This window comes from Eretmochelys imbricata, chromosome 19 (genome assembly GCF_965152235.1).
Source record: "Eretmochelys imbricata isolate rEreImb1 chromosome 19, rEreImb1.hap1, whole genome shotgun sequence".
Classification (NCBI taxonomy): Eukaryota; Metazoa; Chordata; order Testudines; family Cheloniidae; genus Eretmochelys; species Eretmochelys imbricata.
Genome location: NC_135590.1, coordinates 2714813 through 2995544, shown reverse-complemented (window position 1 = coordinate 2995544; position 280732 = coordinate 2714813). Strand labels below are relative to the sequence as shown.

The 280732-nt window shown below is 53.6% G+C and overlaps 7 protein-coding genes across 12 annotated transcripts; 5 read left to right on the top strand and 2 right to left on the bottom strand.

Annotated features, from left to right (window-relative positions):
• Positions 1 to 37151: 37151 nt before the first annotated feature.
• On the bottom strand, positions 37152 to 47844 carry TRAPPC3 (trafficking protein particle complex subunit 3). Its single transcript, XM_077837938.1, has 5 exons — positions 47702 to 47844; positions 42718 to 42815; positions 42121 to 42220; positions 40567 to 40749; positions 37152 to 39987 (listed from the first exon to the last, which is right to left on the bottom strand). Exons 1-5 carry the CDS (start codon positions 47741 to 47743, stop codon positions 39868 to 39870), a joined length of 543 nt encoding a protein of 180 aa, XP_077694064.1. The 5' UTR covers positions 47744 to 47844; the 3' UTR covers positions 37152 to 39867.
• A 22919-nt stretch (positions 47845 to 70763) lies between these two features.
• LOC144277204 (angiopoietin-2-like) lies at positions 70764 to 89712 on the top strand. Its single transcript, XM_077837865.1, has 9 exons — positions 70764 to 71327; positions 78351 to 78506; positions 79310 to 79431; positions 81608 to 81840; positions 82361 to 82485; positions 83250 to 83351; positions 85268 to 85434; positions 88638 to 88768; positions 89158 to 89712. The coding sequence occupies exons 1-9, from the start codon at positions 71022 to 71024 to the stop codon at positions 89316 to 89318; spliced, it is 1503 nt and encodes a 500-aa protein (XP_077693991.1). The 5' UTR covers positions 70764 to 71021; the 3' UTR covers positions 89319 to 89712.
• A 2902-nt stretch (positions 89713 to 92614) lies between these two features.
• On the top strand, positions 92615 to 103932 carry LOC144277203 (uncharacterized). Its single transcript, XM_077837863.1, is given in 16 exon segments — positions 92615 to 92791; positions 92793 to 92910; positions 94438 to 94613; positions 95106 to 95266; positions 95502 to 95661; positions 96361 to 96531; positions 97755 to 97846; positions 98436 to 98593; positions 99077 to 99180; positions 99523 to 99747; positions 100593 to 100678; positions 100990 to 101126; positions 101620 to 101709; positions 102133 to 102341; positions 102748 to 102954; positions 103323 to 103932. Coding segments are annotated over 16 exon segments (2559 nt in total). The 3' UTR covers positions 103611 to 103932.
• Positions 103933 to 119090: 15158 nt separating this feature from the next.
• MAP7D1 (MAP7 domain containing 1) lies at positions 119091 to 156367 on the top strand. Its single transcript, XM_077838148.1, has 19 exons — positions 119091 to 119145; positions 127310 to 127399; positions 139478 to 140425; positions 141010 to 141078; positions 142329 to 142492; positions 142989 to 143103; positions 146358 to 146468; positions 149253 to 149375; positions 150213 to 150358; positions 150909 to 151045; positions 151289 to 151560; positions 151981 to 152164; positions 152464 to 152644; positions 153283 to 153387; positions 154065 to 154118; positions 154569 to 154632; positions 155161 to 155278; positions 155529 to 155725; positions 156190 to 156367. The coding sequence occupies exons 1-19, from the start codon at positions 119091 to 119093 to the stop codon at positions 156198 to 156200; spliced, it is 3144 nt and encodes a 1047-aa protein (XP_077694274.1). The 3' UTR covers positions 156201 to 156367.
• Positions 156368 to 165072: 8705 nt separating this feature from the next.
• THRAP3 (thyroid hormone receptor associated protein 3) lies at positions 165073 to 235037 on the top strand. Of its 6 annotated transcripts, XM_077838073.1 has the most exons (15): positions 165073 to 165204; positions 175073 to 175156; positions 176477 to 176741; positions 195442 to 195533; positions 198475 to 198715; positions 212762 to 212923; positions 216657 to 217562; positions 219327 to 220067; positions 223118 to 223290; positions 223865 to 223976; positions 225484 to 225568; positions 227894 to 228078; positions 231013 to 231205; positions 231871 to 232017; positions 233510 to 235037. In XM_077838073.1, the coding sequence occupies exons 6-15, from the start codon at positions 212787 to 212789 to the stop codon at positions 233729 to 233731; spliced, it is 2901 nt and encodes a 966-aa protein (XP_077694199.1). In that variant the 5' UTR covers positions 165073 to 165204; positions 175073 to 175156; positions 176477 to 176741; positions 195442 to 195533; positions 198475 to 198715; positions 212762 to 212786; the 3' UTR covers positions 233732 to 235037. The 6 variants fall into 6 exon arrangements, with proteins under 6 accessions (XP_077694199.1, XP_077694196.1, XP_077694198.1 ...); XM_077838070.1 differs by lacking the exon at positions 176477 to 176741; XM_077838072.1 differs by lacking the exon at positions 198475 to 198715.
• Positions 235038 to 237646: 2609 nt separating this feature from the next.
• Positions 237647 to 259664, top strand: SH3D21 (SH3 domain containing 21). Its single transcript, XM_077838147.1, has 18 exons — positions 237647 to 237670; positions 238293 to 238458; positions 241392 to 241552; positions 242947 to 243007; positions 245299 to 245414; positions 246287 to 246377; positions 247462 to 247556; positions 248024 to 248099; positions 248610 to 248710; positions 249599 to 249697; positions 250401 to 250437; positions 253150 to 253218; positions 254036 to 254153; positions 254616 to 254680; positions 255401 to 255516; positions 256652 to 256818; positions 257559 to 257622; positions 258159 to 259664. Exons 1-18 carry the CDS (start codon positions 237647 to 237649, stop codon positions 258267 to 258269), a joined length of 1737 nt encoding a protein of 578 aa, XP_077694273.1. The 3' UTR covers positions 258270 to 259664.
• Positions 259665 to 264622: 4958 nt separating this feature from the next.
• On the bottom strand, positions 264623 to 265395 carry EVA1B (eva-1 homolog B). The gene is made up of 2 exons (XM_077838111.1): positions 265329 to 265395; positions 264623 to 265035 (listed from the first exon to the last, which is right to left on the bottom strand). The coding sequence occupies exons 1-2, from the start codon at positions 265393 to 265395 to the stop codon at positions 264623 to 264625; spliced, it is 480 nt and encodes a 159-aa protein (XP_077694237.1).
• Positions 265396 to 280732: the final 15337 nt, after the last annotated feature.

Below are 280732 nucleotides of genomic sequence, written 5' to 3'. Positions count from 1 at the left end.
ATTGCTGAGAGACAAGCTGCACTTTGCTGAGGGCTGGTGGCTTCATTTCCAGGTATACTGCCTGCTATAGTCCACATGGGAGGTGACAAAGGCATTTATAACGAAGGCCAGGTCATCTCTAGTGAGGGGGCGACTGATGGAGATGCAGTTCCCCATGCCTAATCTTCAGGTGCACCCCCCCCCCAGGAAGGAGTTTAATGCATTTTAGTGCATTCTCCTGGATGCCTTCCATGTCTCTCCTGGTCAACAGTGTTGAATTCTGCAGGGAGATCAAGGGAGAAGAGAGACATCTGCCCTCCATCCATTGACAGCCGAGATCATCCCTCCGTGACACAAGAGCTGTTCCCGTCCCACATCCTAGTTTAAGCTCTTATCCTAGACCTAACAGAATTAGATGAGCTTGTTGTTGGCCTTTGGCACTTTCTCAAGAGCAGGGGGTTTGATACTGGGCAGTAGTTGACTAGAACCAGTGTATCCAGGGTTGGTCTCTTCAGCGTTGGTCTCACTATTGCGCGGTTGAAGGAGGAAGGGATAATGTCTTCCCTGAATGATGCGATGGTTCTCTCAGGCACGAGTGGCGATTCATCACCGAGGAGGCTGTGTATTGTTTGCTGGTGACGGATCTTGCATTGAGCCACACCGATTTTAGTTCAGGTAACTCTGTGCTGAGCTCTTCAGGCCAGCAACAGGTAATTGTCCAGCATAGTGGTTAAGTCATAGAGGCCTGGTATCCTGTTCTGATATCTGCTCTGCTGTTCCCTTGGCAGTTCCTCCCTGTTTGGACTTGGGTAGGTGAAATAGCGGGGTCTTAATGGCACCAGACAGCCTGAATCAAGGACATGAACATTGTCATGTACCCTGCTGCCACTGCCTGCTACCAGTGAAAAGCCCTGTGGTCAGTTCACAGGACAGAATCACCAGGCCCAGCTGTGTGATTTGTGGGCAACATCGATCTGACCTTGTCCTGTCTGAGCAGCAAATCTTCAGTGGCCATGTTCGAATCTTTAGGAGCTTTGCTTTGACTTTGGATTGGGCCAGTGATCTTGTGGCCTCATTTCATTGCTTTGCAGACAACCACAGGCTCTTCAGAGGAGCGAATCCCAGACATCTGGCCTGGATTTCAGAGCGATAGCACTGAATAAAGGCTTCCAACTGCAAGGAATCTACGTTCACTTCTTAAAATCCATCCACACAGATTCGCTCCTCTGAGATTACAGTATCTACATGCACCTTCAAAACAGATGAGCTGCTTCTCTCCCATTGGAAAGACCACTGTACAGCATCCTTAGGGCCACATGGAAGGAAAGATGACCTCCTTTCTTTGTGAGGTATAGGAATCCCTGGTATTCCACAGCCTGGGACATTCATAGTAAGATTTCAGGCAAAATGTTCAAAAACATCTACATGACCTAAGAATCAAAGGCTGCTCTGAAAATGGGCTGTGGGTTCTTCAGCCACCGACGCATTTTTGAAAAGACTCATAGAATCGTAGAACTGGAAGGGACCTCGAGAAGTCATCTCGTCCAGTCCCCTGCTGTACATCCTGACTCACTGGTCTGGGCTGCCCAAGTTGCAGTGGGGGAGGTTTAGATTGGATATTAGGAAAAACTTTTTCACTAAGAGGGTGGTGAAATACTGGAATGCGTTACCTAGGGAGGTGGTAGAATCTCCTTCCTTAGAGGTTTTTAAGGTCAGGCTTGACAAAGCCCTGGCTGGGATGATTTAACTGGGAATTGGTCCTGCTTCGAGCAGGGGGTTGGACTAGATGACCTTCAGGGGTCCCTTCCAACCCTGATATTCTGTGATTCTGTGAGCCCACGCTGCTGGTGTCGAGTGAGGTTCAGCAACGAGATCTTGGAGTGCTACAGCCGGGCATTTGCATTCCACAGCACCCAAAAGTGGCCAGCTCCTCCCCAGAGGTGCCTCGGAACTAACACAGATACTTGGCTTTGCAGCCTGCAGTTGGAGTACAACCACAGAGGACGTGGGGGAGCAGCATGACTCGAGGACGGCACTTTGCCCAGCCATTAATGTCGCTGGTTTGGCTTCGTCTCTGGGAATCAGATTGACTATTCTTAATTCTGGCTGGAATTTCCAAAGGGGCCTAATGGAACTAGGTGCTGAAGAGCTCAGCCCATGTTACGATGTCACCTAGAGGATTCAGCCAAGACCATGGTCCCATCATACCAAGCGCCATGCAGAGATACAGTAACAGACAATCTCTGCCTGGACACGCTCACAGTCTAAATAAAGGAGACAGACAAAAGGTGGGAGGCAGGAAGTAGAATGAGCCTCATTTTACAGACACAGAGCTGGGGCCCAAAAGAGATTCAGTGACTCACCAAAGATCCGGCAGCTGAGGTAGGAATTGAATCCAAATCTGCTAAGTCTCAATCCAGTGCCTTAACCACAACCCCATCCTTCCCTTCTGATGAACCTGCCAGGCTGATGTAGTCTGAACGGCACTTTCTCACCCTGGCCCTTCACAGCTGTGCCTTGCTTCAGGCCAGTGATGCGGGAAGGTCAGATTTGTATCGAGTTTTCTGGTGCTGTTTTCTCTCAGCGCTTGCTTGCCTTGGAAGGGATGTTTTGCTCTTGCTACCCTGCCCGTCAGTCACAGCACCTTCTCCTCTTACTGCTGTAAATTTCAACAAGCCTCATATTCTTCCAATGGGAAGCTTGGAAGCAGAGCCAAGCAAGATTCATAATTTCTGTCCTGGAAAGTCCGACATTGCGACATTTGTTTTCATCCCAAACTGGGACAAAACATTGAAATTTTCAAAAAAGTTTGCAGAATAGAAATTCCAAAAAACTTCAGTTTAGAAATGTCAGCAGACAAACAAACCCCCACACTCACCTGACCCAATCCCCTAGCTGTTTTGGACAATTTTGGTATCTGATTTCATGCAGAGGAGATCAGGCACCAAAAACCTTCCCCTGGAATTTCTCTTCTATTTCCCTTTTTGTTCTCAATGGAATGTCCATCTTGCATCTGGGGTGATGGATGGTTTGGATGAGATGGATTTCAGATGGATCTCCTTCCAAGCAGCCTATTCCTCTGTTGGACAGCGTGCTGCAAGGCTTCTCCAGGAGAAGGACGGCTTGTTTTCCAACTACTCCGCTTGGCGCAGGGTCTGACATTCATTTCAGATTATGGAGTCCTGGCTGTTGGGCTGGTTAATAAATGAGAATGGAGCACTGGCTTGTGACACCTTAGCTTGGGCTAAGACTTGTCGCTGTTAACTGCTTAAATAAACTGCGAGAGAAACATGGTCCTCATATTTTTTGACTGTTTGCCTGCTTGATACTGTACAGTGACTAGGGCCGAGTTTTAAAAAAAGCTCAACATCCAAAGCGCAGAGCATTGGAGAATCAGTCCCGGAGCATTTCCATCAGTGCAGGCGTTGTCTACATGCAGCGTTGCCCCCGATTAATTTAAGGTGAGATTTTAATCCAGTTTAATGGACACTTATTTCAGTTTAAACCAGGCATCTTTTGGTTCAGCTTTTTGAGGCCCAGTCTATTGTCATAAGGGACAGGTTGAAGCTAAACCAAAACAGACCCAAACAAGGGTATGGTATCTACATGGGGTTTATGCCGGCTTAGTTAAACCAGAGCAAGTCTGTGTGTAGACAAGGCCTAAGACTCACACTGAGGCTCTAAAGCTCCTGAGTCTCTCTAACCCACTGGAGGGACTTGTAACATCCAATGGGCAGTAGGTAATACCTCCTCTACAGACACAGCCCACAGCCTTGTTATCTGCTCTACAGATTGACTTCAAACTGTGGCCATAGGAGAGCACAACAGACACATCACCGTCCCAGGTGTCTAACACCCTTTGCACGAGGATGTGGGAGTGCAGGCAGGACCCGGTGGGAAGATCACTAGTTGCCTTACAGAGAGGAGCAGTATCTTTCTGTCTGAAGCTGCTGGTCTGGTCTTTGTTTTCCTGTGGGTTTCACAACTGCCCAGAAATGATGAAACAAGAAAACGCTCCTCCCAAGGGGAAGCTGCATCCCAAGGTCAGTGCTGTCTGGTGCGTCGTGTCTGCGCTATTAACAGTCACCTCAAATTTGAAGAAGAAAAAAAGGCTCAGTTTAGTGACAAACCTGGGAAGTGTCCTTGGTTTGCACCCAAGAACAACCCTGATTTTGAGCATGAGCCTCAAAATTTCACATTGTGAAGCTGTGAATGAAATTTTTTTTCCCACCCCAAGCTCAGTTTGCTCAAGGCCTCTGGCTATGAGAATTGCTGTGTGTTTCGAAGGGAAACTGACTATTATGTAAAATAGGCCATAGGATGCCATTCGCTCCTGGGCAGGTCAGCAACTACCTGAAAGGGGGTTCCAAAGAGGATGGCTCTAGACTGTTCTCAATGGTAGCAGATGACAGAACGAGGAGTAATGGTCTCAAGTTGCAGTGGGGGAGGTTTAGATTGGATATTAGGAAAAACTTTTTCACTAAGAGGGTGGTGAAACACTGGAATGCGTTGCCTAGGGAGGTGGTGGAATCTCCTTCCTTGGAAGTTTTTAAGGTCAGGCTTGACAAAGCTCTGGCTGGGATGATTTAACTGGGAATTGGTCCTGCTTCGAGCAGGGGGTTGGACTAGATGACCTTCAGGGGTCCCTTCCAACCCTGATATTCTATGATTCTATGATTCTATGAGGCCTCGACACCACTAGTCAAGGCTTAAGCGGGACGTGGGCTGGGATTCAACCAGATAGCGGCAAAACCCGAACGCCAAAGTTTCAAGCCTGGCTGCCTCCATAAATATAGCCTGATTGTCAAAGGTGCTGAGCACTTGAAGTTCCCATCAACTTCCGCAGGGTTCGTCAGTCTAAAGAGACGATTCATTACAAAACCTAAACCTAATTTCCCCCTACTGTTACTCACACCTTCTTGTCAAGTGTTTGAAATGAGCCACTCTCATTAGCACAACAAAAGTTATTTTTCCTCCCTTGGTATCCTGCTGTTAATTGAATTGTCTTCTTAGACTGACCTCACACTTGGTAAGGCAATTCCCATCTTTTCATGTATTTATACCTGCTCCTGCATTTTCCACTCCATGCATCTGATGAAGTGGGTTTTAGCCCACGAAAGCTTATGCCCAAACAAATTTGTTAGTCTCTGAGGTGCCACAAGGACTCCTCATAGATTTAGGAGACTCACTCAGGCAGCCAGAGTTGGAATTTTTGCCCACAGTCTCCATGGCCATAACAGACAGTCCGACGGGTGCAGAAAGCTATTCTACGGCATCCCGGTGGCACAGTAAGCTCACTGCCAACGGGGTGATGTGTTTTGCTAGTGCAGCATTACTGAGCAAGAGCTACTGCTTGTTAGCGCAGCCTCCAGAGTGCACCAGAAACAAAGCCAGTGAGTAATTGTTACATATTCCAATGACATTAACTAAATTGGCTGACTTCTACATTCTTCTCCAGTGCAGCGGGGAGGTCTCCTTTTGAGTGGAATTTATTTTTCCATCTCCCGTTCAATGATGACCCTTACTACGTTCCTCTGAAATAACCGTGCAGACTGGGGGAAGAGGGCAGGGCTAGTTTTTGTGTTCTTGGAGAGTTCCCCATCGACTTTGTACTCTGCAGGGTTTGTCGGCCAAACAATTTTTCCATAACAGTGGGATCGTATCTTGAAATAGTAATATTAACGTTAATTGGAACGATAGGTTGCCATTTCAACTCTTTTGGCACTGAGCACAGCCCATGGAAGGATGCCTAGTTTTCTGAAAGCAAAGCAATATAACTTGGTGTAAATGTCCCGTTTGATCCTTTCGTGCTGTGAGTTTCCTTTTTCCCCTGCGCAATGTCCAGGGCAGCGGGCAAAGGATGCAGCAATCCTATCAGTACCAATAAGTTAAGTCAGACTCCCTCCTGCCCCTCTGCTTTTTCAAGACTCCATGTGCTCTTGGAGTTTGCAAGCAGGAGCCTTGGTGAATGGTAACTGGTGTTCGCCCGCTTGACCCTTGGTCCCAGCCACGTGCACTGGCAAGGTTATGTTTTGTTGTCTCACACACACACTGGATTCACAGCGGGAGAGATTTGCCCTTGTGCCCATTGCTTGTGCTAGGCCTATGCACTACTTAAAAGCTATCTTGAGGACTCTCATGGCACATGGGCCCTCCACATGGGGGTGAATTCCATCCAGGCTTATCAACAGGAGAAAATAAAACCTTCCTCTAATCTCCTAGCTTCCACCGTAGGATTGCGCCCTCTCTGTGTGCTTTGTCCAGCCTCATTTCAAATTCCCCAAGCCATGGCGCTCCCACTGTCTCCCTCCAGAGATGCTTCTACGGGCTGACATCTCACTAGCAGGACATTTCTTCTGAGAGTCATCCTAAATGTTCATTCTTTCGGTTTCATCCCCGTGTGTTACAGCTGCTAGCAATTCTTCTCTCTCCACAGTGTTCGTACCCTTCAGTTATTTGTGGACAGTTATAATTTCCCCCCTAGTTATCATTTAGCTAAACAATCCATGATTTCGTTTATTTTTTAGGAGCTGTTCCTATACCAATGGAATCCTTGGGATATCTGCCATGGGAGCAGAATCTAGCCTCTAATCTTTCTTGACAAGCTTCCTGCCAGTCACTGTTTATCTGAGTGTATCAAAGCACTTCCAGTCATTCTTTCCCAGATTCACGGATACTTTCTAACTCCGAAGCACTGTCTGTGCACAGAGCAATACACAGCCCAGCCATATTGTCCCTGCTTGACTCTCCTTTATAGCTGGAATATTGCAAACAGTGTGGCTGTTGACTTATATGATCACCAACACACTTAGCCACATACTCTACATTCAAGATGCAGAGGCTCACAAAGGTACTCCTTAGTTCTAATCCCAGGTCTGACACTATCTCCTTTGGTGGCCTTGGACACTACCACCACATACAGATTCAGTCCTTCTAAATTAGGAGACAGTTATTAAAGTGAACAGCTATGGTCACAGACACAAAGAAACAGGCCTCCACACAGCTTGAGTTCCAGATTAATCTCTCTTGTTTACCAGCCTCCACACTTGCCTGGAAATATACACAGCACACAGAGACATCTCATAACTGCAGGCACATATCACTACACCTACAAAGAGGTCAATCCCGGCCTTCATTTCAAATTACCTTTCATGGCACTGGTGTAGACAAGGGAAATTTCCCAAAAACTTCCAAGCTGTTTTAAAACTGGCTCAGCTAATTTGATTTTAAAGCTGGTTGGAGCCAGGTGGCCTGAAATCCCCCCATGGTAAAACAAGCCAATGGGTCACAGATTCTGATCTCCCACTAGTGCAATTCCATTCAATGGGTTGTTCCAATTTAGCCTGGAGTACATGAGACTAGAACCAGGTCCAGAGAAGGAAGAAGTAGGAAAAGCCTATTGTGCCATCTACCCCATTCCCCTGGGCTAATGGAGAATCAACCTCTACCATATATTCACTAGCACCCTGTCTGCTCCATCTTTAAGAGACCCAAGCCTTAGATATCCACCACTTCTGAAGGGAAGAACATTCATTAGTTTAATAGATCCCAACATCAGGACATACTAATCAGCCTAAACTTCCCTTTTCTTCATCGAATGTCCCATTTAACCAACTAACCCACCAGCCTGAATATTTAAGATGCAATAGGCCTTGATTCAAGGGAACACCGCATCACAGCTGGACCTGACCAGGAAGAACTCGCTGCACCAGAGCCTGGGATGAAGAACATCCACACTCGGAATTTGGCCACCAATGAACAAAGCAAACTGAGGTCCAGCTGTGCCACCCGAACAGGGCCTCCTCCCCCACACTGGTCCCATCCAGCTTCCCTCCCTGTAACCCTGCTGCTGCGCCGTCTATTGACATAGCGCTCTCAGTGTGGGAATGGTCAGGGCAGCCCACCCGCGGATGGACGGCCCGGCTCGGTTCCCATGGAGAAGGATGTGCGTATTTATTTACACTGCGATTCTATCAGATCCTGTTCCGTGCCACTGTTTTTATATTTATTTCATCTTGGGAAAGAATGGTGACGCAGTCCCCGGTGCTGGTTGTAAGGCATGCCCCATGCCCGCTGATGGGGGCCACTCCTTTAACCCTGTGCTGGCCATTGTTATGGCCAAGGGCTACACTGGAAGGATAGTGATGGTTCATGCCATTCCTGTTTCAGCCTGTTTAATGTCAGATCCTGGAGCTGGAGTTCCAGCCGTATTATTAAAACCAGACTCGTGACTTTATCGCAAAGGAGAGTTTGAAAGTATTTGGCTGGGAGCCTTTGGGGCGGGGTGGGGCCTCATTCAATAATGAGTGTGGAATGTGTTTGGAGAGGCACCGTTCCTCTCAATAACACTTTTCACTGTGGATCTTGGGGATGTGGGAGGTTCTTGGATGACCCAAATGCAAGAGGGGAAGAGAGAACATAAGAGCTGCCCTACTGAGTCAGACCATGGTCCATCTTACCCAGTATCTTGTCTCCAGCAGCAGCCCAAACCAAAGCTCCAGGGGGAGTCTACAAAACAGGGCAATGATGGAGTCATCCACTCCGTCTTCCCCTCCCAGCTTCAGAGGTTGAGCATGGGGATGCGTCCCTGACCATCTTGGCTAAGACCCATTGATGAACCTATCCTCCATGAACTTACCGAGTTATTTTTTGTACCCAGTTATACTTTTGACCATCCCAACATCCCCGGCAATGAGTTCCACAGATCAGTTGTTTGTTGTGTCAAAAAGTATTTCCATTTGTTTTTGTTTTAAACTTATTAATTTCATCAGGTGACCCCTGGTTTTTGTATTTTGTGACGGGGTAAATAACACTTCTCTACTCACTTTTTCCACACCATTCATGATTTTATAGACTTCTATCATATCTCCCCCTCCCCTTAGTCCTCTCTTTTCTAAGCAGAATAGCCCTAATCCTTTTAGTCTCTCCTGGTGTACCAGACCCTTGATCATCTTTGACAGGTTTCAGAGTAGCAGCCGTGTTAGTCTGTATTCACAAAAAGAAAAGGAATACTTGTGGCACCTTAGAGACTAACCAATTTATTTGAGCATCCGATGAAGTGAGCTGTAGCTCACGAAAGCTTATGCTCAGATAAATTGGTTAGTCTCTAGGGTGCCACAAGTACTCCTTTTCTTTTGATCATCTTTGTTGTCCTTCTCTGAATCTTTTCCAGTTCCACTCTACCCTTTCTGAGATGGGGCCACCAAACCAGGACACAGTATTCAAGGTGTGGTCGTACTATGGATTTTTATAGTGGCATTATGGTATTTTCTTTCTTACTTTCTATTCCTTTCCTAATAGTTCCTAATATACTGTTAGCCATTTTGACGGCTGCTGTGCACTGGGCTGAAGTTTTCAGAGAACTATCCACAGTGACTTCAAGATCTCTGTCTTGGGTGCTAACAGCTAATTTAGATCCCATCACTGTGTCCAGGGGAAGGGAAGAAGCTGGCCCTGAAGGCCCAGCTTTCCCAGAGGAAGTGCCCCCAGTTTCCTCCTCCAGACCATGCGAATCAGTGCAGGAAATGGACACTACTCAGAAGCCTGTGTGTCGGAGGGCCTCTTCCACCCAGCTAGCACAGGACATTCTCTGAGCCTGGCCTCTCTCCAGAGCACCTTCACCACACCGCAGCTAGGCGGCACATTAAGGATTCCCGGGGAACCCGCCCATTACTGTCGAGCAAACTGACCAAGTGGCCATGAACCTAGGCCATCAAAGTACAGACAGGGAGTGGGAGACTGGCCCCTGGGAGGACTCATCTCTTGGCTTCTTGGGCAGAGCTTTTCTCCAAGAGCTGCTGTTTTCAGTGTTAACATCACTCCCGGGCACGCACCATCCTGCAGCAGAGTGCTCAGCGTGCGTGTGCGTGTGTGTGAATAGAGAGAGAGAGAGAGAGAGGTGCAGCTGTGACAGGACTCCAAGACCCTGCCAATCCCCCCAGTCAGAATCTTAGGACCACAGTAGAAAGTCTAGCAAGAGGGAGGGATGGAAGGATGGATTTCTGGTTCAGGCCCTGTCCTGAGATCCAAGAATTGCAGGTCCAATTCTTATCTGAGCTTCTGACTGACTTGGGCAAGTCACTTCCTCTCTTGCGGCCTGTTCCATACGTAGGGACCCCAGCACATTGTTAAAGGCTACATTAATTAATGCCAGTAAAGCGCTCTGACCTGCTCTGATGGGAAATGCTAGAGAAGGTTACAGTATAGTTGTAATATAAAGCAAGGCTGGTCAGTCCAGGTAACCCTCATTAATGTAAATGTCATAATTATTCTTGCACATTGCTACAGAAAAGTCAGATAACTACGTCTGGCTGATGTATACTAGCTGAGAATCTGGTCAGACTAATAGTAGTTCGATCCAGTCTAATCTATCTAATTTAACACCACACTAAGCACTTTAATTTCTGAGCACCTGTTATGCAATGCAACAAGATAACACAATACCAAGGGAATAATTAGCATTTAATTTATTTGACAAATGTAGCTTATGGAAGGCACTGAGATACAATGTGCTTGGGTATTGGGGCATGGAGCCATACAAATAATTAGGTAGAGATAAATTTTCTGCTTGTGGAATAGCTGAGAACCATTTTCCCAAACTTCTTCACTGTTTGACTTTAGCTGGCTACTATACTTCCCCCAAAATGTTTTACTCAATGGGCTGATCAGGACTACCTGATTGGTTAGATACGTCACATCATACTGTTTCAACTTCCCTGACTGGCTGACAATATTTGTCATGAATTTACACGCAGATTCCCACAAAACCTTGTGCATCTAACTTTGAAATTCCCCCCAGTGAATCATTTTTGGCAGCAAAAGTTGATCACTCGAACATTTGCAAAAAGCAAAACATGGCATGACCAAAACAAGATCATTTTTAAAATGTGAACATCTTGTGTGTGTTGCCTTATTCACTCAGCTCTAACGAACCCTACTTTGGCTCTTAACCCCTGCTGCTTCAGAAACATCAGTCCAACTGGAGAAAATGCTTTTCAGATTAAACAGATATTAAAGATTTTAAAGAGGATAAAAATAATAGAAAAATATTCCAGCAAAAATAATGAAAAATATCCCCCTGTGGGAGAACATGGGCTGATATCTAATTAATGTTTCTAACTTGTACAGTGGAGACTCCAGAGCCAAATGTGAAGGGTAATGCAAAGGGTGGACTGGAATTTTATTGACCATGGATTAGTCATTAGGGATGTATAAATTAATCCTGTTGCTCCCAGACGATACACTGACAGGCCCTTTCTCAAAACATTCCTTGCCAACTCCAAAGAGAGCCTGAAACACACACCCTGTAAGTGTGAAAAAAATGGCTGTCAAATTTCATGTTTGAGTAAATATGAGGAGAGACTACATGAGCCGAGGGATCTCTCCTAGTTCCCATCCAGCCCAGGGCCAGCCACAGCAAGGGAGGGCGGCACACTGGACTTTCACAAGAATTTTAATCATTTTTGGTCCTTATATAAGCAACGAGCTGTTACTCTTTATTGCATGTTCAACTTTCCCTTAGCCTGAGAGAGGGTGGGCAGCTGGATCTGGCTCCTACCCTTGGACACTTGGGCCTCAGGCAGGGGCCTTAAAACATCTTAGCACTAAATCCTTCCTTCTTCCCCCTGGCCTGTTACCGTCACCAGGGTCGGGTTTCCCACTAGCCCACCTTGTTCCTGTGCTTCTCAATCCACTCCTGGTTCTAATGACATCTGCTCCAGATCCCCTTCTACACCTGCTCTGGGCAGGATTAGACAATATGGTACTTAAAATGGCAGCAGCTCCCTGCTGCCCCAGCCCCGCATTAGTGCTCCCATTGCTCTACCAGTCCGAGGCCCGCACCAGTGGGATATTTCTGGGGCAGATCCTAGCATCCTTTTCAGCCGCCCTCTTGGTAAGCCTCCAGGGCCCTCAATGGATTTTCCATCTTCTCGCAAGGCAAAAGGCTCCATATCCTGTTGCTAATATCCCTCTCCAATCCAGGCCCACCCATCCTGTACCTGAAATATTTCAGCATTGCTCCTACAGGCCTTGGCTGTGACTGGTCTCCATCGCCTATGTGTAGCCAAGAGCAGGCTGAGCTCAATGTCTTCCCCTTCTCTTGAATCTTCTTCCTCCACTTCAGGATGTTCAAGCCCTACCCCAGTCACTGTTCCCAGGGCTGCACTTCTGCTGCACTGGCAGCCAGGCTCCCTGCTAGCTGGACTGTCAGTAGCGCTCAGCATCCCAGCCCTCCCTGTAGACCATGTTCTTGAAGTTATTAATCCCTTTTCCGGGAGGATTCAGTGACATTATCCCTGCCCATTCGGCCTGGACTCTCCCCTCAGCAGCCCGTGTCTCTTCCATCACGGCCCATCCCAAGTACCGTCCTGTCCAGCTTGTAGATACCATATCTTCTCATGATGGGACCATCGCCTCCCTGCACCTTTCCAAGGCCGGTCTTTGTTGCACAGACTCCATTATGCCTAGATAGTGTAGCAATGGGTACAGTAGGAAAGCTTATCCAGCAGTGCCCCTGGTTGAGTCATCTGTGGGGACTGAACCCAGGAGCTCTGGAGCTAAGACCATGAGCCTCAACTGCCCAATCTAAAAGACTGGATCCATTATCTTGGAGGAAGTAGCAAAGCCATTTACCTTTGGTCTAGCCACTGGAGAGGGACAAAGGCACACTTGGCCAGACGGTTACTGGATGGATGGATGGATGGATGGATAAACAGACTGATAAGCATGGCGTGGGCAGGCTGACTAGACAGACATACTCATGTGACTCCTTAAAATCTGGTTCCAAAACTCTAGGGGAATCCAACTCCTACTTGGAATGTTTCTCATTCTAGTGAAACCCTGATCTGAGCCCATTAGATTCTTCGCACCCCGCTCTCTGAGTCTTTGTGGGTAGCATGCCATGCTGCTGTCACAGATGCCCTGGGCCCTTTGTAGCAGGTGAAAGTCGGTGAATAACTGGCCTCTTGCCCCTTTGCAGCAAGAAGCTGATAATTTCCTTCTTTGCATCCATGATAATTATTTGCAGAATAAAAGAGCTAAATTCTGCACTTAAAGTGTTCCCTGCAAATTATTTGCTCTGCTCTGTACGTAACAAAGGCAAATAGACGCACTTGCACTAACTCCCCCAGGGCTAATTTGCCTGAGCAGATAGGATCATAATCTCTAAGTGATACTCCAATAACCGAGTACCTTGAAGTCTTTCCACAGCCCCATGTTTGTTCTATCTCTGTACATCCACATACACACAAAAGAGGATATTTTCCCAAGATTAATGTAGGATATTTTGGCAGCAGCTTGGACCACCTCCTACCACGTCTAGCAATAAGGAGTATAAATCACGGATCTCCCCGCCAGTCCCATGACTCCATCCATGCCCAGGGCTACGCCTCTGAGTGAAAAAGCTGCTGGCGTTTTGCAGGGTTTCCCTTTGCAGGATGGGAGTGTCTGTGCCCAGTGTGAGCCCTTTATTGTTTAATACCCTGAAAGGTGCTGATTCAGGGCCCTGCTGAATGTTTTGTCTAGCGCTCCCTCTCCTTCCCCATGCAGGGCACTGGGAGGAGCACACTTGTAGTTTTACTGTTTAGCTGGTGCCAGAAAATAAATCAGAGCCCAGGGGAACAAACTAAAAAACCACACACAGATTTTCTTTTAAAGCGGCCTGTGACATTGACCACACAGCCCTGCTCACAAGGGATTCTTCCTCAACCATTTTCAAATCCACATTCAGCAAAGTCTTTGGTTTTCCCGGGTGGGTGAACAGGAGCTGTGTCACCCAGTGCTGGCACCGCAGTTCAGTGTGGGGCAGCCCTAGAATCCAGAGCTGATGAGCAATTAAGTGACAGTCATTAGAGCCCATCAGGAAACAGGGAAGTTTACTTTCACACGATTTTTCCAGTTGAAACAAAAAAACAGTTTAAAAAAACAAAAAGCGTGAGAAAGGGGCTCTCCCCTCCAACACACAAAAACTTCCTTGCACTTTACACTTTTTCCATTGGGGGAAAAAGGTGACTTTTTAAAAAAACAAGTCCAAACCTGACACTGGCAAACCAAAATATCCGATGAAGTGAGCTGTAGCTCATGAAAGCTTATGCTCAAATAAATTGGTTAGTCTCTAAGGTGCCACAAGTACTCCTTTTCTTTTTGCGAATACAGACTAACACGGCTGTTACTCTGAAACCTGTCAAAATATTTCAAGTTCACAAAACCTGAAACATACAAGTATTTTCATTGTGATTCACTATGAAATTTCTTGAAGGCAACCAACATTTTTCAGCTGAGAAAACTTCAGACAGGCAGAACGTTGTTTGCGTGGAAGATGTTGGCTTTCCAACCTGCTCTGCTGGATAGATAGCTGCAGAAAGCAAGACTGAAATGTGAACAGAGAAAGGGACTATATTTCTCAATGAATATTATTCACAGCAAATAATTCAGCCTGTTTGGATTATTCATGGGGAAGCCAGGAATGATCACACTAAAGCTTTGTCTCCGCTAGCATTTTTGTCAGCAAAACTTTTGTCAGTCAGGGCCACATAAACTTCACTGACAAAAGTGCTGGTGTGGACAGCTAACACCGTTCATTGGAGGTGCTTTAATTAGGCAGAGTGACTGCACGGGAGACCTTACAGCTGCACACAGAGAGCAGAGTTTTTCAGGGTGTTCGAGGCTCTTTCTAGTTCTTTTGTTTCTTGAAATAACATCGTCCCAGGAGGCTGGAGTAGTGTTTACAAAGTGTGATAAATCAAAATAAACAAATCTAAGAAGGAATAAAAATCGAGATGACACCAAAGTATAAATACTCACCAGCCCCACCATGCGGTTAAATCACTGGACTGGGACTCAGGACGATCTGGGTTCAATTTCCGGCTCTGTCACCGACCTGTGTGACCTTGGATAAGCCACTTGTTCACTCTGTGCCCTGGTTCCCCAGCTCTAAGTGGGGAGAACAGTACCCTATGTGTCCATCTTCTTGCCTATTTAAATTAACACTGGGGTGGGGACTCTCTCACTATGTATCCGTGCAGTGCCTAGCACGGTGGGGCCCTACCTCAGTCAGCGCAACTGGTATATAAATAACATTAAAACTCTGTGGGGAAAATGAGGTGGGTATTTAAAAATGGAGGGAGATGGGGTGGGTGGGAGAGTGAGTGAGCGAGCGGAAAGCTGGGTACGGCCCAGCAGAGGTCCAATCATGGGGTTATCCGCTGGGCAGGCAGGTGGAGTGGGTTCTTGGCGGCCTCCCAGCATCCCGGCCTGCAGGAGCCGGGAACACACAGCCAATCGTGGTTTTCCGCTTGTCCAAATGTGGTTGGTTTGTTGGGTTTGAGGAAGGAGCAGAAACCCAATTTAGGGCACAAACTTCCCACTGGGTTGAGAGCCCAGGTCGCTCTGCTACTGCGGGAGAGGCATCCAGCATCGCCATAGTGATGGTGTGTGTCTCGGCCTGAGCCGAGTGTGGGTGTTCTGACATGCGGGGCCCAGGAGCACCGGAAAGAAATGAACCCGTGTTGTTGTCGTTCCACATTTGTGTTGTTTGGCAGGGAGCTTGTGGGACAGGAACGCATTGTTTATCAAGTTGCCTGGTTCATCCCTGGTGTAACCTTCAGCAGCCTCAGTGGGTTTACACCTCCCATGGACTTGGCCCCAACCCAGACAGCTTAGCCAATGTAAGCTGAGAAACAGCCAACTCCTTGGTACACACCCCAGCCCAGACAGACATTTACACAGCTCCTGCTAGCACGCAGGGACCCGACCCACCACATATCTGGCCAAGAGCTGGGGAGCTGCACCCGGAGCAAGGACAGTAGTTGAGATTGAGAGGTTCCATACCCCCAAATCCCCTAGCCTGGCCCTCAACACCTCAGCACTTCCCAACCAGTGATGGATTTAGCCTCAACACCCCGGGAGGGAGGAAGGGCTATCCCCATTGTACAGACAAGGAGACTGACGAATTAGCACAGGGCAGGAAGCCTGTAGCAGAGCCAGGAATGGAGTCCAGGCCCCCAGAAGACCCAGTCCTGTGCCCCACCCAGTAGAACCAATGTTTCTCAACCGGCTTGCTGCCTTTCTAAACTGTGTCAGGGAGATCTCAGGGACTGGCGCCGGTTCACGGACCAGTCGTTGAGAAACACTGCACTACACCATGCTTCCCCACCCAACACACACATCATCTGCCATTCACTGTGCCCGTTGGCCGTCTGTATAGAAGCGGCTCTCGCCCCATACGCACAAAGTACCACGGGCTCGCTCCCTAAACACTGCTGGTGAGTAGCGAGCAGCCGTCTCCACGCTCACCCCAGTCCAGCGGTCCTGGGCTCCACACTCAGCCAGCTCTGTTCACACCAGCATCAGCTTCAGCACATTCGCTTTTGGCATCGGCTTCAGCGAACAGGGTGAGCTCTGGGGCAGGGGGGCGTGAGGAACAATTTACCCAGGATCATGGTGGATTCTCCGTCACTGGCCATTTTTACATCCAGAGTGGCTGTTTTCCTAAGAGCTCTGCTCTAGGGGTGACCCTGGGGCCATTCTTTCGCCTGTGGTACTGGGAGTCAGACTAGATGATCACAGAGGTCCCTTCTGGCCTTGGAATATCCAGGGAAGCCTATTGAAGTCAGTGGAAACACTCCTGCTGACGCCAGTGAGCTTTGGATTAGGCCCTAAAAGGACCAGAAAATAAGACCCCAACAGCAGCTCGTTCTTCCTCTCCAAAAGACCCAGGCAGAAATCAGGAGGGGCACCCCCACCCCCCGGCTGCAAACATGGCTCCCTCCACCTCACCCCCCGGCTTCAAATATGGGACATGACTTCAGCATCCCTGACGCAGCCTGGGAAGGCCCCTTCCCTGGCACGAGCTGGCAATCCCACTCGAGGAAGGAAAGCTCTGTCGCAGCCTGGCTGGCTGAGGAAGGAAAGGCTTGCAAATGTCGCCTCCTCCTTGAATGTCAGACTCTACAGAAGCAGGGGAAAAAAAACCCCAAAGCCCCACCAGTCACGATCGCTTTCTATGGCAGGCAGGGACCCTCGCCCCAGCCTAGGCATCCAGTGAGGACGTAGCATTCCTGGTCTGTCCCAGCCGATCAGAATCTGCCTCCAAGTCACATTGTGCTGCAAAGGGAATGCACGTGGCCAAGGGACATAGCTCTCACCTCCAGCTCTCATGGGTTAATTTCATGAGGGCCTGTGCCCTACCTCTGCCAGAGCACTGTTGGTTTGGGATGAAACTCTAGGGCTGGGCACCCCTTAAGCTGTGCCGCAGCCCTATGGCAAGAGCCGTACATGCTGGGTAAAATTCGCCTACGGTGATGGCCCACTGCTGCAGCACAAGGCCTGGGCACCACTTTAGAGGGCAGAAGTGGGACTTAAGTTTGTGCCTGTTCCCCTCTGCTGGACATAGACTCTTTCCTCACGGCTCTCGCGACATGGACCAATGACCAAAGAAATGTGGGGCTGGGACTGAGATCAAGCCTGGTTTCCACGGGCTCTCAATCAATGGGATGCCTTCCAGTGACTTTAACGGGCTTCGGATCAGGCCCACCAAGCGTGGTTGGGAACCAACCAGCGGCCCCTTCGCAAATAACATCCACGTGTCCTGTGCTCCCGCCACATGGTGCTGTTTGGAAAAGGAGCAGTTTTAAGCAAGCATTTCCACACAAAGAGGAGCGAATCCGAATGTGCCCCGAAGCGTGGCAGTGCTGAGATTGGGAGCGTTTGACGTTTTGCTGGGCATCTCCTAGTCTCCTCTTTTCACTTCTGTTGACCTCGCTACCGCCGCTCGGAGAGGGGGACGAACGGCATTGATGGAGAAAACTCTTCTGTTGATGGCGGAAGAGTCTACACTACAGCAGGGTGGCTGTGCCTCTGAAGCAACTGGACTGAGCTGCTGGACTGGCAGACGAGCTCCCTGCTGAATGACAACTCCGCAGCCTGTTAGCTCGTGCAGAGAGAGACGTGGCAGCCTGTTAGCTAGTGCAGAGAGAGACGTGGCAGCCTGTTAGCTCGTGCAGAGAGAGACGTGGCAGCCTGTTAGCTAGTGCAGAGAGAGACGTGGCAGCCTGTTAGCTCGTGCAGAGAGAGACGTGGCAGCTGCCCGCACACTGTATCTGGAGGATTGGCACTTTTTACTCCCCAAGAGAGCCAATCTAGTCTGATTCTCAGAACCCTGCTTACACAGCCCCCAACCCCCTTTTAAATGAATACTTGCTGAAGGGATAAAACAGGTGCTTGGAGGTCCAGGACAGTAAAGGGCAAGTTAAACCTGAAATGGACCTGCTACAGGAGTGGCTCTTCCCCATGGATCTCTGTGCAAGACACCAACCGGAGACATCTCCTGGGAGAGCGCAGAGCTCTTCACCCCACACACAGCAGCGCCTGGGATAGGAATAACCCCGCTGAGCAGATCTGAGAACACCACGGCCATGCACGTTGTACCCACACTCCTCATGACCTTTTCCATCTCTAATTCCCAGGGGGCTGATTTAACGCCACAAAGAAGAGGCCCTGTGCCCCAGCCGTGCCACAGCATTCAGCATCCTCTCTCAAACGACAGGACAGACGTTACAGGCTTCTCCAGGGTGCCCAATGAGGGACTCTTTTAATCCCTCTGCATTGGGGGAACCCTGTGCAGGCTGAGAGCCAGGTTCTGCTCCCCGTTTGCCCCCTGGATCTCCCTGGATGTCACAGGGGTGGCCTGACTGAGAGAGAGAGGAGAGGAGACTTTGGCTCTGAAGGGTTGAAGCATCTGAGTTGCGTGCTGGGCAAGCAATTGCCTTGTCACACATGCTCCTTCCCTGGGCGCAGGACCCTCGGGAAGGAGGAGGCAGAGTAGCGAAGATTGCAGGAGAAGCACATTTCCCCGCAGGCCGGGACCCGCTGGGCTCTGCCCAACGCACATATGCTTTGGGGTCGGGGAGAAGTGATTCCATACCCGCAGCCTTCACCAGGTCAGTGCAGGTGATGTGCACGCTTCTTGCCACTGTCAGGCTTTGAGGGATTGCATCAGCCAGAGGCTGGAGCCACCTCACAGTCCCGGGATGCTCAGCCCTGTTCATTATTGCAAAGCCCCTTCCAAAACATTTCCAGCTGATCGGAAGGACTCTCCTGGCGCAAGCGCGAAGAGCAGCCGCTGGCTTCCTGCCTCGCTCCGGCAGGGTCAGCCAGGAACAAGCTGCTCTGAGCCATAAGGAGCTGCAGGGGCACAGAATATCCAAACCCAGGTTCGAGGCATCTGTTCTCCAGGCCTCTCCCAGGGCCTGGTCCAAAGCCCAGTGAAGTCAATGGAAGGCCTCCCAAGGCTCATGGCCTAAGGGGCTGACTGGTCCAGGCTACCAGGGAGGGGAATGAGGCCCTGCAGCCGGTCAGCTCCCAAACTTGGAGTAGGTCAGCACTGGGCTGGGAGACCTTGGAAGGAGGCTCGGTGCTGCAGGAAGTCGTGCTGGCAGCTCAGCAGTGGCTCTTTTCCTACTGAGCCAGTCTCTGGGGGTGACAGTAGGAAGATGCTGAGGTGCTGCTGACCGGATGAACGATTTACAAAATCGAGGACTTGTCAGCATACAGCAGGGGCATCAAACATGCAGCCCCCCCGGGTAGCTTCAACTTGTGTGCTACACTGATATGGCCTGCACGATACATCCCAGCTGTGCACCCGTCTGAGTGACCATTCAAAAAGGAAGCGTCTAGCCCTTATGGTTGCAAAGAAAAGCTTCCAAATGTGAAGAGAGCAAGAGCATTGCCTTCCAGAGTCTGCAGACAGCCTGAAACCATTGCTGGAAGAGGCATGAACTCCCGCCCCCTATTAATCTAAATGGAGCAGCAGCTGAAATGATGACACTCACATCAATATTAACTACTGCATTGCTGAACTCTTTAGCAGATGGATCAGGCAGCGGGGTGGGAGAGAAAGCCAGGGGACGGGAATTGCTGCAGGAAAGGAAATGCAGAGGGAAGACAGGAAAGATTGAGAGGAAGGAGAGAGACCAAGAAAGGAGGATAGGAAAGGAAGAAAAACAAAGGGTTCTCACTTACTCCAGATTGACACAGGTGTAACCGAGAGCAGAATCTGGCCCCCAGCACAGTTCCTGTACAAACCTTGGCCTGTCCCTTGCTGCCTGACAGAAACAGCAGGAGAAACCAACCTGCACAAATGGCCACAGGGCATCCCGAGCTGTGCCAGAGACAGGCCCAAGAGTCAGCGCTGCCTTACCCTAGCTGTATTCCAGCATTACAGGCATGGCAGCCCACCACTGCAGGGCGTGAATGGCGTGGGATTCGGTTCACACCGCCTTCAGCTTCCAGCCTCACAGCAGACCGGGCCTGGCGTAGCGTGACACAATTCGCACCCTGTTGTGCCTTATTGCTTAATTCCAATCTCAGATTTATGATGTGGCAGGGTGTTAGCACAGGTGTTGTCCCCCTGGGGGGCAGAACAGGTGCAGAGGTGTGTGAACCCTGAGGGTCTAAGCCCGCTCACTCAGGAGCAGCAGCGGCTCGTTAATCCCATGCTGTGCAGTGCACAGGGCCCCGATGGCAGCCTGGTGCTTCCGGGGGAACCTGAGTCCTGTGTTCAGTGAACTCTTGGGCCCGCCTGTGGCAGCACAAAACCAGGTAAAACGCAGCAGTTCCCACCGCGTTCCCATGGAGTTTGGGGTGTAGCCTGAAGCCAAAGCAACCCCCACCCCAAGGTGCATGTGTAATACCCACTGAGCCTTGTCCCCGTTTAGTGCCTAGCCCACGTATCGAGGTTTATGAGTCTGCTACTGCCTGTGAACTACTCGAGCTGGTCCTTTTGCTCAGCCGGCAGCGGTTTCTGCTTTGGCATCCTGGGTTCAGGCCCCACAGACGACCCACCCAAGGGCATCAGACCCACAAGGATTGAAAGGCTCCCGTTATTTGCACAGCTTGAAAGCAGAGAGATGTGATGATACCGCAACAGCAGACAGGGAAAGTAGCGAGCTGCCTCCCACCTCGCTGGTTTGCAGCCGCTGCTAGGGTAGGACTCAGAGCTGCAGTGGAACCGCCGTTAGCAGTACAGGGCCTATGACACACAGCGGAGCCATTCTGATTCTCCCCCATAGAGTTACACTCACGGGGCAGCCAGGATGATTATTTACCAGCAGCAACAGCGGCTCGTCCACAAGAGCCAGCTGTTCCCTGCCGAGGGGGAGGTTAAGGAGCAGGAGATGGTTTGGCCAGAACCACAGGAGCGATGCTGCTGTTGCTCTGAACGTTGGCGCAGCTTCCTACTCGCTGGCGGTGGGGCGGTGCATCATACGAGGGCCTGAAGGCAGGGACTGTAACTGGCGGTGTCAGAGGGGAGAAAGCCACCGAAGTCTCCGTGGCTGGGTACAAGGAAGACGGCATCATGTCTCTCCTCTCCAAGCAGGGCTCCTTGGAGTTGCGGAGCCAACTCAGCACCAAGGCCGGCCCGTGGTTGCCCTCAGCAAGGCGGGGAGAACAGGGGGGTGCGGGTGGTTTTTAACACACATTAATGCACTCACAGCCCCCAAACTGCCCCGAGCCCTGCACACAAAGCCCCTTGTGTCCCACACACCTGCGCTGAGCGAGCCACAGACCGCACTGCCCTGCACTCCCAGCCCCGGCCGGAACGGACCTTCAATAGCCCCCCTGCTTTCCCAGGGACTAATGAGGAGAGTAGCCCAGCCAGCAACCGACTCCATGCTCCTCCCCTCCCCGGCTCCCACTCCCTCTGAGCTCAGCCCTTCCCCTCATTAGTTCTTCTGGCCAGGGCCAGGGTGCCCCAGGCAGCTTCTGTGCAGAGGGGTCTCCTGTAAATGAGGCCAGAGCCAATTGGGGGCTGCAGGAGCAGACTCCAGCTTCCTGCCCATGGGTTAGGAGAGGAACAAGGAAACCTTGTCAGGGCCCTTCCAGCCCTCCCCCCTGTTTCTCTTGGGGGCTGTGATCCAGGCTGGCAGTACCCAGGGTGTGGGACCCATCTGTGGTGGCACGCACCAAGCCCTGCTCTAGCATGGCAAGGGAAGAAACCCCAGCATGTGGCCAACAGATGCACTCACCTCCCAGCCCAGCCGGCAGGAGACGGGGTGGGAACGTGACTGGGGTCGGTACTGGCTGGCACAGAAATGCAAGGGAGCACCCGACTCCACAATCCATGCTGCTGCAGCCCCAGGAACACCAGGCTGGGCTACGCCATTCAGAGAGTCGCAGAGTCACAGCATTTAAGGCCAGAGAATTTCCACATCAAACCCAGTAACTAGTAGCTGAACTACAGGAGAGAGAGAGAGCTGATCTTGCTATGAAGAGATGGTGTCTTCTTTGGTACTGAGCTGATCACTTGAGTGGCTGGATCAGAGAGGGGAATGGGAGAGAAACCCCGGGCCATGGGAATTGCTACAGGGAAGGAAGGAGAGAGGCAGAGAAAGGAGGATAGGAAAGGAAGAGAAACCAAGGGCAGAAATATTAGTGGCCCGTTTTCACCCTCGGATAGGAATTGAGCCCAGCATTCGTGACACCCACTCGAGCCCACTCCCCTCCTGGAGCTGGGAACAGAACCTAGGATGTGCCCAACTCCAATAATCAAGGGGGGGGGGGTCAAAATGGGACACATCCCACATGCGCACAAAATGATCCCTAGCCTAGACCCTGTGGAGAGGAAGCCTTCCAGCTGCCAAAATAGGCAGAAGTGAGGCCTAGTGAGCCGAGCGCAGGACTGGGAGCCAGGAACTCCTGCACTCTAACAGTGATCACCTTTAGCTCTCAAATTGCACTCGTCATCCACTGATCTCAAAGCTCTTTAAAGGGGAGAATAAGTATCATCAGCCCCATTTTCCAGGTGAGAAACCGAGGCACAGAGAAGTGAAGGGACTCAAGATCACACAGCAAGTTAGGGACAAAGCCAGGAAAAGACCCCAGGAGTCCTACTCTCATTTGTGTCCCCTAGTCATTAAGCAACATCCTTGTCCCAGCTCTGACCGTGAGTTTCTCTGTGGCCATGGGACTGTCCCTGACTCACTTTCCTCACCTGTAAAATGAGGACAGTGTTACTGACCCACCTGCATCAAATACTTTGAGAACAAGGGTAGAAAAATACTATGTGTCCTCATTATTATGGTGTCTGGGAGACAGTCTTGTTACACCAGGCCATTTCACCCTGTATAGACCAGTCCCATATGAGCTGAATATACGTTGCACTTTCACCAACCTCCGTCATTCAGAAATAGTGAATAAAGCCCCTCAAAATCATGCAACTGGCTTAAAAATCCTGAGATGTTGAACAATAATAAAGGGGGGGGACTCTGTATTTGTCTGCTGTCCAGAGAGCTTCTCAGGGTCACGTTCTCCACAACCACCAGGCCTAGAAATTCACTATGTGTTTGTAAACGAAAGCTGAGATTCTCCTGACTCCATGAGCTGGGGCTTTAAAGAAAACTCCAAAGAGCACGCAAGCTGGTGACGCTATCTGGTGATTTTAAACATTTGAAATGAAGCATCAATTGAACACGAAGAAGAGGATGAGACGGAAACCGGCCCTGCCCCCAGACAGACTCAGCTGGCTCTGAATAAGGAGCAAACATTGCATGCAGCCAGGCAGACATGCCACTGCCAGTCACCCACCAATCCTCCACAGCGACAGCAGGAAAGGAGTTAAACCACCCTAGACACAGCCCCAGCTAGCCCCCCTGGGTCCCAGCATGGAGCTGCGAACCCTATGAGCCGCCCCAAGGAGCTGATCCTGGGGTAGCTCTCCTCAGCCAAGCCAGCCCCGGGCCGCAGCCAGGCCCTTGATCACCCAGGACAGGAGGATGGAGTGAAGGGAGGAGGCCCCGGGCTATCAGCAGCATTGGCAGGAGCAGGCCCAGGGCAGCGCTCCAATTTGGGGGTGAGCCATGCGAATGCCAGAGTGACTCTGGATGATTTACTGCTGCCTGGAGCCTTCGAAGCTGTGTGAGCCGGGACCACAGGGGAAGAAGGCAGGGAGCTGTGGCCAGGCTGGAGCGGGGAGTCCTCCCTCAGTCCTCAACCTCCCTCTGCCTTTGGCTCTTTCGTTTTCTGGGGCCTGGAACAGGTGAGGGGTGAGTCCGGCAGAGGCAGGTTTCACCCCACCGCAGCGCTGTGCAGAATACCCCCACCCTGGGCTCACCCCACCCCCTCCCCAGCCAGTGCCCCTCAGTCCTGACCCACAGCCCCTTGCTCTCCAGCCCCGGGCTCCCCCCACCACAGCTCTGGGGGTGCCCCCTGTGCTCAGCCAATTCAGCTGGGCCTTGGCCACAGCATCCCCAGCTCTGCCCGATGCAGGCTCCAACACAGCTCTGCCCTTTCACCTAGCATCTCAGTGAGGCTCAGTCCCAACCCACAGCCCCCTGCTAGGACTCCCCTGGGATCCCCCCATTGCTCTGCCAGTGCCCCTAAGTCCCGACCCACGTCTTGCCTTGCTGTTCCATGAAAATGCCCAGTTGTAGCCTGCAGTTCACCCGCGTGACCAAGCCCCGAGAACGGCTCTCCGCCAAGCGCAGCGGATCAGAGGGGAGCGTAGAGAAATGTACCGTTTGTCTCCGTGGGCTGCCATGGCCTCCGCAAGAGACTGCAAGACCCCTGTCCGCCTCCTCACCCCTGCTAGGCCGGGGCTGGGCTGGGCTTGTGGGGGTCTCCCATGCAACCGGCACTGCGTGGAAACCGCTGGGCAGCTGCAGAATTCAGCTCCAGCAGGAGGGATCCTGCATGTTTGACTCCTGCTCCCACAACTGCCCCAAGAGGCATCCCGCAGTCCCATGAAAACACTGCCCAGATTGAGGCTGGGGGCCGCGCAAGGCACCCTGAGGTAGCTACCCACAATGCCGCCTGCTATGGTTGGTGCAGCCTGGCCAGGCACTGTTACAGGTTGGGCTAAACCTTGCTGAAGCTGGGAGTGGAAGGGTGTAGCCGCTGCCCTTCATTTAAGTGCATTATAAGAAACAATTAGGCTCCTTTATGGAAGCAGCCAGGTATCTGAAACAATAGCAACTTCTACCCAAAACACAGGCCCCCATGCCAGGCACAGGTGGGGTTGGGTCTGGTCCTGTTTGTTGGAGGACTGAGGGGAAAAGAGAAGCAGCGAGATACACCCCAGAAACACTTGGAGCAGAAAGCCAAGGTAGAGCCAGAGCAAGGCCTGGGAGCATGGCTCTGAGGAGAAGCCTAGAGAGAGAAAGCTGTGGGGACAGAGTGCTGGCTGAAAGCGACTTGGAGCTGTGAGCGAAGAATCTCCTGTTGTTTCATTCCTCCTGCGTTCAGGGGAACAGGACTTTGTACGTCCTTTGTAACTAGACATGATTGCACCAAAGAAAATACCTGACTCCTCCAACTTCTCCCATCTGAAACAACCTGCAGGACCCAAATTTTGGCTAACCGCTCAGGTCAGAAAGGGGGTAACACTATGAACACCCAGCTTCACATGTGATGTAGCTCACGCCAACGCAAGAGAAGGAAGATATGCAATCGGTCTGACAACGTCACTTTGACCTAGACCAGTGCAGGAATTGTATAGAGACAACAAGCCCTTAGCTCCTTCTCAATCGGGGTATACTTACATATGGGGTACACAGAGGTCCTCCAGGGGGTACATCAACTCATCTAGATATTTGCCTAGTTTTACAACAGGTTACATAAAAAGCACTAGTGAAGTCACTAGTGAAGTAAGCAAACTAAAATTGCATACAGACAATGACTTGTTTATACGACTCTATATACTATACACCGAAATGTAAGTACAGTATTTATATTCCAATTGATTTATTTGATAATTATATGGTAAAATGAGAAAGTCAGCAATTGTTCAATCATAGTGGGCTGGGACACTTTTGTATTTTTAGGTCTGATTTTGTAAGCAAGTAGTTTTTAAGTGAGGTGAAACTTGGGGGCACATGACAAATCAGACTCCTGAAAGGGGAACAGTCACATGGAAAGGTTGAGACCCCCCAAGCTAGACTCTCTCTCAGGTAGTGGGATGAGTTGTGTTCATTAGGGATACACCTGGTTATTAAATACATGTCACTTGTGTCCAGTACCAGATTAGTCCCCATTATTGCAGTGTGGAAAGGCGGCTGCACGGGCCCACATTGCCCCCCTCCCAAGGCAGCTCCGATTTGGAAATTTGAAGTTTATTGCATGGGCATGTTATTCTTTCCTCACTCTCCCCACTGCCATAAATGGCATCCCTAGAACATGAAGTCATACATGTAAGTGAAATGTACTGAGTGGGACGGGCCAGCAAAATCAACCTGCGGCCTCAGAGCCATTTGCTCCAACATTCAGGGGAAAAGTTTTGTAATATTGTAATATTGTTTTGTAATATTGTTATTTCGTGGGGTTTAATTGTCCCTATTTCTTACATTTCAGGCAAAATAAGCTGTTTGATTGTTTTTACACACACACACATACACACACACACACCCCTTCCCAAAATTGTAGGGAGAGAATGACAAAGCTGCCCGTGGAAGTTTGTGAGTCTGTGTTAGATGTGAGTTTATATCTAATGGCGGGGGAGCTGTGGGAAAGTGTGTTGGGGGAGTGTGTGTAAGAGAGGTTTGTGTAATAGATGAGCTTGTGCTTAGCACATGTGTGCAGTGTGTACGGAGCGGGTATTGGATGTGTGCATGCATTTGTGTGTTGAGTGACCGTGTGGAGGGTGTGTTACGAGCATGTGTGTGTGTGTGGTGGGGTGTTAGTTGTGCTACAAGGCTGTGTGTGTGGTGCCCATGTGGACGTACGGGATGTGTGCTGGATGTGTTACGGGAATGTTCGTGCATAGCACCATGTGTGTTTGGGGAAGTGGGGTGGCTGTAGGCAGCGAGGAGGTTGTTTGTAGGTCAATGTGTGCAGCGTTCCATTTGCGTGTGGGTTATGGTGCATGGGTATGCTATGGTGTGGGCATGCTTGACTCAGTGTGTGCATATGGGTTGTGTTGGGAGTTACGGGTGTGTGTATACGTAGTGCCATGTGTGTTATGGTGTGTGTATGTTCCATGACTGTGTATATGGGATATGTTATTGGGGGGCGGGGTTGTTATGGGGTTGTGTGTGCATGGCGCTGTGTGTGTGTGTACAGGGATGTGTTGGGTTGAGGGAGAGGTAAGGAGTGTAGGAGAGAGGGCAGACATCAGACCCCTCTGCCATACAAGCCCTGAGGTCAGGAGCCAGGCTGGCCTGCGGAGCTGGCCAACGAGCAGCCAGCAAATCAGGAGAAGCGGAGACAATTTATAAAAATAACCCAACCAAGCAGCGGCTTATACCCAGATGTATACCCAGGACATCAAGAAACCAGATTGTGATGATTGGGAGAATGGGTTGACAGCAATGCAGTGTGCCTTGCACCTGGTCAAGAATGTGAACCAGTCACTCCTTGATCTGCACAAGCTGGCAACTGACGAGAATGACCCTCATTTGTGTGACTTCTTTGATGTAGGCCTGGGCCCGGCCCAGGGAACCTCTGGATAGAAGTGGCCAGTTCACAACTATTTCAATCTTGTTTTAATCCAGATTTGGCTTCTCTTGCAAGTTGAGTATGTGAGAGGGTATTTGTGCGCTTGTGTTTTTCCTGTCTGCGTGTCTTTGTGTGCACCTAGGTGCCTATCTATGGAACTTTGTGTGTTTGTGCATCTCTGGGTTTTTGTGTGTTCCCGTGTGTGTGCGTCTCTGTATGGTTGTGCTTCTCTGTGCTTTTGTAAATCTGGAGGATGAGTGTGTGATTGTGTGTGCACCATGCGGGTCTGTGTGGGGCGGGCTGTTTGTGCGCACACTGGGTGTTGCAGTCCGGAGGCAGATTTTCATGCATGACATGGCTTTACATTACACCAGGCCTCAGTCTAGTCCTCCCACCTCTCTCTCTCTCTCTCCATTTCTTGTCTACATATTGCTATTGTCATCTTTAATATCAGGCCAAGATATGAAAAGCTGCAAGTTGCCTCTTTTCCTGCCAGGTTAAATTGTTCACTAGGAATGTTTATTATTCCCACAAGTCAACTTTCCCCTCCACGGTATGTGTCCGGGGGTCAGGCCTGGCACGACATCAAAGTGAAGGGTATTCAATAACCTAAAGCCGTGGAAAAGCTTTCGTCCAAACTCCAACCATGGTAGGTTTTATTGATGCAGCATGCCATTCCCATTTGTTTCCTATAAACAGCACATGGTAATATTTAGTAAGTTTCAAACAGACCTTTTTGCATATTCTCCCTTGTCCACAATGAGCTACTTGTTAGTAGACACTGTTAATTTACTTACTGCAATTTCTGCTTTTTGTTCTCCCAGCGGGGCTGGGCTGCTTTTGACCCAGTCGCCCCAGAACATTACTCCACAGCTTTATAATTCCTGTGGGGGCTGAGAGGGAGATTTCAGAACCCGCTTTTCCGCAGCCTTGCTCCCGTCCCGGAAGGTCTGGAGGAAGCTTGCTCACTTTCTCTCTCTGATGAAGAAGGGAAAATTAATTGGAGCAAATCAACCATTGCAACATAACCCTCCTTTGGATGCACCTTAAGCCAAGGAGGGGATGCTGCGTCAGTGGGACCAGGAATCTCGGCACTCCAGCCAAGCCTGCAGTTATAGGGAAGTTTAGTACAGGCCTGCTCCCTCCGAGCCCCCCAGCGTAGCCCAGGGTGGTCAAATTCCTTGACGACACAAAAGGTTATCTTAGGGAAAGCTGGGGGCGTTTCAAGGCTGTCGATGTTGAAGGAGGTTCTGGTTGGCAGGCCCTGGTGCCGCTGCTACAGGCTGGGTAAGGAGTCATGTGACTCCCTGCGGCTCCAGTAAAAAGAAAAAAAAAAAGCCACGGTATTGCAAAAGCCTGTTCTCGCTGCCTCTCTCTGGGGCTGGCGGGACAGGCACTGGGATGGCTGTGGCACGCTGTACTGTACTGTACTGGCTGTAGGGAAAATGTGACAGTCCTGCCAGAAGAGGGTAGGAACAAACCACAGCCGTTCAGCAGCATCTCTTCCCCACACCATAAATCAATGCTAATCAATCATCAAGTACTCTGCAGCGCTCATCAGAGGGTCTCCAGGCGCTTTGCAAATGCTAATTAATTCTCACAACCATACCAGCGAGGATCACTGCCCCTGTTCTACAAGTGGGGAAACCGAGGCACTGACCGGGGATGTGACTAGTTCAGTGTCACATAGTGAAGCATTTAGCAGCTCTGGAAATAAAACCCAAGAGTCCTGACTCTCAGTTCCTTGCTCTAGCCACTAGAGCCCATTCTTCTCCCAGAGCCAGGAATCGAACTCACGAATCCTGACTCCCAACTCCCCCCTCTAATGACTCATCCCCACCTTCTCTTAGCCCTGTTCAGCAGCTCCAGCTTAGACTGCAAAGTATATAAAAGTAGCTGAGCTCAGGCTTTTAGGATTCGTTAGTAGCAGGGAAGGATTAGGAGCAGCCCTTTCAGACACGGTGGCTCTAAATCCCAACCTGCTCTGTGGCTGTTGTCATGAGTTTGGATGCCCGGGGTCACTGAGTAAGGAAGGGACGTGCAGGTGACCGGATGGATTTTGCCATCTGCTCTTCCCATGTTAAAACCTGCCCTGGCTCAGTAAGGCCAGAAGCCATCCCGCCGCCAGCGGAGACCGTGTCAGATCCGATAAGCTAAGTGAAGCTGGATGGAAGACTTCCACTGCAAACCCAGGAAGTAGCGTGCATGATGTAAGAAGTGGTGCTTTTCTCTGGGAGCCAGAGCAGAGCCAAGCATTCAGTACAGTTTACCACTCCATCCCACAGCCATGACCTCCGCCATGGAGATTTCCTGGGGGGCTGGGTTGGCTTCCACCACCAGGTCTGGTGCCCTGGGAATTCGCATTCTGGCCCCGCAGAGCCTTGAGTATCGCTGCCCGCGAAAGGTCAGAGGAACAGGGTGATGCAGGGCCCCCAGGGACATGGCATCATTGGACTGATTCTCAGTTCACCCCTGTGAAGGCAGCAGGAGCTGTAGGTGCCAAGCCACGTAGCTGGAAATCAAGCCACATATCTGCATGGCAAGGATGAGCAGACAGCAGAGTTCCCAAGATAAATGCTCAGCATTCAAACCTTGCTGCCAACTGGGCTGTGCTGTGACCAGGGCTCTGACTCTGACCTCACTAGTACTGGTGTAAACCAAGAGTGATTACGCTGAAGCCATTGGAATTAGAGCAGCGTAAATGAGATCAGAATCAGATCCCCTGGGTGCTGTGGAGCTCTTTTCCTCTCCCTTCATTCTCATTTGGGTAACAGCACTAACAGCTTGGTAGCTAACTGGCTGCAGCTATGAAGTCCCCCCTTCCACAACCTTGGGGGTACAGGGGAGGATACCCTGCTTTGTGCTTTTCTCTTGCTCACCTCTATCGCCCAGGCAGCCCTAAATAACAAGCAGCCAGGCCTGACTGCCACACCTTGGACAATTGCAGAACCCCAGTGATGTGCACAGTCATGAATTAACCGGGCATGCAGCCTGTCTGCTGACGATGCACCACAGAGCCACAGCTGCTGCTATTCCGTTTTCACAGAAAGTTGCCAACAGGCAGCTGTAGGCCCAAAGTGCCGAGTTGTGAGTGGGATGCTCATTCACCCTAAACAGGGGAAACAAGTCCCTCTTCCCCCTCCTGGAGTTGGTGTGTCCTCCTCTCTCACCAGACAAGGGGGGCTGTCACTGCTAGGAAAAGGCCAAGTGCTGCTGGGAATTCCTTGGGGAACAGCAATAGGGCATGGGTGGCTCCCCTGCTCCCGCGATTGGCACAGGACCTGCCCCTCTACCTGCACACGTCCAGAGTTCCCTTGGCACCACACGCACCATTACCACAGCCCAGAACACCAGCACTTTGCACACTAACTCTCAGGCTTTTGCTTTTTTGTAGTTTAGAGCTCTCTGGGGCACACCATCAGCATCGCATCCGGACAGCTCAGCAGGCAGATTAAATATCAAACGTTTGGGCTGTTTTTTAGTAACAGACTCCAAGCAGGCCTAGTGTTTGCATGCACCAGTGGGATTTTGCTCAGAGCCCTGCAGTTTTCAGGTGACAAGTCAATTGCCATTATACCAAGTACTGACCAGCAGCATGGCCCAGTGGACAGGGCCCTGGGCTGGGAGATGTTTGTGCCAATCCCAGCTCTGCTGTGTGACCATCAGCAGGTCTCTGGGATTGTTCCTCCGCACTCTGTATTGTCTAATTAGACTAAGTTCATCAGGGCAGAGACTTCCTCTTACTATGGGTCTGTACCTGGACTCCTCTGTACACTGCTCTAACAACATTTACCCTACTCCCCCCTCCCCCAGCCAGGTTTGACTGAGAGCCTTTGCGGCTTAGCCCTACCTTTGGTACAGAGGGCGGGGTCCGGTCCCCATTTATTGCACTGGGCGGTGGCTATTAGCTAGCACTCTTGAACCTCTTCTCTCACTTCAGGCTCCCTAGAAAGCCACTTGAACTCCAACTCCTATTTCCAAGGCCTTCGCCTTAGAAAGTCAGATGCCGCTGCTCAAGAAGTGCAGCTGCCAAAATGCCAGCTAGTGACTTCAGGCTTTTCCGTTCAGTATAAAATACCCAGCCTGACCGGAGACCCGTTTACTGCCAGCCTACATCCTCAGACTCTGCTGACCAGCCCAAGACATAATTGTGAGCAGGCAGAGACTTGGCTCCGTGGGGATTGCAGATTTTTGTGGTGTCACAATCACAGCATCAGCTGACTCTTTAAAGAGCCAAGTGGGGAGCCCGCTTTAAACAAACTATACAGCCACCAAGATCTGCAACCACGCAACAGAATTAAACTACAATTCAGAGATGCTGGCTGGGCCAGCTACAGCAGCAGCACCGACGTGCCGTCAATGCCCTCTGCTGGCCGAGGCATCCAGCCAGAGTTCTGAGCGGCAAAAGCACACAGATCTACGAATGGGTACAACGGAGGGGACGAGCTCTCGACAGGTGCATTTCACAGTATTTGGGTGAATCAGCCACAAAGCAAAGTGAAGCGGTCTTAGGACTTAAAAAGAAAGAAAGAAAAGAAAAGAAAAGAAAAGAAAGAGCTCAGCCTCTGTCTGCCAGAGTTGCTCAGCATCAGCAACAAATCCTACCCCTGCTGCGAAGCCTACAAATTGTATCCTGCTGGAATTGCTCAGACAAGTGGCGAGCTGGGATTTTTCTGCAACGTTATTCATTTTGCGCTCTTGTTCTCTCAATGCACCCTCTCCACATGTGTCAGGTCGGTCCTGCCTGAGGTCTCTTTTTGGGACAGAGACTGTCTGGTACTTGTCTGAGTAGTGCCTGGCACAACAGGGCTCAGCTCCCAGACGATGCTGTCAATATGGAGGCATCAGGCCCAGCTTTATAGTTAGGGACACATTGAGTTTTATACTTAAATATAAACAACCATCAGGGATATAAAAGCCAGTGGAATTCACATCTAGGGAAGAATTTTTCCCCAGAAAAAAGTAAGCGATGGCCTCCCTAGGGCAGGGACTGCAATTTGCTTATTACTAGGAACAGAAACAATTCAGAACTGGCATTCTGCTGAGCTATACAGGGAGCTTCCAGGCTTAGCTAGCTGTGGAAATGGACCAGAATAACTCTTCCAGAATAGCTGCCCATGTGGACACACTGAAATAATTAGTGGGCTTTGTGAGAACACTAATTACTCCAGAATACAGTGACTTTTATTCCAGAATAGAGTGCCCACACAGTGAGCTACTCTGGAATAGCTAGTCTGGTCCCTCTCCTCATGTAGACAAGCCCTCCGTAATTCAAGCTCATGATAGGCTGGTTCCACCCAAGGATACATCATTGGCAATTTCTGCTCTCTCTAATTGTGTATGAACCCAAGCTTTACTGCTGTAAATCCTCTCACAGGGCCAATTTAACCTCATCCTTTGTCCAATTCAGCTGTGTCCCATCAGAGCTCTCAACATCCCAATATGATGGAGTTGCAGCAGTTGGTCCATAGGTAAGGCCGCAGCTGAGTTTCCACGGTAAGGCTGAGTTTGAGCCTGCTAAAAAATCCACTCACTCTCTCAGAAAATAAGCCCTGTCAGCTTCAGAATTGGGGCCCAGATAGATTTTTCCTTCTGCAAACTTTGAGTAACCAATTTTTCTCACTACGGGACTGAGGTGAGCTTCATGGCAAAATAAGCAAAGCCGAGGGCATTTATCCAACACCTTCACCACTTCCCCCCCAAAGGGTCTGGCTAAAACAGGATCCAGCTCTGAAAAACCTTCTCTGTGCCCAGCTCTGGCAGGAGGTGAGAAATTGCTTTGTTCCCCTTTCAACACCTCAGCAAACTAACCAGGGGCACATTTCCCTTTTCCTGGTTCTACAGCTCTCTGCTACTTCCCCACCTCCCAAGTGAATTCAGCAGGAGGCTGACACGGCCTCCCTTTGAAAGGCTAAGGGGCTCACTCTCCGTTTTTCTAATCTACAGGGGAAACAGACTTGAAAATTGGCATTTTGTAATGTTTGACTTGGACTCAATCCCCTCACCCTGTGAAAGCAAAGGAGAACTCCAGCGTTGTAACAAGTGTTATGACTACAATAGAAACAGGCCATCCAAGCTTGCGCACTGGGCTTTGGAATCTTAAACCAAAGTGCTGTAATGGAGATCAAATCCAGATATTATTCTTTTCAAATGTGTTGGGGGGGTCAGTTGGTTTTTTGCAGGGAGCAAGCTGGAAAAGGAAGTTAGACTTTTTGCCATTGGGGAGGCAGGTTCAAGTCACAGCTCTGAAGGGTGGGGGAATGAGTTTGGAGATTTTAGCATAGCCCCAAGTGGCATCAAAATTTGGCTTAAGTGGAATAGCTGGAGAGCAAAAAGCAGAGGTGCTTTGGGGAGTGGAAGAGCTGGGGCTGCTGCACTGAGAGGCATGAGAATTGAACTGGGTGAGGCACAAGATGCTATGCTAAAATATTTTACAAATATTTAACTATTTTTATTATGAAATTAGCTACTGTTATACTAGTTAAACTATGCCGGCTATATTGAAGACCTAGTATTCAGACATTTAACACCACATTAGGCATAATACAATTTTAATAATGATTTAAGAGAGTTTTAAAGGTTAGAGAGATACTTTCCATTAGCTCTTTAGTGCAGTGACTGTGCGTGGATAGTGATATTGCAGCAGGGTTGCTCCCTACTACTAACACCGAACAGCTTTAGAGTATCTCCTCCCATCCCTTGGCAGAGCTGCATGGGAGCTCAGGTCAGGACTAACAGCATGTGGGAAGAAGATGAGGCTCATAAGAAGCCTGTACAGCACTGTGGTCCACACTGCAAATGGCCCCTTGCTGTCACACAAGTTCCTAGGCAGCAGTGACAGAAAGAAGCGCAAGGGAAGTTTAAGTTGAGATTTTAGTCTCTAAAGCTCTTTTAAGAACATAAGAACGGACAGACTGGGTCAGACCAAAGGTCCATCCAGCCCAGTATCCTGTCTACCAACAGCGGCCAATGCTGGATGCCCCAGAGAGAGTGAACCTAACAGGTAATGATCAAGTGATCTTTCTCCTGCCATCCTTATCCATCCTCGGACAAACAGAGGCTAGGGACACCATTCCTTACCCATCCTGGCTAATAGCCATTAATGGACTTAACCTCCATGAATTTATCCAGTTCTCTTTTAAACCCTGTTATAGTCCTAGCCTTCACAACCTCCTCAGGCAACGAGTTCCACAGGTTGACTGTGCGCTGAGTGAAGAAGAATTTCCTTTTATTTGTTTTAAACCTGCTGCCCATTAATTTAATTTGGTGGCCCCTAGTTCTTATATTATGGGAACAAGTAAATAACTTTTCCTTATTCACTTTCCCCACACCACTCACGGCTTTATAGACCTCTATCATAGCCCCCCTCAGTCTCCTCTTTTCCAAACTGAAAAGTCCTAGCCTCTTTAATCTCTCCTCATATGGGACCCGTTCCAAACCCCTAATCATTTTAGTTGCCCTTTTCTGAACCTTTTCTAATGCCAGTATATCTTTTTTGAGATGAGGGGACCACATCTGTACACAGTATTCAAGATGTGGGAGTTCCATGGATTTATATAAGGGCAATAAGATATTCTCTGCCTTATTCTCTATCCCTTTTTAAATGATTCCTAACATCCCGTTTGCTTTTTTGACTGCCGCTGCACACTGCATGGACGTATTCAGAAAACTATCCACAATGACTCCAAGATTTCTCCTGATTAGTTGTAGCTAAATTAGCCCCCATCATATTATATGTATAGTTGGGGGTATTTTTTCCAATGTGCATTACTTTACATTTATCCACATTAAATTTCATTTGCCATTTTGTTGCCCAATCACTTAGTTTTGTGAGATCTTTTTGAAGTTCTTCACAGTCTGTTTTGGTCTTAACTATTTTGAGCAGTTTAGTATCATCTGCAAACTTTGCCACCTCACTGTTTACCCCTTTCTCCAGACTATTTATGAATGGGTTGAATAGGATTGGTCCTACCATTGACCCTTAGGGAACACCACTAGTTACCCCTCTCCATTCTGAAAATTTAATATTTATTCCTACCCTTTGTTCCCTGTCTTTTAACCAGTTCTCAACCCATGAAAGGATCTTCCCTCTTATCCCATGACAACTTAATTCACTCATGTCCCTCGGAGGCTCCTTCCCGTGGGGTGCCTCGCCTTCGCCCCGCAGCTGCCTTGCCCCTTCCAGCTGCTGCCATGATGGTGAATTAGAGATTTCTGCACCCCCAACCAGAGTCCATTCTTCCCACTGAAAATGACTCATGCCACTATACAGCTTGTGTCACCAGTATGACACTAACCCAGCGTACTGTATCCATTCGGACATGGCTATGCAGCCAATTGAATGCATTCTGAAACTGCCTCTGTGCTGCTACATTTGATGGTTGGAGACACCTGCTGGCAGGTGTGTGGCATAGTTCTCGGGGCCACCTCGTTACAGTTTGGCACTAAACTTTTCCAGCAAAGAACCCTCGGCAAAAATCCTACCCAATACAGTCTTGCAGACGAGATTTCCTACAGGCTGAAAACTCAGCTGAGAGTAAAAGGTGTCCATGCTGAGATGGGTTTTAAGTTGTTTTAAACACAGTGATATATACTTAGTGAATTAGACAAACTGCTCAAAAGCAGAATTTGGGTCCCTCAGTCACTGGGTATCTATTGCCGTTTAAACGGACGGCATGTTTCCTCTAACCAACCACTAACTCCGCTTTCGTTCAATTCCTTGCAAATCTCACACATTTACAGGACCTCTTTGGGAAAAGAAATACAGGTCACTCAATCGCAAATGGAAGCATCTTAAATCAGTTTTAAGCCTAGTTCCTCTAGTAGGAACAGTATTCACTGTAAATTATTCTGTCAGCTACATCGCCATTCCTGCAGCTCTAAGATTAGTATCTTCGAGCTAGTAAGTGCATCACAACCTGCCTTTTGCTGCCTTTTAGGACCTGTGGCTACAGGCATCCATTTGCCCACCTCAGCCTTATTTCGCCATTGCTCACATTGTGTTGTTTAGTGTGGGAGAAAGTTTTCTGCATCACTTCCAGGTGAAGTTACCTTCATTTATAGTTCAGCAAATTCTATTTGGGCCATAAGTGTAGGAGCAGGTTGTAGGCAGAAGGAGCAAAGCACTGTTTGCATCAAAAAGGTTGAACCCGGAACTAAGATTAAAGAGGTTTAGTACAGCAAATAGTCATAGTGCATCTAGCCAGCAGGCCGGTCATTTCTTTAAAGAGACTGAACAAAAAGAGGCAGTGGGAGGGATAAGGGCTAGATTCTCTCCTTGCAGTATAGCCAAGGCATTTTCCTAGTGTAAATTTCCAGTACAAAGGAGCCACTTGTAAAGTTAGTGACTGTTTTGCAGAGTATGTTTGCCCGGCACGGGCACATGGAATGCATATTGGAGAGGATGACCCTGCCAGAATGCCAGTTCTTGAGTGAGCGAAAACAGTTTCTGCCATGCCCTAATGTGACCCAGCAAGGAGTCTGGGATCCACACACAAAAGCTTCTCCAAGCTACCATCTTTCTGGGCAAGAAGAATTACACACGTTTCCTTTAAGATAACCAATCATTACTGTTTCTCAGTTGCCACTGTTGAAATTCCTTCCCACCACACATGTGCCCGCACGGCCGAACACATTCTTTCTACAGCACTCCTATCACCTTGTCAGCCCAAGAAAGCATGCCACATCCATGCTCACCTCAGCCCCTTCCCAGACTTTACTGAAAGGATCAGACCACCACTGAAAAGTCATCATTGGGATTTTTTTTAATGTAATGGCTTTTAAAATGCAGCCTTAAAATGGTTTACAAGCACCAATAAAGGGAAACAAATGAGTGATCCTTACACATCTTTGAAACACCACCCTACACCCAATAGACAAACAGAGCCATCAGCTCTGTCAATGCAACTCTTTGAATATAGACTCTTACTGCCCCCTTAAGGGTGAATTGCAAGATACCATTATGGGTATTCAACTCCTGTAGCTATCAGAATTCATTTGGGTGAGGCAGGAATTCCAGAATGGGTGACATTCCAGACAGCTCAATGTTCAAAACAGGAACTGGCATCCCACAGATGGACCAATACATAGAAAGAGCATTCACAATCTAGACAGTTCCATTTCAAACCCTTCTGCAACCCACTGGCTGGGTGAAATGAACTTGGTGACTGTATTTCACTTCATAGCCATACCTATCTTCCCCCTCAGGAATCAAGGGAAAAAGGCAGGATTTGCTCAGAGTTGTAATTGCACTGAACGCCAAGATAAATGGTGACTCAGATAGGGGGAGCTTTTCAGGGTCACAGACTTACCCAGCAAAGGATTTTACAGAAGTGGACTAAAGGGCATTTCAGGCTAGTGAAAGGTGACAGACCTGCAGGGTCTATCCCTAGAACAGATACAGCAGAGGTGGCAGCAGCTCAAGCTTCACTCACACCATCTTTCAGTGTGTGCTCATCATCTTCACCTTGGAGACATCTCCCAACTACAGATAAAAGGGGACTTTTGTCTACAGAGTCAGGTCCACGATTTCCTGGCTAAGGCTGACATTAAGGTAGTCACAACTCATGTCCCAGAAGAGTTAATTTTGAAAATGCCTGTTAAAATTTGTCTCTTACAACTTTGCACTTAAATGCTTTTCATCCTCCAAGCACTTTGCAATGTTCAACTGAATTTTCCATTTGAATAAAGTGTCAAAAGGGGTGAATTTTCCAGCCTCTTAGTTTATCTTAGACCCAATAACACTACTTCAATTCATTTAGTTATTTCTAAACAAGAGCAGAGGATATAAATTGCTGCATCTTACCAATTAAAATAATGTGGAAACTTCTATTTTAATCTAACTATGCACAACAGAAACTACCAAAGCCCCATTTCACACTGTGCAGTATTTCTACATCACAGCAGGAAAGTGGAATTACATTGGCTGAAATGCATTTAGTACTTTCTACTGTTTAGATTTGATATCTAGATATTGCCAGACAGGGGAAGTGAAATTCAGGCTGTATACACTGTGAAATGCTGGATGCATTTCAGCCACTGTAATTTATTTTTTCCATTAAAAATATTCAGGGCATCATCATGCAATTTACCTGTCCCCCTATAAACCTTATCACATAACAGACCACCACCATAGCACAATATACCCAGACAACACTGTTCCACAGGACTGGCTCCTAGCAGCATTGTTGTGGGAGAAAAACTGAAAATTCTTGCCTCCAAAAAGGAGGATCCAGGTAATTTGAATCTCCTGAGATGCTGGTTATGCTCTTCATCTTTATACCATTCTCCTCTAAAGGAAGGCACCCAGCCTCCCGTTAGGATACTACACTCTAGGCAGGCTTCCCTGGCTAGTCCTTAAAATAATGAGGTTTGAATTTTATGTGTATTTAACTATTATACTCAGAATTAGTTAGGAGTAGTTTGCTTTGAGTAAGAAACTGAGATCAGTGCAGTATCTCATTGTATATTTTGGAGAACAGTATTTAATAACAAATGCTTCAGTACCAAATATTCATAGCAAACTAACCAGGGCTACTTTTCCAAGCAGAGACTGGAAGTGTTCACAGGACTAGTGCGAGAGATGTGGTGTTCTAATATGGCAACTGAATTTCTGTTCTGCAAAATGAACTTAGAGCCTGATGTTGCTGACCCTCAAATACAGTCCCTGACAAACCAGAAGTTTTCTCTGCCACCAAATCCCTCTCACCAAAGAGCACGATTACCCCAAATGGAAGCATATCATTTGCACTGAAAAGCCCCCATGCTTTATTTTGGATAAAAAGGGCTTGTCTGAAGTGCTCTGCCATCACTTTTTCATACCATGAGCCTATTGCAGAGTTTTAACAAAAGACACTGTGTCCTCAGTAAGAAGAGGCACAGCTGGAAAGAGTGGGACCTACTGTGTGCTCCATTAGGCACTCCCATTGCTTTCACTTTATATGCTTCATTCTTTGCTGCTACATACATGTGTTAGCCAGTCAGTCACAGGCTGCACCCCCTCCATCTGCTAGCCTAGCATAGCCCTCACAAGCATCAGTGGGAGGAATGCATGTGTCTCAAAAAGATAACAGCTCCCATGGTGGGTTCTCTTTGTGCTCGGTCTCCAACGTTGGTTATGAAACTCAGTCCCATATTTGAAACGCCTGGAGATCTTTTAGCATTTAAGGAGCAGACATTTGCACACAGCCAAATATCCAGCTAAAAACTGAGCGTAGAAAGAGTCTCTGAGGGTTGTATGAAAAAGTTATCCACCCTGTGAAAATCTTTAGAATGAACCTGTGGTATAAGTAGAGTAACCCAGAGAGTTGTCTCATGGAAAATGGAAATGTATCAACTTAAACAGTCAGTGAGTCTTTAGGAGTAGGAATTTAAAGGGGGCACTAAATCCCTATGAATCCATGACAAGCGCAACAGGCCACAGCAGCTGGTCCCTCCAGTCCCTTTGGGAGATTGCGCTGTGGCTCACTCCTCTCCAGCCGGGAGATTGTCTTCAATCCGCTTAACAAATTTCATTCGTATTTCTGTGACGCCATCTCCTTTCAACGTATCCTGGACAAATTTCACATCCACGGCCATCTGAACCTGGGGGACAGAGAAGAAAAACCAAAAGGAAAGTTGCTATGAAGTTAAACTAAAAGCTTCCCTATTAGCTGTCCACCCCTTAAGATAGGGGATCCAAGACACAGGACAGGACATATCATATGGGGTCCTAGAAAGGGCACTAATTACTCTATCAAAGATCATAGGCTTGTCCCCCTACGCCATTGGCACTCAGATACTATTGGGATGGGGCCATATCATTCCCTAGACAGACAGACTTCCCAACAAGAGCAACGGTTGGGATTCCCTTCAGAACTCTGCATTGCTTCCAGAAGACAGAATCCAGCTAACCCTTATCTCCAGGGCATCTACACACTCCCCCATTAATTGAGGCAGAGTTATAAACTTTACTCAGCACAGACCCCTCCCTTTGGACAATACCAGCCAACTGGCTCCTCCAGTTCTATTTTGCTCTTGATATAGATTCACAGCAAGAGAAAACATGAAGACCACAAACTTGCACAAGGGGGTTGAAATGCCTGCAGAAGGCTCCATGTTTTCGTTTCCAGCCAAGATCTCCACAACTCCACCACCCTTCCTAGGAGAGAAGGGAAGCCTCACCATTTCCAGGGCTCCTCGCAGCACCCCACACAAGAGGTTGGAGTAAATAAGAGATGAGTGGTTATCAGGCAGCTCCACAAAATCCACCAGAGGGTTATTTTCCAAGATGAGGGAGAACTCATCGCCTGCTGGGCTCCAGTTGGTGATGCTCGGGGTGATGCCCAGATACATTTTAAATGCCACCTATTGAGTTACATGGAGCAGAGACAAGCAAGTGACCCAAACGGTAATATTTCCCATTGACGCTGGTCATCAAAGAATCTTAATGAGCTTTGCAAATATTTACTAAGGAAATCAGATCCTTGGCTCCCATTGAAAGTTAAGAGAAGTCAGGGACCTAACTTCCTTGGGTTGGATTTTTGAGAGCACCTAAAGGCACACACTAGCCCTGTTAGTAGGTTAATTTTATCCCCTTCTCACAGGTGGGGAAATTGAGGGGAGCAATATTCCCTCCCCAAAGGGAAAAATCCAAGAACACTATCTGAATCAGATTTTGCCTAATTCAGAGCAGTTTCCATTTCCTTGGGTTATTTTCTCCCCATGTCAGGGTTCCCTCCCTACTCTGAACTCTAGAGTACAGATGTGGTGACCCGCATGAAAGACGCCCTAAGCTTATTTCTACCAGCTTAGGTTAAAACTTCCCCAAGGCACAAATTCTTTGCCCTTGGACGGTATGCTGCCACCACCATGTGATTTAACAAAGAATCAGGGAAAGGACCACTTGGCGTTCCTATTCCCCCAAAATATCCTCCCAAGCCCTTACACCCCCTTTCCTGGGGAGGCTTGAGAATAATATAACTAACTGGTTACAAAGTGATCACAGTCCCAAACCCCTGGGTCTTAGGACAATAGAGAAGTCAGTCAGGTTCTTAAAAGAAGGATTTTATTTAAAAAAAAAAAGGTAAAAATCACCTCTGTAAAATCAGGATGGGTAACAAAAGATTCAAAAACGCAGCAGAACTTCCTCTAGGCTTAGTTTCAAAGTTACAAAAAACAGGAATAAACCTCCCTCCAGCAAAGGAAAAATTCACAAGCAAAACAAAAGATAATCTAACACGCCTTGCCTGGCTTTTACTTACAATTTTTGTAATATGAGAGACTTTTAGGATGGTTTATAGGAGAAGGAGTTTCCTGACCTGATGCTTCTCTGCTTCCCAAGAGAACACACAAAACAAAGCCTTCTACCCCCCCACAAGATTTGAAAGTATCTTCTTTCCCCCTTGGTCCTGTTTGGTCAGGTGCCAACCAGGTTATTTGAGCTTCTTAACCCCTTACAGGTAAGGAGGAATTCTAGGCTACCCTTAGCTGTATGGTTATGACACCCCTATTCAGGAAACTAGTTTGGATACAAAATGATTTCAAAGTCTCTAGTTAAGCTCAGGAAGCAAGAAGCCACAAGATACATTTTAGAATACTATTGGTGCACCATTCATTATCTCACTCTAAATCAGAAGCTGTTCACCTTAACAGTCCATGAACAGCCTGGCTATGGTGCTGGGACATGCATAGGACCAGCACTGGTAAAGGCATGCAAGGCTGTACTTGGAGGATTACCTTTGCAATCACATCTGCAGTTTCCCGGAAGTCATGGCATCTTCCTACATTGGACCGGGCCAGAAAATCTTCTATTAGCCGAACTCCAATGTTGTAGCCCCTGTCAATGCACAAAACAGCAGCAAACTATAGAATTATAACAGCACAGCTCAGCTCCAGGAAGATGTTCTAAATCAGTGGCTTGCAAACTTTTTTTTTTTACTGGTGACCCCTTTCACATAGCAAGCTTCTGAGTGAGACCCCCCTTATAAATTAAAAACACTTTTTATATATTTAACACCATTATAAATGCTGGAGGCAAATCGGGGTTTGGGGTAGAGGTTGACAACTCACGACCCCCCATGTAATAACTTCACGACGCCCTCAGTTTGAGAACCCCTGTTCTAAATCTATGCATTAAACTGTTCTCTGAAACTAGTATGTGAAGAGATAAAACAAAATATTTTCCCCTCCTTTTGTAAGTTCTGAAAAAACCACAAGTGAACAGTGTTCAGTCTGCCAGTTGGATTGGGTGCAGAAAATAAGAAACAGCAGTTTAAACAGTTCTGCCTACTACAAACTTTCCCAAAGGACTCAAACTCCAACATGTTAACTTACATTTTATCAAGCTGTTTATTGACATCTTCGTCGTTCTCATAATCCTTACACAGCTGAGTGACCAAAGCTCCATAGGTCAGAGTGAAGAGCTCCGAGCTCTAAACAGATTCAAAAGGAATTTACCATCAGCTGGGCAGAAAAATCCCTGGGCGCCTTTGGGTTTTGTTCCCACCTTACTTTAGCTGGCCTGGAGAGGGGGCCAGAAAGCTTCCGATTCAAAGGAATCAATTACTACACCAACTCTGGAGAGGTCCCAGATTTCATATTTTAAGGAAACTTTAACCTAACAGTAAACTTTAGTATATTTTAAAATCTTTGGGGTGCTGCTCAAAGGTGATAAACAAACTGCCCCAGAGACAGAAATCTTCCATCTCCAGCATATGAACCACATGGGCAGAGGCAAAGCACATTCCCCTGCACTGCACCCAGTACACACTGCACTCCCCACTAATGTGTCCAGCCCTGACTTGAAGGAGTCATCTGTAGGGCTGTTCAATCTCCATTGTCATTCAATCCTTAGCCTCTCTGGTGGACTACCAATTAGTGTCTCAAGATCATAATCAGAACACGCCATTAAGAACTGGAGTGAGACTTCCAAGTCGTTTCATACAGAGCACCAAATAATCACTATCATTGCAACCATTTACAATTACTAGCAATGTGAACTAGATTTGGACTGGTGACTTTTACAGAGGTGATAGTGTACCTATCCCATAAAAGCCCTCAACCTCTGTTATCCATATTTTCCCTGTGTCACGTTTGCATTGTACTTCTCAGATTCCACATGCAGTTCCCTTCATTAGAACATAAAACACCTGCATTCATAAACTGATTTATTTATTTTTTGTCAGTATGGTAGTTACATCCCAGCCCCCAAGGTGATTTGTCCACAGCACATAATTTAGCACAAAAGGCTATATCTGCTCACGAAGACCAGGACTGGAACAGCAGGGACTGTTTCAGGTCAGGACTGAAGTACACTGGTATGCAATGCAGCTGTACCCACTATGCACAATTCTAATCAAGATTATTGTTCTTCCACAAGTGCCAGAATCACACAGAAGATGAATAAAAGAACAGACGCTCTCTCACAGCTGCTACCACTATATTTCCTGAGCCCAAAGTGATTAAGACATGGTTAGTGTTTTCTTAGCAGCCATTAATCAGAACAGCAATTGATTACAAATTCATTCTCTCCTAAGTGACTGAAAAATAAAAGCAAAGAATCTACACGAAAGTTAGTTTTTCACATTATCTGAAATAAATGTAATTACTTGAGGAGACACGTTATTTTTAATATTTAAGACTTTGGGTTTCATTTTTTGCAGCTGTTAGAAATATCATGGAAAGTCTAGTCTCAAATTAAGTAGCCTATCACCTACCATGAGATGCATAGATGCAGAAGGTGAAATGAATGGCAAATACCAATACTACAGAATGAAAGCAGCAGGCAGGCAGAACGGAAGGGAAAAGAGACAACATCAGAGTTAAGTGAGACAAACTGATCACACCACATTCTGAACAAGTTCACACACAGCCAAGTCTGAAACACAGGAAGGAATCACTCAAGGAGTAGAACTTGGATTTGTTAGAAGTTATAGAGTATTCTGTCCTGTCATTAAGACCTAATGTTAATTAACAAGGTCAACAATTGGAGAGAATACACATCTAGACTCTCCTGTTTGGTTAAAAAAAGAATTAGCGAAACCAGCAGGAAAGCCACTAGAATTACAGCTCTATACAGCTTGCATATATTCTTTGTTTAGCATTTACAATGCTAAATTCATCACTGAAAGTCAAAGATTAAGATGCTCTCAGTTTATATTACTCAAAAAGGACAGGACAGAAGACTCCTTTAACTCAGCTGGTATAGTCAGGAACCTGGGGAAAAAATTAACCAACATGCCAAAAAGGTTAAATTATTGTTAAGGAACCATATCATTTTAGTGAAGTCACATGCCTGGCAGCTGGACAGAGCAGTGTGTGAATAGATGGAGAAAATCCAGCTGTTACCAGTCCAAAGTGTTTAAATTAACTGCATCCTGTCATCAAGCTTTCATCTACTGCTATCAATCTGAAAGAAGTGTATAAAAGGAGCCAGCAACTGAAGGGAAGTGGCTAGATGATGCCATTTAGTAATGTTCAAATGTTATAGTCAATGCACCTATACAATTTAAAAATACCTAAAGTCACAGGGATCTGACTTGTAGATCAATGCTTGGTTTTTACATAATTTGGTAGACTCAATTTGCCTATCAGCTTTACAGCAAATAGCCTTTTTGTATTTCATTCTCACTTATATATGAAAGCACAGCAAGTTAAAAATTAATCTAAGTTTACTTGGCCTTTTGTACAATCTTCAGTAGCATACTACTACTGTGGTAACAAGAGTGTTTGAATGCTAATTAAACAAATCCAATGCCTTAAACACAAAAGCCATGTCCACACAAGAAAAAATGGAGTCAGTGGCCGACAAAGGGGATCTGCAACGGATGGAGCTCAATTACTGCCGAGTACAGACAAACCAAATTCAGCATCTGCACCCATTGCTGAACCCTGCAAACTGCAACAGATATTCATCCTAGTGTAGAAAAGACTGAGGGAGAAAATAACATCAATGACTGAAGTCCTATTTAAGTCAACGAGCCACATTTACTTGTGACTTAATGGAGTTGTTATATCAAGGATGGATGAGCTTGGCTCCATTTATCTTCACATTGAAATTTAAGCTCTATACCTTTGCTCCTCATATCTTTCAAAAAAAGAAAAGGAGGACTTGTGGCACCTTAGAGACTAACAAATTTTTTTGAGCATAAGCTTTCGTGAGCTACAGCTCACTTCATCGGATGCATACTGTAGCTAATGAAAGCTTGTGCTCAAATAAATTTGTTAGTCTCTAAGGTGCCACAAGTCCTCCTGTTCTATTTGCGGATACAGCCTAACACAGCTGTGTTCATCTCCTAGTGTCATCTGGAGTGGTAACACGGAATAAGATTATAGACAGGCAAGACCCAAATGTGGCCTAACCTTTTCAGAAGGGCAACGTGTGATATGTACTGTGCAGTTCAAAGGCACATTTCTAAAAACATGAAAAAAGAGAGCCTTCCTGCTCTTAGTCTAAGGAAGCCAGGACTTTGCAGCACTATTACCACACAGCATTTCTTCAGCTCCTTACACTGTGGGTGTTGCTCTAAGGATTAGGATAGCTGTGGTTTAAGCCAGATAACTCCCCACATAAACATTAACACAAGCCCCTAATATTAGCTCACAGAACATCCACCACTGAGCTCCGAACACCACAGCAGCAGCCTCCATCACCGCAGGGTACACGTTGGGGGGACACTGCAGGGATCCGGGGCGGGGGGGGAGGAATTTAAGGCATCCCAGAGGTTTAGGGATGCCCCAGACTCACAGATGGCACAAACTCCCCGTGCCCGGCAGGATGAGCCGGGTTCCTGCCAGCAGCTTGGCACCGGCCCAGAGGCCCCTTCATCCCCCCAGCTCACCCCATCTCAGAACCGCTTGGGAACCTGCCGAAGGTCCGGACACCGCCCCCCCCACTCCAGGCCCCCCCCCATGGGCCGGACACCGCCCCCCCCCCACTCCAGGCCCTCCACCCCCCACGGGCCGGACACCGCCCCCCCCCCACTCCAGGCCCTCCACCCCCCACGGGCCGGACACCGCCCCCCCCCCCACTCCAGGCCCCCCACCCCCCACGGGCCGGACACCGCCCCCCCCCACTCCAGGCCCCCCACCCCCCACGGGCCGGACACCGCCCCCCCCCACTCCAGGCCCCCCACCCCCCACGGGCCGGACACCGCCCCCCCCCACTCCAGGCCCCCCACCCCCCACGGGCCGGACACCGCCCCCCCCACTCCAGGCCCCCCACCCCCCACGGGCCGGACACCGCCCCCCCCCACTCCAGGCCCCCCACCCCCCACGGGCCGGACACCGCCCCCCCCCCACTCCAGGCCCCCCACCCCCCACGGGCCGGACACCGCCCCCCCCCACTCCAGGCCCCCCACCCCCCACGGGCCGGACACCGCCCCCCCCCCACTCCAGGCCCCCCACGGGCCGGACACCGCCCCCCCCCCACTCCAGGCCCCCCACGGGCCGGACACCGCCCCCCCCCACTCCAGGCCCCCCACCCCCCACGGGCCGGACACCGCCCCCCCCCCCACTCCAGGCCCCCCACCCCCCACGGGCCGGACACCGCCCCCCCCCCACGGGCCGGACACCGCCCCCCCCACTCCAGGCCCCCCACCCCCCACGGGCCGGACACCGCCCCCCCCACTCCAGGCCCCCCACCCCCCACGGTCCGGACACCGCCCCCCCCCCACTCCAGGCCCCCCCACCCCCACGGTCCGGACACCGCCCCCCCCACTCCAGGCCCCCCCACCCCCACGGTCCGGACACCGCCCCCCCCACTCCAGGCCCTCCACCCCCACGGGCCGGACACCGACCCCCCCCCACTCCAGGCCCCCCACCCCCCACGGGCCGGACACCGCCCCCCCCCACTCCAGGCCCCCCACCCCCCACGGGCCGGACACCGCCCCCCCCCACTCCAGGCCCTCCACCCCCCACGGTCCGGACACCGCCCCCCCCACTCCAGGCCCTCCACCCCCACGGGCCGGACACCGCCCCCCCCCCACTCCAGGCCCCCCACCCCCCACGGGCCGGACACCGCCCCCCCCCCACTCCAGGCCCCCCACCCCCCACGGGCCGGACACCGCCCCCCCCCACTCCAGGCCCTCCACCCCCCACGGGCCGGACACCGCCCCCCCCCCCACTCCAGGCCCTCCACCCCCCACGGGCCGGACACCGCCCCCCCCCCCACTCCAGGCCCTCCACCCCCCACGGGCCGGACACCGCCCCCCCCCCCACTCCAGGCCCTCCACCCCCCACGGGCCGGACACCGCCCCCCCCCCCACTCCAGGCCCCCCACCCCCACAGCTCTCCTCAGCCCCCGCCCGCCCCCACTTACCATTTTCTTGCTCTCGGTGCCCCGACCGGCCTGGCGCGACATCCTGCCCAGCCCGGTGTGCGTCGGCCCGGCCCGGCCCAGACCCTCCGACCCGCTCAGCCGGCAGCCTCCCGCAGAGCCTCGGGGCAGGGCCTGGCGCGGGGTATGACGGGAACTGGAGTCCCCTCGAACCCAGCGCCTCCTCCACCCCAGCGCGGCCTCTCCGCCCGGAGAACTACCGCCCCCACAAGGCACCGCGCGCCGCCCTCGGGGCATGCTGGGAACGAGAGGGGAAGGGGAGGGAGACGTTCCACCCCCAGCAAGCCCTGGGAGAGCAGCGCTTGACTCGACTGCAGTTCCCAGCATGCCCTGGGAGAACAGGGGGCTGCGGAGACTACAGCTCCCGGCATGCCCTGCGCGGGCTCAGGGTGGAAGGACTACAATCCCCAGCATGCCCAGCCACGGCCAGCCTGGCCTCTAGGTGGCACGTGGGGAGCAGGCTGCAGGGGGGGCAGCTGCATCCCCTGCTTGTGGCCTTCGGGACGTGGGGTGGCGCCTGGCCCCGGGCCTGCACCCAGCCTGGCCCGGGCCCTGGAGCGTGGGCAGCCGCGCCAGGGGCTGGGCGTGTCCGTCTGGCCGGGCTGGGGTCAGTGCCCCCCGCCAGGTGGGGCAGAACCATCTCCCCAGCACGGGGGCCGGGCCGCGAGCCCCCTGCAGAGAGGGCACAGGGGCGCCCGGCTCCTGGCTGGGATTACACTCCTTTGGCAGGCCAGCCGGGGAGCTCCCCGCGACCGGGAGGCGGGCATGGCTGGCACCTGTCTGGCTGAGGGGGGCCCTGTTGTTCCATATGAAACTCCGCAGGGCGAGACCCGCCCTGGACCCCGCGTGCTGCTAAGTTAACATGCAGGCACAAAACACGCGCTCACAGAGCGAACCAGCTCTGCGGCCCCTCAAGCACTCAGGTCTCACGCAGGTGTCAGTTCCCCCGCGTGAATGCGGCACTAGCAACCGTGGGACAGTGTGTTTATGTTCCTGCTGCTACCAGTGTCATTCCACAGTCGCTCTTGCAACTGGCAAGAGGCAATTCACAAAAAGAGGGCGGTTTGTTTGCAGTTAAATCTGAATCAACATGGATTGGAGTCCTCAAAGTGCAGCGACTGTTTTACGTTACTTAGAGAACAACATATAAAGTGTGTCATTGTTTCCTTGCGACTTAGGGCAGTGCAAGTGAAAGAGCGAAGCTCACTGAAGAGTCCCCGTGGTAGAATAGAGTGGGGAAGCAGAGGGTCCAAGGGGGGGATGGTAATTGGAGGGGAGCAGGGAGTGCGTTGGAGGAGCACAGCTATAAGGGGTAAATTCAGAGAGCTGGGAGAAGTGAAGGAAGACCAAATCCAGGGAAACCTTTGAAAACCAGGAGGCCCATTTGGAAGTGGGTTTGGAAACTGACAGGAAATATAAACTTTTCATTTTTGTAGCTGAGTATGTCCTTGTATGGTAGGAGAGACAGCTCAGGAAAGCTACAGGGGAGAGAAGTGAAAGAGACTTCACTGATTCATTTCAACCCAGACCTGCTTCCAGCTGCTAAACATGCAGGCTCACCACACCTCTCTTCCAATGTCCTTCATTCCTGACCTGCAGCCCTCCTACAATTCCAATCCTAGGACCTTACACAACTCTGCCAATTCACCTTATTCCCGGCCTGAAACTCCAATTGCTGTTCCAGTCCTGGCTCTCCTTGAGCAGACACTAGATACATCAGGCCACGTTCTCTGTTTGCAGTATGAACCTTTGACAATAGGCTAGAAATGCACAAACATTTGAACTTGCGACCCGAGCTTTGAATTGGAGTGTGATTCCTCAGAAACAAACGTCTGGTTTATTCATCTATTTCCTGAATTGCTTCATAGCCACTGAGTTCAGAAAATAGTATTAACTCCATCACATACCATAGCTAAATAACCAGAGCTCATTGTCTGTAGGACACCCTGAAGCAAAGCAGTCCGCTGCATCCAAGGAAGCCTATCACTAAGTATTTGATGGGTGATATATGCCATGTGTGTTATGTGGCCAACATTTGGTGCCCACATTCTCCAAACTGCACACGTTAACAGAACATAACTGGCTCTTAGAGATAAGGACCCATAGTGCCTGTGTTAATACTGCACAATGGTGACCGTATCTAAGGGCCTTCCGTTTATGAGATAACACAGTGTGCGTTATCTCACAGAGAAATGGTGCTTCCGCTAACGCCAGGGCTCTGGGGCACTTCTTGTTCTGCGCAGAGATTGCGTGATTTAGTTGGGAGTCGCACGCCTAGAAGTCTGATTCTGCAAAACAAAAGTTTAACCAAAATTAATCTGACCAGAAACGTGGCTGTCAGGTTGTATAACAATGCCGCTGCAGCCCCATTCTCTTTGGTGCAGTCGATTGGCACAATAATCTGTCCAGCATCAGTTTTCTCTTAGCCGTGCTTGAAGTCTAAAATGCAGGCTTCGACCGCGCTATCTACTAGAGCCGCGTTGCCTGAGTCACTTCTACCTTCTTCACAAAGTCTGCCCTGTTCTTAGGGTAACATCCTGGCAATGCATGTACATACATGTGCCTGTCTCCCTCCTTCCAACTGCTGGGCCACGAGAGGAGAGCAAGTTACTACCGCTGCCTGCACAAACCTGCTGGTTTAGCTCAAGCTGTGGATACTGGTGCTGCAATGCAGAAGGTGCCAGGTTCATACTGTGCTGCTGACCCAGGTGGAAGTGGGGGCGTCATTATTACATTGCAAAGGAAAACCAAGATATTAAATTAGGAGCTTTTTCTCCAGAACTATATAAAAATAAGAGATTAACCAATAGCCCGAAGTTAGGTCAACAATGAAAGCAGATGAAGTGGGAGAAGCTCAGGCCACTGCCCAGGGTCCTTTTCCATCTTGCTTCTCTCTCCTCTTCTGCCCCAATCTACTTCACTGCGGCTTTTGGAAAGCTTCTTACACCGATAACTGTTCCAGCCGATCTTTTTGTAACACTACACCACTTCCAGCAGCAACATGGGGCATGGAGCATTCACAGGTCCCATTCGCAGACGGCTACCCCCGCTACAGTGCCATGAAGAGTCTGGCCCTATCTCTTCCAGAGGTACCTTTTTCAAGCCACAGCTCTGTGGCACAGTGGAATCTGGGCCAGGTTCTGATCCCCTTGTTTATCTAGGATAGCACTCACTTCAAGCCTATTTGTGGAGCGAGGGCTTGTCTACGCTTGAAAGCATGGACACTACACTCAGCATAGACGCTACCTACGCTGCCAGGAGGGGTTCTCCCATTGGCATAGGTAACCCACCACCCCGAGTGACGGTAGCTAAGTTGATGGAAGAATTAACTATGTCGTTCAAGAATGGGGATTTTTCACATCTCTGGGTCAACCTAATTTTCTAGTGCAGATCAGGCCAAAAGGATCATTCAGTGTGAGTAAAGGGATCAGGATCTGGCCCTCTCGTTGTAGCAAGTCTAGACTTTTACTGTAATAGCTTAGATTCTTGTTTGTCAAAGCACCTAGACTACAAAAGAGCCCGTGCCCCACCACCCTTGGCATCGGCAGTGTTTTGACACTTAAAGAAAAACAACTGTCTGGCCCCTGCTGAGGAAGAATGGACAGGTGCCCAGCTGTTTGTTCTGACACTGCTGGAATAACAGGAAGTTCTGTTGTAACAATGATACCTAAGGCCCAGGGAGGGTAAAATGCTTTCTGTGCAGCTGGGGAGGACGCAGGGGGGTCCTGAGAGAAGTCAGTTACTGACTACAGAGAGAGGGAGAACAGGACAGCGGGATACTTGACCGCAGCACACACACAATGGTCTATTGGACACACACAATAGTCTATAGGACACACACACCTCTCACAGGTTTCTCATGAGGTCATGATAACCACAAGACAAAGCTTTCGTGGTGGCCATTGTCACGAGGGCCCTGAGAGGTGTGTGCCGTAGAAGTCTATTCACGGTTTTCCTGTTCTGCTTTGTACAGAGGTCGCCAAGGCTCCTAGGTTCCACACTAGATTGTGTGACTTTGAGCAAGCCACTTCACTTCTCAGTCCACCCCCCACCCACCCCTCCAAAAATGTGTTTAGTAACACACACTTGCCTACCACACAGGCACTGTGAGACGTTGCTGATTAATTTAACGAAGCATTTTGGGATCCTTGTTTGAAAGGCACTGAAGGCAAGCTAAGAAGAGGTGTGCTCTTTAATCTCCCTGCGACAGCTCCTCACACTCAGGGCGAGTCCGATGTTCCAAAGCCTGGACCTCCTGCCCCCGACACAGTAGCTCTTCTTCGTGGCTCTGGAAGATCTCACCAGAGCTCAAAGCACCAGTACCAAAGAGACAGGGTGTTTAGTGGAAGGGCCATTTCCCAGGCTGGTCGGACAGGTTTGTGAAGCAGCTACGGTCTCAGCAACAAACCTGGACGTAGCCGTGGGATGTACATTCAGGCGAAGAGAAGGGAGAGCAGCGGACAGAGTATTTTTTCTGTAAAGCAGACACACGTTCTCCTTTCCTTACAGGCATCAGGTGTGTCAGCCTAGTGCAAAGAGCAGATGGAAGCCCCAGAAGCAAAGGCTAGTGGCAGAAGATATTTTTATTTCAGCTTCCAGCTTCAGGTGCCATAGACACTTTATTTGCGGCCTGGAAAGCCTGGTCTTGTGGGGCTGAGAGCCAGGCAACCTGGGAACTGTTACCCACCCTGCAGCAGTCTCTCTGCGTGACCCTGGGCAAGTCACTGTCTTGCTCTGTGCTTCAGTCTTCCCATCTGTAAAATGGGGGATACTGATATTTCAGAAGGATGTGGGAAGCTTCAGTTCATGCATCACTGCAAAGTGCTTTGAGATCTGCTGGAGCACCGGGTGGCATTCAATACAAGGTGTCCCAGAGAGCAGGGACATTAATGTATCTGTGCTCCGGATTGAGTCTGCACTTACAAAGGCTTTTGACTATAAGTGCAGCCAATTTCTGGAGAGCGTTGGATCAAACTGCCTAGTTGGGACAGTTAGAAGGCAGCTCAGTATATGGTGGTTTGGCACCCCTCAGACATGTTTGCCGTTATGCCTACAGTCAGAGTGACCTCCCAATTATAAAGATATTGTAGCTATTTTTCCCCATTGGCTTTTGAGTTCCTTGAGTCTGCATGGGAGTTAAACTAAACATTGTTACATGATTCGTATGACTGCTAGGAATAGCATCCATTAAACATATAGAAAGGAGAGCTGAGCTATTTTCTATTGATGAAATTGCTAATGTTCCCTGTGATATTTTCCAGGCGTCTCTTTCAAATTAAGTCAAGATGGCAATCCATCAGAGCCCTAGCTTCAAACAGGACCAGCAAATATCTGACCGACTCTGCAAGGACTCCTCAGTGCCCATGGAGTTTAAATTAAATTTTTGTCTGATGAATAATATTGAAAGGGAAATTGCTAAATATAGGGCCCCATTCATTAAAAATTGAAAAAGTCCCTCAAATATACTTGTGCAGACAGGTTGTGTTCTCTGTCCTCCTGTGGTTTTTCTACGCCTTCTGTTACACATTCAGCGCATGATTAATAATGAGAAATGTCAGGTGGTTTATGTGTATCCATAAAGCATGTATGAGTAGAAAGTGAATTTATATGCAAGTGGCTCACTGCCTGGTCTGAGGCTAGACCAATGCTTACTGCTGTCAGACATTTCTCTGGTAGGTTCTTCCTATAAGTGGCCCCCAAAAAGATTCTCCAGATGCAATATTTATTCTTACGTTTCCAGCTTTTCAATGAGTATGTGACCATTAAAAAGATGTGATAAAGATAATAAATCAATCAAAATAAATCCCTCAGATCCAAGATGAATAAATCCCTAGATCTAACAGCATCAGCTCCCCACTGAACAGACCCCTCCCCTGCAGACCAATAAGATTCTGACACCTTGCGCCCCACAAGTGGCTACCTTTCAGAAGCACTGTTGGCACATAATTAATAAAATGCTTTGGGATCACACTATAAATGTAAATTGTTGTTGTTATTCTCTCAGTAAATTTGGGCCCTATCCTGCAAGTACTTAACTACTTGCTTAACTTTAACCCCATGAGTAGCCCCCTGAACGCAATGAGAATATTCATTGTCTAATGAAGCCCTATATTTTCCACACATCCCGAACACGAAATCTCCTGCATGCCTTTCCAACAAGATAAAGCCACACAAGCAGTTCTTCACAGTAGTCATCCTCCTTCCAAAGCAAAGCCTGCACCAGATGAAACTAGCGTGGAAAAAAACACATCTTACTGACTCTATCTTTCATGCTTCTTGTGGTATTTCAGCCGTGAGGCAAATTTGTGATCTCTCTAGTACAGCTCTTTAACCCTGTGCCTAATCTCTTCTGCTGGGGGTTGGGTCATAGAATCATAGAATATCAGGGTTGGAAGGGACCTCAGGAGGTCATCTAGTCCAACCCCCTGCTCAAAGCAGGACCAATCCCCAATTTTTGCCCCAGATCCCAAATGGCCCCCTCAAGGATTGAACTCACAACCCTGGGTTTAGCAGGCCAATGCTCAAACCATTGAGCTATCCCTCCTCCCAGGACTCAGCATTAAGGTGCAGAGCTGTTCTGCTGACTCACCCTGGCAATCAAACCAGGTGGATCCTATTAGCTCGCATCCAAGCTATATAAGGGTTGAGCCTGGGGTAGGGGGACAGGGCTATGGTGGGCAGTCCTAGCAGGAAGTTTGTATAACATCAAAGGAACCCCCAGGAAGGGGGTCAGTTTGGCCCTTCACCAATGTGCATCCATGAGATGTGACAGAGACTGGGTGGGAAAGCCACTTGCTTTCAGGACCCCTAAGAGGCTGGGTTCATGGTGGAAAGACTGGCAGACTCTGCCTTGTAGCAGCAGCACCAGCACTCGGTGTGCCCAAGGGGATTGTGAAATGAAATGTTTAATGTACCTCTTGAGTAGTAACAGGCTCCCGGGGAGCAATGAGCTAGTTATTATTAGGCTGAAAGACTCTAGCTTTGGGATACTCAGCTATTTGAGCAGGACCATTTTACAACAATAATGCACTCCTTGGCTGCTCTTGGTGCAATGTGATGCCATATATCGTACTTGCCAGATGTGCATGTCTGTTCTCCCTGGAAGCTCAGATACCTCTTTGCAGACAGCAAGCCAGGAGAAATGTTCTCTGTGCTCTGCCCAGAGCACCTTGGTGCAGCGCTGCAGCCTCTTCTGAAATGAATTCAGCTGGGGGAAAGGCTGCAGCAACTTGCCCAGAGGGAAGGTTGAAATTGATTGAGATTAGTAGGTTGTGTAGTTTGCTTTGTAAGGATTAAGGCTTTCATGTCTCAAGGCATCTGCTGTGCATATGTTTAAAGGGAAAATGAGTGCTATATGCACCTACCGGCCCATCTCCTGTCATATCCAAGCTAGGTAATAAATGAGGCTCTTACACTTACATGGCACTCTTCAGCGTGAGGGATGCAGAAGCTCTGCAACCTGGAAAGCTGAAGGTAGAAGGTGCTGAGCACCTACTGTGGGACATCAGGAACCCTCACCATTATGAAGGCTTTGGCTTGCAGCTCAAGTGGACGAAGGGGGTACCCAGGGCGTTTTAGCTTCAACCACTGGTTTGCATTCGACCCATTGTAGGTAGCCATGGATGGCTGGGAGATGACTTCTGGGAGTTCTCAGTCCTGCTCCCAGCAAGCAGGTGCCTATATCACATACCCACCAGCCTGTCTGGGTTCCTGGTTGGTGGCCTCAGAAGAGAGGCTAAAGATCACATGGGAAACAGAGACCGAACTCTCCCCTTAGAGGTGATGTTCCAGGCCAGGGCACAGGGAGCAGTTGGGGGAAAGCCTGCCTGTGCCACACCTGTGGAAGCCCCATCATTGTCTCACCCGTTCAGAACCCCCTTCTGGATCCCTGAGTTTGCAACTGTAGGCCTCCTTCCTGCACCTGTTTTCTCATTAGTTGTCCCCCTTAATCGCTTGAGCCCTGGGGGAGGGGCCTTCAGATGTTCCCAGAACTCAGTAGGTGCTAACACTCAGCACCCTGACACAGAAGGTCTAGGATGGGATTACTCGGTCCTGCCCCAGTGCAGAGGCTGGGCTGGGCTCTCCAGGTCCCTTCCAGCTCTAGGATTCCATGTTCAGTCAACAAGCAGAGCCTTCCCATGGTGCAGGGCTGCCAGACACCACGTCCCGCTGTCCCAGTCTGTACACACAAGTAACGGATAAAGCTTTCGCCCCAGCCTCTCAGTGAATCTACCTCATTAAACAAACAATCAAGGAAGGTTCCCTGAGCTACCAATACCACCCCAGCCTGGTCTGGGAGAGCCATTTCAGAGATGAGCTGCTCTACAGAGCCAGCGCTATCCCAGCCCCTCTTCTGCATTTCTTTTCCATGCACAACCACTTACCGATGCCAGGGCCAGGATTTTCAGAAGTGACGAGTGGTTTTGGGTGCCCACCTGATATGCTTTCACGAGACACGATTTTCAAAGGGTGGGTGCTCCATCCTTTCTGAAGATAAGACTCCCTCTTAAGGTGTCTCAGCATGAGTGCCCCCAAACCAGTGCCCCCCAAATCGTGGCCTGGATATATAACTTTTGGCAAATCATTTATGTCCGTGACAAAGCCACGAGGCAAGTGACTTTGCTCCAGCCTGTAACCCCTGGCTAGAGGCATATTCCATCTGGCTGTAGCATAACAGATCACCGTCTCAAGGCAGTTGCCTCGCTGCTCAGTTTGAACAGCTATGAACGGAGCCCAGGCAGCAGCAGTGGGGCTGGGAGTCCCACATGCTAACCGGAGTGCTTTGTGTTTATCCCCAGACTTAACCAGAGTGTTCCAAGGCTCCACAATTACCAGTGACCAATAATTCCTCTTTCTTTTTTTTGGCCAAGGAATTTTACTATGCTTTGAAGATACAAGAGCTGACGAAGAGCACTGCAGTGCCAGGAATATGTCGAGCAGGCCTTGGAGAGAGTTAGCTTAGCCAGGCCTGGCTTAGCAGTTCTGCTCTATAATTTATGTGGGTTTTACAGGGACCTTATGGAAAACATCATAATGGAACTTTTCAAGCGAAGCATTGCGGGAAGGCATCTTAACTCCCTCCATCTCTCCAAGGGGCTTGAAATCCAAACCAGGACTATGGAGGAGGGCGCCGATCACAAGAATAGCAGCACTCCGCTGTTTGGGGGCACTGGCTGCAAAATGGGGATAAAGCCCCATTGAGACGTCTTATCTCTACAGATATTGCAAATGACCCTTCCTGAAAAATCTCTTCCAATGCACGTTTAGCTGCTCTTCTCTTTATAACTGCCAGCTTCAACCCATTTCAGCAGCAGTGCTATTCATTAACCAGCTTCCTTCCATAGTGTCAGTAATAAAATTCTTTGCACTCACATTGCATCTTTCCTTAAAGAGACCCATCAGTTATCACCCCCATTCCACAGATAGAAACCCAGAGGTTCAAAAAGGGAAGGGACTTGCCCCAGGTCACACAGAGAGGCAGTGGCAGAGCTGGGAACTGGTTCTCAGTTGTTTGTTCGGACCATTATGCCTCCCTCCAGATGCAGCAGAGCAGTATAAGCAGGAAGGGGTGTGAATTCATCGCACACTTAGCTGCAGAGAATATGGAATCCATCTGGAGCTCAGCGTTGTCACTAAAGCAGCAATACATGGTTTTGCTGGGGAAAAGTCCGTGATGCATCCTGCACTGTGTGACGAAGTAGAGATTTTCCCTTGTTATGTTGTATGTGAGTCTTACTGTTTTGCATGAATGCTGCGTGTGCCTCAGTTTCCCTGTGTATTGCACCAATATCTACGCCTGGTAGAATATGAGAAGCTTGGTCCAAAGATATATGTAACCTCCAGGAAATAATATCTTTTGTCATTAATCAAGACTAAATGTATCATAATTATGGTAGCTTTCCAAAGGCTCAGTCTGGCTGACTATGAGCCAGAAGGAATAAAATATATATTGAGTGCCCATGACCTAATTCCCCAAACCAACTTTCCCTCTTTCTTTTTCCAGATCTGGAACTCGTATTTTATCCTCGTGTAACAGGAAATATTAAGCTCAGCTCGATGGCTTTCTGGACCAAGCTCTGGGTTCCACCATTCGCAGCAATGTATTACACCTGTCATTTCTAAAATGCAAAGAGACACATTCTCCTTTCCTTACCACCTCCAGCACACACGGTTTATAAAGCATCTATAGAGAATGCCCCATTTCTCGTCTGCTTGTTATGTACATCATGCCAATTAGTGGTGCCCCTCTGGCTTCAACAGACACCTCACGAGATGCCACTTTAGGAGCAAATCTGGAGCCCTGAGTATCCGGGTCAGGCACTGGACAGATGCACAGGGGAAGGGATTCTCCTTCCAGGCTGTGCCCCATGGGTGGAAGAGCTGGTATCAGCCCTTACACCTCCTTTCACCCCGCCCCCCATATATGCAGCCCCTGGAAGGGCAGAACCCTCCTGGACACAGCCCCTGTGGGAGTGGAAGAAGGATGGAGGTGAGTGCATGGGGCATGGACTGTTGGGGCTGTGACTGGCTGGGCCCTTAGGTTCTGCCCCAGTGCAATGTCTGTCAATCCTCTCCATTGGCTGACACCCCCTGGCCCCATAGCGTGAGCTGGTCTGGGGGGAGGGAATGAGCTCCCAGCCCGGCTGACAAGCTCTGCAGGCCTGTCCCCTGCGTGTGCAGGTGCTAGGGTGACCACCTTTCCCTGACTTCATTGAGTTCTCGTAGGGTGACCATCGCTCCCTTGTTGTAAGACGTATTAAAGCTGATGACAGGGACCATTGTAAACATTACACTGAAGCTTGTAAGTGATGATCCTTGCACTGTGGGCCTGAGGGCAGTAGAAAGGCAGGCTGGAGGGAGAAATCCATGCTGTGCCCTGGGAAACGGTGGTTCCCTGAAACGTCCCTTTATTTTAAGTGCAGCCTGTCTGGTCTATCCAGCCATGCACCCATGGCTGAGAACCCACGTGCCTCGTTCCTCTAACGCAGTGAACACCAGCGGCTCTCTGCATCCCTGTCTCCTTTCCTCCCACGCCAGAGGGACTGTCTTTAAATGGCCAATGCTATCTGGGAGGAGAAGGGGGTTTGTTCTCCCAGCAGGGAGTCTGGTGGCCATGGGGAGCCCTCCCAGGAGTGAGTGCCATGCCCTGCTCCTGCTCATGAGCCTTGCTGTGCAAACAGACCGGGGCGGGGGAATACTAATCCTTGTGGCCAGGTTCACTGCCTGCGGGGGAGGCCCAGGGCAGGCCCATCCCATGCAGAGGGGTCCCTCAATGCGGATGCCTGGCTGTTCCCATGGTCTTACTGGGCACTCAGCCTGGCAAAGTGCTTGGGGTGAGTGTTCGGACCTCCCTGCAGTTGTCTCTGAGGATCATGCCCCACTGGGTGTGGGCAGGGACAGGAAACCAAACCGAGCGTGCCAATCCCGAGGCTACCTCCAGCTCCCGCTGGGTGTGTAAGAATGATGGAGAGCTCATGCAGGGCAAAAGACTCTCCGGCTCGGCTGCCCTGTCCCCTCTGGACTCCTACCATTTAACCTGGACAAGTGGCCATTTACAGGGAGCTGCTAGTTCAGCAGTTAATCGCTATCAGTGACAGCGAGACGGGAACGCCAGCTCGCCCGCTCCAGTGGCTCGGCCATAGGCTGTTACATTCAATGAGCAGTAATGCCCCTGGCTGACTGCTCCACCCCAGGAAACCCAGAGCAAAAATGATCTTCCCCTCCTCATCGTAACCACCACTGCCCAGGCCCCCTCTCCACCGCACCCCGCCCAGCCCTCAGGCTCTGTCAGAATTACTAATAAGCATCATGGAATTGCTTGAAACCACAACAGTGCTGGCTCTTTCCCCTTGTTTTGCTCGTCCCCTGTGCATGCTTCATCTCTGCTATTCTCCAATTTTAAACAGCTGTGGATTTTGGCATGGGAGCTATTGTTTTGGGGTGCAATCAATTTATCTTTGTGGGTGTTCACTTGCTTTTCAGCGAGCTGTGGCTTTTCCTAAAGGCAGAAGACTTGGGCTTGGGTTCCGTCAGAGTTTGCAGCATGAATCTGCCTCTCTGCGTGCCCCATCTTGACCTACGACATTTCAGAAAGGGGATTTCAAACCCCCCAGGCTGGAGAGTTTTGTCTCAGGACAGGGACAGCCTGTTATTGAGGTACCTGGGTGACTGACGTGTGTGGGGCTTGTCTCCATGAACACTTAGCTCGCAGCGAGCTCGGGAGTAACCCTACCCCGCGGCAGTCTGCTGCAGAATAGCTGGCCGAGGAGACTCTGCTGCTCACTGGAGGTCCCCAAGTGCTCTATTCCCGTTTCAAAGTGGGTAGAACAAAGCGCGCATCAGAACTCGTGTGCGACAGCAGGGGCCATGTGGCCAGCTGGTGCACAGCGGAGCGGGGGAGGAGGATAGATTCACATCACAGTTGGCCACAAACCAAAGTGTTTGGGTTACGGTCCACAGGCCCTCCCTTCCGTTGGACGCAATCCGCCCTGTTCAGTTGTGTCCTAGGCCCTGTAATGCAAATAGATTACAGAGATTCCCCTTTAGCTCTAGTGGCTCATGACTGGATCACTGCACATGCAAATGGATAGGTAGCTGAGCAAACACCTGCTTTGTTTGTGCAATGCCAGTTTGTGATGGATCCAGGTTCACGCATTTGGCCCTTAAGGCTCTTAATTTCCATACATTCAAACTTCGCAGGGCCAAGCAGCCTGAATGTCACCGATTCTTCCACAGATCAAAGGGAGAGACAGTCTCTGACTCCCAGAACACCAGCCCGAAAGCCCTACTAGCCGAGACCCTCCACCGCCCAGCTTCTCCCCCGGGGAGAGGAGGAGAAAATGAACGTGTGGCAGATGTTAGTCCTGTTGCTTAATGCATGACTGGAAGGTGCTCGGCTACTCTGGTGAGGCGCGATACAAGAACCTGCACAGAACAGCTCCCAGCCCAAGAGACAAGGGGCTGCCTGAGCTGTCTGACTCCTGTATCACTCCACATCCTGACACCGCCCTGCGCGGCCGCAGTGCAACCATCGATCACAGCCAGCGCTCCGCCGCGCCCCGCAAATGTGGAGGCTGATCCAGCAGCTTTCAACAACAACTTCATCCCGATGCTCCCTGCTGCCAGAACCGAGAGGCCAGCTGTGCTCAGCCAGAGCTCAGCCAACCAGTTCCCTGAACCCCGAGACCGACCTGAGAGCAGCACCTCCCCGCTGAGGAGGGAAATGCTAACACATGGCTTTGGGGTCTTTAGAAAGGTGAGAGTGTGAAATGGCCCTTTCATCAGATCCCTCTGTCTTCCCCTGCTGGAGCCAAATTGAGGATAAGCAGGGGCCTTGGGCTGGTGCTGAAAGTCACGATGGAGTCCGGCTCCCAGATGGACTAAGAGTTTCTGCTTGCCGGTGCTCTGCCTCCACCTCTGCAATAGGAAAACTCTCACACACGAGGTGTTGGCTGTAAGTGAGCAGGGCCTTATAGCAATTTGAAACAAGCTATTGCCAAATATCAGCGGGGGGGGGAATCGCTAGGTGCATTTTCCCAGTCAGGAACTCTCGGTCAATGCTGGGAGACATCAGACCAAGAAGTGGACTTTCAAAAAAGGCAGCAGCAACAGATGAACCCGCTCCAGTGCCCCGGCGCTGTTGCACCTGCCAGCTGCAGATTTGCATGCGCACCAAGGGAAGCTACATGCATACAGGGAGTTTGTGTGTGCAATAACCAATGCTGTGCTTGCAAACAGCTCTTGCAGGCCCCGAGACTACAGGTGCTCCAAACTCCCGGGGACTGTCAAATGATGCAGGTGACTCGGAAGTGGTGAACTCACTAATAGCAAAGTGCAATGGAAGTCTTGAACCACTTCAATCAGTGATGGACCCGGCACAGACCCCCTGAGCTGAGCATCCCATGTGCTGGGAACATTCTGGTTTTCTACCTTCCGTGCCTCTGGCGGGGTCCATTACAATGATACTGATGCTGGCCTGGGCTCAGAGCGACCTTCCCGACTGTTTGGAGCTTGTCGTTCCAAGTGCTTGTCTTCACCCTTTCTAAGCGCTGAGCGATGCATGATGAAATGCAGAGAGAGAACAGAGGCTGCTCCTCCTCCCTGGTGTTTATCCTCTGAAAGCAGATAGCTTTGAAGGCCTGTCTGCTGGAGTGTGGTCGTGAACATGTGTTTGTCCAGGGCCCTCTTGGGGAGCCTTGGGGGCCATAACTCATCTGCATTCGCACATGGTCTGCAAGCAAACAAAGAGATCCTGGGGTTTCCTAATCAGCCAGGCTTGGAAAGCTCATTGAGGTGCCCAGGCAAGACCCCACCAGCACAGAGCAGTCGGGCAGGGCTGTCCATTTCATGCTAAACGCTGGTTTCCCAGAGATGCACATGAAGTTGATGGGAGTTACCCATATCCTGCAGCAGGAAAATAGGCTTCTGGCCCCTAAAAACTTCTGTTCTTGATCTGAAAGCCAACAAACCCTGGGGAAGTTCTGACCTGTGACAGCCAGGCAAACTCCCGGGTCCCAACCCCCAACAGCCCTGGGAAGCTCATGCCAGGTACAAATGCTGCTACGTGGTCTGGGCTCTCTGGGCTCTCATTTGGCAGTTGAGGATTGCTCATGGGGCATCTGCCCGTCGGGAAGGATTGGATGCACCACTGAGTGGGCTCTTGAGCGTGTGTCTCTCATTTGGCTTGCAAATGGAGAGAGAGTTCTTGTCTGCCTGAGATGAGGAGGGGGGTGAGCCATTCAGGCTAGCAGCTGTTCTGGGCTCATTCTTTCATAGAATCATAGACTATCAGGGTTGGAAGGGACCTCAGGAGGTCATCTAGTCCAACCCCCTGCTCAAAGCAGGACCAATCCCCAATTTTTGCCCCAGATCCCTAAATGGCCCCCTCAAGGATTGAACTCACAACCCTGGGTTTAGCAGGCCAATGCTCAAACCACTGAGCTATCCCTCCCCCCACACATTGTTTCTCCAAACCCCACGCCAGGGAGCTGCAGCTTTGTTTTTCTTGCATTGCCAAAGCAACACCTTGGTGCAACAAAACTCCTATTGTGCTTCATCTGGTAAAAACCGCAGAGCTCTGGGATGGGATGGATTTTCATTTGCATGCAATAGACTCATCAGCTTATTTCTCCCCTGCACGCTCGGTAAGGGACTGGGAGGCACGCCTTGCCATGTCCACACCGGAGGGGGGTGCTCGTGTGTGGGGATGGCGTGGCGCAGGGGCGCTGAGCCTTGTGTGTCTGACATCGGGGTGAGCACGCGGCATGAACACGCTGCAGAACGGGTTTGCAGGTGGCTGGAGGGCTGGAATGTGCGTGCGGAGGGTTAGAGTGACTGTGCAGGAGTGCCCGGGAGGGCTGCAGCGTGTGTGACACACTTACACACAGCTGAGGTCCCCACTTTCCTTCCAGCTGTCGCTCCTTCGCACGCTTGCTCCTGGCTCTAGGCTTGAGGGCGCGACTTTCTCATCGCATTCTCCTGGGCTCGCTCAGCAGGAGCTGGGACTTTCCAGCTGGGAGTCTGTTCTGTGCAGCGAGGCCCCAGGAGGAGCAGCGTTGCTGGTGGCGGGAAGCGCTGAACGGGGTCTGCTGGCTGACCCCTCTTTGCACATCGCCGGTGGTTTGTGTTGGCTCGCGGCTAGTGTGTTTGACATGTTTATGCTGCTGCTCGCTTGTTCACCATCTGGCTGGGGCCTGTCTGGGCAGCCTGTGGGGAAGAAGCTCCACGATTGGGCAGCTGGTCTGGAGAAAGCTCTGTGATTGGGCAGCCAGAGGCGGGGGGAGCTCGAGAATGAATGAATGAACCGGATGGAACCTGACACCTGGAAATTCACAGGTGTCCTGGTCACCATGTGGCACAGATGGGGCGTGGGCGGTCAGGCCGAGCAGTCAGAAGCCAGGAACGGCGTCAGGGTTCAGAGCCGGAGTCGGGAGCCAGAGCCAAGGGTCAGAGCTGGAGTCGGGAGCCGAGCGGGTGAACAGGGCTAGAGCAGACTGGGGCAGGGAGGCAGCAAGGCAGATGCAGGAGTGAGCGTAAGCTGTGAGCAGCCACTGGCCTAGTCCTGCTGGTAGGCCTGAGAGCCAGCCTGGGGACACCTCTCAGCTTAGTGTCCACATCCCTAAGCCACAACCTCAGCAAAGAAACCAAGGCTGACCAAGCACCCTCAGCCCAGTAGAGGGTTGCTCCAGGCCACAGGTACAAGGGATGCTCAGCCACTGTCCCGGCCTGTCTCTAGCCGTCCTTCAGCCAACGATCTCAAAGCACTTTACCAGGCCCCTCTGTGAGCTGAGCATTGGTGTCCCGTTTTACCAGTGGGTCAAGTGTGCTGCAGAGAGACACCATGAGCTGCCAGTGTGAGTCCACGGCAGCCCTGGGAATGGAGCCTGGGAGTCTAGTCTCCCTTCCCACCAGGCTATAGGCTATGTTGCCTCGTGCATAGAGAATTGGACTGGGGCTTGGGAGACCTGAGTTTTTTTCCTGTCTCTGCCACTAGTTTGCTGACTGATCTTGGGCAAGTCATTTCCCCTCCCTGTGCCTCAGTTTCTCATTCTGTAAAATGGGGACAGTGATCCTGCCCCCTCCTCTGTGTGAAGCACGTTGCGAGCCATGCAAAGCGCTAAATAAGAGTGAGATATTCTTGTTGCTCCCACCCGCTATGCAGCCGCTGCTCTGAGTCTCCCCCAGCAGCTGGTTCAAGCCACAGAGCTCCTCTAACTGAAACACTGCCATATAAAGAGTGAGCTAAAACCTTCCCAGAAAACATTTAACCTCCTCTGGCCTCCCTGTCCGTCAGGCCTGGGGAATTCCCTGAGGGCAGCCCCTGTGTCTCCAGGAGACAGGCGCCATATAAGGTAGCTCCTTAGCTAAGTAGCACAGTCGTGTCTCTTTGGTTCCAGCAGCCTACGTGCCGGACGCAGAACCCCGAGGAGCCCTGGCTCTCTCCGTGCCCACCTCGCTCCGTATTTGCTCTGCTCTTACTCAGGGGTTCGTGAGCTGAGGCCTGAGGGCTTTGTCAGCCATTCGGATTACACACATGGCAGACAGTGCCCTCATCTGCTCTCACCCGTGCCTACTGCCTGGCCGACCCAGACCTGGAATGGGTGAACGGAATCTGCTCAGAAGAAGCCTGGGACTGGAACAGCACAGAGTATTGTAGGGCAAGGCTGAGGGACATTGGCAGAGCTGTGGAGGAGGGGAAGGAAGGGATCCAGGACCGGGATGGCCGGGGAGATGGCGTGTGGAGGCTGAGGGACATTGGCAGAGCTGTGGGAACTCAGGACTGCAGGGCAGAGGGTATTGCAGGGCAGGGTGAAGGTCCGCTGGCAGGGGAGCTGTGGGCCAGGCCTGGGCTGTGTGAGGGAACGTGCCCAGCACCTATGCACGCGTCGCTGGCTTGCCCTAACTAGGAATCTCTGCCCTTCTCTTCCAGCCTGATCCAAAGCAGTCAATGGGGAAAGTCTCCTGCTGCCTTCAGCTGGGGTTTGGATCAGGCTCTGGCAAACTAAATCACTCGGATGTGTGTGGGGGGGGGCGCCCAGGTTTCTGCCTGGCTGTTGAGATAAATAATCAAACCTGGTGAGTAACTGCAGTGGGGACAGGCGCTGAAGGGCTTATAAGGAGCTGCCTGGCTGGGGGCTCATCCTGATCCTGGCTGGCTGTAGTTTCCTGGGCTCTGAACCGAGCAGTAGCTGTGCTCGGCTACCTGTTTACAGTCTCGCTTTGGTGCCGGGGCTCGTTAAGTAATGTGCGTTGTTTATGGGACGTGTTGGCCTCCAAATCACTTGGAGGGCTTGTGTATTTGCAGAATGTTACTCATGGCAGGGAGAATGTGGAGGGAAAACCGGAGTTTCTTCTGCCCCCTTCCAAGATTCCTCCTTGCCAAGTAGTTGGCTTCCTCCCTGTGTCACCCCACTTCCTCCCCCAGCTCACACTGGCTGACTGGAGCAATAAGCGACTAAGTTCGAGATGCCTCATTATAAAACACTTCATCTTAGTTGACTAAGTGCCCATTGAGGGTGACCCTAAAGTGAGAAGGAAGGATGATGCTGTGATTAAGGGACCTGGTTCCTGGGTCCCATTCCTGGCTCTGCCATGTCACCCTGGCGAAGTCACCAAGTTTCTCAGTCTCTGTTCCCTGTCTGTCGAATGGGGGGATAATCTGGCCCTGTCTGGTCTAGTTCGATTTGGAGTTCTCGGGCATGGACTGTCCCTCATTCTGTCAGGGCAGTGCCAGCAAGCGCCAATGCTGGTCTGTGTCTCTTGTGTTCCCATAACAGAGTGAAATGTCCCATTTGTGCACATCAGGCACCCCAGGCTGGAGGCTGCACCATTCTGAGAGCCTCGGCGTTCCCGGCAAGTTTGGGGTCACGGTGATGTGTCAGTTCAAACAGTATCTGAACTAGTTCGCTCCCCTCTGTGGCTCAGACCACTCACTGGGCCCCAGCGTCGGGAACCTCTCTGCTGGGATCCGAACTGGGAATGCTGAGACGTGCTGGCAGCAACTCTGCCATGGGAACACAGAGACCCTCGCTGGGGTTCCCGTCCCTGGCAGTCTGGTCTTGGGGTTGTGCAGTCACCAGGAATCCACTTGAGTGTCTCCAGGGAAAGCATCTGAACAAGCAGGGGGATCCCTTGCGTATCGGTTAGCTCCCCAATGCACATTTCCTGTCTCTGCTCACAGAGGTACAATGCTGGCTCCCATCAGTCCCAGAGTTAGACAAACCACAGGGGGAACCCCCCTGCCCACTGAACTCTGAACCAGGGCACAGGGCTGGGGGATTTGTTCGGAACAGGGTTCCTCCCAGAAGCTTGCCCAAGCAGGTTCCTCAGCCCTGAGCTGGCTGCTCTGCATTCCTTCTCCTCAAACAGGACACACGCAGGACTGAACAGCAATTTGTCTTTCTGTGCCAGACCCAGATAATCAAGAACAAGTGAAGCCCAGCTGAAGCACTGTCTCACGGGGAGGTTATCAGAGAGGAAGCAGCCTCCCTGGTGAACATTTTCTTTGCTCCTTGGAAAGCAGTCAAGACTTTTTTACATTGCTGGGAGTTTGCCAGATAGTTTATTAATCTAAAGCAAAATAAACTGGAAGGTGACCGAGAATTTTAAACGAGCTTCACGCTGGCCTCTCAATTTGTAGGTGCGATATTTCACACCAGAGGTTTTGCACATGTAAATCCTCAGCTTTGTGCATGCAAATGGAGCAGCGAGGCAGCTAACTACCCAATTTGTACATGCAAATAAAATTTGCAACAACACAGAATAAAATCACCCTCCTCAATATTAATCCCCCTGTATCATCCCCTTGTAATTAGACCATTGTTCCTAAACTCCTTGTTGAGCGTAGCATCTGTCTAATCTAGAATGTAAATTCAATGGGGCAAGGACTGCGCACCCCCTGCTTTGGACAGCATTGTCCCAAATACCAAGTAAAAATGACAAATCCATATTTCTGTGTGCACCAAAACCAGGGTGTTAAAAAGTCATGCATGTGAGAACTCAAGCTTCAAAACCCCAATTGTGGCAGCTGTGTTTGGAAATTTGGCCTGGAGAGAACAAGGATGAGACACAAAGATTGTGGGTTTTGGGGATGGGGGGGTGGAGTTGTTTGTTTTAAAAAAAGTGTAATGGAGGGTGAATTTGCTTTGCATTTGTGCACGTTCTGGGGTGTGAGCGATTCAGCTGTAGCAGAACAATGGCCCGTTCTGCGGGGAATTATCTCATGCGGGCACCAAACCAAGAGCCTTCTCAGTTACTTTAATGAAGACAGAAAGAACAGGGGGGTGGGTCAGGAGGGGAATTAAAACAACCTTTCCCTTTTCTGTCTTAAGCAGAGCCCATGCTGGCACTGGCTGTTCCAGTTACGTGGGTGCACGCATAGTCCCCTCTTTGCTCCCCATCCACGGAACGTGCTGGTTCTCACGTGGAGCCGGAGCTCTCGCGGAAGGAGTGACACAGTGAGGACCAGCAGAGCTCCGTACACACACAGGCCGGAGGTGCGGCCCCATGTGCACTGGAGAGAGAGTGGAGGAGTTCCCTTGGAGTGAGCAGAGCTGTGTGCCTGAGAATCTGGCCCAGATACTTGGGTAACACTGGGGAAGGACACAGCCGTCCAGGAGTTTGGTACATGGTGAGATGAGGCAGGAGCTCTGACAAGATGTTGCTTTCAGCAGGCTGGATTATTTAGTATCCCTTTTAAAGCTATTTCTTTGCCCTTCCCTTGCAACTTCTGTTCCAGGATCTCAAAGCACTTTACAAACGTTCATGCTTTAAGCCCCTCTGTGAAGCAGTTCCTGTCACTCCTCTCTCTGATAGACAGGGAAACTGAAGTGGGAATCAGATTTCAGAGTTGGCCCACATCTCATCGGAAGCTTGCAGCAGAGGCAGAAATAGAGCCCAAGTCTCTTGACGCCCACTACTGTGCTTTAATCTCGGACCATTCCCCACCTCCCTCCTGTCTCTGAGTAGGTCCCCGTTATTACACTGTGGGATGCACTAACAGATCTGTTGTAGCTGACAGTACCTGGGCATCCCAGTGACTGCTATGCACCATGCTCACCTGCCGGGTTGAGGCTGAGTCCCTGGGAACGATCGCACCATTCTGTTAGCAAGCATGCATTGCTGTCTTCCGTCACTGGGATGCTGGGGCCGTGCACCCCAGGTACACCCCAGCTTTAGCCTGCGACCTTGCTTGCTTGTAAGTAGAGGTCCCTATTCAATGGGTGGCTGCCCATAACTGGGGTCCCTTATAAAAGTTCTGAGCCGTGCTGTTGAGATACAAATTAGTCCAGTCCCTGAAGCTCCAGCTGCCCTTTCCATCTCTGCTAGAGTCAACAAATGCGCTTGTGTAGTTATTTTGCTGTTGCGGGGGGAACCTACCCCGTTTCAGCTCTCATTAGCAAATCTACGGCAGCAGCTCTCCTGCCCAAGTCATTTGCCAGGCAAGGCGAGTGGTTTCCATTTTCAGGGCCTGCTTTCACAGCACCTTTTCCAGCCAGGGGCCACATGGGCTCGCACCCCAGTGTGGAACACATCAGCTAGGGAGGCCCCAGGAATAGGACCATGGATCAGATACTGAAATGTGGTGGCTACGTGTTCTCTGCTGTGCACGCCAGGTGCACTGCCATCCTGAGGCCTCACAGGCTGCAGATGCGTAAGGCGGCCCCCGTGCGCAAACTTCCAGGCTTTATCATCTGCCTGAGAATCATACAATCTGCATCCTGTGCTCGAAGCAGGGGGGCAAGTTCCTACTGTATGAACCTGCAGGGAGGTTTCAATTGTATCAATTTCTGCAAGCCCTGAATTCAGATGAGGTTTGTCTTTGTCCAGGTGTTTATTCACCTTCTCACTGTGCTGCTGAATGTGCCAACCTGTCCTTCCTGAGCTTGTGCCAGCTGCTTGGGGCAATCCCTGGGGCATGGACTTCCTCTTTTTGAAGAAATAAACTTTCCTTTCGGCAGCTGGCACAAGGTGCTACTAGGGGGTCCCAAGACACGTGGATGTGGGAGCCCTGTCCTAACTGGATTCAGGAAACAATCCTGTAGGATACTCCAGCCTGTGCTGGCATCAGGGAATGTCACTGCAGCTACAGCGACAGGAGTGGGCAGGAGGTATATTCATGGGAGCTTGAAACATTCCCTTTGGGTTTTCCTCAGCTGAGATACATGAGAAACAAACGCTGGCCCTGCAGACATGTGGCTGAGGGCAGAAGTGTTGCGGAAGCCCGTTCTGCCAGGAGCTCCGTGGAACTTCAGTAAACATGTGGGAACCATTGAGTGGAACAAGTATGCTACAAGTGACCCTTCCAAGCCGGAACAAACCCTGCTAACCTCACAGGCCTCTCGGATGGCGCAGTATGGGGGTGGGTGGGGTGGGATTGTTTAGAAATTCTGCTGAGGATGGGTTGGCTGGGGACCTGGGTTCAAGTGTGGCTTGGGTCATGAGTGAGCATGAATGAGCCAGTTTGGAAACTCGACAAACCCTTCCACATTTCTAGAGCTGAACTGAAGCTGAGCCAGTCCTGACATGTCTGGGTAAGCGTCTAGCCAGCGACTGGAAATGACAGACTATCCCAAGGGAGCCCATTCTTGGGAGACCCCCGCCAGCCCAGCTCTGCAGATGCGAGACATTTGGAGAATTGAACAACCAAACGTTTGGGAGCTCATCTAGACTACGCCCAGGCTCTGAATCTTTGGGGATTCAGCCGCTGCTGGTCTCAAATGCCATGGGATTGTTGTAACAAAAACACTGCAAAACAATTCTGTGCAAGTTAAAAGCAAATACATTAAACCCTTAAACATATGGACCCGAGCTTAGCAGGGCAAAGAACATTCACGGTCATTTTAGCTACACGTACAGCACCCGGGACTCTCCCAGTCGGTGTATGTGACACTGTGGCTGTCCTTGATGTCCCCCAGTGTGGCGTGGTAGGGGGAGGGATGCGGCCCCTTGACTTGACCCTCGTGCGAGTGGGGGACAGTTCTCAAGCCATGACATCCCCCTCGAGCCAGCTCAGCTCCTAGCCCCGGGAGCAGCTCCCCTCTGAACCCACCAGGCAAAGTAGTCAGAGCTTCGTTAGTCTCTCCCTGCGGGGCAGGTTTTCAGACCTTCCTGGCACATGTAACCGCCCTGTGATAGATGGACCACCAACAAACTGTCTGTGCGGGAGCGGGGTTGCCAGGATTAGAGAGTGGGGTGCCGGGAAGCACTCTTGGGACTGATGGGGGGTGAGGCCGACTGTTCTCCAAGCTCTGCCAGGGAAAGTGAGTCTGCCGAGAATGGCAGGAAGGAGGCGAGGCCAAGCAGCCGCCGAAGATAAACGGAAAGCCCCAGCCTCCCTGGCCTGGGCTGGGGGCTGACACACATTCTTGTGACCTAATTATCTCCTCTGAGGGAGCTGGATTCCAAAGGACAAAGCATCTTCAAAGAGGGCTGGGACGTGTTCCAAAGCCCCGCAGGAGGCGGAGAGGAGCTGGGGGGCGAGGCAGGGGAAAGGGGAGGGTTTAAAATAATAATAATAATAATAAAACTTCCTGCAGTTGTCAGGAGAACATGGGCCAGAGATATAGGAAGCAATCGAGGGCCTTTATCGTGGAAACACAGGCTCTGGGAGCAAGATTCCTGGCCAGCCGCGCGCCCAGCCTCGGAGCTGTCAGACGCCACATGTCAGCAGCAGCAGCCGCCGTGCAGGGGGAGGACTGAGTGTCCCACACCAGGCAGCTCAGAAGCAGAGAAACGTGCGTGCGTGTGAAGTTCAAACCAGACCCTTTCCGCTGGGTAGGAATAAGCCCCCTGGAAGGCGAGGATGGGAGCCGGGGGAGCCCTGCTGTGGTTACTGGGGGCTGCATGGGCTGCAATGGCTCCGGGACTTGGTTCCCACCTGAAAGGGAAGGACAGCCTTGACAGACCTCAGCACCAGGTACAGCATGGGCCCTGCAGCTACACCTTCCTGCTCCCAGAGCTTGGGGGCTGTTACCCCTCCGCTGCCGAATACCAGGTCTCCAACTCGCTGCAGAGAGATGCTCCTTCCGCGCCTGAGCCCAAGTGGCCAGCCAAGCGGCTCCAACAGCTGGAGAACATCATGGAAAACAACACACAGTGGCTGCAGAAGGTAAGATCCAGTCAGGGCCCGTTTGGATCGCAGTGGTTCTTGTACAGATTGCAGCAGTGCCTTCAGCATGCCAGTCCCTTTCCAAACGCAGGGCTTGGCCTGCGAACATGCAGCGTTGCCAACCTCCCTCTGGGACCAGAGAGTCAATGGGGGCTCCCTCTGCCCCTTGCATCAAGGGGCGGCCTCTTGCAGCTTGCTACCTTTCTGCTGCTGGGCACGAGCCAGGTGAGGACCCAGCTCGCTCTCCCCTAGCAGTGTTGCCGCTTCAGCATCAAAAGCTTCTTTGCACAGTAATGTGGGTGGATGTGACTCCAGGCTGCACGGTCACTTTTCTGACCATAACCATGTGGCGCTGGCTTCCTCGAGAGCATCTGGTCAAAGTCTGTGCCTGGGAACTGCTGTATAATTACTTTGTTAAAGGGACCAAACAGGCTTCTCACCTTGATCCAGACAGTCTCAGCATTACTGCAAGTAAGTTACCCCTATAGATGAGGAAAACAGTACAAGGGCTTGGATCATTTAAATGGGCAACTTATTTATTGATCCTGGGAACCTATCATCTCGCCTAATATTTAAATACCCCTTTAAAACTCTCTACTAGCCCCCTCCTGAGTGTGACATGCTTTCTGTCTCTGTTATCAGACATGTGTTCTGCTACTTGGCTGTGCCGAATGTTCCTTTACCAGCAGAGCCGCCGCAGAAAAATTCTTTTTCTGTTTTTCTTTCCAGTTATTTTAAAACACAGGAAATCAAACTCACTTGGGGTCATGGGTCTCTCCTTCATGAGCCGAGAGTTTGAGAGTGACTCTGGTACCGGTTACACGGGTGTAAATCAGGAATAACTCCACTTATACCAATGAACTGACACTGAAGTGAAACCAGTTTAGAAGCAATTTCAGAATCGAGCAGCATGGGTGAAATCCTGACCCCGTTGTCACTAGGAGTTCTGCCACTGACTTTTCTGCTGCCAAGATTTCACCCTGTGCCTGCAGGATATATTGGGCTCCTTCCTAAACTATAAATACCAATTGCTGCTTAGCATACAGATACCAGTCAGGCAGTAAAGGGGTTGTTTCCTTCCTCTTTGTTCCCAGGCTGCTATCAGGAGCATGTGTCTAATTCAGACTATATTACATCTCCTTCCAAAGACAATCTACCATAGGGTAGAACAAACTTCTTTACACTCTACCAAAGCAATAAGCAAATATTTGCACTAGGGGAGAATTTAGTTAAAAATAAATCCCCCCAAATAAAAAACCCATCAGCTCCAAGGCTGAGGGAATGTGAGCAGTGCAGGGGAACGTGTCTGAAAGTGATTAATACCCAGCATCACAACGCCCTTGTGGTAATACGTATCCCTGTCCACTCACTGGGACTACACGTAGTGCAGCATTGAGAGCAACGCTGTTTGCTGTGCAGGGGTCTCTGGATGAGACCTTAGCTCCCAAGGTCCTTCCCGCTCAGCATGGGCTCTAAGGATTCCACGGGACGCTGCTGGCAGAGTTGGGGATTTGCCCCAGAATCCTCAGCTGTGTTGCTTCTGTCCTGTCCGGGGACAGTTGTGGCTTCCTCCGGAGTGGTGGCTGAATTTCCGTGGTGCTGTGTCGTTTGGGGACCTGTTGAAAGACAAGGGGCTGCAGCAACGTAACCTATGGCATTCTTGTGATTGTGCCATACGGAGGCACGGTCTGGGAAGCTGCTGCAGCTGACCCAGACTCCGGGCAGGCATAAAGCATGTGTCTGGGATGAGGCACCAGGTTTTGTCTCTCGGAACTGGGGGGATTTAGTTGTCAGTGCCGCTAAACCTGCTCTGCATGGAAAAGTCCCCTTCTGTCTGCCAGCATGTTACAGGCTCCCGAGGCTGCTGCCCTCCCACGGGCTCAGGTCTCGATAGCAGCTTCTGCTTTTACAAACATGCCACACACTGAATGCACTGGGAGGGCAGGCTGAACAGAGCCTGGTCTGGGTGGGAGAGGGTGCTCCCCAGACTGCCCTGGCCCTCCGGCCCTGCAGGGATTAAGTGGAGATGCACAGACTGTTAGGAAGTGGCCTGGAAAACGTTCTCCTCAGCTGTTTCCTTTCCCTGGACACCCAGACGTGTGTTTATTGCCCAAGAGCCATGAATCATGTTGTCTAGGGTGGAAGGTAAACAGTGCTGACATGGTCCCCTGCTGCGCAGGACCCAGCGCTACGAGCAAAGCCGGGGTGCTGCTCCCAGGCCCTCTTGTTTTCAACACTGCTGGGATCGAGACACAGTTCCTCAGGCAAACTTATCGGGGAAGCAGGATTCTTCCGTGGCCAACTGGGAGCGCAGGGAGCCCAGCCAGAGGCGCTCTGCCACCCTGCAGCCCGGGGCACTGGTTGCTGGGAAAGGAGACACAGTCTGGTTAATTGTAAAGCCTTAACGCTGGTGGCTGAGCGAGGGGCAATGGGAGGGAACAGCAAAGAGGAATGCCAGGGGCTCACTGGCTGCTCCGTACTGGGCCTCTCTCTGGTTGCTCGGACTCCGCTCGTATAGCTGTGGTGGTCACCTGGAGCAAGATATGCTGGGCGGGGTGCTTCATCGCCTGCTAAAGACCCACCGTGGCTGGGACCTCTCCTTGAGAAGGCAGGTGCTGATGTTAGGGCCGGTCTCTCACCCTGGGCGCTGAGCTGGATCCGGCCCTGTCAGCTGCACACCAGAGGGAAAGCAGCAGCGAAAGCCCGGGTGTCTTGTGTGGCCCGCTCAGAAGTTCCCCTGCACCGAATTGCCGGCACGGCTGCCCTTGGCTTCCCGTCCAGACAGTGACCCGGTGAGAACCTGCTTCGCTTCACGCCCAGGATGACTGCAAGCTGGGGGCGGGGGGGGAGGGGAGCAGCATTAGGGCCCAGCTGATCCAATGTGTGAGGACTGGTGCCAGCTTCCCCTGACAGGACCTGCTGCTGTGCTTTGTGACCTGCCCATGGAATGTGGGCGCCACCCCAGGCGTACCGGGCGAGGGGCAGCCTGGGGGCTCTCGGGCTCTCTGACAGCCGCTAGACACTGCAGCGTATACAAAATAGAACTGGCCAGTTCTGAGCCTTAGGAAAAAGCATCATCAATCTCGCCAGGAGGGTCTGGGGGACGGTGCTCGGGGGGGGGAATCTTTGCAAGGAAGAGCCGACAGCCTAGTGCCCCCCCAAAATCTCCCATTAGCGGCCTTAAGAGTTTAGCAAGGTAGATGCCTCCCTCCCAACCTCACACCGAGCGTGGTCTAGGCCCGCAGGAGAGAGGGCTCCCTACCTCCAGGAGGCGATGATGGAGGGGCTGGTGGGTACAGCGGTGGATTGGGACTCTGGGGACCTGGGTTCACTTGCTGGCTCTGCTTCAGGCTTCCTCTGTGACCTCAAGCAAATCGCTGAATCTCTCACCTCAGTGGCCCATCTGCAAAGTGGGGATAGCTAACCAGTCCGTCCCGAGAGCTCCTCGGGGCAGGGGCTGGCTCTCACTGGTGTATATACGGCACTCAGCACAATGGGGCTCCCGGCACTGCCAAAATAATGCTGTGCCTGCCCAGAGAAGGGCGTGATAGGTTTTGTGCAAGGAGCCCAGGTTTGAAAATCAGGCGTCTTAGAAACGCAGATGGGGGTGGGGTTCCTTTTGCAAGTCAAAAAAGGCCTGGCAGAATTGTCTGTCACTCAGCTGTGGAGAGCCGCGCCACGCTTGGTGCCAGGCTCATGCCCCTGGTGCTGCCACATGGGAACCGGCAGGCTAGTTCTGTCAGGTGAGGTAGGAACCTCTGGTCAAGGACAAAGGGACGGGGGATTTTACAGCTCATGCTGACGCTGCCCGCACCGCTGTATTGTGAATGAGTCTGCTTGGCCATCGCTCACTCACAAGAACGAAGGTTTTCTGACTGACCTGGGTTCTGTTCTTAGCTCTGCCACTGACTCAGCCCATGACCTTGGCCAAGTCCCTCAGCTGTGAAAGATGACCCTGCCGAGTTACAGTATTGAGCAGGCCGGAACAAACCAGCTTTAACTTCATGTCGCCTGGTCCTGGCCAGGTGACCCCATGTTAACCATGACAGCCTGTACCTCAGGTGTCTCCTCCATTGACAGGGATCGTGACCTGGGCTCAATTCACTAACATCTGCAAAGTGCTTTCAGATCCTCCAGTGGACAGGGCCTGGTATTACTGCCAGACACCCAGCTTCCTGTTTATAATCTGTTTTATTGCTGAGACCCCCCGGGCAACTCTCCCCAAACAGCCCCCACCCTGCAACTGCTTCCGGCTGTGAATCAGCCACCAGTACTCCAGGAATGGAATGTGAGAGGCCGCCTTGGGCCCGCTGTTATGGGATATGTTCCTAGAAAGAATGGCAGGGGAACCCCGTCAGACAACGCTTTCCAGCCATTGGGGCTTAGAAGTGGCCAAATCAGGGTGGTACCACTGGAATTAAGTCCATGCTTTTTATTGACCGGTGCCCATTTCGAGGGGCCATTATAAACCCCACCCCCTTGTCGACAATCAGCTGGAATCCAGCCGGAGGCTTTTTGATTTACGTTGCAATTTTGCAGGAAAACCCTGATCCGAAGCAGCGGTTCCTGGCTGCTCAGGACCAAAACCCAGGGAGAGTTTTGCCCTTTCAGGATAGTCTTGGTGGGTACGCGTAACATCAAAGAGACCCAGATTTTAAAATAAAAGGGCATTTGCTGAGTAATAGGCCTTGTGCCAGGGACATGGCAACCCATTGTGGGAGGGGAATGATCGTGGAGCCTCCTGGCGCATTTGCAGCTGAATGAGCCTGGCTTTGCCTGAGCAGCGCGATCTTGTGTCGGAGCAGTCTGGGAAGGATGGGGCGCGGCTAAGAGACTGGCCTGGGCCTCAGGGGCTTCAGTCTCAGTTCTTGGCTCTGCCAGATGGTCTGTGGGAGCCTGGTGAAGTCAGTTCTGTGCCCTTCTCCCCTTTGTCTTGTCTAGTGACACTGTGAGCCACGGCCTGTCTCTTGCTAAATGCACATGCAGTACGCACTGCCGAGGGGCCCCGGACTCAAGTGGGACTTCTGGGCACAAGTAAGAGGACTGAGGATTCAGTGGGACAAGCAGTCCCTGCAATCAGCCCCAGCGTACTGCCTGCCCAAGGCTGATTTTAAATGTGCCTCACTCTTCAATTCCCCTAGAGATTCAGTATCATCCCAGTTTCCAATGGGTGTTTCTGCCTGGTTCCTAGCCCGCTCTCAGGGACTTCTAGTTCCCTAATAAAAGACAACAGGACACTAAATACCAGCCGATGCTCTTTAAACAGCAGCAAAGGGCCAGGTCCTGCAGACATGCCCTGCTGGGAGGTGATGTTTTACTACCATGAGCCTCAGGGCTTGGGCTATAGAGAGATGTTGCTGTTCTCTTCAGAGACATCATTAAACTGAGCTGCCCATCTCTGATAACTGCCCCAGCAGGAGGCAAGGATCTGGGGGTCTGGGCCAGCAGCCTCTCTCCAGAACAGGAGATAAAATAGCTGAGCCATCGGGAGGTACAGCGTGGCTGGTGCAACGGGGGTGCCTGTCAGAGCTGCTGCATACCCAGGATCAGTGTCTTTCTGGGCTAGGAAAAGTGCCTTGAAAACCTGCTCCCATCCTGCTTTGGTGTGAGAGAGGGACTCACGTTCATCCAGACCTGAGAATGTTGGAGGCTCTCCCAGAGTTGCCGGGAATCCATCAGCGTTTATTAATTCCCCCCACACCTTTTTTTTTTTAATTTTCTTTTTAAAATCTCTCTCCAAGTGAAACAAGTCACTGCAAAGCTGGGCCCGTCCTGCGTCACTTGAGGATGGGCTCCATGACACAGTCGAAGGATTAAATAAGTCCTTGTTTACATCTGCATAACAGAGGAAAGCAAAGCGATGTGGTGAAATGGGCCACTGGTACAGACACACCCCAGATAGATGGTCCCTGCCCCAGGGAGCTCCCAGTCCAGTGAGGAAGTCTGCGTACTGACATGGGAGGCACCGTTTGAGCCCCTGCTCCGGAGCAGCATGGCCCGTGCGCTCTCGGCTCGGACATGCGAAGAGGAGCCAAGCGCTGGCTGGTCGGGGGTTCCATTCCTCATGCCCCCATTACAATGGGAGGAAGTTTGGCAAATGCCCCTGGGGAGGATCGTGTTTGTACATGGGCAGGGAACATCATCTGCATAAACAGTGTGGAGAGCAATATTTATGCAGCGAGGCGGCCCTGAGAGCGAAACACACTCTGCCCCCTTGCCACAGGCTTTGGGGGCAGGGGGTCAGTTACAAAACAATAGGCAGAAAGAAGCAAGTGGGGCTTGGTTCTCACGGTCCCAGACTCTCACTCATTTACCACTCGTCCCCTCCAGCGCAAGGAGGGCACGGAGGGAGAACTGTCTAGTGGTTAGAGCACAACCCATTCCCAGCTCTGCCAGGCCCTGGGGGAGCGTAACTGCAGGCAACCCCACTGCACGTCTCTGTACCTGTCTCCTCGTCTGGAAAACTGGGGGGATCAGTAGCACTGCCTTGCCTTTCTGGGGGCGGGGGGGTTTAACCAAAGTGTGCGGAGCAGCTCAGACATGGGAGGCTAATATACGTGCTGCTGGCCAATATTATTAACCTGAGAACCTGGCTCTGAGGCGTGTTTTCTGGAGCGCATGTTGCATGTTTCACAGAAGGCAGGTGCCTAAATATCACGATGGTGGATGCACGGACGGACGGACGGACGGATGGCGGTGTGTGCCGGGGGTTGGATGGATGGACGGATAGATACAGAAGTGTGATTGGGGCTAGGTAGAGGAGTGTGCAGGGGTGGTCTGGCTGGCTAGGTAGAGGAACATATAGGGGGATGCATAGATAGATGGATAGGTAGGTAAGTAGGCATGCAGCCAAGTCAGCACACCAAGCTAACCTTCTTACAGCTACCGCATGGCTTTTATCTACCAGTGTCACACTGTTACCTATTGTCGGCGCATTGTGTAATCCCCGCAGTTCCAGTCCCACTGCTGAGGGAAGTGGTCATTTCCCACATAACCCCTTCTTTGCCTGTTTTTTATTCCCAGCTGGAGAGCTACATCCAGGAGAATGTGAAAATGGAGCTTGCTGAGATCCAGTTCCACACGGTGCAGAACCACACAGCTGCCATACTGGAGATCGGGAGCAGCCTCCTGAGCCAAACGGCTGAGCAGACCCGCAAGCTCACTGACGTGGAGACGCAGGTAACAGCTGGCTGGGCTGTCTCCCGAGCCATCCCCCAGGTGCTGAACCCCGGAGTCCTCGCGTGTGACTCCACGGACTGGAACGAGATTGCATTCGTTTACACCAGGGCTGGATTTGGTCCCCTGCTCATGGCAGAGAATGTTCCACTGCATCTCGCTAGTCTCCCTGCACGGTGATTTGTATATTTTGCTGGTGAAGCACAGGGGAATTCGATGCCACCGCCAGTGAAGACACCTAAATGACAAGTGCACCACTGACGCTGCTGTGATTTCAAACAGCTTCTCCCTGATCCCCAAAGTTTTCGACGGTGCGCTCCAGCTTTCAGAGGACCGAGGCTGGACACTTCAGAATTGCTCAGCACGTTGCATGCATGTTGGATCCTGGGCTCTTGTGAAAATCTGGCCTTTGGCTTTGGTGCCTACATGGAAGCTGAGTGTGCTGGGAAATCCACAGAGCCCTGCAAATCTGTGGCTGTCTGCTTCATATCCGTGGATATCCACGGACCATGTTTGCGGATCGGATGCAGATGCAAATTTTGTATCCGCGCAGGGCTCTAGAAATCCAGCTCTGACAGTGGGAGCTGAGCCCTTGAAAATCTGCCCCCAACTGCACTGAGGGCTCTACCGGGATAGGAAACCTAATCCCCAGTCTTCCTCCCCACCCAAACTTAGGCCAAAATCCATGTCCCCATGCAGGCTGCTCCTCCTGCTGCTGGGCTTCGGAGAGTGTTTCCCAAACCCACATCCCCTCAGATCCCATCCCTTCCTGACCATCCCACTCTGGTTCCTTTTCCCCCACCCAGGTTCTCAATCAGACCTCAAGGCTGGAGATCCAGTTGCTGGAGAACTCTCTGTCCACTAACAAGCTGGAGAAACAGCTGCTTCTGCAGACCCAGGAAATAAACAAGCTCCAGGAGAAGAACAGGTAAAAAACCCTTCTCTGGGTAGGGCTGTGACCACGCGGGGATCTGACTATCTCTGCCATACAAAATAGAAACAGGAGAACCCAGCGCGGTCTGGGACTTAGCAGCGTTTCTAGGGCCAGATCCCCAGCTGGTGTAAAGCCACACCGCTCTAATGACTTCACCTTCCAGGTGAGGATCTGGCCCATAGGACTTGACAAAAGTTTGGGGTTTCAGGGAATTCTTTGGCATTACATGAAACATTTCCCCCTTTCATTTCAAATATTTTTCATGGCAGATTCAGTAAAATCTCATTTTAAACCCCTATATTGCTAATTAACTGGTGGCCTGTGTTGTGAGCATAATAAAGACTCCTGTTTGGTTGAAATTCTTGCTCTGGCTCGCAGAACAACCAGGGGATGGGAATAAAATACAAAAGTCAGTGCAGCTCACAGGAACTTCTGTTTTGCAAAATGGATCCCAAACTCCAGAGCTTTGGAGTTCTCTTCTTGCCCAGAACCTACATTTCCAGAAGTGGTTCTAAGCGTCTCCAGGCAAGAGCCCTGCTCCCTTTCCTGGAATGCGGCGTAGGGAGGTGGGCGACTGTGTCTGATACTCAGGCAGCTGCTGCCTGCACTGACTGTAAATAAACATGCAGTGTAGATGTAGCCCTGTTGGTCCCAGGATATTGGAGAGACAAGGTGGGTGAGGGAATGTCTTTTATTGGACCAACTGCTCTTGGTGAGACAGACAAGCTTATTACAACAATCTGTGACCCCACTAACCCGCCTTTTGTCCTATGACTGCAGAGGTGTTAATGGGCCACTCCACCTTGAATGCTCCCTTTGAATATGTGACAGGTTTCAGAGTAACAGCCGTGTTAGTCTGTATTCGCAAAAAGAAAAGGAGGACTTGTGGCACCTTAGAGACTAACCAATTTATTTGAGCATGAGCCTTCGTGAGCTACAGCTCACTTCATCGGATGCATCCAACTCAGGGGATGCATCCGATGAAGTGAGCTCTAGCTCACAAAGGCTCATGCTCAAATAAACTGGTTAGTCTCTAAGGTGCCACAAGTCCTCCTTTTCTTTTTGAATATGTGCTAACTCTTTACACTAAACAATCCATTCCCCCTTGCATTTAACTGTGATGGGAGAATCTTTCCCAGACCTGCTCTGTGTGGCTGGAAAGCTTGGCTCTCTCTCCCCAGTAGGAGCTGGTCCAATAAAAGATATTCCCTCCCGCACCGTGTCTTGTAAAGAAATAGGTTGTTGTCCCCACAATTAGGGTGATTAACAGCCGGCTTAGGGCTCCTGCTTGGAGAGCGACAGCGCCGCACTGCACATCCCAGAACTGCTAAGGGCTTGTGTCAAGGGCCCCCAGTGTGGGTGCCGTGAATGGGACGGAGCTCCAGTGAGATCCCCATTGACTGGAGGTGACGACCCAGTTATGCTTCTGGGAACATCCTCCCTTGTAAATCCTCCCTGCAGCTAATGCCCCTGGCACTGAAGCTTGGAGAGCCTGCCTGGGAGCCAGCCAAGCAGCTCTGGCTGGGAGAGGGGCCTCTGCCAGAGCAGGGACTTGTCATTTAGGGGCTTAAGGCTCTTCCCCACCCCCTTCACCCCGGCCTGCCCCCAGCTCATTGCATTTGGGAAGGATGCTGACGGGAGACAGCACAAGCCCTGCCGGTACTGCTGAGCACTGTGCTTGCAGAGGCACAGCTCGAAAACGCATCCCCTAAAAGTTCAAAGCAAAGGAGGCCGATTCAAGAAAAGCCGGGGTGTGGAGTTTGGAAAAAACAGCCTGCCTTTGGAAAGCGTGGGGCTGGGAGCGCTGCGCTAGTGGGGGCCGAATGCCAGAGCCCCAGAGCCGTGCCTTCTTGGGGCCGGTAGCAGGCAGTGGTGCAGAGAATGTGCCCGATCTGTCTGGTCCTCCTCTGCCCTGTACCGTGGTATCTGGGCTCCTTCCAGTCTCTAGTGTGTTTCTCCTCACAGGTAAGGCGGGGCAATTATCCCCTGGTGCAAATGAGAACAGAGGCACAGAAACTAAGTGACCCAACCAAGGTCACACTTGGAATCTGGCAAAGCCAGGAGTGGAAGCCAGGGCTCCCAGGTCCCAGCCCAGCGCTGGCCCACCCCTCCTTGGCTCCCTCTCTGTGAGACTCCTCTTAATCCCCCCCCTTGGCTCCCTCCCCCTCAGCTTTCTGGAGAAGAAAGTCCTGGATGTGGAAGGCAAACACAAGGAGGAGCTGCAAGGGATCAAAGCCGAGAAGCTGGAGATGCAGGGCCTGCTGTCCAGGCAAACCCAGCTCATCCAAGAACTGGAGCAGCACCTCGCCACAGCCTCAGCCAACAACACGGTGCTGCAGAGACAGCAGGCATCTCTCATGGACACAGTGCACCAGCTCCTGAGCCTTGTTTCTCAGTGCAACCGTCAGTACTGTGGGGTGTGGTGGGGGAGGGCTGGGAGTGGCTGCTTGGGAGTCGGGCCCAAGCAATGGCCCAGCTCACTTGGTGCAAGACTGGGGGAGTGCAGGGGAGCTGCTCCCCAACTCTCAAGCTGCCCCACCACACTTTAATTTGAGCAGCCTAGGGGCTGCTCTAAATTGGAGGGTTGGCTCTGCTCCCTGTGGGACCCTGGGCATAGCCTTATCGCCACCAGGCCCCATCCCTTCCCAGGTTGGAGGGCTGGCATAGGAGCCGGCTGGGCTGGGTTTACACCTGTTGAGAATTCCCTCCTCCTGTGGGTTTCCAGCAGATTCTAGGCCATTGGCTCTACTCCGGCGGCTGGAGCAGGGGCCGGTGTCAGGGTGGCATGGCTCAGAGCCACAAGTGGTGCAGGGCTGGGGGGGTTCTCAGGGAGCGGGGACGGTGGGGTCAGTCCCCCCGGGCAGCGTCTGGAATTGAAGCAGCTGGGGGAAGAGCTGAGTGTCCCCTTGTCCGCTCCACCCAGAAATCTCCCCGGCCCCCAAGGCGGAGCAGAAGGTGTTCCGGGACTGCGGGGCCGCGTACAAATTGGGCCTCACTGCCAGCGGAGTCTACACACTGCACTTACCCAACTCCACAGCCACCACCAGGGTAAGTCTCCGAGCCCAGCAGCCTGCCAACCGAGCCAGGCCCCTCCGGCCCCAGGCCCTGGCAGACTTGGCCCAGGGTCTGGGATGTGCGAGCACATGGCTGCTGGCAGAGCCCCCGCCTTGAAGTAGCTTATTTACACCCACTAGGAGGGGCCAGTGGCAGAGGGCGGGGCGTGGGGTAAAGCACAGAGGGGCTGGGAGTCTGGTTTCTGGTCCCACCTCTGGGGGGATTGGGGGGTGGCTAGTGCCCGGAGCAGAGCAATGGGATTCTGGTTCTTTCCTCAGCTCTGCCACTGCTTCACTGTCTGGCCTTGGGCAAATCACTTCAGCTCTGCCCCTCCGCATATCCGTCTGCAAATGGGGTCTGCTAGCTGGCTGGCAGGGGGGTTGACGAGTGCGGGCAAAGCGCGCCGAGCACCTGGGGGGTGATGTGCCGGAGAGGGGCTGAGCATTAGTCTTCCTGAGATGCGGACGAGTGTCCCCGGCTCTGAAAAATGGCGCTTGTCAAACCAAAACAACCCCCGCCTGTCACCACCCCTCCACCCACCCCACTGGCCCACTCTGCCTCTCACGGAGGCCACAGTGGGGATGGTTACTAGCGTGCTTAGCCACAAGGCCGAGGCCAGGCCTGGGGATCACAGCCTAGCCCCTGCTTTGGACGTGGGGCCCTCGCGCTCGCAGCTAGTCTCCGGCAGGCGCGGGCCACACCGGTTCGTGGGACGGTGCTGTATGTGTCCAGCCGCGGTCATGCTGTCCCGTTCACAGGCGTTCTGCGACATGGAGACCAGCGGGGGAGGCTGGACTGTCATCCAGCACCGGAAGGACGGCTCCGTGGACTTCCACCGCACCTGGAAGGAATACAAACACGTAAGGCTTCCCTGTCCTGTCGGCAGCCAGCGCTGCCCCAGTGAGGCCGTGGTGTTGGACCCCCGGCATTTCCTCACACCGGGGCAGGAAGAGCTTCCCGTGCAGGCTAGGAATAGCCAACCGCTCCCAAGGGCGAAGGGCCCTCGCTTCCCCGCCCAGAGCCCCCGGTGGCCCTACACACGTGGGAAGGAAGAGGAGGAGCAGAGGTTACTACCTTATTGTTCAGGGCATGTGGTGAAGGCCTTCGCTCTGGGTACACGGGAGGCTGCAAACACGAACCCAGCGATGGGGGAAGAGATGGAGAGCGGATGCATCGCAAGGAGGGAACTGAGGTTGCCCCCCTGCTGTAGGGTCAGGGTAGTTTTCACGTGTGTGTGTGTGTGGGGGGGGATACAGAACCTGTCCGATAAACTGCAGGGCGCCAGCCCAGACCCTTCCCCTACCCCCCTCACTTACCTGTGCTGCAGACCCAGTGCCGGGAGGACCCCGCTGTGAGAAGGGGACAGGAGTAGTGCACAGCCACACCGGGGTGTTGTGATGTAAAGATGGGGAGGTGCTCAGACACTGTGGTAACGGGGCACAGAAGTACCGCAGACAGAGAGGCCATGACCCGGAGATTCTGTGCCACCAGCATTCCTGAATCAAAGCAGGCCAGGCCCTGCTTTCCATGGACGGCCCAGGGTCCAAGGGGATGTCACACATAGATGCCCAAATTGCTAACTGGTCAAGGGAGGGAGGGTTCTCCCCCAGATACCAGGGAGTGGCCCCTCTCCTGGGAGTTGGTTGCTTGTGTTGTATGGAAGGGAACATCAGGATCCATATCCTTGGTGTTTGGAAAGAGCCCAGCTGCTCCAAGTGAGCTCCAGATTGTAGGGTTTCTTCCACGTGGCGGGACAGTTTTAGAAGATGATATCTCAGCCAGTCCCTCCGGCCTGCCCACTGAAGTCAGCAGAGACGCACCGTGCATGGATTTGGCTCTGTGAGCCCCCATGGGCAAGTGGAGACATGGCGAAGTGTCTGGCGCACTGACACTCTCCGCCATTTGAAACACTCCTGCGGAAAAGCTCTCTGTGAAGATGCTGGAAAAAGATCTCAGATCCTGGCTGTGGTTTCAGCTCATTCACATGTGAGTCACGTGGCTGGCCCTGGAAAGTGGTTTTGTAGCCACAGCGTAGGGGGTGTGGGTGTGGGTGTAGGAGAGATTCTGTGTCTCTTCCAAGAAATGGCCTGGTTCCATACATGGCAGGAGCAGGAGTCTCTGAAACTCCTTCCTCTCATGCACTGACTCAGCCTGTGGTGTTGTGCGGTGCCCTGGTTGGCCTTTTGTAGCCTGAGTCTCGCGCTGTAATGTCAGGGAGGGGAGCTATCTGGGCACAGCAGGGCTAACCAAGGCAGTTGACTTGTGGCCTCTCCAGAGAGGTTACTGGTCAATGATCCATTGTCTGGATTCATTCAGAATTCCAGAGACCAGCACAGAGCTCCCTGGACCACGCACACTGTTGTGGGGCTGGTAGAGCGAATGACGTGTTGCAAAACCTGCTTCCTTCCGTGTTCCTCCTTTCAGCCCATCTTGGGCACCTCCTGGCCTTTGCCCGGCTGCACTGAACATGGCGGTGCCATGGGAAGCCATTCTAACCAGATCCAGATGCCAGAGCCTGAGGCGTCCCAGAGGCCCAGAAGTGGGATCTTAATCCACACAGTGATGTTCTAGTTACAAAGCTACCATTGTACATACACTTCCCCCAGAGCAGAGCAGAGCTGGCCCCTTCGGCCACAGAAATCACAAAGCAGGAACCTGGGGACTCTGCTTTCTCTGGCAGCAGCCATGAAGCACGAAGCCAGGTGAGCCCCCCTGCTGCCGGCTGGTTCTTGGCAGCCTCCTCCTGCTTCATTGGGTTTCTGATCTTTCCATGCAGGGCTTTGGGTCCCCATCTGGAGAATACTGGCTGGGAAATGACTTCATCCACCGGCTCACCGCTCAGGGCTCCTATTCCCTCCGAATCCAGCTTCGGGACTGGGACAGCAACGAGGCCTACTCCCTCTACGGGTATTTCCACCTGGGCAGCGAGGAGCAGCTCTATCGGTGAGTCTCGCTTCGCCCAGCTTGCCGCAGATGGGCGTAGCGATTTGTGCGCAAAGGATGACCCCGCCCCGCCCATGATGGCAATCAAGCCCTTGCCAAATCCACTAGACCCACCTGGTCCTGGAGAGCCAGGATCAGCCTCTGGGTCTCCTGAACGGGGGGTTAATCCCCACTCACTCATCCCACACAGCAGAGTCCAGAGAGATTTCATGGGTACAGCACGTGGCATGGAGAATCTCCTGCCTTTCCCACACTGCAGCAGAAGCTTCTCTTGCATTGTACATGGGCCAGCTGCTGCCTCAGCACCCCCTTGTGGCCTGAGGTTGCTCTGCAGGTGCCCTGCCTCAGTTTCCCCACTTCTCAGGACTCTGTCAATCAAGCTCTTCTCTCATTCAGTATCCCTTCCCCCTGGGGGCTAGATTTATTAACATCAAAGCATTCCCAAAATATAGTTCTCAAAACTGCAGCAAATCCAGACACATAGGCTTTCCTGCTGGGGCCTCTCAGGCCTTCCCTGCCCAGAGCCTTTCCCTGAAGATGCAGCGTTCCCTGTTATGTTAAGACCCCCCAGGTATGTCTGACAGGAGGACACAATTCCATGAAACCTTTTCAAGAGTCTCACGCACTTCCTCCCTGTTCACTGAATTCAAATATGTTTTACAGTGAGCGTCCTGCTGCCTCCAGGGTGGCCTGCACTCTGCAAACGAAAGAGGCTAAGCACATGCCCTTTGCTAAAACCCAATGGAACCTCGGCCTCAGAGCTTTGAGAGCTGCTTTAAATCCAGATTTTCCAGTGGGTTCTGTGCTTGGCACGCTAACCCTGCTCTCCTGAGTTTCAGGTCTCTAAGACGAAGGGCAGAAATCTTAGTCTGTGCCAGATCTACAGCCTGTGGAAATCAGTGGGAGTCTCTCCAGTGGCTGCACTGGGCTTTGGTTCTAATTGATCCCTCCAGTGAACACAAATCATGGTTATTGGAATGGCCACCGCAGCTCCACACCCCGCTAATGAATGGGGATTGGGGTTGCTGGCAGGAGACCAGGCTCGTTCTCCATTTGTCTGATCTAACAGCTTTTCCCCAAGCACTGAGAATTTGGCTCTGGGAGTCCAAACCTGGTGAGACACAGACAGCTTTTTCAGGAATTTTAGAGGCGTTTTTACCCTGGATGTTGGGGCAGCTTTGGGCTATGCTGTGAAATTCTATCTGCAAACACCTAAGAGTCCTCACTACCCAGTTTGCTTTTCATCACCCTGGCACAGCAGCTTGTGTACATGGTTTGCCCTGATGCTGTCTTTGTTTTGTGCCATGGGAAGCAGGGCTTTTGACAAGTCCTTCTTGGCAATCGGCCTCAGCAAAACACAAGGTCATGGGTAACAACCCACATCCAGCAGCTGACACAGCTCCATGGCAGGTCCTTCACTCGACTCCTCGCATTCCATCCAGCTCCAGACAGGCTGGCCAATGACAGCATCAAAAGCAAGGCCAGCGGGTCCCTTTCCAAGCCCAGCACCCCAGAGTAGCCGTTACCACCCACGCAGCTCGGATCACTCAGAGGCAGCACTGTGGGTTCTTACGCTGTTATTCCGTAGCTGGCCCATGAGCAAGAAGGGGTCACTGTCCATCCGAGTGCCCCATCCGTGGTCTCCAGGGCTAGACACAGCCGCGAGAGCTCCTTGGCTGCAGCAGCTGGAAGTGCAGGGATGCCGCTTTTGAAAACCCAAAGCCACTGTTGCATCTTGCTTTTGGAGCCCGGGGTGGCTGGAACTGTGCAGTGGGGGCCCTGCGTTTCTCCCTGACCGGGCCGTTGGTCCAAACACAGTTGCAGCAGCAGGGGACGCTCGGCTTCACAGCTGCAGCAAGTCCCAACTCCTTGATGCCTGCCGGCAATAATATTTGTGTCTGTGCATGTCCAGGGCGGGAAGCTGGTTCTCTTGCCTGTAAAGCCACCAGCTGCCTCAGCTAGTCAGGACACCAGGAGAACAATAGACCCTGCGGGCCCGAGTGCCAAGCTAAATAACCCCTGTCTCAGGCTGCATGTTTTTGTGTGAGACAGAAGCCAAACAAACATCGTCTGTGTAGAGTAGGCAGCCTTCCCTGAGAACGGGCAGTGACCGCACACGGCAAATTGCTGAGGGGACAATACTGGCAACTGCTTTGGAAACTCCTATTCTCGCCCACACGCACGGCTCCAGGGCCCTGGGGACATCTGGCATGACTCCAACCACCCACCTTTCCCCCCGTCCCCGAGTCAGTGCCCTCCGGCAGACCCCCCAGGCCATCCCACTCCGGAGAGCCAGCAAAGGAGGCCAAGCACAGCCGGTGCGACAGGCACAGGGTGGGACTGTCTCACAACGTCTGTCCCTTTGTGGATTCTCCTGGGTTGGGAGGGAATGGGGCATTGCCCGCTCTGGTGCTGCTCATGAAGTCATAGCAGCTTTGGCCTGTCTCTCTCTGTGTTCAGGCAGCACCCAGCGCAAGGCGGGCATAGAAATGGGCAGTGCGATGGGGCACTCTGCCCCTTGGGGGCAGGACTGCCCACTGGTCATCCCGTCAGGTGATGCGGCCTTTACGGTTTCAGGTCGTTGGACACACAAGGCCTGAGGAGATATAGGGAGAGAGGAAAAGGGTCCAGGGAAGAAGTAACAGTTAAAAGGGATCCTGTTACTGGGACCTGGAGCCTTGCGGGGGGCAGCGCAGGGCTCCCTTCTCCCCCCAGCCACCAAGGAATGAGTTGGGAGAAGGGGCCAGTGTAAACGCTGCCTCCACCAAGCACAGGGCAGGTGCCTATAGACACTGGGCAGCTAGAAGGCTCCTGCAGGGCCCGGAGTTAGCAGGGAGAAGACAGCAGCAGGGGAAGGACTGTTTGGTAAAAGCGCCCCACTGGCGGAGAAGCTGGCGAAAACCCTGCGGCTGGCCTGAACCACAGCCCAGCCCCGAGCTGTGGAAATTCCTGCCCTAAGGAGGGAAGCGGGAAGGACAGTTTGGAAGACAGCCTGGTGTGTGCCAGAGAAGCTGCGGACTGGAAGGCTCTGAAGCCTCTGGGGTTTGCTCCCTTTGTGCTGCCCATTTCTAGGCCTGCCTTGTACCGTGCCCACCTGGCCTCCCGCGTCCTGGTCTCCCGGGGTCTCCGGCCCCAGCATGGCAGCTCTGGTGGGGACTCGCCAGAGGCGCCTCCTGGACAGCCCTGTGTCTGTGTCTCCCCAGGCTCCACGTGCGGGACTACAGCGGGACGGCCGGCAGGACGAGCAGCCTCAGCCCCCCGGGGACGCCCTTCAGCACCAAGGATGCCGACAACGACCGCTGCGGCTGCAAGTGCGCTCAGATGGCGACCGGAGGTAACTGCCCCCACGGGCACTACGGGGCCCGTGCGGACCCCCGCCGTGGGTGGGCTAGGTGTGGTTCGTAGCAGACTCAGCCCTGAATGACCGTGCAGACGCTGGGAGGCCTGTAATTGGGCCTCTTCTGTCGTGGTCCATCTAACTCTCCCTGCAGGAACTGGCTCCCCCTGGGTCCAGCCGAGTATTCTCCAGGATCCTCGGCTGCACCGGCCGTCTAGCCCCGGGCACATACAAATTATGCTCTGATGCTTTCCTTCCCGGGGCAGCGCTGGGAAGTGACAGCCCCACAGAGAGCCAGCCTGTGCCCCAGCCCCCACCTTCGCCGAGTGGCCGCTGGCTGGGGCTCTGGTGCGCCGTCCCTCTGACCCCCCACCTCTGTGCCCTAGGCTGGTGGTTCGATGCCTGCGGCCCCTCCAACCTGAATGGGATTTACTACCCCGCTAGCCCCGCGACGGTCCGCTACAACGGCATGAAATGGCACTACTGGAAGGGGCCCAGCCACAGGCTCAAGGCCACCACCCTGATGATCCGGGCTGCGGACTTCTGAGAGGCCCCAGACGGGACGGCACCCTGGGGCTGGGGCTGGGCCGTCCCTGCAGGGGAGATGGGCCAGGCTGCGGCTGCACCAAGGCTCCGGTGGTACCGCGTGAACGGCCTCCCGCACGTGGGTCTGGCCCCGAAGGGCGAGCTTGCACAGCGCTGTGGACACCTGCTTAGCCCTGCCTCTGTACGGTGCCTCCTCCCCGCAGCACCAGAGCTCGCTCCCAGGTGCCGGCCATCGAGGATGGGCCTGAGCAGAGGTGGCCCCGTCCCGCTCGTCCAAACGCAGCCTGCGTCTAGGTCTTAATCTCCTCCCTGTTCAGGGGCTGGCTCACAAACATCCTGCTGTTTCCTGGGGAGCTGGGGGCTTGCGATCCTGGTGTCAAGTTGTTCAGATAAAGCATCAGTGGAGAGCTCAGCTGTGCTGGAGTGAGTCCCTGGGTGTGAGCTGGGGGACTGATCCCCAGTGGGGAGCGGGGTCTGCAGATAAAATGGGGTGATGGGTTTTCTCTCATGTACTCGCTGTACAGCTCAACCCCCACATCTACTGCAGACGCGGAACCTCCCCAGAGGCAGGGAGGTGCCGATCCAGAGCTGAGGGTCAGCCCAGCAGAGGCAGGGCCGGTAGAAGGCTTGTACCTGGAGCCACTGGGTCTGGCTGCAGGCCCGTCTACTCCGACTGTAAAGTGCTGTGCGGACCAGGCTGGCTGCATCCCTCTGAGCCTTCCTTTGGGTCCATCCTTCAGCACTTACTCCCCCAGTCTGGGTGTATCGGGGCTGAGCTGGCCCCAGTGTGCTGCCCTCTGGTCCGTGCTGCTTGGCATGTGGGCAGCGAGGGAGGGGAATGCCCAGCCGCCCCCAGGCTGCAGGGAGGGGTGGGGTCTCAGCCCAGAGGAAAGGGTTTGCTCTGAGCACATGCAGCCCCTGAATCCCCACAGCCCCTGGGCTCAGAAACCCCAGAGCGGGGTCTGCTGTGCACACTGGGGCTGGGAGGTGAGGTGCAGGCTGGTGGGGGTTGGCCGAGGAGCTCTGTGCCCTTGCCTGGTGCGGCTGCAGCATCTCACAATGGGCCTGTACGAACAGGAGGGGACAGAGATTCCCAGCCGTAGGTGAGCGCTGGTATCCCCACCTCACAGCCAGGGAACGGCGGGCACCCAGCGGACAAGGGATGTGCCGAGGTCACACAGGGAGGAAGCAGAGGAGCTGGGAAGAGAACCCAGGAGTCCTGACCCCCCCAGGGGCGTGTTCTAAGCTCTTTCTGCCCCTCTGTCACAGTGGCACAGAGTCTCCTCTGAGCACGTGGCCAGGCTGTGCCAGCAGGGCCCAGCATCTGGGGCAGTTACAGCCCCACGGAGACGTCACGAAGCCCTGAGGTGCTGCAGCGTGAAGAGGGTCCCTCGTTCGGCTGCTGCTCATTTCCAGCCCTGCGCCCCACCCCGAAGGCAGGCACCGGAAACTGGGCCAGGCTCAGGCAAAGCCCAGGGCTGGGTCGTGTCGAGGCCCCTGCACCTCAGTGAATGAGGCCCTGGGCTCAGGGTTGTAACAAAATGTGTGCATGGATAGGAGAGCGGGTACGCCATGCGCAGCGCACAGGGGTCTGGGGCCCAGTGAGCAGAGGGGTTTAGCCAGGCGCCCCTGGAAGGCAGGTGGTTTGGATCCTAGCACTGTGGTTTGTTCATGACCCCCAGCCACGATCCATCCTCTCCAAAGCAGCTCTACAGTGGTGATGCCAGGAGACCACTTCCCCCACAGGCACACAAGAGGGAGTCCCAGGCTGTGAAGGAGTCAGGACTGCACTGCGGCCTGGGAGTGCTTTGGAAAGGCAAAGTTATGGTCCTGCTACCCCCTCCCTGGGTCTAAACCCCCCAAACGGCCAGCGCAGCCATGACCCCACCTTCCCAGGGGGGAGGGGCATGCTCAAGAGTTGGCGTGGGGCACCACTCTGGCTCACTGAAATGCTAACCCCAAAATTGTCATGTGCCAGCAGCCAACCCCTGCCTCCTGGCCCTTGCTCCCCATCCCAATGAGCACTGTGTTCGTGAGCACTGGGCTGCGCACATGGGTTTGTTACTGTAGGGTTGCTCAGGAGCACTGGGCTGCACACATGAGTATGTTACTGTAGAGTTGCATATGAGAATCTGAGTGTAGATGCAAATGTGAATTTCCACGCATGCAAAGGTTGTGTGGGAAGATTTTGTGGGTGCATTTCAAAGGCCTCTTATCCACTCAAGGGGGTTAGTTTCCCTGCCTTGGCAGCTGCTGTCAGGCCAGCTTTTTAATTATCCATGTGGCTGGTGCTGGCTTCTTCAAGGGCACCTCTGAGCCTCCAGGGCCCTTGTCATACTCAGCAGGGAGAGGTGAGAGCTGAGCCAGGGCAGGCGCTGATGGCCAATCTGGGCTATAGCGAGGCCTCTCGGCTCAGTGCCTGGGGAAGGAGCCAGGCCATGTGCACAGGGCAGTTGCTGGCCTGTGGGAAAAGCAGCCCCTTTACTGTCCCAGGTAAAAGCTGATCCGAAAAGAACCTAGCATTAAAATTAGCCTGCTAACGCTCTCTGGACTCAGCAAAAGAGGTTCTCCTATTTAAATTCCATTGCAACATTAGCCAATTTGAAAAATGTTGTAGCCAATCTAGTTTGTTAGATTTCAGCTTTAAAATCTAATTGGCCCACTGGCAAATTCATAAAAGAGCCCCACATCAACATTTATAGCTGTGGCTTATGCTGGGCATTTCTGACCTCATAGTGTGCCACGTTAGGACAGCGGCCTTTGCCTAGAATCCCACCATGTGCAGCAATTTCATCGCTACTATTATTAATTAAATTGTAATGGGCTTCTTCTCCCCCGGTGGCTGGGCTGCAAGGGGTTGTGGTGCGCGAGAGAGGCTGAGGGAATGGGAAACTGAAAAAAGGGTTCTTATGGCTGGTGGTGCTGTCCAACACCAGCTCCAGGGGATTCACAGCACAGCCTGAGCCAGAGAGGATGCTGCTACCACCCTGTCTACACATCAGACAGTTCCCCGCCTCCCCAGCCCAGCTCCCCAGCAGCTGTGAGCACTGCCCTAGTAGTAACATCTGGCCACCAATCAGTGCCCCGCAACCAGCTGATGTTGGATAGGAGAAGAGGGCAAATTGTTGGATATGGGCTGTAGGGTGCTGGGGAGTTCACTGGACGCACCTCAGCTTCCATAAGCTCTGATACAAACAGCCCCCAAGCCCGGCGCAGGGGGACGTGATAGGCCAAGGGGGCGAGTGAGCAAGGGAACCCCACTCCCCATGGTGCCACCTGGAGGCTAAGTACCCAGGCATGCTCCCCCCTCCACCCGTCACACCAACTGTGCCCAACCCAGCTGCTGCCAGGGGCTGCTGGAGCCAATATGTAAGTGAGCCCTGCCCTCTGCTGGCCTTGCGTTGCAGGGAAGCCATGCCAATCCGGCCGGACACACGCTATCGAGATGCCCAAGGCACGATGCCTGGTGCTCATCTCCCCCGGCGCCAGGCAGGATGACCCGGCTGGACTCCGTGCACTCACTCCAGCGTCAAACGGGCGTGAGACCAGAACCAGGCCAGGGGTCCCCCGTCCAGCTGGGGTTTCCAATCCAAGTGAGAAGTGCTGCCAGGATTCCTTACAACTCTTCCCTCCAGCCCCCGATCTCAGCCTCCCCCCGGCTGCTGGCGCATGTCCTGCTCTCGTCTGCCTGTCCCCGGAGAGCAGGATCCGGCGTAGCAGGGACCCAAGGGAAGCAGCAGGCCTGGGCTCCTGGCGCTCAGCAGCGTAGGCCCCTCCGGCAGCACAGATTGCGGGCACTGCGCCCAGCCCAGCCTGCTTGTGAAGGGCACCAGGGCTCAGTAAGCGCTGACGCAGGCCCGCTCAGCAAGGTCTGTGCCACAGGGTACCTATGGCAGCAGCTGGACCCAGCCTGGCTCAGCTCTGAATCCAAAGCAGGGGGTCAGGCCCAAGGTTCCCTCTGATTTTTGACAGGCCGTGTGCCCAAAAAGATTCTTCTGTGCAAATTTTTGGGCTTCTGTGCACACGTTTGTGTGCGCGGGGTTTAGGATCCGTGTGCGTGCTCAGAGGGAACAGCGGCCAGGCCCCGGGGTCTCCTCTCAGACCGGCCTGCTCACCCAGGGCGCAGCCCTGGGGCCCGATCCCGAAGAGCTGGGGGCAGGGCTGGGCTCTGCTAGGGGGTCACAGAAGCCCCTTCCTGGCTCCCGAGCCAGTCCGAGTCCTGGCCTGGCTGAAAGGCGGCATGTGGTGCCCTGGGGCTGGGGGCTCAGCCTGGCGCAGGGAAGGCACCAGCATCGCGGGGCCACCTCCAGGCTCGTCCCCCCGGTGCGGGGCTGCCCCGGCTCCCCTCCGCCCCAGCCGGGAGCGAGCTCAGCGTCACGCTCCTCCCCGGCACCGCCTCCCTCCTCCGGGCTTCCGGGCACGCTGGGGATCCTCGCTCCGCAGCCGCCATCGCCGCCCGCAGCGAGCCCCGCGCGGCCGGTGACTGACCCCGCGGGGCGGCGAGCCGGGCGCACGCGGGGGCCGCTGGCGGGGCCCGGAGCGCGGAGCGCCCGGCTCTGGCCCCGTGCGCCCGGGGCGAGGGGCGGTTCGCCGGCCCCCCGTGCAGGGACGGGCCGCTGCGGGGGGCCAGACGCGTACGGGGGGGCAGGATCGGGGCTGCCGGGCCTTCCCCAGTCGCCCCCTTTCCAGGTCCCAGGGGCTGCTCCTAGCAGCGGGGGGGGGGGGTCCCCCGTTCCTGCCAAGTGTGGTTAATTGACGGGGCCGGGGGGCTCCGGTTGCGGCATGGCCGGCAGCTGATGCACATCTGGTGCCATGGATCTGGGGTTGTTCTCGCAGCACCGACCTGGGACGCTCCCCAGGCGGGCACATGCCGCGCGGATCGTGACCAGTAATTCTCTGCCTGCGGGGCTGGTAAACGACATGGAGAGCGCAGCCTGTCGGAAGCCCCAGACAGTGGCTTGTGGCTGCAGGATTTATGGGGATCTCTCCGAGTGGGGAACTTGGTCCGGAGGCGCTCAGCCTCGCCGGGACCAGCTGCGAGTCCAGCCCTCGCCCCGGCTGTGCCAGGGCCCCTGGGCTGGTGCTGTCCGGTGCTATCGATGGGTGTGTTCTCTCCTCAGCCGGTGCCCTGTGCTGGATGCTGAGCGCCATGTGCTGGCCCGGTGCTGCGGCCCTGCTGCTCTGGGCAGGGCTGGGCCTGGCCCAGGACTACCCATTCCGGGACCCCACCCTGCCCTGGGAGCAGCGGCTGGACGACCTCATCGGGCGGCTCACCCTGGGGGAGCTGGTGCTGCAGGTACGGAGAGGGTCTCTGCAGCCAGCACAGCAACCCCACTGACAGCTGCATCCCCTCTGTGGGGCAGTGACAGCCGCTGTCCTCCCCATGGGGGGAAGGGGGGGGTGAGGCGGGGGCAGCATCCTTGGGGCCTTGGCATCTCACTGTGGGAGTCTGGGTCTGGCATGGCACCCTATAAAGACCCTGCATCCGAGGGGAGGAAGCTGGGAGTGAGACCAGTGGGGTGGGGTTTCTGAATCGGAGGGAGGGGCGGTCAAGCTGGGTGCCCCTGGAATCTCCCATCCCACAGATCCCTCCAGATGGGGCCTCCCCAGCCCTGTCCAGGTCTCCTGCTGGGACGGAGAGTGAGATCTGGCATGGAAGAGCTGCGTGCGCCAGCTGCCCCACCTCTCTGCAGGGCCAGGCCGGGCGAATGAGGGCAGCCCCTTGGCAGAGTGCCCGGCCTCATATGTCCCTCAGTGCCCCCCTTCACCTCTGGTGTCTGCCCCACAGATGGCGAGAGGTGGCGCTAAGTACAACGGGCCAGCACCCCCCATTGAGCGGCTGGGGATCAAGCCCTACAACTGGAACACCGAGTGCCTGAGGGGGGATGGGGAAGCCCCTGGCTGGGCCACGGCCTTCCCCCAAGCGCTGGGCTTGGCGGCCTCCTTCAGGTACAGTCTGGAGCCGGGGGGGCCTGAACCGGGGGCCTTCATGCTGTCATGTCCGGGTGTCCCCCCGGGCCGTGCTGGGGCCTAGTCCAGCGCAGGCTCTGTGCCTGGGCACGTGTCTGCCCTCGCTCTGCCCAGGGCAGGGGCAGCTGCTGTGGCATTGTGGGGACCTGTGCCATCTCTGGGCACAGCCCTGGCTCGTCCCGCGATGCTTCAGCTGCTCCCCGCTCCCCCACAGCCCCGAGCTCATCCACCGCGTGGCCAACGCCACTGCCACGGAAGTGAGAGCCAAGCACAACTTCTTCATGTCCACGGGCAGCTACGGCGACCACACGGGCCTCAGCTGCTTCAGCCCGGTGCTGAACATCATGAGACATCCACTATGGGGCAGGAACCAGGTAACAGCCGGACCAGGAGTGGGGTGGGGTGGGGCAGGGGGAGCCCAGGGCTGGGCTAGCGGGGGGCTGTGGGTGGGACTGAGGGGCACCGGCAGAGCTGTCGGGACGGGGAGCCCAGGGGCGGCTGGTGGGACTGAGGGGCACCAGCAGAGCCCTAGGGAGGGGGAGCCAAGGGCTGGGCTAGCGGGGGGCGGCTGGTGGGACTGAGGGGCACCAGCAGAGCCGTAGGGAGGGGGAGCCAAGGGCTGGGCTAGCTGGGGGCTGCAGGTGGGACTGAAGGGCACTGACAAAGCGGTGTGTGCCCTGGAATCCCCTCCCAACACACCTTGCACTTTCTCCCTGCCTGAATCCGGATGTGCTGGGGCCCCTCTGGCAGACCCTGCACGCTCCCTTTCTCCCCCTGTGGCTTAGGGCCCCTTGGCCTCTGTTTTGAGGCTGCCCTTAGCTCCCCTTGCACTAATGTGTCCGAGACGTGGGCCCACAAGGGACTGGACTGAGCCCTGCTCCTCCCCCCAGTCTCATTTCCCAAAGTCCCCAGGCTGCGGCAGCTCCAGGACTCTTTGGAAGGGCAGGTGGGGAATTGGCAGCTGTCGCAGAGCAATGAGTGATGGGGCCCGGGAGAGCAGGGGTCCTATCCCCACAGCCAGCGCCCCAACAGCGGCGGGAGCAGCAGCAACCCGTGTGTCTGTCTGTCCTCAGGAGACGTACGGCGAAGACCCGTTCCTGAGCGCAGAGCTGGCTGTGGCATTCGTGCAGGGGCTGCAGGGCGACCACCCCCGTTACGTCAAGGCCAGCGCCGGCTGCAAGCACTTCAGCGTGCACGGGGGGCCCGAGAACGTGCCCGTCTCCAGACTCAGCTTTGATGCCAAGGTGGGTGTGACACTCCCTGGCGATACTCGGAGCCGTGAGGGACTTCGCTCCCACCTGCTCTTTGCATGAGAGTCTGGTCCGTGTCTGCTGGGGGGTCAGCTCCACCGCCCACAAACGCTGCCCCACAGGCCCCGCCGTCTCATTACAGGCCAGCAATAGGCCCACTCCAGCCCCTGGACATGCACAATATTCACAGGTTTGCAGCCCCCAAAGGAGCAGACCAGTTCCACCTCTGCTCACCACCCCCCTTAACACCCAGCGCTGAGAGCCTTTGGCAGTGAAAACAAGAGAACGTTTATTTAACAAAGCCCAGAGATTGGAGTGAGCAAGTTGAGTGATGGAAACAAGTGGTCCCATGTCAAATAAACTCGTCACACACACCCTAGAGCACGCCTGGGGTGTGGGGCAGTCTCCGTCCCTCGTCAGTTTCACATCCACATGGGAGGTTTGTCTGAAGATCTGCTCCGGGAACTATTGTGTGGCAGGTCTCTGACGCGCAGTACAGGGGCCAGACTCGATCGCAGTGCTCCCTTCTGGCCCGGGAAGCTCTGAAGGCGTGAAGAACCCAGGCTTGTTGAACCAGCTACCTTTCTGCCTGATAGAGCAGTGCTCACTCGCTGTCCTTCCAGGCTTGGCTCTGATCTTCGTTCAGGAGACCAGTCAGGCTGTCAGCTTGCCTGCGCGGTGAAAGTTATTGTGTGTTTCCTTGCAGTACCTGATATACCAGATTAATCCTTTGACCTTAGTCATAAGCAGCTCCCACGCCTGGCTGGTTGTTTTTCCTCATGGAGATTTCACAATCTTACGCCTGGTGCCTGGCTTGGTGGGCACATAGGCATCCATTGTAAGACCTATGATGCATATCTGACCAGACCGATAGATGAGCCTCTGTCACCCCCTGTCTGCAAGGAACCTGGCTGAGGAGTGTCACCTCCCAGTTGTCTGCCTTATCTTCAGAACATACCTTTCAGTGTTGATACGGGACGCCTGAAATATGACCCATACGCACATTTACGACCAGTGGGAGAGACCTCACGTGCCACCCTTGGGTGCATATAACTGGCCTAGGGCATCCCTGTACAATTCTGTGGTCTCTCTGTGCTCTCTGCCAGAGAATCCTGGGTCCCGGTGAGCTCCGCCAGGGCTGATGGTGGGGGCCACGGGGCGGGGGTGGGGTCTGCGCCAGGCTCACGGCACTGACCCGAGCGCTCTGCGTCCCGCAGGTGCAAGAGCGGGACTGGAGAATGACCTTCCTGCCCCAGTTCCAGGCCTGTGTGCGCGCTGGCTCCTACAGCATCATGTGTAGCTACAACAGGTACCGGGCGAGGCGGGCCCGCGGCCGAACAGGCACTGAGATGGGGCACGGGGCAGGGGTCTCTGTGCTGCAGGCCGCTCCTTGCCTGTGCTCATCATCAGCTTATCCCGGGGCAGACGAGGGCTCTTCTCACACACACCCCGCTCTGCCCTGGGGGTGCAGGTCAGCAGGCCCAACCCCACAGCAGCTGTACAGTTTTTGAGCTGAATGGGGTTGGCTCTGTTTGGGACTTGGGTGGAGTCCCCAGGTGGCTCAGGAAGGGGCGCTATTCCACCCACGTCTCTGTTGAGCCAATGGCCCTGCACGCTGCTCGGGGGCGCTGTCCTCTAGAAGAGAAGTCAAACCTCGGTCCTCTCCATCAGTCATTGCTAGTGATCTCATGGCACTTCCAGCAGGAGCCCTGTGGCCTGGGGTTCCCAGGTGAGCAGTTACATTCTGCTGAAGTAAATCCCCCTATAATTCCAACCGAGTGCAGTGTTCTCCCTCACTTCCTGTCCCAAACTGCCAGGCACTGTTAAACAGCTGCCATGCCCCGCCCCAGAGGTGGCTGCATTCGGCATTGCAATAACCGCCAGACCCAACCCGGCAGGATCAACGGCGTGCCCGCCTGCGCCAACAAGAAGCTTCTGACAGACATCCTGCGGGCAGAGTGGGGCTTCCAGGGCTACGTGGTGAGCGACGAAGGGGCTGTGGAGTTGATCATGCTGGCCCATCGCTACACACACAGCTTCCTGGAGACGGCCATCGGTGAGCGTGGGCGCACAGAGCCCACGGCCCAGGAGCCTGGCCCCGCTTGGCCGAGAGCCGCCTGGGCTGGGAGCAGGGCAGGGCCCAGCTCCTGCTGATACTACTAGAGCAGAGCTGGCATCGGAGGGCAGGGGCACTGTCAGTGATGGGGTGTCAGGGGGTGTGGGGAGAAGGTTGGGCACTGCTTTGATGGTCAGGACTCCTGGGTTCTATTCCCAGCTCTGCCACTGACCTGCTATGAGACCCTGGGCAAGTCACACACACGCACGTGCCTCAGTTTCCCCTCTGTATAAACCCTGCTGCTCCCCTTCCGTGAGGCCTAGTTAACAAGGATGCTGGAGCCGCAGTTCAAGAGCTGAGCTCATTGCCCCCAGACTGGCAGGTGCAGAGGCTACTTGGTTGGGTGAGGGGCCCTCGGGGGGAGGGGGCAGAGGCTGAGCCCAGCAGTAATGCGCTGTTTCCCATCTCTCCGCCGTGCTGCAGCCTCGGTGAACGCCGGCTGCAACCTGGAGCTGTCCTTCAGCCTGACGGAGAATGTCTTCATGCGCGTCAGCGAGGCTGTGGCCAAGGGCAACATCACGCTGGAGGTGAGAACCTCTGGGGGCAGCGCGGACGGGTGGATGGGACACCCCCCGCCCTTGTGGGGTGGCAATACCAGAGCAGGGCATGGGGCAGGCAAGCTCAGCACTAGGGGCCCCGGGCCTGGGCTTACTTGGGCTGGCTCATCCTGCTTGGGGTTGGGAGGGCGCCAGGTGTGCCTGGCACTGGTGGGAGAGTGGATGTGGGGTGAGAGCCTGTCTCCCCCAAATCTGAGCTTGAGCCACCCCGTGAGCGGGTGGGACTGGGATGTGGGGCTGCAGTGGCCCCCCCCAGATCTGAGCTCTGGCTGCCCCCTAGCTGGTGTAATGGGCTCTCGCTGCCCTTTGCAGACGGTGAGGGCCCGGGTCCGGCCACTCTTCCACACACGGCTGCGGCTGGGGGAGTTCGACCCCCCTGCCATGAACCCCTACAGCACCCTCGACCTGAGCGCTGTGCAGAGCCCCGCCCACAGGACCCTCGCCGTGGAGGCTGCCATCAAGAGCTTTGTGCTGCTGAAGAACAAGAGGGGGACGCTGCCCCTCAGCGCCCAGGCCCTGGCCGGCCAGCGCATCGCGGTGAGTGTCCCGCTCGGGGCGGAGGAATCTACTGGGGCCGCCGCGCCTGGGACTTCCTGGCTCGCGTGCCCCGGAAGTGCTGACCGCCCAGCAGAGCACGCAGCCCCTGGCATCCTCAGTCACTGCGTGCCCTGCCCCAGACCTGCCCCAGAGAACCGTGGCCGCGCTGGGGCTCCCTGCCCCACACTGGACACCTCAGCTGGGGACTGTGTGACACCAGGGGCACCCTGCCGTGTTGACAGCCTGCCAGGGGCCCCACAGCCAACCCCCCCCCCCCCGGAGCAAGCTGCAGCTCCCCACCCTCCAGTACCAAAGGGTGGTCTGTGCAAACGGCAGGTCCCGGTGGGCACTGGGGCCTGGCTGATTAGAGCAAGAGGGAGCGAGGCATGGGGGGGCCCGGGTGGACACTGCACGGTGGGGGGTGGGGCACTGCACAGGGGGGCCTGGGGTGGGCACTGCTCGATGGGGGACGGTGAGCGCTGCATGAGGGGGCGGGGGCGGCGGGTGCTGCTCAGTGGGGCCTGGACGGATGCTGCACAGTGAGGGGGGGCACTGCCCAGGTGAGCTTGGGTGGGGGGGTGCTGTTGGATGGGGCCCAGGGACGGCAGGCGCTGCACGGGGGGGGTTGGCCGGGGGGGGCAGCACAGCAGGCCTTCCCCCATAGTGAGGCTCAAAGCTGCCAGGGGCTGCATTAGGCCAGCGCTTGGCCCACCCGGCTCATTCCATTGCTTCCGAATGCCTCCTCCCGTGGCCCCCCCGGCTTCTGTGCAGCGCCTGGGCCCTGGGGCTGGCAGGGTGGAGCGGTCGGCTCCTGTCCCACCCTCGCTGTTTCCCCTCCACTGCAGGTGGTTGGTCCCTTTGCCGACAACCCCAGGGTGCTGTTTGGGGACTACGCGCCCATCCCGGACCCCCAGTACATCTACACCCCCAGGTAGGGCAAGAGCAGCCCCCCCCTCCTTGCTCCAGCCGTCAGCTGGGTGGGGAGGGTGTTGTGGCATTTCTCTGCTCCGCGGGCTGGGCTCATGGCACCACTCTGTTCCTGGTCCGAGCCAGGCAGCTCCCAGGGCAAAGGGGCATCGGTGGTACTCCCCCATCCCCGCCCGACACCTGGTGCAGAATTGCCCATTGGTCCCACTCGGCCCTGCCGGGGAGGCGGATTCTCCGTCTGGAGGGGGTGCCCAAGTGCCACGGCCCCTGTATCCGTGACTTAGCTGATGGCAGGCTGGTCCCATCCCGGTGCAGGAGGGGCCTGGAGACCCTGCCGGCCAACATCACCTTCGCCGCAGGCTGCAGCGAGCCCAAATGCCAGCGGTACTCGCCGGGCGAGGTGGAGGGAGCGGTCCGGGCAGCCGACGTCGTTGTGGTGTGCTTGGGCACAGGTACGGGGGGCAAGAGGGCAGGTGGGGGGCAGCAGGGTCCCCAGGCGGGGGGTGGTGGCCCCAGTCCAGGCGTGAGGGGGTGGGCTTAGACCCCCTCTAGTCTCAGCCGCGCTGGCATTTGCCTTCCTGCCCCCCCACCCCTCCCCAGAGCCAGGCGCGGGGGCAGTGCTGGGCCTGTGGACTCGGGGCTCAGGCCTGCCGGTTGTGTGATGGGCCTCCCACCAAGGCAGCCCGCGAGTGCCCAGGGCGGGTAGGACCCAGGCCCCCCGGCGGGCTGCCGAAGGGCTTCTCCTCAGCATGGCAACTCCCACAATTCCTCGCTCCGCCGGGAGCCCTGCCGGCCTCCTGGCGCCCTCGGCTCCCCCCACGTCATGTCCCCGCCGGGTGGGGGGGTGGAGATGCGGCACATGCTCTGCACGGAGGGCGCGGCCCAGCCCCTGGCAGCCCAGGGCAGGGGCGTCACAACTGACTGACACTGGCTCCCCCTGCTCAGGGACTGACCTGGAGACAGAGGCGAACGACCGACGGGACCTGTCCCTGCCCGGGCACCAGCAGGAGCTGCTGCAGGACGCCGTGGCCTGGGGTGAGGTGGTTTAGGGCGCACTCGCACCCTGGGGCCTGCCGGGGAGGGGAATCTGGGCACCCGTGAGGAGCTGACGGGGGCAGGCTGTGTGTGAGCCCACCCTCGGGCGGAGCCCATCTCCCCATTGCCCTGCACGTGGGTCACCCTGGCGGGACTGAGCTCAGTGCCCCGCGTGCCCAACCCAGAGACCACAGTGATGGGCTCCCACGGAAGAGCCCAGCGGGACAGACAGTTGGGGTATTCGGAGCATTGCAGACCTCAGTCGGCCTGGTCTAGGGATGAGACCCCAGCATGCGCTGCCCCACGGGCCCGCCTCTGCCCCACGGGCCTCCCTGAGCTAGTGTTGGGCCCCGGTGTGTTGCAGTCCCCCAAGCTGCCATGCCAAGGGGCGGGGTCTGGACTGACCTGGCCTGTCCCTTCCAGCTGCCGGGCGCCCCGTCATCCTGCTGCTGTTCAACGCGGGGCCGCTGGACGTGGGCTGGGCCCAGGCCCACCACGGAGTGGGCGCCATCCTGGCCTGCTTCTTCCCAGCACAGGCCACAGGCGTCGCCATCCGCAAGGTGCTGCTGGGGGAGGGGGGGGCCAGCCCGGCGGGCAGGCTCCCGGCCACCTGGCCAGCTGGCATGGACCAGGTAAGGACCAAGGGCACCCGGTGCTGGGGGGCTCGGAAATCTGCTGGGTGCCCAGTGGGGGATGCCAGCTGACCTGGCGTGGTGACGCTCAATCCAGGAAACACATGACCTTTCTCCCAGCCCCACGGCACCTCCCTTGGGACCGGCTGCTCTGGGCCCAGAACCCAGCTGCCTGCACAGCCCCAGCCCCACAGGACAGGGCTGTGAGCCCTGCCTCCCCCTCCCAGGGCTGGCATGGCCCTGCAGCCTGTGCCCATCCCTCCATGTGCCCATAGCCGGTGGGGCCCTGGACCCCCACCTATTCCCAGGGCCAGCATGGCACCGTGGCCCCATCCTGCCCCCTCCCAGGCCTTCATGGCACCGTGGTCTGTGGCTGCTGTCTTCCATCCCTTGTAATTCTCTGCAGGTGCCAGCCATGGAGAATTACACCATGGAGGGTCGCACATACCGGTACTATGGGCCAGAGGCCCCGCTCTACCCCTTCGGCTATGGACTGTCCTACACCACCTTCCTCTACCGGGACCTGGTCTTGAGCCCCACGGCGCTGCCCCTCTGCGCCAACCTCAGCGTCTCCGTGGTGGTGGAGAACACTGGGCAGAGGGATGGCGAAGAGGTGAGAGCTCTCCCTGCCCCGGATCAGTGGGGGGTGGGCAAAGGGGGTGTAGAGGGAGGGGCCTGTGAGGCAGGGCATGGCTTGGGGGAATGGGATTGTCGTATGGGCCCTGTGCCAGGCCAGCACTTAGTGCTGGTGGCTCCTCCCCTGTGGGGCCGGGGGCATCGGGGGTGGCGTCCTGCTGACTCCTGTGGCTTTGGGGTGAGGCAGAGCCGTGGTTCTGCCTCAGCCAGTGTCTCAGGTTGTCTCTGAGCGGGGACGCTGCCCGTGGAAAAGCAGCATCTGGCAGGACTCGTGTCCCTGCTGGCCTTGCCCTGGGTGCTTGGCTCCCCGTTGCTGTTCCTAGCCCGCCTCTCCCCTCCCTGCAGGTGGTGCAGCTGTACCTGCGTTGGGCGCAGCCCTCCGTGCCGGTGCCCCGCTGGCAGCTGGTCGGATTCCGCCGGGTGCCCGTTGCCGCAGGGCGGGCGGCGAAGCTGCTGTTCCTGGTGACCTACGTGCAGCGTGCCGTCTGGGCCGAGCAGTGGCTGCTGGAGCCGGGCGCCTTCACGCTCTTCGTGGGCGGACAGCAGCCGGGCCAGGAGACACGTGCCAGCTCTGAGGTCCTGCGGGCGGAGTTCGCTGTGACTGGCACCTCCCGACCCCTGAGCCACTGCTAGGGACAGGGACTGGAATGGCAACTGCTGCACCAGGGCTCCGGCTGCTCCATGTACTGGGATCTGCAGGGGGCTAGCATGTGGCCGTATGCGTTGGGATTGGGATCTGGCCTAGCACCCGGCTGGCTGTACCAGGAAGTAGGGGCACATGGCTGTCTGTATCAGGGTTGGGAGGGCCGGCCTGGCACCTGGCTGGCTGTACTAGGGGGGCTGCACCGGCAGCTGGCTGGCCATACTGGGGGGGCTGGGCCAGCACTTGGCTGGCTGTACTGGGGACAATGGGAGCTCGTTCACTTGATGCACAATAAACTTTGCCCAGCGTTGACCCCTATGGAAGCTGCAGCTGGAAATGGGGGTGCTGAGGGACTGGGCTCCCCCATCTTTCTCCGCCTGCCCGTGCCAGGGCCTGGCAGCGCTGTTCCCCACCCGCAGCCATGCACTGCAGACCAGCAGGGGGCGCTGGAGCCGTGGCAAGGGTTGGAGGGGGTCGTGGCAGGATTGCATGGGCCATGTGGCCACATTGCGGCGAGAACTGAGCCCAAGGAGGGGGGCACCTGGGTGCTGGTCGAACCCCTGCTTTGTGGGAGCCTCCCCCCAGACCAGAGGGGTGCCCAGGAGCAGCCCTCCTTGCTTTTCAGACAGGCCCCCTCCCCCAGACAGCACCCCCAAGGGGGCCGCGTCTTCCCCACTGTGCCCAGGCCATGGGAGCAGCACAAAGCTCCTGGCACTGGGGTGGGGCACGCCGAACTGCCCTGCCACCAGGCACCCTCCTCCCAGCTGTCGTGCAGCCCTGTCTCCACTAGGTGGCGCCCCCCTTCCTTACAGCCCAGCCAGGCTCTGGCCAAGTGCAGGGAGGGGCTTTGAACTCGGGGCTGAGCAGGGCGAGAAGCCAGCCCTGGGCTGGCACCTGCCAGAGGCATTGCTCCGTCTGGGCCGGTCTGTCTCCAGCGCCCATCCCCGTGGGCTCTGCCCGGATCGCCGAGCTCTGTTGCAGCACCAGTGACCCCCAGACTCCCCCACGGACAGGGCAGCCCGGGCACAGAGAGTGACTCACCAATGTGCCCAGCGAGTGACCCTGCGGTGGGCACTGCCCTGGGGCAGGAGCTTGGCCGAGCGCGCAGCCCTGCCACCTCCTGGCCCAATGGCTATGGGTCAGCCAGGGCCCTGCTGCCGCAGTGCCACTTCTCAGGAGGGACCTGGAGCCCAGCTCCCTCCTGCCCAGCCTGGCACAGGAGGGGATGATCCCAGCCCACATCCCCTCCCCTCCAGCAGGCTGCAGGGGCCAAGCCGGCTCCTGCTGCCTCCCGCGGGCCCCTCCCAGCAGCCAGGGCTTTTCCTGCTGAGCCCTGTCCCGCTCTGGGACCCGTGCGTCTGCCAGGGGCAGCTTGGTTTCCAGACGGCACTTGCCCCTGGTCCAACGGGGTTAAACAGGGCCGTCTGCGCCGTTGTGCCCATGCCATGCTGTGCTAGGGGTGGGTGGGGCAGGAGTAGTTCCCCTGGGCAGCCTCCGCCTGTCTGGCTGCATAGAGGGGCGCTGGCAGGCTACTGGGTCCCACCAGCGCAGGGGCTGGCTGGCTCAGGGACCGGGCAAGGAGCTGTTCCTGCCTGGGTGAGCCCTGCAGGCCAGCCCAGGGCAGGGGAACCAAGAGCTGGCCTCAGCGCCCTGTGTGAAATGAGTTACCAGGCTCAGTCCGGCGGTAGGGGACACGTGGGAGAGGGATGGACACGGGGACTGTGCTGTGGGGAGGTGGACAGTGCAGGGGGAGGATGGAGGATGTGGGGGCAGAGAGCAGGGGGGGGTGGATGTGTGGGGGGAGGGGGATGACAAACCCCGCTGGCTCCCCCCCTTCCACCTGGCAGCTTGCCCCCCCCCCCCCACACACACACAATGGGCAGGAAGGGATGGGGAGTCCCGCAGCTGCCTGAGGTCAGCAAGCCCCAGCAGGAAGGGGAAAGGGGCCAGGCCGGAACTCAGTCACGGGCCACGTGCACCTCCCCAGAGCCAGGGGGCATGGGGGCTGGGAGTGCCACACCAGGGTAGGGCTGCCCCCAGGGGCTCAGGGCACGGCAGGGATGGATGGGGCTGGCTGTGTGGTCACCAAGACTGGCACGCCCATTCCTGCGATACACACGTGTGCACCCAGGCACATGCCGCGCACACACGGCCCTCCCTAGCCCCCTCCTTTGATTTCTCTGTGATAGCGGGGGGGGGGCATGCTGGGCGTAGGCAGTTCTGGAGCTGGGCACTGGGTCAGGGGAGACCATTTGGGGCATGCCATGGGGCAGCAGTTTGGCCCCTGGCATGGGGGGGACAATTCATAGCTCTGGCACCCGGTGTGGGCATTCCCCAGCCCCGCTGCCTCCGCGGCTGCTCCCTCTGCAGCTCTGCACCTTACTGAGGCAGCGTCTGAGCGGCAGCAGCTGTGAGCAGGGTCTGGGCTGAGCCACAGGGAGTCAGAACCCGGCTCGCACCAGCCTCAGTCCTGTCTGCAGGGGAAGGATGGAGCAGGGCCCTCCCTATCTCTGCTTGCGGAGCCGTGGGGCTCAAGCGAGCATGGACCCAGCTCTGCCTTCCACGCAGCAGGGCAATGAAGGGGACCCGGCGCAGCCCTTGCCAAAGGGTTGGGCCTGCCCGGGGTGGGCTCTGTGCCCAGAGCCAATGCTGCTGGCAGGGCTGGCGGGACAATGCCAGGGTGGCACCAAGAGGGTCGCAGCTCTGTGCTCTGCATCCCAGGCGGTGCAGCGCCCTTCCTGGCAGGAGCAGCTGGGACCAGGCAGTGGCCAGCTCCATGGATGCCCCCATCCCCTCTGTGGCAGGCTGCATGTGGGGACAGGTCAGGCCTGCCCCATCTCACACAACACTGGCCTCTGCCCCCTGCCACAGGGACATTCCCAAGGGTGAGGGCTACAGACCCCAGTGCGTGCAGGCATGTGGCTGATCCCTTAGCCCCTGTGACTTTTCTTACGGCTCAGGGCTGGGGTGAGGACGGGGCTCCTTGCCCAGCTGTCCCCAGACTCCTGGGGCCAGGTCCCCACAGGGCTGTACAGTGCCACGCAGGGATCAGCGGCACTGGGGGCCACGTGGTGGAGGTAGATGCTGCTCCTGGGATGGAGCCGGCCCTTCTATGGCACTTTCCATCTGAGCAGCCCAGGGTGCTGCCCAGCTCTCTCTGGGCGCTGTCGAAGGCTGCCGAGGGATCCTTCATCTCCCCCACAGAAGTGCAGCTGCCTCTGGGGTGTGCCATGGAAGTTGCTTAATGGCACACGGCAAATGCTGCCCAGCTGGTTGGGGCGGGGAGTGACGCTTGGACAGAGGGCTCAGGGGTGTTGCAGGAGGGGCATGGGGGAGTGTGGGTTGAGGACTGGGTCAGTCTGGCCCTGCAGCCCAAACCTGCTCTCGCCCCAGAGAAACCAGTCAGCCAACCGCGCTGCCAGGGCATCTGAGTGCAGCCGGCCACAGAGCTGCCCCTCCTCCAGAGTGACAGGAAATGGGGTGTGTGTGTGGCTGTGACCAGCTGTTTGTGTGACTAGCACTGGGTGTGTGGATGCACCCACAAATGTGGGTGCATGAACGAGTATGCACGTGGGTGCACAAGTGTTTCGGAGGGTCTGTCTCTGGGTGAATTTGTGTGTCTGTGTGTCACTCCCGCCAGCATCTGTTCCGCCAGCAAACTGAAAATAAACCCTGGCATTTCCAGCTGCTGCCTTTGGCTCTGGGGAGTCATACAAGCTGCCTACCTGCTGGGGTCCTTTCCCAGCCTTCCAGGGACAAGGGTGCCCTGGGAGCTTGACGGGCACCGTGGGCCCGAGAAGCAGGTAGAGCCATAGGGCAAAGCAGAGTTCTGAGCCAGGCTCCTGCCACGCCAGCTGCAGGGCAATACTCGGGTACCACCAAACCCCCCTTCCCCCGCACTGGGCCAGTAACACCAGCTCTGGGTACCCTGCCTGAGCTGAATGTGCTGGGAATTCACGCTGGGCAGAGATGCTGAGCCATGGACCCCAGGTGGGCAAAGGCAGGGCAGAGTCACCGAGACTGAGGGCACCGGCCCTGCCGCAGATCCCAAGAGATGCACTGTCCCTGCTGTGCAGGGAGCCGCTCCCCCGGGCGGTGGACAAGGGGTGTCAGGCTGGAGACCAGCAACGATTGCGAGGTCTGGTGACAAGGAGTAGGGAGCACGCCAGGCTGGATCGGGGCCAAGGAGTAGCCAGGGCCTGCTCTGGGATCCCTCCAGCCCAACTCCAGGCCCTGACAGACATGATCCCCTCCCCGAGCCCTGGAGAAGCCCTGGAGCACTGGGGAACATTCAGCTGGCAATGGCCCAGAGGGAGCAGGTGCCCTTCTCAGGGCAGGGCTGCTGGGCACTGGGCCGGCTTGCCCGCCCGCTGGATGGGGGAGAGCGCCCAGCTCCGAGAGCTGAGGGAGAAGTTGGCGGAGCTAATGTCGTTGCTGTAAGCTTTGCCCAGGAAGGCTGGCACCCTGGCTTCCCGCACAGGCCATGATGAGATCACACCGAGATGCTAATTACAGGTGCCGCCCAGCGTCATCACAGAGCTGGTTGTGTGGCCATGCCGGGGTGGGGTAGGAGCGGCCAGCCCGTCAGCTGGTCCCTTTGTCCCCCACACTCACGGTGAAACTCACACGCCAGGAGTGACTCGGCCTCCCAGCCACCCACAACTGCAACTGAGTGCTCGCCACGGCCCTGACTGAGGCTACGGCAGAGCAGAACCCACAGCAGCAGCCACCCAGTCACTGTTATCTATCCCCATCCACCCCTCTATCTATCCATCCCCATCCACCCCCCTGTCTATCTATCTATCCCCTCACACCATCTATCCATCCCCATACATCCCTCTATCTATCTATCCCCATCCACCCCTCTAGCTATCTATCCATCCCCATCCACCCCCCTGTCTATCTATCTATCCCTCCACACCATCTATCTATCCCCATCCACCCCCTGTCTATCTATCGCCCCACACCATCTATCCATCCCCATCCACCCCCCCATCTATCTATCCATCCCCATCCACCCCCTGTCTATCTATCTATCCCTCCACACCATCTATCTATCCCCATCCACCCCCTGTCTATCTATCCCCCCACACCATCTATCCATCCCCATCCACCCCCCCATCTATCTATCCATCCCCATCCACCCCTTCTATCTATCTATCCCCATACACCCCCTCTATCTATCTATCCATCCCCATCCACTCTATCTATCTATCTATCTATCTATCTATCTATCTATCTATCCCCCAGCTCAGGGATGAAAGGGACAGTGATAGCTGTGATGATGGGCTGCACTCCTCAGGTCTGTGCTCAGCACGTGTTCAACTGAAATCACAGCCTCCGGTTGCAGTAACGTACCATGAGCTGGAAGGAGGGAACCACAGGCCGTGGGGGAATTGGAATCTAAGAGGACAGAACTCTGTGTATGGGGGAGAGGTACTGTGCCCTGGGTAGCGAACCAGCAAGCCTGAGACTGTGAGCAAGGAGCCCCCAGTTTCAAGAAGAGGTAGCTTTGCTGTGCCATAAAGCCAGGACAGAACTAGATATTTGTCAGCGGCTCTGGGTGGCTCCGGGATGGAGCTGTTTGCATGTTAGGGGCTCAGCTGGGTGCTGGCTGCAAGAGGAGAGGGACCAGCAGCCCCCAGGCACTGGCAGGCCAAAGCGGGAGAGCCCTAGCGAGTACTTTGCTCGATGATCTCAGCACCGCCTGCTATTTGCCCTGACCTCCTCCCTGTTTGTCTTTGGCTTAGAGCGCAAGGCCAGGGACCAGCCAATGTGCCCAGTTCATCAGGCGGCTCGAGACTTTGCTTCAACGCTTCTGATGAGACAGCGCAGCCATAGAGGCAGACTCCTGTGTGTGGGGGCAGTGGGGTTGTCCCTGGGGCATCTGTGGCGAGGCTGGGAGCCACTCCCCCTGATTTCTGAGGGCTAGGGAGGGGAAGAGGCCCTTTGCCCCTGCACTCCCTCCAGCCCCCCTTTAGGGACCTGAGCTGTGTCCCAGGCTCTGGCATGGCCAGCTCCGGGGTCTCAGGAGTGCATCGGCAGGAGGCGACCAGGAGAGAGCAGAGCTCCATATGAATAAAGCACCGACCGCAGAGGCTCTCCCTGAGTGCGTCCCCTGATCCTGCTGGCACACACGGATTGCGTGAGCAAGGACCGCCAGGCTCAGCCCAAAGCCACAACTCAGCGACATGAGTACCCGCAGCCTGGGCTGGCAGCTCGAGCCACCTTGCGTCTGATCTGTTCCCCGAATCCATCCCAATTCGGTGCCTGTCCCGTGGCAGAGCTCGGCCCTTGCAGTGCTCCTGCAGGGGCCTTGCTGGCACGGCACTGGGCCAATTCACAGCAGAGACCCACGGGTCACCCCATCAGCGCACGCTCTCACTGGCTGGCTGGCACCCGGAGGCACGGGGCACCTAGCAACCACTAATTAACAATAGGTGCTGAGCACCTGTGCACCCACCGCATCTCCAGCAGACTGCAGCATTCCAGGGGCCCGGAGCGGGAGCAGCGATCCACCTGCAAAGCTGCCTCTGGGATCATATCCCCATCTTCCCAGTCAGATCCCACTGGGAAACGCAGGGGGGACTTTGCCTATAACCCCTGCACATACCCCCGCCCCCCCGCCCAGAGGCAACCACCTCCCAGGTCTCAAGGTCAAGCTGCCTTGTGATTGAGCTCTGCCCGCGGAGCAGAGGAGAATGAGGAACACGCTGTCTCTGCCTTGAGGGCTAGGGGCTCTCTATCGGGCCAGCTTAGCACGTGCAGACACAATCATAATTAACTCATAGATTTTTCCATAAGGATTGGGAGGCTGGTTGCTTCCAGTATCCACAGGAACGAGCAAAAAACCAGTGACTCAATCTGCCGAGGAGCGGTCAATACACACTGAGGTTATTATACAAGCGTATTGACCGTCCTGGGCCGTGGAGGGCTCTGTGTACTTGCTCCTCTTCGCTCTTGCTACACTGTAGTTTTCCACTTGGGCGTTTTCAGAATGACAGTTCCCAGAGTAACCAGAATCCCACTTCTCTGGGGACTGATGCTCCAGAGACCCACAGGCCAGTGGGGCAGAGAATGGTGCAGGAGAAGGGCAGCTTGGGGAACGTGGTTCTTTGTGTCACATCACCACCCGGCCAGGAACAGGGCCAGAAATAACAGGGACAGCCACTGTTGTGGGGAGGATTTAGTGGATTCTGAAATACTGTCTGGTGAGGAAGTCAGGAGTGCCGGTCCGGTGGCAGATCACACACGGGCTGCCAAGGCAGAGGACCCCAGGCTGCCTCATGCACAGGGAAGGGGACCCGGCTGGCCTCACATTGTCTCTGGGGAAAGGGAAAGGTGACGACGGGGAGGGGGGGGAGCTGCGTGTATGAATTCTCTGTGAGATTCACAACTCACCCTGCGCTGCCAAGACCACTGGGAAGGGGGAGGGAGCTAGCTGCCTTTGTTGTTACCTCCATGTTGGACTGAAATTCCAAGGGGACGGGTAGAGGGTCGTTAATGTGGGATGCTCCTCTGTTCTAAAACACATATGCCAGGCAGGAGACTGGCTCCCATCCAGGGGAACTGGTCTGCCAGGGAAGAAGGCACCGGGCAAGGAAGCCTCCTGGGAGGGTCTGGTGACCACCTGTCGACTTGGATCCAGGAGTCACTGGACCAAGGGACTGAAAGGTTATAAAAGGAAGTAATGGGACTTAACCCCCATTACCTGCTGGGCAAGGAAAAGAACTCCAATTAGTCATGCCCCACACCTGGGGGGCTGAGGAACTAACTGCCTCCTGGCCTGAGGAGGGGGAGCTAAGCTGATAAGGAGCTGGGGTGCTCAGCTGAAGAGAGAGGACCTAGGAGGAAGGAAGCTCCCTCTCCCTGAGAAGGCCTGAGTTGGCAGGCTGAGGAAGGCAGTCGGGGCAGACTAACAGCCCCCCAGGAAGCGTGGGGCAGGAGAGAGGATGGGCGCAGGCTAGCCAAGGTCAGAGGAGGCGAGCTGGCAGGAGAAGGCTCCTTGTTTCGCAACCCAAGCCACGCATTGCAGCAGGAGGACCCTGACTGGCCAGAGGATCCTGACCCCAGCCCAAAGAATGCTCTGGAGTGGGGAGGAAACTGAGGCAGGGAAATGCAGGTAGGGTTTATGATGTTTGCATAGCTCTGTGTATTTCTGGTACTACTAATTAAAGAGCAGCGGTGGTTCAGAGTCTGGTGCAAAGTGCGTGTGAGGCATTGATGCCTACCACATGCCCAGCTGGAGAGGCCGTGCAGCAGGCTCCTGGGTGGGGCTCTGGTATAGAGGGTGTCACCTCTGGGAGGAGTCTGAGGGACGAGCCCTGGCTCCAGGGGCCCGGCAGTGGACTGCATGGCCACAGCTCTCAGGACGGGGTGCTGGACAGAAGATCTGCACCCCAGGAGTGTGCCCAGAGGCCCTCTCGTAGGAACAGTGCTTGGACTCTGTTCAGACTGCAGAAGCTTAAAACACCCAGGATCCAGAGTCTGGCTCCTCTCCTAGCAGGCCGGTGAGTGGCTAAGAGGGGGTGCTCAGCTGGAGCCATGACAGGGAAGCACCCCCATGACCCTTCCATAACACACTCCGCCGTTGCCCAGGCTCCTTATCCCCTGGCATACAGAAGGAGTCTCTGGGTGGGGGGAGTGCATTATGGGGATGCTAAGGGAAGTGGGGCTGGCTGGGGCCCTGAATCCAGAGAGAGGAGCTGGACCAGGCCTGGGGGAGGAGGGAGTGGGATTGAGGCCCTGGGTCAGCAATAGGTCAGGCAGATGATCCTGTCCTCGGGGCCCGGGGACGCAGAGCGGGTGTGAGCAGCACTGTGAGATGCCAGGTCTCCTGCCCCACTCTGATGGGGGCAGCGACAGCCCTAGGCGCGGCTGAGCCTGCATCCAGCAAGGAGCCTGCCCCTGAGGCGGGAGCTGAGCCCATTCCTAGCAGGGAGCAGCTGCTTTACATCCTCCCCCACTATCTGCTTTGATTCCTAGTAGACCCCATGTGAGAGCTGAGCCATCAAGCGTCGAATCCCCCTCCCCCCCCATTCCTCCCAGCAACCCCCACTGGCCCAGAAGCTCAGTGTATCCAAGTCAGCCTGGCAGCAGAGAAGGGGGAAGGAAGGACCCCTGCCCCAAGGCTGGCAACCCCCAGGCTGAGGGCCGCTGGAGAATCCCAGAGCACCACCCGATCCCTGTCCCTCTGATTGTGGCTGGGGGAACGCAAAACCCCATCGCAGGGGCAGTTGGGGGGTGACTCTGGAGGTGCAGGGAGGGGTCTCCTTGCTCCCATTGTGTCCCTGAATGACCCCTCCACAGGTGCCATTGCCTCACCAAGCAAAAATGCCTTTGAGAGCTGCCTGGCTGCCTTGTCTGTGGCCGCCCACGGGGTCTCTGCTGAGCAGCCCTGTCTGGGCTCTGCTGGGGGTCCCTTGTCTGATGGCATTTGTCATGGCAATGAAAGGGCGTGGGGCTGCCGGAGACCCCCGGCAGGGGAGTGACAACACAGTGGCTCGCTGGGCCACTCAGTCAGGCAGAGCCAGTGGCTGAAGCCAGGGCTGGCTGGGCAAAGGCGGTAGCTATCCAGCCTTTCTTGGTATGTGGGGGGGTGGTTCCTCCTTTTGAGCCAGGCTGGGCGCAGGGAACAATCCTGCCCTGCACGGCCTGCAGCTTCTCTGACCCTGTGAGCCACCACTGGGCATTGGAAAGCAGAGTCCCCATCCCGAGTGGCTGCTGTTTGCCCTCCCGAGTCTGCCGTGCCCCTACGTGCCCCAGCCAGCAGGGCATTGGAGCTTTGACTGGTGGGTAGGGGACCGGTTGGTAGCAGGGCCGCTGGGCAATTGCCCCCTGGATATTTGGGGCCGATTTCCCCCTCCCGCTCCGCGCGTCTGCAGGTTTATTCTGAGCGTGATGCCAGCACGTGGTGAGGGAGGGTCCTGTCCCATTGTTTGTCCTGCTCCTGATGCTGGGAGCACCCCCGCAACCCACCAGCAGGGGCCTGTGTGAGCCCCTTAGCATCTGTCTCCTGCTGTCCCAGGGGCTCTGCGGGGGGCACAGGCTGGCTGGGAGCTGCCCAGCTCCCCCCAGGCTCTGTGCCTGAGCTCCGCACACTCCTGGCACACAGCTGCCCCTCTCCAGGGTCAGGTCGCATGGATCCCTTCGCTCTCCTTCCATCGTACAGCATTCCCCGGGACAGAGTCAGCCAGGAGAGCGAGGCCAGATGGAGTTCGGGGAAACCTTGGCACTGTGCTGAGCTGGGCGAAAAGTCCCAGGGCTGGGAACGGGGGATGCCAAGTGCTGGGCTCAGGCAGAGCGGAGCTGGCCCTGGGCTAGGAGCTCAGTCTAGGAATCCTCCCCACGACCCACTGCTGCCTCCCTGCCACTCTCCCTCTTCAAGTTACTCCTCAGAGCCAGTGTCTTTATCGCCCTGATGGGCGAGACCAGCCTTGCCAGCGCCAATGTATCAAGGAGCTGAGCCCAGGAAGGACTCCTGGTGAGCACAGGCTGGATGGGCTCTGTCCCGCGCCAGCCTGTCCTGCCGCGTGGGCTGGCTGCGCCCGTGGGTCAGGCTCTGCTGCATCAGGAAGCACTTTATGCCACCTTCTCCTGGTGCTCAGCTTCGTGGCCTCCTCTCCCTCCTTGACATGGCAAAGAGGGCTGGATCTCAGCATGCTCTGGTCTACATGGAGCCAAGATGGAGTGCCACCCACTGGGATCTGGGGGGCCGATCCTCTGAACGGGCGGCTGCCAGGTGTTCCATTCCCAGCACTCCGGGCGCGGCCCTCCACTTCCTGCTCTTGCCAAACTGGCCCCGGGTGAGCCAGCTCATTGGGGCCACCAGGCTCCCTGGCCCCTGAGTCACTCCTGGCATTCCCAGAGAGGGGAGGGTTTGGGAAACCCATCTGGCGGTGGGTTGAAACAGCCAGCCTGGCTCTGAGAGCTAGTGATAGAGAGAATGTGATTTAGATCCAGACAGTGCCCTGCTATGGGGTGCATTTAAAGGCCCCACTCTTCTGGGTGATGGCAGGGTGAGGACAGAAGATTGAATTAGAGGCAAAGTTCCTTATTACTCCTAGCTGATGGGCAGCTAGTTGGCTAAAGGAAGGATGCACTTTGCTGGGCAATGGGCTGATCCCAGAGGCTAGAGACCAGGAAGCCCCATCAGCTCCCTCTCCCGGAAGGGACTGTTCCCTCCAGTCTATTCCCCATTGCAGCTTCTGACCATGGCGGTGAGCATGTGATAATGGTGGTTGAGGCCTCTGTGTTTGCAGACCCCTTCGGGTAGCGAAGCCCTGAACCACAGAGCAGGGCCTGTCACACAAACAGGTGCAGCCACCAGCTACTGAGCACTGACCGCCCCACCCCAAGCAGCAGCAGGCCATGTCCCTGCATCCCCGAGCCGGTCACACCATCCGCCTTGCCCAGGCCCCCTTGGGCTGCTTTCCGCATCTTCTCCCAGCTCCTCCCTGCTGCCGGATTCCTGCCCGCACATACGAGTGCTCACACCAGAGCCCTTCCTTAAACATGCAAATAACACCGGAATTTGCAGTCCCCAGCGAGATGCTGCTAATCCCCCCACAATGCTGCCAGTTGATAATCTAACCTCAAAGAGCCACAGGCAGTTTAGCGGAACAATGTATTGAATCTAACGATTCCCCGGGCCAGGCAAGCGGCCTATTGAGCACCGCCCTACCCCTGCAACACAATCAATAGGCTAATCCCACTGAGCCACTGGCGGCTTCAAAATACAGATTTAAGGGGCTAGTAGGTGGGTTTGTTTTTTTTAATCTTTCACTTTATTCTGCACATTCCTGGCTGGATTCCAGTGAGGGTAATGAGGTTCTGCCGGCAGAACGTAGCGGAGGTGGCTTCTTCTCTAGCCAACTGTTATACAGCGCCATTGGGAGTGTCCACCCACAGCAGTGTGCGTGGGGCCAGCAAAACCTCTGCTCACGTGAGCATCCCTTCCTGGTGCAAACAGCCCTGCCCGAGTCAGAGACAAGCTGTGTGAGACAGGGTGTGCAGGATGGTGCCCACTGAGTCAGGCTTACTGAGCCGGAGCCTCAGCTGGTGCAAATCTGTCACCCCCTTAATGTCAGTGATTTACACCCAACAAGTATCTGACCCCTGGGCTGCAGCAAATGACATGCAGGAGATGCTTCATTAAAGTCCCACCTCCCTCAATGACCCTGCTCCCCGCCCCCCCCCACATCCTGTACTGGTGGCATGGCAGGGCACGGCAGAGCAGAGCCATTGAACTGGAAGGAGACTCTGGGCTCCAAAGCACTTGCCCAGCAAGTGCTAGACTGGGTGTGAGGGGGCCAGCTGGAGAGCCTGGCGATGCTCCTTCTACCTGTTTGAGAGGTGCTCGTGCTGGATTGAACCCTCTCCTCTCCGATGCAGGCCCAGGCAGAGCTGCAGGAGAGACTCAGCTCCTGTTTTAACTTGAGTTAATAACCATGACCAGAAATGTGTCCGGGAGCATCTAGACTAGCATGCAGCATCGTGTTAGCTGCAAACTGATTAAAAGAGCTGAGCACAAGCTCTCGTTTAGGCCCTGCACGTCTTCAGGACCCAACCACCAGCCCCAACAAGGGGGGTGGGTGACATTGTGGGGGAGGTTTTAGTCCTGTCCCACTAGTAAGGGGACTGAGACCCATGAAGCTCATTGCACGCAGGGTCCCCCGCCAAACAGCCATCACATGGTAACAACTTCAGGCTGCTGCTGACCCGGTGTGTACTTGGGTCAGTGATGTTGGCTCCTTACCTCCTGCGATGATCCCCTGAGCCAGCTGTGTCCATCGGCCCCTCTTAGAGCTTTGTGGCCTCCACTCAGTGTGGGAAGCCACAATCGTGACTAGGTTGTGGTTGGAAGCAGGAGACCTAGCATGGACAAACGTCCAGCATCCAGTTGCTACCTGGAGCAGTCCCTTCCCCCTTTGGGGTGGACAGGATGATTATTGGTGCAGTCGGGTTGTGGGTTTACTCCCTGCTCCCCTCACTGACCAGCCTGGTCACCTCAGCAGCATGTTGCACCTACCTTGACCCCTCTTCTCTGGGCCTTTGTGACAGCACCACAACTCGCCATGCATAAGCCCCTGGTGGCCCCAGCAAGAAGCAGGTTCAGCTGGTAGCAAGACCCAACACCAGGGTGTGCTGCACAGGTAGGGGAGCCTTTGGGGAGACACAAACCTGAGCTCCCTGCTGCTAGCCACTGGGGGCTGCCTCAGAGGTGGCTGCATTGCAGTGGTGGGTGAAAGATGCAGGCCCTGATCCCCATCACCCTTCTCAGGCCAAAGGATTCTGCCAGACAAAAGGGCTGAGTTTAGAACAGTGGGTGGCTGCGGAGCACCCTGGGCTCCTGGGGGAGGGAAGGCGCTGCATCAGTGTACGAGCACATTGAGGTGGGAAGGAAAGGTCCCATCTCCCTTCCCCTCATAGAAGGGAAAAGCAGGGGGAGGTCAGTGCTGTCAGAATAGGACCCTCAGTGAGTGGCTGGTAGCAGAACCGCCTGCAGGCTGGGGAAAGGGGAGCAGGGAAGGGAGAGGATTTCGCAAGGGAGAGGCAAGGATTAAAATGGGGATGGTGACTCCTGGTCGAGAAACCAGTGTCTCTGCAGGATGATTCAAACTCCAGCCAATGCAACAAACTGGCCTGGCAGGTGCTGTGTGTCATGAGCCCCGGAGCCCTGCTGCAGCTGGTGACAGGGACAGTGGGACAGCCGGCAGCAGGCGGGGAGTAAAGACAGCCAGGGCAGGCATGGAGGGGAATGCACAGACTAGGCAGGCAAACTACTTCACCCCAGCATTAGCCCCAGGACTGAGGGACCCCCCTGCTCCCAGCATCCGTGGACCGGGTACCCCCAGGACTGGAGCCCCCTGCTCCCAGCATCCCCCAGCCGGGTACCCCCAGGACTGGAGCCCATCTCCCTGCTCCCAGCATCCCCCGGCCAGGTACCCCCGGGATGGGAGCCCCCCTCCCTGCTCCCAGCATCCCCCGGCCGGGTTCCCCTGGGACTGGAGCCCCCCTCCCTGCTCCCAGCATCCCCCGACCGGGTATCCCCAGGACGGGAGCCCCCCTCCCTGCTCCCAGCAAGCATCCCCCAGCCGGGTACCCCCAGGACTGGAACCCCCCTGCTCCCAGCATCCCCCGGCCGGGTACCCTCGGGACGGGAGCCCCCCTCCCTGCTCCCAGCATCCCCCGGCCGGGTACCCCCGGGACTGGAGCCCCCCTCCCTGCTCCCAGCATCCCCCGGCCTGGTACCCCCAGGACTGGAGCCCCCCTCCCTGCTCCCAGCATCCCCCGGCCGGGTACCCCCAGGACGGGAGCCCCCCTCCCTGCTCCCAGCATCCCCCGGCCTGGTACCCCCAGGACTGGAGCCCCCCTCCCTGCTCCCAGCATCCCCCGGCCGGGTACCCCCAGGACGGGAGCCCCCCTCCCTGCTCCCAGCATCCCCCGGCCGGGTATCCCCAGGACGGGAGCCCCGCTCCCTGCTCCCAGCATCCCCCGGCCGGGTACCCCCAGGACTGGAGCCCCCCTCCCTGCTCCCAGCATCCCCCGGCCGGGTACCCCCAGGACTGGAGCCCCCCTCCCTGCTCCCAGCATCCCCCGGCCGGGTACCCCCAGGACTGGAGCCCCCCTCCCTGCTCCCAGCATCCCCCGGCCAGGTACCCCCAGGACTGGAGCCCCCCTCCCTGCTCCCAGCTGGCGCCCGGCTGCTCCTGCCCCTTCTTTCTTTCCTAAGTGAGTCACCAGCCGCGGCTCGCCAAAGAATCCAACTTTCCCTAGATAGTCTCAGCGCGCTGCTGGACACGACCAAGAGGCAGGGGGAAGCCTGAGCTGCCCGGGCCCCTCGGCTCTCCCCCGCCGGGCACCCAGCGCGCAGGCCGGGGCGCGCCGGCCCTCGGCGCAGGGCAGAGGATTCCTGGCCACCCCGCGTCCCAGAGCAGGCGTCCCCCGGTCCCCCGGCCTCTCCCGGGGCGAGGCAGAGACCCCCCTCCCGGCTGGGTGGGCAGGCATGGTAGGGGCCTCCCCCGGAGTCCGGGCAGGGACCGGGCTGGCGGCGATACAATAGCGCCGGGGCTCGCTGCTGCCCCATCAGCTGCTGGCGGGGGGCGCGGGGTCCTTTGCCTGGGGGCGTCTCGGGCCCAGTCCTGCAGCCCCCCCCCCCAGCTCCCAGCCGGGCTGCACCCCCCGGGCCAGGGCTGGAGAGCCCCGGGGCCCCGCGTCCATTTCACCGCCGGCGGCGGGGTCCTGCACCCCGGGGGGCCCGGGAATGAGCCGGAGCTGATACCGCCCCCCCTCCCCCTGGAAGGGGCTGGGTTGGATCCGGGGCGGGATGAGCCTGCGGCGGAGCCAGGCGGAAAAGGGGCAGAGGAGTGACTGACTCGTCGCCGATCCCGCTGCTGTGTGGCTGGTTTTAAAACACCGGGGCGGGGGGGGAACCACAACAGAGCGAGCAGCGCCCTCCCCGGCACGGCATGGAGAGGCGGCCGGCGGCGCGGGAGGCCGAGGCGATGCGGCACCGAGCCCAAGGTAAATAGCTGCGTGGGGCCCTTTGGGCAGCACGGGGGGGGTCATGAGATACTGTGTGCCCCTCCCCCCAATGGTTGGTCTCCAGCCTCCTCCCCGGGGGGGGTGTTTGCAGCCCGGCAGGCGAAAGCAGCATCAAGTCGGGGCCGGGCTCCGCGAAGCGCCAGGGCTCCCCCCCCCGCTCCATTGTGCGCCCCTCGGCAGGGAGCGGCGCGCCCCGGCCTCTCCTGCCGCCCGCACGCCCCTCTCCAGCGTGGGGCTCTGCGGTTAAATGCCCCCCCCGCCCCCTGCTGTCGGGACGTGCCAGGGGCTCTGCCCCCCCACCCCCCAGAGCCCGAGCCCCACAGGGGGGCTGGGGAGGGGCCGCTCCCGGCCCTGCTGCCCGGCCTCCCCTGCCAGCGGCCGCGGCGCGGGGCTAGGGCTGGTCCCGGTCCCGGTCCCGCTCGCAGGGGAAGCTCGTGGCGGTGCCTGGGCGCCAGGCTGGAGATGGGAGAGTTCCCCGCCGGGGGGGGGGGTCCCCAGCCTGCCGCCTCCCTGAGCTCCAGGAGCCATGAGATCATCGGCTCTGAACTCCTGGATTCCTCCCCAGCGCCGGGCCCAGGGACTCGGGCTGGGCTGGAGCATCTCGCCCAGCGCCTCTGCTGGAGGGGTGGCTGGGCGGGTACTGGGCAAACGGCGGCTGGCCTTGGCTACAGTCCCTCGCCCAGGCTAGCGGGGCCGGACGGGGACCCCCAGCCGGGCTGCAGAGCTAACGGAGTGTGAAGAACCGGGGGCGGCCTTCCGGTCTCTGCGCCACGCTGGGGCTGGGCCCCGCTCCCCGCCGCCCGAACCTGCCTGTCCAGGGGCTTTCTATGCTGGGGGGCCACACGGCTGCGGGGAGAGGGGTGATCTTGGAGGGCGCTCTGGCCTGGCGAGGGGGGCGCTCAGACCCCTTCCCGGGAGGAGGGAGTTGGGGGGGGGGCACGGCCCCTCCTCCAGCTGGGTAGAAACCCCTGAATTCAGTCCTAGGCGGGGGGGTTTCCAGGGGGCTGTTTGGAGTCTTCCCCAGCAGGAGCAGAGGGCTGCTGTCTTGGAGCCAGGTCCCAGAGATGTCCTAATTTAGGCTAGGCCCAGGAGCTCAGCCTCGCCCTGCAGTGTTTGCAGCCCAGACGTGACTGAACCGGGCTGGGGCACAGTCACAGGGCTCTGCAAATCAGGAGTGACTCCTGCAGTCTGGGCCCCCCCAGCTGGTGTGGATGGGTGCCGCTCCCATTGGAATGAACAGGCCAGATCCACTGACTTCTGTGTGGAGCTGTGATTTACACCAGGAGAATTGGCATCTGAGTAGAAGATGGTGCCAGAGGGGACCTGATTCTGCGCTTGCCCATCCCAGCGTAAATCAGGAGTCACTCTGGGGACACAGACAAGTCTGAGTGGGGTGAGGGGAGAATTGTGCCTCAGGGGGTACGGGTCCCGCTGAACGACCAGCTCCTGTGGGCGTCCCAGTTTTGCAGAGCTCAGGGCAGTTTGGCAGGCCCCACGCTCTCCAGAGAGGTCTCCTCGCCATCCAGCTGGGCAGGCAGATAGACCCAGTTGAAATGGAGGGTCCAGGGGAAGGCAGTGCCCCCTCCCTGGAGTTTTAGGGAGCAGGAGGAAAGGAGCTAACATAGTCTCAGTAGGCCCACAGAGAGCCAAGCCTGCAGCCCTTAGGAGCTAATTAGATTCACTCAAGTGGCTGCAAGATAGAAGTTGCCCTTGACAAGACCTTTCCAGACAGCAGCAGCCTCTGTCGTGCAGTGCAGAGAGGACAGATCTTGGTGCTTCTGGATGTGTCTGGTCCCCCACTGAGCTGCAGGGGGCATTGGGGCTGCTGTGGGTGAGACCAGTGTTCCCCCAGGACCAGCCTGCTTATCCTCTCCCTTTGCCCTGGGGCATCACCGGCACGGGTCCCCAGCCCTGACGCATGGTAGGGGCAAGGACCAGGCCTGAGGAGGGGTGGCACTAACACAGGTCAACTGAATCTCTCCCCCAGGTCTCATCCTCTTGCATGCTGGCCCCCGTTCCTTCAGGAGCAGAGTTGGGGTGAAGGGGGGCGTTAATTTTGTTCTCCCTCATCGCTAGGTTTCTTCCACCCTGCACAGGTGGCCCCTCCCCAGTGCCAGCGGCTTCAGCCCCCTGGCACACAGGGTGCAGGGGGCACATCTGCTGGGTCATGAAATCCAGAACCAAAGCAGGCACCTGCAGGGGATTCTGTGCCCACCCTGCCCTGTCTGTCGCTGCTCCTCATACCCCTGCTGTGGCTGAGGACAGAGCTGCGCCAGCCCCAGTCAGAGCTTGGTTGGCATCCGTGTGATTAGCTGTTTGGTCTCTGCTGAGTGCCACAGTACCCATCTCTGCAGCTTTCCCAGGCCGTCCGCAGTGTCGGGCAACCTGGGTACAACACATCCGTCCTCTGACACTGCTCCGTCTTGCTGTGGAGATCTGGGAGCTCACTGTGTCCCTGAACTGTGTGACAGCAGCCCTGCTTATCCAGACCCTGGGATTGGCTGGAGACGTGGTTAAAACACTGTCAGGTCTTGTCTACACCACAGGGCACAGTGGTGTGTTAGCTCATAACCGGGTCCCCCCAACATGGTTACCTGTGCAGCATGGCTGCCTCCTAGACCTAAGTGAGGAAGGCAGGAGGCTGGTGTTATGGGTGGGAAGGCAAAAGGCCTTTTATGGTGGCTGCGGGGTGGGAGGACATCGGGGGACAGATGCTGAGGATGCAACATCCATGTGTGGCTGCCTCCTGCTGCATTTCTGGGCAGGTTTATGGCATTCCCTGGTGCAGTGCTGCTGTACCCTGGCCAGGGGTTTGCTGTCTCCCTGGTGGGTCACAGGAGCAGCCAGGCCTGAATCTGCAGCTTTGCCCAACGCTGCTGAATTCTCTTGCTCCTGGGCAGCTGGAGGAGGGCAGCGGCTGGCTGGAGCTGAGTCTGCTGGAGCCAGGATTTGTTTTGGCTCCGAGTCTCTCCAAGGGACCCAGCCAAATGCTCTTTGGCCCTGTCTGTGTTGGTATCTCTGGGCGGAGGCAGGGCAGCCCTGTGACTAAGCATGGCTTTGTGGCAGGCCTGTCTTTCCACTGATGGAGGAAGAGGGAAGGCCCGGCTGCCCCCTCCCCCCTCCGTCCCCGATGCCCTGTTGCAGGAGTGGGAGGGACAGCTGCTGTGATTCATGGAGGCCTGAGTCTGCATGGGCCTGTGGTGGCTGTTCGGGGGAGGGGAGGACAGTGTTGGCAGCGGAAACAGAGGAACCAGGGCCCTTCAGAGCTCGCGGCTGCTGGTCGCAGGCAGGCGAACCGGCCCTAAATGCCGAGCTGCAGTCCTGGGGCCCTGCAGCCTTTGATAAATACTGTGTTTAACGAGAAAACTGCAGACGTATTGTCTGTGCCTGGCTCTCGGCTCCTCCGATAGGCCTGGCTTTCCGTTGTTTATAGCTGAGCAGAACAGTTCTGTCCCTCGTGGTGGTGATGTCCTGTGCCTGGCGGCGTCTGCATGTGCCTAAAATATCCAGGCTGCTCTGGCCGGGCAGTGGTGGCAAGTTGGCTGGGAATAGTGCCCTGCCGCCAGACACCCCAGGGATTTTAGTGTGTCCCACCAATATGTTCCGAAGCTAGTTTGTTGTTAGTCTCCTAGCAGGAAGACAATGGGAATGGGGGGTGGGAGGGAGAGCCAGGTGCTAACCCTCTGGAAGATGTGATAACAGCTTTACAGCGTGCGGCATGCCACAGTCCTGGGGACAAGTTATCTCTTTAGCTTTTCAGAAGGATATTATCAAGTTGCGTTAGGCCTGACTTTGCAGAAGGGGTCTCTCTGAAGCCTGTCACGAAGAGCAACGAGTTTGTATTTCTGGGGGAAAGGGGTTAGTTTAAACATTTCCTCCTTTCTATTAATTTTGGTCAGTCCAAACTGCTTGGAGAGTGGAATCGCCCTGTCTCTGCCCATTGCTCCGGCTGTGTGAAACAGCCCTGAGCCCATGGGGACGAGGAAACATGGGGTGAAATCTGTCCCCAGCTCAACTCATTTTGCCACTGGCTTCAATGGGACTGGGATTTCACCTGCCCGAGGTGTTTACATTCCTTTGGGTGGTCTTGAGCTGGCTGTCGTGCAGGGGAGGGCCAGGCATCTTCCAATTGACCTGGACAGGGCTTGGCAGAGACCTGGACAGGGCTTCGCAGAGAAACAACGGGTGCAATGCGTCCCCTAGCAAGCCAACCAGGGTGCTGGTGGCACAGATCTAGGACTGGGCGAGGAAGGGCAGCTCTGTGGAGCCATCAGCAGGGAGATGATAGCTAAATGCAAGCAGCTGGGTGTGGCCAGACAAGGATAAGGGCAGAGCGGGCACAGGCCTGTGCCCGATGGTCTCTTTCCTCTTCCCACTGGCACTGGAGACCCCAAATACAGAGAACTTGGGTCACCAGCCAAAGCAGGGATTCTGGAGGAAGCCAGCTCAGGGAGAGGATGGAAGGTGGGGTGGGGTGGCCGAGGCCACCCTGATTGCTTTTCTGAGCGATGCAACATGCAGAACTGCAGTGTGACAGCCCTGGAGTGCATTGTCCAAAAGACTTAGTGCAGCTTTCACTCCAGAGAGCACTCTGAGCAGCGCCGACTTGGGGTGGAGCTGCCCTGCACCAGAGCCCAGCGCTAGGGAAATGGCTGGCCTCATCGCTGGGAGAACAGCAGGCTCTGTGACCTGCTAGCGATCTAGGGCTCATGCTTCAGGGTTAATGCCAGTGGTCTCATTCGCAGAGGTGCTGTGCACCCCTGCTCCAGTTAGAGTCAATGCAAGTGGCAGATGCTCAGCACCTCTGCAAATTAGGTTGATAGGCCTGATTTCTGGAAGGAGCTGAGCTCCTACTTAGGGACTGGGACAAGGGCCAGGCTTTCAGAAGTGCCCAGCAGCAGCCAGGTGGCACTGATGGGCAGGTTTTCTCAAGAGCTGAGCACCTGACTCACCAAGGTCTGCTAGCAATTCGGCCCATGCTGTAAGCTGCTGCTGCTCAGGTCATCCTCGGGCACTTCCTATTGAGCTGGCCCGGTCGCAGAGCGTGCCCTGGGGGTCTAGCGCTGACTTAGGGCCGGTCCAGTGCAGATATAGCTGCATGGGAAATTCATGATTGGGAGGCATGGGGCTTGAAAGCAGCTCAGGTTCTCTGGCTGGTTTTCCTTTGTTTATTTTAAATGAACTGTAAACAACCCGAGGCTCCATCCCAGCACTGCCCTGAGATCCTGCCTCCCTGAGTTCCCCTGTCACTCCTCACTCCACATCCTGGACGCTGCCCTGCCGCATGGCTGCTCTGCCTTGCCCCTGCGCAGTGCTTTGGGGCAGAGGACGCTGGGGGCCGGGGGTCACTACTGCAGTGAAGTATTATCAGCTCCTGCACCACGAGCAGGCCTCCCTTGCTCCTCGAGGATTGCTCCGGCGCTCCACAAGCTATGGGGATGCAGCAGGTTATCCATGTGGGGGACAAGGGAGGCCGCATCACGGATCAGATTAGCGTTAGGAAGGTCTTTGGGGCAGTGTCAGTCTCTCCTCTAAGCTTGGTGACAGCTCAGCAGGCCTCTGTGAGCTGGGTAGAACAGCCCTCGCAGATCCCCCAAATAAGGAGCAAGCGGAAATGTGATGGGCACCCTGGGAAGCAGAGAGCCCCTTAAAATGCAGGCTGACCTGGAGAGGGCATCTGGACAACCCCCTGCTAGAGTCTGGGGAGAGTTGGGAAGCTTCAGGCTTTGGTTCCAGTCTGTTTTGCTTTTGGGTTCTCCCACTCTGACCTGTGGGCCCTGATGACTCTGGTGCAAACAGTGCAGGGGAAGGGTTAACCCCCTGGCCCCAGCTCTGGTTTCACTGGGAGGATGAATGAATGCTGGGGAAGGTACTGGTGGCGCAGTCTGTGAATATTCATAAACCCAGCGGCAGCTTCCCTGCCAGCCCCTGAGCCTGAGCCTGCTACACCCCCCTTCAGACCCCAGGGCAGCTGGGAGCCAGACCCGAACGGGAGCAGCCCGGTTTCATTTCGGAGTTCTGGAAGACAGTCCTGGGGAGCGTTGGCTTCCCCTGGGCACCGAGCCCAGGTGCTGTGGGACCTGGCTGCCAGCTGAAGGGGGAGGGTCGCAGTCTCTGTGTCATGAGTGCCCCTTTGTGTGGCATCTGTCTGCTGGGCTGGCACGGAAGGGCAGAGGTTCCGTTCAGCTCTTTGCCCTCAGACTTGTCGTGGGTGCTCTCTGGGTCGGCCATGGCATCCTGCTGCAGGGCAAGCAGACCTGCAGCTCTGCGCTGTTGTGGGGTGGGCGTGCGAGCGGCACTGTGAGCAGAGGAGCAGATGTACCTGCCAGGAGCTGCGCCAGGCGCGGGCTGCTTAGTTACACTCTCAGATGCTGTCATCCAGGTGTGACGGATACAGCTGGCTGACTCAGAGGCAGGGAATGGGATGGGGGCTTTTCCCCTCTAGGGTGCTGGTTCCAATCTAGTGTCGGGTTAGTAGTGACCAGCAGTTGTTCCCACCTGATGACGTTCTCACCTGATGAGGGTTCGGCCTGTGTAACGTGATCCAGGTTTCTGTGGGCGCCCTCGGGCAATGGACCCTAGTTGGTCGTTGCAGTGAGGAGGCCAAGGACTGAATGAGCCATGGAGATTGCGCCATCCCTTACCTGCTAGAGGGCTTTCTTTGAGTCATTGAGACACATTGGCCTGAGTGGGGGTAGAGGAGGTGGCCCCCGGATGGGGAGGGGACCCCCCTCCCAGGGCAGGCAGCGGGGTGCCCTTCTCGAGCCCCGCGTGCTCCCCAATGATGGAAGAGCCCAGGTCTGTCTGCCAGGGCCTGGGCTATGGGGCAGAGGGGCAGCGGCTGGATTCAGAGGCACTTGCCATGCCCTGGTGTGCTGAGCTGGGGTAGGAGTTGGCCCTCTGCGAGCTGTGTGAGTGGTTTGGGCAGAAGCAACTGTGCTCACCCGGGAGTGAGCGACACACTGATGGCCTCATGCCCGAGGCGGCCCAGTTACTTGGCCTCCGCCCAGTGCAGCAGAATCCCTCTGTTCAAGGGACAGTGGCTCTGTGGCGTCCAGCGCGGTGACTGCTTCGGTCCCCGGGTCTTGGCGTTGGGCTTCTTTGTTTTATCCCCCCAAACAAATTCTTCCTCAAACAGCCAAACCCTGCAGCCTGTTGTCCGCGAGCAACAAGAACCCTGCAGTGACGAGCCAGCCCCAGCCGCTTGCGCATCTTCCAGTGACCAGCTGCACTGACCCGAGCATTCAGCTGAATTCCCTATTGGCTCCTCTTTGTGCCACACTCCCAGGCCCTTGGCAGCAGTATCCGGCATGGCAGGATTCAGCTGGAAATAAGCGTTGACAGCCGATGGGAGACCTCTCTATCCACCCCCCATGGCAGCCTGCTCTGGGGTGGGGATCCCTCTGTGCCGCTGTCTGGCCCTGGGTGGGGAGCTGCCAAAGCCCACGTCCGGCTGGCTGTGGACTGCACGCTGCCCAGATGGGCTCTGGAAAGCCGCGTTTTAACTTCCTTTGCTTGGCTCAATGCTGGGCTGCCCACCTGCTGCCCTGTAACTGGGAACCTGCTGGCGCCGTCCCATCCCAGCCGTGCACATGCAGAGACTTGACACCCCGCCCCGATGACTGTGAGAGGCTCCCCGTGAGCGGTTGATGAGCTGAGCACGGTTAGGGGTTGCAGCGCGGAGAGCTGAGTCAGCACCAGATTGCACAAGAAAGACCCTCCCAGGAAAGCTGTGCCATCAGCCCATGCCCGTGTGTGTGTGCGCAGCCCAGGGGATATCCTGTGTTGTTGCTTGGGAGACCGCAGGTACCCGCACGATGCCTGCTTTTGCACTCGTGTCCCCAGGGCGCCGCTGGGTCAGCGCTGCACAAGCAGCCAAGGGGGCTCACAGAGCTGAGAGCAGCCCTTTGAGATGGAGACTGGGGACCCACGCATGCTTGGGAGTTAGCTCCACTTCGGTTTTGCTCAGCCTCTGCCCCGCCTGACTCTGGGCTGCCGCAGCATCCAGCGGAGACTCCTGGCTCTTCCTCTTCCCTGCTCTGGCAGTGCCGTAGGCCGGGCTTTCCACAGGCTCGTGACTGGCTGCTGGGATTGGCCAGGCAGTGCCAAGACCGGAGATAGCTATTCATCTGCACTCCGGCAGCACCCAGGAGCGACACCCATGGAGCAGAAGCTCACTGCACTCGGTGTGATACAGAGACAACAAAGCCCCAAGGCGCCTCCAGTCTCGGAGGTGGGCACCGGCAGAGCTGGGAGCACCAGGAACCAAGGAGGCAGCGTTGGCCCACGTGAGAGGCAGTGGGCTCAGTGGCGTGGGCAGTGGGGTGTGGGCTGGGCTCTGCGCTGCGGCTCTGGAGGGAGCCAAGGCCGAAGCTGGTGTCCTGGTGTCTCTCCCACTCCCAAGTGCAGAGGGAGGCAGGGGCTGCGACTGGGCTGCCCTCTCTTCGGGATCAGCCTTGCTCGGGGACGAAGGGAAGCAGGCCAGTGAGATGCAGCTCCTGGCTCATGGCCAGGCCTGGCGTCACCGCTGTGCCCCGCCCTTCAGGGGCTAGGTAAGGGCGTTAGCTCAGAGCTTCGCCGGGCCCAGGCGTGTGTGAAGCCTGGATATTCCCCTGTGTAAGCTGCTGACGCGAGAAGGGACGCTGGCGCAAAGCGGGGCCAGGTGAGGGCACAGGGACCCCAGCCTGGCATGCTGCAGCCTGCTAATGACGTCAGCCCAAAGGCCTGGGAAGGGGCAGGGCCCCGGGACTGTGATGACGGGGGATGCTCTGATCCTCTGTGTGTCTGGCAGCTCCCAGCAGGGCCCTGGGAAAGTGCCTCTTCCTACAGAGCCAAGCGCCTCTGTCCCCTCCAGCAGAGGCCCTGCTGGGGCAGAGCACTTATCCCAGCAGCCAGGCCAGGGGTGCCGCGCCCCTCCATCCTCAGGAGGGATCCAAGGCCCCTCCTTGAGCCCCAGGACAGCCCGGCCCTGAGGGGTCCCAGTGAGCATCCAGTCTGTTAGCAGTGTGCTTCCCAGCCTCTCGAAGCAGCTGCCCCATGTTACCAGGCTAAGCCCCAGTGCCCTGCACAGCTGTGCATGTTCGTGCCTGCCATGGGGCCCAGAGCGAGGCGGCATGGAGAGCGCAGGCAGCCAAGGAGGGCCTGAACATTGCTTAGCCCTGGGGCCTGTGCCCAGCTCCATCTCTCTGGCGGGGGCCCTGCAGGAGGGCACCCCAGCCAGCGCCCATCAGACGCCTGGGGCAACGCGAGCACGCGGACCTGTGGCATGTGCCTGGAGAGAGCAAAGTGTCCCTCCGGTTGGCTTGTTGCAATGGTTTCTCGCCTAGTGTAGACAGGGCCTTGCCAGCAGAGATGCCCCCAGTGCTTGTGTGCCGTGGTGATGGCAGGATTTTGAGCTGGCTGCAGGGGTGTGTGTGTCCTGCCTGACTCCAATGGCTTTGACACTTTTCCTGTACTGAGCATCCCTCCTGCTGCCCCCCCCCCACCCCCGACACCACCGAGACGGGAGCGAGCAGGCCCTGCCATTCAGCGACCTTGCCCCCCTGCACGCCAGCCATGGGAGCTGGGGCACTCTGGGCCCAAGGGCTCGCCACAGCAAGTGTGGAGTTGCCTGGCGTGCCCTGGAATCGCCAGTCTGCACCAGGCGAATGGGAAACACCTGTGTCTGGGGATTCGGCGGGGGGGAGCCTGGCTCTGTGCATGCGTGGGGGGAGTTCATCCCCTCTGGAATTCCCTCCCCGCTCGCAGGACACCCACCCTGACCGCTGTCCTGGCAGACAAACAGCATCGGGTTTCGGGGCAGCTGCTGGGATGAGACAGCGACAGCTGGCGAGAGGCTGGGGCGGGGCAGGGCAGGGTCAGCGCAGGGGCCGACAGAAGCGCTGCCCCAGCCGAAGAAATTGTGGCCTCTCTGGTCACCTAGCCACGGGCTGCAGGAAGGATCTTGGCCTGGCCGGTGAATTGGCCTAGATGGGCCCTGGAGGCTCGGGCTGGCAGCCCCAGCTCCGTAGTACTGCCCCAGTAAGGGGGTGGTGTTCCCTGCCTGCCTGGTGCTAACTGGATGTGCGTTAGCCTTGCCGACTCCATGCCCAGGGAGAGGAGCTCTCTGCAGCGTCAAGGATCCAGACCTGCAGCCTGCAGCCGTTGGGGGCCAGGAACCCGCCTCCAGGCCTGTTTCTCTGGCATCATGTTCTCGGTGAGCTCTTCCAAGAGGCTGAGCTGCAAGTGAGGGAACCGGGGGTCCCTAATGGCCGCCAGCAGCCTGGTCCCCATCCTACATCTTATCTCACACACCGCTGATACTGCAGCATGACATGGCCTCATGCAGCCCTGGTGCATTGGGATCCGCGCTGGCTGCGAGGGGAGAGCGCCCCGACTGCGTCCCCCAGCCTGCTTCCCGAAGCACCGGCTGGGCTTTCCTAGGAGAGTTCCCATCTGCCCACTGGCCAAGCCTGACCCTGCCGAGCCCACTAATTCTGCAGCCCACGGCGGTTCGGCTGCAGGTCCGAGAGGCCTGAAGGGAAATCGTGTGCAGGGGGATCCAGACGGGGGTCAGGGCCCGCAGCGGGACCCTGATTGCTCTTGGCGTTGGGCAGGGTCGCCCATCCCCCGGCCTGGCCTTGGGCACGTTTGGGGATCTGGGAAAGTATTGCCATCTGTTCTGAGGCGTCATCCTGGGCTTGAAGCTTTCGCTCATCTGGTGGCTGCAGGCCCCGGGTGGGGCGGGACATGGCTGCCTCTCAGAGAGTCTTTGTCTGGCTTGGCCATGGAGGGCCGTCTGGGTGTGGGTGCCCAGGGAGCTGTGACCCTGGGGGGTGAGGGTGATACCTTCAACTACCCCTGGCCCGTAGATGGCCAGAGTCTCCTCGCCGGATCTGGCTCCATGTGCAGCCAAACCTGCCAGCAGCTCTGCCCTGGGGCGGCAGAGAAGGGCTGCAGTGTGTGTGGGAGGGGAATGGGACAGGACAGGTTTGCGAAGGGGCTGTCTCTGGCTCATGCCAAGCCCCCTTGGGCTCCCTCCCTGGCCTGTGCGCACTAGGCCAGTGCTGGGGTGGCTGGTTCAGTGCTAGGTCCGAGGCAGGCAGAGCGGAGGCCGAATCCCTGGAGGTGGCACCCCGGGAGGGCTTGGGGCATTAGGACAGGGCAGACCGGAGCTGCCTCTTCTGGTGGAAATGCACGCGCGTGTCTAACCCGTTGGAGCAGCCAAGCTGGTCTGTGCCATGTGCAGGACCCGCCGGCATTGCAACATAGCAGCTCGCTGACCCCTCCTGTGCAGGACATTGCCAGCCCCAGGATGGGGGACCCCGCTAGTCCCTCTCCTGCCTGCCCCCCAGTACCGGGGGCATTGCTGTGCAGTGACAGGGGGCACAGGGGCTGCGGGCAGAGCTGGTTCCGTTGATTGCAGGGTTGCACTGGGCAGAGTCCTGTGCAGACGCACCCAGTGCTGTGGGCAGAGGGCCGGGGCGGTTCTTACCACGCAGCCGGGCGGAGCTGGTCCAGCCCAGACAGCCAAGAACCCATGAGGCTGCCACCTCCAGCTTCTGGGCTGCAGCTGTCCCTCCTCCCGTTGTCTCCCCAGCCCTGGCAGTGACTGGGAGCTGGGCTCGCCTGCCAGGATGCCTCCCTGCAGGAGCTGCAAGGCAGGGTTCAGAATGTGCTGGGGGGGGCCTGCACGATGTGGTAGGGGGCACTGGGGGTGGGGTGCCCATCACTGGTGGTTTTTCCACGTTCTCCCCTGGAATAAGCCCTTCCAGCTGTGGGCTGGGCTGCTGCTGGGAAGCGATGCCATTGCCTCCCAGTGCCAGGGCTGCTCTCGAAGGCCCTCGGTGAGCAGGCCTCTGCCGGTGGCACGGGGTGTCTCTGGGATCCCCAGGGATGCTCTCCCTAGGCAGCCCCTGCGCTAGAGCGAATGGCCCCTTGCCAGCGGCATGCTGGGTCTCTGCTTAGAAATACTGACCGGCAGCTTGCTGCCTTTGTGGCCAAAGTGCCGAGACGGCAGCGGGGATGTCCTGGCCTGCCAGCCCCTGGCCCTGTGGCTGCTCCGTGGTGCCATCAGGAGCCAGCCAGGGCTGGCCCTTGTGCGTTTGTTTTTCTCCCCTGTCCTGACTGTGGCAGGAGTGGTGCCAGGGCCCTTTATGCAGCTCATGTCTCTGTGGCTCTGTCCAGCCCCAGGTTGCAGAGTGCTTTGCAAACATTACCCAACCCTCGGCTCTCGGGGTGCATTACGTCACCCTGCTGGGGAGGGGCCAGCTCTGCGGCCACATCTCACCTCCCGTGCAGCTTGGCACGCGCTGACTGCCCTAGGGCTGCCTGCACTTCAGCCTCCCCACTGCTGGTGCAGGGGGCATGTCCCAGCCGGGAGGTTTCCCTACATAGACTGATCTGAGAGCAGTGGCTGGGCCTCCTAATAGTCCCGTGTGTTCTATAGATAGGGAAACTGAGGCGTGCAGAGTCTGGAATAGAACTCAGGAGTCCTAGCTCTCTCACCCCTCCACCCCCTTCTCCAAACACCACTCTCCTCCCAGAGCTGAGAACACAGAACCCAGGAGTCCTGGCTCCCAGGGCTCTGCTCTAAGCTCTAGATAGTGCTGGATCAGACCGTTATTTACAAACCATGACGTCAGGGTCTGTTCAGTCTGGAGTGCAAGGTCTGAACCCCCCAAGAGGCCCCACACTGCTGTGATAGGCAGGGCTGTGGCCCTGGAGCTGAGGGGGGGCCTCACTTCCCCGGGCAAAGCGACGACTCGCCATGCGCGTGCCCCTGCATGTGTGTGTCTGAACGGGCTGGCTGCACCCTGCAGCTCTGGCAGGCATTCCCCACGCGAACGCTCAGCAATCACGGCAGCGTCGCCCTTCCCTGCCACCAGCGGCTTGTGGGTCCCGTTGGGGTCTCCTGGCCGGAGCTGCTGCTCCCACGGTCTCTCGGCGGAGTTTGGGGCTGATGGCTCCCTGAAGAGACACAGCCAGCGCCAAGGGAGCAGAACGCAGCCCCTCTCCCCCAAACGGAGCAGGGCGCCAGCTCCACGTGCAGCAGCCGAATGATGCCCCCAGTTGGCTCCCAGCGCCAGACTGTGCCAGCCCCTGGCATGCTCCTTGGGGCTTGGAGCCTGTGTGACGAAGCAGGACTGTTCTCAGTGTTTCCTCTGAATACTGTGGGGGTGCCTCATTTCCCCTAGGCAGTTCTTAAGTCTCTAGGTGGTGGGATAAGGGTGTGTGATGGTTGCAGAGCCCTAGAGGGCAGGTGTGTGCAGGGCTCTGGACACAGAGAATGGCCGACACCCTGTTTCCTGGCAACGGATGGCCTGTCCCTTCCCCCCTGTGAGGTGAGAGCTAAAGGGTTGGAGAACAAAGGAATCAGGTGCCCTCCTGGCCTGGGAAAGGGACAAAGCCCAGAGGAGGAGAGGCTGGGGGGAGTTTCATTTTGGGGCTGGCTGGGGACATGGAGTGAAGGGCAGACATGGTTTTCTGGCTCACTGCCCCCCCCAAAATGGACCCAGCTGAGGGGTCCTGTTCTCTGCACCTACAAGCTCTGTTTTAGACCATGTTCCTGTCGTCTAATAAACCTTCTGTTTTACTGGCTGGCTGAGAGTCCCGTCTGACTGCGAAGTCGGGGGGCAGGACCCTCTGGCTTCCCCAGGACCCCGCCTGGGCGGACTGGCTGTGGGAGGCACATGGAGGGTCAGAGGATGCTGAAGGCTCCGGGGTCAGACTCAGGAAGGTGGAAGCTGTGTGAGCTGTGTCCCCTGCAGACAGTCTGCTCCCAGAAAGGAGACTTTCCCAGAGTCCTGACTGGCTTCGTAGGGAGCAGTTCCAGAGCATCGCCCAGGGACTCCGTGACAGCCTGTTCCTGGGGCGGGCTCGGGGTGGGGACAGTGTTGGGCTGCAGGCAGAGCTGCTCTCAGGCCTTTGAGCCCCCAGTGCCTGGTTTCTGCTGGCCTGATCCCCTTCCCATCTGTGGCACGGTCAGTGGGATTCATGGGATCCCAGCTCAGATGTGGTGTGTTCAGGCGCTGGGTCTCCATGGCCGTGCTGGGAACATGGAGCCACAGCTGACTGGGTGACCCACAAGCTTAGGAAAGACTCTCACCGGGCAGGTGCCCTTGTGTAGACAGGGCTCCGGCAGCCCTTTCCACCAAGGATGCTGGTAGCAGGGCCTGGCCGGAGGCGGGGGTCTGGGTCACGCTGTGTATTAAGGTCACATTTATAAAGGATTAATAGACGCTAATCAGTTGTCACCTGCTTGCTTATAACTGGCACTTCCTGCCGAGTGGCTTTGAACTGTTCCCATGCGAGCTTCCAACGTCCGCGGCCACTCATCCATACTGGCCCCGTAACCCAGGCTGAGGCCAGGAGACGCCATGGGGCAGCGGCGTCTCCACGCACCCTGCTGGTGCTCTGTGAGTGTGCAAGGATGGCACAGCTGCACTGCACGTCTAGCGTGCCCACACCGCATTGCACATGTGCCCCTCCCGCTGCGCCCAGTGGCCAGGGGATCTCCGCAGGGGGCCAAAGAAGGGCTGGGCGCTGGCTGGGCCTTTGGATGCAGGCGAGCGAGGTCAGGAAAAGAGGAAATGTGCCAAGGATGAGATTGGACTGCCCAGGAGTGACCTCCCCCTGCCGGGGAGCTGGGCGTCTCTCCTGCCCTTCCCTGGCGGCTGCTGCAGCAGTTACTTAGCTGGCCCAGTGCTTCCCAGGCTGCTCCCTGCTTGTTTTAGTCTAGGCGATTATTCAGTGGCTTTGCAACAGCCTGGCCAGGGAATCGGCTGCTTTCCGAGGCCCAGGCTGGCTGAGTCACTGCTGCTGAGCTAGGGCTCCACTGACGGGCATACGGGTTCTCCTGGTCAGTCTCTGTGTGAGCGTGAGTCCCTCGAACCTGGCAGGCCTGTGTCTGAATGGGGAGTTTTCTGTCCATGGTGTTACGAAGGCAAACTCCTATGGATGGACTGACACGTGCCCGTGCGCCCGCTTCTCCCCCATCGGGCACACGCCCTTCCCAAGACTTCTCCAAACACGCTGTGTTACAGTTTCCGCCCTCTCTGGTTCTGACCCAACCTTGGCCCCGCTCCTGGGGCTGGCGAATGGGCTGGAAGTGGCATTCGTCCCTCTGGTGCGTGCCCGGCGCGTGTCGCCCTTGCAGCGTGCTCTGGCTTTTCTCTCGTGCTGCTCCGTGAATGGGCAGGAGCAGCTGAGCGCTCGGTTCTCTGAGCAGGGGCATGGAGGGAATCAGTGCAGTAAATCTCGTGAGCTATGAAAGCATGGGCTGGGATCCCACTGCCGGCGCAGCCATCCCGGCTCCCAAACCCCTCCATAGCCGAGCCAGGCTGCCCAGGCAGGGCCCTCGCAGTTAGAGGTTAGAGGAGCAATCGGTGCGGGCAGCCCCTGACCGGGACATTGGGGTTAGAACGTGTCACATTTAAACCTAACGGATGGAGAGCAGTGATTATGGCTCTGAGCAGCGGCTGGCGAACACAGTGCAGCAGAAGGCGGCGGGAGGGGGGTGGCCCTGGCCTTGGCATCACAGTTTGGGAGCTGGGTCCATGGGGCTGGATGCCCTGTTGAGCTCACACTTGGTGCTGGATTCTCGGGAGGTTCTGGCTGTTGGTGTCCCAGTTGGAAGCTGCTGGGCATGAGAATTCAGCCCTTGTTTCCAAGCCTGACTGCGAGCAGAGCTCTCCAGGAACCCAGCCCCGAGGACCGGTGCTGAGCTCTGTGAGAATCTGGCCCAACTGGGCCAAAGCTGTCCTGGTGCGGCTGCACGGGGGCCGTGAGTCCTGGAGCCGAGCTGCCCGGCTCACGCTGCCTGTGCGGCCCCGGTGATGCCAATGCTGACACCCGCTGCCTTGTAAACAAAACGCCCCTTTGATCTGGCATGTAACGTGCCCACGCCGCAGCAGACTGATGGGTGGGAGCAGCCTGGCAGGAGAGGTGCATGCATGAGCAATTCCTCGCAGAGGCGGGGGACGCTGTGTCTGTGGGCGCAAGGACCAGGGCCAGCTCCTGCCACTGGGGAAATGGGTTTCTGTGTGTCAGGGACTTACCTGTTTGGGGAGGGCTCTTTGGGTGTGTTGGAGGCAATGCCAGTGAGACAGAGCAAATCAGGGTTAGGGCCGACTCCCTACCTCCCTTCCCCCCCACCTCTGCCGGTGCCCCTCAGTCCCGACCCACAGCCCCTGCTGCTGTCCCAGCCCTAGGCCGCCCATGGCTCTGCCAGTGCCCCTCTGCCTGGCACACAGAGGCAGCTGTTCATGCCCAGCTGCACGCTGACTTTTTGACCAGTGAAGGCCCTTTGTGGGTTCGATCGTGTCCTGTGCTGGGGCAGCCAGTGCCCCTCCATGTCCGTCCGTCTGTCTCCTCCCCGCTGCAGGGGAGGCCAGTGCTGGCAGTTTTGCTCCAGCTGAGTTCTGAATTGAGGAGCTCAGAGGTGTGATCCCGCTCGGGGAAGCGAGGGCGCCGCGCTTGGGAGAGGGGGTCACAGGGATCGACTGGTGCCCAGGTGCATGGAGCAGGCACGAGCCACCCTAGCCACAGAGCAGAGCATGGACGGGTTAGCTCTTGGTCCTTGTTAGGGGTGGGAGTGTGGGGAAGGGACCAGCCATGGTCAGGCCCCTTCCCTGGAGGGTTCTGGGCCCTTCGCCGTCCCAGGAGTGGCCAGGGCTCTGGGAGAGCAGTGCCATCGCACTCTCCCCAGCCTGGCTCGTGGCGGTGTCCCACCAGGGACCCCACGGCACTGCAGGCCCCCCTGCATCTGCGGTGGGATCCTGGCCCCTCCCAAACTGCCCAGGGGCTGCCCTCTCCTGGGCTAGCGCTGATGGGGCCTTGGTGCAGCCACCGGCCGTGTTGCTGGCATGCCGCCATGGCACCGGTGTGGGGAGAGCGCCCACGTGGTCCAGCCCGGTGATTGGCATCTGGTGGGCCTGCTCCCTCAGGGCCCTATGGCTGGGGGCACTTTTCCCATTGGCCGTGCTGCCTTATGATGCGTCTGTGACCCCTTGGCGTAATGGGGGCAGCCTGGGCCCAGTGGGCAGGCTGAGGCGACGGCTTGTCTGTGGGGACAGGCGTTGGCTTAGCTGCCCGTGCCCTTCATATGTGTGTGTCTGTCTGTCGGACTCCTCTGTGGATGCTCCATAGTGACACACTAATGCAACACATTGTAAGGAGAGTCATCACTTTAGATAAGCTATTACCAACAGGAGAGTGGGTTTGTGTGTGTGTTGGGGGGGGGTGGGGAGAAGGCCCACCTTGATTATCATACACATTGTAAGGAGAGGTTTCAGAGTAACAGCCGTGTTAGTCTGTATTCGCAAAAAGAAAAGGAGGACTTGTGGCACCTTAGAGACTAACCAATTTATTTGAGCATGAGCTTTCGTGAGCTACAGCTCACTTCATCGGATGCATACCGTGGAAACTGCAGCAGATTTTATATATACACAGAGAATATGAAACAATACCTCCTCCCACCCCACTGTCCTGCTGGTAATAGCTTATCTAAAGTAATCATCAGGTTAGGCCATTTCCAGCACAAATCCAGGTTTTATCACCCTCCACCCCCCCACACAAATTCACTCTCCTGCTGGTGATAGCCCATCCAAAGTGACAACTCTTTACACAATGTGCATGATAATCAAGTTAGGCCACACTCTCCTGCTGGTGATAGCCCATCCAAAGTGACAACTCTTTACACAATGTGCATGATAATCAAGTTAGGCCATTTCCTGCACAAATCCAGGTTCTCTCACTCCCTCACCCCCCTCCAAAAACCCACCCCCATACACACACAAACTCACTCGAACCTGGATTTGTGCAGGAAATGGCCTAACTTGATTATCATGCACATTGTGTAAAGAGTTGTCACTTTGGATGGGCTATCACCAGCAGGAGAGTGAATTTGTGTTGGGGGGGTGGAGGGTGAGAAAACCTGGATTTGTGCTGGAAATGGCCTAACCTGATGATTACTTTAGATAAGCTATTACCAGCAGGACAGTGGGGTGGGAGGAGGTATTGTTTCATATTCTCTGTGTATATATAAAGTCTGCTGCAGTTTCCACGGTATGCATCTGATGAAGTGAGCTGTAGCTCACGAAAGCTCATGCTCAAATAAATTGGTTAGTCTCTAAGGTGCCACAAGTACTCCTTTTCTTATTGTAAGGAGAGCGATCACTTTACATAAGCTATTACCAGCAGGAGAGTGGGGTGGGGAGAGAGAAAACCTTTTGTAGTGGTAATCACCCATTTTTTCATGGTTTGTGTGTATAAAAACGTCTTCTGTACTTTCCACAGCATGCATCCGATGAAGTGAGCTGTAGCTCACGAAAGCTCATGCTCAAATAAATTGGTTAGTCTCTAAGGTGCCACAAGTCCTCCTTTTCTTTTTACTAATGCAACAGCCCCGGATCCAGGCCCTTCTCCGTCCCCACTTGCTGGCATTGCGAATCCCTGCCTGGCTCCTGTGATGGACACGGGCAGCCCCGACAGCAGGGCTGGGATAAACCGCTCCCAAGGGGACGCGCTCTCCAACCCGCACGCAGGCCCCACTGCAGCTGGAGGGGGCCGACGCCTCTCGTCAGCGGGCAGGGACCTGGGTGCCGCCAGCGAAGGGGCAAGTGTCCTGAGCCCCAGGTAGCAAACAAGTCATGGCACCTTCACTCCGGGTGACCTTTTGGTACCACGCTCCCAAAGGAACGTCAGTGCCCCTCGATCCTGAACTGCCGCCCCCACTAGCCTTGCCAGCTCTGCCGGACGGCCCGCACGGCTCTATGACGGTGGGTGTGGGGTGCCCTCCCAATGCGCCCGCCTGTAGCCATGGGCAGGAGCCTGCCCCGCTCTCTGCTGACTCCCACCAACCCAGCTGTGTGTGTGTGGGGACGGGGTGTGTGTGTGTGTGTGTTCCCCTGCTTTGTCTCGCTCCTGCTGGGCTGGGAGAGTCCTACCCGTCCGTCTGGTCAGGCCCAGTCTGTCGCTTCCTGTGGGAGCGGGTGGGGTGCGGGAGGCGCTGGGTGGCCCCGCACGGGGGAGGCTGCCTTTGGTTGCTGGAGATGCCTCGGCCTCACATGGACATTCTTGCAGCATTAGTCAATTGTTGTGCGCAGAGCACTTGCCGCAGGCTCTGTCTCGGCTGCTGGGACCAGAGCTGGGCTGGAGCGATGACGTGGTGGGAGCTGGGAGGGCACTGTCCTGGGCTGGGAAAGGCAGCTCCCGCTCCAGCGCTGGGAAGGGATGGGGTGCTGTACCCACAGCCAGCCGGGGGGGTCCTGCCTCCTGCCGTGCAGTCTGTCCAGCCCCAGGCCCTCCCCTTCCCCACCCCGGGAACCCTTCCCTTGTGAGTGGTGCTGTTTTGGGGCAGGCTTAGCTCTGAGCCAAGGATCCAGGACCCTCAGCCCCCACCTGGGAGTAGGGCAGGCAGCTGCTCCCACAGGAAACAGGGTGGCTTTGTGCCCTGCTGGCTGATGGCCGGTGCCGGGCAGTGCCAGGCCCTGGCCGATGGGCGCTCTATGCATTGTGTGAGCTGGCCAGAGGGATGCGATGTGCCTGGCACCTGTAGCATGGGGCTGTGTGACTGTGGGGGTTGTGGGGCGCGTGGGCAACTGCTAACTGCCGTGGGGCCCTGCCCTCCATGGGAGGCACGGCTGTGTTCGGAAGGGGGCAAGGCAGGGCCTGTGGGATCTGGGCCCAGCAGTGCCCAGAAATGCGCCCTGGGCAAGCCGCCCGCCAGGGCGGTTCCAAGCCCAGCCTCCTCCGCTGGGGCTGACCCCACTGCCCAGGCCTGAGAGACCAGCACTGGGTGGCCCTTGTATGAGACGCATGGGGGCCCCCAGGGGCTGCCCCATGCCTGGCAGAGCTGGAGGGGGCTGCTGAGGGACTTGGGGGAGAGGGGTACTCGGGGAGCTGGGAGCGGGAGCCAGGCCGTGAGTCACAGGCTCTGGGGCTGGAGTGAGCAGTGTTCAGTGTCACTTCTCACATCCTGTCCTTGGTTCCTGTTTCGAGGCTAGAAGAGTCTGCGCCCATTGGGGAGGGCGGTGCCAACTGGCTCCCCTCTGCCGCTATGGCCCAGTGCAGAGCCAGGACGATGCCAGGACGGCCCTGCCCGGCCACTGATCACCCTGGCCCTGGAACGCGGCGGGCAGGGGTTGCTGCTGAGTGAGGCCATGGGCCAGGGCGCTGGGGTGGGGTGGGGTGGCAGAGCGGGGCTCTGGCACGCCGACCTCCCCCGATTTCTGCCCCAACATGGTGGAGATCTTCCCTGGGGCCCAAGCGTGGGGCTGGCCTGGGCTCTGGGGAAGGATTGACCTTGTTCTCTTCTGCTTCTGTGTTTCAGCTAAAGCAGCAATCCCTTCAGGGCAGAGCGTCCCCCCCAAGAGTGACCAGCCAGCTCCTGCTGCAGCCTCCTCCCCGTCTACAGGAGAAACACTGCCCCCCAGGAGTGACTGGCCTGCCCCTCCCGCAGCGACCCCTATGGGAGAGTGCATCCCACCCCAGAGCGACCAGCCCTCCCCCCCTGCCACACCCACCCCTGTTGCAGTGACCCCTCTGGGAGAAGCCCCGCCCCCACAGGGAGACCAGCCAGCCCCTGCTGCTGCCCCCCAACCTCCAGGAGAAGCCCTACCCCCGCAGCGAGGCCAGTCAGCCCCTGCCGCTGCCCCCCCACCTCCAGGAGAAGCCTTGCCGCCCTGGGGAGACCAGCCAGCCCCTGTCCCCGCACCTCTAAGAGAAGCCTTGCCCCTCCAGCGAGACCAGCCAGTCCCTGCCTCTGCCCCCCCATCTCCAGGAGAAGCTCTGCCCCCCCGGCGAGACCAGCCAGCCCCTGCCGCTGCCCCCCCATCTCCAGGAGAAGCCCTGCCCCTGCAGCAAGGCCAGCCAGCCCCTGCCTCTGCCCCCCCACCTCCAGGAGAAGCTCTGCCCCTCCAGCGAGACCAGCCAGCCCCTGCCGCTGCCCCCCGACCTCCAGGAGAAGCTCTGCACCCCCGGCGAGACCAGCCAGCCCCTGCTGCTGCCCCCCCATCTCCAGGAGACGCTCTGCCCCCACAGCCAGCCTCAGCCAGCCAGCCAGCCAGCCCCAGAGACCAGCCAGCCCCAGTAGTTGCTCCAGCCCCTGTGGAAGAGACCCCTTCAGGAGCAAAGAGCCCTCCAGGAAATGCCCGGCTTTCCCCAGCTGCAGCCGCCCCCACGGGAGAAACGCTACCCCCCAGGAGCGATGGGCCATCCCCTGCCACTGCCGCTTTTCCGCCACCTGCCGCAGCGGCCACCAGCCCCAGACCCAAGCAAGGTGCGTGCATCTCTGGGGCAGTGCTGCACAGGGCCTTGGGTACCTCCTCTTCTGCCCCCATAGCCCTGGCCCGAAGGGATGATTCCCGCTTGGCGGACAGGCCCAGAGCAGCGGGGCTGGGATGACCCGAGTGCCCGTGGCCGGCCCACATGGCGCCTGGGATCTCCCCATCGTGGAGTTCACTCACAGGAGCTGGTGCGTTGATCCCTGCAGCCGGCTCTGGGGGCTGAACCAGGCTTTGCAGGGACTGCCCAGGGCAGCTGGGGCCCGGGGCGGGTGTGCGGCCCCAGAGCGCCCCTCTGCAGGGATTAGCGGGAGCATCCTGGCCAGCATGGGGGCTGCGCCGGTCACGGCACGGAGCACCTGCCCGTGCTCTCAGGCCACGGTCCGGTTCCCTGGGCAGCTCTTGGCTGAGGCCATGTGTCCAGGGCAAAGAGGCAGCAGACACAACCCTCATGGATCACACGTCGGGCGCCTTCCCCTCTGCCCAGCAGATGTCCCGAGCCTCCCCTGGCCGGCTGGCTGGGGCCAGGGTGGGGCTTCAGAGCCCTGTGCTGAGCAGATTTTCTCTCGTCTCCCCCCAGGTGCCCAGAAAGCTGAAGCAAGGCAGAGGCAGGCGAAGGAGCGGAGGGAAGAGCGGGCCAAGTACCTGGGTGAGGAGCCAGTGAGGCTGGCGTAAGCCCCAGGCCAGGCCCCTTGCAGAAGGGAGCTGGGGGAGAGGGCCCTGTGTGCGGGTGCCCTGGGCTCTGGGGACCTGTTTGTCTCTGGTGGGCGATGGGCACACGGCAGCGTGGAGAGGGCGCCGTGGGCACCAGGGACGTGGCCTGGATTTGGTTCTCAAAGGGGAAAGCGGGATAAAGACAAACCCAGTTAGAGGAGCTCTGTGGGTTCATTGGGAGTCTGATTAGCCGGGAGTCGCAGGATTAGCCCCGGGCGGTGGGATCCTGGCGAAACATGGTGCCCCTGCTGCCCCAGGAGCCCTGAGCGAGCCAGGGCCTCGTGCTCTCGCAGCTCCCGGCAGTCGCACTGCAGGGCCCCCTCTGCGTCCCCACACAGCAGCCTCCTTGTCTCCCAACTATTTCCACCCTCATTCCCCCATTGTTTCCCTGAATATGCTTTTCAGGCCGGCTTCTCTACTCCCTTTTGTCCTGGCCCTGGGCTCCTCCCCTCCGCGCCCAGCCGTTGCTGCGGGTGCCTCTGCCCCAAATCCTCCCCCGACACCTGTGGCTCTGACTCCTGCTGTGGGCTTCCGCCTGCAGGGAGCTCGGCAGAGCCCAGCTCCTCCGGCCACCTGACCCCAGCAGCTGCACGGCCCCACCCTGCCCAGCTCTGGGCCCCTCCAGAGCTTCTGCTCCAGCACTCCCTGGGGGGATCTAAGCGAGCGGACGGTCAGAGGTGCTGTCCCAGGGCTTCCCACCCTTCCTCAGGCAGTGCCCCATCCCCTGCCGATCCAGACTGGCCACTGCTCCCCCCGCTGCTGCCTGGCCAGAGTCCGGAGGAAGGGGGAAAAGTCCATCATGCCTGTGGCCAGCAACACTGTGCTGGGGGCTGCCTCCTGGGCATTGGAGCTGGGCCCGGGTGCCCTCCCCTGCCCTCCTTTGCTGTATCTGCCTGGGGCAGTGAAAGGGGGCCAGCTTAGATGGGGTGCCCATCGTGCTTGGCACTGCCTGGCCCCAAGAGCAGAGAGGCCCAGGACGGAAAGGGCCGTTTCTAGAGGCCCTGCACTGTCATGACTTTTAACTGGAAGGGCCGGGTGGGGTGCTGCGGCCTGAGCCCAACCACCCAAGCCAGGGCCCTGGGCAGGAACCTGGCCCAGCCTGGCCCAGCGGCGCAGGCCGGCCAGCTCGCCGGGGGCTGGGTGTTGCGGGCTCCATCCCCTCACAGCCGCGCTCTCTCGTGGCAGCCACCAAGCGAGCGCTGTGGCTGGAGAAGGAGGAGAAGGCCAAGGTGCTGCGGGAGAGGCAGCTGGAGGAGCGCAGGAAGCGGCTGGAGGAGCAGAGGCTGAAGGCAGAGAAGCGTCGGGCCATGCTGGAGGAGCGCCAGAGGCAGAAGCTAGAGAAGAACAAGGTGGGCGCGGGGATGGGCAGGGCAGGGGCAGCCTTTGGTTGGCATAAAACACCCCTGGGTACGAGATCTCCAGGCACAAAACAGGATGGAAAAACCACCCCAAACTCTCCAGCCCCTAGAAGAGTCACCCCAGGCCCCACCTCCCCTGTGCACCTGTAACCCCCACTGCATGCCCCACCCCGCCTCCCCTGTGCCCCTGCACGCCCCCAGCATGCAATTGCCCCCTAGCTCCCCCTGCACCCACAGACCCGTGTCCTGCACCTCCCTCCACAGGCCCTGGCAGTGCTGGGGGCGGCTGGCGACAGGTGCTTGTCCTGGCTCGCTATGGAGCCCACGTCACGGCTCCTTCTCCTTCCCCGGTACTTGTTTCAGAGCCAGCCCCTCACCCCGGCCCCCAACCCTGACCCCTCAGGCGGGGCCCCGATGCTGGGATGCAGCTGCAGGCTGCTCTGCGCCTGATCCCCCAGCCTCTCACCCCCTCCTCTCCTTGTCGCAGGAGCGCTACGAAGCCGCCATCCAGAGGTCAGCCAAGAAGACCTGGGCCGAGATCCGGCAGCAGAGGTGGTCATGGGCTGGCGCGCTGCACCAGAGCTCCTCCCGGCACAAGGATGGTGAGTCGGGGGCTCAGGCGCACGCCTGGCTGGGCACAAGCTGCCTGGGCTCCGCACTGGCGTGCAAAGATGAAAGGGGGGGATGTGGAATCCTAGGCCACGTGGGGCACCGGCTCTCTGCAGCGGGCCAGGCTCTTCAGTCGGCTGTGCCAGGGTTCACCCACCGCAGCCTGCCTCCAGGCTGCTGCTGGGAATGGCCGAGGGAGGGGCTGGGCAGGTTTGCAGTGTCCAGGTAGGGGCAGGGCCGGGGGGATCCATCAGAACCTCCTTGCCCCTGAGCAGCTGCCTTCTGCGAAGCGGCACCAGCGTGGTACCCTGCGACCGTCAGGGCCCCTCCCTCTGCGCCGGGTTGTCGCTCTCGGTGCCCTCGCCCTGTGTGTGGGCTCTCCGTGTTCGCATTGCCCAGCGGAGTTCAGTGGCTGGTGTCCTATCCGCGGGCAGGGGTGTTGGCGCCCGCTCGCTCCCCGTCTCCAAAGCCGTGCCCCCGCCTGGCCGTTCCTGGGCAGCCCGCAGGAAGGGGAGTGACGTCGGCCGGTTGTTGTGACTACAGATCTGTGTTGGTGCCGTGTCGCCCTCTGTCTCGCTGGGAATGTGAGCATGTGTGGGAATGGCACGACGTTCTGGGGGCCCGTGCCGCCGTCACCCCGTCCCCGTGGCGCGGGCCAGTCGACGGCTGGTCTGCGTGTGCTGAGCTGGGGCTGCACAGAGCGCCATGCATCGCGTTCGCTTCGCCTTCCGGGGAGCCCCTCGCGGGCAGGTGGGATGGGACTCGGAGTCATTTGTCCCCTTTACTGCCACTCCCCCCGTTCCTGGGCACTCAGCTGGGACTGGCACTGCCCAGGGTTCGCGCCGCCCCCCCCCCAACGAACAGGTCTGAGCAGGGCCCGAATGGGGGAAGCTCTGCCCACAAACAAGCTCCGCCCTGTGAGGTCCCCTCTCCGGGTCGGTGGGAGCAGCTCCTGGCTCAGCCGCCTCTGCGTGCGGCTTCACCACGCCCAGGGCTCTGCTGGGCTCAGCTCCGCTTTGACTGAGGGGAGAGAAACCTATGGAGGCAGCTCCCCAAGCTGCCCACCCGTGGCACCAAAATGCAGCGTTGCTCCCCGTGAGTTGTGCAGATCAGGGACACGCCCCCACAACCCTCTCTGCTCTTCCGCACGTGAGGCGTGAAATAGTGAACCGTGCTGGCATTGAAGTGATCCCGGCTGGGCCGCTGAGCGAATGGGGCGGTTCTCCTTGCCGAGCTGTGGGTGCAGGCTCTCTGCAGACTCAAGTAAATGTCTCTGCCTCATGTGCACGCGGGCCATGTTTCTGGGGTTCTCTCTGCAGCCAGAGCAGCTAGAGGCTGGCTGTAAGGGGCGCAGGCCGAGGCACTGGAGAGGCAGTGGCATGAGAGAGGTGGGGGTGCCTGCTGGCTGAGTCCAAGTCCCGTTTGTGGGGGAACTTGGGAGGGAATGGCTGAGTTTAGTTTGTTTCTACTGGGAGCCGTCGATGGAGCTGGGTTCACAGGCAGGGTCCTGACCTGGGAGAGCTGGGCCCAGCCCTGGCCCTGCCCCAAATTCTGACAGGTGCTTGAACAGTCTGGAGCAACCCAGCCAGCTGGGGACGCCTGTCGCTCCGACTCGCTGCCCTCTGGTTCCGGGGAGCCCAGCATGGGATGCCCCGGATCTGATTGTCCAAGAGGCTGTGCAGCTCGCAATGGGGCAGCCCCCTTGGCGTCTCGGGCCAGCTCCGCCCATCAGCAGCTGCTTTTGCAGATTCCGACCCTAGGCAGTCTGGGGGGAAAGCCCCTTTTTGCTCTTAATTTTTTATTATTTTTTTTAATGGTTCTTTCCCAAGCAATGAACTGACCAGGAGATTCCCCCGCTCCCCCCAGCCCTGTCTGACACCCCATCCTGCTGCAGGGGTCTCTCACATGCTGCCAGGCTCCCTGCTCTCAGTGGGGCGTCGGGATGTGCAGGAGGTCTGCTCCGTCGGGCTCGCCTGGCATCTGGGCCAAGGGCGCCCAGACCTGCCCCACAGACAGCCCTGGAGCCCCGGCCTGAGTGCCACGTCCCTGCCTCAGGGCTCCGCTCTGGCTGCCAGCCTGTGCCGCTCAGCAGCTGCTGGCTCGGTGCAGAGGAAGCCCCAGCTCCCACCTCCAAGGCGTGGGGCTGCCTGGAGCACTGTGGGACGAAACCTTCCCAGGAACTCTCCTCCCAGCCGTCCCATGGCTGGTCCCTGGCTGGGACTCCTGGCAGTAGCCGAGCTGCTCCCCCTCCCTTGCACCGCCCCGGGAGGGCTGACCCCAACCAAGGAAAGCTGCAATGAGTTAGATCGGAGCGGGCAGTTCCACCCTGGGGCAGCCCCTCAGGTGGGCTGAGCCTGCCCTGGCCCATGTCTGAGATGGAGGTTAGTCCCCAGCCCGTGGCACTCTGATGCAAACTCCCACCGCGCCATGCGATGCAATGAGCCGTGCTCAGAGAGGGCCGGGACTGGAGCAGGACAGGATCGAGTGGCCACTGGTGGAGTCGGGGGGCTGGGTTCAGTGTGTATGTTTGGGGGGAGCCTGTCTAGTGCCCCCTCTCGCACGCCCCCCCAGCCTCCTCTCCAACCAAACTCTGCTGGCGCCAGCTACGCTGTGCAATGGGGCTGGGATTCAGGAGAGGTGAACTGCCCTTTGACCCCAAGCTGGAGTCCTCAACCTGCAACTTCTGAGCCCACCCTGGCACCGCCCCTGCTCCTGGCAGCCTCCAAGACCAGACACAGACCCGGCTTCTCAAGAGGCCCAGCTGTACGGGGCCCAGGTGCGTCGTCCCAAGGCACCCAGCCAGGTCCTGGAGGAGGAGATCCCTGTCTGATGAGCAGAACCACTCACGGGCCGGGCCAAGCCAGAGTGCCACGGGGCACTGATGCTGTTCAGCGCTCCCTCCAGCCGGTGCTTCCCCTGGGCAGAGCGTCCAGCACCTCCGGTGGATGTTCCAACAGCTCTCAGTGGATCCCAGCAGCTGTCCTTGTGCCTCCTGTGTGCTGCTCCCAGGGCTCTGTCTCCTGCCTGCGCTGGGCTGCTCTGACGCTGCCCCTCCACCCCTGCAGTCCTGTGCTGGGAGCAGACCTCCTCCTGGAGCCCCGGCCTCCGCCCCAGTGCCCACATCCCCGCCGAGGGGAGCTCCGTCCTGCCACTCGAGGGGCGCACGATGCTGCATGCCTGCATGCAAGGTTCCCCCGGCTTCCAGCCGCCGTGACCTTAATGCCCTTGTGTCTTTTCCCTCCTTTAGGTGCGAGCCGGTGCTCAGTGTCCGCTGTTAACCTCCCCAAACACGTGGACTCTATAATCAACAAGCGGCTCTCCAAATCCTCCGCCACTCTCTGGAACTCTCCCAGTAGAAGTAAGAGACCTTTGCCTTTCCCACCAGTGCATGGGGCCAGTGGGGAGAAGCAGCTGAGGGAGCTGACCCCAGCTCCAGCCCAGCACTAGGGAGATGCCCCTTTGAGTGCCAGGCAGTGCCCATCCCCCCCAATCCCTGCCCTCGCAATGTGCCGCCCATGGAGAGGGGAGAAGCCGTTTGCTGTTTTTTCTTGCAGGAAGAGCCAGGAGCTCGCAGGCGTCTCCTCGCTTGCTGGGCGAAGCATCCTCCCCGGCCTGTCAGCGTGGCGCTCTGCCTGTGACCCAGGTCTCCAGTGGGGAACCAGCCGGTTCTCTGGGGAACCCCCCATGTTCGGTGGGAGCTGAGGCCATGTTCGGGCATTGCCCCCCACCCTCGGCAGCTCTCACTCAAGGGAGCCGGGGGAAAGCTGCACAGGGCCGGTGAATTCAGCACCAGAGGGGCTGGTGTCAGACGCACTGGGGTCCTTGCTGCCCCTCGGGTGGGGGGTGGGGAGGGTGAGCAGGCCGGGTGCTTGTGATGCTCTGTTAGTGTGACTGGCATGTGGGGCACCTGGGGTTGCATGTGTGATCCGGGGGGAGGGGGTGGGGATGGCGCTGCTGTGCTCAGAGCATGGGGTCACGGTTGGGCTGCCAGCATCTTGGGCTCCATCGGCTATGGGGCAGGGTGGGGGGGTTGCTGAGGGATGGCGCCCTCCGGACTGCTGGCCTACAGCTGGCCCGTCCCCACCGCAGTGCTCGGGGGGGAGGGGCTAGCTCTTGGTCCGGCTCCGCCCCGCCCTGGCAGCATGGGCCATGGGGGCCTGGCGGGCGGAGCAGGAGTCTGTATGCGCCGTGCCCCTCCAGACGGGCTCCTAGGCAGGGCGGCTCGCCGCGAAGAAGGCTGGCAGTGCCAGGCCCATGGCCGCTGCCTGCACGGGCTGCCTGGCTCTGCAAGGAGCTTGCTCGAGGAGCCGGAGCCCTGTTCCCAGCCCCGCACCGCGGCTCCCCGAGCCAGAGGACTATTTATAACCCCCGAGCTGCTGTTCTGTTTGCCAGTTGCCTAGTGATGAGAGTTTGCAGCCCTCCCGTGCTGCGGAGGTATAAATAACCCGAGCAGCTGATGGGGTGGTGACTGGCAGGGGCAGGGCTGTCTGAACCTGGCTCAGCTGCCCCACGGGGGCTGAGGGGAGCTGGCTCTGCCAAGGGGTCAGCTGTGAGCGGGCAGGCTGCAGAGCTCTGTGCCAGGGGCTGAGCTGCCCTCCAGGCCTGTGGGTCAGGGCCCAAGCAGCAGGTGCTGCAGCCTGCTAAACCCCAGGGCACATGAGGGTGGGGGTCTGGGTCTCGGGGCTCAGTGGGACAGAGGTACAGCTGACCCCTGAGTTCAGGACTTGCTGTCTCCAGGAGTGTGATGGTCTGAGCCCAGGGCCTGACCCCCAGGAGCCATGGGGCTGTGTTAGCCAGGCGTGGTGCCAGGGGAAGGGCTGGAGAACTCGGTGTTGGCGGTCCTTGTCTGGTGCCCCCCTTTGTCACTCGTGTCCCCAGTTCACCCGACCTGGCCTGGAGGGTCTTTGCTCCCCCCCATGAGAGGGATTCCCAGGAGGGGTGCTGGCTCGTGGCTGAGGCTGTTTTCGGGGTGGGGGTTGCAGTGAAGGGACAGATGGATCCCAGCAGGGCCCAAAATGGGGATGGGTAGGGGGAGACTGCCAAGGGCAGCACATGGTCCTGGAGCTGCGGTGTCAGCCCTGTGGAGTCGTTGCACTCGGAGCGTCGGCCCGCGTGGCTGAGCAGGTGTTCGCCGTCCGGGGGCTGAGCTGGGCCCAGGGTCCATGGGGATGCCAAAGCCAGTGCCCCCTTCCCCCACAGCCGGAGTGATGCAAGCCATGGGTCTAGGCCCAGAGCTGGCCACCACGGTGTGCAGAGGCCTTGGGGATGAGTGCCCTGCCCAGCTCTGGGGAGCTGGCATGGGCAGTGCCTATCCCGTTGTCATCCTGCTGCACCGTTGCCGGCTGGTCTCCTCTTACTGTGTACATTGGTCTGCCCATCTGGCCCCGATTTCACTGGGGCTTCCCCGAGGCGAGTGCCAGGCTGGGGAAGGTGCTGGCTGGGGGCAACCTGGCCAGCAGCAGAGTGAGCTATCCCAGTCCTGCCCTGGAGGGGCCTCAGAGCAGCAGGAGAGAGGGCTTCATGCTTGGCTTAGTCCTTGGCCCTCTGCTGAGACCGGGCTGCGCGAGAGGGCGGCTCTGCAGTGGACAGGCAGGGCCTGGAGGCTCCTTGCCCAAGCTGGCGGCACGTTGCCCTGGCCCCTGCAGGGCGATTCCCCCTGCACCCCGGTGGATAAGGAACTGCAGGCCTGCCGGGCTCCCATCCCTTCCCGTGCCGTGTGGGCTCTGTGGGATGCCCACCGGGAGAGTGGCTCAAGCAGGGCCCACAGGCTGGGGTGGGGGAGAGCAGCCCTAGGGAGGGGGCTGCTGGAAAGGGCTCTGCCCAGCTGAGCCTCTCCAAAGGTCTTGCAGGTGGGACTGCTACCGGGGGGGCGCTGGCAGGCGTCCGGGGGCACCGGGGCCCTAACCCAGGCCCGCCGTCACTCGGGGCGCTCTCCGTGGGCTTGGGAAGGCGGAGGGCTTGGGGTGTCACTGAGGCGTTGAACGGGCTGGCAGCAAGGAGGCCTGGGAATGGAGATGGTGGGGGAGGGGTGGGTGTTTAGCCAGCTGGTGCCAGCATGGACCCAGGGCCTGAGGGTGGGGGCGCACCTGGGCCTGGAGAGGTGCTAAGGTCCCCCTCCCCGAAACTCTTATTTCTTTGCCAGACCGGAGCTTGCAGCTGAGCCCCTGGGAGAGCAGCATTGTGGACCGGCTCATGACGCCCACCCTCTCCTTCCTGGCCCGCAGCAGAAGCGCTGTGACGCTGGCCGGCACTGGCAAGGAGCAGGGTAAGCTGCACCCCGCGGGGCAGCCGGGGGCGCGTGGAGCAAGGAAAAGCCAAAGCCATAGGGCTGGGCAGGGGCTGGTCAGCACCAGACCTCGTCCAAGGAGGCGCCTGGTGACTCAGTCCGTGACAAGCTGAGGTCAGAGATGCAGCCAGCCGGCCTTGGTTCTCCAAGCTTGGGGGTGGGATGGGGGAGCAGCCAGTGCGTTTTGGGGCGGGAAGTGGCTTCTGCTGGGATCCTGGGCCCTGCAGAGCAGTACCTGGACCCCGGGGAAGGGCACACTGACAGGGGAGGGCAGCTGGGTGTCTCTGGAGGATGCTGGGTCTCTGGGCGCCTGTGCCCTGGTTCCCTGCTGGGGGGACAGTGTGGCCTTATGGTAACCTGCCTCTTCTCTCCTATTGCCCCCCTCCCACCCCGCCTTGTACTGTCCTGGGCACGTCTGCACCCGACAGCTCCTCTCTGGTGACCCAGCCCTTGAAATCTGCTCTGGAGACCATGGGCCGGGGCCGGTCGCTCACTTGCTGGCCCCTGAGGCTGGGCCTGGCAGGGTCTCTGCTCTGATGGGTTTGTGCCTCTCGGCTTTGCATGGCTGGGGATTATCCCCCAAGGGTCTGGCTCCCCGCCCCCAGTCACCACACCAGGGTGCCCTGGGCGCTAACGCTGTGTGGCAGGGGGCTAGTGGTCTCAGCCCAGTCTGTCCCCAGGCCTCTGTTCCTCTGGAGACCTCCACATGCTGGGGTCCCCCCACTCCTCTGGAGGAACAGCCCTGCAGCCTGTTGTCTGATGATCCCTGCCCCTGCCAAGGCGGCCAGCCTGACCATGTGTGCTCTCTGCCCCCAGCGGTGCCGGTGTGCCCCCGCTCCGCGTCCACCAGCCCCCTCAGCCCCTGCAACAACCACCGCGTGCAGCGTCGCTGCTGGGAGTGCCGCAGGGCGGTGGCCAGCAGCCCGGACGTGACGCCGCGCCGGAGAGCCGAGTCCTCGCCCGTGAGTGCTGCCCTGTCCCCGAACACAGCTCTCCCTAAGCGCAGCCCTGCGTGGGAACCAAGCGCATCTCCAGCGCCTGGCTCCCCTGGGCCCCGAGCTCTGCCCCCTCGTGTCTGGGAGATGGGGTGGTTTGTCGGGCAGGACCCCGCTGCAGCCAGCCCGTGACGGGCGCTGGCCAGACAGCAAACCCAGCAGGAACAGATCACATCGCTGCTGCTGCCTGCCGCCCACCAGCCAGACCCGACCAGCCCTCGAGGGCCAGGCCAGCCCTTAGTGTCCCCTGCAGAGCAGGCCTTGCCCCTGGGGGGTCTCAGAGCTGGCATTCGGGCTGTGCCCCATAGAAACAGCCCAGTCCTGAGCTGCTCCCAGACCCTGGGCAGATCTCTGTGCCTCGGTTTCCCCTCTGTACCAGGGGGTGACAGCCAGGGGACTGCGAGAGATTCGTGTGCCCCCAGCCTTGGCCCCATCTCGCAAGGAGCTGGCAGGTCGCCAGCCCCTCGTTATCATTCTCCCTGCTCCTGGGCTCTGATTTCTCTCCTCCCCCGCACAGAAGAAGAAGGAGAAGAAGGACAAGGAGCGGGAGAACGCCAAGGAGCGGAGCGCCCTGTCTCGTGAGCGGGGCCTCAAGAAGCACCAGCCCCTGCCCAGCAGCCAGCCCAGATTCCCCCGGCCCGCCGTGGACAGTAGGTCAGGAGCTGCCTCGGCCTGAGCACTGTTAGCCACTCCACAGCCGACTAGCCGAGAGCCATGGGGCCCTGCCAGCGATGCTGGGATGCGGCCTGCCTGGGCCCAGACGGGGGGGCTCTGCAGGGCCCTTGGCCACTGCTTCAAGCTGCGGTGGTGCGAACTGCAGGGCCACGGCGCAGTGGGCAGGCTCAGGGTGGGGGCATCCGCGGTTCACCTTACTACTTTGTTCCTCTTCGTTCACAGCCCGGGGCCAAGGAACCGGCCCTCATCGCCTGCCACCCCCAGCCACCGGCCGGCTTCCCCCAGCCCAGGCCTCGGCTCTCCCCACAAGCCACCACTGCCCCGCAGCGCCCACTCCTCCCGCAAGGGGCGGCCCAGGGCCAAGGAGGAGCGCAAGGAGCGCGAGAGCCAGCTGAAGGCGCGTGAGAGGAAGGAGGAGGAAGAGGAGAGGGGAGCGGCCTCCCCGGCCCCGCCTGACACCCCCAAGACTCCTGGGCCCGCTGAGCAGCCCCCAGGTCTGAGAACACGCACCCTGATCCAGCCCAGAACCCCCGCCGGCCCCTCGCAGGGTCAGGTGGGAAATGGCAGCTCCACCCCCACCAGAGCCCGGGGCCCCGAGCCAGCAGGCATCTGCTTCCAGCGCTCGGGTGTGAGCGGGGTTCTTCCTGCATCAAACAGCTTCACGCCTCCCTGCTTGGGAATGGCAGGACTAGTGGGTTGGAGGAGGGTGCTGGGAGCCAGGACTCCTGGGTTCTATCGCTGGCCCTGGGGAGGGAGGGAGTGAGAGCCAGGACTCCTGGGTTCTATTCCCGCTCTGTGAGGGGCGTGGGGTCTAGTGGTGTAGAGCAGGGGGCGTGGGCGCAGGACGCCTGGGTTATCTCCCTGCGGAGGAAGTGGGTGTGATGAATTTGTTCGTGACACTGTGCGTTCTGCAGGTACTGCTGCCCCCTCCGGCACCCCCAGCCCTACGCCGGCTCCTGCCACGCCTTCGGGCAAACCCATGGCGGGCACCACAGATCGGGAAGAGGCAGCCCGGCTCCTGACAGAGAAACGCCGGCAAGCCCGCGAGCAGCGTGAGCGTGAGGAGCAGGAGCGCCGGGAGCAGGAGGAGCAGGAGAGGTCAGTGGCTCAGCCCCGCAGGGTGGGGGGCTCCTCTGTGCCTGCTGGGATCCCCCGCCGTGCCCAGGGATGGGCAGGCAGCGCTCACCCCACTGCCAGGGGCCCCGATACCCCGCAGTGGGCCTAAGGGGGGGCCTTTGGAGCTTGGCACTTGGGGGCGCTGACTGTCCGCAGGGGCAGACCCTGGAGCAGCCCCGCCCTGTGCCCCATCCGGCTGCCTTGGGAAGCCTCCACGTCTCGCAGGCCGGGCAGCTCGCGGCGGTTGGGGGGCAGGGGGACTGAGGTGCCGTGTGCCGTAGGCGCCAGAGGGAGGAGCAGGCCCGGCGGGAGGCCGAGGAGCAGGCCCGGCGGGAGGCCGAGGCCCGCCGGCTGGAGGAGGCGCAGATGCGGCAGCAGGAGGAGCAGCGCCGCCAGGAGGAGCGCCAGGCCGAGGAGCGGGCCCGAGCCGAGCAGGAGGAGATGGAGCGGCTGCAGAAGCAGGTGCAGGTGGCAGAGTGGGGCGGGGGGTGGGCACGTGGGGCGTGGAGGAGGATGGGGGGCGAGAGGAGGGGAGGGACGGGGAGGGGCAGGATGGGCACAGGGCGGCACGTGGGGTGGGCAGGGCGGGGGTGACACAAGGTCCGGGCCCTGGGCACAGACACCCCCCCCCATGTGGGAGGGAGCCACGTACCTGCCCTGCCACCTAGTGGTGGAGAGAAGCACTAGTGGCCTGGAATTCCCACGCAGCAGCTGGCAACACCTGGTTCTTCCCCGGCAGGGGGCTGTGCCAGGCTGTGCCCCAGCTGCCCCCACAAGCCTCCAGTGCTGGCCCCCCCGCCGTTCCCGCCTGCACTCCCCCCACAGCACTGCCGGTGCCCCTCACTCCCAACCCGCACCCCCCGCTGTCCCAGCCTGGGCCTGGCTCCCGGCTGTGTTACCCTGTGCCGTCCCCGGCAGGGCCAGAGCTGTGCCCGGGCTATGCACACAGGGCGGGGTGCGGGGGACCTCCTCTGGACACTCGCTCCGCCTCCCCGGGGTGATGGCTGGCGAGGCCCAGCGGTGGGAAACGGCCCCTCCTGGCGGGGCAGGGCCCTTGCCTGTGTGCTGACCCTGGGGGCTGGCTCCCGCCTGTCCTGCAGAGAGAGGAGGCGGAGACGCGGGCCCGTGAGGAGGCCGAGAGGCAGCGGCTGGAACGGGAGAAGCATTTCCAGAGGGAGGAGCAGGAGCGGCTGGAAAGGAAGAAGGTGAGCGGGGAGGAGGGGTGGGGTGGGGTGGGGTGCACAGGAGGGTGGCGGGGTGCATTGCAGGGGAAGTGGGGCCGGGTGGGGCAGAGAGCAGGGGAAGTGGGGCAGGGTGGGGGCAGAGAGCAGGGGAAGGTGGGGGTGGGGTGGGGAAGTGGGGCGGGGAGAGTGGGGCAGGGTGGGGGCGGAGAGCAGGGGAAGCTGGGGGTGGGGAAGTGGGGCAGGGTCGGGGCGGAGAGCAAGGGAAGGTGGGGGTGGGGTGAGGAAGTGGGGTGGGGCCGTGTCAGGGTGCAGGGGTGGAGCCCAGGAGGCTGAGCTGGTCCAGGCGGAGTTGGGGAGGGGAAAGGGGAGCAGTGGTGCAGGGGCGGTAGGGCAAGGCAGAGCCCTGGGGACGGGGAGCAGCACAGTGCAGAGGGTGGTGCCCGGGCGCTGCACCGATGGCAGCTGGGACTCTGGGGAAGCGCTCAGTGAGCTGCCGGCTCAGAGCCCCTGTGCCCCGGAGACCAGGTGTGAGGGGGGCAGCTGCCAGCGCTTTCCCCAGGGGTGTCTGCCCCTGAAGCCCACACTGGGTCAGCCAAGCAAGGTTGGACCCATCGTCCTGTGGAGCCCCGAGCCCAGCTGGGCAGAGTGGGGGGTGCCAGGCGAGGGCTCTGGGACTGACCCACCTTCTCTCTCCGCAGCGGCTGGAAGAGATCATGAAGAGGACGCGCAAGTCAGACGCGGCCGATGCCAAGGTGGGTACCTGTGGGTCCGGCGTGCCAGTGAGCGCCCAGCTGCACGTGGGGCTGCCCATCCGGAGGCCCTGGTGGTGGCCATGCCACGCGGTGATGGGCCGGGGGGGAGGTTCTGGGCCCAGCCCCTCCTGGTTCTTCGGTGAGACCCTGGGATGCCGCATGCCTGACCTCTGTGCCCAACCCTGCTGGGTTAGGGCTGCCGGAGGTGGTGAGTGGGCAGGGGCCAGGGCTGTGGAGGTCACTGCCCCCATGGGGGCTAGCAGGCTGCCCCACATCCCAGCAGCCTCTGGGATGGGCCTGGAGGGGTTGGGGTCTCTCCCCTGGCTATGCCTGCTCCCCCTCAGCATGGGGTCCCGGCGGCAGGGGTCCCAGTGCCTGCCAGCCCAGGCCTGTCCCGGCCCCTCCGCTGGGCCTTGGGACACAGCTCAGTGCGCTCCTCTCCCTCTGCAGAAGAAGGAAGAGAAGAAAATGGTGAATGGGAAAGAAGCCAAACGGGAGGCTGACACCAGCCCAGGTAAACGCCGAGCCTGGGGCCTTGCAAAGCTGCTCCCCCACCAGGCTTGCATGGGAGAGCCCCGGCCCCAGTCCACCCCCCACCCCGCCCTTCCAGGCCACACCCCCCTTTGCTCCGTCCCTGCCCCTCCGGGCCGCATACCCCTGCCCCTCTGTGGCACACCCCCCTCCATCCCCACCCCGCCCCTCTGGGCCCCGAGTGGCACACCCCCACCTCCCTCGTCCGGGCCTGGGCAGCACACCCCACTACACCACCCCTCTGAGCCCAGGCATCCCACCCCTCCATGCCCCAGACCCGTACACACAAGGCCAATCATGCAGGGCCCTCCCATGGCCCAGCCCGCCCCACTGGCCCTGTGAGACATGCAGCCCAGACCCACAAATGACACACACCAGGTCTCCCTGGCCAGGTCTGTGTGGGATGCCCACCCCACACTGTCCCACAACCCTACCCTGCTGGGCCTGAGCATCCCACCCCACCTGGGGTCCAGGCCGGGTGGGACTGACCCATCTCTGCTCCGGTCCCCAGGCTGTGGGAAGCGAACAGGGCCGTTGGCGAAGGAAGAGGAGCTCCCTGAGTCAGAGACACCCGGCACAGAGAGCCAGGGTGTGCGGATGGACCCTGTCCCTGAGGGGCCGCAGCAAAGGTATCTGCCCTGGGGGGAGGCACCAGGCAGGGCAGGGGGAGCTGGGACCACGGCGGGGGCGGCTGGGAGCACCCTGCTCCGGGGCCGCGGGGAGCTGGGACCATACAGGGGGCTGCTGGGAACCCCCAGCCCTGGGGCCAGGGGGAGCTGCAGCTCTACAGCCTGTGAGGGTTGGAGTGAGGGGGTTGGGGGCTGGGCTTTGTGCACCCCCCTTCTGGGCTCACTGCAGCCCCCCCATTTCCCCTCACAGTCCCCCCAGCAAGGACGCAGCGCCCCTGGTGAACGGTGTGCAGGCTGGCAAGCACGAGAACGGCTTTCCCGGCAAGGAGGTGGGCCAGGGCGTGCTGGAGCTCTCTCCGCACAGCGGCAGCGTCGACCCCATCATCCCCTTCGGGGACAAGGAGCCCTTCCTCAAGGCGGCCGTCGTCAAGCCCCCCCAGGTCACAGGTAGGAGCTTCCCCTGCTTACCCACCCGGCCCCAGCCAGCCTGCTCTTGCCGGAGCTCGCGCCCACCCTTCATGGATCCTCTGCATGGGCCCAGCGGGGGACGGGGGTGTGGGGCTCAGTGGGGAGGGATAGAGCCCCAGCAGGGTGTGGTTGGGGGTGGCCCAACCAGGGTTTGGGGGAAGAGGCTCAGCTTGGCCCTGGAGCAGATTCTGGCAGAGCGACAGCATCAGCCTGTAGAAAACCTGGGCAGCACAGGGGCCGTCCCCTCCTCCTGCCACCGTGGCCCCTTCTGTCCTGGGCCGTCCTGCGGGGTCACCCCCTGCCAGTGCGGCCACGGCCGCCGGATGCTATGCGCGGAGCCCCAGGGCGGGCACAGCTCTGCCCGCTGGCCGGGCTGGCAGGCAGTGTCCGTGAGCCACGCTGGCCTAATCTGCCTCCCCCTTTCTCTCGCCCTCTCCCCACAGAAGTGCTGTGAGGGGCAGATGCGTCTCCCTGGGCAGAGCGCCCCCTGGTGGCCTGCGCCGTGGCTGCCATGGTGCGGGGGCAAGGAGAAGTGCCAATTCCGGACTTTCTCACAGAACTATAGCTGTTATCAGACGAAAAACCACGTCACTCCCACCTACCGCCCCATGAAGAGGATGAACCGGGCAGGGCAGGGGGCCGGGACGTGCCCCCCTCCCACCAGCCCCAGGGACTCTTGATTTCTCTTTTTGTTCGTTTTTAACATGCACCTTATCAGACTGACACCCCTGCCCCTCCTAGCGGTTCCCACCGTGCTGCCCCCCCCCCCCCAACGTGTGATGTAATAATGTAGTTATTTAACTTGCTGGGGACAGTGTATGTGAATAATGTAAATAAAGCTCCGTGTGACATCAGGGATGAGCGCCAGGCCCAGCTCTCTCTGTGCAGAAGGCAGGGCCCATCCCGCAAGCTTGGAGGGCGCAGGAGGCTGGCACTGGCCGGCTGTGTTCAGGGGTCTAGGGTTTGAGCTCATTTAACCTCCCGTAGCCGGGCCCAGCCAGCTGCTTGGTGCCACTCTGACCACTACCCCTGTACGACGTGCTATTCTCCTGGGCCGCCACGGGCACGGGTGTCGGTGCTGTGTGTGTGGGAGGGGGCTGCCGGGGCCGCGCCCGCCTCGCCCAGTGCCATTGTGACAGTGTTATGCATCTGAACAATAAAACGGAAGAGCCGCCCCGCCTCCGCGTCTCTGTGTGCGCTCGGAGCCCGCCGGTCGGCCCTGGCCCCGGCCCGCCGGTCGGTCTCTGCCTCCTGCTCTGGGCCGGGAGGAGACAGCGTGGGCAGAAGGGAGGGCTCGGGATTCTCTTACCGTCTCCAGCCGGTGATGCCAGCGCCTCGGACCCGAAGCTGGAGCCAAATGCACACGGCCTCCCCCTGCCACGCTGAGCCCAGTGCAGGGAACCAAGGGTCAGCCTGGCCTTTCCCAGCCTGTCACCCCTTGCTCTTTCATCTTCTAGCTGGGAGAGATGGTGCTGCAGGGTCTGAGCTTTCCTGCTACATCGCCGCTGCCGTCCAGGAGATGGCAGCAACCTTTGTGCTCTTTATTCTCGCTGATGGGGCGTGAGATCCCAGCAGGCCCTGTCTTCTCTCCTAGTCAGCTGCCCAAATGCACTCCCTGGTGCAGCTCCGCTCCGGAGCACTGACAGGGGCCCCAGGATTAGCTACAGGAGACTGAGCCCTAGCCCTGGTGCAGCTCCACTGAGCGCAGGAGGAGCCAGAAAGGAGCAGAACAGGACCCTGGAGCTCCATCCAGCAGGAGCTGAGACACACACCCAGAGCCCATTTTCCAGCCCCTGTGGGAACTGTGCAGCTGCTTCCGTTTGCAGAATTCGCAACTCACCGAATTGTTTGGTTTTGTGAACTTTTTTTTTTTAAATCGTAACATTTTTATTGAAAAATGTTCCCGAAATTTTCCATCCACCTGAAAGCCTCTAAACCTGGATTTAATATTTCAAATTTCCCTTTAAAATGTAAACATAGGATTTAAATCGAGGAGAAGGGAGGCAAGTGGGTTTTTGATATTGAATTTTTCACAAAATCCAAACCTTCCATAAAGAACAAGTTGCTTGCACTTCTCCCCATGCCGTAAGCAACCGCCTGCCTCTACCCCTGCAGCCCACGTGGGGAGAGATTGGAGTTTGTTAGTTCTTTATGACTGAGAGTTTATTACAAATACCCTGTAGCTATGGGCCCACCCACAGCGTAGTGTGTCTGTGTGCAAAGCCCAGCCAGGCTTAGGATCCCTCTGCTATCCAGAACTTCCTCTTACCTGCAAGGTCTGTTTGTTATATGGAAGGTCTCTGATTATCGGGAAGGCTGGTCCTAGCACAGTGAGCCCGGTGGTTGGGGATGTATTGTAGACATCCTGCTCTCGCTCCTGGCTTGGTGTGCTTTGGGGGATTGGGACTGGCAGAGCAGTCGGCGTTGGGCTAGCCAGATGCCTATGCTGCCTGCTGCAATGCTGACAGTGTAAGGGCAAGGACAGTCTCTTTGGGGTCTGGCCAGGCAGTGCCCAGTGGCCAGAAGCTACCACAGCGCAGGTATGAGTTAATAACAGTAGTGCAAGGCAGATCCTTTCTTAGCCATTTGTGGTAAGGTCTCCCCTTTGGCCTCTGCCCTGTGTCGCTAGCTGCCAGGCCTGTAACATGCAAGCAGGGAAAAGGATTTCTGAGGGTTGTGTTAATCGCTGAGATGCCGAGGAGCAGTTGTTAGTGCCCAATGTTGACTCCTGGGCTGGGAGCCTGCTCATCCCCCATCACAGGAGCGGAGGGTTGCGCTGCTGGGGAAGGTTTCTGTGATGGGCTGCTGGATACTTTCCACTCCGGCCTGTGAAGACAGCCAGCCTGGCTCCAGCCCTGGGGACCCAGGATCTCGCTGCTCCCTTGGAGGAATAGATTCCTCAAAGCATTAAATCTACTTCCTAACCCCGCCCCCAGGACTCCCCTCCTCCCTCTAGCTGGCTGCTCAGCTGTTGTTCCCTTCTAATATGTCGATGACACCCTGGGGGTCTATTTTCAGACCCCCTCAGCATACCAAGGTCAGCATGCCTGGCCCTGGCACATGGCTCTCGCTGGCTTCCTCCCCTACCCACCCACAAAGCCTGGCAAGGGTGAAGGGGCCTCCGGGGGCATTCTTTCCAAGTGGCATCAGGCTGGAAGGCAGCAGGAACATGGCAGTGATGGTGCCGGATCTGCCGATGCTAGGAGCAGAGCCAGGGCAGGTCCAGCTGTAGCCTAACACTACAGCAGCAATGCTGCTAATAATAACCGAAGAGCGAGACTCTTCCTTTCACAGTGCTCAGAGGGCTGTGCCCCCATTATACAGATGGGGAAACTGAGGCACAGAGAGGGTCCACGGTCACACAGCATGGCAAAGTCAACACAGAGCCCAGCTCTCCTGGTTCCCAGTTTCCTGCTCAAAAGCAATGCCAGGCTGTGCCAGGGCTGCGCCCAACCGGTCGAAGCAAAGCCTTGGGGTCCTAGGAAGGGGTTCAGAACCAGCAGAAGCCGGGATCCGTTCCCAGCGATGGCAGCTGGAATCGGACATTCTAAGTCGGCTCCTCTCAGCACTAGATTGTTGTTTCTTAAAGGGCCAGGGCTCCAGAACAGAATGGAAGGTGGCGGGTCATAGACCTCAATGGTGCCCTGAGGGGAGGGAGTTCCTGCCCCGGCCCAGTGGGGTGCTCTTTGCTGGTGGGCTCGATGGAGCTGTGGGTCACACAACCCGCTCTCGTGAGCATGCCCACCCCTATCCCTGTGATGCAGGATGCTTCTCCCACGTCTAGGTAGGCCAGGAGGTGACCAGCTGAGTGACAAGGTGGGGACACTACGCTCCCCATAGCTCTTGTCTGACATACCCCAAGAACACTGCTTTGCTGCGCTCCCCGGTGCAGCTCTGCTCCAGAGCCCTGACAGGGCCCCCAAGGTGTCCAGCAGAGATTGTTGTGGCTGTTCTGGCACCTGGATCAGAATTGCTCTCTCAGCTGGGCCTCCCATCTCAACGGTTTTTGCTCTGCTGCGGTATCTGTCCAGATCAAATGGCCCCATCATTCCTTACGAGGTCGCATGGAGGGAGGGTGATCAGATGGGGGGCGGGGGACCCTCCCAGCACGGACCCTGGAGGCAGAGTAAGGAGCAGTGGTGTCCCTCTCCCAGTACTACTGCTCCCAGGAAGAGACTGGGACAGTGCAGAGAGAGCTGAACTCCCCCTGTCCCCCCCAACCCCCCAAGCAGCAACTGTGGGGAAGGAGCCACGGGCCCATAACATGGATTTTATTAGATGCAAGGTGGGGCAGGGAATGTCTTTTATTGGACCAAGTTCTGTGGGTGAGAGAGATGAGCTCTGAGCTTACCCCGAGCTCTGCTTCAGGCCTGGGAAAGGAACTCGGAGTGTCACAGCTCGATCCAATGTGGACCAGATTGTTCACATGAGCGGTTAACACATGTTTGAAGGGACCATCCACGGTGAAGTGGCCTGTTAACACCGCTGCAGCCATGGAGCAAAACCATGAATTTTATTAGACCTTTGCGCTGCATCCAGCACAGCCGCACAGGTTGCCTTACACCCAGGAGTGATGCTTTTTAATGGAACTAAAAATGACTCACTATTAATTGTATTACAGTAGCACTTAGAGGCCGAACTGCGTTCAAGGCCCCATTGTGCCAGGTGCTGCACAGACACAGAGGCAGTCCCTGCCTCCAAGGGCTTAGAATTTAAATCAACAACACACAAGGGCTGGGAGATAGCTGGGGAAGTGAGGCACAGAGAGGCTGGTGACTTGCCCTGGGTCACACAGGGAGTCAGTGGCAGAGTAGGGAATTGAACCATGATGTGTACCTCAGAACCCTCCTCCATGCCCCTGAAACATCCTGTTAGATCTGTTTCAACAGAGGACACATCAGGTATTAGGTTGGCTCTTGGGGTGGAGGCTGGGAGGTGAGTTCTTGCCATCACAAATTCACACATAAAGACATCAGAGGCCTTAAGTTAGCACCATGTCACAAATCCAGCCCTGAGGTTGATGGATCGTGGGCCTCCAGCAGGAGGAATTAAAACGATACCATCTGCAGGTGGAAAAACCCACAGGCCATGCTGGCAAGCCCTGCAATGCTCCAAGGAGCCTGTGAGTGCGGAAAGCCTCAGATTTTCCTTCCACTTGTATATAGCAGGGCTCAGTCCGTGTGCCAGTCCCAGAGGGACCCTGCGGACTGATGGGAGGGAACAGCCCATGCATTGGCTCCAGGGGGCAGAGCAGCACCTGATGCAGTGAAGGGTTCACAGTCAAACCAGGGATCTTCCCTCTTCTCCCACAACTTGTCCTCTGCTTCTGCCTGCAAGTCCCCTGCATGTTCACTTGTCACTAGGAAGGGCCCAGCTGCCCTAGCCACCCAGGGAAGGGGACAGGTGGTGCTTGGTTAGCTGGCTGCGATGCAGTTATCTGGGTACTGCAATATCTTTCCAAAGCAGGCTGGGCAGCATAGCGCCAGTGGGCCTAACCCAAATCCACTGCAGCCAGTGTCAGACTTTCCATTGGCTGAGGACTGAGTCCTAAGTGTACATAGCTGGGTTTTTATTGGCTGAATTCTAAGGCCTGAGACTCAACTGGGCAAATAAATGAAACAGGTGTCAGCTCCCAGTAAAACTCCACTGAGAACAAGTGCCTGTCTGTAAAGAGAGCGCTGGGGCAGCTGAGCAGGCTCTGTGGTCCTCAAAGATTGCAGGCACCAACTGGATTCCAGCTGGAAATCAGCATCAGCTGAGCTGGGCCTTTGTTTGTTTTGTTATTTGCCATGGGACCATCACAGCTGCCCTTCACCACAAATAAAGGAAATAACATTCAGGTCCTTCCCTGCTGGAAGCTCAGTACACACATAGAGGAATCCGGCCTCATGCCCTTCCCTCTTGAAGAAGGCAAGTTATTCTTAGCCCCATTGGACAGGTAAGAAACCTGAGGCACAAAGAGATTAAGAGTCTTGCCCAGGCCCAGATGGTGAGTCAATGGCAGAATCTCAAACTGAGCCCTATGCTCTGATCTCTAGCCCATAAAGACTCTGTGCAAGCCAACAAGGAAAGAGTCATTGTGAATCAGGTGTGGGCTAGGAGTGGCTCGGTAGCAACAGCAGCGGGGCCTTGCTGTGAACACACAAATCTTTCCAGCTACAAGGCTTCTAGAGAGAGAAACAATCACTTGGGCTTCTGTTGCCATAGAGCCCTCATCCCAGGGCAGCTTTCTGACACAGACCATTTCTCATTAGCAGTAGGCATAGGCGAGGAGGCAACTCCCTGCTGTTTTTCCCTGGCTGATATTTTGGGGTCCTGCAAATCATAAGAGCAGCTGTGGGTAATTTCAAAGGCCCATGAAAAACATTCTAGACTCCTCTGGCTTGGGGCCTATAAGCAACGATAGCTGTTTCCTTCACTGCTTCCGAAACCAGGCGCTTTTCTGAAGGGAAGGCAGGGCTTCTACACCCATTGTGCTGCTCCACCACTTTCCCGCCCCTGCCTTGCTGCCCCCAGAGCCAGACTTCCTGAAAGCCATCGGGATGATTCTTAAAACTGCAGCGTGCAACAAAGGAATCACTAGGAGTGGGCACCCGCATGGGGACCTTCCCAGCTTTGGGTGGACAGAGGTGGCTTGGAACAAGCCCAGACCCTCCAGTCGCTGTCCAAGGCTAAAAGCGAACTGTAAATACATACTTGTTCAGTTTCCAAAAGGTCAGGAGAAATGCCCTCATTTCCAGTTTCAGGCAGAGGCAGGAACCCGGATGCTTCAAAACCACGAGTCAGTTCTCAGGAGATTCCCCGCCTGACTTTGCAGAGCTAGACTTAAGAAGCCTGGGCAGCACTTTACAAACTCACCCTTGCAGCTCTGCTAAGGAGACGAGCTCCATTCTGCTCTCTCGCTCTCTCTGGTGAGGAAACTGAGGCAAAGAAGTGAAGTGACCTGCCCAGACTCAAGCAGTGAGGAACCAGGAACAGAACTTGAGAATCCACACTCTGGATCTTCTGCTCTAACCCAGCCTCTAAACCTCTTGGTTCCTAGCCAGATTCCAATCTCTTGAATTTGCCACTCACTAGGCCAGTTTGCGCATCCCCAGTGCCTGCTGGGAAAGCTGCACTGCATGTGCCGGCCTCAACACATGAATTTTTAGGTCATAACTCGTGGATTTCTTGTTCTGTCCTATTCTAGTGCAGCGATGGCTGCAGAAAGTGGGGAGGAGAACTCTAAACAAGGAAGCAGCATCTGGGCAAAGGCAGCCGCAGCAGCTCCGTGCAGGCCTGTTCTGAAACTGCCAGCTCATCAGGCTTTGGCAAAAGGCTGCCTGTGTTTTCTGCAGCTGATTTCATGTGAACTAGCTGTTTCCCTTTTAACCTCCTCTGTGGCATCCTTTCCAGATTGGCACAGCTTCCTGCCAGCTTCAGGGAGGGTGCCTGCTGGAGAGGCCAGATTGTGTCTCATGTCCTGACCTTTCCTATCACATGGAGAATGAATTTAACCCAATACTGGTCAGAAGCAGAATACGAACTTTGATTTCTCTCTAACGTCCATGATTCCATAGCTCCCCATGCCCTGCAGAAGGGTCTACGCCTCTCGCTGAGCTTCCAGATCCATTCATAGTGGGTGGATGACCTATTCTCCAGTAATGAATCTTCTCAAGTCCTGGGGGTCGGCCCCTCCCAGTCACATGTAGAGGTTTCAGAAACCCTGACATAGAACGGGTGTGACGGTGCCCCCCATAAGGCTTTATGGAAATATGCTTATGAATATATATGACATAACTGGAATATGTTCTATGCTACATATACCATGTAACATATCTCTGTAAAGGTTATGATCTACTGAATCTATCAATCCTATTTGTTTGCATGTATCATTTTTGTATTCGAAGTTATGAATATTGGCCGTGTACTGGCTTGATTTCTAAATAACCTTAGTAGAGCATTTGGTCAGTTCCTGGAGAAAGGACTTCACAAAGTTAAGTGCCCAATCAAGAAGCACTTAAGGAACAGTGCATCTTGGAAGGCTCCAGTCCACATAAGAAGTCTTCCTGGAGACGTTCAAGATGCCAGGTGGGCAATGGCTTCTGTCTGTAAAAACTGTGAGTCTTGCATGGACCTGTGACTTGCCCAGGAGACTCCAGAACTCCACCTTGGAGCTGGACTTTGCATAGGAGAGAGGAGGGGGTCTCCGCCCACAAGAGAGTCTATTTAAGACTCCTCCATTTTGTCTTCAGCTGGCTAGAGAGAGAGCCTTTCCACCCCCAAGAAAGAAACTGGAACAAAGGACAATAACCACAGGGGGTGTGAGTGATTGCTGGACCGGTACTAGAAGGAGATTAGTCTGCAAAGGGAATCTTACTGGAACTGGTGAGGTTTTGTCTGTATTCAGTTTTATTAGACGTAGACTTGTGGGTTTTATTTTATTTTGCTTGGTAATTCACTTTGTTCTGTCTGTTACTACTTAGGAACACTTAAATCCTACTTTCTGTATTTAATAAAATCACTTTACTTATTAATTAACCCAGAGTATGTATTCGTACTTGGGGGGGGCAAACAGCTGTGTATCTCTCTCTATCAGTGTTATAGAGGGTGAACAATTTATGAGTTTACCCTGTATAAAGCTTATGTAAAATGGATTTATTCAGGGTTTGGGCCCCATGGGGAGTTGGGCATCTGAGTGTCAAGGACAGGCACGCTTCTGTAAGCTGCTTTCAGATAAGCCTACAGCTGTTCGGGGATGTGGTTCAGACCTGGGTCTGGCTTTGCAGCAGGCTAGCGGCTCTGGCTCAAAGCAGGCAGGGCGCTGGAGTCCTCAGCCGGCGGGGCCGGAAAGCAGGGGCAGAAGTAGCCTTGGCACATCAGGGGGCGGCTCCCAGGGGGTTTCTGTGACCCGACCCGTCACAGGGGGCTCGAGGCTTCGTGGGAGGTGGAGACGGGACAGTCCTGGCCGCGAGGCAAAGGGGGGCTCTCCTCTCGGACAGGATTTGAGCGGCCCCCGTTCCAGCCAGCACCCACGAGTTCTGTTTAAAATTGTCCTTGCGGCCCAATTCAGGACCCAGGTTAGTCACAGGGCTTAGCCACCCTCACCCTGTTCCCTGCCCCCGACCCCAGTGAGGGGGTTTAACACCCCCACCCCCCCATTCTGGGCCCTCCCCCCCCCGGGGAGTCTACCCCATAAGGCCCCATTCCCAGTGAGGAGACCTTTGACCCCGTCCGTCCCACCCCCCCCCGTCCTTGCGTGCAGCGCGTGCTGCGCAGGAGGCCGGCTCCCGCGCGGGGCCTGCCGGGAGTTGTAGTCCCCTCCCCCGCGGCGGCCAATGGGCGGAGGCCGCTCGGGAGACTGCGTCTCCCAGCAGCCCGCGCGGCAGGCGGGAGCCGGGGGCCTGTGGGGTGGTGTCGTAGGAGGCGAGGCGGCGCGGTCGCAGCAGCGGTGGAGGCCGCGGGTTCAGCCGGAGCCGGTGAGTGAACAGGCCGAGCGCCGCCCCCACCCCGCGGGGTCAAGGCCGCGCGGGCCCGGCCCGGAGGGGAGCGTCCCGCCGGGCCCGGCCTGGGCCGCCACGGGGCGGGGCCCCCTCCGCGGGGCTCCCCCCCCCCCCGCCCCGAAACCAGCCCCCGCCCCGGGCGGCGCCGCGTGGCGGCTCGGTGCTGGGCCCGGGCCTGCGCTACGGGCCGCTGCGCTGGGCCCCAGGCTGGAGCTCGCGCTGGGGACGGGCTCCCTGAGTCACCGCGGGCGGCCTCCGGCCCCCCCTCCCCGGGGGGGGGGGATAACGCGCTTCGCACGCGGCCGCGGAGGCGCGGGGGGGGGGGGAGCGCGAGTAAGGCCCCGCCGACCCCGGCCGCGGCCTCCGCCCGCGGGCCCTGCGCGAGGGGGGCGGGCCGCAGCCGGCCCCGGGTTATGGCGCAGAGGCGCTGATGGGGCGGCTGCTTTCCCGGTCTTCTCCCCGCGCCCGCCGTGCAGCGCCCCCCCCCCCCCCGGCTCACCCCGTGGCCCTGCGGTTTATAGCGGCCCCGAAGCCCCTTTGCTGTTGGTGCAGCTGCCTCGGCGCTGGGGCGCGAGTCGGCCGGCTTGGAGCCTGGCGTCGGGCGTAAGAAAACCTCTCGCTTCGGCAGTGTCCCCGGTGGGACTGGTTCACAGCCGTGACCCGCGGAGATGCAGCTGCCTGGTCGGAAACAGGCCGTGGGAGGGGAGCCTAGAGCACGAGGGGCAGGGGAGGAACAAAGTCTGAGTCCCCCTTGTTGTTGAAAAGGAGGGCGAGCCCGGTGACCGGCTCCGTGTTTGTGACTGGGCTGCAACGTGGGTCGTGTGTTACAACAGGCTTTGCCCGGTCAGGGGTGATGGGGCATGAACTGTTCTAGAACCGGGTTTCTCAGCCCCACCGGGTTGTGACCTGAAATTGGGTCGCCAGAATCTTTCGTGGTGTCCCGTGGTGGCTGCTGTGTCTCTGGTGCCACGGGGCTGCCTGGAGTGGGCTGCCATGGTGACCGTGAGCCCAATTTGAGGGGTGCTGCAACCCCAGATGTTGCAGTGCCTGGAGTTGCAAGCCAAGTCCAGTCAGCCTTTCAGAACCAGAACTGCCACTCCAGGGGTGGGGTGGGATGGGATCTGCAACCTGACACCTTTCATTTCTCCTCCCCCCCCCCCCCAGCCTGTTTACTGGCTTGCGATAGGCTATCAACATTTATAAATTGGTCCTGAGCCAAAAAGGGTCAAGAAACCACTTTTCTAGAAGATCTGCCTCCCTTGGAGGGATATAGGCAAAATCACTGAAGATAATATTTAGTCAGTGCCAATGTAATGTTATTAAAATGTTAAATTATTTAACATGTATACTGCAGTATAGTCTGAAGGCCACAACCAGGTTGGGCCCCCTTGTGCTAGTCACTGTATGAACATCTGATAAAGGACTCCTGGTGACATGGATGTGAAATGCTGTGTATTCTACTTCCAGTCCCTTGGGAAAATGGGATTCCTCAGAATAATTTAGTAACCTATTGTTTAGAGAGACAAGGTGTGCGAGGTAATATCTTTTATTGGACCAACTGCTGTTGGTGAGAGAGACAAACTCAGGCTACACAGAGCTCTTGCTTTGGTCTTCTGTGTAGCTTGGGAGCTTTTTCTCACCAACAGCAGTTGGTCCAATAAAAGATAATACCTCACCCACTATGTGTCTCTAATATCCTGGGACTGACACAGCTATAACAACAACAATGCACATACGCTGTTTCCTGATCTGATATTTAATAATAAATACTAAATTTAGTTGCTGAAGCAGAATGTAATTATGCCAAATATTTATCCTTTGACTTTTCCCTGCAATGTTTAGAAGTTAAGGATCTATAAAACTGCAGAGAATGTGGTGGTTGTAGTGGAATTTTACTCTAATGATTTTATTTTGTTGTAAGTCTCATAATCATACTTGTACCTTCTGTATAGGAGGACTAAAATGGACAAAGCTTTTGTCTAAGACCATCTAGGTCACTTTTTGATAAACTGGAAGGGACATCACAGTGATACGTTGCTTGCTTTGCCCAAAGACTAGATCTGCTCCCCTTCTAGCTCATTTCATACCTTGAATAACAGTGTCTAGAACGCTAAGCTGGAGTTTCCAGCAGTGCAGTATGTTGTCACCAGGCTGTCTGGCTATCCAGCTTCTAAATCATTTGTTTCTGCTTTTAGAAATGGCAAAGTTTTACTTTGTAATGACTATAAGGATTATTTTGGCAGACGTATTTAATGTAACCTGTAAAAATATAAGACAAGCTGGACTCCAGCTTAACTGGGCTCACTCATGTAATTTAGACCTGGAACTTGATGCTCCCCAAAGCTGAGGCCAGTACCTTCACCCTTTATCTAAATATAATAAATTTATATTTAAACCCATTCCTAACTGACAAGTGCCTAATATGGGCTTTGTCATCACTCTTGCCTTCTGCCAAGCCTCTTAGTGTTCCCTGAAGTTGAAGGTGATGTGACAACCACTCTGTGAGGCAAGCTCAGAAGGAATGCTGCTCTGAATATGGCAGGTACTGAAGATTCATGCCACCTCAATACATCTTTCTTATGGGGTATCTGTTTGCTTTAGACTTGTAAACCTGGACCCAGATAACTGTTTATAAGATCAGGAGAATGAGGTTTGCAACTGGTTTGTATAGCATCATTTCTCACTCGACTTCTGCTGGGATAGGGGGAGACAGATATTCCAACATGAATCTTCTAATAATCCCCAGGAAAACTGTGTTTCTACTCAGAAAGAAACATTATGGGCAAACTCACTGAATAGAACAAGGAGCAAAGTACTTTGTGACATAATAGATTATGAGACTACAACCACTTGCCCGCTTCATAAAACTGACCAACTTGTGCCAGTGCTAAGACATGACAGTGATGGGTGCTGTATGCTAACTTAGATAATTAAATGCAGGGAGCGAGTCTTCTGCCTGGCTTTGCAGCTGCTTCAGTCTTTGTGGAAGTGCCAAAACAGAGTGCTTGTTGGTGTGAATATTGAGTCACAACAGCAGATGCAATGCCTATGTTCTTCTTGTGTGCTTTTCCTCACATTATTGTTTGGCAAAGGCAGTTACTTTTTTTCCCTCTTCCCTCTGGCACCGAAATCAGGGAGCTAGTGTGCATCCTTATGGTGATAAGCATAATGTATGTATCTAGTAAGATAGTAGCTACAATATAGTGTTAAGGCATGCTGTGTATGTGTATAGCCATCTTGTCAGTCAGATACTGGTATCAGGAGAGCTGCTTCTGTTTGTCCTGTCTGTTGCTATGAATTCTGACCCTCTTTGCAGTCCAGGAAAAGGATGTACAGTATTTCTCAACAGTCGGCTTGTAAACCTTAGGCCTTCAGAATTTGCTGAAGAAATCTGATTCCTCCTTTTTGTGATTATTTAAGTGCTTAGATATCACAATGAAAGGCACCTTAGCGATACCTGAGATAGAACAGGCAAGAACTAATCCACTGGGAGAAAGCAAAGCAGTGTGAGGAAAGGGCTGAGTAATGAGTGGCATTGTCACCTGCTCTGATATAAGGTCAGTTGGAAAGGCATGTGAAGCAAGGTAGTTATTCTGGAGAGTCATGCAAAATGTATGTTCTTGAAGCACAGAATACTTCAAGGAGTTCTGATGCCTTGCCATAGTTCAGCTTTTCTTGGAATCTGTTTTTCCTCCTGTTCCGGCAACATATCTACAGTAGTACAAAAAGTAGTGCTGGTCTCTCTCTTGCCAACTACAGAAGACACTATGCTGAGAGCCAAGGGAAAAGAGCTGTCTCAAAAAGTTTTGGAGAGTGCCATTATAGACACTGCTGGTTATGAGACTTATCTCAAAGCAGAGGGACCAGTGACCTTGATCGTTTTTTGAAATATATTGATAGTTTTAACATCTTGAGTCACTGTATTTAGTTATCCCTGAACAAATCTTTTCTGATCCTTTAAGATTAAGAATGTGTCATTAACTTATGAGGAGTAATTCTTCCTGCACCAAAGGGAGAATGTTCGACAGCTCTGGACTAATAGTTGTGGTGTTATACAGCTCTGTCTTCATCCTGGGCTTCTCTCTGCAGGAGGAGGCAAAGTGATTGTTCCACTGCAGTGCTGAACAGCATGTAATAAACAGTGAAGATGCAGAAGGTCTTATCACATGCTAATGGGAAAACCCAAACTGATGTGCCTGGGCAGCCAAAGTGATCTCCCGGTAGCCTTGGGTGTGCACCTTCCTTCTGGGAAGGAATAGTAGGCTTGAAGAATGGCTAATTGCTGTTCTGAAGGCAGAATGACAGCACAGAAACATTTTGCCAAGCTCTCTCTCCTCCTGTTCATAGCCCTGTGTTCTTATTCACCGTCCAACTCTCTGTAAGGAGACCAAATCTGATCTTGTAAATATGGGCCCATATAACTCCCCATCTAGTGCCTTTTTAAAATATTTGATGCCTAATGTGCTCCTGAGCTATCTGGTAATCAGTGGCTGGCTGTGCATTGGCAATCATCAGTTACAAGTTCTAATTTATGTGTGAGGTGGATAAAAATCAGTGATTTTTTTTTAAAATTGGATTTTTTATTTAAATTGGATTTTTTTGATAAAATGCTTTTTGAGGGGAAAAATCCCTATCTAAAGATGGTTTTAATTAAGATACATTATAGCTCAAAAAATCTCATCATGGAATAGGGATTATAAATTGTAATTCTATAGAATGAGACAATACATTCATGTAATGATTCAGAAAAGGTTTGTAAATGAATTCCAATAGTTCATGGATTAGGGACCTAATCTTATGGGATTCCAGGGGCTTCTGTATAGATTATTTAGGTTAATCTTTCTATCTACCCAATGGGACTCAGTTCTCAGTCTAGAAGATGCCATCAGAGGGGCTTAGTTTTGAAGTTCTCAAACTGTGGATTTGTGTCTCTGGAGATAACATGCTTGTTAATAGCAAAAATGCTTTTAAGTAAATAAATAAAATATAGAGGTGAGAAATAACAGACCTCAACCCTATTGTCCCTCTGCAAATTAGTGTACACAGAGTCAATCCCTTACCTCTCTCTAAAAGTGCAAAGTTTCAGAAAGTTCAATGAATAGAAGATTGTTGGGCGCGGAATAGGTCTGGGCAAGGAGAAGAAGTCTGGAGATAAATGTGAGAAGGGAGGGACAAGCAGTAGAAGCAAAAGTGAAACAGTTTGAGCAGCATATTCCAGAAGTCTTGAGATCTTTCTGAGTGTAATCTTCATTGATTTGAGATCTACCATACCATTCTCTCACTAGAAGGGAAAACCTATAATGGCAGCAGGCCATAAAGGAGACCAAGTTAGGGAATAAGAGCCATTCAAGAAATACATGTTTGCTGATGATCTTTTAAAGAAAGTCACACCAGTGAACTGGTGGAAGTCACTTAAGCACTTGGATTCAGAGACTGTTGAAGTGATGATCTCACTTTTCACAGCAGTAGGTTCTTCTGCTGGTGTAGAAAGACTATTTTCTTCCTTTGGACTAATTCATTCCAAATCGAGAAATCGTTTGGGACCTGGCAAAGCAGGAAAGCTTATTTTTCTTTTCCAGATTATGGACAAACAGGAAAATGAAGGTGAAGACGACTGAGTTAGCTGCAGAAGCCAATATTTAAGTTTCTCACTTTGACCTGGCTGACACAATCGATTTAATTTTTGTGGTTTTTTAAATATTTCATTTAACTATTTTAGTTAACAACAATTTTAACAAAAACAAACCTGATTTTAAAAAAACTTGAATGTTTAACTAAATTCAAAAATTCATATGCTTGTTTTGTTAAAATATTATGTGTTTGTTGTTGAAGAAAAAAATCCAGAATACATAACGTTGTTGTTTTAGTTAAATAAAACCATTTAAATGTCTGTGTGGTGATGTTCTTCTCCTAATACAGTATGGCAAGAAAATCTTACAAATATTAATGATTGACCTGTTGAATTGGAGATAGTTCACCTCCCATGATATTCATAAATATCTGCTTCAATTTCCTTTGGTAAATGAAATAACCAAACAATCATTCATTTTCTTATATAGCTGTAAAACTAATCAGAAAAGTTTTCAAAATAAATCACTTTAAAAATGTATATTGTGTACCTTCTAAAAATGAAACCTTCATCTATCTCTGAATTGTGAAGAATATGTATTAACGTTATAACAGCCAACAAGAAAGCACTTTTATGTAGAAATACATGATTAAATCGAGTCTTTCTGTCTAGTGATTTAAATCAAATCCACCCTGCTTACGTGTGGCCAAACATGGTGCTCTGTACTTTACTCAAGTGGTTATCTGCTTGTAGAAGTCCTGTCTGTGATCATGCTGAGATATGCTTTGCAATTTCTGCTCATTTTACCTTTTGAAATCACCCTCATCTCTAAATTACTTTACCTGCCCTGCATCTCTGCCCTGTCCTTGACTAGCGTCACATTGCGGCAACCCTTTCTTGGATAACAAGCACTATGTAGAAGGAGGATTGCTTGAGTAGTGTGTGAGGCTCTGTCGTCCTTGAGCTGTATGCACTGTCAGTTTTGGGAGCTTAAGACTCAAATTTAAACATGCCAGATGGCAGCCTTGCCTATATGGTGAAGCAGGCCCCTTGCTAATTTTTTTAATTTGAATTGCTTTAGTGGTGCTGTTCTGTGGTATGGGTGTTTCTAAATGAAATATGCATAGCCTGTATTATAGTGCTTGGCGCCAAGGCCATTGAGGGTTATCAGCATAATCCAGCTTGGTTAATTCAAATAGTTTTGCAAATTCCATTTTCAAAGCAAGCAGTCAGCCTTTCAGGTTAAATTAGAACTGTGTTCCGAATGTTTATTACCAGTTAGGCATTTTGAAATTTGGTAGCCAGATAAAGAAGTGGGTGTCCTTTAATGTGGTCATACTATCAAGGGTGTTAGTCGAAAACAAAATGTACTGAGTGAAATTTGCCACTGTCATAAAGCAGGTGCAGCTCCGCTAAAGTCAATGGAGATGCATCAAGAGATTTCATTTTATGTAGCGTAAAAAAAAAAGTATGCTGTTGGAGGCCATGTAAGCATCTAGGTGGACAGATGAAGACTGAGGGTGTTTTTGGCCGTGTGGGCACTCCTTGTCCGCTCAGTCCACCAGCTGTGTAAAATAATAGTGGCCAGTTGCTCTATTTTCAGCTCTTTGGTTTTGTCTTTGGAGAATGACGGTTTGGCTTGTCAGAACTGGATAATTATTTAAGCAGCCGCATATCCTTAATGCTTTTCCGTAGCTGGAAAAGCTAGGTTACTTTGAGCTGTATTTAATACCTCGGTGTGTTCAGGTAGTAGTTGCCTGGCACAGAGAATGTTTGAGGTCATCTGACTCTTTTGTTTTAACATTACTTATGATGGTGACAGGGAGGGTGGTTGTTTGTGTGCGAGAGAATATTTTTGCTTTTCATTTATATAGACTAGTGTAGGTCTGCTGGCATTGACAAATGTGTCTGAGATAGATTTAATAGCATTAGGTTTCAAAAGGTACTGTGACTCTGGAAAATATTTGGAAGATAACTGTTTACAGTGTCTCATGAGTTAATTGTAGCGATTACAGCCATGGTGGCTCTCCTTGCAGTCAGTATGTGTGTGTCCTTCGAACATACTGCATGTTTACAGACATATATTGCTAGAGTCCTTCCTTCAGCAAAGATAGACTGACTGGTTTCACCACTCAGCAGCCACGTGTGGGGTGATTGACAAGCTGGCCTGTACATTTTGATGGCAGATCCCTGAATGAGGATGAAAGCACATTTAAGTGCCTACAGGAGCTCACCTTGGCCTACTCTGTTCTCTTAGTGCCCTGAAGTGGTGTCTGGAGAGAAATATCTGCCATTTTGAAGGTTCTCTGGGTGACTACTTAAGTCTAACTCCCTGGGTCTCTTATGCTGGGAAACATCTTTCTGCATTCTGTCTCTTGGTGAAGAGCATTATTGCATCTGAAAAAGAGGGGCAGGGTAATGAAAGTGATCACTGCTACTAGCCGGGAGAAAGCTTTGAATTTCTGCTTCTCTACTTTGTAATATTGGAGCTGTGAACAGTGATAACAACATGGCATTACTTTTTCACTGGCATGAGACGCATGTTTGCATCGTTTCACTCCATGATAACCGGAAGCTGCTGTTTTATAGAACACAGTGGCAATTCAGAGAACACTAAAGTACTGGGTAGTGATGGGCAGAGTATTTTAATCTCAGTGAGGCAGCATTGGATTTTTATTCAGTAGTCTTTCACTGACCTTTTCTTTTCTGTAAAGATGCGCATGGTCAGAAAAATTCAAGCTTCTTCAAATAGGAGAATATGCAGGCTGCCTAGCAAATAATTTATGGTGCACTGACCGTTCTGGGCAGTGTCAGTAGAGCCATGTAGCTTTATTCTAGAATGATGCAGCATTGTGAAGGGATGACTGGCAGTTGCTGGGATTGTTCTCAGGAATACCTTCCTCTGAGAAAGAAGTTCCCTTCTGGCTTCTTCCCAATGTAATGAGTCAAGTGTGTGTGTGGTTTTTCCCCTTAGTCTTGTGTGTCAGCTAGTAGCATAATTTTGATTTCAGCTCTTTTATAGCTCTCTGCATGTATGCTGGGCTCTTATTTTCAATTATCCACTGTGGATAATTTGCATATTCCATTATAAAGTTTCAATGTTGTATAGTCTCAGGGCAGTATAAAGTGATATTAACTGGTACCTGGTCTGTAGGAAATTTGTAGATTATTTTCACTATAATAATGATCACCCTGCAGTTTTCATTACAACAGCCCTAGTGTTACCCTCACACCACATCCCTCCATACGCAGTGCAGTATTTCTGTACAAGGAAGAGGGAAATATTTGTGTTCTGGCAGTCTCTGTAGGCCCTGAGCAAGGTTGGGGTTACCCCCTGTGCAAGGCTGTACAAACAGAGAAAACAGAGCTATGAAGATAAGGCCTAACCGATAAGACAAACAAACAGAAACAGACAACAAACAACTTGTCAGGAGTTACAGTGCAGTTTCTCTCTACTTGTCACTCCATAAAAGCCTTTTTCACCCATCCTCCCTCAATTCAGCTACTAATCAATCTCCTTCTCAGCCCTTATTCAACCTCCTTCATCCCTGCCCACTCCATGTATGACACTTAGCCTTTCTCTGGTTGTAACTAATAAAATAAAATTAAAAAAAGCAAAAATTTCTCCTGGCCATTTCAAAGGAGCCTCACTACTTCTGGGGAGGGGGGATGTACAGGGGACCCACCTGTTCTCTCCCTGCCCCCACATGTAAACTGGCAGCTCTGGCTCCCACCCACGTTGATCATTCGTTTGTGATTTATGATGGTAATGTGGCTGTAAGAAGATACTAGCGATAAGGAGAGGGGAGCTGTAGTTTCCAGAGACAGCCAGAGTGTGTGTCAAACTTGTTCTCATTTGTATTTCACTTCTCACAGCAGAAACTAAACTACTAAGCTTAGTGAATAGGCCCCTGGGTTTCATACTGTAAACATGGAAGCATTGCTTTTTTGCTCCTTGCTTCTGATGTTTAAATTCTGTCCCCAGGAGCGCTAGATCTGTTATTAAGAAGACCAGTTTCGATGTGTGGGCAACAAATATAAAATAAATCAGCATCTAACTTAAGTTATTATTTATTGTTTGTATGGTATCATAGTTGTGATCGCTTGCTGACTTAGGGCTTTATAACTAAACTACTTTGCTGACACAATTGAATATTTGAAACTTTTTGGTACTTTGTGGGGAGGAGTGCAAGGGAGAATGACTAAACTCAGTGGTCTACCTTTCTTATCCCAGTAAACCTACATGTGTGCTGATACATGATTTCTTTTCTTTAGAAATTGGGGGAGAGTTTAACCATTTGCGACAAAGACCAGGTGTTTAAGAGCTAAGAACCACAGTTAATTGGAGACTTACACAAGGTATGTAAATACATTCTTGTCTGGTCAATTTTCAAATGCAACTTGTTTGCAAAGAATATGTGCTCTTAAAAGGTGTGAGTAAGGGGTGTGGAGCTGATACCACAACCTCATTGAAGGCAAAACCAAGCAAGCCATTGATGTAAGTAATCATTTTGAAGAGGTAGAACTTTGGAGAGTCCTGCATGGCTAATTTAGATGGTGTGAGTATCTCACTGCCTGAAGTGGGACAACTTGGGTATTTTAAATCATCACTACATGGAAGTTACAATTGTTCTTCTGTTAGAGGGAATAAAAATTAACTGCAAATGCTATTCCTATCTTCTCTACTCATTGAGGCTATCACACTGATAAGGAAATAATCTCTCTTGACAGCTGGGTTGGCAATTTCCAAGGAAAAGCTAGTTTAGGACAAGATGCTGGTAAATACCAGATTAAACCTGCTTTAAACTGGGAAAAATAATTGCGACAGTGTCCAGCAAGTTCAGCAGGCATACAGCAAATCTTTTCAAACTATGGTTACATTCATTCAAAACTATGGAATAGGCTTGGCCTATCCACTGCATCAGAGTTGGTCTTCTGCTACAGAATGCTGCATGGCCAAATGGATCTGGACTGGTATCTGCAGCTCTGCGTGCTTCTGATTGCTTAATGCTTCAAGCCTACAACTCTGAACTGTTGTTGTTTTCATATAATTGAATGTTTTTGTCTTTTGTTTATATAATACTGAAATATGAATCATAACATATAATTTCCTTGAGAAAATACCGAACCAAAATATATGCAGACATTCCAATGTTCAGTATTATACTTACATATGTTACATAATATTTAGTGTTACACCCACTGCAGTTTTACTTTTTATTTGTACAACCCTAAATTAATCTGTGTATCTACTGCCTTATTTAATCACTATTTGAATATATAACTAAAGCTAAGCGTAATGTGATGTGTAATGTAATGAAACAGTTTTTTAAATAGAAAATGCCTTAAACTGGTGCTAACTAGATTTTCCTGGGGTAGAAGAGACCATGTTTTTCTTGATTAAAAACCACTTCTGGTAAATACCATGCCATCCTTGCTTGATGGCGTCTGCTGCATTGTCATTCAATGAGCCTGTTATCCCTCTTGCCTTATTGATTCTGAATTAGGCAAGCAAACTAACAAACAAAGCTCTCAAAAATTGACGTCTTAATTAAGAGTTGTTTTCTGAGTCAAAGTGATAGGTGCCCTGTAAATATCTAAAATAAAAGGTAGTGATATATGTATACGTGCACATTTCTTGTAAAAAACAGATCTGATTTCTTTTCCTCCTCCTGCTAGTCTTACAGAGCTAGTACACCTTTTGGAGAGTGATCTGGAGTCTGTCGTGGCTCTGAATTATACGAAGTTCCAGTTGCAGATAATTTTTATCACTGGTGTCTGTGCATGAGCCAGAAAGAACTCATCTTGACTCTGAAACACTATAACCCTGGAACAGCACACGGAACTACTCAATCTCATTTTTAGGCAGTCACTTTTGAGAATATAAGAGCACTTCGATGGATTGAAGCAGTGGGTCGAAAGAGTTGCAGCAAGAAAGTTATCAGTAAATATGTCCCTTTTTTCTCTTAGAGTGGGTTTTATAAAGAGTGCTGTAAAATAGCAGCAGGACAATGTCTGGAGTGGGGTCAGTTTTCCTCTAGCTAAGAGGGGTGGGAAATGAGGTACTTAAAAATGCGATAAATGACATATAACTTCTAGAACAACACTGCTGCAATCTAGCAAAACATGAGTATGGTATATTCTGTGGCGATGGGTAGTATAGGACTACATCATGAAAAGATAATCAATACACAGTTCAGGGCAACTGCACCTCTGGTTTTTTTCCCTCTGTGGTTCATCAAGGGCACCCACTCTACCCTCCGGGCTCCTCAGACATCACCTCTTTTGAGTGGAGACCTGCGTGACTCTCCATCCTGACCAGGGTTTTTCCAAGCTGCACAGTTCCCAGCCTATGCTATGAGATCCCCATCTTAGCCAGACTGCCTAAATTGACCAACTTCTATACTTTGCTTTCTCTCCAAAGGCTCTAAACAACACAATTGCTGGCAGTTACAAGTTACCACACAGCCCTTTAAGGAAGCATGTTTATTGTTAAGGTGGGAACATTTCAGAGAAAACATATTAAAACCAATAAAAGAACCTACACACATGCTAAAAAGCTTACCAGAGGTCACCCCAGATCCAACCTTGGGCTCTGGTAGGTGTCAGTCCTTCAAAACCTGTAATTGGATTTTCCCCATGGCTACAAATTCATAACCGTCTGATTCAGAACCAGAACAACTATGAATACTTCAGTCTTTCCTTTATACATCTTGGGCCTTGGATCTTGGCCTCAGGTGATCAGCAAACAATAACGCCTCAGGCCATAGCTTCAGAAGGCTTGCTTTTTGCATAACCGAGATGGGCAATTTGCGTTAACCTCTCCCCAGGCGTTCCCAAGGAAATCCAGTTCACACATTGTCCCAAAAGTCAGGTTTTCCTTCTTTGGTACAAAGAAAAGGAATACTAGTGGCACCTTAGAAACTAACCAATTTATTTGAGCATAAGCTTTCGTGAGCTACAGCTTACTTCATCGGATGCTGTAGCTCACAAAAGCTTATGCTCAAATAAATTGGTTAGTCTCTAAGGTGCTACTAGTGCTCCTTTCCTTTTTGCAAATACAGACTAACACGGCTGCTACTCTGAAACTTGTTTGGTACATTTTCCATATATTCCTTTGAACCCCCAGGTCTCACTTCTGTCACATGTCCCCATCTTGAGAGGTTATATACAATCCCAGACCACAATAATAAATGAACCATTCATTTAATACAAGTGACCCCAAAGATACATAAACTTATTTCAGTCAGGTCTCCCAAGGATATCACAGGGAATTGCCCTATCTATCACAATCTGAAACCATTTTGTCTTTCCACTTTTTCTGCTGGGGAGGGTGGGAGTTAGTCAAGGTTCAAATAAGCAATCAAACCACTTGTTTTGGGAATAAACATCTGATATGGTTTTGCAGCTTGTAAATAAAAGCTGGTTTCAGAGTAGCAGCCGTGTTAGTCTGTATCCGTAAAAAGAAAAGGAGGACTTGTGGCACCTTAGAGACTAACAAATTTATTTGAGCATAAGCTTTCGTGAGCTACAGCTCACTTCATCAGATGCATGGGTATCCGATGAAGTGAGCTGTAGCTCACGAAAGCTTATGTTCAAATAAATAAAAGCTGTTCAGGTTAATCTTTTAGTAGTCTAGTCTAAATTTCTAAAGGATCTTAATTCTTCAATATTGGCTGTAATTGTTCATGTTGTGCATCAGAAAAGACCCCAAAGGGACTGGGATTCAGTTGTTTTTAGCATTACTCACTATTTCTTTGGAAATATGACTTCCAGAGTTTTGCATGTAAAGTTGTGCAGTTTTAATGAGAGTAGTATGTGGAGTCTGCTGGTTTCCAGACTACACTGGAACTAGTGACCTGTGGGGGTTGGAACTTCATTGGCAGACACGCCATTTATTTTCCTTTGGCTGCATAAAAAGTAGCACAATAACTTGAATTATGCATATGAGTCTAGTCTTCCTTTCTATGAACTGATTGGTGAATAGTTTTGTTATGCAAAACAAAGGGGATCTTTTTTGAGCATTTCCTGCTCTTCTTGTGGGGTGTGAAAATCTAAACAGTAATGGATCTCCAACTGCTTCCACAAGGGCGCAAGTCACTGTACCAGCTACTCAGGAGTTGGCTACACTTGCGAGTTACAACAAAATAAAGGAGTCCTGGGCACACTAGCTCCCTACCCAGGCACCCTGGTAAGGCATGTCGAGTGCTCTGACTCTGTGGCTACAGCGCTGCTGGTACTCCGCCTCGGCGAGTGGAATAACATTTGCTATGCCCCCGCTGGAGCACCGCAGCACCAGTGTAGACAAAGTGTTGCATTACTGCGCTCCGATTAGCCTCCAGAACCATCCCATAACCCCCTTAAGTCAAGTGGCCACTTTTGTCATTGTTTTTGAATCACTGTAGGAATGGGGATATGCCCTTTGAAAGCTCTGTTTCTGAGAGCTGGCATGCTTATCTGCTCCAAGACAAAGCAACCATTAGTGTGGAATGCTGTGTGGTGGTGGGGGGGGTCTGCTGCTGTCTGAACTTACAAGACAGCATGCTGACATGCTCTCAGCCCCCCCCAAAACCTACTCTCCACCCCACCCCCCCACATACACACAACACACTCCCTGTCACAGACACACACGCCCCCCCGCCATTTGAAAAGCACGTTGCAGTCACTTGCATGCTGGGATCGCTGCCCATAATGCACTGCGCCCAATGCCGCTGCAAGTGCTGCAAACGTGGCCATGCCAGCGCGCTTGAAGCTGTCAGTGTGGACAGACTGTAGCGCTTTCCCTACTGCACTTTACAAAGCCTGGTTTAACTCAAAGCGCTCTACATCTGTAAGTGTAGCCGTGCCCTCAGTATTAGTAGGACATCACTATGAGGAAATTATTATTAGTTTCGAAGTGAGAAATTTTGATGGATGTTCTTATTGCTCATTTACCTCTGTTCCTTTGCGTGCATTTGGAGGAAAAAAAAAGTCATGACTGCAAAATCCATTTTTTCTCTGTATCGTGGAAACTTTTCCTTTGTTCATTTTTACTGTTGTAACAGAAAACCAAGGTCTCCAGCTTTCCATTACAAATATCCAAAAGTTCTGGACACCCGGTCAAGGTTTTCTGTTGGATGTATTGGTATGTTTGGGATCCAAATTATTTAATGACTTTAATGAAAGTCTAGGCTTCTTACTCTGTGTGATTTATAAATTCAGTTTAGTGGTGAAGTAACTAGCACCGGAGTTGGAGGCATTGATTAATTTATAGCTAGTGGAATTATTTGGAAATCTAATATTCCTGATTAGTTCATTTGTTCTGTTTGGAAAAGTGCTTTGACCTGGAGCCATAATGTCTTGCTATAAAGTACTTTGGTCATTGGTTCAGTCACATACATAGCTTGATTTGTGTCAATAGTATTGGAGAATTTCAGCAATCCAGATTATAGAAAAGTATATCTGGGAATACTAGAAAAGCAAACACTGTCATCAGATAAATATCACCCAAGAAGGTGTTTTGGGTTTTTTTTTCCCTCCAGAAAGTAAAATGTCTTGCAGATTGTCACTTCATACTGTGGAGAGGTTATACTTAAACCCTACTTTTCTATGGTTGCACTGCTGAATATCCATGCCAGGAGACTAAAATTCAGAATGCAACTGGAAACCAGGTTTTCCAAGAAAATGAAAGATGGATCAAGGAGTACAATCAAGCCTTTTGCTTCAGGAGAGACACTTGCATCAAACAGCCAATCTTTCCTTCTTATCAGAGATGGGGAAAACTGCAAAAAGTTCCCAGTTTCTAGACTGGATGGCCAGAAGGGGCCATAGTAACTATAGTCTGAGCTCCTGTATAACTCAGGCTATTGAAGTTCCCTAACATAATTCCTTGAGCAGATATTTTAGAAAAGTATCCAATCTTGATTTAAAAATTGCCAGTGATGGAGAATCCACCATGACTCTTGGTAAATTTTTCTAATGGGTAATTACCCTCTCTCAAAAATGTACACTGTATTTGCAGTCTGAATTTCTCTAGCTTCAACTTCTGGATTCTGTTTTACCTTTCACTGCTAGATTGAAGACCCCATTATCAAATATTTGTTCCTCACATAGGTATTTATAGCCTAGAATCAAGTCACTACTTAACCTTCTTTGTTAAGCTAAATAGATTGGGCTTTGTGAGTCTGTCACTATAAGGCATGTTTTTTAATCCTTTAATCTATTCTCATGGTTCTTCTCTGAACCCTCTCCAGTTTATCAACCCCATTCTTGAATTGTGGATACTGAAACTGGGCATAGTATTCCAGCAACAGTCACACCAGTGCCAAATACAGAGGCAAAATAACCTCTCTGCTGCTACTCAAGAGCCCTCTGTTTATGCATTCAAGGGTCACATGAGCGCTTTGGGCCACAGCATCGCACTGGGAGCTCATGTTCAGCAGATTATTCACCATGACCCCCAGATCTTTTTCGGTGTCATTGCTTCCCAGGATAGAATCTCCCATTGTGTAAGTATGGCCTTATGTTCTTTGTTCCTAGATATATAGGTTTACATTTAGCCATATTAAACAACATATTGTTTGCCTGAGCCCTGCTTATCAGCAAATCCTGATTGCATGCAGTTTTCGCCTCACTTGTTAGTTGTGTAAGGATCCAGTCATCCTGTTCTCAGGTGTGATTTGGTGGTCTGTGGCAAACACCAGCTAATACCCCATCTTGTGCTTTATTAGGATATTGATCCATAAGCATTCATGATCATTTTCATACGTTTATTTTAGAATGGAAGAACTGCATCCCTTGATGTGTTGTTTCATCATCCACTTTATTATGCATTAGGGACTCGCTCTCAATGAGATTTGTATGATATTCCACATGTTTGATTCCAGAACCTATCTGTGAAATGGCTATTTGGAGTTATGGGTGGAGTTCCTTTGTAAACGTGAACTGTGGCTATCAAATGGAAACACACAGCTACAACTCCTGAAATTAGATTATAAACTATTAATGGGGTGTGATGTATGTTTAGGAAGGGTAGTCTTGTTAAAACCCATGACTGGATGCTGGGATACCTGAGTTCAGTTGCCAGATCAGTCATTGACTTGCTCTGTTACCTTAGGCAAGTTGATTGACCTCTTCAAACTTCAATATCCCCATTTTATATATGGGGATAACACATCACCACCTGACGGTGTTGAATGTTACAGTACTGCAAAATGTTAAAAAACCTGTAAGCTTTATAAGGGGCTTATATCAGAAATACTTGTTTTCCAATGTGGAGGTAAACTATGTGAGGGCAGAAAAAGGGGATAATTTGTGTGGGAAATAGAAAATGTAACTAGGTAGCATGGAGGGAGAACTATTAACTTGAGAGTAAAAGCCAGTGAGTATTTTCTCTGGCTCTGCAGTTGATTTCTGATGTATGTTTAGAGCGCCCTTCTTAGGGGACTGACATTTTTCTGATATATAAAATGGCATCGGTGAAAACTGGTGGTGTAACTTATGGATCATACTTCTGAGTAATCTAAAGATTTTAATTTATATTCTTTAAAATATGTTGGATTTTCTTTTGTTATAAAGCATTCCTTTGTGAAACTCATCTTTTGTATTTGTCATACCTTGGATGCAAATTTGTTTTCCAGCAATCAGTGAAATATATAGGTTTTAATTATTTTTTCACTCTCCATTGTTTGTCACACCCTTTTGAGAGTTTGCTGCTTGGCAAACATCTTTTCCTTCCTATCTCCATGTTTTTAGTGGTCTATGTTTTTCCTTTGTTTGGGTCAGCTTGGCGCTAGGAACAGTTTTTTTTTGGTTGCTGCAGCAGCAGGAGAAACACCATTATGTTTCTGTTCTGTTGGCTGTTCATATTTCTTGTATGGTAACAAGTGGAAAAAAAGCATTTAAAATCTAGACATTTCCCACAGGTTTATGATAACTAGGACACATTTTTATAATGTTCCTTTTAAAAACAGACAGCCTTTTCTTTTTCTTTTTTTGAACTAGTGTTTAGGGTTTTGGTTTGTTTTTTGTTCTGTTTTCTTATGTAAATTTGATTCTGGAGTATCAGTTCTCCCTCATTTGATGTTTACAACCAACATTCTGGGTATATTACAATCATGGATACAATTTTTTCATGGTAAAATTAAGCAAAAATCACAGAACAGTCATGGGGGGGGGAGGACAAATCAGGGTATGGTCACAGCGGGGCTGAAGCCAAAGCCAGAGCCCCGCTGTCCTGGGCTGACAGCCAGAGAAGTCATGGAGATCTGTTAAAGTCACAGAACCCATGACCTCCGTGACCAAATCGTATCCTTAATTACAACCAAGTGATTGAGTAAATGGGATTATAATTTGCCCTTCCCAAGGAGGTCTCTGTACTTCTTACTTTTTGTCTACCCTTGTAAGAGTTTAACCAGAACATGTTCCCCCCTCCTTTCTCCCATTCAAGGCTGTTTTAAGAGATGCCAGTTCAGATAAGTTCTTGGGGTTTCACCAGTTCTTCTGCCAGGGTCATCATATTCTAATAATTTCTTACTTCTCAGTTAGAGACTTTGCATGATGTTTTGGTCTCTTTTCCAGAAATTTTGTGTGTTGCAGAACCTGTAAACAGTTGGTGAAAGTGGATACTCAGATGCTGATTTAGCTTTCAAGAGCTGATTTTTTTAAATTCTACACAGGTGGTAAAATAGAATTAACCACCATTTTCTTCCTTCCTGAAAAATGAGCTGAAATCTGTCTGTACAACATTGGCTAGCAGTGTTTAGGTGGACAGGACTTTAAATTAGCCTTAAATTGATTTTTAGCCTATGGCACCATGCCAAACATCATGGGGAGATGCTAATATCCATTTTTTGAACCCAGATTGAGAAGAAATACAATTGTTGAAGGGGTAAGTGCTTTTAACAGCATTTTGCAAGCTACCTTTGGGATAGAATGCATTAGCTATTAGCCATCAGCATTACACATCCAATAAGACAGCATGTGATGGCTGTTGTAGCCAAGTGGAAGCAATAGTTAGACGGAATACCTAAACCGAAATTTAGAGTGAAGGTCTCTGTGCTTGGGGGAAGGCAACAGGGGATCTTTGACAATTGAGTGGTGAGGACATCTGGCACCACCAGAAGCACAATGCTCCCAAACGCCGCTCTGTGTAAAAACAGGGTGTTGGATAAGCAGAGTTGCAGTGCATAGTAAGTATTTGTTGTTGGAATATGAGTGATCTTCAGTTAATTGACTTCTTGAGAATGAGACACTATACATCATTATTAATTATAAATATAAAGTATGTATTTATACTTTTGGGTGTTTTTCAAATATCCAAATAGGGGCTACCCTCTGCCTCATGATAAAAATGTATGATACCTAAATTCTTGCTGTGCCATGACATTGATTCATGGTATCAGAGACAGCAAATACTTATCCTTAGAAACTGAAGTTCAATTTTAGAAAGTTTAGCAACATATAGTACACCAAATAATCTTGTACCGGGAAGTTATTAAACCATAAATTATACACTGAGTTTTTTTATTGCTATGCAGCAAGCTGTTGCTGGAGGCCGTATGTTCTGCATTTCATGTAAGCTTGCAAGCATGTATTTTCTCACTCTGCCTGTACATGTAAAATGAAATAAGACTGTAATTTTTAAGGATTGCTGCTTCTTTCTTTGATAACTTTTCCAAATCAGTACTTTCCACTGGTTATGCATAAAGGCATTGCTCAGCAGTGACACATCTGTTGCAAAACAAACAATTGATGTCCTAAAATAAGAAATTGCACTGTATGACATTTACCCCTTAGGAGGCTTCTGCTAATTTTATAGTTCTATTTTTCAAATGCAGTGTAATTTGCTGGAAAAATCACTAGTGCTTTGTCTATAGAAAACTATTTATCACTAAATACCACAAAACAGGTGAATTTTTAGTAGAATCAGGAATTACATTAAAAAGGGGAGCGGACATTTTTTAAAAAGTGATGGTGATACCTGAATTGTACTGTTTTTGTTCAAGTGTGTTTTTCATTCTGCATGAAACAATTGTAATCGTGTAATGTAAAGTAACAAGTATTCGACTGTCCAGGAAATCCAACAAACTCAATTGACTAAATGATTCTATCCTTGTAATTTCACTTACCGGGGGGGAATGGTGCCTCAGGCTGGTTAACTAATACATAGATTGTTCTGTTTCAACGTTACATAAAGAGAATAAACATATTTAATGTCAATAAAATAGATTTATTCTGTCATTTCATATTTCATTGTTTTAGAATACATTTGGATGGGGCCCCAGTGTTGCTGTGTCTGTATCATAGGGAGTATCCCACGCTATTAATTCAGACAAAAACCAGTTTTGCTTTATAATCTGGAAGAGCAGCTGTTGTAGAGACCCTAGAATATTGACCAAGCAATTCCTCAGAGCACCATGTAAATTCATAATGCAATTTTTTTGAGGATCCTTGGTGCTGCTGCTTAAAAAAAACTATGTAATACTGTGTAACAGACTTGAAAAATATATTTGAAGTTGCCCCCTTGCTTGCAGTAGGGTAAAACATTTTCTGAGTCAGTGCAGTAACAATAGATATTTATTAGCATTGGCTTAGTAAGGGTGGGCAAGTTTATAATGATTATATTTCCCCCCTCCCTTTTTGGGGGGGAGGGGGAGGAGAAGCAGCTGATTCAGCAAGGTACTGACTATCTCCATTCAGCCTATAGACTGTCAGTTTCCACGGCAGGTACTCGGGAATCATCATTTTGCAGAATCAGGCCTTGTGTGGCACAACTGACAAGTTTTCAGAATAATCTTTCAAAATATCTGTAAATAACTTTTCTATCACACTGTGAACCAAATTTTTAACTGCTTGATGCCATTACACCTCTCTTAAAAGTTAGATTAGTTACAGCAGTTTGGAGTTTCATATGGGAAAAATCAGTCTTTGAAAGTGAATAGAAACTAGGGTAAGCGGAGCTATATTTGACAAAGCTAGTGTCTCCTTGAAGTAGTCAAGTAATTAGAACCTTGTTTTCAAAGCAAATTTGGCGTGAGTTAAAGTGGCAGTGTTGTCCAGGAAGATTCCCTTTCAAGATGGTAGGGCAGATGCAGTTATTTTAAACCACTGATATTCTGTGTACTGTACTCTGATTTCTCTCATTAACCTCCATTAAGTACCCAGCATTTTGCTTATATTCTAATCTATGAAAGGGAATTACAGTGTTCTGCTTTCTTTGGAAGCTCCCAGTGAAAATAAAAAGCAAAGTCTGCTTTAACATTGCTAAATAGACAGGTTGTGTTGTGATTAAAAAACATAAAATTCTCTACAGAATAATAAAATTTAAAAATAGGCTAATGTGGGATATGTTTGAAACTTCAACAGACTTGTATGGTTATCTTCTTAGAAAATTATTGTAATAAATAACATTGAGTACATAGATATAATTTTCTGTCTTAAGCTTTCATACACCAGTAGGGCATTACCCGCAGTACTGTTTTTCTTTTTACTTTGGATTCACTGAAAAACTCCAACCATTTTAAAATTCTGCCTTTCAAGTTTGGCTTTTGAATTCTGTCATTGCCAAGGTGCCTAATATTCCACACACCCCCATACACACACTTCTGAATAATGTGTGGGGGGAGGGATAGCTCAGTGGTTTGAGCATTGGCCTGCTAAACCCAGGGTTGTGAGTTCAATCCTTGAGGGGGCCATTTAGGGATCTGGGGCAAAAACTTGTGGATTGGTCCTGCTTTAAGCAGGGGGTTGGACTAGATGACCTCCTGAGGTCCCTTCCAACCCTGATATTCTATGATTCTATGTCACGTTTTTAGTAAGGTGTGTTAAAAGCATTCAGGCTTATGTTGATCCATGCAGTCTTTGGCTATGTCTGCACTGCAGGTGCTACGGTGGCACCTACAACACTATAGTATAAACACATCCTGTGTCCGCGGAAGGCGTTTTTCCATTGATGTAGTTAATCCTTCTCGTTGACCTAGCTGCATCTACAATGGGGGTTATATTGACCTAACTGTAGCACTCAGTGTGTGACATTTTTCACAGCCCTGCGCAACGTAGCTGGTCGATCTAATTTTTAAGTGTAGACCACCTCTTAAAGAAGATTGTGGACTCTGTGAATGAAAGCTCATTTAATTATGCAAGACCCCAATACTACAGCGGGATGTGCGTAAGTGGCCCTTCCTCCTGTTACAGAATTCTGCTAACTTCAAGGGATTCTGCCTGTGTGGTTTCCATTGCTAGATCAAGCCTTGACTTAAGAAGTAAAAATCCACTAGAAAAGTAAAATAATACTGAGACTTCATTTTCTGAAGTAACAAAACCAAAAGGTGCTTTCAGTCTTCTGTAAGATTTAAATGTTTTTTGTACCCTTGACAGAGAGAAGTAACGTTGACGTAGTTAGCTGTGCCTCTTGTATTTCAGACAGGTTTTACCATTACCTTATCAGAGTTGCAGAGCGGTGCTGCTGGTAAACAGCTTTTATGCAGCTGTCACACATAGCAGATATAATCCTTTTCTTCTTCTTTTTTTTTTTTTTATGAGGCTGGACTGTTCATTTAGAACAGCAACTTTAATTGGCTTCATGTCATTAAATTTGACAACTGTCTAGGATACTGAAGTAAGACCATATCATTTTCATCTTTCATTTATTATTATTATTTATTATTTATGGATATTCAAGCTCATCAAAAACTGTTCCAATAATGTTTTTCTTTAATGAAAGTGGCAGATCTTTCTCCTTGCACTGAAGTGGAGACAGTGATTTTAGTTCAGCTTTCATCCACAATCACTAACACAAAAGTAGTTTTGGTTTAACAATAAAACATAAAGTAATCATGGCAGGCTCAGGTACTGTAGTAAGTTCTATAAGGGTAAGGACATTTCTTTCTGAGCAGGATAAATGGCAGTGCACCACCTTTTGAAAATTGCAAATGGTCACTCCTTGCTGGCATGCTTATTTTCTGTGCGAGGGGCCAACAGGATAATAAATCCTTCTCTGAGAAACCTGGTTTGAATCCAAATGTTATCTTAGGGATTCCTTTGTCAAGATTGATATGGAAAGTTTCCCAGGTCTTGATGGGGGAAGGGAGGAGAGCAGGCAGGTGTCCTATTTCTTAGTATGAACAGTGCCTATTGGTTTGAGCGTGCAGGAGAGTCCAGATTTTGGGTTGTTCTCTAGGGCTTGTCTCCACTTAACAGGGGATCGACGCGCAGTGATCCATCCACCAGGAGTCCATTTAGAGGGTCTAGTGCTGACCTGCTAAATCGACCGCCAATTGCTCTCCTGTTGACTCTACTACTCCACCAGAATAAGACGCATAAGGAAAGTCGACAGGAGAATTTCTCCTGTCAACCCAGCATGATGTAGACTCCGCAATAAGTCGACCTAAGGTATGTCAACTCCAGCTACGTTAAGCACATAGCTGGAGTTGCGTAACTTAGGTTGACTTAGCCCCTAGACATTTGATTGTCACGCGGCGTTGGACTCTCAAATGTCAATACAGCAGATATGACAGGTGCAAGTGGTAAATGAGGATTGGACTATGGTTTCTTTTATTCAGGGAGTTAATGCATAGAATGAAAAATATTCCACTTGGGCACTAGAGTGGAAGGAGAAAGAGTGCCCCTTCTCGTTCCTTTGCCAAATGTGCATATTAAAAATGTAAAGACAGCAGGAAAGTCATGATGCTACAATGTTGCTTTGGAGCAGTTTTCAGTAAGTTTATAGTACCGGAATGCAAGAGAACGTGCTAAGGACATGGTTTATTTTGGTTTTGTGTGTGTTAGATTATTACATTAGCTCATGTCTGGTGTAGATAGAGATGTGTCTGCCTTGTTTTTCAGTATTTACATTTCTCATGCAATTTGATGTACTCCAGTCACACTGCACTTCATAAGACATGGATGGATTATTAACTTGAAAATGAACATGCTATAAAACATACTTAATATGCTGATAGCTGGCTATTCTGTTTTATAATAACTTGATTCTTATTCCATGCCCCTAATTTGAGCTAATACTTTGAACTCCTACGTCACCTTCCATTCCAGGATCCCAAAACACTATACAGATGCAAAGTACATCTCTGATCCCTGCCCCTCCTGCCATCTCCCTGGAAGGCACACAAGTGTCACCACTTTTTACAGATGGCTAACTTGAATTACAGAGTGTAAGAGGAAAGGAGTACTTGTGGTACCTTAGAGACTAACCAGTTTATTTGAGTATAAGGTTTCGTGAGCTACAGCTCACTTCATCGGATGCATACTGTGGAAAATACAGAAGACATTTTTATACGCACAAACCATGAAAAAATGGGTGATTATCACTACTAAAGGTTTTCTCTTCCCCCCCACCCCACTGTCCTGCTGGTAAGAGACTTGTCTAAGATCAGGTGAAGTCAGTAACAGCACCAGAAATGGGGACCAGGAGTTTTTATCAATATTACAGTTCCTCCCTCTGCTAGTAGTTAGTTGTTGAATCCAAAGCCTGTTGTTGCAGGTAGTTACCAAGTTGGCAAACTGAATGTTTTCAGAAGGAACTGAACAGCTGCATTTCCACTCACGTCAGCAGTATAGAACCCTGACTCCTTTTTGGAAAATATAGGTCGGGGAGTTGTGGCAACCAACAGTAAGTGATCTTCAAATGATAACGATGTGGCTGTGGGCAAGGGCTAGATGAGTTGAAACAATATAAGCCATTCAAGTCAGTAATTTGGACATTGGAAAGTTGCTGTGTTTAAAGAAAATTAAGTTTCAAATTATCTTCCTTTACTATGAAGTTTTGTTATTTCCCTGTCTAGACAAGTGGCTTCCACTGCTTAATTATTCAAATTACATTTTGTACTTAAAAACAACTGTTTCTGTGGTTTTCTATTTAGCATGCTCTTGGAGTTCAGATTTGCAGAGTACAAGTACGTTAAAGAAGAAAGCATTTTATCTTAGCCATTATTTCATTTTCAGTTAGTTTAAGCAAATAAAGTCAAGTTTAACAGTTGCTAAAACTGAACGATTTTCTGGCATTGAACTTATTAAATTATAATTAGGTTGTGAGCTGTTTGGGTGAGGAATTGCCTTTCTGTAGGCAGCATGTACTTCATTTTGAGTGCTTACTATAGTATAAGCAAACTGCAAGTTTTTATTTGCTAAATTGGTGGTAAAACAGAACTGGCCAGATTGGGAGTAGGTAAAAATTAATTTTTCTTTCCCTAACTAAACGCATCTTCTGACAGAAACTCTACAAAGCATTATTCTTTTTCCTGGTCTCTGAGAATGCTGAGCCTAATTGGTTCTGTGGCATTTGAACATTAAGGTGTACATGTAAGCTAATTTTTTTTTATTCCATTGATTACTAAATGTTCCTAGCTTTATGGTAGATGCTTTACAGACAACTATGAAGACAAATGAAGTGTTTCTTTTGGTAGAGACCAGTATTTTTGCTTGCTGGGCTTGGCAACGTATTGTGTGATCTGTGGTATAGAAGTTCTCTCTAGGATTCTTGAGTGTCATCTAGCAGGCTACGAGTTTTCAGCTATGATGGTGTCTACAGAATTTGCCTGGATATGTTGGGATTATTTTCTGCTTCAATCCTTTCACATGTGTTAAAGTAATAATTATAGATTCCTTGAAAGATATTCCAAAAAGGAATTGGGAAGGGAGGGAATCCTGAGAGATAATGTAATAGAGGCCACAAGGAAAAAAAGAGGAGAAACAGTTCTAGAAAAACGCACTGCATGTAAACTTCAGAAATGTTCTTGTTTTGACCCGTGTCTTGGCATAGGAAAATGTTCTTAAAAATGGGCTGGAACGTAAAACTTCTGATCTATAATCTCAGCTTCAGTACTGCAGTCTTGAGTGCATTACCTCTCTGCTTCACTTTCCCTGTCTGTAAAATGGGGAATAATAAAGCTTGCTTACTTCATGGGTGTGTTGGATTAATGCTTATGATAAACTACTCTGAAGATAAAAAGCAGTATTAAATAATAAGCATTAAATTAAGTGGAGCTTTTTAGCTGAAAGAGAAATTTGTATGGAATACATAAAATAACCGTACAAAAAGATACCTATGAGATAAGTATGCTGGGGAATAAGCTATAAAAATAGAAAAGGGTTTTTCTAGTAAAAGGAGAAAACTGATCTAACATGAGTGAATTTTTCCTCTCATAAGATTATGAAAGGCAGCACACTCTCACAGAGCTTATTTTTCATAGAACATAAGACAAATTTCCCTGTCTTCCATCGAGTCAAAACAGATCACAATAAAAATGCATCCGGTGAAGTGAGCTGTAGCTCACGAAAGCTTATGCTCAAATAAATTGGTTAGTCTCTAAGGTGCCACAAGTACTCCTTTTCTTTTAATAAAAATAATGAAATTGTGTGTTTAAAAAATCTCATGATTATGGGTTTCTCGGAGGATTGACAAAACATGGATAATAGCGTAGACCCAAAGGAAATCTTTGAGATTGTGCATTCAGTAAAGTAAGTGGAACTGGTGGTGAATAGTTGACTTTTTTTTTTTTTTTAAGTCAGGGTGGGGGTGGTTTGTGAATTTGATATATTAGTTGCATACCCAGAGAAAACGAGACACTTCCGCTATTGGACCTTGTTGAAATGAGTCTGTTTGTAGGAATGTTTGATCTGATTTACTTGTGCAAATGGTCATCTTTGAAGAGCCATTTACATTTACTCTTATGTTCCATTTTTCTGAAAATTGCAACCCTTTATACGGAATTATGTAATGAAACCTTAATATATGATTCACCCATTAAGCCTTGATATATTCATATTTAAATAGATAGGTCTTCTACTTTACACGTTCACGTCAGCATAACATTCCTGTAAAGAACTGCATCTCTTGGCTTGTAGCTTCCTTTAACGTTAAGAGAATTACGTGCTCCAGGTCCACTGACGGCTAACAGCATAGGTTAATAATGAAATGTGTTTTGAATTGGCATATACTGTGAAATAAATGCTCCTGGGGAAAGTAGTGGTTTTTTGTCTGGAGAGTTAACTTGTCAATCTGTAGTCATGGAAATGTAGAAATCTAATACAGCTTCAGGTAGTGCCTTTGGCAGTCAGTCCCATGGTTTCCTTGGTGATAACACTGGTAATGATCCAGAAGGGGAGATATCAGGCTCCCATGGTATGCCTGATTGGAGGTACAGGTTGCTGTAAAACACACAATTAATAATTTAGAGAACAATACAGAATAGCAAACCTGGCTATATGAGCACGGTTAAGTAGCAAGTACAAAATACAGGGTCAAATTAAGAAGTTATGTCATGTAGGCATGGAAAAAGAAACTGGTTGCCCTCCCACACTATAATACAGTGTTAAAAACCTACCCATCCTAATTTATATACTGTCTGTACTCTTCCAGGGGCGCACCTCAGAATTTGGGAAAGTCTGATAGAAAAGTTTCAGAGTAGCAGCCGTGTTAGTCTGTATTTGCAAAAAGAAAAGTCTATCCTAACTTTGCACTGTAGCAGCTAAGTGCCAGCATTTCAGTAAATAGATCTACTTAAATCAGTAATCTAGAGCTATGACAATGACAACTGTTGTTGCCAATGAAAGGTCAAACTTTCATAGCAACTGTACGGAATCCCTTCCCAGCCCTCACAGAAATTGTAAGAATAAAGATGTGAACATTGTTTGTATTCAGCTGTCTCCAGGTACCTCCTAGCCACATCTAAGAACAGAACTTAAGGATGAATAAACAAAAGAATCAGGAAATAGCTTTCTGTAACTTTAGTAGCCTTGACCACTTTTGAGCCTAAACTGGGCTGCTTGCTGTGCTGATTAACAATACTGGAAAGTTCATCCGCATTGGATGACTACATGATAGCAGTGGTGCTAAACCTGAAACCACCAGCTACTTGTGAACTTAAATAAGATGGGCTGCTAAACAGTGTTATTTTTAGTAATACAGTCACACAGCACATGTTTGGTTTGTGCAGCTGGCAAATGGTATCGAGGAGCCTTCCTTCAGCCTGCCAGGGACTTGGTGACATTCTCAGTCTCTAGTTGCTTTTTTATTTTTCTCTCAGATCTGTGATTCTCTGCTGGTCTGGTTTTAAGAAGTAATCAAAAATGTGACTTCACGGCTAGCTATCAGCTGAGTTGTTTTTTCTGAACAGGTGGTGCCCGTGGACATCCATTTCAGATCAGTCTGCAAATGAATAGTTCAGATCTGCATTTCCTCTTGTAGTGGAAGTTATACACACCAGGAGTTGCTTTAACGTGCATAGCTAAACGTAGACCGGAGCAGAAAGAAAGCCTTATCTGGCAGGTAATGCACAGAACTGGATGTCAGGAGTTTAGGTTTCATACTCAGCTCAACCACTGATTTGCTATGGGCCCTTGGGCAAGCCATTTCACCTCTGTGCTTCAGTTTATCCATAGTTAGAATTGGAATAACATCCTTACAGTGAAGTTGAGGTTTAATTTATTAGGTTGTAAAACATTGTAAGTGTCTTGTGTGGAAGGTGCTATAAAATGCAGTATTAGTTATTAATATTTCCTGGACAGATGACTCTCAAGTTTTTCTTGCTGCTTTGAACCTATTAGTTTTTACTCTAAATAAATTCATTAAAATGCAGAGCTCATTATTGAAAAATCTCCATTGCTATGTAACGCCTTAACAGACTTGGTCCCCAGGCGACATGTTCAACATGGGCCGTCGCAGCTTAATCTGTCTTGTTTCATTGATGCCAGCAAAAGCCTTAGGTAAAGAAAGTTTTTAGCAGGTTTTCAATTTAGACTTAGGACTCAGTTCTAACTGTAGTTACACCCATTCAACTGAGGGCAGAATGGGGCCTTAATTGGGTGGGAAGGGATGGATGTATCTATGTCAGAGATGTCACTGGCACAGATGTTTCGTCTTCTAGTCAGGTGACCTTATTTCATTGTGAAATAGCTGATCTAAAATTTTGTCCCAAAATAATGCTTGTGCCCCTGCATTTTTTTTCTCCCTTTACAGCCTTAAAGTTGTTCCTTTGTATCTCGTAATTTGTCTTTATATTGGAAATAAGACTTAAATGTAAAGAGACTAAATCTCCAAGGCATTCTAAAGTTACAGGTACAGTAATCGTTTGTGCCACTCCACGGATGAATATGGCTGTGGTAGTGATCAAGTGTGGTGCATCGTGTGTTTTTGCTTTCCCAGGAGATACACGTCCCCTTTACAGCACACCTGGAGAGATTTGAGAAGTGCAGAGTCAGGCTGGCTCTTTTCCCCATTTGTTAATGCTTACTGCATACAGTGTGTTTTATCTTTAAGACTCTTTATAAACATTCTATTTGAAATATCTATTAAATTTGTACATAATACTCTGTCCACCTGCTTTGGTTTAAACCCAATGTTAATTTTATTTTGCGGTGAAAACAGCAACAGTCTGAAAGTGGCGCGCCTGGCTATAATTGCCACAATTTCTTGTGCCTGAAGCAGTGAGTGATGTTGGACGGCCACTCCTTGGGCCATAGGGTAGCAGCTGGGAGTGCAGTGGGGACTGTTCCTGCTGAGACACAGACCATGCTAGTTACAAGCATTTTCACACATTGTTGTAGCCAGCTCAGTTTGGTGCTTCAGTGTGAACAAGGATTTTAAAAATCTGATACTTCACTGTGCTGGCCAGAACCATGCAGCAGACTTCTTCCTCAGCTCAAACAAGATTCTAGCACAGTTTATGAGCACTCTGTTAATGCAGACCAAGTTACAATTCTGTTTGAAGACAAAATATGAACATTGGTCTAGAAAGGGAGGAACATGTAGTAAGAAGATATATAGAGATATACACACACACACGCACACCATGAAAAGGTGGAGTAAGAGGCTAATTAATTAAGATGAGCTATTATCAGTAGGAGAAGAAAAAACTTTTGTAGTGATCATCAAGATGGCCCATTTAGACAGTTGACAAGAAGGTGTGAGGATACTTAACATGGGGAAATAGATAAACTACAAAAGTTTTTTTTTCTCCTGCTGATAATAGCTCATCTTAATTAATTAGCCTCTTACTCCACCTTTTCATGTTCTGCCTATGTATGTGTATATATATCTTCTTACTATATGTTCCATTGTATGCATCCAATGAAGTGGGCTGTAGCCCATGAAAGCTTATGCTCAAATAAATTTGTTAGTCTCTAAGTCTCTCAAGTACTCCTGTTCTTTTTGCAGATACAGACTAACATGGCTGGTACTCTGAAACCTAGAAAGGGAGGGTGTATCTACAGTAGGTGCCAGAATTCAAGCTGTCTTTGCTTGCACTCTCTTGTTGGGGATAGTAGAAGTGACTACTTGATCACTGACACAGTTGTTAGCTTGGAGTTTGGGATTAGAAGTAGGGTGACCAGATGTCCCTATTTTACAGGGACAGTCCTGATATTTGGGGCATTTTCCTCTATAGGCACCTCTTACCCTCTACCCCCGTCCTGATTTTTCAAATTTGCTGTCTGGTTACCCTAATTAGAAGGGAGAAAAAATAGTGGCTGGGTGAAGGTAAATGGATTGACTTTCCAAATTCCTTTCTCAGAAGGTGACCAATTCCCAGATTTAAGCTGATAATGATAAAACCCACAGTTTTGTGTATAAAACTGCTTCCCTTAAAATAAAACCAATGGTGTGTAGCTTAAATATACCACTGCTTCAACACAGTTTCTTTTTTGTGCAGAATTGTTTCCTGATTTCATAATTGAAGAAGCTGAAACAGTGACAGGTTACTGTTGAGGGGTGGAAGGTGTGAGTGCGTGTTCCAGCAACAAGGTAGGTTTATTACAAAATTAAGACCTAACGTCTCTTGTGGGGGAGGGAAAGGGAGTGCCTCTCTTTGAGACTTGGACTATACCGTATAGCAGGAGGGCTTTATAGTTTTAGCATTGCTGCCTCAGTTTAAGCGCTGACTCTGTAAATTGAGTTTGTTTTGCTCACCAGCATTGTTGCTGTGCAAGCAAGGCAATATGTAATACCTTTGAACCTGTATTCTCTTAATCAGTATAAAAAGGAAATTCTGCAACTCCTCTACTTACTGGATTGGGAGTGTACTCTGCTGATTTTGTACTTCCTGGTCTTATTTGCTACTGCTTTACAAGGTATGAACCCATTCTGCAGAATGACCTTAAGTGTCCCAGAAAGAACAGATACCTAAAACCTTTTTTCATAAATGTTTTTAATGCTTGTTTGAGTACTGACAACCCGTCAATATTTGCTGGGTTAAAGTCCATGTTTTCCCTTCCGTGGACCTTATTTGGGCATTGTGTCATAAACTTGAGTCAGAGTAGCATCTAGTATTTTTTTCCCCTTATAGAACCATGTCAGTTATTGTGTTAATGCTTCATATCTTCAAATTTACTTGAAGTGGCTGCTCTTTGAAAAGCCAAATACAAAAACCAGTAAATTAGGTGCAAAGGATATTTGGAATAATTAGTCTAAAAACATTGGCAACTAATGGGAGTGCATAGCAGTGATAACTTCTTGACAGTGGAAAATTCACTGGGTTCCTGGAAACTGTCCAAAAATGAGGTCAAATTGAACCACATGGAGAATAAGAGCTGGGGAAAGTATTTTTTGTTAATGCCAAACATCTTTAAAATGGTATTAAACCACAGCAGGGCTTAATTAGTTTTGAAGTGTTTACTCCCACCAACAACTTGCCTTTCTCTTAGACTGAGAATCATGGAGAAACACTAGTTGCTGGCTGTTCAGTTGTATTAACCTGCTCTGCCATGAGCTATGAATTTTGTGAAAGAGCAATGTTCATGCCATTAAAATGGATACCTCTTAGCAAGGAAGGGCATCAAGATAGTTCAACCACAAACTTAAAAAAGGTAGGGGGAGAGAGAATAGCTACAATGAGTGGGGATGTCTGAACCACAAAGCTTTTAAAGGATTTCATTGTAAAGAAGGATTTAATTTTAGCACTGAAAAAATCTTCAGCTGTTCGAGTTCAGTCCCAAAGTTCAACACTCGTAAAATATTAACCTCCCTTACAGTGTGTACATATTGCACCACCAGTTCTCTGCCGTCTGTGCCAACAAGTCCTGATTAGTGGCTCAACTGAAGCTCCCCCTTCCGTTTTTTTTAGTTTGAATGCCATGATTGCCTGCAAACAAAGGTCCTTATTTGTGAGCTGAGTCACCAAAGGAAATAAAATCCCTGATTAAATTACGAAATGTGAAACAGAGCCTCACATCCAGTTTGACTTGTCCCAACATCTTCATTGCTCAGAAAGGTTAATTCTGTCAGCTGCACACAGTAAAAGCAGGTGGTTTTCAATACAGTGCAGCTTGTGTATCAAAGGATAATTTTTTGACTTGTCATGATAAAATTTTGATAAGGGAGGGTATTGTTCTCTCTGTTTCTTACACATGTGGAGGGACACAGGCAAGTTACAAACTGGGAATCAGGACCCGTGTTCTGTTTTTGGATCTGACATTCACCATCTGTTACAGCCTTAGGCAATTTCCATGACTTCTCTCTGCCTCCCTCTTTAATCTGTAAAATGGGAATATTAACCCTTGTCCTCCATTGTAAAGCACTTTGAAATATATAGACGTACTTAGTATTATTTTCATCATCATCATTATTAAAATAGTATGTTTAACATTTTCCAAATTAGCTATTTTTTAGCAGATGGCTACCCTAATTTTTGTTTTAGTTTTTAATAAAGTACAGAAATAGCTATCTGTGGTCTGCAGAAAGCTTGCCCACAGCTTTTCCTATGCAGTAACCTTGAGACCTCATGTTCAATCGCAGTAGGATTGACTCTGGCCTTCATCCTTCCGTGATAGATTAACTGAGTTTCATTCACTTAACTATGCGGTGGAGGGCAACTCTGGGACAAGGCCTTAGAAAGCAAGTTTTGCTGCTTCTTCTTCATGGGTGTTCAAGACCCTATGGCATTTTTGTGAGAACAAGGTTTTGTTTCATAGCTCTTGGCCAAAATTTGTCCCTGTTTCACTCTTGTGTACCCTGCAGAGCTCTGCTTGTCTCCCTGCCATCTCTGAGGTGGCAACATTTTAGTGGCGCTGTACTAAATGTGTATAGTTCAGGATCCTTTGCATTGTCAATGAAAATAGTATTAGACCTGCACACAGCACTGTGACCAGCTTATGTTTGCCTGCTCTCCAAATACATTTCTTGTGCAAGCAAGAGCCCCCAGTGTGTGCTTTTGGTTAACGTGTGAAATGAAGTTGAGCTTGATACGTGGAACTTTGCTGTTAGGATGGAGACAAAAGCAAGTGCTATAGTGTTTTACTACTTATCTGAGAAGCCAAATTCTGAGAGTCTGCTCCAGTTCTGAGCACCAAGTGAAATTTCCATAGTTCCGGAAAACTCTAACGTAATTTTCCATATAAAGCCTTAGCAGGAGAGAGCTTTGAAAAGAAAGTTTGTTCCAACAGCAGATTGTTGCCATCTGAATTTCACAGTACCGAGAATTTCTGGATGCAACTCATGATTTCAAAAAAGATGACCTTGCGTTGCCTTTAGTTTAGCAGTACTCACAGCACCCAGTGAAAAGCAGGCTTTAGCTGATGGCTTTTTCATATCTTCTGCAGAATAGCAAGGACTACACAGAACAAAAAGGTAAAATAACCTTGCCTAAATACAAGCTAATTTAAATGCATTTTACCCACATTTTGTGTGTATACATACACTAATGCTTTGATATGGTAGCTGTACACATTTTGCTTTCAATTATTTGCAGAAGTGTCTTAATATGGAAATAGATGAATCAGATGCAGTAATTGAACTCAACAACTAAGCTGCATGTTAGTCCCTGGAAAGCCAGTGACTAAGTAAGGCTGGATTGATTATCCTGAACTCAGTGATGCAAAGACATATCTGAAATATTTCCTTCTAAGTGCTGCTGCTTGCAAGCATTTACACGGAACCCAAAAGGAATGACTTTTGGAGATACTGCTACTCCACTCTCACTTGGCCCCTGGGTAAGTCCATAAATGTGTCCTTATTTTATTTTCCATCTATGCAGGAAGTATCTAGTTCAGATTTTTTGCCTGAGGGAGGGAGAACAAGAATTCTTTTCAACATGTCAAGCAAATAATATTTTGACCAGATCCAAGGAACTTCTGCAAAAAAAGACAAAGCAGTGCAATTCGTACATAGAATAAAAATTTTACTTGAAGTTTTAAAAAAGATAGTTAAATGGCTTGTTTCTGGGGGTTTTCTTTATTTGTAATCTGTGATAATTTAGAGGGGAGCACCTTTCTGTGACGTGTACCTTAAAATCAGGAAATCACAGCAGTTTTGTTAATTTAGCAGTGCTATCTAGTTTTTAGCAAGATTACTTGATTTTAAAATTGTGCTACTGGAAATGCATCATCTCTCATTTAGGAACTTCTCATTTTCCCTGTGCCACTAGCTAAAAGAGAGAACACCTTTCATCAACACTGCAAAGTGCAGGGAAGCACTGCCAGAACTTGACCATGCTGCATTTTTGTTTGAGCCTTGGCCTTCTAGTGTGGAATTTCTCAGCCATCTTTATCAGAATGTTTGTATTTAATAAAATACAGCATCAGTGTTTCACCTTTAAAACCAATACTCTGTAACCATCACAAGAAAAAACTGACTTCTTTCCTTTTTCAGGTGACAGAGCAATCAAAGGCTTCTAGTAGCCTGTATAATCTTAGTTTCTGTAGTTAAGGTGGAGACCAAAAGGATAGATGTGACAGGGAATCTGCGTTGCATCTGCTTGATTTATAAGGGTGCTTGGCTTGTGGATAAAAGAACTCTGGTTTCAGATGTTTAACACCCTTAACCTTGCTACAGAATATTTAGCCAAAATTACTAAAAACTCCTAACTCTCTTCAGACACATGTTTTTACACTCGAGAACTATAGCTAACTTGGAGTGAGCACATTTTATTGAGGTCTAACAACTGTAGATGCTATAGAAATATGCAAACTACAAGACGGTCAAATTTGTCAACAAGTACATGATGTAGTCTAAGAAATGTTCTCATTTGAAGCATTGAGGATCCAGCGGCTGTGGACCATCTTAATCAGGCTAGATGCCATCAAGGAGAGCGATATGTTGGTAGTAGCAGCTAGTTCTTTGGAGTGCTTCCTTTCTCCACCAGTATCTGCTCCATTTTGCCCAAGTTTAGCTTCAGCCAGCTACTCTTCACCTCGTTGCTGATCTTGTGCAGCTATTGCAGTGCATTGTAGATGGTGCTGACTGCATTTGAGGTAGAGCAAGCTGATGTCCACATATTTATGTTCATCTGAGCATATTTCCGCTACCTCTCTAAGGTGGAACAGCAGCGTTCTGTGATCTACAGATCACATAGTATAACAGAACGTGCTGCTACTAATACTTGGAGAATGTGAAGTACTCATGAACCAACTAGACCAATAAGCTGGCTAGTTCCTGTTAGCTCACTACTCTGATTCTTTTAGTAGTGTCAGAGTCATTATTTTGTATCTTCACTGTGGAAGAAACTGTTATGTTTTAAACCACTGAAATATGAATTAATTTACTAAACTAACTAAAAAGACAAAGCAGTTTATATTCCAAGTTGATTTAGTGGTGGTTGCTGTTCGTACAGCACCTAAAGGGTGTGTGATACTTTAGAAACCAGTAAGCCAAGGTCCGTGTATTAAACATCTTCCTACAATAATCAGCACTGATTATCAGAAATGATTATGTAATCAGAAATGAAATGTCAAAAAGTTCATGGTATATAATTTTATTTTAATAAAGGTTTGTTTTAAGATTACTGCAGTATGGCAGTAGTATTTTAACTCATTAATATTTTAACTGGACTGTGGATTATTGAGGCTGCCCAGCATGTAGATGTAAAGCTTCTGCTCCTATTTGTGTTCTTCTATTGAAATAGTTACAATCCATCAGTAGAACTGCCTTAAAGTTTGACTCTGAAAGATAGCTTTGGACTGTATTCTGTTCCTAGATATCGGACTCACTAAACCATCATTTGGAAAGATTATTTCAACACTTAACAGCTTTAACACAAGGTTGCAGACTGGTTTCCAGACAGAACCAACAGCTTTGGTTGAAAATTGGCTGTCAAACCGGCTCCCTCTGTATGAAAACAGTTCCAAGTGCACACACAAGTCATGCTCCGGCCTTGCTCTCTGCAACAGCTCAGGCAGGATCACCAAAACTTTTTTTCTGCTGCCGGATGAGACCTACTTTGCAATGGAGGAAAATAGTCCTGGCCCTTTAAATGTGGAAGGGGGCGGAGGTTGAAGTGTCAGTCAGGACTGAGAGCAGGAAGGAAATGTGACCTCTCGCAGGCTTATTACTAAAGAGGAGCCTCCATAGCTCTCTTTGCAATGTGCAACAGGCTTCTGCTGCACTCTCCACTCGCAGGGCCAGGCACGTTTTCATTTTCTGCCCACTTCCTGAGCTGCTCTCCTCAATCAGCCATGTGAGGCATTGTGCATATGTTTCCTTTAGGTGGATTCCCCCCATCCAAACAAGAAGTCCGAACAATAAGGTAAGTGTGCAGCCAGGGCCACTTTCTGAGTTAATCCCTCTCTTCCGTTTAAAGGTAACTCTTTCCATTAGAACCAGAGTAATCTTCAGGAGTCTTGTCTCACAGTAAATAAATTCCTTTGAAATGTTGCCCCCGTCAAACATCTGAGAATTTATTTAAAGTTTCTACAAGGAATGGGAGAGAGAGAATTATTTATATTCTTAGGATTTTCATACTATAAAGTTCAGAGGCAATCTCAGTAAATAAATCATTTAACTCCTTTAGGACAGAACTCTAGGCTGAGCTGTTCCAAGCTTACAAATGCAATGTTACCATGGTGAGGTGAGAGGAATCTGACTTGCTCTTCTGTTTTAACCCTTTGAGTCCAGAGGCTGTTTAAAAAGAGCTATATCTAGGAGCCAGCTCACTTGCTAGGAATGAGTTCTGTTTTCTGTTTTTATTGCGTGTAGTTACATTGACGGTCAAAGAAGCAACCAAAACAACTTTACAGGGAGGAGAGTTTTTGGCACTTTAACCAAACAAAAGAATGACTAACTAGTAAATGTTGTAGACCAAAGTAGACTCATGGTGATAACAAAAAAAAAATCCCCTAAAAATATTTAGTTTGATGAAACAAACAATATTCAGCTTTTTTAAGATCCTGTTTTGTGATCTTCAGGCCACGTTATGATCTTCTGCATGAAAGAGAAGCATAAATTTAAAATCTCCGAACAGTTGAAAGTGTAACATCTTCCTAATCTAAGCATGGTCGTGTTCCGATACCTAATCCTGGGATGAGGGAGAGTAGTGTTTTCTCCAAGTGGTCAGTAGTAGTCTGAGGAGCTGATAGTGTTTTCAGACCCTCTAAAACGTGGTTTCATGCTGGATAAAAAGTAGTCTTTGATATCAGGACTTCATTAAGGCTGGCTCCCTGGTGTGTGAGTCTAGCATTTTGTAGATTGGGGCAGTCAGTTATTTTTTTTTCAAAGTCCAAATTTCTTGGTCATGGTATAGTCAAGGTTCAGACTCCAGAGAAAATAATTTTAAAACATAATACTAAATAAAACAATTTTGGGGTCCTTTGAAAATCTGGTGGTCCACATTTGACCCACAGTTGCCTATTTATTACCCTTGTTGTAGATATTAAAATTTAAAGTGAAATTTAAAAATGGGGGGAGAAAGAAAAATAGATTCAAGTCCTTATTAACGGAAAGAGCTTTGAAAATGTATAGTTTTAGGAAGTGCAGAGTATTATCCTTATTCTTCGAGGACCATTCTAGGTAGAGACTTGGAGTAATTTGTCAAACTTTTCTTTTTACTTCTGTAAGCTTTGTTTATTGAGTCAAAATAGACTACACAGTAATTTAACCCAATTGGAAACAATCTGCATATATGCCAGAGTGGATGTTGGAGTGCATTTTAGCAATTGCTTTGAAGTGAACCCTGGACTTTAAGGGTGCTTATTGTAGCTAATATAATCCAGAAAAAGGGATGCCAGAAATTACTGTTCTTCCATCCCACTCCAGCATGTAAAACCTTAAAGAGAATTTCACAAGTAGAGGGAGTATCAGCCCTTCTGTTCTTTTGAAATGAATCTCTTCCTGCTTTCTACCTTCATGCATGCAGTTGAGCTTCCATGTTAATATTTTGTCACTTGTATTGTAAATGTTCAGGAATCTCTGCCTCACTGCATCTTAGCTAATGTCTGTGGAGGGCACTTCCAACTTGCACATTTTGTATTAAATTAGTGAAATGATGATACCAGATGATAAAACACTTTGTCTTTCCAACTATTCTGACATTAAGAAGGTATCCTATAAAATACATCAGGATGATGCAGTTGTCTTCAGAGACCCAGCTTTACCCCTCAGATTACAATTTGAACTGTTGCATAACTTCCACTTTTGTGGAAGGCAATAAATTCATCATGGCTAGGACATAAAATTTATTCATGTCACAGTTTTTAAAATAGTGTAACAGATGTATTGAGTTGATTATAATTTTAATAGTGGGTACACTGGGAGTGTGTTTTTGTTTAAATTTTCCATTGTTATGGGATTGTAAAAATGTAATTACAGTGTTACCGGGCTGATATGATAGATATCTAAAATGCAGAAATTGAACACATCAGGTGTTGCCTCCAAGAGAGATTGGGGGAAAATCTCTTACAGAATGTCAGTTTTCTGAGTCTAAATGGTAAGCTCTTTTTTTGGCTAGTTGTCAGTTCCTTTATTGCATAGTGCAGTATGCTTGCACTTGGGACAGTTAGGGTACCAGCCATTTTCACTTGTGTTCTTGTCAGTTTTTAACTGTTTCATTTACTCTGTAGAAGTGGCATATATTACTTGAGACTTTCTGAAATTATTGCAGTATTGACTATTGGGATGAGAGCTTTTGTAAAGGACTTGCATTCTACTGGTGCTAATTCTCTTCAACAATTAATTTCATTGAAATATTCCTACTACTATAAAATGTTTTATAAATATATTTTACAGCTATTTATACACTTATTATAGTTCTTGAAATACTGTACTGTAAATTAATGGAAAATAGTCCTGAGGTTGCTAAAAATGACCCATAAGTAGGGTAACCTCTTTGGAGAACTCATGGCTTGTCTGCTCTTGAAATGCTACAGTAGTGTAGCTGCAGCTGTTTCAGTGTAGGTGCTACCTACGCCAGTGGGAGGGCTTTTCCCGTCAACATAGGTACTCCACTTGCCCAAGAGGCAGTGGATAGGTCGGAGGAAAAATTCTTCCGTCAACCTATCACGCTCTCTACACCAGGAGTTAGGTTGGTTTAACTAAACCACTTGGGTATTGATTGTTCACGTTCCTGAGTGATATGTGGGTCAACCTAACTTTTTAGTGCAGACCAGGCCATAGCTTCTTGTTAGTTTTGTTATATGAACACCACTAAAGATTTAATTGTTCAAGGTGCAACATGGACCATCTTTTGTGGCCTTTAATATCTTTTTAAGCCCTGTGACTGTTTAATTCCTTCCATTATTATATTTTACTTACATCCTTCGTTTGCACTGTATTTTGAGTTTGGTCCTTTAATCTTTGGTCCACATTTGGCTAATGGCCATTTGAAAAGCTGCCAGTGTCTCAACGTAATTATTTTATAAAGATTTTTTTCTTTTAATTTTTATGTAAAAACTGTTCTTTCACAAGTATTCTCTCATTGAAAAGTGGCTGTCATTTGGGGCTTTCCTACTTGCTGATAATGCTTCTCATCTGTGATCTTTTACTGCTGTATTTTTCAGCATCCAGAGAGGAAAACGTATATTTCCATATGCCTTACAGTACGGAATATGATAACTATTGTCAATAGATTTGCCATTACCAGTTTTTCTTGGAAGGGGGAGGCAGAGCATGTCATTTTTAAAATGAAGAAACTAAAGTAACTTCTCTCTTGGTAACTTCATCTGTTCTTGGGCATGACCCACTTTGTATAGTGCTGATTCTGTGACTGCCATCATGTTGTTCCTGAAAAAGATGTTGGTGACCATGGTTGACGGAGTATCCCACATACTTTGGACTAAAAAAAAAAAAAAACTGGAAATGAAAACATTTCAAGTCAATCCATTGGAATTCACTTTAAATGGACACAAGCAGCAGACAGAATTATTTCTTCTCTGCTGATTAAAAATAGAAGTATTTAGCTTATATAAATAGCAGTTGAAGAAAGAATAGGGTTTTAGCTATGTAATTCCTTTTTTTTCTTTCTGGTCTCATACAGCAAGTTTTACTATTTTAACCAGATCCACAAAAAGGTTACTGAACCTTGTGTTAACTTGACCAATTTTCCATATTCAGTTAACATTACTCTTAACTTTAAACTATTTGCCTGTTTCCCACTGCCCAGAAGTAGTAATATAGTGCACACATTTCAGGTATATTACTGAGGAGCCCAGTTTATAAATCAGTTTCTTATGTACAAAAGTTTTAAATGCACTGTTTTATGTCATAACATCTTTTCTCACAATTTTTAGGTATTTAGATGGTAGTTTTTAAGCATCTTAATTTCTTGTACTACAAGGACAACTTGTGATATCGCACGTTAAAAATATATATATAATCGTATCTCACATGTTACTTTGCTGCAATAATCTCCACTGCAATATACATTCTTCTCCCCATGGTATAATGAAAAATAATTAAGACTGAAAGAATTATGACTAAATATTTGTTTTGCAAACACCCAGTTGAATAATCAGTTTGAAAAAAAGACCCACTCCATGCTTGTTTTCTGATTTGAAAAATTTAGAGCCATTGAACTATAAAAATAAACACCCATTTTTTCATGTTCGCTGTGTTTATATATATATCTCTGTCTTCCTACTGTATTTTCCACTGCATGCATCCAATGAAGTGGGTTTTAGCCCACGAAAGCTCATGCCCAAATAAATTTATTAGTCTCTAAGATGCCACAAGTACTCCTCATTCTTTTTGCTGATACAGACTAAAACGGCTACCACTCTGCAACCCAGATCATAACTTGTTAGTCCTTCCACGAAGAGGCGATTGCCTAATAACATCAATCTGTATATGCTGTAAATTCACGGTATTATTGTTCTTTGCCACCCTAGGGTGAAAAGAAAGAACCCAGTGACATCCCAAAGCTGCTATTAATCTTTGTTCCATTTGCCTAAGAAGAGCAGATTTTTCAGGGAGTCTCAAGTCTATAAACAGATTCTTTCACCAGGGCTTTGTTTTTGTATTGTGAGTTTTCAAAGCCAAAGTAGGTTCAAAGACACAAAAGCTGATTCTGCAAATTGTGAATTTTTCTTGCAGCAGCTCTAATGAATATTTAACTGGCTGCTAACGATAGATGGGAAGGAGACTTAATTATTTGGATATTTTTGTAGAAGGTTCAGTTCTTGCATGCTTAATGGCATGTAATGGTTGTCCTTTCGTTAATAGCTTTTGGGTATTTTTTTTTTTTTAGCCCTGGCAAAATACTTTTTAGTCTAGTTTTATGTTCGTTTACAACACTGAGTAAAATCTGTTTTCATAACATAATTTGTAACGGAACATCTTTAAATTGCATTAACATCTGCTATAAGGCACATAACATAAGAGGTTTTTCTTTCAGAATTTTAGTTTCGGGGTTAAGAACCTCTGATTTCTCTTTTCCTCACCACTCCTATTCATTTTAATATTTTCTGCATTAACACCATGTCTCAAAGAGCCTTTGGATTGTACATCAGTGTGCTATTGTATTTTAAACTGCAACCAAGTACTGATTAGTAAGTACTTGGTATTAACGACCCTATTTAAGTACCATGCAGTAATAGTCTACTTCTAGGGTGTGGCTTGTCTTGTTCTAAGGATATATTGATAAATTGCTCATACTCAGTTACATTAAACATTGCTAGTTCAGACGATTATGGAGAAAATTACTGAAAATAAATAAACGTGGATATGAAACTTGTTAAAAAAAAGTTAAACACAGGCCAAGGAATAAGGATTTATAAAACTTTTCAGATGGCTTTCACCAATGAAAACCTATTACTGAATAAATACTATGAGCATTGGCAACATATCACAGTAGAGCGGTGTAACAGATTGACTCCTTACGCATTAATGGATGTAGTTGCAATTAAGATGTCTATTTGGTGACCTTGGGAGGCAGGTATTTGATTGAATTTTTTTAGGAAATGTTCTGGATGGCAGTTATAATCTTACTGAGTCAACATAATCTAGTGGTGTAGTGATGTAATTTTCACTGTCTTCCAAAACACACATTTTCGTGTCCCAAATTCATGAGGGTTTAGAGCTAGGTTTTGTATGTTACTGATATAGGGCATTGCGTAATTTAAAACTGAATAGTAAATAACATGGTGGTTTTATTTTTTCTAGTTGGTTAATGTTTTAACATATGCTTCGAGGGACAAACATTTCTTCACAAATGTAAACACATATATAGTTTAATGGTGGCAGCTGACTAAATACATTTGTAGAAGAGACTGCATGCATAAATTTTAAGTAATACAATTATCCATTATTGTAATTAAGGATTGGCATGTTGTGCTCTCATATTTTATAGCTAAAGCAATTAATGGAGCATGGTAGGAAGCTTTTCCTCTGACAAGATCAGGTTACGCTACCATTATTTCCACGTGTTTTTACCATAAATGAAGTAAGCAGGTGATGCCAGCCTGTCCTGAGATCCAGCTTGAATATCTGTGGGCCAACACAGAGTTTAGAAAGAGATAATCTTAAAATGTTACTGGTAACACTTATAAAGAAATTCCAAGTGATTACATTACTTTTTATATTGAAATTACGGAGACAGCTGCCACTGTCCATGAGAGGTTTTGCTTGGGGAAACTGATCCTATAATCTGTTCCTTGTATCTCTGTTTACTTTCCCAATATTTTCCATCCCTGTATCCCAAGCATTCTAACCGTAAATACTTTTCTGGTATGTATATTTCTAGATGTGCCAGATGAGGAATCTGGATTTAAGTCTCCATCTGTCACTTTCCAAAATGGACAGAAAAGCTTATTGTTTAAAGTTGACTTTGTTTCAGATGGACATGTCAGGAAGGGCAAAACTCCTTTTTCAAAATGCAAAATCTTCCTAATTATAACTGGAGTGTGTTGTACCCCTGCTGTTACTCTAGAAAAACGAAGATGCAGTGTAAAGAATTTTTTAAAAGTCAGCAGTAAGCGGTTACAACACATTTTGCAAACATTGAGCCGTTTTTTGCCCTGGAATATGCACATGCATGTCCCATTGGAACCAGGGGGTCTGAATTGCAGATATCAGAAGATAGAATTTGGCACTAATATTTACAGCAGTCCATTGAATTATGTAATCTCCCCTAGGCAGAGGAAATTAGGAGAACAGATCAGGTAGTCACAAAAAGAATCTAAGATAACATTAGAAGTCAAGAAATCTGGATTCTTGGAGTGCTATCCCTGTGGGCGCTCCATTCCAGGTGACGGTGCATCCCGGCGCCGTTGATCGGAGATCTTCGGTAGCAGTGCGTGGTCGGGATGCATGCACTCAGCTGCTGTCTCGCGGTCTCGTTAGAGTCTGCCTGACTGCGCACGTCCTGCGCCCCCCTCAGTTCCTTCTCAATTGTCCTCGGCTGTCATCTGGGCAGTGCTGATCCTCTTCCCTGGTCTCTGAAGGAAACAATTACAAAGAATATATAAAGAGTTAGTTAGTAAGATCCCAGTTGTTTCCCTTCCCTTAGAATAGTTACTTAGTTTAAAACAACAAACCAAACCCCTCCCCCTGTTTTTTTTCAAGCTTGTCTACTGCAGAGACACACTCCCCTTGCACTCCAAGGTCAATAATGCCAGGGACTTCAGAATTTAAGAAACGTGCTTCCTGTCAGGACTCTATGCCAAGGTCCGATGGACACTCACGTTGTGTGAAGTGCCTCAGCGAGACACATGTCCCTGCTAAGTGTGTCCATTGCACGAGCCTCAAAACCAGGGCTTGTCGTGACAGGGACCTGTGGCTGAAAATGCTTCTCAAGCAGAAATCTCTGCAGCCACCTCTGGAGACGGGCACTGTCAAACCCTCTCCCTGGCCAGGTCTGAACCAATTGGGAGCATGGCTTCACCCTCTCAGGCAGAGAGGCAAGAAGCCCAACTGTCTCTGAGCAGAGACTTTCACAAGGGTAAAGGGTCTCCTGCGAGATCCTTACCCTCAGTGCTGTCAGCACCGAAGGCAGGCACCTCCGACCATTCCAGCACCTAAGCCACGGCTCTCGTGGAGCACAGAGGCAGGGACCTGACTTCCAGTGCAGGGAAGATCTCCTTGGCACTGGTCCCTTTGGCACCAAAAATAGACCTGGTACGGACAGCGCACTCTCCCCCGGTGCTGACAAGAACGTCGGCACCGAGCCTGCCTGCTGCTCACATAGCAGTTCATTCCCTTGAATAGGCAAGACCTGAATTACTAATGTTTAATAATAAAAAATAAAAAAGCGGAATATCTATTTTACAATAAGCTTTAGGTTATGTATCCTAAAGAAACAAAGAGAACAATTTTGTGTGTCTGTGTGTCGGCAGTTCACCTTTTATGGAAGCAGGGCAGGCTTAATGGTAGAGGATTTGTAACTGATTGGGGACTACAGAATACAACCAGGTAGTAAAAAAAACACAATTCACATTACCTAGTGTCTGAAACTGGCCTGCCTATGGCATTTTGAAGAAGTGAATATAATAGATCAGGGCCTAAAATAAAAGGAAAGTTAGTAGCAAATCATCTTTCTAATACTCAGATTTAAATTAAGGTCATGTTTCCTTAAAATACCAGTGACAGCCTCAGAAGCTGTCTCTCTTTTTGCTGTAAAGGGCTTTGCATGCTAAATTTCATATAAGAATTAGTTAACATGGAGGAGTTCTGCCTTGCTGTCTCAGATTGCCAGATGCCTAACGCATGTGTGGGTGTGTCTCACTGCATTGTCAAAAAGAAAAGGAGGACTTGTGGCACCTTAGAGACTAACAAATTTATTTGTATTATGATTGACACAAAATGCAGGATTATAAAAGACACCTCATTTTTCCAGTTGGTAAAACTGGGGATTCTTCCTGTAAGCCTGTGGAAAAGATGTAAGTAAAACACCTTAATCTGGAAGGTGCATGTCGTCCAGATATGCATGTAGGTGTGTAGAGGTTTTTTTTTTATTGTTTAATTCTTCTGCAGCCTTATTCTTATTTTATGAATTCTATGTGACATGTTCCAAAACATCCAAAAATACCAAACACACACACCCATTTCAAATGAAGAATCAGCACTATCATAAGGAATGTATAATGAATACATATATTTTGCCACTGTACTCTCATTAGGTTCTACGTGCACCAATTTCACATTTATAATAAGGAAACTGCATGAGTGATCAAACAGCGCTTGTGTGTTCTTTGCTGCCATCTGTACCCACATCTTATTGTTTTAAGTTGTTACGGGTGGGGGAACAGCTGATTCCTGATGTGGGGAATTTCCTGATATGGATTTATTTGAATGGCAAACAAAATATCATGGAGAGAATGTTGTCAGACTTGTTTTATGAATGCAAATATTTTCCAGTGTTTCCCCAGAAACCTGACTGGTTCTTTCTTGCTTGTTTGTTCTCTTAGGCCCCTGCTCTAAAACCTCTTAATACATCAGAATTCTAAAGTAGGGTGTGGAAGGCAAGTGGGAAAAGAATTGAGGAAAACCGAAGAGGCAGGAGTATGTGTTGAAACCGATCCAAAATTTCTGCTCATGTTTCAGGCAGAAGTTGCATTACACATCCCATTTTGGTACCTTTTTCCAGTCGTGCTCCCATTAAGGTTCTGCTTCTTAATGGGGTCTGCATTTCACCAGTTGAGAATCAATGTCCTGTTAGGTTTCAGAGTAACAGCCGTGTTAGTCTGTATTCACAAAAAGAAAAGGAGGACTTGTGGCACCTTAGAGACTAACCAATTTATTTGAGCATGAGCTTTCGTGAGCTACAGCTCACTTCATCGGATGCATATGCTCACGAAAGCTCATGCTCAAATAAATTGGTTAGTCTCTAAGGTGCCACAAGTACTCCTTTTCTTAATGTCCTGTTACATGCTAAATAATTTGGTGCTGGTTCTATTATCCAGTGAAGTTTAGGGCTTGATGAATTGAATACCATCTAGCTTTCTTGCTAAAACTGGGAGCATTTGTTCTTTTCAGTTTTGCTCTGTCATTTGGAGGTAAAATTTAATTGCTTTACGCCAAGCACTAATGTAGACTACTTAGGGCTTGTCTACACTAGCACTTTACAGTGCTGGAACTTGTTCGCTCAGGGGTGTGGAACCCTCCCACCCCCCGAATGCTGCAAGTTTCAGCGCTGTAAAGTGCCAGTGTAGACAGTGCACCAGCGCTGGGAGCTATTCCTCTCGTGGAGGTGGTGGGTTGTTTTTTTTTGTGGTGGTGGTTTTTTTTAAAGAGTGCTGGGAGACCTCTGTCCCAGCGCTATGCCGCGGCTACACAAGCCACGTTAAAGCGCTGCCAGTGAAGACCCCTTAGAAATCCAAATGCATTAGCATTTAACCCTTCTTTCACCCCAGTAAGTGCTATCTTGGAATGAATAAAGAGAGTTTACGCTGAGGAACAGCACTTTCTTCCTTTCCTTCAGTAACTGAGAGGCTGGAGCATTTTCACTTTGAGTGGGAAAGTTTTGTTGAAGCCAGTAGCAGTGAAAGTTGGTGGATTCTTTGCAGCAGTGTAGAATTTGAGTTCTAAAGATTTGCTTTGTCGCTGAACAAAGTGAGGAATGAGACTTGCTGCTGCTGCTTTGGAGCTATGAAGTAGAAATGGCAGTAGACCCTGACTGTGGTACGCTAGAATTATGCCTAGTACTCTTTGGAAATGAGTACACAAGGGAGGGCATTTATAACCTGCATGATTAGACTTCTTAAGATCTATATCTGGGCCCTGAAAAATGCGTATCAAGACTTTGTGACTTAATTAGATACTGATAAAGAAGAATAGTTCATCAGTTCTAAATACAAAATATCACATCTGAATTTTACATCGTTTATTTGTTCCAAATTTTTAATAAATTTCGTGAAATTACTCTCCTAATCTAAGATGTTTTATATCTGTTACCTATATTTTAGCCAAATCTTGAGGAAGGAACCAATAATGAAGAGCCATTGGAAAACCACAGCAAGACTACCCAACAAGTTTTCCTTCAACATGTCGTTTTCCAATGGCTCTTCATTACTGGTTCCTTCCTCAAGAGTTGTATGTCTGGTAGGGATTGGGTAGTGGTATAAATGAAACAATTGTGTAGGCATTAAGGTCTCTTTCAAAGAGGTTGGTCTGGCTTTTCTTGGGTATATTCCTGAAACTAGCACAGGTAAATTCACGTTTTTTAATAAAGTGTCTGTATAATCTAGTGGTTCTTTCAAGTCCTTTAATGCTTTGGGATAGTCTTCTTTATTGTCAGTACTTGAAACACTGGATGAATACTGAGAAGGACTGCAGCTGGACTCATCAGTGAGTGTTGTACTCTTGTAACTGATTGTAGAACTGCATGAAGCACACTTGGAGCAGTGAGGCTTGTAAGATGTCCAGAACTTCATTTCATGGTTGAATAGATCTGCGTCTAAAGGAGTGAAATTAGGATATCTTGGAGGATGATTATTTTACTGATGGCATCTTACTCTGCTTTTCCTTTCGAAAATGTAAAGCAGAAGAAAGCTTTATGGAAAACCTGAGCTAATTCACTTTTTTTTTTTTTAAACAGACACCATAATTATTGGTAATGACGGGGTGAAATTAACTCACTTATCTGGAGCAAAAGGATGCTTGAAAAAGCACAGAGGCCTCCTTCTGCTTCCTGTTTCTGTGCTACATTGCTTCTTTTTAAAAAAATTTTGCACTCCAGAGTTTTTCTTTTTGCAAAGAGGAATTAAAAGGTTTCATGATTCAGCAGCAACTGTATGAGTCTCTGGAACTATCAAAACTGCCAGAGAGAGAAGCTAACCAAGCAGTTAGAACTATTCACTGACTTGTTTTTAATTTTCCTTCCCCCATATATCAACCAGGTGTAACTGAAAGGAGCTTTCAAAGATGTCGAAAACTAACAAATCAAAATCTGGATCCCGCTCGTCTCGTTCAAGATCTGGATCGAGATCACGCTCCCGATCCTTCTCCAAATCCCGTTCACGCTCCCGTTCTGTCTCGCGATCAAGAAAACGCAGGCTCAGGTAATGCATGCGGCTTGATTGCACCCTTTGATTTCAAAGAGTGTTTCTTCTTCCTCTGTTCTGCTCAGATGGTGGCTGCACTAACAAGCCCTCCTGTGAAAACCCTTTTGTTAGTTTCTAGAGTAGCTTAAGTGTTCTGTGTCTTGGGTTACTGATTTTGTTTGCTCTCTGTTCTGTCTTGCAATATGCTATTGATAGTGTGTCCTACAACAGGCGTGTCTTGCATTGTTCTGCACTCTTTAGTAATCGCTGATCATTTTTATGTAACATTCCCGTCTGTTTCTGATATATGTAGATGATGTTCCTCGGAACACTGTGCTGTTAGTGAAGGAATGTTGACCCAGATTAAATGGAGGAAAGAATAAATTTTATTTTGTTATGCAGTAGATAACATCTGTTCTTACGGCTTCATTTTAAACCTCTTAACAGACCTAAGTTGTTCTTGATCAATTTTTTTGTAAATTATTCACTTTAATGATTTAAGGGCCTGAAATCAGAGAGTGTTGACATTTTTGGCATCATTTCTTGTCAGAACTGACAAATGGGAAAGACAGCTGAGAGATTCCACAGCGAAATGTGCTCCTTCTTTTCATTTGTTAGCTTCTCTGTTCTCTTCTCTCTCTCTATCCCCCCGCCCCCAACTTTATTGATAACCGCTTTCAAAAAGGTCTTTAGGAAAAGTCATGCATTTCTTAGAGTTGAGTTCAGGAGGGTCTCTTCCAGAATGTCAGTCTAAGCCTCTGATGGGAAAGGGGTGGGGGGGGGGTGTTCTAGCATGAGGGGAATCAATAACTGAATTCTGCAATGGTAACTATGGGCAGATCATGTAAATTAGTTAATCTCACTGCTGAGCTCTATGGTGAGAAATCCTCAGTGTGCATGATAGTTGCTGCATCTCTGAATTACTTCTGACTGGACCAATTTAAGACTAAATAAAAAGAAAGCATGGATTTCTATCACCCAGTATCCTACATGACTAGTTAAGGCTTTTTATATCTTGCAAGGCCACCACCATTTGGTAATGATCTTCACTTAAAAAAACAAAACAAAAAACCCTCTATACCAGTTGGGATATATGTTATGATGTTCGTCTGCTTTTTCTTGAATCTTAAATGCATTGTTAAGATTCTGAACATTGCTAGGCTTGTAAACATATGCAACTGTTAATTATTAAAAGGGATTTTTTAAGATACAGAAACATAATAAAAATACAATCAGAAAGAGGAGAAGGCCAGGACAAAACCAAAGCAGAGATGGAGACCCAGGTGGAACTGAGTTCTTTTTCAGGGAAGCTGAAGAATTAGAAAGGGTGCAGTATAGCTTTGGAGGATCTGGCCAACATTGAAGAAACTATGATAAATGGAAATCCAGATGCATTAAATTGAACAGGGCAAATCTCTCTTGTCTTGTGTTGCTGCTGAAACAACTTGGGTGGTGGTAATAAATTGTTAAGAGAATTGGAATGGAGAGGGTTAATATAGACAAGTCATCTTCTTGCAAGGCTTTCACATACTCACTGAGGTAGGTGTAGTGCAATATCTTAGGGAGAAGAGACTAGAAAATTAATCTGTTTCAGAAAAAAAAAAATTGGGGACATCATTTTGCTTTCCATGTCCCTTGGTTTTTTGACTTGTATTCTGTGCTCTTTCTGCATGTTTGCTTCCGGTTAGTCTTGTGTACTTAACTTTTGTTTGTAGGGTCAAGTATGTTGCTGTTTCTTTTCATTTTTGACCGTTGTAAAAAGAGTGGAATGGCCAGAACTTGAGAACAATGTATATTAAATTAACTGGCTAGCCATGCAGTCCAAAATAATTATCACTTCTGGCACATGTATATTGTATTTTGCATACTGCATCCTTTTTAAATAATTTCTTGTGAACAGTCTCTGCAGATTTTGGAGTGAGATTTTCATGTTCTATGCCTCAATAAAATGACACAATGGATTTTGGAAGCAGCATGCAACAGGTCCCTCACTAGTAATTGGTAACAAATGCAGTAGGCGCCTGGGGACGGGAGCATGTGAATTCTGCTTAGTGCTTTCGGAGAACTGCTCTTAATCCGTTCATTTTCACTGCCTGCCTCTGCATGTATCTTTCCTTCTTTCTTGTGTTGATAACTGTTTTCGAATGAGAAAGTATCTAAGGTAAGTTGCACTGTTTTCTTGTTTTGAATAAAGGAGGACAAATTCTATCAGGAGATGATGAAGCAATTTATATTGACACAGATTTACACCAGATGTTACTACAGCTGTAACATAAGCCATTGGCTGTTAAACATTAGTGTATTTGATAATTGGACAAAAGAGAACCTCATTTTAACCCAATTAAAAAGTGAGAATTGACTTTAAGCTTTAGAAACTTCAGTGGCAAAGTGTTATGTACAGTTTACTAATATTTTGGGGAAAGAGATGTAGAAGCTAATGCCCATCAGGATAAGATACCTAAATACTGTTACTGCCAGAGTTAGTCAACTCTTTAGATAACTGGAACTTTATTAATACAGTAAGAAAAGTGTTTTAATGTTTGCAGTAAATATCCATCATCATAAGCCGTGAGTGAGATTTGCTGCAGGGATTTTTAACCCTGTGTAGTGTTGGAGTTTTCTTCATATTTTACGAGAACATAGTTGCTAATACCCTTCCCTGTCAGTACAACTTAGCAGTTGTCCAATATTCATAAAGTACATTAACCTGATTAATCCTGAGCCATGATACTACTTTTAAAACTGCAACTACTGCAGGTTTTTAAATACTTGATAAAACTAAGGGGAATCCAATTATATTGGAAAAACACCTTTTATTTCTCCACCTCTGATCAGCACTTACATATCCCCTGAAATGTTGTGTTCTTTAAATCTGTAACCCCAGATATGAACGCTCCCATTTAGTCCTAAATTCCGTTCTCTTCCTTCTTCCATTCATAACCTGCATGCTTATATCTACCCCTTGAAAAGCAAGCTGATGTGTGTTGATAAACAGTGCCATCATGTGGCATCAGGCTACGGATACGTTAAATGCCTTCGGCAATCTTTTCTTGATGCTCTGTCTTTATTTTACTTGATGGAGATCAAGATTAATAACAACAGCAATTCATGTATGGTTTGAGATTAGAAATATAGAGAAGTCAGTCCTTGGTTTTTCTCTTCAGTGCTACCGTTTTCACTTACAAGTGTTGAAGTTCATTTAATTTCTCTGGCAAGGAAAGGGTTTTCTTTTTGAAATCCTGTTTAAATTAAAAGCATATGAGATATTTAGGGGCTGCAAAGAAGGGAGAGTTCAGTCTGTTACAAGAGACAGCGCTGGCCTTATGGGGTAGAAATGCATTCCCGCCCTGCCGGAGACCAAGGATTAGAGATAGCCTTGGCACTCTTTGAACTGTGAAGACTGGACATTTGAGATTGCCACTTGGATTTCTGAAGGTGGGTACCAGCCACGTTAGTCCGAGGATAGTCAGAACAAATGTATCCCTATCATGGTCTCAGCCGTGATTCTAAGGAAGTTGATTTCCTGTCCAGCTGTAGTTCAGATGTCGTGAAATTACTGCCAGGGATTGTGTGTGGATGGGGCAACAGTGTTCACTGGGAGAAAAGGTATAGTGTTCGCATGAGCAAAGGAAAAATCACTTAAGGGACTGTGACCCCTACATAAAACCAGTAAAATAACATTTAAAACTCTTTTTCAAACAGAAGGCTGCACTGAGAGAGAGAGGTTTCCAAATACTGTTTTCTTTTTTAGTTCTAGGTCCCGTTCAAGATCATATTCTCCGTCTCACAACAGAGAAAGGAACCACCCAAGAGTGTATCAGAGTCGGGATTTCAGAGGTCATAACAGAGGGTATAGGAGACCATATTATTTCCGTGGACGGAACCGAGGATTTTATCCATGGGGCCAGTATAACCGAGGAGGCTATGGAAATTACAGGTCAAATTGGCAAAATTATCGCCAAGCCTACAGCCCTCGTAGGGGGCGTTCCCGCTCTCGATCACCGAAGAGAAGGTCTCCATCACCAAGATCAAGAAGCCATTCTAGAAACTCTGATAAGTCATCTTCTGATAGGTCAAGGAGGTCTTCATCTTCCCGGTCTTCCTCGAACCACAGCCGAGTTGAGTCTTCTAAGCGTAGGTCCATAAAGGAAAAAAAATCCTCTTCCAAGGACACCCGGGCATCACAGGCTGCAGGAGATAATCAAGGTGATGATTCGAAGGATCCGCTGTTTTCGGGAGGAGCTGCTCAAGATGTCAAGGTGTCTGAGGGGTCAAAGCCATGGCAAGACATGAGCACTTACAGCACAAGTTCAGTGTCAAGAGCATCTGCCGTGCCTGAGCTTAGCCCAAGAGAGCGCAGTCCTGCGCTAAAAAGCCCTCTCCAGTCTGTTGTGGTGAGGCGCCGTTCTCCTCGGCCAAGTCCATTGCAGAAGCCCAGTCCTCCACTGTCAAACCCCTCACAGCTGGGGTCTGTTTTACAAAGCAGTGCCTCATTTCAGACAGGCTCACATCAGGGTCCGTTTGACCATGGTTCATCAGGATTGAGCCCAACGAGGAAGAGTCCTGTGTGTAAAAGTCCCACGACAATCGGTTCAATTTATGGTGCCTCGCAGAAGGAGGAAGCAGCAACTCCTGGTGGGGCAGCCTTCTCAAAGAGGCAAGTTGTGCATTTTTCCTTTGTGTTCAATTCACGTGCCGGGTACTCTGGGGTGGGGGAATTGAGGAGGTGTGTGTAACTCTCATTGAGTCGTAGGCCTGATTCTGCATTATAGGAAGTAGTTCTCTAGTTTTGTTTTCTTAACATCATAACTTTGTTAGTGTTGTAAAGATGACATAGATACCTCAGAATTCCCTTTTAAACTTGAAGGTTTTTATAAATTTTTAAAGTGCTCAAGGAGCTTTCCAGAAATTTGATTTTTTTTATTAGTCTAAAAATTGTCACATTCCTGAATCACTACATATAACATATATATTTGAGGTTGTATATTCCCTAGCTCACATATGGTTAATTACTTATTTTGGGGCATTTCTCAATTTTAAATCGATGTTGGAGCATCAAAAATTCGGTTGGTGCTGCTGATGCCAGACTTGCTGATTTTGGGGGAAGAGGTGCTGATGCAACTGAAACCTTCACTTGCAGAAGGCTTGTTTGCTTGTTTTTGGGCACTGTCAAATTTAACAGACAAAATACTGATTCCCTCTTGAAATCTATCCCAGAGTGAGTAGGCTTGTGGCTCTTGGACTCCAGCAAATGTTATAGGTTTGCAAAGGGAAAAATTTTGTTTAAAAAACTTAAACACACAACTAACGGTGTATCCTAATAGAAACAAACCAATACAAACACGGTGAGAGCCAGGGTGCACATGCATTGGGATACATTTTATGTATGATTGGAATCAGGAAAAAAAAGATCTTCAGTATAGGAGTGTCTTTCTGATATGGTCCAGTCAGCAGCCCAAAGCCCCTGGCAAGTGTCCCTCTAATTTTTTTCATTTTAAAGGACCTCCTCACTCGAAAGGTACTATTGTGTTCTCAAATGCTCGTTAATCATTTTCATTTCTCTCTGTTAATTTAAGATTATTTGGAGCAAGTTCTATTAATTATCAAAGACCTCTGATGATGATGATGATGATAGCAGAACTAGGTCTTGCTCCACTCTTGACTTTTAAAATAGTGTGAGGTGCTTTAGACTTAACCCACCACTATCGCATTGAAATATGTGCTGATAATCTTTCACCAGCATGTGTTAAACTTTAAATTGGTTTGGGGGATTGTCATTCCCAGTTCTAGAATAAAGTGCCTGTCTGTCCTCCCAAGAGAAGAAATCTTTTTCCCATTAACCTTTTTATTTTTGCTTTTATTTGTGTTTACAGTATATGAAATGTTTAGCTTTCCTAGGAAACTTGCATCCAAAATGTGACGTAGCTTTTGAGGCATTTATTTCCAGTGTGTTGTTTAAAGCAGAACAGTCCAAGTTGAAAGTTTTGATGTGTTAATTCTTCTGAACCAGGTTTGTAAGTGACTAAACAGATTGGGTAAGACCTTAATATTTTCCTTAGAAAATATAGGTAAGTTGGTTCTCTTTTTATTTGCTCAAGAAGAGCTTTTTGCTGTTCCACTTTGCTCTTGAACCTCACATCATCCATTTTGCATACCCATCTTCCAGCACGTTTGCTGAATATATTAAGACCATATTCATGTCTTCTAAAGTAAACATTTGGGTAGCTTTACATTTTACCTTATTTATCAGGGACCAGAGAGAGACTTCTATGTTTTTATGTCTTGGAATTTTTAAGACTTGTTTGCTTGCTTTGAATTTTAGGAATTAGACTCTTGTCTATACTTTAATAAGAGAATTGCTTAAATGTGTGTGTGTGTGTGTGTGTGTATGTGTGTGTTTGTTTGTTTGTTTTTTAAATAGGTATTTGGAAGAACAGAAGACTGAGAATGGGAAAGACAAGGAACAGAAACTAACAAATGTTGAAAAGGAAAAAATGAAAGAGAAGGGAGGCTTCTCTGAATTGGGTTTAGGAGATGGAAAGATGAAATCAGACCTGTACACCTCCAAAACTGACCCTGAAAAGCCTTATCGCAGTAGCCAGTCTCCTAAACGCTATAAGTTTCGAGATGACTTTGAGAAGCTGAAGATGGCAGAGTTCCACAAGGAAGGTCATTATGGCAAAGACGAGATGGATGAACAGGATAAGAAAGACAAGGCAAAGGGCCGAAAGGATTCGGAGTTTGATGATGAGCCCAAATTCATGTCTAAAGTGGTAGCAACCTCCAGCAAAATTCAGGATGAGGATAGGCCAGGTAAATGGGAAGGCATAGTGTTCTTACCATCTGCAAAGGAGAAGCAAAGGAAAGCTGAGGAAATGGAGGAGGATCCCTATTCTGAAAGATCTAAAAAGGAAGACAAGCTAGCATCCAAGAGAGCAGAAGCTGGTCACAGGGGGTTTGTTCCTGAAAAGAATTTTAGAGTAACTGCTTACAAAGCAAGTCAGGAAAAAAGTACATCACCACCTCTGAGAAAGGCCTCTGAGAGTCGGGAGAAGCCAGGAACCAGAGGAGATGGTTTAGCCACTGGCAAATCCTCCTTTTCCATTACACGGGAGGCCCAGGTCAATGTCCGAATGGATTCCTTTGATGAAGATCTTGCACGGTAAGGATTTGCCTTTAAGTTAAATCTAGGTAGTGGCTTCACTAGCCTATTTCCCCTTCTCCCCCACCCCCCAACCCCTTGTGGATCTCTCTAAAACATAGGCAGGTTAAATAAAGAATATTGTACAATCAGCTACCAACACGTCATTTGTCACAGAGAGCACATGAATCTCTAAATGTTAACACACCAATATGACTCTCCTGTGTGGAAGGTGAATCATGTTATTCCCATTTTGCAGATGGAGAAAGTGAAGCTTAAAGTTTGAGTGACTTTCCCTGAGCTACCCAGGAAGTCAGTGCAAAGACACTAGTTTAGAACTTGGGAGATTCTGGATCCCAGTCCTTCATTCAAGCCACACCATTCCGTGTTCAAAAGTAATCAAATTCTGCTCTCCACTGTCCAGAGCTACTCAGAATGTTGCAATGTCAGCGTTACAGCTTAAAAAATGTATGTTTGCAAGGCACTTTGTTCTCTTCTCAATGTATGGTAACATTGCTAGTGAAATCCTCCTAGAAGCCCCAAAAGCTACTTAAAATTTTCTGTAAGGCTCTGGTGCTTCAGGAGACCACTAGGGGATGCTCAATAAAGTTAGTTCTGCTAAAGGGAAGAGCTACTAGTCAATAAATAGAAAAGGAATATTTGTGGCACCTTAGAGACTAACAAATTTATTTGAGCATAAGCTTTCGTGAGCTACAGCTCACTTCATCGGATGCAATGTTTATGCTCAAATGCAATGGTTATGCTCAAATAAATTTGTTAGTCTCTAAGGTGCCACAAGTACTCCTTTTCTTTTTGCGGATACAGACTAACACGGCTGCTACTCTGAAACTAGTCAATAAATGTCAGTTTGCTCTGTGGAACACTGGAGGGAGTGCTAAAACTCAGCAGGAATGAAGAGAAAGGAACTAAGATGGCTGCTAATGGCATGTGAGTCACATGTGAGGACATGCAACATGGGTTTTAGGGACTTTGAACATGCAAACAATAAGTGATCAGAATTACCATTACAGCATTATAATGCAGTTTGGATGTGCTTTAAAAAACAGTCTTTTCTGAGCCACAGGATTTGCTTTTTACTGAAGCAATTCTATACATGGGATGTGTGCTGTGGAGATTGTGGATTATATTCTGCTGCAGCAAAGCGGATGAAAGACCCTCACTTTAAAAAAAAAAATCAGACTTTATATTAAATACACTTTTCTTTTTAAAAATCAGTTTAAAATTAAATTTGAAATTATGATAACCTATGTTAAGGCCTAGATTTACCATAATCTGTTAAAATAATGTAAATAAATACTGCATCAGTGAGCCTCTTCAGTTTTAATGAGTTCATAGAATATCAGGGTTGGAAGGGACCTCAGGAGGTCATTTACTTTAATTATTCAGTGTAGCTAGCAGGTGTAGCGAGGTGATTGTCTTCTGTTGGACTAGTTCATTCAAAGATGAAAAATCCATTAAGAGCCAAAAAAGTAGGAAAGCTTGTTTTCCTCTTCTTGTCTATGAATAATAACGGAGTGGGAGAGAATAAGATCTACTAGTTCTAAGAACGTGAAGAACATGGGGCCAGAGTTTCAAAGATATGTAGGTGCCTACTGGGTTTACAAAAGCATTTAAGCACCCACAGTACCTAACTCTCATTAACTTCAGTGGGAGTCAGGTGCTTAACTCCCATGCTTTTGTAATCCCACTAGACACTTACCTGCATCTTTAGATACCTTTTGAAAATCTGGCCCATTGTGACCATAAGCAGTCCATTCACTCACTGCAATTCAGACTTCCTTTGCTTAGTCAGTCAGTTTTTTCTTATGTATCTGGCACATTTAAGGGAGCTTTATTTAATCAAAAAATTCTAAAATGCTGTTTTTCTGCATTTTTAATTGAATTTCAGTTTTCATCTGAATGCAGCTTGATACAAATCACACGTAAAAAAATTAGCATCTAGTGTGTAAGAAATGCATCAGTCACCATTTTATAATGTAATAATGTAAGAATCTGAACAAAAGTAAGTAATGCTATATAATTGCTTAAATAAATGTGTATAGATACAGTGTATCCTCCTGGTTCGCAAATGGTACCAAATTTAGTGTCAAGGCTACATTTAATGGTAGATCAACATGTTTTAAATGTCCATTCTCATTGGTGAGTTATTTTCCTAAAGAAAGGTTATACTAAAGTACAAATGTAAAACAAGATTAAAATCAAAGTTTAAAGTTCCTGCTCGGTGCTTTAAATCACTTCTGTTTAAATCAGTCTTCTCTGTGCTGCAGCAGGGTGATGGTGACTGCTATTCTTCCCCAGGGATGTAGGGCTGGGTGGGATCCATGATGTGCTGGGAAGGGTTTGACTTACATACAAGAACTGGGATGCTGGTTGAGCAATACTGGACAATTAGCTCTCCTGTTTCTGAGCAACCTTTTGTTAATGCTACTCTCTCATCCTCTGTGTGGGTCTGATGGCCCATTGTGGTGAGGCACATTTATTATTAACAGATTCAGCTTTCCTTAGATTTATTCTAGGGCAATATTAAGGTCTTACCCAACCTTTTCAGGGCTTTGAAGATCCTTCTTCCATCTTCTGTGGTTGCCTCCACTGGTTTTGGGATATTTAACACCCCTGGGCGTCAGATAAATGATGGCTGAGATGAGCTTCTGGGCCTGGTCCTATCCAGTTCTCTCTACTGCTTCTGAGATTAAAATCTAGCCCCAGATGTTGGGGGTGGGAGGGGGAAGGTAAAATATACCTCTTCCTATATAAGGCTGAATCAGACAGCCCATCATCTGCATATTGTAACAAGATCTGGCTATAAATAGGGAAGTTTGTGATGAACCTTGCAGAAAAGAGGAACCTGTAATTCAGAAGCCATATAAGGGGGCAAACACAGAACCATTGAAAATTGTATTACAGAGGACTTTCTAGTAGTATATGAAATGCAGTAGCTGGAATAAGTCCAGTTTATTGCTTTGAAGGTTGTCAACTTGCAGTTTGAAAGCTGCTTCTGTTTAGCGTGGTTTTATGATGGTTATATTTTTAAAATATGTGTTCTTTTCTAGTCCAAGTGGTTTATTGGCGCAGGAGCGGAAGCTATGTCGTGACTTAGTACACAGCAACAAAAAAGAGCAGGAATTCCGCTCCATTTTCCACCATATACAGTCAGCTCAGTCTCAGCGAAGTCCTTCTGAATTATTTGCTCAGCACATAGTGACTATAGTCCATCATGTAAAAGGTGAGTCAAGTGTCCACACATTCTTGGTTGAAAGTTCACCCTTTGCTTCTCCACCCCACTATATCCGTTCCTTGGAACGGTGTTCCATTCATGCTAGTTAATTACCCAAGAGAATTGCTGACCAACAGGACAAGTGATAGAGTAAAATAGTAACCATGTGGGATGTTTTCCCCCAACTTCTTGCATTTAGCTGTAGGAGGAGAGGGGAGAGGCCGTCTTGCCTACCCTCAAAACTGCAAAAAGTAACACTCTTGCAGCAGACTGGCGTGGGATCTGCAGATATTTGGGGTAGTCTAATGGATTTGCATAAATTTAGTTTTTGTTTTAAAAATATGTTCATTGTTAAACACAACTGAGGCAGAATTCACCACTGACACAGGCATGTGCCATTTTCTGATTTCAAGTGGGTGGCCTCCACTTTTGCTAGAGCCATTGACTCTCATCCGTTTGTCACCTGGCTACACATTTTTACTTTCTGAAGCCATTGCAGACATGGTGTTAGAGTTCACATGCCTTTTCCTAAAATCTGACTTGTATTAATTATGTGATGTTTCTTCACTGAAAACCCCGACAGAGCATCACTTTGGGTCTTCAGGAATGACACTGAATGAACGCTTTACAAAATACCTAAAGAGAGGAATGGAGCAAGATCAAGCTAAAAACAAGAAGAGCCCTGAAATCCACAGGTGGGGGGTATTGTTTTAATGTTTTTTCTAAAGCTCCAGGGGTATTTTTAAAATATTAATAGTTAACTATGGGGCATAAATCAAAAATACAAGAGAGGAGCCAACAGTAAACAAAACTTGTCAGTCATGTAGTTAAGAACGTAGTAATTGCCATACTGGGTCTTGGGCCAGGTCAGTGAATTGTCTAGTTTAGTGGTTCTCAAACTATGGGTCAGGACCCCAAAGTGGGTCATGATCCCATTTTAATGGCGTCGCCAGGGCTGTCATTAAACTTGCTGGGTCCTGGAGCTGAAGCCAAAGTCCAAGCCCCACCGCCCAGGGCTGAAGCCCTCAAGTTTCGTTACCCCCCAGGGTGAGGGTTCAGGCATCGGTCCGGTCTTGTCGTAATTTTTGTTGTTAAAAGGGGGCTGCGGTGCAATGAAGTTTGAGAAACCCTGCTCTAGTTTGATTTCCATTCTCTGATAGTCCCAGCTGATTGAGAGGAAGGTTTAAAAAACCCTACAAGGACAACTATGGAATAATCTGACTCAGAAAAGGTTGTCCTTAGTCCTTGTTGGATGGCTGAAAGCTCTGAAGCATGAAGGCTTATATCCCTTATCAAATTGTTTTGATGATGTCTAATGTAATTGCATGTTCATGTCACAGAAATGCCTAATTGCCTTTGAATCGTGCTAGCTCCTGGCTCCTAGTTTGAAGAAGTGAATTCCACAGGTTGATTAGTCCTTTTAAAAAAAAAAAAAAATCATCACACACAAATTTTTATTCCTTTCACCTTTACATTTTGTCTCTTTCCATTTTATTGAATGGCCTCTTGTTCTTGTTTGGTCTTGTCACGCACACAATTTTAAACCCACAAAAGTAAGTGACAACGGTGCCTCTATGACATGGCTATTCCCAAATTATATGAATTTATCTTTTTAAAATAGCCCCTACTTGTGTTTCTGCCTAAGGATTGTTGTTTGCGCTGTGTGATCATCCATGCTATTATCTAGACACAGAGAAGTATCGCTCTAGATTTTCAGCCCAAACCCAGTTTAAATTTGCCGATCTCTTTTTTGTAAATAAATATAACCTCTTTACCATATTTGCAATCTGCTAGATAACTGTTTCTTTGGAGCTATTGGGCTTTGCCATTGAAGTAGGCAATGAAATATTGTACAAGAGACCTGTGATTTGTGGGGGCCAGCACAGTAACGCATGCTCATCAGCTGCCCAGTCAGTCATGGGTAAGAAAACCATATTACGAGGACTTTTAACACATTAATGGTCAGTTCATTAACATAATGCACCTGTTATGGTCTGAGTATCAGGATTGTGTGTTACTCTGTATGCACAGCATTTCACTTTCAGGGTATAATTGCCTGCTCAACTTTACTTTAAAAAGCAGTATAGAATGTATATTTATAATGGAGAAACTACCTGTTTTAAAATAGAATTAGGATTAGGAGATCTTGGAGTACTGTTTATGGGAAGGCTGTAATAGCTTCATTCTCTGCTTTATTTTTAGGAGGATAGATATTTCTCCCAGTACTTTCAGAAAACATGGATTCACTCAAGAGGAAATGAAGAGCTCCAGAGAGCCTGGCAACAAGGTGAACTGTTGATCTGATCAATAATTGAACAAAATGAGTGCATTGGGCATGAACTTAACAGTGATGTTTTTGTTTAAATTACTCTCTACTTAAGTTTGTGTTTTTCTTTTAAGGATGGGCATAATTCTAAAAATGAACTACAAAGGGTTAATTTTTATTAAAAATGTATCATCAACCTTTGTGAAGTGGTTAGAATATGGTAAATGACCCCAAAGTCAATTGAGGTGAGCTTGAGAAAAAAAGAGAGGATATTTGGAACAAGTGCCCATGATGAGAGAAGAGACTTTTTGTGATATTTTTCTGCTTGTAAGTATTATTAAATCAATTGTATACATGCGATATTTCCAACCATGTTTTCAAAAGACATGCATGTCAAAAAGGAAAGTAAAAATAAATCCATATCTAAACCAAATACACTATTACTAAGCAGATAATAAATCTTGTTCTAACACTTTTACTGTATCATTTCTGTTGATTGCTGTTGCTTTAACACTCAGCACCTGTTTTGATAGACCAGGCCCCTGGGAATCCAGTATATTAGCTATTATGAGTAGAACAATGTTAAGCCATTGTACAGTCTATAAGCAATCATAAAAATGGTTTAACCTAAAATGTTATATTTTGGGGTTTTTAACCTTTGTGTGTTCAACTTCATACATATTTACAGTGAAGAGATTTAAACAGTCCTGCTGAAACCTTACTTGTTTCATATATTTGTTTTTGATTTTTTCCAAACACACTTGTGGCTTGACATGGACGATGGTGAGATGAATTTGATGGGCCTGATCTCTGAGCGCCAGCTTGGCAGTGTGTATAAAAAACATGGTTTTCAAACAGCTCTCCAGCCCTTCATGAAACAGATGTGCCCTCACAAATGCAAATAGGTGTCTGCTGCGCTACATAAGGTTGCTGCTGCTGATTTTGTCACTTACCTATCAGCCATCGTGTTGGGAGCACTTTTGCTCTGAGTAACAGTTAAAGCCCTTTGCCTGGGGAAAGCAGAAGAGCAAACAATACAAACAAAGCACCAGCTCCCACTCCTGCTGCTAATTGAAATTAATCTTTTTTTAAACAAAAAAGTGTTTAGAAATTCATGTAAGTAAAAATTTAATAGCTAGAGAATTACTAATCTCTCTCTTTATTTAATTCAAGATAAATCTAATCATTTGGTGTATGTTGCAAATCCAGTCGTGCAGTTCCCAAGCATAGCACTGTGTGCAAATACTCTAGAGCCTGCTCAGTTAACCCAATAACTATTTTCCTTTTTCAAAGGAGAATTTCTTAATTGGAAAATGATATTAAGACAAATGTTACACACCCAGAAAATTTCCTCTGGTTAACTAAATTTAAAAGATTGTGCCTAGTGCTGAAGATTTTTCTGCATACAATTGACTGTACTATTCTCGACTGTACCTTTTCTGGTTATTGGCTATTTTGTCTTCTCTTCATAATGTACCTTACATTAATAGACCTGCTAGACAGACACATGGAGGGGAAAATCTTCTGTAGAATGTCCCCTGGTTCTGTGAAATAAAGTGCAACTGGTGTGTCATTCATTGTGAAGATCATTACTAGTAAGGATGTTTGGTTTCGATTTGACAGCGATTAAAACAAGATTCCGAGAATATTCATAGTTCCCAGAATAAATTCAACAGCTGCTTTTCTCTGGCCTCTGTGTAACTCCACCACTTGACTCAGGAACCGTGATGTTAGCATCACATCTTCCAAGTGGCAAATAGCTATTGCCCCTCTCTCTTTCAGTGCTGCCTTCAGATCTAGCACTTTAAAATTTCATCTGACATTTAGGGAGATGGGTCTGGTCCCTCTGAGGAGTGAGAGGAATTCTGTTATTCAGTGGCAATCCCCTGGGGGCACAAGAAACATAAAGAGCTAGGGTTGCATATGTGCCCCAGTTGAGTTATACAAAATCAGTTGGACTTGACTTCCCATTAGAGGACCGTTAACCACTAACGTTCTCAATTTTCACTGGCTGTGATACATAACCTAAGTTAGTCTTTGGTCTCCTGATATGTTCTCTCCCCTTCTCTCCTCCCCCCTTTCCTCCCCACCCCTGTATTATCAAGCTATGTTTATAATATTTTAAAGGGGAAAAGTGTATATATAATACAATATGTAGGAAAACTGAAGACTTCAAATGAAGATTTTATATTCTTGTAGTGAATCATTCTGCATTTTTGAATGGTTGGTTTATAAACTCATGCCCTCCAGAAGTCTCTGCAGACAGTAGCAAAGTAATGGTGCTGAAGTCTTTGATAAGCTGCTAAACCTTTCTGTTAAACTTTCACCCATTCCTTGCTTTTGCAGACTGAAGGGAAATATAAAGACGACCCAGTTGACCTGCGCCTTGATATCGAACGTCGTAAAAAACATAAAGAAAGAGATCTTAAACGAGAGAAGTCGAGAGAATCCGTGGACTCAAGAGATTCAAGCCATTCAAGGGAAAGATCAACTGAGAAACCAGAGAGAAGTCACAAAGGGTCAAAAAAGAAGTATGTAGAAGGCTAATCTTCACTTCTTTATTGCATGATCCCTGCCACTTCTATTGTAATTGGAAACAAGACCTTGCATTATGGAATTGGTAGTATGTAGGGCTGTTGATTTAATTGCAGTTAACTCACACGATTAACAAAAAAAATGAATCGCAGTTAAAAAATCAATTGCGATTAATAGCACTGTTAAACAATAGAATACCAATTGAAATGTATTAAATATTTGTTTCAGAGTAGCAGCCGTGTTAGTCTGTATCCGTAAAAAGAAAAGGAGTACCTGTGGCACCTTAGAGACTAACAAATTTATTTGAGCATAAGCTTTCGTGAGCTACAGCTCACTTCATGGGATGCATTCAGTGGAAAATACAGTGGAAGATGTTAGGAGGCTTATTCCTTCACCCACTCGCTTCCCTGGTCCTTCTCGCATGAACAGAGAGCAACAATACCCGAAGTCCAAAGGTGCAAACAATTCAATGTTTATTGGGGTGAACTTCCGGCAAGCATGATTCCAGTTTCCTTCCTTAGTGTCCCCCTTCCCAGCTCTGACACCACAGAGCCTTACCTGTGTCCCTGTTCCCATTTTCCCCCTTCTTAGCAAAACACGATTCCAATTTCCCCACCCCCATTCCCTGTTCCCATTTCCCCCCCTTACTTCCTGATTGACTGCAGACTATATTTTCCACTGCATGCATCCGATGAAGTGAGCTGTAGCTCACAAAAGCTTATGCTCTAATAAATCTGTTAGTCTGTAAGGTGCTGCAAGTACTTCTGTTCTTTTTAAATATTTGTGGATGTTTTCTACATTTTCAAATATATCTATTTCAATTACAACACAGAATACAAAGTGTACAGTGCTCACTTTATATTACAAAATATTTGCATTGTAAAAATGATAAACAAAATAAATAGTATTTTTCAGTTCATCTCATACAAGTACTGTAGTGCAATCTATCTATCATGAAAGTGCGATTTTCAAATGTAGTTTTTTATTCTATAACTGCACTCAAAAACATCTGTAAATATCTTGTGACGCCAGTTACAATAGTGACATGTGAATGTTCTCACTTTCAGGTGACATTGTAAAGGAGAAGCAGGCAGCCTTATCTCCTGCAAGTGTAAACAAACTTGTTTGTCTTAGTGATTGGCTGAACAAGAAGTAGGACTGATTAGACTTGTAGACTCTTAAGTTGTACATTGTTTTATTTTTGAATGCAGGATTTTTTGGTACATAATTCTACATTTGTAAATTCGACTTTCATGTTAAAGAGATTGCACTACAGTACTTATCTTTTTTTACAGTACAAATATTTTAATTCAAAAATAAATTAAAACTTTGTATTCTGTGTTGTTTGAAATTAATATATTTTAAAATGTAGTAAACATCCAAAAATATTCAAAATAATTGGTATTCTATTGTTTAACAGCGCGATTAATCACGATTAATTGCTTGACAACCCTAGTAGTATGCCTGCTGCTGTAACTAGTAGAGCTGAGCTGTGCTTGCCTTCTGTGATTAGATGCAGAACTACAAAGGGGAAGTGCAGCTATCGTACGTGTTGAATAATCAGGGGAAACAAACTAAGTGGCTGCTTGTGCCAGGATGAGCAAATTACCTTTTTGTTTGGTTACTGCCTTCGCTTCACACAGAATGGAGAGATGCTGGCGGTGACTCCGCTGATTTGCTCTTAGGTTCATTTTAATACTTTCCCGTTGGTTCCATTTTCCTTTTAACTGATGCACACTTGGCATTGTGACTAATTTGTAACCCAGGAGAAACCTTGTGATGTGTGTTTGAGTTCACTGGACCAATGGATGACTTAATTTTTAAATAAAATATCTTTACTGCTTATCTATAAGCTGCTGGCTTTTGAATGACACCATGTCTGTCAAAGTTGGCAAAGAAATAGCCTTTTAGTGCACATTCATAAATTCAGACAGAACTGGCAGGCTGGGCCCTGATCCATCAAAACTTGTGTTTACCATGAATTATGAGTTTTCCCATTAAAGTTTGTGACTATTCACGTGCTTCAAGTTAAACACACGCTTAAGTGCTTTGCTGGATCGGGCTTAGAGCAACAGCTCAGCCTCATGGAATTGTTCTTTAACGTTCTTCTACCATGCAATTGCTGACCATTTTATTTCCTCCTATAAAGGTACAGTTTGCAAATCTGGTCATGTCATGGAGTGATGTTACCTTAAATTGAAATTTCTCCTGTAACAGAATGCAGCTGGATTTCTTTTACAAACGTGTGTCATAACTGGAAACTCTTAACAAAAAGAGCCTCTTCAACTGAGTGGATTTTTTTCTCCTGTAATGATGCAGGTCGAGATACCTACTGGAGAAAGGAGGCCAGTAGGAGGAATAAATTAGTCCCAGCTGCATAGCTGTACAATAGGTTTAAAGACCTCTGTGATCAGAGAGCACAGCCTGGTGGACAGGGCCCTGGACTCTGGGGGTCAGAAGACCTGGGTTGTCCTGTTCCCAGCTCTGTTACTGACCTGCTTTGTGACCTTAAGGAAGTCACTTCCCATCTCCTCTTCCTCTGTCTCATCTGTTTTGTCTGTAATCTCTAGGGCAGGTACTGTCTGTGTTTGTACAGCATCTAGCACAATGTGGCTCTGTTCTCAGCTGGGCTTCAGTTTGCTACCTTATTACAAACAGTGTAAGCTGAAAAGGGTCAGATGCCTCCTTACAATTTGTGTATGGTTTTAAGAACGAATCCTGGGAAAGGAGCTGTCCTGTGACCTCTCAGAGCTGCACACTGTAGCTGATTCTGAGCCGTTAACTAACTGTGATTTTGGCTGTGCACGGACATAATAAGGGAGGGCGGAGGAGTGATAGCATGACTTCACAGCAGAGACAGGACCGTACCAAGTTAGTGACTGCATTCGTGATTTTCTCTTCCCCTTTCCCCCTCTCAATCCCTGGTACAGGAAACACAGGAGAGTGCGTGAGCGATCCAGGTCCACTTCTTCATCTTCACAGTCTTCTCGTTCGTACAAAGGGGAGGACTACCCAGAGGAGAGCGAGGAGAGGGAGGAGAGTACCACAGGGTTTGACAAGTCCCGGCTTGGGACAAAAGAGTTTGCTGGCCCAAATGAGAGAGGAAGAGCTAGAGGGACCTTCGTAAGTTACCCCCTAAAAAAAACAAGAGTATAAAACCTTTGCATAAGACTTTGTGCAAATTGCTGCTTTTACCAGGTAATGTGATCTTAAAGGTGACTGGAAGTACACTAGTCTGGTGGTGATTCTACACTCTATGGTGGCTCCCAATCACCAACCCAGCATAAATTCTGGAGCTTGAAATTGGCAGTCTTGCTGATGATGTTTGAGACTGTATCCAGTCCAGTAGGCTCTAGTTTGTCAGTATTTGCTCAGCGGCACTGACAGGAGTAAAGACAAGCTTGTGTCAGAGAACTTACGATGAAGCCATTTTAATGACTCTTCTGGCTGCAATTCCACTGGTTCCTTTAGAAATAGCTCATGTTTTAATTAAATAGCCCTGCTGTGTTTGCACATTGTATGTGTGAAATGCCTTCCCTTGCACTCCCTGCACGTGCATATAAACCGATAGATAGCTGTGTATTTCCAGGGGTAGCTATATGATCAGATACGGTCAAAAATATTAATAGGTAATGAGAGTATAGGTGTTTGACAGTCTTCTTGTGGCTAGGCTAAAGGTGTTCTTGGGAACAGTTAGAGCTACAGAAAAGACAAGACCTAAGGCCATTTCTCTAAGCCCTGTTCTCTCTACCCCTCTTCTTTTCCTCTTCTGTTCGCTGCTACTCCAGTTCAGAGCAAGAGGCAGAGGGTGGAGCAGAGGTACCTTTTCGGGAAACAATAACAACAACAACAGCAGCGGCAATGACTTCCAGAAGCGAAACAGGGATGAGGAGTGGGACCCAGAATACACACCCAAGAGCAAGAAGTATTATCTGGTATGTTTCTGAAGAACCAGGGTATGTATGAACATGCCTTGCTGTGCATTCTATCTGCTTTTTACAGGTTACGTGTAGTCTTCAGGGGAGAGAGAACCAGCAACCATCAAGCCATCTAAAATACCAGTTCTGGGGTTCTCAAATCACTGTCCGCCACAAGAGGCCTCTAGAAATCTTTACTCACATCTAGGGAGCAGTCGGCTCTGACCGTTGTAGAACTGTTTGCCACTAACCAAAATCTGGAGGGCCCAGTAAAAGAACATGTCCTCCATGGGCAGTATGGAAACTTTAATGTGGATATATACCTATCTCATAGAACTGGAAGGGACCTTGAAAGGTCATCAAGTCCAGTCCCCTGCCTTCACAGCAGGACCAAGTACCGTCCCTTATTTTTGCCCCAGATCCCTAAATGGCCTCCTCAAGGATTGAACTCACAACCCTGGGTTCAGCAGACCAATGCTCAAACCACTGAGCTGTGCATCTCAACACTCTCTACAGTGCCTGCTTCTTCTGGGATTGGCTAATGCGATTCACTTTTATTGCTGGCTGTAGCATTCTTTCATTTTCTATCAGCTAGTCTGGCAAAATCCTGCATGGATTTCTCTTAGGGCTTCACTTTTGAGTTAGTATCAGCTTTATAGCTTATTTTCACCAACCCTCCCCCCTCCTCCCCCATTCTGTTGGATATTTGAGATCCCTCTAATCTTTTTTCAGAGTTATTATAAAGGTCATATGTGGCTTAGCCCTAAATCACTCTTGCTGTCCCTTCTTCTGCCCTGTCTTCTGATTGCTGTTGAAGACATAATCTTTATTATATATTGTGTTGGTCTCTACTTCACTCTCCTAGATACAATATTCTGGGTCATGTAATCAGTCCATAAACCTAATCAAAATTAGCTGTCCCAATAACATCTTTCTCTTATGCAAAATGTTCCCAAAAGTTTTTAAAAATGTATTGTAAATATAACATTCATGGTCAAAAGAGCATCTGAAAATGTGTGCAAAGCTTTTTCAAAAGAGTTAGTTAGGTGGGACGAATATAACTGCATGTAAAATCCTCCATAAAATAACTTCCTAGCTGTAAGCACAGAATCAGCTGCAGGCCCACTGAGTCTGGAGTGTGTTGGTGCCACCAGTGTCCTTCCTGGTCCAGAAAACTGCTAAGAGCTTTGTGCCAGAAAAAGAAACACACATGCACAAAAACAGAGGGGAAAGTAAAGAATGCTCAGTGAGCAATGCCCTTCCAGCCTCAACCAGTGGGCTGCTATTCTCAAACACAAACATGTACTTGTGCGCCTTTTATGTATTGAATTCTCTAGTCATCTGATTTGACACACATTGCCCAAACTATAAGGGGATCTGATTTGTGCTGCAGTATTGCACAGCTTAAGTCGGGGTTATTTTAGGGGATGATATTGTGCCTATTTACGTTTTTACTGATGAAAGTGATTTGTGAGTGTTGTCTGACCTGGCTGATTTCTTCCCTGTGCAGCATGATGACCGGGAGGGTGAAGGTGGTGAGAAGTGGGTGAACAGAGGCAGAGGCCGGGGTGCCTTCCCCCGAGGGAGAGGTCGTTTCATGTTCAGAAAATCGAGCACTAGCCCCAAGTGGGCCCACGACAAATTTAGTGGAGAGGAGGGAGAAATCGAGGATGATGAAAGTGGAACGGAGAATCGAGAGGAAAAGGACAACCTACAGTCAGCTGCTGACTAGCCAGGGAGTCTGCATGTCCCTGAACACCCTGGCAAGGAGGAAGAGGATCCGGCAAGGCAGTGTTGGAGTCTCTGCCAGGGTAATGCTGATGTGCTGAACAGAGCTCTGCCAAAGAGCTTTGAAATTATCTTAAGTTAACTGCATTTTTAAATTCAGCCTCCATACATGTGGACTGGGACTGATCACTTACATTCGGATCCACTCTTGGAGTATATCTTTCTTCCCAAAGACTTTACCTGCTGGACTGAATACGGTCCAATATCAAGTGTGATCCTAAATTTTGTCTCTTGTTTGTGACCTTATTAGATGGTCAGATATTTTTTGGCAACAGTCTTTGAAGACTATGTGGATTTCAGTTTGTGCCCAGCTTAACCCAGTATCTTGACATTTTTTGTTTCTCTTATAATTAGAGATGATAAAGGTGGGGATTAACTCACCTGCTTATTTTTCTTCTCCCCTCTTGTGTATTTTGTTTTTTAAATTCATATTCTACTTATTTTAGGCCTTTGCGTATGTAGTAACACCAATTAAAGATGGCTAATTTTGGAAACTATTTTTGGTTCTCATAAGAAAACAATGAAGCACGTGAATAAACATCTAAATGTTAACTTGGAGTTGGGACCAAACTGCTATGATTATTTTTAAAAACTAATTTTTGTATGTATAAGTTGAGTTTAGAGCCTTTTTAAAACCACCTTATTTTTTTCTTTTATGCTGAAAGTTAAAGTTAGCATGGCAAAAATGCACCCTGCTCTTCACCCATTTTAGTGTGTGTGCCGGTAGACCTGGTTCTTGTGTGCTGGAATCCCAAGCTGCTTGTAGGCATTGTGTGTATCCTCTTTGCAGCTGGTTGTGAACTTGAATGTTCTTTCCAGGGTAACATAGTTTTCTAAAAAACTTCTGAATTCTACTAGGTTAAAATATATAAAAGGAGAAGAATTTTTTCAATATTTTTATTAATCTTTTTCTAAAACAAAAAAGCAAATTCCTCCTGTGCTGGCTGAGGAAAGTTGTGGTTTCATTTACCTTCAGCTTTACATTTACAGTGTTCTGAAGAGGTTTAGCAAATAGCTCAGTGGTTGGTGAACCTATAGGGAGGAGAGGCATATTCATGCACAGGTATAGTGTATGCACATGTTGTAAAAAGACATCAGCCTCTGCCCCCCTCCATCTCTGCCTTCCCAGGATTGCTGGGCCTCCCCCTATAACCTGCTAACTATAGTTTGTTTGACTTGAACAGTTCCTGTTTAGTAAACCCCTAAAGTTTGTTTCAACTCCTCATGCAAATAAAAATACAATAAAATAAGCCGTAGGTGTAACTCCAGTTTGTTTCTCATGCTGAGTACGGGGCCTCCCCTTGTACCAGACCTTTGCTTTCCAAGTGGAGAGGGGAAGCCAAAAGTAGTAAATGCTGTGTCCAGCAACAGGGTAGACTCCTAGAGCAATTTATGTGCTGTTGGAAATGGAGGCTTTAAAAAGTGCTGACTGATCTGGAAGAGACAAACTGGAATCAGCCACAGTGACACAAAGTGGGGAGGGAATTCTGAACTGATGCATTTGTGGTTGTCTCCATTGTTCAACTGTTTGCACTGACTGCAGGTTTAAATAAAGTACAGAACAAGAAAGTTCTAGGTCACATGGTTAGCTAGGTGTGGAGGGCTGTACTTAAAGAGAGACAAGAAGATTAACAGCGTTCCTTATTTCATTCTGTAGTGTAGAAACAAGAGACTGGCTCTGAGGAATACAAGCCTTCTCCATGCACTCACTGTTGCCTGTATTATTTCAGGTGTTACTTTGCCGCAGTACTATACTAACACATCATCTAGTAAGGGATTATTTACCCCATAGATTGTACAGTACAGATTAGATACAGTAATCGGGCACTAAGTGGTTATTTGTACCTTGAGTGCTGTACTTAATGGTGATCAGTTAAAACATGCCTCTGCCTAAATGATTATGGATTTGCCCACTGGGAATTGTTCACTGCACAGTCCTGGCCAGGACGCTGCTGACTTTCACACACAGCAAGCCTTGTCTTTCACAAAGACTTTGTTTCTTAAGCAAATGAAATTCTCAAGAACTGGGGCAGGTTGTTCTTGCTTTAGGGCGGGAGCAGCACTGTCAGGTATGGTTGTAGCGAACCACATTCACAGCACACACCCTGCTTTTTCATGAAATACGGTTCTTGCCCATTCTGGATCACATAGCACTGGGAGGGCAGCTCCACTCTAACGCTTAAATTCAGAGCAATGACGTTAGAATATTAGTGTATGCATCCAGAGGGAGGGTCTCCTGCATCCGTCACCTGTCAGCTAGTTTGTCTGCAGCAGCATCTCACCAGTCCAGTTCTTGTCTCCTGGGTTTTATTGGAGTGATGAGGTTATTAGAGCTACAGGCTGAGGGGTGTAAAAGTTCAAAGGCTTTTTTCAGGCTGCAGAGCTTCTCTCTTTGACTTGCTAGGAGTAGTAAAAAGCTCAGCAGCTTTAAAAAGCACTCAGAGTATTGTGGTACTGTCTGATGAGAGAGACTTACGACTGGGACAGGTGGAGGAGAAACCAGCCACCAGCATGCTCCAAAAGTGAGCTTCCTTGGTAGAGAGAGACTGAAGCTATAATTGGGCCCCACAGTCACCAATTCAGTTTCCCATCAATAAAACGAACAGTGCAAATCTGTAGCTCCATAAACTGGCAGAGAATGAATTGGTAATTCCATTTCACTGGTATCAAAGTTGAAATATTCTCACTGATGTCACTAATTTAACCCCTGGGTACTTGAACCAGAGTGATGTGGTGATAGGTGTGCTCAACAACAGCATTCGTGGCGAACTTAGAACTGTAATGTCTCTGAAAGTTACAAATTTAAACATGAAAATGTGGTTACCCTCAAAACTATGGGGTGCAGTCATGTGAAAAGCTGTTAAACGTGCCCACAAAACCCAGATCGGAAACCTGTCACCTCGCAGAACCTGGGTATTGTAACACCTAAATAGGAAAGTAACAATTTTCGTCCCAGATCAACTATTGGCCCAGTAAGAAAAGGAGGACTTGTGGCACCTTAGGACTAACCAATTTATTTGAGCATAAGCTTTCGTGAGCTACAGATGCATCCGATGCAGTGAGCTGTAGCTCACGAAAGCTCATGCTCAAATAAATTGGTTAGTCTCTAAGGTGCCACAAGTCCTCCTTTTCTTTTTGCGAATACAGACTAACACGGCTGCTCCTCTGAAACCTGTTGGCCCAGTGTCCTCTTACTGAGGCTGGCCAGAAACCAGCTGCTTCAGAGGAAGGTGCCAGAAACCTAATGTTACAACTGTCTAATTACCTTTCTGTGCAAACAGAGTAATACACGCACATGCATGCGTACACGCACTTGGTGCTTTAAAGGGCCAGTTTCACAAACCTGAAAACAATTGAGCCCAATCAGCTGGGAAAAATAGAATCAGAAAAATGGGTCAAAAGCTGGTGAACTGATTGCCCTCAAAACGCAGCTGTAAATGGGGAATCGCCAAGTGATCCTGCCTCCAGGATCTTCTGTCACAGCTGAGGACAGTTACTGCCTCTTCTCGTCTGACATCACCCTGCAATCAATTAATACGTGTTGTGCACACCCCTTCTCCAGCTGCTCTGCCAGGTAGATTCCGGCATGGCAGTAGTGATCGCAGCTCTGAGGGGTGCCAGGGCAGTCAAGTGAGGGGAGAACCGGAATGATTCACATTAAGGACAGTTCTGCTTTTAGGACAGGCCAGTGGCCAAAGCTCTGGAGAGGAACATAGGGACCATGACTGCACCGACCGAGATTACTTACCCATGTGTATGCAGCCACGGGGGGGAGAGGGCCCACCCTGAGCAATCCAGGGTTGCTGGAGAGCAGCGTGAAGGTACAAGCTCTATAGTTTCAACCTGCAGCCAATGAGCCATGTCCCCTGAGACGACAGCACGGGTCAGTTGCAAAGGCCGGGTCAATGCTGAATCCTCAGTCCGAGGCACCTGCCTGCGGGGAGAGGGTTCGGTGTCTGAGCTGACATCCTGGAACTTCCCAAAGACAGTCTGGAAGGCAATTAGGTGATCTTGGTGCGGGGAGGGGACCAACCCCTCCTCTACCACTTATCTAATAGGTCATGCAAACGGGGTAAGATGCAGGAGTTAGGCAGGGTGCAGAGATGGTGGAGAAGGGGCTCTCCTGTTCCTTGTCCCTTTGCCAGACTGAGGTTTAATCAACCCAGGGATGTGTGTCATCAGGTGCTGTTTATTTTCCTGTATTTCCTTCCTGTTTGCTCTGCTACTCTTATCCAAAGTAAATGTCTCCCTTGCCGATGGGAGGGTGCTTCCTGCTCCACCCTCTCCAGTTGTACCCACCCCAAACTCGCGGGACCGCGCTGCGGGGAAATAAATGCAGAGAGGGGATGGGCTCATATAGTTAAAGTTTCTTTAATAAACAAACCAACACAAATAAATGAATCAATGTAAATAACCCTGAGAACAACATGGCTCAGAGGTAACATGGTGTGTGAGTGGGCCTGGGCCCCGCACTCTGTGATTGTGAGGTGGCTCATGGCCCCTAGGGGCTTTTCAAACTAAACCGCAGAGCCGAGGGCTACACATCCCAGAGTCCCAGCTCAGCGCTCTGCGAGCCCCTGACTGTCAGCTACATGCCCCCTCGAGGGACAGAATCCAAGGGCTCAGCAGCCAAGGGGCTGGGCTCGTCTGAAGATCTGGGCGCTACTTTCGGTACCTAAATGGGCAGCAGAGATCTAGAGGCATGTGGAGGGATCTCTCTCATCTGCCCCCGGACTCCATTTCCAATGGAGATAGCAGAGGGACAGGAAACGGGAGTCTTGGGCTGTGGATGCAGACATCCCTGTCAGCTCTCGCCAGTGACCTCCATCGGGACCCCCCGCCGTAGGCAACTCGGCCGTCTTTTAAGCAGGATCGATTCCCCTCTGGGCTCTTGGCAGGACTCCCCCAATTGGAGGGGTGGGGGGGCAGCTCTCAATCTCGGGTGCTCGGGAACAAACCCCAGCCCTGCTCTATAAGGCTGCAGGGCACCTGGCCTGAAACGGTCTCACCTTAGCTGAGGTCACACTCCTGCTAACCCTGTTAGGCAGCTGAGCCCAGCCCTGCAGATGGAGAGGTTCTTATGGCGCGTCCTCACCAGGAGCTGAGCGCCTTCCGCCAGTGCACAACCAACCCGTCTGGTGGGGCGGTTCCCTCCCCAGGCGAAGAAGCAGGTGCAGCGGATAGTCCCTATGTATTGGATCAAACTCTGACAGCAGCCTCTGGCCTAACCAGAGTGAGCTCTCAGTACCCCGGGGTTCAGCAGGGCTCCCTGCCCCAGCCCAGCGTGGGAACGCCCTGCCAGCCCAGCAGGAAGGAAAGAGGCAACGCAGCGAAGGCTAGCATGCATGCATGGTGACAGCGAGCAGTGTCAGCTGAAGTCGTCAAGTTGTTCCCAAGACAGAGCCCCTAAATCCTGCCCTGTCAGCGCACCTCCTCCACCCTTCCCCGGCTCCAGCCAGCTACTGCAATGGAGTGCATTTCCTCACATGCTAGCCGGTGGGTCTGGGGGTCCCCTCAGGGACTTTTCACAAAATACACCCCGTGCTGTTGAACCAGCCGCCCCGGGACGTTGCCACCAGAGCCACTGGGGGAATTACCGGGCCAGGCTGACGCACAAGCTCCCAGTTAGGCACCGCACCATGGCTGGACCCCAGGGGGAGAAGCAAGAAGGGGCTCCGGGGCTCATGACTATGCTCCAGAGCCAGTCGCTGTGCCTGCCCTTCTCGAGCAGCCCTGGGGGGCAAGAAGCCCATCACAGCTCCGGTGGCCCGGGGCTGGGTGCTGTTAACCCGCACAGAGCAGAACACTGCCCTGACTCAGCGGGCGGCTGCCTGCCTGGAGCCCAGCATGCTGGGATCCCCACACAGCAGCTGGGCCACCTGTCTGCCACAGCCGTCACCAGGTCTGACGGGCTCCTCCCAGCCACGTCTCTGGGCTGCAGCCTGTCAGGCCCTGCTGGGGCGTTCGTTTGCACCTAGCAGATGCAGAGGCGCTGGGGAAGCAGCCAGCACAGCGGAGAGGTCTTGCCGGGGCCGCGGGGTTAGAGCCAGGGGCTCCTGGGTTCCGTTCCCTGCTCTGTGCCACCCTGGGCAAGGCCCTTTGCCTCTAACCCGGGGCCGAGACTCGGAACGCCTCGCCGGGTCTGAGCTCAGCGGTGCACAGAGGCTCTGCTCTGTCTAGGCCTGGGAGGCTCAGGGGGACACTAGACACTTCCCTGCTGCTCCCCCCGACACACACACACCCCTGGCCCTGCTGGGAGCCCCTGGCCCTTGCCTTCTCCTTGCCGTGGTGTTTGGGCTTCCTGCTAGGGGCACAGCCCCCTTCGCCCGGCCTGTGTGGCAGAGGCTCCCACCGGTCACTGCTGCAGCCTGGGCTGGGACCCTGGAGAGTGGGGCAAGGCCCCGGTCCTGCTGCCTGGCCTGCAGCTCTGGCAGAGCCGGTCCTCTCATGCTGCTGCCTTTCTCCAAGGTCCTGCGGCTCCAGCTCCGCTCCCAGCTCCTCCAGGCTGTAAAAAGCCCCATCGCCTGCACTTATCAGAACCGGCCTCGCCTGTTTGCCTCCCAGAGCCCGGCCCCCATGCCAGGCTTGTCATAACCGGCCTTCCCCTCCCAGCTCCGTGAGTCGCTTCTCCCTGCTCCGCGCTGGAGCCTGCCCACACGCTCTCAAGCAAGAGGCTGCGGGAACCACCATGGGTATGTAGCCCAGAGCGCTGGGGCTGGGCTGCCCAGGGCGGGGTTCACGGGGGCCATCTGGTCACGGGCGGGGGGCAGGAGACGTGCCTGGAGACATTGGGTGCTGCCCACCTCACCCCACAGACACGCGGCAATCTTAACCCCTTCAGGGCAGGCGGGAGCGAGCCATGCTGCCCGCGACCGCCGTGGAGTGGCCCTGAGTTACACAGGCTCAGGGGCTGGGCCTCGGCTGAGCGGCCCCTTCAGCAGAGGGGCCACAGCCCAGCCGCTCTCCGCGTGTTACTGGGGCTAGCCAACGACCTGAGCTTAAGGCTTTGGCTTCTGTGGGGACCCCCTGCCGGGCTGGCTCCTAGAGCTTGCTCCCTGTCCACACGCTGAGAGGGGAGAAGCCAGGCACCTGCCCCAAAATGCTCAGTAGCCTCCCAGCCTGGGGACTGCACGCCCCCCTTCCCCCTGGGACCTGCCCGAGTTGTCCCTACCTGCAGCGCCCGGCCCTTGGCGTTGCTCTCCGGCTCAAGGCCCTGCCCCACTGAACACCTGCGCGCCAGCCCCTGCTACCGTTAACAGTTGGCTGCAGAAGCGCCCAGGGTCCCACTGGCAGGTGCTGCCCAGACACAGCCAGTCCCGGCCCCAGCGGGCTCACAGTCTAACCGAGGGAGGGAGGCACCCTCCAGGTGAGCCCCAGCCCTGACGCTCGCGCCCCCGTGGGCAGCCCAGAGCGATGGCCCCCGGCCCCGCGCGAGAGAGCCGGGGCTGTGGCTGGGGTGCTGCCCTTGCACCAGGCGGGGCAAACTGAGGGCGGCCCATGGGCCCAGCCTCGTCCAGGAAGCTCCGCTCCTGCCCCCACGGGTGGGGGGTGGCGGCTCTGCTGAGCAGAACTCCCCTCTCCGCCTCACTCTCTCCCGGTGCCAGGGGAGGTCCTGGTTCTGGTGGACTTTGCCGGGCAGCGGGATGATGAGCTGCGGCTGAAAGCTGGGGACATCGTGCGGAAGGTGGAGTCGGGCCCGGAGGAGGGGTGGCTGCAGGGGGAGCTGGCTGGCAAGACGGGGCTCTTCCCCCGGCAGTTTGTGCAGGTGAGCGGGGCAGGGGATCCTGCTGGGTTACGGGGGACACGCTGCCGTGCAGAAGCCGGAGCACTTCCCCTGCTCTGCCCAGGGGACCGGACCATCTTCCACATGCTCCTGCCCTCAGCCCGGGGCTCATCTCACTGCGGCCTGCTGGAGCCACTTCTTGCATGAGTTACCCATTGCAGCCTGGCAGGCCGGGTTCTGCAGGTGGCTTGGCAGCTTCCCAAAGCAAACCTGACCTGGGCGGGGGAGGGACCGCGCGCAGCAACCCCCACAGGTGCGCACGCCCATGCCCTGCAGCCACCTGGAAGGCGTGTCCACCAATACACACCTCAGGCCTCCAGCGTGACCTACGGCCTGACGTTCAGGGGTGCTGAGCTCATGGGTCGGGGGATGCTCAGCAGCACTGGCCGTCAGTGTGGAGCTGCAAATCACGCAATGCAAGACAGGCCCTAGCTCCTCCGGTGTCCCAGCATTCCCCTGGGCCTGCCTTCTCTCTGGGGGGCAGGGCAAAGGGGTGGTGTCCCTGGGCCACACCCTCCCCAGTCACTTATATAAGCAGGACAGGCAGCTGCTTTCCCTTGCCACCACTGCTCAGGGGGCTGCTGTGGGTGGGGGGCTGCTGTGTGAGACGGGTGAGCTGGGGGGAGCCGGCTCCTTCTGCAGCCCCTGACTGGAGGTTGCCCCAGCACTGAGCCCACCCCCTTCCCTTGGGCGGGGCCTTCTGTGGCGTTTCCTCTCTGGATAATCCCAGGGGGGTGCACCTGGAAATGAGTGAGGGCTGATGCTGGTATTGGCCCTGCCTGGGGTGGGGCTGGGTCCTCCCTGCACTGGTTGCTTTCTGCCCATTATGGGGTGCTTGTGGCTGGGGATCCTGGAGTTTTCTTTTGTGACTCGGGCACAGGGCTGGGAGTCAGGACACCGGGCTTCTAATCCTGCTCTACCCAGGCTGCTGTGTGAGCTCAGTGCCCCCCAGCCCCACCCGTGTCTGTCTGTCCCACGGGGACTGTGCTCTGTGTCCTGGGTTGTTGTGTGGCAGGCCAGGGAGGACTAGCGAGAGTGAGGGGTTAACTCTTGGGGAGGCTTTCCTCTCAGATGTCCAGGCTGTGCTAGACACTAGCCAGTGTGGGGTGCAGTAGACCCACCTGAGTGCCCCCAAGCTGGCCCTTGGGGCTGGGACTGGTGCTACCCTCCTCCTCCTCCATCTAGGCCAGGCGCCTCGTGAACCCTGAGCTTCCCCCTTTACCTGGGAGCAGATCTCCAAGGTTGCTACGTCCCCATGGCCGCAGGAGTTTCACTTCCGAGGAGCTGAGGTGCAACGAGCTGCAGCGGGTTTCACGTTTCCCACCCCCCCTTCAGCGCGTCGGCTCCTTACCCTGCCTGTTCTCTGTCTGCCCCAGGAAATCCCAGCATCGCTCATGGCTGACGGAGGTCAGAGGTGCCCCCGCTCGACCCGCTTTGGTGAGTGGCTGGCTCAGTGCGCTGGCTGGGCCCCTCGGGCAGGGCGTGCAGAGCACGGTTTCCAGGCTCCCTCACTCTGCAGGATGCCGTGGCACGAACCGTCGGGTGGGCGTGCAAGTGGTGGGTGCCATAGTAACCGGGGAGAAGGAGGCATCTGGGGACCCGGGGTTTGAGATTGGCCTGGAGACGCACCTGAAAATGGGCTGGTAGCTGGAGAGCTGGGGGCTGGGCACAGCAGTGGGTGCCAGGACTCCTGGGTTCTGTTGCCATCTCTGCAAGGAGTCTCCAGGGTCCCTAGGTGCTTCTGTTGGGGGGAGCGCCCATGCACGCAGCCAGGGTGTCGCACTGCCCTTTTCACTGGTGCGGCATCACCTGCCTGTCCCAGACCCACTGGCTCCTCGTCCGGCCGGAGGCGAGCTGCATCCCCAGTCTCTGTGCCTGGGCCATCTGGGTCCCCCAGTTGGCACACCCAGGTGCCCTGACCATGTCTCCTTCTCCTCTCCTCTCCTCCCCTCACGACTGGGTGCGCTGAGCCTGGGGGACAAGACCCCCTGCTCCCTCTGTCCTGCCTGCCAAGGACCGCTCCCTTCCCCAGAGCTGGGGGTGGGACCCCCATACGGTCCCCGTAGGGCTCTGGGCCATGGTGGCAGCCGTCAGCTCAGGACCCTTCGCTCGTCAGCCCGTGGCTCTGCCCAGGGCCCAGCTGTGGCATTTTCACTGCCTGCCAGGCAGACCTGTTGTTGACACGCTGGCCTCTGATTGGCTGATGTACACAATGGGCCTGTTCTCCAAGCCAATGGGAACCCAGCAGATGACAATGGGTCTGGTGGAGCAGCAGCATCTCTGCTGCACTAGGGCTGGGGAGGGAAGGAGCCTCAGACTGGCAGCAACAGCTCCTAGTACCTCAGCTGTGGGCCGCCTCGGCTGCCTTCCCCGTAAGGGTCTGGACCTGCAGGTGATGAGAGACCTCAGGGGGGCTCAGGATCCGCTTGCTGAACCACTGCCTGAGGCTGGGGGCAGGAGCGGGAGCCGCTAGGGGGTACCGTGCTGGGGGGGGCGTGGCTGCCTCCTGACTTGGGGGGGTGGTGCAGCTCCGTTCTTCCTGCCCCGCCACTGCCGTGCGCTAGGGCCTGATAGGACCCCTTGCCAAGGCCTCAGTCCCCTGCTTGGGCCAGGAACCGGCGTGGGGGGCAGCCTGGAGCCTGACCGAGCCCACGGGCGTTCAGGGCAGGCTGTGCGAGGGAAGGGAGTGGGGGAGTTGGCGGGGGGTGGGGCTGTTCCAGCAGTAGGGAAGCAGCCAGGTTTCCTGCTGGGGGGAGATGGGGAAATGGGCTTCCTGCCTCTTACCCCCAAAGGCTCCGGGTTTGCCGGCCAGGCCGCAGCCGGTGTTGAGCTGAGAGGGGTCTGCCTGGGGCGTGGGGTCAGTGTGTAGGGAGAGCGAGTTGGGCCTAGCTATGCCAGACACTGGCAACTCTCTGGCTCTCAGTCCCTCTCTCCTTCTCCCACCCCCGCGGCCTGGCCTCCCTCCAGCAAGACTGGCCTGGGAGGCGCCTGCCCTACACTAGCAAAGCAGCGTGCTACGGACGAGTCCCCTCCTGTAAGGGAGCAGGGCTTGAGCTCCCAAAGGGTGGGTGGGGAGCTCGAACTAGGGTGGGAGGTGGAAGTGGTGAACGTTTCCTAAACTCCATTCCCACAAAGCAGCAAAACGAGGTTCCCGCGCACCACACCATCACCCTTCTTTGTCCTCTGCTTTAATCAGCAGTGCAATGGTTATCAGGGCTGAGACCAGAAATGCCTTCATTAGGTTTCAGAGTCAACATCCCTTCTAGATGCACAGGGCAGTTCTCCACCTCTGAGTTCTCGTTTCCGGCTGTCTGCAGACTCAGGCAGGCTGGCTGCCTCGCTTCCCACAGGTTTCACGTTTTCAAGCATTGCTTCGCCCCCTTAAGGGCTGAAGCCCTGACTGTTTAGCGAGAGCTGAGATGGTGGCGCGCAGGGCAGCAGCCTCTGGGGGAGAAGGGCTGGTTTCACAAGCTGCTGGGAGTCAGCCCCATTCCTGGGGTTACCAGGGTTTGCAGGAGAACAGTCAGAGGAGGGGGAATCCCAGTGCAGGCGAAGTCTGGTGGCCCCTTATAAGCTGAGCCGTGAAGCTGGGACCCCAGCTTGCCCCTCGTGCATCAGACCAAGGGGTGGGGTACAGTCTCTGAGCTCTTCCCCGGCAGGCACAGTGCAGCCTGTCCCCCAGCCTCCCCTCTCTGAGTGACGTGTGTCTCATGCTGTTTCCACGCCAGCAAAGAAGCCACCGGTGCCAGGGCAGCGCTGGTGCAAGGCGAACTTCAGCTACGCCCCGGAGAAGGCGGATGAGCTGCAGCTAAAGGCCGGGGAGCTGGTGCAGATCCTGCAGGAGGTGAGCAGGGCTGGGGGGCACCTGCCGGAGCCAGGGAGAGGAGACCCAGGCCCATGTGCCTGGGAATGGCTGGGGGTGGGGGGCTGGGATGCAGGTGCGTTGTTCCTTCCTGGGGGGCAGGAAGGCTGGAGCAGCGGGAGGTGGCTGGAGGGTTGTTTCCAGCCCCTGGCACCTGCGGGATGCCTGTGTCTGGGTCGTGGTGCTGTCTGCAGACACTCTAGGTACGGCCCAGCAGCAGAGGGCCAAGGCCAGCCTGTGTGCTGCCAAAGCCTGCCCCATTCCAGCCTCCCCCTCCTCCGTGCCATGAGGGTAGCAGCGAGGCCAAGCAGGCAGGGCAAGATCCACTTCCCAGCTCCACCGGAGAGGTGTGGCAGCAGGGAGCCAGGGGCAGGCAAGTGCCCCAAAGTTGGGAGGGCCATGGGATAGGCAAGCAGGGTGGGGAAAGACCAGAGGCAGGTGGGGAGCTGGGCAGGTGATGGGAGACCTCAGGGGGGCAGCCTGGCCCCGTTCGAGCCCCTCTGGATCTCCTGTTCAAGCTACAAGGGTCGCGTCGTCCGGCATTGACGTGAGCAGCCATGTCTGGGGTGGGGTCTGGCCGCGGCATAACAGCACACAGCAATGCTGGGGGTCGGGACCTGGGGAGGCTCTCTGTATCCAATGGCTGTTGCAGGGAGCACTTTCAGGAGGTTGGTGTTTGGCTGGGATACCCGGGCTGTCTCCCAACGGCCAAGAGAAATGCCATAGTGGGGGGCTGGCCCGATGGCAGGGATAGATACAGTGGCACCCTCCAAGCCTGGCTGCTGGAGATGCTCTGGGCACACTGGGTCAGCGGCTGGCAGGGCTCAGCTCTGAGCCTTTCTCTTCCCCTGCAGATTGAAGATGGCTGGTGGCTAGGCAGGAAGAATGGCCAGGTTGGTGCTTTCCCCTCCAACTTCGTCCAGGAGCTGGACAGGCTGCCCCCAGGTAGGAAGGAGCGGGGAGCAGCAATGGGGCGAGGTGTCACGGAGTCCCTGGGCGATGCTCTGGAACTGCTCCCTATGAAGCCAGTCAGGACTCTGGGGCAGTCGCCTTTCTGTGAGCAGCCTGTCTTCAGGACACACAGCTCACACAGCTTCCACCTTCCTGGGTCTGACCTCGGAGCATTCAGCATCCTCTGCCCCTCCGTGCGCTTCCCCCCAGCGAGTCCGCTCAGGCGGGGCTCCTGGGGAAGCCAGAGGGTCCTGCCCCCCAACTTCGCAGTCAGACGTGACTCTCAGCCAGCCAGTAAAACAGAAGGTTTATTAGACGACAGGAACATGGTCTAACACAGAGCTTGCAGGTGCAGAGAACGGGACACCTCAGCTGGGTCCATTTTGGGGGGCAGTGAGCCAGACAACCACGTCTGCACTTCACTCCATGTCCCAGCCAGCCCCAAACTGAAAACCCCCTCCAGCCCCTCCTCCTCTGGGCTTTGTTCCTTTCCCGGGCCAGGTGGTCACCTGATTCCTTTGTTCTCCAACCCTTCAGCTCTCACCTGGCGGGGGGGAAGGGCCCAGGCCATCAGTTGCCAGGAAACAGGGTGCTGGCCATTCTCTGTGTCCAGACTCCTGCACACACATGCCCTCTAGGGCTCTGCAATGATCATACACCCCCATCCCACCCCCTAGATACTTAAAAACTGCCTAGGGGAAACTGAGGCACCCCCACACTATTCAGAGGAAACATTAAGAACAGTCCCACTTCGTCACACGAGGTAGCAGGGCCTGGCTCCCTTCTCTTCCGCTGCCCTGATCCTCCCCTTAGGAGAGACCCTAGGCTACAGCAACCCATGGCATGTGGCGGGGCTGATCTGGGAAGACCCCAAGGCATGAAGCGTGAGCGCCCTCAGTGCTGCGTTCCCACAAGCTGGGGTGGGGGATGTGGGGGGGGGGGGGAGGCAGGGTCTGCGTGCCCTGAGAGCTGGCAGGTTGCTGGCGCTCTGGGTCAGAGCAGCGTCTGTGCCCCCCGCAGAGGGGCTGTCCCATCCCAGGTGCCCTGAGATAACCCGCTCCAACCATGGTGTGTGCAGGGCTAGTGGCCCCGGAGCCCCTCCCGAAGAATGGGGCTGGGAAGCAGAGGCCGAAGCTGACCGATGAGACCTTCATCGTAAAGGAGGCAGAGCAGGTGAGTGTGTTTGGGGGGCGGAGGGGGGGAGCGGCCCCTGGCACTGTGGGCAGAGGGCAGGGGGGAAGGACCGTCCTGGGATTCACCTTCCATGCTATGTCCTGTCCTGTCCCCACCCCCCAACCCCCCGCCAGAGCAGCCCCAGAGACAGGCTAGCTGGTGGCCTGACCCAGCAGGTGAACCCGCCTGGCTGCTCCTGGGCCCAGGCCGTAAAGCCCCACCCAGGCGTGGCCAGTTGAGCTGGGACCGAGAGGAGCTCGCCCAGGCCCTTCCTGGCACTGCTGGCTACCCCAGGCTCACGTGGGCCCAGCTTGGTCCGGCTCTAGGAAGGGAGTCAGTGGAGGTGTCTGCCCCCACTCTGGGCTGCTCTTGGGGTGTGGAGGGGTGGAAGCTCATGCTCTGAGCACCCCCTCCCTCCTGAGACACCCACTCCCTGAGTGCTAACGAGCCTCGTGTCTCCTCTGCAGCCAGAGCCCCCCAAGAAGTTGGAGAAGCCCATCCCCGCAGCCCAGAGCTCCCCGCCAAACCAGCCCCCGCAGCCATGTGAGTGAGGCCTGCCTGCGCTCCCCTGCCCCATGGAGTCTGCTGCTTCTGCTGAGCAGCCGTGTCCCCTGTGGGGCCCTAGCTGGGGAGGGGCCATCCCTGGGGCTGTAGTGGATGGGAAGGGAGAACCCAACAGTCCTCAAGGAGCGATTCCCAGCCATTGCCCTGGGGAAGGATGGGTCCCCACAGCCCAGGGAAGCCGCTTGCCCCAGGGCCTCTGGCCTAGGCAGTGGTGGGGCTGGGATCTGGGATTGGAGTCCAGGCCCCCAGGCCTGTGCTCCTGCTGGCTCCTGCAGCATCTGCAGGGCAGGAGCATGGACCCTTCCCCGCCCCCACTCGAGCAGGGTCTGAGTCCTGCCCTGCTTCTGCAAGTGCAATGCACGGGCTGGGTTCACTGGGCTGGTTCCTCGAGCGTACCTGGGAGAGGGGGTCCTTTCCCTGCGAGCAGCACAGCGTCCCCCATTAGTGACCGTGTTGGGCTTTCCTCTGAGTCCCTCCCCTCCCGCCCAGCCTGCAAAGCCGAGTACTGCAAGGCCATGTTCGACTATGAGCCAGAGCTCCAGGATGAGCTGCAGCTGAAGAGAGGAGACGTCATTTTGGTTCTCTGCAAGGTGGGAGCATGGGGAGTGAGCCAAGGGGAGCTGGGGACGGTGGGGGGGCTGCCAGGGCAAGCTGTGAACCCGCTGGGGAGGGGGTGCTGATCTGCCCATCTCACTGGTGGGGAAGCCAGCTTTCGCAGCTGCCTGCCCCCCCAGCCAGGGAGCAGCTCATTATTGTGTCATGGGCCCATCACTGTGGCCTCTGGCCATGATACAGGGGACACCAACAGCTCTGGCCCCTTTGCTCCACCAACCAGATGGGGAAACCCCAAATGGTGGAGCCTGGCACTGGAGGACGTGAGTCTCTGGGTCTCAGCCCCCCAGCTCCACTGCCCTCTGATCCCAAGACACCCCGTCTTGTCTCAGAGGGGCTCCAAATCCTCCGGCTGGCTTCCCGGCTTTGGGAGCCCAGCTGAGATGCTCTTGCTGCCAGTCCCATCAGCACCACGGGCTGCAGCTTCTGGGGGCAAGTTCCTTTGTCAGCCCTCTTGCCCTGCAGGGGCCCCTGGCAATGCACCATCCCCATGTGCCAGGAAGGCGTGGGACACAGGGCTCTGAACCCCTCCTGGCATGGAGGGAGCTGTGGGCACCACCATGCACCCCCAGTGTCTTTCTTTCACTGCCCCTCCCGGCCGCATCCCGAATGCCAGGGACCTCCAGGGCACTCTGAGCCCCTCCTGCTAAAGGGGTCTGGCCCCGGGTGGGATCTGCTGGCAGTGCTGGGTGCCATGAGGGAGCAGGGCAGGCTTGACCGGGTGCCACCTCCTTGGGGTTCGTCCTGGTGTTCACCCCCCTGTGCTCCGCGGTGTCCAAGCCTGTGGCCGGGGTGCTGGGCCGTACGGGGGGGCTCGGGGGGGTAGCACCCCGGCCTGAGCTGGGCATTCCCTGCTTGCCTTGCAGGAGACGGAGGATGAGGGCTGGTGGGAAGGGGAATGTGATGGCAAGAGAGGCCTCTTCCCCGATAACTTCGTGATGCTGCTGCAGTCCCTGGTGCCAAAAGTGAGTGCTGGGGCTGGGTGTCCCCGCCTTGGGCGGGCTGGCATGGGGGGGCCCAGTGAGCAGCCCTGGGGCAGGGGGGCGCCGGCCTCGGGGCAGGGGCTCTGACGCCGGGAGCAGCCTGTCACGTGGGCAAATGGCTCCTGGCCCCATGGCAGTGGGGGCGGGAACAGCAGCACTCCAGGTTCTGTGTTCCCCCAGCAGGTGGTGCAGTGACCCCGAGGGAACACCCAGGGGTGGCCCCTGCCCGTCCCTTTGCTCAGCTGGTGAGAGGCACCCCCGGGGCCGCAGGCAGGGGCCAGAAGTCCCTCTCCTTCCTTGGGCCGGGGCTGGCTGGGCACGCGGGTGCTGTGGCTGGACGAGGAAATCCACATGGCAAGCTTGCAATAGGAATAATAAATCCCTAGCTCAGCTCTGCCCACCCAGCCTGGTACCCTGCTCCTGCTCAGCCCCTGGGCTCACCTCCGCCAGCACCCACCTCCGGAGCTGCTGAAAGGGGAGAGCCCAGGATGCGTCTGGCGGGGCGTGAGCTGGGGTGGGGCGGGGAGAGAATCCTTCCCAGCTGCAGGGAAGCCGATGGCCCCTCTGCCTGCCCGGTGCGGTGCTGGCTGGCCCGGCTCAGACGCTCTGGACATGGGGCGAAGAATGGCCAGGAGCCGCCGCAGGATGTGCCCCTTCCTGCTCATCGTGCTCTGCTCTGTTGCAGGTTACGGCGGTGGTGCCCTCGCGGAGCCAGGAGTCAAGTAAGGAAGGAGCCCATGGCGGGGGGGGTCAGAGCTGACGGGGGGGGGGAGGGGGCCTGGCTGTGAGCCCCTCCCTAGTGAAACCGACCCAATGGAGGCTGTGGGCTGGTGCTGCCTGGCTCCCAGTCCTGGGCTGTTGCCAAGGGGGAGGCAGGCAGCCAGCATGGCTGTTGGGGGTCCTGCCAGCCCCGGAGGCTGGGCTGGACGTAGGCTCATCCCCAGAGCGGCTGTGGGTCCAAGTGCAGCTCAGAGCAGTCTGCGCATGGTCCGTGCTGCGGGGTCACCAAGACTCCCCCTGCTAGGCTAGCTGGCTTCTGGGTAGCGCTGTCAGGCAGCGAGCGGGGGACGAGGTGATGGCGCAGGCTCCTGACCTGCAGAGCTGGGCAAAGCCCTGGGTGCTCTGCATCTGTGACTTCCTTTCCAGCAAGGTGCTGGTTTCCTCTGCGTCACGTGCCCTGGGTACAGGGGCTGAGCAGCAGTCTGGGGAAGGCTGGCTCGGAGCAGAGCTCTGGGGAGCTGCGGGCAGGTCCCTACTGACGGCTGGTGAGTGCAGCCGACGGCTGGAGTCCAGAGCCTGGGCCCAGGACCGTCCCCCTGCAAACACTTGTGAAGGCCCCGTGCGTGGCTGTGATGGCAGGTACCTGCCTCCCCTTTGCTCTCTGTGCTGTCTGTGGCATGTGCATGGTGCAGAGTGGTATGGAGGGGAGCGGTCCCTCCTATGAGCGACCGCTCGCTGTGCCAACCTTTGCCCTCCCGCTCTAGCACCGTGGAGGATCCCAACGGGCTGGGCGTACAGGAGCCTTTCTGGGGTGGGGAACACAGCAGCTGCACCCCGGGGTTGGGGAGGGTCGGGGCTGGATTCAGCGTCCCTGGCAGTCTGCAGCATGGAGGTTCTTGCTGGGCCAGGGGCTTTGCAGGCTCCTGAAGTGTTGTCGTCTTTCGGCTTGGCAAGGGGCTGAGGGAGGGTGGCACCCCCGCCCCCCCAATCCAGCCCATCCCTCAGCCCCACTCAGTGTCCCCTGGTGGCTGGTTATTGCTGGGGGGTGCAGGGGTCCAGCCGGCTGGCATCTGTTGGGAAGTGGCAGACTGAACCCACTGCCACCTGGGATCGTTCTGGCCCCAGGGTGGGCAGATCTTCCATCACCAGGGCTCTCCCCTTGGCTCTGCCAGGAGGGGCTCGCACCCCTCCCCCCTTGCCCTTTTGGCACAAGCTCCTGCACGGGGCCCAGGCAGGAGGCGTGGGCACTGTGGCCTGGGCGCCCCAGCCTCGGGGCTTGGCAAAGGGACGAAATCAGTGAGTGGGTGGCTCTGGTTTGTGTGAACCCTCAGGGGTCAGGGCTTGGTTTAGCAGAGGCAGGGCTGGCTGGGAGCCCAACTGCCTGCTCAGAGCTGGGGTCAGTGCTGCTGCGGTGAGAGCTAGTGGGGCTGCGGTGGGGTGGAGCTGCCCTGGTGTTATGTGGTGTAGCCTGTCCCCAGGGCCCAGCCGCCCCAGAGCTCTGGGGTGGGGCTGGGGCTGGTTTCCCAGCTGGGCCCTCCGCATGGATGCGGTGACAGGTAGGGGAGGGAGGCGGCTGGGGCTGTCGGCCGGAGGGCAGCCTGCCCTGCAGTGGGGGGCCCATCTCTGCGTGGGACGGGGGCAGTGTTGGGGGTGGGGGCATGGGGAGTGTGCTGATGCAGCAGCCGGCAGAGGAAGTGCAGACTGCGGACACCGCCGCTGCCTGGGACCGTGGCCACATGTGACAATGAGCGGAGCGGGCTTTGTAGCTGCTGTGGGGAGCTGCTTGGAGCTGTCTGGGGGATGGGCCAGCTCTGAGCTCATCCCACCGGGGGGGGGTCAGACTCTGGGTGTATTTTGGGGGCACCCTGGGCTCTGAGATCCCAGCTGCTGTGAGCACCACCAGGGACAGTGCCAAGCTCCCCCTCCTGGTGCCCCTTGGCACAGGGGCAGTGACGCTGGCAGTGCAGGCAAAGTCCAAGCTAGCCCAAAGCCCTACTCTAAGCTCTGTGCCTGGGGGAGCTCAGGTCCCTGTGACTGTTCACATCCTGCCCCCCCCCGCCCCCTCCGTCGCACGCACACAGGTGCTGGGTGCCGCTGTCGCTCCCCGGATGCACCAGGCTGGGCTGCGTGGGTGTCAGCCCCAGGCCTCTGACTCGCTCGCCTTCCAGGAGCTTCTGACACCCCTGAGCGAGCACCTCTGCTCCCCTCGCCGGGCCCACAGGCCTGGGGCGAGCTCGAGATGCCATCTCTGCCCCTGTCCTGGAGCGGACAGGGCAGAGCTGTGTGTGCCGGGGCAGAGAACCCCGCAGGCAGGGGAGCAGGGGCCAGGAGTGGGGCCCGAGTGTCCCCCCTGGGCAGGGCCGGGGAGTCTCTCCAGTGTCCGCAAGTGCACCCGACCCAGGTGAACGGGTGGAGGTGGCCCGGTGTCGCCCCAGCCCTGGCCTCTGAGGGGAGGCGAGACTCCCGGGTGGATGGAGCCGGTCCCAGCGCGGGAGGGAGCAGGGCTGGCTGCCCTCACAGGGCCCTGGCGGCCACTCAGGCCAGGGGGGGTTCCAAGCCCAGCATCCTCCTTCCCCCTGCCCCCCCGCGCAAAAAAAAAGGTCCTGGGGCAGATGGGGCTGAGGGAGCAGGGGCGGTGCCAGGGGGGAGCACGCCCCCCCCGCCACCACCAAGTCGACCAGCACGTCACTTTTCCTCTCGCTCCTCTGTGCCAGGCTTCAGGCCGGAGAAGAAAGTGTCCAGCGCCAGCAAAGCGGAGCTGCGGCCCCCCCGAGAGCCCAAAGGTAAATGGGCCAGGCTGGCCATGGGCACTGGGGGAAGTGCCAAGTCTCCACCCTGGTAGCAGGGCGTGTGGCAAGTGCCTGTGAGTTACTCCCCTGCACTGCTGGGCTGCTCCCCCGTGAGGGCACGTGCCGTGGGACCCAGCTGGATAAAACGGAGCCGGCTGGTAGAGGTGGGGTGTGCGGGGCTAGTCCCCCTTCCCCGTGGGCGACAGGCCGCAGCTTTTCCTCCCCTCGCCCCAGGGAGGCAGCTCAGGATCCCCTGGTCAGGCGGGGAGCTGAGGGGAAAGGCATTGCCAGGGCAGCAGCTCGCAGCCATCTGCTTCCCACATTAGGCTGTAGCCCGCCTGCCCCCTCCTGCTTCGGTCTGTGCCCTGGCCTGGCCCTGGGCGACTCCGGCCCCTGAGGCCAGCCAGGCTCCAAGGCAGCTGGGGAAGAGGCGAGAGTGCAGCAGGCATTTCCTGCCACGTGCAGCTCCCTGGTGCGTGCACGGGAGTCACCGCAGCAGGCTGCCGATCTCCCAGCCGGGCCCCAAGGCTGCCACGCTCCGTAGCGGCTGGCACAGGCCAGGGCTAGCGTCCAAAGACCAGTATAACACCAGCATGTCCATGGCCCCGGGGTCCAACGCCCCTGGCCCTCGGCCAAGGACGTGCCTCTGAGGGGGAGCCGGCCATGATGGGGCCCGGGCTGTGGGCCCTTGTCTGCTGGCTGGGAACTGTCCTGGGACCCAGGTTGCAGCCACTGGCCAGTCATGGGCTGGGAGCAGTAACTTCTGGGGAACAGCCCGGCTCCTGCTGCTCACCCGTCCCTCTGCCCCCAGTGCCCAAGGTGCAGAAGAAGATGGATCTGCCCAAGATGAACCTCCCTGCCAGCAAGAAAGCGGCTCCCGCCCCTCCCGTGCCTGCCAAGACCAAACTGGCTTCCAACCTCATGGGCAGGTGAGGGGCCCATGCCCCCTTCCCTTGTCAGAGGGCAGGCTCTAGCTGGTGGGGGAGGTCTAGGCATGAGCTGCCCATTGTTGCAGGCTGGCAGGGGGTGGGGAAGTAGCGCTGTGTCAGGTGGGGGCCTCTTCTCGCAAACCTTCCAGGGGTTGATCTTGGTATTCAGGGCAGACACTTCCCTCCCTGCCCATCTGGGCTCAGCCCCCTGCCTCAGCCCCCTCCCTCTAGCTCCGATAATGCCATCACCAGCTTTGCAGGTGGCTGTTAAACTTCTGCAAGGGGCAGAGCAACTGAGTTAGGCTCCTCCCTCCTGCCTGGCCCCCCAGGTGGGCAGGGACTGACTGGAGTGGGATGGACACAGCACCTAGCCGAAGGGGAGGCGGGAAAGAGGCACAAGGGGGCCGGGGCTCTGCGGGCTGCTAGCCCCCTAATGTGCAGGAATGTCTCTGCCTTTGCTAGGCCCCCCGGTACCCCGATGAACTGTGCCCCAGCCAGTGGGGAGAAGAGCAAGCCCAAGGACCCAGGTAAGCCTGTTGCCACCTGGCACGTTCCGATCCCCCCTTCACGGGGTGGGCTAGTAACATCGCTCCCTCCGGTGTCCAGCTGCGGAGCCCTGGACAAGGGGGAGCTGCCCATCAGTCGCTGTGACTGGAGCCAGGCCTGCAAGATGGAGGAGTCTTCTGCCATATGCAGGACTGAGGGCATTGGGGCAGGGCTGGCACCTCCAGACTCTGCCCTGCCCTGGTTCTGAGCACCCCCGGCAGGCGCACTCTAGCCTGGGCTGCTCCTGAGCTAGGAAAGTGAGGAAATTGCTGGGGTTTGTGTGTGAGGAGCCCACACGATGTCACAGGCCTCCCGGTGCCGGCTCGCCCAACTAATCCACTCGGTGCAGAACCCAGGAGTCCTGCCGACTGGTCCCCTGCTGCAGCTGTCCAAATCTCTCCCTCCCTTCAGGAGCAGAAAGGGGGACCTGCCTTGGGAGGGCAGGGAGCAGCTCAGTCCCCATACAGCCCCGTACTGTGCCCGGCCCAAGGCCCAGGTGTTCCAAAGAGCTCGGTGCCTCGGGTGGGTGCTGAGCTGTGTGGATGCCCCGCTGGCTGGGCATCAGTCTGGGTGCAGAGCTCTTCAGCCTGACAGCACCGCTTGGAACCGGTGGAGTCCTTGTGCCTGGGGCCTCTCTGGAGTCTGGCTCCAGCTGCATTTGCTGATGGGCAGGGGGCTGCTGATGCCTCTTGATTTTGCAGATGCGAATTGCTTTGATGCCATCCTGGTCTCCAATGCCAAACTGAGCCACCCGACCACGACCCGTCCCAAAATGCCAGGCAGGAAGCCGCCCAGCCAGCCGCCTGCTAGCTCTCCGGTGAGTGCCTGGGCAGTGCCCCTCGCTGGGGGTCGGTGGGGAAGGAGTGGAAGGGGTGGGACTCGCTGGGCTGGGTGGGCACAGCTCTGTGTGCCGCATTTGCTGCCCACAGCTTCTCTGCTGCAACTGCCTTGTCCGGAGAGTGAGCGGCCCTCACCGCTCTGCTCCCGCCCCCCGCCCCGAAACGCAGAGTCCCAGTGCTGGGGAGGAACGTCCCGCCTCCACCCAGTGCTCCTTGTGAGCCGGCAGGGCCTGGCGTGTGCTCAGCACCGGGGCGGAGACTCTGGCCTTGGCACCGGCCGGTTTTAAAGGTGCTGGCTGGATAGTTTGGACCTGAAATAATGGGTCAGTGCCAGGCTTGGCCCACGGGAGCAGGGTCTGTTGAAGCGAGCGAGTCCCGCCCTCTGCCACAGGGTGTAGACCCAACCCCGTGCACAGATAGAGCAGCAACCCCCCCGCCCCACACGCAGGCAGAGTGGCGCAGTGGGCAGCAGGAGTCGGTCTCCTGGCGGGTCCCAGGCCCTGCCCCAGGAGCCCCGTAGGATGGGTCGGCAGCACCGGAGCTCCCGTAGGAGGAGCTGGGTTAACAAGTCACATGGGTGCTGGTGAGGGTGGTGGAGGAGGAGACGCCGAAGAGCAGGGTGCCGCCTCGCTGCCAGGCTCACGGCAGGGAGGGGAGCACGTGTGTGGGGCAGGCAGGGCCAGGGCCACTTCCCTGGGGCTGGGGCTGCGCTCAGGGTAGGGGGAGCTGCACCCGAACCACCTTTCTGACCCCATGCTGGCCCCTCCCCTCCCGTCGGGGGATCCCGGCATGTGGGCCGGGGGCTCAGAGCTGGGGAGAAGGTGCAGCATGGGTGGCCCCAGGGCCATGGCTTTGCCCTGCAAGGAGCACCCAAGGGGGAGCTTGGCGGGCAGGACCCGTTCTGTCCTTGGCCTGTCAGCTGAGGAGGCCAGGTAGCACCAGTGGGGAGGTGGGTGCTGGAGACCTGCTGCGTTCCCTGAGGAGCTCTTCCGAGGGCAACGTCTGCCCGGTGCCGTAGCTCTGGGACTGATAGGTGGGGGTGCCCAGTTGCAAAGGGTGACTGGCTTTCCCTGCCCCTGCTGGGATTGTTTCCCATCGGTTCTGCTCCTGCAGAAGGCACCTCTGGTCCCAGCCAAGAGCAGCGTCCAGGCCAGGGAGCTGCAGCCCCCAGAGAGCCCGGGGGACCCTCCCAAGGCACAGGAGAAGCTGTCCCTGGAGGTGCTGTTGGCCGAGCTCCGGTCCCTGCAGATCCTGATGGACCTGATGAGGGTGCAGCACCAGTGAGTGGGGCTGAGTGGGCGGGAGGTGGGAGCTGTTGGAGCCCTGGCAGGTGCTGACCCCAGTGGCTGAGATGGCCAGCCGGAGTGCCCCGAGTTTGCCAGCTGCATGCAGCGTTCCCCATCCCCAGGGGACAGCACGAGACTTTGCTTCCTAGCTGTGCTTGGAGCTGCCTCTCTCCTGGGCTGGTGGCAACTGCCTACAGCAGCCTCGGCCCTGGTCTGGCCTGCCAGCCTGTGTGCACGTCTACCCTGGTGGGCAGTGTCACACTCGGGGCCGGTGAACACCGGCCAGGGCAGGCCTGGTGCCAGCCGTGGCTGAGAACCCTGTGGCCGGCGTATCAGAACAGCACGGGCCGGTCGTGTCCATGTGACCCGGTAGAGCAGTGAATCGGCTCAGGGCGCCGTGGCCGGAAGGGGAATGAGGTCCCAGTGTCCTGCCTTGTTTGTACAGAATCAGGTGACCCCTGGGAACCATCCCCTGGCCTTGGGGAGATAGGTTTGGAACTGACCTTCATGGGAGGCCCTGCTTCTCCTGGGCCCAGCCCAGGCCCTGGACTCTGGCCTCCGGCAGGCTCTGCAACTCAGGCCCATGAGAAGCAGTGGGCTGCAGAGCTGGGTGCTCCTGGGTCCCATGTGCCTGGGGTGACTTCTTGGAGCTGGCTGAGGGTCTGGCCCTGAGTCCCTGGCCCTGGGCCCCCAGAGAGCCAGCCCCTGCCAGCTGTGTGAACTACCCTTTGCAGGAAGGACATGGAGGAGCTCAAGATGGAAATGCAGGAGGAGCGGGCCAAGCGCATGGTGCTGCAGGTGAGAGCTGCTGGGGACGCGGTGCTGCATGGGAAATTCAGGGGTGGGAGTTGCCCCAGCCCCTCCCTCACTGGGGTCCCACAAACCCAAGGCTTGTCACTGGGGTGCTGACCCCCCAGAACCAACCTGCATCATGCTGCTGCAGGGAGTTCTGCGATAGCAGCGTGTCCATCAGTGAAATCCCACTCGCCTCCATCCGTGAGGAGGGGCGTGGGTCAGAGCGGGAGCTGGTGCTTGGAGTTGGATGTAGGAGGATTAACAGCTGAGCCTGTGGATGGCGGCAGCAGGGCAACTGCGTCTTCATTGTGTGTGGTGCCCAGATGCCCCGCAGATGGGCACTGGCTGAAGAGTGATGGTTGCGGTGACCCTGCTTTTCCCATCAGTAACCTGGGGCCTGGGTGCCTTGCTGCTCTCCACCAAGTGCTCGGGGATGCCCGTTCTGAGCAGCGACCTGAGGCGCCCTGTTTGGGCAGCACAGGGAGTGGGGCTGGGGTTTGCCCTGGTTCCCTTCGCTCCCACTCGTCTCTCCTTTGCAGGTGGAAATCGAGAGCATGAAGCAGATGCCTGCCCTCGATGGAGCAGACGTGGCGGGAGCAGGAGCAGCTATGCTGGGCAGTGAATTGGAGGAGCTGCCGGCCACACTGTGACATCCACTGCGAAGAGGCCCACTCTGCAAACTCTGCTGGGGCCGTTAAACTTGCAAGAGAATCACTGGCTATTAATTCCCCTTGGTGTACGTTCACCCCGAGGCCGGATCCCTGCCCCGGGTAGTGGGGAGAAGGCCCAGAGCCCCTCCGGCTCATCTCCTGCTGCGTCTGCTCACTGGACCCTCAGGGGAAGCACTATGAGGAGCTCTGGGCCATGCAGCCCCATGAGCACTGTGGTGGGGTGCAGCCTTTTGCCCGCTCCAGGTCCCGCTGGGCTGACCCTCTGGGGGATGCTGGCTTTGTGATGGGCAGCACGGGGCACCTCCCTGCTGGGAAATAGTTGGGGCCGCCAGGGGAGTTAGCGATGCCCTAGCAGGACCAGGGTGTTCATGCCAGCAGTGCACAGGCCTGGCCTCATGTGGGGGCCTGGCCATTGCCTGGATTTAGCCAGCGCTGGGCGGTCATCACCCCCCAGGCCCCATCACCTGCTCAGCTCTGAATTTCCTGCATATAGGTCAAAGGAGGCCCCTCCATCCCCCTGCCCCAGGAGAGGCCGCCCCATGTCCAAGCAGCATCCGTCCCTCTCTGGAGACAGGTCTTGAGCCCCTGGCTCCCCTCTTCCCCCCTGACCTGTCCCAGCCTTGGGCCATCTCGTCCACATGTTGTTCCCAGCCCCTCTGTGTGTGGGGGGAGAATAGCCATCTCTTAGCCCAGCACAACTCTCAAAGCCCACCTGTGACCCTAGCCCTACAACCCCCTGGGGGCTGCTGATGCTGAGCCCGCCCAGAGAAAAAGCCCTGTGCTGACTGCCCCCAGCCCTGTCTGCTGCGTGTCAGCCCTGGGGTCACCTGACCCTGGGGTCTGACTAGACCAGGATAAGAGGGTTTGGAACCACTTCGCCCTAGTGCAGACAGCCATCTGCATTGTCCTGGTCAGCTGGCCCTGTGGAGTGGGCTCCCAGCTAACATGTTGCATCCTGCCCTGTCCACACTAGGGCACTCAGATGTGTTGGCTAAGCCGTCCCTGGGCCAGATGTGGGGGCGGGAATCCTCATCCTGGTTAACCTGTGATAACTCATGCAGGCTGGACCCCTAGGGTTACCCAGCGCTGGTGTCCTGTCTGCACTAGAATCTAGTCATGTTAGTGAGCACATGTTCAAATGTGACCGAGCATAGGTGTCTGTGGAGTGGCCCTTGATATATGCCAGCCTCCTTCCCATCAGCAGCCCTGTCCGATGCCTCTGGCTCTTCCCAGGCCCTCTTAATCCTGAGAACTGGGAGTTTCTCCCTCGCTCTGGGAGCTGCTCTCTGCAGTGGTTTCGTTCCCATTACGCTTGTCTGACATGGGGGTGGGTCTGGAACAACTGTGAATGTCCCTTGCCCCCAGGAGCCGCTGGCCGACAGCCTGAAGTTTTAAAAACTATTTTATAAATATGTGTAAAATTTTAATAAACTATTTTTATACAAATCTTAGCCGCTGCCTGGCTGCTGTAGTGTTGACAGCATCTGTGACGTGCAAGGCGCTGTACAAACTTGAGGGGAGAGCCGGTCCCTGACCTGCTGAGTTGGAACAGTCCAGCCACAGGCAAAGTGCTGGGGAAAGGTCAGCCTGAAAGCCAGGAGCTCGCTGCCGGCCAGCTCATCAGGTTAGCTCCAGGCCGTGTATTTCTCAGTCCGGGGCGGGGTGGTGAGAAATACCCAGGTGAGGCCAGTTTGGGTTTTCTTTGCCTGGTTAAAGAGCAGTCTGTGTCCTACTGCTTTCCCGGCTCCTGCCAGCCCCTCCTGGCTGGGCAGTCACATCTGCACCTCTGGATCTGCCACAAAGGCTCCAGGCATCCCTTCCACCCCCCTCCTTTCCAGGGCAGCCTCCCCAGGAAGCTGCTTCCTGGATCCTGGCTTGGCAGAGCCCATCTCCTCCTTGCTGTCAGCCTGGAACCCTGCCCCCCTGAGGCCTCACCCCTGGGGGGGGCCCACCTGGCACCCAGCCCCCTGCCCTTGTTTATCAGCTCGGTGCAGGTCGACACAAGCCTCTCTGCATTCTTGGCAGCTTGCTCGCCCTGGGGCCAGCAGGGCACATCTGGAAAACATCTGGGTCCTGTTACAGCTGGCGGCGGGGGGGCCCTGGTGGGAATGAGCTATTTTTGTACATTGGGCTGGCGCGGAGCGGGGGCTGTGTCCTCAGGCAGGGGAAGGTTTCGCTCTTCTCCCACGCACACAAAGGCGGGGGGCTGCTGCCGAAATGTTGCTTGAGGGCTGCCCCAGGAGCGTGCAGCAAGGCTGAGGCCTGGTAGGGGGCAGCTCTGGGCTTGTCCAGGCTCAGCACAGCTCCTGCTGTTCGGCCCGCCTAGGGCTGGCCTGGGACCTAGCCCTTCACTGCCCGGCAGCCAGCTGTTCCCATGCAGCAGGCTGAGTGGTCGGCCCCTTGGTGCCATGTGGTACTGCACCATCGTAGGCAGGTGGCTCTAGGCTGCCGCAGGATCAGTGCCAGCTGCTGGAAGTGAGAGCCATGGGGGGGGCTCCTTTGTACTGGCTAAGGGGGGGCGGCAGCCCAGGGGGGCACCTTGCCAGCTCCAGCGAGCACATCCCCACATGCCCTGGGGTGTTTACCCAAGGCACTGAACGAACAGCAGAGCTGGCTGGGGTGCAGAGCGAAGGGCAGCCCCTGGGTCACGAGGCTGGGGAGGGGGGTGTAACTTGCCATGGACTTTGAAAGCAGCCCAAACCCCAGCGGGCTGGGAGCCACCCCATGGCCCTGGCTTGTGGCTGGCTGGACTAACCACAGCAGGCTGGCCTACCCGGCTGGCAGCCAGCCCAGAACCGCTGGTAGCGTGCGTGCACCGCCCCTATGCAGGAAGCAGCGAGTGACTGATGGGGCAGGTCAGATGTTGCCGGAAAGGGACAGCAGCTAATTTTAGCAGGAATGCTGGGGCCAGGGGAGGGGAAGGAGCCTGGGAAGGTTTCTCCAGACAGCCGTTCCCCCACGGGTGGGGGAGGTTCGGGCTCAGGAGCAAGGTGACGGGGGCAGGAGCAGCTCCACAGCCCGGTTCTGCTGGTCTGGGGCTCCCAGGTGCCCTGGGGCATCTCCCCCCCTGCCAAGGGCACAGGCTCTAATGCCTGGACCATCACCACTCCTTGCACCTACTGCCCAGCGGCTGCTGAAAGGGGTTCTCACCCCCAGGCTGCAGCCAGGGAAACTGAGGCGCAGAGAGGGGGGATGTGGACCCAAGCTGCACAGCAGGGACAGGGCTGGAGGCCCTGCTGCTGTTGCAGGCAGGGCCATGCTGGGGTCCACCTCACCGTCACCCAGGTCTTGAGCGTGCTGCATGCCCTCCACCAGGCCTCCCTCTGCCAGCCCCTGGGGGCTGCCCTGCAGTGATTCGGCGCTGGGTGAAGCCCGGGTGGGGGCAGCAGAGCTGTGGGGAGGCTGCAGGGGCTGGAACCTGTCTCTGGAGCGCAGGGCTCCCTGCACTCTCCTGGCCTGCTCACAGGAACAGGCTGCTCCCAGCAGGCAGAGCTGAGCTCCGGCCTGGGCCTCTGCCCCGGGGAGAGCAGCCGGGGGACGAGCCCTGGGGGGGCTGCGAGAGACCATGCTGCTGCCTCGGGAATGGTTCCATGCTGTTTATAAAAGCACGTTCCAGGGCCAGAGGGCTCTGACCTGCTAACAGCGAGCTCTGCCTACGTTGCACTGCCCTAGGGCCACTCTAGAGACGGGCCCCATGCCGGCGAGACCCTCGTTTGGCCAGAGCCAGGCACTGCATGCAGAAAATCCTGATTTGGGGCTGCCCCTTGCTCCTGGGCACACACCCCAGTGCCCCTGGCCCGGGCAGAGATGGCCAAACGCCCTCACCATGTTGCCGCAATTAACGTTCTTTGCAAACCCCCAAGGGACAGGGCCGGCTTGGTCTAACCCCCCATGCTCTGGGGACAGGGGGCAGGCTGGCCAGGCACCCACCAAGCTGGCTGGAATGGCAGCATGGGCCTCACAGTCCCACCAGGGAGCTGCGCCCCTGCTGCCCAGGGAAGCACCGGTGACTGACCTCACCCACCCTAGTGAGCTGCCATGGGGCTGATTGGGTGCTAGGCTGCAAGCTGGAGTGGGGGGGGGGGGCAGCACGAGTACGACTTCCCTTCCAGGAGCTCCCCAGGGAGTGGCTACGGGGTGGGCGGAAGGAATCGTACCAACTGCTCAAGGTGCAGCAATGTCCCTACGCCGCATGGTGCCACCCTAGTGTCCAAGAGAAACAACGTGCCCTGGCCCTTGCCCCTCCCAGCCACTGCTGGCTGGGGGTGGGGGGGAAGGCACAGCCCATGGCGAGGCTCCCTGCTGCCCTGGGGGTGAAGCTGGGAGTGGGAGGAGGGCTGCGTGTCTCTCTGCAGGCAGATGTGGGGAGGCGGGGGCTTGGCGGGGCTGCGATGGCCCAGCTGGAGTTGGTCTAAGAGCCGCTGGGGCATGGGAAACTCGGCCTGTGACAGAGACACACGGCAGCTTCCTCTGCCTCCAGCAGCCCCCAGGAAAGCCCAGCCGTCAGCTGCATGCCCAGGGCCTGGCACAGACAGGGTACCCAGAGTGTAAGAGTCACGGGCCCCTGCCCCTGCCCCTGTCTCTCCCTTCCTATGCACCAGAGCTAGACACACTGTCACCGGCACCAGCTCATCACCCCCGTCCCTGCAGCTGCTGGCCCCTTTCACATCCCCAGCCACCCTCAGGAGGCCATGCTGAGCCAGTGGCCAAGAGGAGCTGCTCGGGCCCTGGGCGGCTCAGCACCATGAGCTCTGGGGCTTGTCTGCCTGAGGGGCTGGCGAGGGGCTAGACTGCTGGGCCAGGCACTGTCAGGAAAGTGCCTGGAAAGGGGTCCAGTCACATCACAGCCGCATGCCCCTGGGGTCAGCAGGGTTCCCTTCTCCTGCAAGGGCTGGGAGCACCCCATGGGCACAGACCCCATCGTGCATGGCTATGCAGGACCATGATGCCCTGGGCCCCCTGCAGCGCCACCCTGTGGCACGGGAAGGCAAACCTGGTCACGGCACAGCAAATGGGCAGCCCGTCCCCGTGCCTGCCTCCTGAGCCATGGGCAGGGCTGGGCAGCTGAACCGAGCTGTGACGGAGCAGGGAGTATTAACCTGGTAATGTTGCATGGGCGTTTTACTAGTTTACTGTCTGCAATGATGCTAGATGGGAATGGGAAATAAGGGTGTGACTTCACTGAGGGATGATACTGGACACTCAGCACATAAAGGATGGCAGCTGCCCCTCATAATCTGAGCCCAGGAGGGGGTTGGGGCCAGGTGACACCTTCTGCCCGGGCAACTGGACAAAGGCTGGCGGAGGAGCCGGGGTGTGTGGCTGGGTGAGACAGCTGGAGGGGGTTTCAGTTTGGAGCTGGCTGGGGGGGACAAGGGGGGGTGTTCCTGTTTTCTGTACCTACAAGCTCTGTTTTAGACTGTGTTCCTGTCGTCTAATAAACCTTCTGTTTTACTGGCTGGCTGAGAGTCCCAGTGAATTGCAGGAAGTTGGGGGCGCAGGGCCCTGACGCCCCACACTCAGTGACGTGCACCCCGGGAACTACTGCCAACAGACCAATAACGATCGCGCTGCCCCTCGCCTTTAAGCTCTCCCTTACCTAGCACTCTGCACTACCTGGGGGGCTGGACTGGGGAGGGGGGGGGGCCCTAGCCTGGCATTGTCCCTCCAACACCAGCCAGTACCAGGTGTTTCAGAGGAAGGGGCAAAGTCTCCACCCATGGTGGCCAGTTCTGGGAGTGTCCGTCCATGGGGGTGGCCAGGTTTGGCTAAGCCCCAGTCCATCCATGCCCCGGCAGGAGGAGCCTTTCCAGGGCCTGGACTTGCCGGGCAGTCAGTGCTCGCCTTGCTGCCGTCCCATGCACTCGGTTCGCTGAGGGTGGGAAGCCAGTCTGGCAGGGCATGCGCGGTGTCCCTGATCAGGTGGGGGCAGGGAGCTCCTGCAGGAAGCGGGGGGATCCCCGTCGCCAGCGATGAGAGCGACCCTTCCTGCGCCGTTCGCGGGGTCCTGAGCAGCCAGTTAACGGGAGCAGCTCCTCAAGGAGCTTGTTGCTCGGCAGAGCTTGGCGCCCCTCACTCAGCCAGTAAGAAATGCCATGCATGGCTGGCACCAGCTAACGGGGCGTTTCAGGGGGGCCGAGCCCCGCCCCGCTCGCACACAGACCAGTGCCCAGGGGCTATGCCAAGGGCTGTGGAACATCTCCAGACTCACAGGCACTCCCGGAAAGGGTGCCCAAGAGCAGCGCGTGCACGGGGGGCCCCTCGGGGCTGGGGGGGGGGCTGCCCTCACAGGCCCGCTCCGGGAGCTGGGCAGCCTGGCCCCGTGCCCGCAGTCAGTAGTAGTGCACTCTGCCCACGGTGCCCGCACCCAGGATGTCCGGCTGGCCGTTGCGCCAGATCTCCCGGATGATGCGCTCCCGTTCCTCCAGCCGTTGAGCCCGCTCTAGCTCCTCTGCCGAGGCGAAGACGTTGGCAGGCAAGGTGCCATCTGCCGGGCTGTGGTTCTCCAGGGGGATCTCGGTGATGGGCAGCGGGGACTCCGCCGCCACGTTGTCAACCGTCTCCTCCTCCTCCTCCTCCTCCTCCTCGTCTTCCTCGCTGACGTCCCGGAGGCTCCGCCGGGGCTTGGCAGGGAGGCGGCGGGCGTGCGGCTGGCAGGAGATGCGGATCACCAGCAAGCAGAGGGTTAACACCAGGCCGAAGCAGACGCCCAGGACAAAATAGAGGCCAAAACTCTCAGGATTGTCTGGCACGGAAACAAAGGGGAGGGGCTTGAGCGCAGGGACCTGTCATGCTGGGTATGACACGCCTGGCACCCATGCCCAGCCCGGGAGCAGCCAGCCAGTGGGCTCTCCCTGGGAGGTTGGTGCCTGCCAAGCCCTGAGTTCCCATGGCCCTGTGCAGCTGCCCAAATGGGGCGGGGGGAGGGGGGGGCGCTAAACACCTGCCCTGCTCCCCCTCCCATCTGCCCCAGGAGCATCCAGTGACCAAGTGGGCAGCACAGCCCCCCGGTCATCTCCCCCCCCCCCCGACACCCACCTCGGATGTGGGCGTAGGCGGCCATGCTGTTGCTCAGCAGCTCCATCTCCCGCTTGCGTGTCTCCATCGTGGCACACGGGGGCTCTCGCCAGGCCGAAGGGCAACGTGCTCGCTGCACCTAGGAGACGGGGGGGGGGGGGCTTGAAATGGGGCTGCCCAGGCACCCCCACCCCGCTGTCCCTGCTCCAGTCCCTCAGCCGCTGGCTGGGGAGGGCCATGGCTGGCTCTGAGGAGCAGATCCGCCCAAGGTCGGGGCCTGGTGGGGGGCTGCCTGATGGCAGTGATTTAATCGCCATCGCCCCCCCCCCCCCCCCCCCCCCCCGCGCGGGGGCCAGGCACCGTGATTTTCGTTGTAGGACGAAATCAGGCCGCTGCCCTCCTGGTTCCTGTGATTGCTCCTCACGGGAGGCAGGTGGCCGGCCCGGCTCAGCGGAGCCTCGCTACAGCCGTGCCCCTGCCAAGCCAGAGCGATTCGCGGGTACGCGCCAGGCCACTCCAGGCACCAGCTCACGGGCAGCCGCCTGCCCCCAGAGGGTTGGGGGGGAGGGTCGGGGGGGGGCAGTGGTTGTGGGAAATCTCTGGGGTTTTCACATGAGTCCACACACCCCACCGCCACCGCAGGTCATGGCCCAGCCTGGGGCTGAGAGCTGCCATTCAGGGCTGTAGTTGGCAGGGCTGCTGCCCACCCCTCTCAGCTGGGATGCTGGCTCCCCGAACCCAGCCCACTGCCCTCTGTAGTGGGTTGCGCCGGGAGGGGGCAGCGCTTGCAGTTCTCGCTGGGGTTTCAAGTGGCGCCTGAAGCCCCACAACCCCCCCCAGCCCCAGGGAACAAGCTAAGGCAGCGCACAGACCCTGGGACTAATCTCCACCAGCCCCATCCCGTGACTGTCAGCCCAGCTCTTCCTGCCAGGCGCGAGCCCCGCCCCGCCCGTTCCCAGACACCCACAGGGAATCCTTTCCCCACTGCACTGCCCAGGGCTCTGGGTCCAGGCCCCTCCCTATAGGTCGTGCCAGGGAAACACTGCCCCAGAGAGGCATGTAACCTGCACTATCCCGGGACACACTCCAAGAGGGCCATTAACTAACCCTCACACAGCGCTTTACAACTGCCCAGGGCCCGCCCCGAGCCCTGGGCCAACGATGGGGAAACTGAGGCACAGAAGGGGGAAGTGCCTAGCCCTCGATCGCAGAGCCAGGACTGGAACCCAGCAGCTCCCTGCTTTGTGCTCAGACCACCGCCTGGGCTAGTCTCCTGGGGGGGGGGAAGGAGCAGAGCCTGCAGGCGGGGGCTGGTCGGTGTCCTTTGCGCAGCGGCGGCTGGGGAGCGGGAGGGATTCTGCACAGCGTGGGGGCTCGAGCAGCACCCCAAAGGTGACCTGGGCGCCTAAGCCAGCCCAACGCTGCAGGCACCCAAAGGCCCCATTAGCTGGAGGCATTGGGCGCCCACGTGGCTCCTCGGCGCCCACAGACACGGGGGGAGGCAGTGAGGCGTGGGCATGGGGGAGGGAGGGGGAGTCCTTACCGGCTCGGGGCGCCAGGCCCTGCTGGAGGAGCTGCAGCCGATTTTGGAGCCGTCCCACGTTTTATTGCCTGCGGGGAGGGGCTGAGCTGCCCATTATGTCCATGCAGCTGCACACCAGGCATCTGGAGCAGCACGCTGGGCTGGGGGATTAGCCAGGACGCTGCGCCGCGAACGGGGGCCCCCGTGACCAGGCAAGGGCCAGGGTGCTCAGGGCAGCACTTCCCCTCCCCCCGGGATCCTGGGCCCAGGGAGCAGGCCCCCTGCAGATGGTGCCAAGGCCCCCCAGCACAGCCCCACCAGAGGCCGGCTCCCAGTGCTCGGGCCAACCATGCCCCAGCCTTCCCCGCAGTCCAGCGCAGCAGGGCCAGCTGGGCGCTGAGCAGGGGATCCCTCGCTGGGAGGCAGCAGGAAACACCACCAAGCTGGGAGCATATGGGGGCTGTGGGAAGCCAGCGCCCCAGTTAGTGCAGGAGCGCCCCGGCTCGCCCAGGGCCCTGCCCATCTGTTCTGAGCCGCTGGGCTCGGCTGTGAGCAGCAGACCCACCCCCCCGGGGGCAGGTTTGGAGAGGAAGCACCTGGCTCCCTGTGTGACCCTGACAGCCCCCTCGCACCACTCCCGCCCCTGCCCCTTGGCTCCCGGAACACAGGCCCCAACGGGCGGCTGGTGCCAAGGAAGAGGCAGGAGCCAAAGCCAAACCCATTGCAGCTGGAGGGGGAGGGCAAGCGAGGTGGGTGGAGGGAGGCTGGAAATCCAGAGCAGACACGCCCCGAGGCTGCAGGGCCTCTGACTCCAGAGGGAGGGGAAAGCCCAGCGGGAGCCCTAGCAGCTGCCCTTGCCAGCCAGCCAAGGCTTCCCCGTGCCGCCCATCACCCTGGAGTGCTGCAGCCCAGAGGCCAGAGACAACTACTGCCTAGGGCCCAGTTTTCCATTCAAGGAACCTCTCGGTGCACCCCTTCCCCAGGGGAAACACTCCAGCCCTCCCCCCGACCCCCAGCACAGTGAGACCATATTCCAGGCCCCCCCAGGGCCCATCGTCTCCAGGAATGCAGTCCTGATGGAGGAGGTGGCTAACGGGCACACACCCAGTTCGGGAAACGGGCTGGTGAAAGGAATGTCCCTCCGGGCGTGTGCCCCACGCAGCCATGGCTCCAGCCCAGCGCCCCCAGACCTGAGTGCTGGAGTGCTCCAGGCAGGATCTGAGCTCAGCAGAGACGCCCAGGCCGCAGGATGTGACAGGACAGCACCCAGCCTGGGATGCCCCTCTGGGGGATGGCGATGCGAGGAAAACACTCCATTACAGGCTCACCTAAGAAGGGCTTCGAAACTACAGCGATTGGCTCCATGCCAGCATAAGGAGCCTGCAAACCTCCGCATCGCCCTAGTCTAGCCCCAGGGACAGGGGAGTGCACGCTCCCAGGTCACACAGGGGACAATGAGGCACTGAGCTCAGCGGTGATAAAACCAAAGTCAATGGCAGAAACGGAACCCAGGCATCCTAGCTCCCAGCCGCCCCCCCCCCCCACTCTAACCACTAGACCCCACTCCCCTCCCAGAGCTGGGGGGTAGGATGCAGGAGTTCCTCCCACCCCCCCATGCTAGACCATCCAGTTCCACTCCTCTTTCCCAGACTTCTGTTCAGGGAGCTGTGCTGAACCCCACTCCGCCCCCCCACCCCTCCGCCCTACAACCCCAGCTGGGGCCCAGCCCATCATGGCCTGTCTGGTGCATGACCCGGCGCGGCTGTGCCAAACCCCTCCCCGGCCCACTGCACCCGGCTCTTGACTGTGCAGCAGGGAGCGAGCGCTCGCCCCACTCAGCCGGGCCAGTGTCTGGGGACGATCCCCCACCGGAACGGCGAGGACATGCTGTCGTCATGACAACCCAGGGCCCGCTCATGGTGTGAATTGTTTGCACATGGAGCGCCGAGCCTGCTACCAGGAGACGGAGCTGCGCACGGAGGAGCCGGGGGGCGTCTCTGGCCGAAAGCAGGGAGGGCCTAGCCCAGGGCAGCCTCGGCTCCTCCACAGGGAGCATCGTAGACCACGCCAGACATAGCCCACTCAGTGCCAGGGCCGTGTGCCAGGCAGAGCTGCTCCGGGGGCAGGAGTGACCCATCGCTCCCCAGCTGCACCCAGATAACCCTCGACTAGGTCCGAGGTCCTAGGCAGCCCTGGCCCCGGCTCTCCCTGGGTGAGCCAGCTCCTCCTGCAGGCTACGGCTGGAGACAGCCAGCGGGGACCTTGCACTGTAGGGCAGGGACTCTGTAAAGATGGAACCACAGATCCCACTGCCCCCATCAGCCCCGGAGCAGGGGGCCGGAGGGGCACAGTGGAGTCAAGCTCTGCTACTCCCCAGCCTGGAGTGGTGCAAGGTCACCCTAACTTGCTCCCAGCTGCCCCTGTGTGGACATGGTGGAGAATCCAGGCCCTTGGGTGCCTTAGGGCACTGAGGTTCTCCATGGGCTCCAGCTCAGCAAGGACTTCTCACCTTTCCCCATTGGCCCAGGTCCTGCTGTCGGCTCTTTGGGGCAGGGGCCTGGTCATGCTTTGCAGAGTCCGGTGCAGCCACCGCTCTGCTGACAGGGCTGGATTTTCAGGCTTTCAGCAGAGCATGGCGAACTGGGTGCATGGTGTGTGCTGGGCTCCTAGGAGAACCTGTCCAGAAGCAGCTGGGCGAGAAGCCTACAGCAACTGGGGATTTCGCTTTCTGTGAGCAGGCAGCAGGTGCGTTCCCTGAGGCTGGCGCCCAGGGACCCCTCTCATGCTGAGCCATGGCCTCTCTCAGTCCAAAGCCCAGAGCCCTGCCAACATCCCTTCCTGCAGCTCAGGGTGCCATTAATGCCCAGGGCAGAAGTGGGCTGAGAGCAATGGGTCCCATGCCCCTGTGGGATCCCACCCTGCTGCTGCTATCAGGTATGGGAGCAAACCCAGGCTCCTCCCTTGTTCGCCTCCCGGCCCTCGACACCAAGTGCTGGCCAGGGCACTGGCTGGGGGCACAGGGCTGGGCCGGCTGCCCGCTATGGGGGAGCACTGCTGTCCTCCCTTGATGATGCGTCACAGCTCAGAGGAGTCTGGCTCAGGAGGTCCTGCTCTGGCTGGAGCCTTCATTCCTCTGCCCTCCTCATCTGATGGGCGATCCCACCGCACCCACCAGCCCTCAGCCTGGCAAGGCTGGGCACTAGCAGACTGGGGGAGAACAGCCATGGAAATCAGGCAACTCCCCGCCCCCCACAGCTGGCCCTGACTGCAGCCCTTGCTGGCCTCTCAGCGGAGATGCCGGGGAGCGATGGGCCGTCCGTAGGGGGACGCTGAGAGCTGAGAAGAGGGGGAAGCTTGCTCAGTTGCTGACTGCGCCATGCATCTACTCGGTGGATATGGAGCAGAGCCAAATAACCCAGTCAATAGCCTTCCCTTCCCAGCATCCTCCGGGACAACGAAGGAGAGGGTCACTCCTGTGGCAGGAAGGCAGGGCTGGCGATGCTCCATGCTGGCACTCCTCCAGCGTCCTGAGGGCTCCCCGAGCACGTTACACAGCTCGGCAGAGACCACCAGCCAAATGCAGCCACCTCGGGGGAGAGAGCACAACTGTCTCCCTGTGCTATGACCGTGTCGCAGGAGGGCGCCCCACTAACCAGTGTTTCCCAATGCACTGAGCTCTGGGTGCCAGCTGCCCATCCCCCAGCCATGAAATAACACCACATGGCCAGCCTGCATCCCTGGCCTGGGCTGGCTGGCAGCCGGACACAGATGTTGAGAAGCCACTGTCCCAAGTGTGGCTCTGCCAGGCCCCCAGCAGCTCTGCCTGGGATACTCCAGCAGGCTGCCGCTCTCCCAGCTCAGCCCCGCCACCACTGTTCCCCTGCCCAGATCTGCCCCAGACGGTTTCTGGCTTGCGCTGAGTAAATAGGATGATCCCAACAATGCGTGGAATGGCAGTAAATCTGCAGACGCCGGGCTCCTGACCACACGCTCTTGGCTGGGGGCTCTGGAGCTGCAGATGCAGAAACCAGCCGCAGCCGAGCACAGAAACGCCTCTATTCTTTCCCCTGAACGTTTTGGATGAATTCAGCACTTGAGCAATTATAGGGCCAGGAACATGGGCTGGAGCCAGGCACAGAGCCAGCAGGGAGGGAGCCAGCCCATGCCCCTCCGTCAGCACGACCCCGTTCCGAGGCCCCCCAGCTCTGCGGATGGCCCCTCAGTTCTGATCTCCAGCCCCCCGAGCTGTTGCAGCCCTGGATTCTCCCCCACCATCTGCTCCTACCTCTCAATCTCTACCCACAGCCCCCTGCTGCCCCAGCCCTGGGCGTGAGGGAACCAGGAGCACGGGAGTGGGAGAACCGACTCTTACTCCGTGCACTTTGGATGATCCCCCTCTCAGCACCAAGCTGCCATGTACCCACTCTCTCCTCCAGGCCCGCCTTCAGTCTGCATGTCTTCCTTCAAACCCTGATCTTCCCGCCAGTCCTCTGACTTCCCTCCCAACACATACTTCAAACAAATTAGGGAACTAACCAGACACTGCGCCTTACTTTGCTGCTCAGATGTCTGGCTTTCTATTGCCTTCTTTCCATCTGCCCACAATGGTATGGTGCCTACCTACTGTCAATTCTTTGGGGGCAGGGACCGGGTCTTGCTGCCCTTCTAAAGAGCCTGGCACCTCGATGCTGTACTGACAACTTCTCTGGGCCTTAGCAGCTGTGAGGGGCGGGCTCCCCGCGGGGAAGAGGAAGGCTCAGAGTTCCCGTTTGGCTGGACGACGGGAAGTTTAGTCCTTTAATAACCATTTGTTTCAAAGGAACCTAATCTGTGGGAAACTCTGATGAGTGCCTTTGGCAGGTTTCTAAATACAACTAGAAGGGGCCAGTTTACTTCTCCCTCCCCCTCCTCGCCTTTTAAATTAAAACCATAGCACTTTATCTGCAGGCCATGTGTTTACTTAGCGTAGGGGGTGGGAGGGAGCAGAGAGAGGAGGGAGCCCAGAGTTGGGAACCTGGCGGGGAGGGTGTGTAAGAGAAGAGACAGAGGGAGGGAGGAAGTGGAACCAGGAACCCGGGGGTGGCTGGCCGGCCCGGGGAGGGTGGGGGGACGGACTCAAGTCACCTCTTCCCGAGCTGCTTGTTCTGGGGCGGCCTGGGCTTGTTTTTGAAAGGCCGAGTGGCATATTTATCTTGTGAGACTTGGCAACTTTGGCTTCCTCCCCGGACAGGCCAGCGGTGGCTTTGTGGGGTGGAGTAATGTCACTGGTTTGCATGGGCCCCGCCCCGCCGTACAGCCCCTTCCTGCACCTGGGAGCAGGGAATTACACCCGGGGCTCGGTGCCCCACGCTGGGCAGTGACGCTGCCAGTGAAGGCGGGGATGGGGCTGACGGGCAGCATGGCAGAGCAGGACGGGGTGCATGGACGGTACATGAGGCTGCCAGGGCCACCGCAACTGCTCCACCAGCCGTGTGCCTGCAGAATCGACCCCCTCCCCTGCTTTGGGGCCCTGATAACCAGCTGGTACTGGCGTGGCTTCAGCCCTGTCTGCTCTGCTCCCTGCCCCCTCGCTCCCTTCCCCTCCACTGTGGGGGGAATTCAGACACCTCGGGCTCTCCCTGCTGCTGGGGCAGGTGGGCTGGGGGTGCCTCTTGGCTGCTGTGGGGCTGGATCACCCGGGACCCCCCTTCCCACCCCAGCCCATTGCTCCCAGAGCAGGGGAGGCATGACAGCGCGATCCAGCGGGGCCAGCTGTGTGGCGGGAGAGTCCCACCTGCCAGGGGGCTGCAGTGAGGTCCCAACAACGGGGCACGGAGGCAGCTCATGGCAGCACTTGGTGGCTCCTGGCTGGGGGCGCTGGCAGGACCTGGGGGCCAAGCCCCAGGCTGGAATCCACAGAGCCGCCTGCGGGGAGTAGAGCTGGGCCTGGCCCCTGGCTGCACATGGGAACCCCGGGGGGATATGGCCGGTGGATTTGAGGGAGACGCCCGGTTCGTGCAAGGCTCCAGGAACACAGCCCCATGCGCTGCCCAGCTCTGGGGCCCCCGGAGGGGGAAGCGTGGTCCAGGGGCCCACAACAGAGCCCCACATTGTGAGAGACCCCAGCCACAGGAGTCACTCAGCCAGAGGCCAGATCCCTGGGGGGGTACGGGGGGGCAGCAAGAGCAGCCCGCGGCCCGAGGGGCATCGCACAATGCCACCCCGCGGCGCGACCCGCCAGCAGCCAGGGAGCCGGGCACAGAGAGCGGCCGAGGGCGCCAGCCTCCTGCTGACAGCCCGGCTGCCCGGGCCTGGCGAAAGCAGACCTGTGTCGCTTCACCCAGGGATCGGGCAAGGGTTAATGCTGAAGTACCTGGGACCGTGACATTAAGGAGCAGGTCTTGCCCCCAACCGCCCCCCACACCGGCCCCACACCCCCCGCTGCGCTATGCCAAGGAAAGGAGGGGCGCCCGTCGCAGGCACCAGCTTACCCCGCGTGCTGCCACCCTCACAGCAGGGCCTTGCAGCTCTGGGGCTCCCGGCTCCCCCCAGGTCCGTCCGCGAGTGCGGGCTCTGGAGCAGCCCCGGTCTGGTGCTCCCCGGGCCCTCTGCAGCTGGGGCGGGACGGGAGCTGGCTGCCAGCCCCCCGCCCCAGTGCCGGCGGCCAGTGGAAAGAGCCGCTCACTTCCTTCCAGATGTGAGAACAGGCAATAAGTGTTCGACTCCGGGCTACAGCGCCCACGGGAAAAGTCGCTGTCGGAGGGGAGGGGAGGGCAAGCCTGTCCCTCCCCTGGCCGGCCCCTCCCCCCCCTCGGCAGGAAGCTCAGCAGGGGGGAGATTTAAAGGCAATGGGAAAAGGGGGCGCTGGGCCCTGAGGAACCCTCTGTCCCTCTGCTGCTCAGACTGCCCCGTGGATCCACAGGGCCTTTCGGAGGGCGGGGGGGGGGGTCACAGCAGGGACGAGCTAATCCCCTGGCACTGCGTGGGGAAGCATGGGGGGCCTCTGGGGCCCAGCACCGCCCAATTAATTTCTACTTCGGTGGCCAACGAGCCAAAAACCTCAAAGAAACGCTCACCCCAGGCTGAGATATTTGCTCTATTTCCAGCCTCTGGCTCCCTTGGAACGTGGCTCAGGCACAGCTCTAAGTCCCCCCAACATGGGGCCCCAGACATGGCCCAAATGCACCCAACACGGGGCCCCAGGCACGGCCCAAAGTCCCTCCAACACGGGGCCCCAGGCACGGCCCAAACGCACCCAACACGGGGCCCCAGACACGGCTCAAAGTCCCCCCAGCACGGGGCCCCAGGCACGGCCCAAACGCACTCAATACAGGGCCCCAGGCACGGCCCAAAGTCCCCCCAACACGGGGCCCCAGGCATGGCCCAAAAACACATAACATGGGGCCCCAGGCACGTCCCAAACGATCCCAACACGGGGCCCCAGACACAGTCCAAAGGCACCCAACACAGGGCCCCAGGCATGGCCCAAAGTCACCCCACACGGGGCCCCAGGCATGGCCCAAACGCACGCAACATGGGGCCCCAGCCACGGAGCAGAGTCGCCCCAACACGGGGCCCCAGGCATGGCCCAGTCTTCCCAAAATGCCCCCCTCCCCCAGGCATGGCCCAGAGTCGCATGTGACTGGCCTCGGGCCAGTCTGCAGCCAGGATGAGGGTTTTCAACGAGAACTGGTGCAGTCTGACGCGTGGGGGAAGGAGTCAAGGGGATGAATTGGAAGGAGCGTGGGTAGAAGACGCCCCCAGAGCTCCAGCGACTCTCCCTACACTCGGGCCCTGGCAGGGGTTAGCTTATTTCCCAGAAATGTCTCTACCCAGGGAGGAATGAGGAAAGAAATGCAGCAAATATGTGACACATCAGCAGAACTGTCCCTGGACAGGCCATTGCTAGCGCTCCCCGCAGGCAGCAGGGCCCCTCCCAATGCACAAAAGCCCTGGCACAGGGCTCTGAGAGCCCCCAGGGAACCCCACCCTGCAATGGGGAACCTGCCTCTGGCCCCCCAGGAGCTCAGTGGGGTAGGGAGCCCCTTGGAGTCTCTGGAGGGGTTCCAGCAGCCAAGGTGATTGTGGCGTGCACATTGCATGCCCTTGCAAAGGGCGCTCCAAGATGACTGAGGTGCTTTTGGAAACCCCAGCCTGGGTCCCTGATGCATTCGATGCCCCTGGGGTGGGACATGAAGTCTAGCTCGATACCAGCAGCAGCGAGGGGTTCCCTAGATTGGGAGCCAGTCCTGCTGCAGGACTCCCCAAAGCCCACATGCCCTGCCTGCTCTCGCCCAGCCGGTAGGTGGTCCAGCATGGACCTGCCAGGGCCCCCACTGGGGAGGAGGGGCCGTGGCACTCACCAGCCTTGGGCAGCACCTGGTTAATGATTGACACTGAGTCAGGGTGTGCAATGCAGGGAGGACAGCAGGTCAGGGGGAGCTGGGCCAGGGCACCTGCTCAGCCAGGCGGATATGGGGCACAGGGGGCTAGACTGTCTGGGGTAAGGGGGGAGCACGCTGGGTGCAGTGCCAGGGCAGAGGCGAGCTGCGCACCAGCCTCCTCCCATGCCCTTTGATACCAGGTGGCAAAAAGCGAAGCAGACAGCATTCGGGGGCACCCAGGCTGCCCGGGCACCGTCGTCTTCAGGGAATTCTGGTTCCTGGCTCTTCTCCTTGGCACGTCCCAAGGAGGAGCCTGTTTCTTGCACCCCCTTGCGCTGGGGGCTGGGGGCGATAGGAGGGAGTGCCAGGCTGGGGAATCCAGCCAGCCAGCCAGGGTGTGGGCAGTGCATGGGAGTACCCCCAAATGTGACACGTTCACATAGTGAAAAGGGCCCCGTATCATGGCCCAGAGCATGAAGCATGGGATGGGGGCATGCTCAGGCCTTCCCGCTGTCCTGCCTCTGTCCAGGACGCAGACAGAAGATGGGGGCCTGTGGTACGGTGGATGAGAGGCTGGGGGCATCTGCTCCCATCCTGTCGGCGGTGGCTAGGATAGAAGGGGCCGTGACCTGGCCCCAGCTCTGACCCATTGGGGGCCGTGCTGCCCCCCCTGCGCTGGGACAGGAAGGCTCCCTCCCAAATGCCTTTTCTAGTCCCTGCAGCTTCCTTTGCAAAGGACCGTCCGAGGCCAGAGTAGGAGCGACCAAAAGGGAGACCGCGCAGGCGGCTGCTGGTGGGGCTGGTACTCACCGGGCCGAGGGGCGCTGGGGGCCACGGGGCCGCCTGGCTGATGCAGGATCTGGGGCTGCGCGGTGGCGGCAGGAGCCGGCTGCACTTTGGCTGGGACGTGGGAGAGAAAGATCTGTTTAGCATTAATGCTGCAGCAACAGGAAATAGTTTGGAGGAGCCTGGCGGTCAGCGCTCCCCAGAGCAGCTCATGGCAGCCCCCCTCCCGCAAGCCGGGGGGGGGCACTGGGGGGGGGCAGCGGGTTAAACCTGGCTCCCTGGAGACGGCGGGAGCTGGGGGCAGGGCCCAGAGGAAAACACTTTGCAAAGGCAGCGCTTTGTGCATCATCCTGTACAGGAGACGGGCCTGCCCCAACCCCCAGCTCCAAAGCCCTGCCATCCCCACCAGCTCTGATACTTCCCCACATCTGAACCCCTCAGCCCTCCACCTCCCCTACCTTTCCTGCTGGCTGCTCCAGGGGACGCCCCAGGTTCTCTGCAGCCCAGGCTGGATGCCCCAGGGCCCAGCGCCTCGGGGCCGTGCTGGGAGCTGGGACCCCTGGCCATACGCAACTGGGTCTGAGTCACACGGGCTGCTGAGACTCAAACCCAGATCCCTGTTCCAGCCCCCCAGGCCCTTTAACAGGCCCCAGCCTGAGCGGAGCAGCCCTGCCGGCGCCCTCTCCCCTAGCGAATGGCTGCTTGTGGCCCCATCCTCCCCCGCTCAGGAGCTCGCAGCCCCCAGGCCCCTCTAGGGTCTAGTACTGCCCCGGGAGGCGAGAGCAGAGCCGGCTGCTCCACAGCTCGGCCCACCTGCCCTGGCTTCCTTCAGCAACAGTGTCAGGGCCAGCAGCTGCCAGCCTGGCGGAGGGAGCACTAGCCTGGTACCACTCCTGCGGGGGAGAGCAGCCAGCACCCCACCTCTCCCCAGGAGCCCAGCTGGGCGACTCCCTCGGGGCTGGGAGAGGGCGAGCAAGGCAGGAGCTGGCCTGGCTCTGCTCGCTGGGACAGTGGCTACACTAGTCCACCGTCACTGGGCCTGAGCCAAGGTGCTGCGGTCACCGGCCTTCGCCCTTCTCCGCAGACTGGCCGCGGTGCCCAGGGAAGGGGTCTTGGCTCAGCTCCAGCTTCTAAAACTGGACAAGGAAGGAGGCTGCATCCGGCGCCTTCCGGGATGTGCATGAGGAATGTGGGAAGTCTGTCCGTCCGGACCCTGGAGCCAGGGTCCCAGTCACTTAGACACGTCCCGTCCCCCACCCCCTCTGAGGCCACCTGCCTGGGGTTGCACGGTGTGTTCGATTAACTCTTTCAGGGCTGTCGTGGCAGGGGAGCAAGGAACGCGCGTGCAGCAAAGGGGTTTCCTAGCCAGGCACTTTACTCTTCCATGGCACAGCGAGGCGCAGAGCTTGGGCAAATGAGGGCTGAACGCCCCCCCTCCCCCTCCCCCAAACCGAGCTCACCCCCCTGCGAGTCCCAGGGCTGGTCAGCGTTCATACACAAGGCAGCCCTTCCTGCTGCTCCCTCCTCCAGCCCGCTCTCCTGCCATGTGGCCACCGGCTGGCCCCTTGCTCAGAGAAGCAGTGACCTTTTAAAACAGTCTCTGTCCCTCCTGCTGCCCACATGGATCCACTGGGGAACCTCTGGGCTCCAGCTCCACTTGGTTCCGTGCAGAGAGTCGGCCCTAGTCACGGGAACCCCTCGTGTTTGGGGGGAGTCACTCAGCACTGGTGGCTCTGCCAGCGTCTCAGAGGCACCAGCCCCCACACTCGCTAACATGCACAGGAGCCCGGCAAGGAACAGCAGGGCCAGAGCTGGGGGGAGCAGGGCACCAATCCAGCCAGCCTGCACCTGGCCACCCAGGGAGTCCAGCGTATGGCCGCAGCCCTCAGAGAGGGGCTTGGCGTCAGAGCAGTGGGGGGCAGGGGTCTGGCACAGCACCCCAACCCCATCTCCCTGCTGGAGCCAAGGCCTTGGCAGGATGAGGCTGGTTCTGCCCCCATCCCCCGGTCTGTACAGATGAAGGGCATGGCCTGGCCTGGCTTTCACTGGGGCTTTGTGCAGCGCCCAGCACACCAAGGCCCCGCTCTCGGTTGAGGCCTCTACGCAAGACCGTAATGCACAGAGTAAGTAAGAGGCAGCTCCTGAGAGCGGCTTGAAATCTAGGCACCAAGAAGGCTCTGCTAGCCATCCATCAATGGGGTCTGTACATGCCACCACCATAGTGAAGGGCAAGGCTGTGTGCGCCCCCTCATGCCAACACCCCCATAACAGCAGGAGTGTGTGGGCAGGGCCAGAGGAACATGGGGCCCTTAGCCCCTGTGGCATTCCTGAGCCCTTTCTTCCATCCCATCATACCCCAGGCACTGGGAGCTGCCAGCTGGGAAAACTCCCCTCAGGGCAGCTGGGTGAGGCGGACACCCTGAAACCAGCACCAAGCTCCCCTCCAAAGCCCAGGGAGGCAGGGACACGGTTTGAGGTAGATGAAGGGGCTAGGATTAAGGGTGAAGGGGGCTGGGGTGGGCTCTGCGGGGAGCACTGGGGACAGACTAGGTGTCATGTTACCCTGTTTGTTCCAGAGTTGGGGCTTCCCACAAAGTTCAGCTTGGAGTTCTCCATGCTGGGGATTTTTGGTGTTTATTAAATGCACATGAACAACCTGGCCCGGCCCTGAACTCAGCCCACGGCCACCTTCTAGCACTCGGCCCTGCTCTTGCACTTGTTCTGAACCAGCCAGCCACATATTGCCACAGCAGGGTGTAACGAAGCAGGACTGTTCGTAATGTTTCCTCTGAATAGTGTGGGGGTGCCTCAGTTTCCCCTATGCAGTTCTTAAGTATCTAGGTAGTGGGGTAAGGGTGTGTGATCATTGCAGAGCCCTAGAGGGCAGGTGTGAGCAAGGGTCTGGACACAGAGAATGGCTGACGCCCTGTTTCCTGGCAACTGATGGCCTGGGCCCTTCCCCCCTGCAAGGTGAGAGCTAAAGGGTTGGAGAACAAAGGAATCAGGTGCACTCCTGGCCCAGGAAAGGGACAAAGCCCAGAGGAGGAGGGGGTGGAGAGAGTTTCAGTTTGGGGCTGGCTGGAGACATGGAGTGAAGTGCAGACGTGGTTGCCGACCCCCAAAATGGACTCGGCTGAGGGGTCCTGTTCTCTGCACCTACAAGCTCTGTTTTAGCCCATGTTCCTGTCGTCTAATAAACCTTGTGTTTTACTGGCTGGCTGAGAGTCACGTCTGACTGCGAAGTCGGGGAGCAGGGGGCAGGACCCTCTGGCTTCCCCAGAACCCCACCTGAGCGGACTCGCTGTGGGAAGCGCACGGAGGGTCAGAGGATGCTGAAGGCTCCGAGGTCAGACCCAGGAAGGTGGAAGCTGTGTGTCCTGCAGCCAGGCTGCTCACAGAAAGGAGACTTCCCCAGAGTCCTGCCTGGCTTCGTAGGGAGCAGTTCCAGAGCATCGCCCGGGGACTCCGTGACACAGGGCAGCCTGAAAAGCCCCTGAACTGGCTGGAGGAGCAGCCTCAAAATCCCTGGGATGCAGCCAGCCGCCAGCCCTGGGGCCTAAGCGTTCCCAGACCCTGCTTGTTCTCAGGTTGAGGGGGCTCCTTTCCCAGCCCCACTCTGCTACTGCAGGGGGAAGCACATGGCCTTGTGGGCCTGGTGCCCTGCTAGTTTTCTCTAACAAGGGGAGGGGAAGCCCTAGGGGCCCAGGCCAGAGGGGGTGGGGGTGCAAGGTTTGACCCAGCAGTCAGTGATGACAGCCCCTCCCTTGCTGCAGAGGATTGTTCCTACAGCCAGCATGTAACCTCCAGTGTTTCCCAGGAGGCCAATGTACAGGGTGAACCCCATGGCCTCCACCCCCAGGTAGTGCTACCCCCAGTTCAGGGATGCAGCTCCGAACAGGGAAAGCCTGCATTTGCAAGAGCCTGCACAGGCCTGAGTGAGCTGATGAGCACTCAGGGCACGACATGGGCGTGGGGCATTTTCACAGCAGGATCCGAGTCATGTCCTCGTCCATGCAGGGCTCTGGGTGCCAAGGGCTGGACGTGCTCAGCCAGATGCCCAGCACGCAGCCAAACCAAGCACTCAAGAGTTAAAGCAGCCAAGCACCAGCCATGCTGGGGTCAGTAACCCCCCAGCCCCAGGGGAGCAAGAGTCACAGGCCAGCAGATGGGCAGGGAAGGTGGCATGGGGGAGTTACAGAGGAAGGGCAGGGGAGGGCACAGCACAGGAGTGACCCTGCAACAAGCAATGCTGCAGCACCATTACCCCTGCCGAGCCAGTTAGGCTAGCAAAACCTGTGCATTAGGGAGTGCCCAACCCCCGCAGCACCCGGGACCCAGGAATCACCCTCCGCAGCAACAGGCAAAAGAGGCGGGCAGCCCTCCAGGCTGGGTCACGCTCAGATGGTGCTTGCCAGCTGGCGCCATGGGCTCCTCACACAGCAGCCACACCGGGCTGAATCGTCCCCTTGGGAGTGGGGCCGCGGACAGAAGCGTCACCTGTCCCAGAGATCTCCCCAGCATCAGGGTGTTAGCAGGCCCCACGTGCTGCTGCCTTGGAGGGCTGGCAGATCCCTCCTGCTGAACCTCCAGGCAGTGAAGGGGAGTGACGGGGAATGGAAAGCATCCGCCCCCAACTCCCCTGCATTAGGCCCGCAGTGCTTCCCCCCTCCTCTCCGTCCCCACACATCCCTCCACCCCATCTCCTCTGTCCGCTTTGGGGGTTAACTCTGCTCTTGCGGCTCCCTCCGCTCGCT

Excerpts from the sequence above, each read along its gene's own strand:
- TRAPPC3 (XM_077837938.1), bottom strand. The coding sequence starts at position 47,743 with ATGTCGCGCCAGGCCGGTCGGGGCACCGAGAGCAAGAAAATG. Across the intron at positions 42,816-47,701 it reads GCACCGAGAGCAAGAAAATG|AGCTCGGAGCTCTTCACTCT; the intron begins GTAAGTGGGGGC and ends GAATCTGTTTAG. Across the intron at positions 42,221-42,717 it reads AATAAACAGCTTGATAAAAT|GGGCTACAACATTGGAGTTC; the intron begins GTAAGTTAACAT and ends GTGCATTGACAG.
- LOC144277204 (XM_077837865.1), top strand. The coding sequence starts at position 71,022 with ATGGGAGCCGGGGGAGCCCTGCTGTGGTTACTGGGGGCTGCATGGGCT. Across the intron at positions 71,328-78,350 it reads ACACACAGTGGCTGCAGAAG|CTGGAGAGCTACATCCAGGA; the intron begins GTAAGATCCAGT and ends TTTTATTCCCAG. Across the intron at positions 83,352-85,267 it reads CCTGGAAGGAATACAAACAC|GGCTTTGGGTCCCCATCTGG; the intron begins GTAAGGCTTCCC and ends CTTTCCATGCAG.
- MAP7D1 (XM_077838148.1), top strand. The coding sequence starts at position 119,091 with ATGGAGAGGCGGCCGGCGGCGCGGGAGGCCGAGGCGATGCGGCACCGA. Across the intron at positions 149,376-150,212 it reads CGGCACTGGCAAGGAGCAGG|CGGTGCCGGTGTGCCCCCGC; the intron begins GTAAGCTGCACC and ends CTCTGCCCCCAG. Across the intron at positions 155,279-155,528 it reads CCTGAGGGGCCGCAGCAAAG|TCCCCCCAGCAAGGACGCAG; the intron begins GTATCTGCCCTG and ends TTCCCCTCACAG.
- THRAP3 (XM_077838074.1), top strand. The coding sequence starts at position 212,787 with ATGTCGAAAACTAACAAATCAAAATCTGGATCCCGCTCGTCTCGTTCA. Across the intron at positions 223,291-223,864 it reads TATAGTCCATCATGTAAAAG|AGCATCACTTTGGGTCTTCA; the intron begins GTGAGTCAAGTG and ends AAACCCCGACAG. Across the intron at positions 228,079-231,012 it reads CACAAAGGGTCAAAAAAGAA|GAAACACAGGAGAGTGCGTG; the intron begins GTATGTAGAAGG and ends TCCCTGGTACAG.
- SH3D21 (XM_077838147.1), top strand. The coding sequence starts at position 237,647 with ATGTCCCCTGAGACGACAGCACGG. Across the intron at positions 237,671-238,292 it reads CCCCTGAGACGACAGCACGG|GGGCTTTTCAAACTAAACCG; the intron begins GTCAGTTGCAAA and ends CATGGCCCCTAG. Across the intron at positions 243,008-245,298 it reads CCCCCGCTCGACCCGCTTTG|CAAAGAAGCCACCGGTGCCA; the intron begins GTGAGTGGCTGG and ends TTTCCACGCCAG.
- EVA1B (XM_077838111.1), bottom strand. The coding sequence starts at position 265,395 with ATGGAGACACGCAAGCGGGAGATGGAGCTGCTGAGCAACAGCATGGCC. Across the intron at positions 265,036-265,328 it reads CGCCTACGCCCACATCCGAG|ACAATCCTGAGAGTTTTGGC; the intron begins GTGGGTGTCGGG and ends TTTCCGTGCCAG.